Source organism: Nesoenas mayeri, assembly GCF_963082525.1.
Source record: "Nesoenas mayeri genome assembly, chromosome: 20".
NCBI lineage: Eukaryota > Metazoa > Chordata > Aves > Columbiformes > Columbidae > Nesoenas > Nesoenas mayeri.
In genome coordinates this window covers 3,338,899-3,545,217 of record NC_137569.1, presented here as the reverse complement: position 1 = coordinate 3,545,217, position 206,319 = coordinate 3,338,899, and the positions used below count along the sequence as shown (strand labels likewise).

Genomic DNA, 206,319 nt, shown 5'->3' with positions numbered 1-206,319 from the left:
GTAGCTGCCTGGGGGTGGAGGGAGGCTGTCTTAATACATGGGGTCCAGGGAAACTCTTTAATATTGAATGGTGGTACAGGACTGAGGAGTATTGATTCACTGGTTTGATCTCAGTAAAAAAATCTAAAGCTTTTTAAAAAATCATTTAATGCCAAAAGCCAGGGAGTTCTGCCTGAAGTCTGGGTTGTCTCTCTCTTGTTTGGGCTTTGTATGTACTGTTTTCTGTTGGGGTGCTTGTTTGGGTTTTTTTTGATGGGGTGGTTTAAGTCATCCAGAGAGGTGGGGTTAGAATGTGTTTGTTCAACTATGTAGTGATGGCTCCTCAAAGGTAGATGTAATCAGTAATCTGTGTGCCGTTTCATAGAAACTTCACCAGGTAAAGGTTTGTAGTTGCGGATGTCTTTATCTGTTGAAATTTGACAGCTGCTGAACTTGCAGTAGAACTCCTGGCATCCATATGCTGTGTGCACAGTGTTTCTGTGCTGGTGCACTTTGATTTTTACAGATAACCCCGAATTACGCACCATATAAGTGGATGTTTTTTGGGCCACTGCAGTGTTGCTGTGAAAACTGGTTCCTCTTGGATTGCAGCTTTCAATGTAACATTACTGGGTGTCTGTGGTAGATAATGCATTGCGTTAGCAGTGCTGCCTTAGCATGGATGTAATCATGGCCAAAAAGCTTCCACTGCTGTTTTCATAGAAAACTGCCCATGGTAACTAAGTTCAAGGTAGTTTTGATGGTTAGAACCATGGGGGTTTTTTATTATTTTTTTGAGCAGCAGTTTTGCTCTGAAGTTCTGTAAATAAATGTTGTTTCTACCATAAGAGAGACTTTCCTTAGATGACTTTCTGCAATAGCTTCTTTTGCCTTTCCTTGATTGCTGCCTTTTCCAGTTTAGCCACCGGGGCAGGTTGCCCAGAGGGCTTGTGGGGACTCCCTTGGAGATGCTCAAAAGGCATCTGGATGTGGGGCTGGGGAACCAGCCCTGGGTGGGGGGCGCTGGACAAAATGACCTCCAGAGGCCCCTTCCAACCCTCCTCTGATTCTGTCACTTCCTGGGTGTTTCATTGCTTGTTAGTGTATAAAGTCCTTGAGCAGTTTGTAGTCCAGAGGAGATACAGCCCTGAATAAATTTACATTACTTTTTCTGCTGCTGATTTACTGCATGATAAAACTAGCTGCTTTATCTACTCTGGTTAATAATTAAGAGATGTCCTTTCTCAAGTTGTTCTGATAATTAAGCCATGCTGTAAGGTAACAGCTGCAGACACCGCTCAGGTCGTGCAGGCACAGTTTGCTGGTTTAGGTCTGTCTGTGGCAGGCCCCTTTCTCCAGGGTCACTCACTGGATGTGACCTGTTGCAGAAACGTTGCTCGTGTGTCTGTGTGTGGGTTCCCAGCCTTAGATGAGCCTTGTGCTGAACATTAATGAGCTGTGTATTTGTCTTGCTAGAAATGGCCCGGAACAGCATGTCTCTAAATGCAGAGGACGAGGAGTGAAGTCCCCAGATGCTGTTGTGCTGTTGCACTACCTGGGTGAAGGTACCTTGGGTCACCTTGGGGACTTGGGCTGGACTCTTTTCCTCTTGGATGAGCTGAGTTATCCAGGCTGCTCCTCCAAGTTATCCCCAGCTCATGGAGGGGTGGCCATCACCAGCTGGAAGGGATGACAGCAAGGGATTTCTTCATTAACGAAGAAAACTCTTTGCAATTTATCTTAATGAATTAGGGAAATGCATATAAATTACAAGGAACTGTAAATAGAGGTTACATAGTTTGCATTGTGTACACTGAAGAAGCTATGAATGAAAGACTAAGTAGTATCAGGCAATAGGAAGGACTGATGCTGTTAAGATACAGCATTTTCTCACGATGAGGTGGCACCTCTGTTTGGTCTTCTTAGAGACAGCTATTCATAACTGAAATAAGAATGTAACAAGTTTTAGTCAGGATCTATATGGTATTAAAATAGAAGATTCTGATAATGGCATTTAACGCTGCTGCAAGCTGAGCTTTTTGAGTGGCCTATCGAGGCTGCTCTCAGCAGCAGCAGCAATTGGGGTTTACTGAGTGGCCACTGGATGTCACTGTTTCTCCGCAAAAGTGAGTTTTGCAGCATTACCGGTGGATTTCCTATTTTGCTGCTGTTCTGATTGTCAGCGGAACGCACCTTCGGGCTGGAATCCTACAGAAAGGGAGACATCAACTAGAAGTACACTTCAGTTTAAGGAACAGAAGGAGTGGATGGTTCCTTCAAAGGCCTAATACATAGATATGAACCTTTAAATATGATGATGGAAGACTAGTAGTTACAGAAATGTCCTCATGGAAATTGAGTCCCCAGTGCTATAAGACAACTTTTGACATTGAACTATGTTTAAAAATACTTGTATTTTAGATTGTGCACTGGCTGGTGTCTCTAGAGGTACAACTATACCAAATGAACCTGCTAAAATTCATCCCTTTGTTGTGGGTTTTACCAAACAGTTGCGTGAAAAAGAAGAATCTCGCCTTGCAAAAATACTTGATATTTTCCCAAGTGTGACAACAGACCTTTAAAAGAAGCAGTTTTTTCTTAACCATGTGGCTTTTGAAGTGTTGGCCTCCCTGTTATTTTGGAGAGAGTTGTAGTGGTTCACCCTTGTATGTGGTTGTTCCAGGCTCCCCTCCTGTGGGGATTTTGAGCTGCTGCCCCTTCGGGTGGCTACAGATATAATGCTGGAATTAAATTGCAGACACATGTGAGAGACTTGGATCTTCTATTTACAGCATACAGAAAGTGTGATATTCATCATAACAATATGATATTTTTCAGTATTTGGTAAAAATGGACATTTGGGTGAACAGAGAACACACATTTTAGGAAATGTGGTTTTCTTCCATCTTTTCAGAACGTCCTCTTCCTCACGCTTCCTTTTGCTTTCTCTTTAAGCAAGTTCCAGTCTTCGGTTTTCCTGCCGTCAATTACTGTGCTTCTATATCACCTGTAATTCCATAATAATTACAATTATGAATATTTTGAATAATATTATTAAATTAAAATTACTGATTTGACTTAAAATGTCACCTTGTAGCTAAGAATTTGACTTCTCTCTTCCCAGATTGAAGGCTTCCACAGACGTGTCTCTCCTATCAGGAGAAGCTTGGCACTATCAGAGGCATTTTCACCAGTAAAGTACATACTGAGCAATTGCAAGATTCCTTCTTCCTCCCTCAAATAAAAGCCTCGAAAGGCAAGAGGATTAGAGCTTGATTTTGAAAATTCAGGCTGGCAGGTGCAATTAAATCGTCTCTTTTATTCTCCCTGTGCTGCTGTGGGTGGCTTCATCCTGAGCCCCAACAGCTGTCAGGCTTTAAATTGTGGTGGCTCGATGCTCATTAAGCATCACAACCAGCTCCGCTGGCTGGTGCACAGCAGTGACATGATCCCCTTGCTGACCTCAGGACCCCATCACTGGCAAGTGAACATTTGGGGCAGATTGTGTATTTTTCTGCGTTGCTTCTCCCTTCTCAGCACTGGAAGTGCAAGTGCTTTCCTCCGTGTACTCTGCAAACGTGTGCGCATGTGTGTGCACATACCAGAGTTTGTGTTCCCCCAGCAGCTCTGTGTTTCTGGTTTGCTGTGGTGACCTCTCTGCTGGCAGTGGTTCCTTTCCCAGCAAGCTGCACATTCCCCTTCCTCTGTGTAAGGTATTAAAACCAGATGTGCAGAAAGGGCTCTGTTATGATGCACTTTTGTGGGCTGATTTCATTCCCTGGCTAGAATGGTGGCCTGACTCCCATGCAGGCTGGGGGAAAAGCCCAAGAGGATCTAAACCTCTAAGTCTGACCTAAACTCCTGGGCCTGAATCTACATCTGTTGATATAACAGTAAATTAAGTGTAACATGACTAAAGCAGACTAAATCAGTGCAAGGCTGGAATGAGGGTAGGAGAGATGAGATCTGGTCTTGTATTTATTTATGTTAGTTCTTTGTAGGCTATTCTGTGGTTCCTGATAAATCGTTAAGCCTGGAATGAATAAGTGGCTTTACATTATTCCTGTATCAGCTTAATTTTGGAACAGGAATCTGAGGAATTAGCTTAAGATCTTATGCAAAACCATGAAGGAGGAAAAGGCGCCCTGCCATTTAATGATGTATTTATAGGGAGGTTGTTACGCATCCTGCATCTGACTCAAAGAAGGAACCATCTGGGAATGTTTCTATGGGTGACGACCGCATTCCAGGAAGCCCCACATCATCCTGCGGTTCTGTTGGATTCGCATTGCTGCAGGCTGTCTTTTGGATCGTGGTGGGTTTGGAAGAAGTAAAGGCACAGCCAGAGTTGTGTATGTCATGATGTGACATACACAACTCAGTGGTTTTGGACCAATGGTTAACTAAACTTCTAAGATTGCTTGTGGAGTGTGCCCCTGCTATCAAGCTGTTGATTAGAAAAGCTCTTTACAGTCTTGTTAGTCAGTAATATTCTCTAGATGAGCACTAGATCACATAAATGGCTTTGTACTTGTCTACAGAGTACAGATGAGAATCGCTCTGCAGCAGCGCTGTGCTGGGGAAAGCTGTTGAGACCGGGGGTGCTGAATGTCCTCCTGCATCGATGCCGCCAGAGATAACGATCACACTGCCTCCTCAGGCCTGGGTTTTGTTAGGAGTGGACAGAAAAAATGAATTCACTTGGTGTGGGCTGGTGTCTTGTGTTCCCAGGGGTCCTGTTTTGCAAGTGACAAGTAAAGAGGCATTAGTCTGCATGCATGGTCTTTACTCCAATCAGTTGCTCAGTCTGTGCTCCCAGAACCTCCAAGCCTCAGACTTGCACTCGTTTGGGGAGGCAGCTCATCAAGAAGTGGGAACTAGTGGCAAATTATGTAACCAGTAGCCCAAGTGTTTTGGAACTGGGGCTGCTTCGTGCAGTCTGCTGAGCTTGTGACGAGCAGCTGACACTGCGTGTGTTGTAGGGTGATGCTCTGGGCGGTTTATTTTCTCATACGGTTTTCTCTGCCTTGTAATGGGGTGTGTGAAGTGTGAGGAGAACTGGCTGCCCACGGTAACAGTTGACCTCAGATGTTTCAATACATTCTTGCTTGTCCTGAGGCCGAGAGAGCCTTGTGACAAACCTCAAAACCAAACCACGGGCTTTAGCACGGCCAGGGTCACACCAGCCGCCTCTCTTGGGGTCTGAGCGGGCGGTTGTTGAAAGGCACAAGAAGCTGCCTCTATACATGCAGGCAGGGGTTAAGTGTTATGAATTTGCAGAAGCCAGCCAGCTTTCCCATATAAGAGCACTGCACTCATTGGCTCTCTTTTACTGAGAAATCTCTCTAGTCATTTCCTGTGCAAGCCCTTCTTCACTTTGCAGAAAGCTATAGACTTGAGTAAATAGCACTAAGCCGTGGTTATTCCTTCTCACAGGCAGCCTGGATTCTCTCATGGACCACCACCAACTGGGAGTTCAACCTCGTGCTGTTACTAGACTGCTAATATGAGCGTGATCTTCTCCGCAGAAGAAGAGGACTCTCACCCATGGATGTAAATAATTTGGGCTCTGCTTTCATGCTTATTAACACTTGTTGGCATTTGACTTGGTTTCTACTGAGAGGTTATTTACTGTCTGAAGGATCTGTTGGGACTCCTTGTCAGATCGGTTCTTGGGTGGAGCTTGCAGCAACTCGGGGTAAGTGCTGTGCTCTTCCTCTCTGACAGCAGGGCTGGTGCTGCGCTACTCAAAATGGCTTGGGAAACTCGCAGAAAGAAACAACTCGGCTCTTGAGTAGAGAAGTGAAAGCTGAGCTGGCAGAGTGCTCTCTGTTTCCTAGAGATGCACAAAGCGGATGTATATATTATAGGGTCCTTTTATAGGGTCCTTTTTTTTTAGGACCATTTTGCTCTTGCTTTTAAACCAGACAGTCTGTCTGTTCAAGACAGACAATAAATAACTCTCTTGAGCGCTGTGGAGAGATGGAAACTGCAGCTGAGAAATGATTTTGGGGAAAGGAAGACAGAAAAGCACAAGCAAACTATTATGGAAGTACAAATAGCCCTCTAAAGGATCGGCAAATGTACCAGTAAGTGTTTTGGGGGAGGAAATAAGTCTGAAATGGGATTATAGGGTGTATGCCTGTATGTGCAGAGGAATGTGTCTTGTTAGAGTGGAGACTAAACTGAACGGCTGATTTATCGTAACGGTCCATCTTGAAATCAGCCCTTGGATTTCTTGCTGTGAGCTGCATAAATGTTTTGTGGCCGTTTTCTGCCTAGAATTGTGTTTTTCCACATACTAATCCAAGCCAGAATGCTAATGCTGTGTCAATTTATGTCCTTGCTGGTACAGGCTATGGAGTCTGGCTGTAGTCCCAGCAAGGGAGACTTCTCTTCAGAGAAAACCTGTTAACCATTTGGAGGGAGCGCATGTGAATAAGACGGAGTCATTAAAAAAGGCTCTGCTTCAGGTTGGTAATCGTGGATGTTTCCCTGCTGCCTCACGAGCTGTGCGTGGATCCGCGGTCGTGTGCTGACTACAGATAGCTTGCATTGGGCGTGGATCTGAGATATGTCCAGATATACATGAAGAGATGTCTCAAAAGGGTGAAGAAGGAGTACAGGACGTATTAGATGAGAGCAGTGGGCTGGCTGGGTGCTCTGGTGAATACTGATGCTCCCTGCACGGCAGCTCTGGATCCAGCTGTGCCCTGTTCAGGCTCTGGGTGCCCACCTGGCAGCTGGGGTGTGTGTTTGCCTGTGCTCACATGGGGAGCCAACAGCTCCAAACATTGGGGAGATCCCACTCATTTTGCCATGGGATGAAATGTGAGAGTGCATGAGGGGAACGTAATTTGTGCATGTGTTTTCCCTCTAGAAACAGTGTAATGCTTACCAACAGAGAACATGAACAAACTTACCACTGTTCCAAAGATGGCCTACAGTTAATCTTATCTTTTTGGCCACTTGGTGTCTAGCCTGTGTTGGTTGCACTGAGGCAAGAACAATGATCGTAGTCTCCTAAAGATCCACTTTCTTTGCCTTTTATGCAAGGAACCTGTGCTGCTGCCAACAGGTGAGGTCATCTCACAAAGGGGGTTCAGATGTTGTGCAGACAAGTTGCCTGTATTTCATGAACTTCTCCAGTGGTGCCCTATTTAAGGCCTTGATCCTTTATTCAAAATTCCTACTGTGCAGAGTTTTACTGAATCTCTCTCTCAAGGGACCCATAGTCAACTGTAGGAACACTGGGCCTGGAAATGTTCTTTTCTCTGTGCCACACTGAATATATTCTAGGTTTGTGACCAAATTGTTAATTCTCCTCCTCCTTTGCAGGTTTAGTCTCTCAGCAGGGAACATCTTTGGTGATCTGCAAGATCATTTCTACTAGAAATGGATAACTTCACAAACGGGCAGCCGGGCCCGTGTCAGAGGAACAGGTTGATAGGAGTTCTGGAAACAGATGACAGTGTCCCAGAAGATAAACCTGCATCTAGTAAAAAGGAAGAAAGATCAGGGCTTGGAAAGAAGGGAGAGCCACGACCCCTGGAGACGCCTTATCAGAAGGAGAGCAGTGACTTTGCTCCTAGAGTCAAGATTAATCTGAACTATTGGCCAGGGCTCGTCAGCAAGTGAGTAACTGTTGGGTATTTGGGGTGGGATCCCTGTTGATCTCTGCTGGGAGGGAGCTCTGCACGAGTGAACCATTCTGGCCAGGGAGGGATGTAAACTACACCCCATGTGGTGGGACTGACTCTGGTCCTGCATCTATCTCAGGCTTCTCTTTCTTTGTGCCCTGGATGTGTTCCAGGGCTGCACATCAGACTGGATCTGGGAAGAGCTCCAGCTGATGGAAAGAGCAGCCACTTAAGAGAATTCTGGGAAATCTGTTTTTCCCGTGACTCAAAAATAAAATACTCGTTCTATCTGACATACTCTTCTGCCCTCCCTCCTTTTCTACACTGTCCCACTAGAACTTATTACACACTTGTTGTCTGCTCTCTAGAGCTTCTTAACACTTAGAATTTCTTCCCTAGCCAAAAGGACCCCAACCGCTTTGACAGAGACAGGCTCTTCAGCGCAGTCTCAAGGGGCAGCCCCGAGGCACTGGATGGTTTACTCGAGTACTTAAGGAGGACCTCCAAATTTCTCACCAATTCCGAATACACAGGTAGATTCTTGTTCCATAAACAGGGTTAGCAGAGGCAGCACTTGTTCATGTAGGAGGGAAGCAGGGGAACCTGTTCATGTTGTTTTGCTTTCTCTAGCCCTCTGTCTATTCTTTCATTTTCCTCATGTCCATCCGAGGATGGAAAATGCCATTAATTACATCTATCCTAAGGCTTTTGCCTCTACTGCAGACTAAAAATACTGAGTAAGACATCTAGAATTATTGTTGTATTTGGTCCTACAGTGACAGTTAAGTTCTGCACACACTAAACTGGGTAATACAGGTGTTTGTAAAGCACACGTACAACCTGTTGGATGTTCTTTTTCTCCTAGATGCAAAGACTGGGAAGACTTGCTTAATGAAAGCCCTGTTGAACTTAAAAAATGGAAAGAATGACACAATCCCACTTTTGCTGGAGATAGATCAAAAGACACAGAATCCCCGGCCGCTTGTCAATGTCGCGTGCTCTGATTGTTACTACAGAGGTAAGGTTTATGTTCTGATGCTGTGCCAGAGCAGCCTCCTCCCCATTAGGCACGAGAGATGTGCGGATACAAGGAAAAAGAGGAGAAGAGGAGCTTATGCTGCACTGCAGTCCCAGAGTTCTGGTGCAGTTAGGGACAGCCTGCCCACATTTCAGTTCTGATTTCTGATTCTGGTACTGTGTCCTCTTCAACCCTGAATTGTACACTTCACTTCTGCAACTTTGTTCTCAGCCTGTAAAACAGATAACCCTGGAATGTGGGAAGATTTGCTTGGGAAAGCTTAAAAACCTCTAGAAGTGAAAAAGAAATAGTATATCACTATTTCAGAATGAGTTTTGCTGGTTGCGTTATCCTTTCAACAGCAGGTGTACAGCATAGTCAAGTATGTTATGGTTGTCTCTATCTTCTCGTAGCTGCTTGGGATCTAGTGCCAGGCAGGGGTAACTACCTGGACTTGCATTGAATTTCTGACAGTCTCGGGGCTTCTGATCCCGTGTTTGCAACGTGCTTTTCCAATGAACATTGCTGAAAGTCATCAATTGCCACGCACGCTGCCCAGCACCGAGACTGCAGGATTGCTGTGCAGAACACGCAGCGACTGTTGAAACAGCACTTTGCTGAAGAGTCCCATGCCTGTTCCCTCTGATAGTGACACCGAGTGACAGGTTTTGCTGTTTCCTTAGGCCAGACAGCACTCCACATTGCCATCGAGAAAAGGAGCCTAGACTTAGTGAAACTTCTAGTAGAGAATGGAGCTGATGTCCATGCCAGAGCCCATGGGGAATTCTTCAGGAAGAAGAAAGAAGGAATTTACTTTTATTTTGGTGAGTCCCTTCTCTTTTTTTATTGGTTCACTGTATGCGATGCTGCTGGTTCTAAGTTGGGTTTGCCCCTCTGTGCATTGGTTGCCTTCTCTACTGTCCTGTAATCAAGCTCTTGACTGACTTGAATGGCAGAATCCTTTCACAGGCAGTAGGCGCTTGCCGTCATCTTTGGTTTTCTGCATTTAATCCCACCTGGGGGGCTTCAGACAGACACAAATAATTGATTAGTTTAGCCATATCAGGAGTCTGGGAAAGTGTTTCAGCTGTACACAGAAATAGGGAGTATGTATTTACTGTAAAACTCCTTCAGAATCTCGAGACAGTGGGAAGGAGCTTGTTTGGTGTTCCTCTGCTAAAACTGTTGGCTGAATATATTTTCCCAGAATTATTTTTTTTCTCCTTTAATTTTTCTCACCTGTTTCTGCTTCCACTCTAAACACTATCTTAATCTCTTCAGGTGAACTTCCCCTCTCCTTGGCTGCTTGCACCAACCAGTTTGAGGTGGTGGAATATCTTCTAAACAATCCCCACCAGAAAGCCAGGATCCAGGAGCAGGATACGCAGGGCAACACCGTCCTCCATGCCCTGGTGATGATTGCAGATGACACTGTGGAGAACACCAAGTTTGTGAGCGCAACATACGTTGAGATCTTGAAGGCAGGTGTGAAGGTTGACCCAGCGTGCAAACTGGAGGAGATAGTGAATTATGATGGATTGAATCCTCTGCAGCTTGCTGCCAAGACGGGCAAAGTGGAGGTAAAGACAACTAGGGGTTACTTGGGGTTACTGAGAAATGAGGAAGAGTGCAGCACACATCCTCGGCGCAGCAGTGGGGTTTGGTGCTTGGGTTTGCACCCAGCCTGTGGTAATGCTGCTGACAGTGGCAGTGCCACAGGAGATGACACAGGAGATCTCCCCCAGGTCGCTCCAGTTAGTGTCCTGCAGAGTCTCAGCTGGATTCTGCTGCTCTCTGTCCCAGCCAAGACAGCTGGTCTGGACCAAAATGGGTTCTGCACCTGGAAGAGCTGATACAAGGTGTAGTTAGATTGTCCTTTAGTTTGGTGTTTGAATATATCAAAGTGTATAACGCAGAAAGCAAGATGTCCTGTGTTTGACAGTGATTTGGGTTTGCTTGTGTCATCCTGCACCTGCATTACACACACATTTTTTCTGCTGTGCATCCTGTTTCTTTTCAGATCTTCAAGCACATCATCCAAAGAGAGATCAAAGAGCCGATGTACAGGCACCTGTCACGCAAGTTCACTGAATGGACCTACGGACCTATCCACGTGTCTCTCTATGACTTGTCCTCTCTCGACAGCTTCGAGGAAAACTCTGTGCTGGAGATTCTGGCATACAGCAGCGACACACCGGTGAGCGCCTCTGCTAAAAGTCAACAACACTTTTCTCTGCCTTTCTACAGTGCTGCTGTATAATTCTGCAAATAATTTCAAGTTATTGTGATATTCCACAGGATCATTCTTCTGGGAAAGAAATGCATGATGGAAGTGTTTGCGTATTTTATTATTTATAGTCTGCTTGGTGTGCCTCTGATAATCTATAATATGAGAGAAATTTTGCATCTTTTGGTTGTCTGAAGCCCAGGTGTGTCCAAATGCCTTGAAGCCAAGCAGAAGTAACTTCTTATGGAATGGTTGATTTCTTTCATACTGAAAGGCCTGACCAAATAAACCCTTAGGGACACCCTATCCACTGTAGTCACTGGACTCCAACCCTGAAAAACTCAACCCTCTGGTGAATTTGCATTCCTGTTGACACATGGGTACGTTTTTGTTGTTTGTTTTTCCATAGAAACGGTACGAGATGGTGGTTTTGGAGCCACTGAACAAACTGCTTCAGCAAAAATGGGAAACGTTTGCTTCCAAGAGATTCTACTTCAGTTTTGTCTCATACTTGTCATTCATGATCATTTTTACAGCTATTGCTTACTACCAACCCTTACGGGTGAAGGTATGTACGATCTTTTTTCATCTGGAAGGGCCTGAATGAAGCTGAGTTTAGAAGGTGTGGGGTGGTTATCACCATGACCTCTGCCTGTCTTCAGTGGTTTGGGTTTTTTTATCTTGCAGCCTTCATTTCCAGTGGAGTTCACAGCTGGGGGCTTCCTCTGGGTCTCTGGACTGATCATTATCTTGCTAGGAGGCATTTATCTAATCTTTGCTCAGGTATGGGGAGTTCTCATCTGGTTTCATTGTAAGACTGAAAAAAGGCAACCAGCACTGACACAGAGGCAACAGATTCTGTTCTCCTGCCATCAGGATGTGCGTGAGGGGGTGACAGGAGCGAATCCTGCTCTGAGACAGTGTCAGTGCGATCTAGCAGTGACAGGAGCAGCACAGGCCAGGTTGCTGGGCAAGAGGAAGAATAGGCTCACACAGTAAATAATTATAAGAGGCTTCTGCAATTTTATGGTACTAAAATGCATCCTTGGCATTTAGTGCAATCTATTAATAAAAACATAGGGCTGAGCCATGATTCAGCCCTTGTTTATCCTTGCCCTTTATAAGTAAGGCTTTTTTTAATCTTGGAAGGATAACTAGCTGAAATTTGGGATCTTGAAAATGAAAGCGTGAAGAGGAGCAAAGCTCTCCCCAGAGCAATAGGCTGTGCCGGGCAGGATTCACCCTCTCGCATGCCCTGTTGTTTTGATGAATGGCTACCGTTGATTTTTCTCTATTAGAGTCTGTACTTGCGGAGGAGACGCCAGTCGCTGAAGACTATGTGTTCTGACAGCTGCACTGAGATCTTGATGTATGTCTCTGGAGGGTTTTTTGCCAATGAAAGCACGGGTGAAATCAGTTCTCTGCTGTGTGCAGCTAAGTTGCCCTAACATTGCTAGAGAGACGGTGAGCAGGAAAGCGATTCTCTGCCGCTGTCTGCTCTCCCCATCCCTTCCCTGCTTGCTTCTACTTGCTGCATCTTGTCCTAACCCTTTGTTGTGATGGACTTTTTTGGCTAGGGGCTGTCCTTGGATTTTAGCTGAACATACTGAAGGTCAGACCCTATTTCACAGTTGAGAACACACACTTATTAGAAAAAGAGCTCAAGTTTTTAATTATGCCGTCACTATGACTCAGATTTGGTTGAAAGGAAAGTAACCTCGCATGTGTGTGCATGTATGTGTGCATGTGTTCATAAGTGGTAAATTGTTTTCCATTTTCTATCAGTTATGTGAGTTACATCAAGCAATTCAGAGTTCAAACTGCGAGATTAATTAGTTCATAACAGAACTGCAATGATTTTTGTGTCTGCTTGTAGCGGGATTTGCTTATATAAACTATGTGTCTGATTAACTGCCACTTTATACACTCCATGTGGCCTCATAAAACATGTTTGCTTTTCCCTGCAAAACAGATCGGATCTGCAAATGGGCCTTTTTGCTGAGGTAAGTCGCTGTGTGGCTCATTCTGCTTCTCTCCAGCTTCATCCAGGCTTTCTCCTTGCTGCTCTCAGCCGTCCTGTATGGCGCAAGTTCCGAAAACTACGTGGCGGTGATGGTGTTCTCCCTGCTCCTGGGCTGGGTCAACATGTTGTACTACACGCGGGGCTTTCAGCGCACTGGGATCTACAGCGTCATGATACAGAAGGTCAGTACTCAGAAAAAACTTTGCGTGAGAAGCTTTTGGGTGTGAGGAACTAATAGAAGTCCTGCAATTACTTTCCATAAATGGAATTGAGATACTGACTATGGAAGTCAAGAAATTGCAGGAGGAGATGAGGTCAGTGTCTTCAAGGAAGTCCAGTTGTGGCAAACCACTGGTTTGCCATCTTTGAGTACAGTGAGACAGCGGAAACTTACTTGTTTGTTGTAAAAACTCAAAACTAGCAGTCAAAACCAGTAACTGTTTGTTATGCTTGGACGGAGAAGTGTTTCCCGGTCCATAAAGGAGTCTGGGACTAGAAAGACAAGACAAACAGAGGTGAAATGAGGTGTCAGGGAAGAATCCTGGTCTCCACTTGTGTGAAACACAATGGAGATGGAAAAGAAAGAGATGTGTGTGTTGAAACCATTTGGAAACAGCCATACTGGGGAGCTGATGTGATATTTATTTGTTTCAAAGAACCTATTCATACAAATGTAACAACAAATAAGTTAATGTAGTACTCTCAGATTAAGTACCAGTGATGTTAATTACCTAAGGAAGTAATTTAACATGTATTAGTAGTTTCTTTAACTTGATAAAAGCATTTTCCAGCTTGCTTTTGGTATTGTTACTGGGGGTTAGTTTATGATGTGTGAGAACAGGAGATCATTCTGGTGATTTCATGTGAGATAAGGAATGACGCCTCCTCCTGATTTGTTTCAGACTATCCTGAGAGATCTGCTGCGTTTCCTCTTGGTTTATATCATCTTCCTCTTTGGCTTTGCTACAGGTAAGGTCTTACTTAGCGTTATATTATAGGCTGGGCTGCAAGAAGTGAATTTTCTGAGAAGGATTCAATTTGTTTTTTCCTCATAGCTCTGGTTACGCTGATGGGGGATGCTCCTTCGGTCCCTCAGAACAAGTCTCTTGCTCAGGTGGAGAGCGCTGGGAGCCACGCTATGTACGGCGGGCTGCTTAGCGTCTCCCTGGAGCTCTTCAAGATCACCATTGGGATGGGCGACCTGGATTTCCAGGAACATGCCAGGTTCAGATACTTCGTCATGTTCCTGCTGCTTCTCTTTGTGATCCTCACTTACATTCTTCTGCTCAACATGCTGATTGCGCTCATGAGTGAGACTGTCACGAAAGTTTCTAAAGACAGCGAAAGCGTCTGGAAGCTGCAGGTGAGATGTGGTGCTGCTCAGCACTTATGTTGTGGCCCAATCTCCCATAACATCAGAGATGACAGTGCTTGTCTTTGTCCTAAGCCTCAAGATATAAACTTCTCATTTATATAAATTTACCACTCTGGAGGTAAATCCTAACACCATTTTTAGAAGTATTTAAAACTCATGCTGTTTGCATGGCTACCAGCCAGTCCAGATCCATGTGCGTAAGTAACGTGATAGCACAAGTAACTGCCTCGTACTATTAAGCTAAGCAGCACTTTGGGTTTGGGTTCAAAAGTGATTTTCTAAGTCCAATTAGTTGCTGATTGAGGAAGATTTAATCTAAAAGAGGGCCTGGGCTCTGTATCCCGTTTTTCTCTCTGACACAGACTTCTCTTTCAGAGGGCTATTGCTATTCTGGAAATAGAGAAGGCCTGGCTGTGGCGCCAAGGTGGGAAGAGGAGATCTGGCTGCTTCATGTCAGTGGGCCTCAATAAGAAAGATGAGAGATGGTGTTTCAGGTAAGGCAGAAGTGCCGTTACCCCGTACGCTCTAGCCTAGTAACCGGTTCCTGTGATTCAGAAGCTGGTTACCCTGAACCACCACAGGGAATTTCAGCACTGAATTAACGGAATGATTCAACCCCATGTTCCTGAGCACATGCAAACTGGTTGGTGACTGCAATGCTGGAAGTTTGAGAGCTAGTTGAGCTGCCAGCATTGTCACCAAGACATGGTGTCACCAAAAGACATCCTGTTTAACCCGTATCTGTGTGAGGGGTTATGGTGACAGGGTGTCCACAATGATGTGCCCAGAGCAGGTAGAACCTTTCCCCACCCAGCAAACCCAACTGCAGGCAGCACTTCTGTTACTCCAGGGTGTTACGGTGCATGTATAGAAAATGGAACATCCTTGGAGCATCCTTTACATTAAGTATATTCCCTGGGAGGAAATGGAATATTTTAAAACAAACACAGGCCAGCACACAGTATGTAGAGGGAGGAGATATTTACCTCATGGAGCTTAGACTACAGAAAATCTTTACTCAAAGAAAAGCTCTGTAGGATGTTGTTACTACAGCCAAACCATCAGGATTGTGTTGGCAGGATGAGCTGGATTGGGATGCTGCAGGACAATGAGATATGGACTGAAATCTGTGCTCTGTGCATCAGTGTCTGTTGTATATTGTCTCTCCAGAGTGGAGGAAATTAAATGGACGAATTGGGCAAAGGACATGGGAGTTCTTAAGGAAGACCCTGGAAACACCAGTGATTCAGAAATAAATCCAGAAGGTAAATTAAATAATGAAGAAAGGTCTTCAGTATCTGTTTAGCTTCCTGCTTAGCAGCTACTCTTGGCGTGTTATTATGTCTTTGGTAACAGAAATTTTGGATAGGTCAGCTTGCTCATGAAATTGCTGAGAAAAGCAAGGGCTCTTCTTTGCTTTGACACAGTAGCCCAAATGCGTGGTGCTTTTTGTAGGGAAGGTACAACTTAGGCTTACTCACAAGTGTTAGAATCACAGGGCTTTTAGAGCTCAAATCAGAGCCCTAACACTGGCAACTTTGTCAGATTCTGCCTTAGATAATTGTTTGCTTCCCTCGTTACACCTGGGAAGCACGTCTGTGGAAAATGGAGAGCTGTTACTTCCTCTAGAAATAGTTTGTTCAGCCTGGCAGAGTGTGGGCAGAAGATCCTGCAGATTTAAACACGGCTCTTGCTAGATGCCAGTTTTCTAGGACTGTGGAAGCTGCAACACTTAAGACACTATCTGGTATATGTTGGGTTTTCCCTAAACCTGCCCTCTTCTAAAAACTGGGTCCCTTTGGCAGCTTCCTGCTGACAAAGGGCTGCTGTTCTTATGTCTCCTGCTATAGAGACGAGATCATGGAAACGGATGCCACAGAAACAACCCAGATCAGCTGCTTCAGAGGAGCAGTCACTATTGCAGCCATCAGCAACCGAGATGATGCCTCTAGAGGGACAAACTAGAAACCTTTAGCAGGTTTTCTGGATCGCAACCTTTCTTCCATCTTCAAAGGAGTTGTGCTTCCCACAGCAGTTGGAAGAATTGAAGGCATTATCAGTATTCAAGTGCATTTCATTGAAGACTGTGGTTCAGCCTGTGGCTATAAATATTTTCGTGCACTTTAATCATTAATTTTCTTTCAAAAAACTATTTTTACTCAACTTTCTCTGCCTGACACTTTCTTATTACTATGTCTAAAAGTACAAGAGCAAGAACAAGATCACTGGGGCAGTGGGGAGTGGCGTTTGGGCCGGCAGTGCTTCTGAGCTGTATAGAAATAATGCTGTTCGCCATAGGATGGAGTGCTCTATCTAAGAATGGGATGACTTATTCTTTTGTCCAAAGAGACTGCGCTGAAGTGCTTTGGAATAAAAAACGTTGTAGAGGCATAAAAGGTTGCTAAGGATGGAGTTGGCTTCTGTGCAAAACACTATCGGTGGGAGACATGAGTGGACAAATACGCAGTCTTCAGTCATCAAGAGCCACACTGAGTCTTTGTCTTGGTGCCTGCAGTGCTCGGTGTTTAGCACACAGCAGAATTCCCATTTTACAGTATTATAATGAAATAATTTGCACGATGTGCACATTTGCTTCAGAGTACAGAAAGTGATGTGGATTTCCTGGACCTGTAACTTCACATGATGAATTTCTGAAACATCTGTTTTCACAGGTTGCTTTGTTTCTGTAGAAAAACGTGGCTTCTGAGAGACAGACGGGCAAAATGCTTTGTGTGGTTAACGTTTCCTGTCGGTCTATAAATTATTGCAAGGACCTCATTGCTTTTTGTCATGTACATGCTGCCTCGGTCAGGATGGGAAGCATCCTTTAAACCCTGTAGAAAAGAGATAAAAACGAACTGTCTCACTTTCAGCCTATATTTAAAAATAACAATGTGTATTTCTGCAAACTATCAATATAGCAAGTTTACTTAATAGAAAATGTTCATCTTTGGATGTATTTTCAGAGCTTCAGCCTCTCTCCAAAAGGAAGAGAAGTTGTGATCAGTGTGGACTCTAAGGCCTTATCAAACTCCTGGTTGTCGGTCACACAGCACTGTGCTGACCTCCCTGCCATGCAAGTTAGCTCTTGGTTTTCGTGGTCTCCACATCTGAAGCTGTAACAGCTGATGTTGCATTAGGTGCATCTTTCATAGAAGGAAAGGGCTGCTGCTAACCCTGAAAAAGCTGCAGACTGCAAATGTCAGTGCCTTTCCTTCAGTAAGATAAACAATGCAACTCAAGATCCCTTGTCTCTCATTTCTACGCTGAGCAAGTGAGGCTAGGGGGGGCTTGTCTTTTGGAGACAACCCTCTTAATCCTGTCACTCACTGCATGCACATGACTGGCAGCAAGAGCATTGCTTGTAAAACTGGTTATTCCCCTGTGCTGGGCAATTCCCTCTGCAGCTTCATGGCATTGGGTCTCTGAACTGTAACTAACTTTTCTCACTCCACCTTCTGCTGTTTTCTTGCTTTGTGGAGCCTTCAGCTGCTTTTTCCATCTATGGCTTTGTCCTGAGTGTTCCCAAGATTTGGCAAGGTGCTCATATTGCACAAAGGGATTGTCTGCTGTACAGTAATCCATTGCTGTGCTTGGTGCTTTGCTGTGGTGGGGAAATGTTGAGATTCTCAAGAAATGCAGAATCTCGTCTGCCATCCCTGCCCGGAATCTTAATAAACAACAAAACCTTGCTTATTGGTAGTGGTTTTGATGGCTGTGGGCTGTGACAGCTTGCGTGCAATACAACCTGACTCTTAGGCCATTTCTTGAATCTGCTTCTCTTTAAATCCCTTTCTTAAGCTTATGGTGTCAGTGTATCTTTTGGTCTGCATGAAAAATGTTCTTAAACATCCAGTGCCCACCGTGAAACAGAACCTTGGTGTTCCTTGTGCTTCACAGTCACGCCACAGCCCACCAGTCCTTGCCCTCTCAAGCTGATAGACGGGGACAGGCAGATGCAGCAAAGGGCAATGTCACGTTGGTTGGAAGATGTGGTAGTGCCCAGGCTGTTGTAGTGTTCTTTTATCTACGGAAAAAAGGAGATTTCTGAGGAGTTACAAGGACTCTGCAGTGGGATCTCTCCTATGGAGCGGCAGTGAATCAGCACTATTGATGTAAATAGCAGTAATGTCTTTGGTTTTGCCATGGGAGCCACTTCCCATTTTGGTTACGTTAGAAACAGGAAGGCTGTCACGGGTCTATTTGTGGGGTGTCTGCCGTTCCTTGCAAGACGAAGGGCTTAGAAGCTGGTTCACAGCTTTGGAGTCCCAAGAGGATTTTGAAATCCACTCTTTACAGATCATAATGTTTTGTCAGGAAACACCTCACACGAAATTATCGACGGATGAACTGCCCTCTCCCTTCTGCCTCTTGTGACGGGTAAAACCTGCTGCATGTGAATTTGTTCCTGTGCTTTGCGGGGCTCTCAGCTGAGAAAACAGAAACCTTTCGCAGACATTGGTGAAGGAATAGCTGCAGTTCTTCTCCTCTTTCTGCTCTGCACATATGACCCAGGAGCCTCCGAAGGCCCAGCCGTGCCGGAGGAAAAGGCACCAGCTCGTTGCTTTCCATGCCGGGCTGTGGGTGCTCAAACCCTCCCATGAGGTTTGGTGGAAGTTTCTCTGTTCCTGGTGGGGCTGACGGATGAATGCAGAGCTTCACGCTTCCAGACTCCTCCTCATCGCTCCCTGTGACCTCTATACAAGGCTTCACGTGCCTCTCATTGCACAGTGATCTATCTCACTGATTTTCTGTGTAATTTTTATTAAAAGAAATTCCATGTCTGGTTTCTGTGGTTCCCAATTCCTCACATGGCCGTTTTCCTCAGGGCTATAGGTGGAAGCAAGGCTTTTCTTGTTCCTCAAATGCTTTGCACGTTTAATTTTATTGTTGGGTTTTTTTTCCACACTCTTGTCTTTTTTCAAAGCGTGTTTTGAAGCTGAAGCCGCTATGAGGAGGTGTATCTGTGTCTCGGTTTATTCCTTCTCTCTTCATCTCTTTGTAACCCCACTTGCAACTGAGCATACTTTCCGTTGCCTCTGTAGCTAGCGGAGGGAGTCTTTGAAATGTGACAAGCAAAAGGGCTCAGACAAAGAACAGATGCTTTGTGTAAGTCTACATAAGCTGCAGAGAGCTGTTTCTGAAGCGATGGATCTGGCAGGTTTCTCAGCTGGACTGTTCCTAGCTATCAGTTTATTCTTCTTTGCTGTATTTAAGCAATTTCATATGTTGCTCTGGGACTCAAAAGAAAATAAAATTGGGGGGGAGGGGGAGACACTTTAAAAGAAAACTGTTCCAATTTGCAACCTCCCATCTGCTTCAGCAGTTTGAAGAAAAGCGGGGTCAGACGGGACCAGACGAAGCCTCGGAAAGGTGTGACTGCGGCTGCTCTCTGGCTGGCACCGAACTGCTATTAAAATCCGAGTGCAAAGAGTGTTTTCTTCACGTTCCCTTTTGATGTAACATTTTCAGTTTGGACTCTTGAGATGTGCAGTACTACAGCATTTCTGGGTGGTTGTCAAATGCTGTTAAACAAGGGAGTCCTTAGAGGAAGAGAGCTGGAGGCAGCTAGAAAGTGTCTCTGTGATTTGTTGCACCCATTTCTGAGGATGCTTGAAAAACTTGCACTTTCTGGGTGAATAGAACCGCATCTCTGGAACGGCTTTTCTCTCTCCCCACCATTCCCAAAGGGTTTCCTGTGCAGTTAACTCTTCTGCTTGCTCAGCATTTGCTACTTCAGCTCATTGAGCACTTGTAATAACAACACCCTGCATCCAAATAATACTCACTACACAGTACTCTGATAGCATGAACTATGTGGGAGTAATTCTGTGTTAGTCTGGCTCAGACTAGAGTCAACAGTACAAAGGGTTGAGGGATCAATAAAAGCCAAAGAGTTGTTGGTAGAGGGGAAAAGAGACAAGCAGAATCCTTTAACATACCCTGGGCATCCTGCCATGAAATGTCACTTTCTGACACCAATAATACACAAAATAAAAGGGGAACACCAAGTGCTCTGTGTGTGTGTGTGAGGATGGTGGGGAAACTTCTTGCACTAAAAAATGACTGTGAGGAGCATCTGAGAGCTGATATCTCCCTTAAATCCCTGCTGTGAGTTCCCTCCAGTCAATCTGTGTGCACATTTCAATGGGATATGGTGTGTCCATGTTGCAACCACCAAAGGACAAGGTAGACAGTACAAATATAGACCCAAGTGGGTTTTTTCCAGACAGATCCTATTGTTCTAAAGCTGTTGATGGACAGAACTGGAGGAACTGCTAAAAATCACCTTTTGGTAACATCAGGGACCTACTAAAAAGTAGGTCTTTGCATCTTCAGCAAAGCGTACGCTTTAAACCTCAGTTAGGAAATACCTCAGTCTCAGTGAGCGCAATGAGACCCGCAGAGCTGGAGGAGCATCAGAGGAAGAGAGCAGCGTCTGCCTAGTGGCTCCAGTTCTCCTGCATTCGCTTGCAAACGAAGAACAATGAGATCGCTCCTGTATCTGCTCTTCCTAATGAGTGAGTCTTACCTCTATATTTATTTTACATGTATTAGAAAACAACAGAAATTTCTGGAGACTCAGATTGGTCCCTTAATGCGAGCCAATAACATGATTCTTATGTAGAAAGTTCAGGATGTTTGGACTTGTATGGAAAGTCCTTAGTTTGTGATGTGTTCTGCTGTTTCAGAGGGATTCATACGTTTGGGTGGAGAGAGTTCTATAGGGTTCATCCTTAGGGGGAGAAAAGTGGCTGCTGGGTGAAATTATACTCTCAAATACAAAACTAGCAAGATGTGTTTGGCCTTTATAGATTTTACTGGTTTGTCTGTTTGCTCATAGTGAAGTAGGTGAGGGTAGAATGTAGGTGAGATGGTTTTTATATTCTTTGCTTTCTAGCATCATTTAAGACACACTTCGGATTAAGCAGCATCTGCTTTCAGAGATATATTTCCCAGGAGTTTTTGGTGTGTTGATCTCTTTAAGAAGAGCTCTAGAACACGTGGGATTTTTAAAAAGAAAATTCAGAAGACCTTTATTTGGGAATAAGTTTGTGTGAAGTAAAACGTAGGTATGGATTAGAAGGAATGTTTCCCGAGTCAGTGTCTGCGTCCACGTCATTCTGTCCTGTAGCCTCATGGGGACAGTTCTGTCATGAAATGGTCTTTGAGCTGCCCGGGAAGGGTGACACATTGCACTGCTGCTTTGGTAGCTCAAGCAATGCACTGAGTGTGAAGTTTTCCAGGTTGTTGGGTGGTTGACAAAGGTTTGGTGATTCAGTACAGCTCAGTACCTGAACCTACTGCGTTTATCATAGTAAATTGCCTTTTGTGCTTCCCACTTTGTGACATTTCAGTCTGTCACTTAGATTCAAGTATATTTATCTCCCAGGCTGTGCATTTACTGAAGTGATAACGTGCCTACAGAAACCAAGAGCTGAAGCGTGAACGGCAGCAGGGGTTGGCTTACCGCAGAGTCTTGCAGCTGAAACACCAATATCAGCCCCATTTTTGTGGGCTGCCTTGCAAAAAGGAACTACATTCATGCACAAATCCCAATTCAGATACAGCTCTGAGTAACGGGTAGAAGTGTCTCTTTTTTTTTTTATGGCTGTTTTATATATATTTTGGGAAGTTATTGGACTTTTAGCAGAGCTGCATCCTTAGCACATTATCCATCACATTTGGCACAAATCTACTCCCTTGCTGCCAAGCTTTGAACTTTTTGTTAACATGCCAAAATCAATGTTCTCCTCTTCTTACCAGGTTCATGACAATGCTGTTCTTGTGGGGAACAATCCCTGCTTCTACCTAAACTGCTTATTCTTTAATCTGATGGCTTCAGTGTCCTGTCCTGTTGAATATGAGCTTTACAAGAAGCAAATCCGCTGGTTCCTGAAGTGGCACGTCACTTGCACAAGCCCTGAGTTTTGCTTCCCTTCCTGTAGGCTTCTGAGCTTCATCTAGTAGAAATGTTTCGTGATGTCCAAGGTGGACTTTCATAACAGAACAACAGGACTCCCATTGCTTTATTTTTCATTAGGCTGGGCAAGAAAATCCTTTGTTAATCTAAATCAGTGAAATCTCCATAGCTTGGTATCTCCGTCCCACCAGCTGTCTGTGCTGGTGGTGGGCAGCATAGCTGGCTCGAGGGCCTGTTAACGATGACTCTACAGATCACAGTCTGCACTCATTTATTTATTTGTTTTCAGTGGTCAAGTCCTTGAGGAGCTTTAATGTTGACACTGGCAAGACATGGATGACACCACACACAGCTGCTTTCCTGTGGCCCGCAGTTCTTCAGCATTCGGATGGGAACACAACCATGTAAGGAACAGGAGAAAGAAAAGCATACCCAGACTTCTCAAGCTTTTATGAATGAGTGTGGCCTGAGGTCCTGTAGATTCTCGCTTTCTACAGCTGTTAGCACAGGTGTGTTAGCACAGGTGTGTTAGCACATGCTCCTCTGCCTGTGACCCGGAGGGTTCCCAGGGGCTGATGAGCAGTGTTAGAGCTTCACCGGTGTGAGGTTTATGTTGTCAGCCTGCGAGTCCTCATGCTGCTTCTCCCCTCACCCACAGCTCAGTCGTGGTACCGTGCAAAAAGTGTATCTGCTCATTTCACCAAATGGCTGAAACAAGCAGCTGGGTTTTTGCAGTATTTCCTGGCGTACAACATCATTTCTGGGGCTGCAGCCGTCATGGCATCCACCAGCTGTCAAGATTTACATTGTGAGCTTGGTCTGAAAACCATAAAGTTGGAAACTGTTATATTTTGAGTATTGGGTCTGTAGGGGAAGAGAAATGGCTGGTTAGGCTGGTGAGCAGAAGCCAACCACAAGTGGTTGCTATAGAGATAACCTATATTACACTGAGCAGATTGCTCAGCCTGTATATCACAGAGTGTGTTTTAAGTTTTACAGTAAATAACATTTTCTGCCCCCAAGCAGAAACTGGCTGACTCAAAGAAGAGTCTCCATTTCACACAGTGATGCTGTTCCCAGTATGATGGTTGGACTTTCTCGCCGCTCCTTTGGTGTCCCTTTACCTCCAGTATTTTATGGGCCTGTCACTTCCAGACCTCTTCCTTGGTCTGGGATAGCTCTGCTAAATTCACAGTTCAGATAATGGGAAGGACGATGATTTGTAGGACAAAATAAGGGTTTTCCTTTCAGTGGCTGATTCAGCTCGAAGCCACACTGGTGTCTAGTTAATTAAAAGACATTGTCAGAGTAATGAGCGGCCGCGCTGGCACACAGATGATGGTTTTGCACTGCACTGCCAAAGGATTCTGCCTGATTGTACCACCTTCTTTCTTTTCCACCTTTTTTCTCATTCTACAGGATTTTGGCTACTTCCTCAGCAGACAAGGGGCTGGGCAGGCTGAGGAAGTGCAGCGTCTTGCGGGAGGAGATCGAGTGCCAGGAGATACCCCTGCGAGGTACAGTCCTGCTTCCCCCGCCCAGCGCTTGCTTTGCTGTGGGCAGGAGGGGCTGCAGAGGTTGGGAGTTTCAGAGAGGACCGGGAATGCTGCTGGGTCCCACGGATCAGCAAACCCACGGTCCCAGTCATTGGGAGTGATGTCTGGAGGCTGCAAGACCTCTTCTGCCACAGCTTAAGTCTTCACCTAAACTTTGTTGAAATACTAAGTTTTTGTTTCCAGTATATTCACTAGTGCTATGATTGCTGATAACTGAGTCCTCTTTCTAGAAGGGCTGATACAGCTGATATCAGTTGTTGTAGCTTTTCTTTGTTCTGTCTGCACAAGGCTGACAAGTACTGTACCCATTTCAATTTTGTTCTCATTCATTCATTCATTCATTCAATTATTCAATTTCAGGAAAGATTAAAGGCTCCAAAAACATCCAGGATGGTGCCATAGCTATTGACAGGAACTCAGATTGGATTCTGGTAAGGGACTGGAAAAATCTATGGCTAGGAATGACTATATTTTCCCAAAATGCTGTGTGTTTTTGCCGGAAAATGCAAATGAGCAGACACAACAGAAGGACAAAGGCTGAAAGCTCTTGGCTGGATCCTGGCTGGTTGGAAAGCCAGCTGGTGCAGTGCCAGCCAGGAGACAAAAGGAAAGGCCCTTCTCATCGCTGAGGACTGCAGTGGACCTCGGACTTCACTGCAGCCACCCCCATCCGTAGGAAAAGGGAGACTGGTGTGGGAGGCTTAGGAGAGCCACCAGGCTGATGCCTCAATCTGGGGAGCCCACCAGTCCCACTTGTTGCTTCAGTGCAGGGCTGAAGTCTTGGCCACCTGGCATGGCCGGGTCACTGCAGGGAAGGGGCTTTTGTGCTCTTAGTAGGAGGATTTCAGTGCTGTGCAGCGATGCTGAGTGTTTGCCGAGTGGCATCTTGAGTTGTCCTCTGCCTGTGGCTTTGCTCATCTCACCAGTCATTAATTAGCCTTCCCCTCCGCCCCCAGGCTTGCCTGCAGAAGAAGCACCGCCGAGCCTTCGCCACGACTGAGAATGTGAACGGAGCCTGCACCCTGCTCACCGCCGGTCTGCGCAGCTCAGCTTTCCTCAACCTCACCAAGACGGGTATGGGAGCAAAACCAGTGTGGAGCCTTTGCAGAGGGAGAAACAACGGCCTGAGGCTCTGCTCTGACACCAGAGGCCTTCTGAGCTGCCAACCAGCAAAGTCCACAGTCCAGAGAGAGACCTAGGGCTGAATTTTAACATGTATGACAGTGACTTCAACGAGTTACAAAGCTCAGCCTTTAAAACCAGCACACAGCAGCAGGGATCTTCTGTTGTGGTGTCCCATGCATCCAAAAGATCCAGCTCTTAAGTCAGGATTTAGAAAAGTATTGACATCCTTAGTGGATGGATGTGGCAAAATCCACTGAGATTTTAAAAGTTCCTGGGCACTCAAGGCTATTCCTTCCAACTGGGCTATTGGGCATTTAATCCAGGGAGTAGAGATGGTCTGATTGTCTGACATTGCTCTGCTTCTTGCAGTCATTGCTAAGAAGCTGAGAACTTTAAATTAGACACTTAGATGGTCTCATTCCATCTTCAGTGTTCTGACTGCTATTAACAGTCTGACCCTCGTGTCTCCTGCAAATTTGGGAACCCTGGTGGAAATACATACTGAGTTTGAGGTGTGTTAATTAGAAGAATATTTTTCAAAGGGTAAAGTGTACTTTTTTCTTGCTATAAATCCTTTAGTTGAGACCAAATTAAACAGCGTTCAAAGTAAAGGCAGCAGAGACAAGATTGCAGACACCAGCGGTACTTGTGGTGAGCTCTTTGGCAGCACAAGGAACAACCACATGTGCAAAGGTAAGTGCTGGACACCAACCATCATTACTGTGTTCTGTACTGGCTGTGTGTGAAGCAGCCTGCGTTCATCTGGGGATGGAAAAGGTGGAGGTTTTGACACTTACTTGTAATGGCAAATTTCTGTCATTATTACAGTCATCATTCACTGAGATTTTTAAAAACTAAAACCTGTCACTACAGTGTAGACCACATCATCATCTAGACCTGCTTTCAGGATAGCTGCGTGGTGCTGTAGTCAAAGTTCTGGTTGTTTATTGATATGTCAGTGTCCTTGAACACTTAATAAATGTTCAGCTGTTTGGTTGTCCCTTCAAATATCCTTTTCTATTTCACTGCATTGACAGAACGGCGAACAGAGATTGCTGTCATTCTGGGTGGATCAGAGAGCACCAAGCCACGTGATTTCCAAAATGCCAAGACATCTGTCCTCAATATGATGAAGTCAACGTGGCAGAAATGCTCCAAGGTGTGTGAACATCCTCAGAGTCTCATAATCTGATAGGCAGGATGGATCAGAGCTCTAATGAAGAATGGAAAGTCTCCTCTTTCACATAATTATTGCTTTTTAAACTTCACAGTAATGCTGGTTGTAGAATATGTAGGATGTAGAATACATATTCTACATATTCTAATGCAAGAGTTAAATGTTAGTGAGTCAAGGAGGAAGAGCAGCTGAAGAGGGAAGTGGAAGAGCCAGGAGTGGGTTTTTGTGCCAGAAGGATGCTTAGATATTTTACCAAGCAAATCTCTCAGGGCACCATGAAACAGCACACACAAATATAAGGAATGGAGTGTATAAACTCTTATTTTAAATTATTTAAATAAATCCGGAGACAAAGTGATGCTGAGCCATGTGGTCACGGAAGGTCTAGCCAGACAGATAAATACAGGAACTTCAGACAGGGAAACCATTATCTTGAGCCAATGAAAATGGAGTCAGTTCCTGGAGCTGATCCAGAAGGGATCACTAGGATACAAATGTGTGATGGAGACAAAGGGATGAAGATAGTTGACCTACCTGTTATTTGCAATATGTGCTTTCTGTGTTTGTGCAGTAAAGTTTAGGACTAAACCTGGTACTCTGAGGGACTTAGGGATCCTGCCTTAAATCTTGTCTAACCAGCTCTGGCTTTGCTGTTGGCTTCCTCCAGATCAGGTTTGCTGTGGTGCAGTATGGAGCCCAAATCCAGACTGAACTGAGCCTGCAAGAAAGCTGCAACAGACTAACTGCTTTCTTCAAAGTCCGGAATATCAAGCAGCAGAGCTCGCGGACCGACATCGCAGCCACACTGCAGCATGTGTTGTGAGTTCACGTGTCTCGAGAAGCTCCAGGAACACTTGAGTGACTCCTTGTGTTCCATGTGCATCAGTCCAGCTTCCCACATCTCTGAACTCTTCTTTCTCTCACACCCTTGAATCCAGTCACCTGGGTCTTGCTTTGAGCATGTGTTCATTTGTAAACCCAGGGTCCTTCCCACCTTTTTCACTGATCTGCTGCATCTCAAGGAGTCATGCTTTCCGTTCCCTTCTCAGTATGACTAACAATACTGACCCGCACTGTAAAAATGCCCCATGTGCAGCCTGTGAAAGTGCTTGTGAATTCAGAGCTACCAGCTGTGGGCAGCCAATGTCCCTGGAAAGCACAAATCCTTGTGCACGTGAATGTGCATGTTTGTCTTGTACGTGTGTAGTTTCATGGGCTGAGAGCTCAGTGAACACCAGTGCCCTCCCACCAACACTGATATTTCCAGCTCTGCAGACATGGCTTGTCCCACGAAATACCTTCATGGTTCTGTTTCCACAGGGAAAAAGTCTTTGCTGAAAGCCCTGACTCCATCCAGACTGACAAGATAATTATTGTCATGGCATCTGGGCAAGTGTTTCTGGAAGACCATAGACTGAGAACTGTGATGAGCTCCCTGGAAGCAGCGATGGTCAAGCTCTATGCTCCCGGGGTGAGTGGGGACCCCCACCAAAGCCACACTTTCTTGCATCAGAGCACATATATAGGGGAGTGGTGTTTCCATCCGTCCCATGTGTCTGCTCTTACGCTTTAGCAGTGAGTGGAAGAACAAATCATCTTGCCTTAGACATGCAGGATGTCCAATCTGAGATACCTTGGACCCTTTGATTCACTTGGGCCTCCATCTTCTTGATGCCAGAGAGTTGATTTTGAAGGAGATGAAGGAATATATCCTAGAAGCAAAGGTGCTGGAGTTGTATACATCTTGTGGCTCTAGAGCTGTTGTTAGTATTTATTAGCAAATAAGGGCTTCTGTGGAATCTAGGATCAGGGTGGCTTTACCAGGCTTTCAGAAAACAGCCTCCCTTTTCAGGGCTTTCAAGTTTTTAAGGTCGGTTTGGGAATTTGTTGGGGTTTTTATGTCTGTGTATGAAACATGTTCAGTCTCCCTGTCTGGCTTTTCTGCCTAGATTGGAGAGTTCATTAGCAACCAGTGGGTGCCAGAAGAGCTGCAGAAAGTCAGAAGCGACTGGTTCCTCCTGTCCACATATGAAGATTTTGACAGTTTCCTTTCAGAGTTGGAGAGAGAGACTCTGAGTGGTTCAGGTAGAAGAAATCCCACTCCCAACCTATCTTCTGTGTAACTTATAGAGTGGATCTGTGATGGTGGGCAGTTTCATTGCTCAAGGAATGTAAATACATCTCCAGATCTCAGCCTGTTCTCGTAGTCACTTGCCCAGCAACAGCAAAATAAGTAAAAGTGATTTCTGTTACACTAGTAACAGTCCTCAAGCACAAGAGATCATGTTCCATATCTGTGACCTGCAGCCGTAACGTCTGGACAGACAGCTGGGCTGCAATAGGTGCTTTGCAACACACACGTTCACCGCATGGACAGTGTTTGTGTTGTGATACTTACACTTCTGGCTGTGCTCTGAGCAGTTTACTTCTACTGAGCTCTCACTGTAGTTCTGAGATGCAGTTCTGATCCCCACAGCCTTAAAAGTCACAAGTGTTTCCGTAGCACCTGAAGACAATATTGACCGTAGGGATGAGGAAGGGTTCAGCTGCCAGGCAGCAAGGCGCAGGAACGCTGTGTAGGCAATAATGCCAGATTTTTGTTCACCTTTTGCTTTCTCTCCCACTGCCCCGTCATCTACGCTCAAACTCGTTCCATGTTTCAGCTGAAAATATTCCAACTGAAGCACCAAAGCACAGGAACACTAATAACAGTGGTGACAACAAGCTCCCTTCCTGGGTGGAGGAGGACAAAGAGGAGGAGGAGGAAAATGTCTTGCGTACGTGGTGAAGTATCTTTTAACACAATCATGCCATGGACTGAAAAAGTCCAGGGGTTTGCTGTGCCAGACCTGAGCTGTAGCTCACGCTGAAATGGCAGCTGAGCAGTCTTGGTGCAGTTCAGTCGCTTGTTTGAGTGACATTACATGTGCATTAAGATAAAGGACTTGGTTTTGACCAAAACTGCTGATTGTCTTCTCTTCATTCCTTTACTTTCCATATCCTGGGCAGGTTCTGGGAGAGAGATTGCTTTTGTTTTGGATGGATCAGGGAGCATCGAGCCAGAGGATTTTGAAAGAGCAAAAGCATTCATCCACAAGATGATGAAAACGCTGTATGAGAAGTGCTTCGAGGTACTCTCTGCTCTCTCCTTTCCACCTGGTCTGGCTAATGTTTCTGTTGGGATTTCTGGGCTAGTTGTTGCAGAGAACCCTCTTTCTCTGAATCAACAGTTGTCACAAGCAGCTGTTTGTCTGCTGCTTCCTTCCAGTGCAGTTTTGCAGTGGTGCAGTATGGGTTTGAAATCAGAACTGAGTTCGACTTGCGAGAAAACTGGGATCCGCGTGCCACCCTCCAGAAAGTGCTTGATATTGTGCAGGTGTGCAACGTGACAAAAACAGCATCTGCCATGCAGCATGTCCTGTGAGTAACAACAAAAGAGCACAAGAAATGAAGGGGATGAATTTCCAGGGCATTTCATGAGTAAGGGAGAGGGACTTCTATGGACATTCAGGTCCTGGAAGCAGTTATTTGTCTGGCGGTGGCTGAATGACAGGCAGCAGATTCTGTGCCATGTTTTAGAGGGTTATAAAAGCCAGTTGTCAGTGCCTAATTCTGGGTGTAGGGGTGCTCAGGAAGCAATAGAAGGGGAGACAGCACCTGCTATTTTTAAGATGTATGAATATGAAAGAAATTCTCTTGCCTCCTTGCTGTGACTGTTAGTTGCAAGGGCATAATTCAACAAGACTCCTCCCTCTATCTCAAGGGGGAAAGCTTCAGCTTTCAGCCCAAGTTCTTTGTTTCGGTGTTTTACCAGGGATTCCATCTTCACTGAAAGTCACGGGTCCCGCAAGGATGCAGCCAAGGTCATGATCGTGCTTACAGATGGGGAAATCCTCCTGGATGAAATGGACTTGACAACAGTGGTAAATTCACCCAAAATGGCAGGAATCGAGCGTTATGCCATCGGGGTAAGTTGGGAATGTGCTTGGATTGTACCTTAATTCCATATCTTGGTAACAGTGGGGGAGAGAAAAGGTGGAACTATGCATGGTTCCAGTATATAAAGGAAGAGGTATGTATAAAATAAGTATAAAGCTACAATTTGAACTGGTACTGTAATCTATCTATATAGTGTCAATTATATGCCCGTGTTTGTTCCTTCCTACACCTACTACCTTCAGCACCTGTGTTGATTTGTCAACAAGGCTTTACCCTGAAGTCTGAAGTTTATTTTCAGACATGCTATGTGGTACCTTAAATCTTCCTGTTATCTCTTTTCATTTTTTCTTTTTCAGAGGAAAATGTTCAATTTTATGATGTCTTGTAATTTGTCAATTTCCAAAATTACTTGTTGGCTACAACAACGGTGTATGCACAGAATAGAGCACCAGCCAGTTACTTGAAGAGGTTTCATAAGGGTTTGGCTCCTGGAGACACTGAGCCCGGCCAGTTCCTTGGCTCCCAAAGCAATTGCTGTTTCTGGGTTCACACAAGATGCCTGAAGTCGAGGTTTTTGCCACAAACTGTTGAACGAAGTAGGTGGGGGCACGGAGATTCTAAAGGTTGTTTCATTTGATTGATTTGCATCTCTTCTGCAGGTGGGAGATGCCTTCAAAAAACCCAAGGCCCTAAATGAATTACGGCTAATTGCGTCTGGTCCAGATGACACAAATGTATTTCAGGTGACCAATTATTCAGCATTAGACGGGCTGATTTCAACCCTGCAGCAGAGCATTATTGGTATAGAAGGTAAACAGCAATCTTTCTATTTCATTAACACCTTTTGAGAAATAAGGAGAAAGTGGCTTACCCTGTTTCTATTGCATCCTCAGGTATGCAGGGTGATGCTCTGGAATATGAGCTTGCACAGGCTGGTTTCAGCGTGCAGATCTTGAATCAGGTCAGTGTCGCGTGTTTAACCCCGCTGAACCGTTGTGTGCTGAGCTGCTGCTTCCACACGCGTGGGGAATCAGGTGTCCCACAAGAAATGATGGCGATGCCAAAGTGTGAGACTCATGTAGTCAAATCTTCTTTGCAAGCCACCGCTTGCTTTGGATGTATCAGATAAGTTAAAATATCACTTTTATACAGTTAGTCAATAGTGAATTTTATTCTAGGATGGGATTTATCTCACATGCAACCCCTGTTCTAACCACTGGATGCTTTTTGTCTCCAGTTGACAGCTTTCTGCTGGCATTCACATCTCCAGTGCATAAGTCAGGGACTCCGTCACGTTGCAAATAAAACAATTCTCCTCTCTTAAGAGGGTGAAACAGTGGATTGTGAGGAGGCTGATGAACATTCAACAGCCTTGGCTGCAGGGGCAACTCTGATCTCATTTGGAAACGAAAAGTCATGTAGTGAGCTGGGAGATGTGCAGCTGCTCCTGTGCTGCTGGGCTGTCACCTGCCTGTCCTCAGCGTCTCACAGGGGCTGGCAGAACCCCCCAGGAAAGAGTGCAGGAGTTGTAAACCGGAAAACACTGCTCCTTACCAAACGGCTTTGCAGCTGCCCTGTGTTCACCTCTCCTAACTTGCAGTATGTTGCTTTGCAGCAAGTCTTAATGTTTGGTGCGGTGGGGGCCTTTGACTGGTCTGGTGGAATTCTACTGTATGATCTGGCGACCAAGACAGCCGTTTTCCTGAATGAATCTAAAGAAGAAGCCAAAACAGCAAAATACAGTTACCTAGGTAATCAGCTTCCTCCTTTCTGAGATCGGCTGACTGCAGTTTTGCACAGTTTGTGTTTAGCGCGGTGTGGTGACACTGACAGCGTTTACCTGAAGAAGGTCACCTGCAGCATCTTACTGGATTCTGACTATTTTATCTAGCTGGGAGAGCGACTCTGCCGAAAGCACTGTGTTCCTGCTTCTTGTTGGGAAGACATGACTTGTTTTGTCTTATGAGTTATGATGCCCCGTGGAATTATTCTGTTAACACAGGCCATTTGGTTTCACTGCATAAGAATACTTGCAATGAAGGGCATTTTTAAGAGCTGATAAGGATAAATATTTCACTTGTTGTGAGTGTCTGGAGAAGAAATAGCTTGTGAATCAATCCTGTTCTTGGCTTGGTGACAAATAAAGCCTCGGTTATTCACCCCAGCGCTTTGTAGCTTCATGACCCGCGTATGTCCCGGCTGTAGGCTTGGCCTTAAAGTCTTACCAGGTAACAGGAGGTGCTGTGGGGTGTTTGTGTCAGGATAATCCTACAGAAGCCTTGTACCAGATCTCTTTTTGCTTTCTATACAAAGTATAGTGTTTTCTTCACTTCTGTGAAGGGTGTTAAACCTTCCAGCTTGCAGACATAATAACTTAAAAGAAAAAAGCATTAATGTTGGATAATCACTCAGGAACTGTGAGAAATACTACGAAAAGTTATCAAGAGTTCAAGCAGGTTTTTCAGAGCAGTAATTTGTTCGATTACCCAACAAGCTAAGAGAGGAAAACCTCAGCTTTGCTGGCTTATTGCTCAGAAAACTTACCTCCTATTTCCCAATCAATATATTAATGAGATTGTCTGTAATCAAAGCCATGGGCCACAACAGTGCAAACTCTTGGATCTCATTGAATATGTAGGTCTGTGTTTCAGACCAAACCGTGGGCTTTTTCCTTTGGGCGTAGAGTGTGGTACTGATAGTAAATACTATTTTTGCTTCTTGTGTGAACGCACAGGGTACAGCGTGGCAGTGGTACACACGGAATATGGACCCTTGTACGTGGCTGGAGCTCCACGGCACAGCATGAGGGGGAAGGTGTTGGTGTTTCAGGATGGACACTTAAAACAAACCCTGCAAGGAGAACAGGTACGGAGCATCCCTCCCCGGGGCAGTCACAGAATCAGACACCTCACACACCTCGTTTGTGCAAACACCAGCTGCATTTTCTCCTCCAGACACACTTAGACCCTCACACATGCATCTGGTGTAGCCAGATGTGGATTACACGGTGTTTATTCACTCCATAATGCTCTGGGAATGTCAGAAGAAATCACGAAATTGGGAAAAAGACTGGGAAGAAATGTAGCTAAACAGGGTGTACTATATTTACATTCTGTTCTCATGGCTCCTGGGGATAGCTGTGGTATTCTTTTTCCTCTGTCAAACTGTTGAATAATGATTTTGTTACTGCTAAACTGGTTGCAGGATCTGTCCCTGAGGATAGCTGTAATAAAATAAATAATAGGGCAACGATCCACATATAAGTAGATATGTGATGTTTTGTTCTAAAAATTGCCTTACTGCTGCGAAGGACACTAATTCTACAAAGCTATATATAGAGAATTCCAGGGAAAGAGCTGCTTGTTTTTTTTCTGGAGCACAGGTTGGGTCTTATTTTGGATCTGAGCTCTGCCCTCTTGATGTGAACCGTGATGGGGTGACAGATCTTCTCCTTGTTGGAGCTCCATTTTATCACATTCAAGGGGAAGAAGGAAGGGTTTACGTCTATCGCCTGGAGACAGAGGTAAAAACACTGGTAGCGTAAACACTCCATGTTGGGGATTTTCCAACCATGCCTAAGCAGTGACAAATAAAACATTCCTCCTTTGTGCTCTCACTGAATGTGCTCTCCCTGTATGGTAGAGGACTGCAGGATGAAGCCAGCGGTCCTGCCTTAGGCATTAGAATATAAAGAGAAATAACTAAGGAAATAAAATTCTATACCTAAGGCGTACGGTTAGCACAGTGTGAGAAAATCACGTCTTTTGCCTGTACACAGAAATTTGTTGGTGCAGACCTTGCTCTGCCAAGCAGTTCTTCACTGCGCTTGCAATAGCTGTGCACATGGGCAGCTGCAGAGAACTAAATATTTTGTAGGCCTAGCTACAGGATCCATTACACAATATACAGGATATATTGCATCATTTTGAGTGAGAAGTCAACTTGAAGAGCAGACCAGGAGAAACCCTCCTTGGTGCACTGCTAAGATTTGCTCAGGGCACGTACATGATGGTTGGAAGCACAAAACAACAGTCTGGGAGTCTGTTATTATAGAATATAACAGAATTCAACTAACATGCACCCTCTTGTGGCTTCTTTCTGTAACGGGGTGGAGAAGATGGGATGGTTTCTGTTGTGAAACAAGCAGGGGATCAACTCGATCTGCTCTTGATTTAAGAGAAGACGGTGCTTCAGTGTGTCCGCTGTCCAGAGATGCTGCTGCTGTGGGAGGGTTACGGAACGACCAAGCTTTTTGTTCCGAGAGTCAGCTGGTGTCTTAGCTTCTTATATTGTTTAGGGCTTTATTGTTCACCTTTAAGCATTATAAGTGTGCAGTAAGTTTGGGGTTTTTTTTACATAAGAGCTACTCATGCTACATTTGCTATAAACAGATTTCCTTCTTGGATGCTTTTCAGAGTGGTTCATTCACCTTGGAAGGACACTTAAACGTGCAGGTGACCTCTCCTGTTGCACGGTTTGGGTTTACAGTGGCCAGCATCGGAGACATCAATGGGGATGGATATGAGGATATTGCAGTTGGAGCCCCCCTTGAAGACTGGCTTTCAAACGACTCCTCTTTTGGCAGCATTTACATCTTTAATGGTGATAAAGACAACATCAGGAGCTCCTTTTCTCAAGTATGTGTCTTGTTGAGAAGTGCCTCCGGTACACCTTAAGAGGGAGAAACTTGTGTGTTTGTAGGAGGAGGCTGGGAGGAAGGACTTCCACATTTCCTTTGCACTGATGGGGAGAAACTTGCAGATGGGTGATGTGACTCCACAGGTTTCTGCAGCAGAGCTGCTCCTTGACTGCACTTATTCGCCCCTCTGCTTAGGCCAGGGAGCTGGATTCAGCTGCTGCCCATAGAACAGCAAAGGCCTTTCCAAACCTGCCTGTCTGTTACACAAGGTCAATATTTTGCATTTCAGGAGTGTCACAAATCACCCTCCCAGCAGCCTCATGTAAAGACATGTATTTTCCCAAGGGCAGGAGAGAGATCCTGACTTAGATTTTGTTGATGTTTACCCCCCCTTTTTAGAGAGTAAAAGCCTCTGAAATTTCTTCAGGACTTCAGTATTTTGGACAATCCATTGGTGGTGGCTTTGATCTCACTAATGATGGTGTCCGAGACATTACAGTAGGATCACTGGAGAACGTGATTATGCTCCGGTAGGTAATATGTGCTTTTTTTTAGCGTGCTGGGGCAATGCTACAAATATAGAATGTGTTCCAAGTGCTGTGTAATGATTCTATTTTTAATTCAGCACCAGAGGGACATAAAGAAATATCTTTACCAGTGCTAGAAATTATATAAAGTGTAAAGCCATTAGTTCAAATTGCAAAGGCTTTTGCCTTCGTATGTCTAAAGCTTCGAACAAGTATGAGATAGTGAATATTAACTGATTAACATAGATCTAGTTCTCAGACCTTGATATCTGCAATTCACTGATAATGTAGCTCATTTAGACAAAACAAGATGTTCTTGACAGACCGTACCCCCTTTTCAATCAGACATCTGGTGGCCGAGTGACCCGTGGTGTCCACAAAGGCTGAGACGTGGCACGCAGATTTAATTTTGTTCCTGCATTTTGTATTTGAAAACAAATTGCAGATAAAGAGAGAATTTGAACAGCTAGATAATGTCTTTATCTAATGGAAACATAAACACCGTGTTTAATTCTGAAACTCTAGCTGTATTGGTGTATTTTGGCTGCCTGTTCCTTCAGACTCTTGGGATTTTGTGTGTTCTGAACGTTCCCAGCAGAAACTGGAGCTTCTGTAAATAGGCCAGGTGAAATACCATGGAAATACTGAGCAGTTCTTGCTGCCAAGCTTGCTTAAAACATTTCTGCTGTAATGTTTCAGTTCAAAAATCTATATTTGATGCTGTTCCTTATCTGTTTTTCCCTGCCCAGCTCAAGACCAGTTGTCCACTTTCTCACCAGCATGAGATTTGACCCTGAGAGAATCCCAGTTTTCCAAAATAACAGCATTGTTACAGCAAAACTCTGTTTCGATACTATCTCAGCTTTACCGGTGTCTCAACAAGGTAATAAACGGGAATTGCGATCAGATTGAAATCAACAGCCTTACGCTGTCCTCGGAAACTCGGCACTGAGGACAATTTCTGGTACAACTAACAAAGGACTTTGAAAATCTTGCAGTGTTTGCGCAGTTACACGTTCTCTACACGGTGGATTTGGATGTGAAAATGGTGACCAGGAGAGTGCGGTTTGAAGATGAGAACACGACGACGAGCGGGAAGCTGCTGGTCAGCGAGAACACGTGCGCTGAGCTGCAGCTTCACGCGCTGGTAGGTGACATTGGTCAGACAGCACGGAACACACGATCCAGGGGATGGCACAGGAGCCAAATGTAGAAAATGATCCAAAAAAATAACATTTGAAAAATCCACCGATGGCTTTTAAACACAGTGGCCCACAGAAAACACCTGAGACAGAAGGTCCCTAAATAAGCCGGATCATAGGAGCTGGAACAGAGATGAGACTTCTGCATTTCAATGCCCAGATATCTCATCAACTTCTCGCTCTTCTTTTCTTGTAGCCCTGTGACTCTGACTGTTTTTCCAGCGTTTTTCTGAGAGTTAAACACGAGCTCTATAAGAAAAATGATAACACGGAGTTTGCTGTTCCTGTGCTGGATAGATACCGGCCATCAGAAATGCATTTTCAGGTAACAAAACGCTAGCGAAGAGCTTTCTTTCTTTCCAGGATGCGAAGCTTTTACTATTAAATACATAAATTCGGTTTTCTTAGCCTTTGCATGTTGTTTTCTGCCCTCAATACTGTATTCTAGGTAGACTTTAGGCCCAAGTTTTCCCCAAACAGACACTCATATCTTGTTAAAGAGAATCTTTACTGCTTTACTTTTGACCACGACATTTCTCTTGTGTTCTATATAAAATAGGATTAAATGCTGCCTATGAGGAAGGCAGATGGTTTGTCTGCTTTGTAATGTACTTTTCAGATATTGAGCTCTCCATTGGAACCTAGATTAAGACTTATTTGCTGGTAACAACTATACAATTTTCTAATGAAGTAATATGTAAAATCATTACAATAACATCTTTTTTCCCATTTATTTTAGTTGTTGGTTTCAAATTTATACTTGACAGGCTGCAAACTTCTAATAACCTTAGAGGTTGTTGGACACCCTGTCTCCTCTCTTGCAGTTTGGTAGCAAGATTCCTACAGCTTATCTGCCCTTTTCAGTCTGAAATCCGAATCATAGCTGCTGAAAAACGTTCCATAAAGCTCCATAAAGAGGCAGCTTTTGGTTACTTAATAGGAGTCTTTACCACAATTCAATATTTAATTAGCTGTCCATAAAGCACGGGACAGAGAAATTAGGACAACATTTAGCGCTGAGCACTAATGAGCACTAATTACTATGGCTGCAGTACTCCTAAGGATTATGATGTTGATTTATTTCTTAAGAATAATTAATGAGATTCTTGAGTGTTGGTCAGCGTTGCTTAGTACTTCTGCACAAAACATCTAATTATTAATGATCATTGAACTTCTCCAGAAATTTCAGGCACAGATAGTAGATTTTTATTGAAGAAAGCTGTTGCTAAAAGAAGCAGCCCTGTCTCTACTAAATAGTGTGCCTATAACCTAGCACAGCAAATGAACATATTTATTCAAGAAAAGCTATAATATCTTGAAAACAAATTAATATTATCACCCTGTGGCTATTCAACAACTGGTATTTCTTTAACAAGACCCTGTCCCCAGTGAAGACTTTTCATGTTATTGCTAGTAGCCCTTCTCCTGGGACTCGAGTTTAAAAACATCATCAATTTAGGACTGACTTATCACTAGAGGGTCTTTAATTTCCATCTTTTCCTTAACTGAGGTCATGGCCATTTTGGCTTTCAGGGGCTGTATATGTACATGTAAGGATATTCTGCAGCTGCTATCTTAGACAAATTCGGACTGTTAAAGTCGGACTTGATGTGTGTTTGCTTTCAGTTGCCGTACAAGAAGGACTGCGGGAACGAGACGCTCTGTACTGCTCATTTAACCTTGACAAGTCACATTCAGTGAGTCACAGGAGTTGTATTATCCGGGTTTTGCATTTAGCATTCATGTAAAATGTCATATTTGTGCATAAGATGTTTTCTTCAAATTCTCGGACGAGATTTGCTGTCCTTTGTTTACATTCCGTTCAATTTGTCCTTTCCGTCACGTCAAATCACATCACACAGCATTGGAACTGCGTCTCCATAGGCACGCTGGGCTGTTCTGGGAAACCTTGGAGGAAAGACCGAGATTTAAACAACTACAGTTGTCCTAAAATCACAATTCTGCATTTAGTTGTGAACACATGATTTTGTTTTAGGCTGATTGGACTGGATGATCTTTCGAGGTCCCTTCCAATCCCTAACATTCTGTGTGGTGCACAGCACTACAGCAAAGAGCTGCCCAGCTTACCCAGCCTCAGGCAGAACAGCACCATCACTTCATCGTAAAAACTACCCTGGAAATTCACTGAAAAGCCGAAGTGGAACAATGTTTATAAATCTATCTTGATGTAAAACAGAAATGATCAAATTTTACATAAGGTTTGGAGATGATGGCCTTCGATATTAAGGGGGAAGCATTTTCCTCCACACCCTGAAGAATACTGAATAATTAATTGGGCTATTGCGCTATGCTGTGTGTGAAAGCATTTGGGGGCAGTAATTACCAGAACACTTCAGTCCTCTTATTTTATTAAATAACAACCCTTAGAAATCACGTCACCCATCTAATTTTTTCTGTCTGCTTCTAGAACAGAATTGGTGCTCGGCCACATGAGAGAGATGACCATGAACGTTTCACTAACAAACAGTGGAGACGACTCGTACATGACAACTATGGTCTTGAACTATCCTAAAACCCTCCATTTTAAGAAGGTGACAGTTGAGGTGAGGCTGTAGAACAGCTGGCAGCAGACTGCGGGAAGAAAACCCAGCACAGACTGCTATTAATTTACTACCCACATAAATCCTGAACTACAGTCCAGGGAAGGAAGGGAACATTTCAGTTGTTAGGAATGAGAACTGAATTTATCTGATCTAAGACTCCCAAGCTTTTATTGGGCTATTTGGACTTAATTCATTTTATGGGAGCAGATGTAGACCGAGTTTAATTTCGCAGTCTGTTTTTATTTGATGCTAAAGAGCGTTCCCGTTCTGTTGGCAGCCGTCCTCTCCCGCTGTTCACTGTGGCCAACCAGCACCATTAACTTCTATGATCTTATCCTCCAACTGCAGAATTGGGCATCCAGTATTCAAAAAGACAACTGTAAGTACATATTGTTATTTTCACTTTTGCCCTACCCCTAAATGATACTCTGAGTAGCTGCTCTTGCATCCTCTATCTCTAAAATAAGGCTAGGGCTGCTATTCTTTCTAATTTAGAATAGAATAGAATAGAATAGAATAGAATAGAATAGAATATTATTATAATATAATTTCTAATTAATATGGCTGGTATGCATTTTCTCAAGGCAAGAGATAATTTCAATTTTCCTGCATGTTACTTAATGTCTAATTTCTCCAGAAGGGAATGATGAGCAGAAAATACATTAGCCATCATGTTTTAACAGTACCCTGGGGAGTTAGAGTATTTACAGGGTAATCAATCTTTTATCGTGTCTTTCTCTTCCCTCTAAACAGGCAAAATTTTCAGTGATTTGGCAATTAGATGAAAGCATATTCCCAAATAAGCCTGTAATCACCATTAATATCACCAAGTGAGTATTGCTATGTTCACTGCAAAATACATTGTGCACTGGAAACAGCAGAATCCCTGCTCGGTGTCCATGCTGCTCATCAGCCACTGGCTACACAGACTGTACTTGTTCTCTTCAGCTTTCTAAAGCATTTGGATCCACATGAAAAATATCTTTCCTTCCTTTATGATAACTTTAGCTTTGCTCATATTTATTTCAGCAAAAGATGGAGCATCCTTTAAGGTTCTAATTTAAGTGTAGTACATACTTAAAGCTTTTGTTTTCTGAAATGGCAAACTGGGTCCTGGCGTCCTCCTTCAGCAGAGAGAACAGATCATTAAAATATATAATCCAGCTCCAAGTAAAGCTTTCACTCTGAATAATTGGGATAAGAACATATGTGGAGAGCATTTTTCTGGACTAAGGGCTTTCCAATGGGGGGAGGTTACTGTTCAGATTCTTTTCTTGTCACCTCCCTCCCATTAAAATTTATGGGCACTAACTAGTACACAGCATTTTTTAAACAACAGAGAGATAATAATGTCATTTCATCCATCCTGCTTTTTTAAAGTGCAAATGAAAACAGCACCATCCTGACTGAAGAACACGTCCTGGATGTCAGATACACATTCACTGCAAGCCTCACCACGTAAGTTTTAAGAATGTTCAATTACATTACCTTACTTTAGTCAATTAGAGGGAAAAAAAGATTGAGAGGATGCCTGGTAAGATTCCAATGCAACTTCCATCTTATTCATTTCAGCACTGCAGATTGTCAAGTCGTTTTCTGTGGTATTAGACAGCAAAAAGTAAAGAGTTGGAAGACAGAACAATAAAACTATATCATGGGGGGGGGTGCCCAGGGTTTCTAATTGCTTAACCTGTAAAAAACAGACACAAGACAGGCTCAAAGATGCATCTAATCGATGGACTGCACATATACACAAATATAGACAGACTGCACAGACATTCCAGCTACAACAAATCTGACCACACTCCCTCTTAATTACTTAATGCATCTGGGGCATTGGATGCACTGAATTTTAATAATAATCTTAATTCACTTTTCACTTAGTTTGATTTATCATTCTCTTTAGACCAGATTCTTTAATGTACGTGAATGTTAGTGAAGGACTTCTTGAAAACAAAGAATTCAGATTTAATGTAAGTAGAGCTTCAAATGTAGGTCATCGGAGTCTATCTGCAATCAGCAATAAAGAACACTTATTACCTTGTGCACTTTCTTTTATAGGTAAATGGAAAAAATGGCTTTAACGCTACCATCGAGCTGCAGATTTGGGTTCCTATCAGTATTCAAGGTCAAAACATCATGGCAGTCAAAAACGCATCAGGAACACAGGTACTTTTTCTTATTTTTTTTTTTTATAATGAAATACCTATTCTCCGGTCCTTAAGAGAGGGAGAAAAACCCCATATCATTGCAGATGAGTGTGTTTTAAAAATCTACATTACAAAATCTTCACGTATTTACATTTTGTAGCATTATTCCAGGTACAAATTTTGCCAAAAGGAACAACAGTTCTGTTTTACAACTGAGCCAAAAGGTGGGGTTTCCCCTCTCCATCCCAAAGCTGAGTAACAACATTTAGCTTTGTCCTCACTGTCCAGAACTGTATTTTCTTTCTTTTTTTCTTTAAGAAAGAATTTGTCAAAAAAAAAAAGCAATACAGTAAGAAAAGAACTTTTAATAATTTAACACTAATAAGGTAAAAACATTTCTGGGGAATTACAAACATGAATTGACCCTGAAGAAAGCTTTAGCCCTCCTCCTCAACATCACCTCTCAAAAAAAGTACAAATGGAAGCATGTTGGAGCAGAAGGCTTATTTTTTTAGACATTTTTGATATGTTTTATACACAATGGTAACCGATCATAGTATTTTTTCATTGTGCCAATGTTTTAAAAGATCATACATAAAAACCAGCAAAGGAGCGAGGCAGTATCAGTGTGTTAGTTCTGGGGAACATCACTGTCCCAGCTCACTGGAACAGGCTGCTGTTCTGCAAAATGTCACCGGCAGACTCGAAGCTCAGAACTTCTTTGTGGAACTTCGTGAGCTGCTGTTTTGTTTTCCTCATGGAAGAATTCAGTTTTTTATGCTTGTAGGCCATGCCTTTCAAAAGTTTATCTGCCAAGTAGTGCAGCCAGAGGACGTTGCTGTGAGGGTGATAGTCAGTCCAGCTGTTGGAGTTCTCGGCTTTCATCTGCCTGTAGATATCGAACTGGTAGTCCCCCGTGCCTTCAAAGAGTTCTTCATCAGTGGAAAGGTCACAAAACACAGTTAACCCGTCTTTCTCCAGCCGAGACAAGGTATAATCGATGATGTTGACATGAATCCCTGCTGTGTGGATGGTGTGTGTTGTCCCATTCAACGCATAATGAAGTTCCTTTACATCCGTTTTCTTCACCAGCACGTTGCCCCAGTGCAAGTCTCTGTGCTCGAAGTGCAGCTCCTGCTCCGCCACGGCCAGGGCGGCCGTCACCTGCTGCAAAACGCTCTTTGCCGATAGCACTGAACTGAGACTGTTTCTCATGTTCTCCAAGTCCCTGCCCCCAAATTCAAACTCCAGTACCATGAAGAGCTGTTTGTCCCCAAAAAAGTCTGGGCGATCATTTTCTGATCCCCTTACTTTGTGGTATTTGTCCCAGGCTTCCAGGAGATACTTGGGATAGGGCCCTTGCACACAGTGCGCAGAGTACAAGGTGATGAACCCATCAGTCCTGTTCACAGATGCTTCAGACAGAAGACTGAGTTCTTTGGAAATTATTATCTCAGGCAGAATCTCTCCAAAGCTCTTTTGAGCTTCACCATTTACTCTTTCAGTCCCCTCAATGGGGATTATTTTCAAGGCCACAGGTCCTCTCTCACTGTCAATCTGGAAGACCTCTCCAAATACCCCTTCTCCAATTTTCTTGCAGTCTTTCATCTTATCTAAAGGGATACAATCCTCAAACGCCACAGGCCCTTCCTGGTGGCATTCCCCAAACACCTTCTCTGCGTCTGTGAGCGCGAGCTCCAGGGCGGAACAGCAGCTCCTGGGAGCCAGCAGGAACATGGAGGAGGCCGACCAAGAGCAGCCCTGATCCTCACCAGCGGACGGGGTTGCTTGGTGCCCTGACAGCAGGGATTTTGCAGAAGGGGTACAAAGAACGCTGCTGCAGAAACTCTCTTCTGCCGTAACTTTCTTCTTCTTGTGGAAGGACAAAGACGCTCGAACTCTACCCCAGGAATAGGAGTTATTGAGGAGTGAACAGTCATTGCCTTTTATGTCTACAGACATCTCCAGAACACCCTTCTTCATTCTTTTTTGCCTCATCTGTGGTCTAAAAAGGGAGTTGCTAGGCTGCTGCAGTCTCTTATTTTTGTGCCTTAGCGGACGGAGCCTGGTTTGCCTCCCCCAGCGGCTGGCGCTGAAGCCGCTGATACAGGCTTTTCTACAGGTGCTGCCCCCTCCAGAAACAACCTTGGTACTTCTGTATTTATTCTCCAGGGTTCCTTGAAGGTCCAAAGGAGACAGTGGCTCCTGGCAAGTGGGTTGAATATCTGCCTTTTTGTTGAGTTTCCCACTTGCCAGCCACACTGACACTTCGTGAGGGTCCAGGACCACCACTGGCGTGAGCTGCTGCTGCTTGTTTTTGCCACTCTGACAGCACGAGCTTCCTGGTGTTGAGTCTCTTTTTAGATGACAAAATTGTTCGTCGGGAGTGGCGCTGACACACGGCGCTGAGTGCTGTGGCTCGTTAGCGGGAGGCAGCGCTGCCCGAGGGCTGGGTGAGCTGTTCTGTGGGGACAGGGGAGCTTGTGCCCCGCGGGGTCCCTGCGCCGACACCCCCACAGCCCTGCGGGACCTCCGCAACCCCGCGCCCGCCCCGCTGCTCCTGCCCGCGCCGTCGGGACAAGCCCGTCCAGCCGCCTCCCCCTCGCTGTCAGCCCCGGGCGACGGCGGGACGGGCTCCGGGTCTCCCCGCGGTGACTCCAGCGAGCTCTGGGCGCTGCCGGCCGAGTCCGATCGCTGCCTGCGCGGCGGGGAGCGGAGCCCCGGGCTGCCGTCCAGCCCCGAGCCGCCCTGCAGCGTGGTGCTGAACAGCGCCAGGGGGCCCGGCGGGGCCCGGCGGCGGCGGGACGGGCGGCGAGCGGCGCCCGGGGACGGCCACTGCGGGGTGCTGCACAGCAGGGGGCGCTGCGCCCCGCAGAGCGGCCCCTGGCGGCGGCGGGCGGCTCCGCGCGGGGCCGGGAGCGGCGACGGGGAGGGGACGAGCGGCGAGCCCGGCGGGTCGTTCTCCTTCCCCGCGGTGCCGCCGCGGCGGGTCCGCAGGCGCCAGGGCCGAGCGGGGCGCTTACCCAGCGGCTGGCGGCGGCGCTTGCCGGGCGGCGAGAAGTCGGAGTCGTCGGAGGGGGCGCCGGAGCCGGCCGAGGCGGTGCTGGAGCCGGCTGAGCTGGAGCTGAACAGCCGCCTGCGGTCCTGCGGCGGCGAAATCCATCGGTCGGGCCGCGGTGGCGGGCGGAGGTGCCCGCCGCGCCGCGAGTATGTGCGGAACAAGCGGACCTGGAGCGGCATCGCCCCGGGCCGCCCTGCCTGGCGGGACCGCGCCACCCGTTCAAACGGGTCTCGCGAGAACGGGGCGGCCACGCCCCTCCGCGGGAAGGGGCGGGTACCGCGGTTAATCCCCGCCCCCGGACCCGCCCCCCGCCGCGGTTTTTGCGCGCGTTTCGCGCAACGTGCGGTTCAACGTGCGGTTCAACGTGCGGTTTCAGGCGGCGACGCGGTGCTGGGTGAGCGGCGAAGTGGAGCCGGATCTCCGGGAGCGTTCCGGCCATACCGGAGCAGAGGTGAGCGGGGCGGGCACGGGCACCCGCTGCGGGCACGGGCACCCGCGGCGCCGGGGTTGAGCCTCTCCGCTCCGTTGCGTTGCAGGAGGTTCGGGACGTGCGGTATCAGGGCGTGCGCTGCTCCATCCCGGCCGGCAGAGACACCGTCACCGTGACAGCAGAACTGTCTTTAAACAACGTGCACCAGGTACACACAAAAAACCGCGCTCTGTCACCTTTGCTCAGTCTGTCACCCGCCACAGCCGCAAGGGTTTCTCCCACAGCACAGTGCAGATGTTGCTCTACCACATGTGATGCTATTTTCTGCTAGTTTCAACAGGGATGTTTTATTCAAGGGATGTTTTATTCGTGGCAGCGTCTCCCAGGAGGCACTCGGCACTTAGAAGAGATGCTGCTGCGCTCTTCTTCCTTTCTCCAGAAATTGCTCTTGTGAAATAACTCCTACAGTACCACAAGCTTTCATCACTCCAGACGAGTTCTCATGAGCGATACTTTGTGTGAGGTTATATACACAGGACACAGCGTGGTGGCAGCACCGTATGGTTTTCACAGTCTGAATAAGGATTTGCTGTTGCAACACAAGTTTTTCTGAAAAAACTGATAAGTAACTGACAGTTTGTCCCTTTTATTCCTTTCTCCATAGTTTTTAAAAAGCAGAACTGTTTTGCTGGTCCCTGGAAAAATCACCTTCAACAGAGAACTATATCTGGCCCTGACAGAAGAGAATCATCATGCTGAGGTATCAGAGCATCACATGGGCAGCTCGGTCCTTCTGGGCAGGGATGAGTGAGGAATCCAGATGTGTGTATCAAGTGCCCAGGGTTAAATTCTGGACCTTTTGAAGCAAACATCTGTTGTGCCATTGTATTTAGTGAAGTCGGGTTTTGACTATAGGATAAAAGCAGAGAGGGGATGTTTGCTGATGAATATCAGGAAGGTGTTTAGATTTGAACTCCATGTATCTGACACTTGTGGCTAACACAGAGGCCTCCTGTCCTCTCTGGGACTTCAAATGAACGTTCCTTCTCTTTCCCTAGTGAAGTCATGCTCTTTAATCTGAAAGATTGTCACTGGTGATTGTTGTAATCACCATAAACTCCTAAAGAAGACGGTAAATTTAACTCCCTTGATTAGGCTTGCAATAAAACAAAAGTAATTTCATATTGTATTGCAAAGTACCTGCGTAGGTAAACAGATGGTGCATCTCACACAGCTTAAAGGTTGAATGATAACTCAGCTTTCTCAGTTAAATCTAAGCAAGGAAAACCAACCGTCCTTGGTTCTGTTGCAGATCACCCTCGTCTTCCTGCAAGATGAAGTGTTTAATCTCTGGCCTGTTATCATAGGAAGCTGTGCTGGTGGACTTATCTTGCTGGCGTTCCTTACTGTGCTTCTCTGGAAAGTGGGTATCACTAATGCACACACCGCAACACAGATCTTTCAGTTAGATATTTTTTAAAGATTTCTCTAAGTATGAAAGAGATATTTTCAAATGTGCGCTGCAGGACATCTACCACGTACCATTGTAAAACCTCACTCTTACATTTGGGGCTATTTTGAACATTGCGGTATGACCTCTCAGCTCCTGTTTTAAAGTGCTTTGCGGAATGTTTGAATGTTATGAAGCGTTTATAGGTGTTCTGAAGAGTTTTGAACAATGTAGTTCTTCAGGCTCACAGCCCTGTCAGAATTCATACCGCGTTGCATCCTGCATTCGCTCATTGATTTATTGCAACCTTGAGAAGGAAAAACTTCACATTTTCATTTAAAATTGTTTTAAGAAAAAGCAAAAATTAATGTACACACAAAGACTCAATAATTTCTTTTATTTTTTTCCTCAGTGTGGCTTTTTCAAAAGAAACTATAAAGCTATGATGGAGCAAGAAAATCTTCCTGAAAACTAAGCTGTGCTCTTTCACCGGCTTTTTGGAAAGAGAAGAGTCAAAGTCTGGCTGAGATGCAGACCAGTTCATATTCCATAGTAGAGCTATAGTGCTCCGGATCTTGGGACTCTCCCAAATTGCTGTTTTGGCCGTAGGGGCCCAGGTCTTTTGGGTAATGTACCCGTCTGCTTGTTTAATTTGAATTGACTGTTCCATAGAGGGGCTGCCTGCTATTGATAAACTAGATTCCCCAGGAGAAATTTTGCTTTAATGTAGGAAAAATTAATCTTGGAGCCTGTTAGATATATGTGTTGGATTTCAGACTTAGTTGTTGTGATGTTGACTGATTTTTAAATTTAGTTTAGTACTGAGTAGCTTCTGAATAGATCGAAGTAGAAATGGATTAGTGGGAGCTTCCCTGCCATTGCTAATGAAAACGGAGAGACAAGCATTTTGCATGTATTTATATATATATGTATTTGCGCATTTAAATACAGTAAAATATGTCCCTGGATGTCTCTGGTTGTTGGGATCAGAAGCGTGTGCATGTGGCGATTACTTTTTTTGTACCTTCTAATCTTATTCCCAATTTTCCACTTCCAGTTCCTTTCAAATCCTGATTTGGTCAAAAATAAAAACCTGTATCGTGGAGCTCATGGCCAGTTCAGACCCCTCCTGATCCAGGAGACGTTTCCCCCGGTTTGCGTGGTTGAGCTGCGGTGGTGCCGCCCGCCCTGCTGGGTGTGTGACCCGCGACTCCCGGCTGATCGCACATTATCAGTAATTGCAATGTCCAGGCTTTGGGGAAAGAAGGTCCCTGGCTGGACCCTGTGGCTTCAGCCCGTGCCTGGTGTTTCCCTTCCTGAGCAGTGAAATGATCTCAGCCCCCTAATGCGTTTGCTGTTGTTGAAGAAGGGCAAGTACAGACATTGGTACTGTTCCTCTCTTGGTTTTCTCTGTGGCTAATTGCGTGGTTGTTTTATTTCTCGTATGTTTGGCTGCCCATAAACCTCACACATTCTTACACGCAGCAGTAAATTAAAGATTTTTCATTCAGACCTTCAGGAGGCAGAAGTTTCCTGTCTCCTTTGGCTTAACCACAAGTGCCTGATGGAGAACTAAAGTTGTGGTGGTGCTGCCCATCCTTCCTCCCAGACCTTCTCCATTTCACAGCAAGTCCTGCCTGTTCTGAAGCACCTGCAGATCTCTACAGTCACATCATACTTGATAAACGTGGCCACAGAAAAGCTGTTGGTAGTTTTTTTATTACTCTCCTAAGGAAGGAGCGTTAACTGTAGAAGCAAGTGTTAAGAATAAGGAGTTGCAAGGAGAGTTTTCTCGAGGCTAAACAAGCTCATCTCCTTCAGCTAATCTTGTTATTCTCCCTCATTCTCTCCTTTTTTTCTAGTTTCTTCTCTGAATTAAGTATCCCTCATTACTCGAATTACTTTTGTTGTCCCTTATGGCTGTCAAGGTCAGCTCTTGCAGTGGGTAATGCTATTTTCCTTTTTAGATGTTTTTTTCTTCAGTGCATTATGGGGTTCTGTGACTTGTAATTTCCGATGAGTGCCATCTGACCATTTAATTCTTTGCAATTACTATAGTAGATGCCAAACACATTTGCAGTAATTGGATGGCACTTAGGGGATTAGTCAAGACTGCCAAGACTCACAGTCATCCAAACCACAGCTGGGCTCTTGTGCTGTTTCCATGGGAGCCTTGCTGCGTCTGCTGCTAAATTTGTTTGCAATCTGCGTTTTGAATAAAATCTCCCGTGCAAAACTCTTGTCAACACTTGTGGCCTTGCTGTGTGGCCCTGACTCTGGCAGTGGCGATTGTGCCATCTCCCTGAATGGCAGCAGGTTTGCCAATGACTCATTCAGAGTCATTAACCCGCTGACCCCACATGTTAACGGGCTGTTTGGGCTCCAGGTGTTGTCACTGCACGTCCTAGAGGGTCGTTCACAATCTTTATGCATCACGCAAAGGTGGCAGGTTTGTTATTCTGCCTTTATCTTGGTCCATCGGGGAGACGCGACTCTGGGTGCTGCTGGTAGCCCAGGAGAGCGAGAACAGATGTTTGTTCTCTGTCCCTTGACTGGTGCTCCTCACCCGTCCCCTGTCCCCGCTCTGAGTCCTGGCTTGGCTCCGTCACTCCAGGTTTGGATATTACCTTCTGTTAGGTGACCTTGGCCTCGTAGATTTTGGCTATTTTTGCAATGATCTGACCAAGGAGCAGGAGGTGTGAAGTTGGGTAATGATGGACAAGAGCTGATGTATCCAAGAGAGCTCTTTAATTGTATCCTGGAAGGAGAGGATGGGATGCATCCTGTGATGCTATTTTAATCGGGAGTGATACCAGCTGCTTATGTGTTTCTCATATGCCAGGAAGATTTGCAAGCCTTGGGTTACAATTCCCTGAGCATGTTCAGACACTGACAGGTTTGTGTATTGAAGGGCGGGAGTGCGGTGGTTTAGCAGGAGAGAGCGAAGTGGAAGTTTGCAGCTCAGGAAAGCTTATCAGGAAAAGGGCTTAAGTAGTTCTTCATTATTAAGTGCCAGTTGCTGACGTAAGAGCATCAGATCAGAGCTGTGAAGTGCTTTGCTGGGCTTGAGAGTGTGTTGGGGCGGCTTTATTTGGAGGCTAATTGAATTGCAGCTGAAAAGAGACATTTCCTGTCATTTATTATAACAGGGCGAATGAGCTGGAATGGAGCAGCACTGCCGCAAGCAGGTTGCTCAGCTCTCTGCCAGTTGGCTAAAGTGGCTCCAGTCTGGTCCCCCATCAGCCTCTCGCAGGTGGTGACACGGAGCTGGTTTAGAGCCTCTCCAGCCCGCGGAGCTGAGCTCTGCTGCCAGGCCGATCTTCCCAGCTCACCAACCATAAGCATTGGCCAAGAGGTAAAAAAGTGATATTCAGGAGCAGGGTTTCACCTTTTAGTCAGTGGTTAATGTGAATGCATATTTTATTAAAACCAATCAGCTTTCAGGCCTTTGGTTTAACATCCCTCACTGATGCTTTTAGTGACTGACCTTGGAAGATGAAGGCATTGCAATCCAGCTCTGCGTGATGCTGCTGATCCAGCTATCGCTGCACTCCATCTCCTAGCGATGTTCTATGCGCATTTTTGTTTCATTTCTGTTATCTGACTCAGCACCAGCTCTCTCACAGAACAGGGCACGATGGATTAGTTTGATTAGATGTGCAGCGTTTTTCTGTCCTCTCCCTGAAGCGCCTTCACTTCTTGGGTCGAGGAACAGGAGTGGATAAACACCCCAGCTAATGATAACAAGGCCTGCACGCGGTTTGGGAGATTCAAGACTTGGGGGAGCAAGCTGGAACACATTCAAAGGCTGAAAATGGCTTTCCTGGAAAAGATGAGCTAAATATACTCCGAAACTTCGATTCCTCACTCCTACGGGCACAGTCAGATGCTCCTGTGGGTAACAACAAAGACGCTTTCCACAGATTCCCTTTCTAGGCAAAATAAATGTTTTCCTAAGAACTCCTGAAAGAAAGATTTGCACTGTGGCTGGATGCTCGGGGTTCCTAGTTCGGACAAATGTTGAAGCTGATTTTTGTCAGTTTTTCATTGACAAGCAGCAACCTGCTTCTTATTCACACTGCAAAGTCACGGTGAGGATTAAAAGAGAAGCTGGATGGAGCATTTTTCACTGCAGGCTGCACGTTTCTCTTCTTGCATCCAAACCCATCATCTTCAGAAAGCAGCTTGTGGGTGATGTTGCTGATTTCCGTACGTTTCTGTGTGCATGAGCTGTGGTTTAAGAGCAACTTCCTCCTCCAACCTGTTCAACCCTTCACCTTATGCTTTTTTAAGATATCGATCTACAAGTATACTATGAGAAAAAAACACCAATAGAGAGCTGACCTCTGCTTTTTCCGCTGCCCATTTCCTTTCCAAAATTGTTTATCTCCTACTTACATCCCCTGCTTCTCGTCTCCTTTCTATTTTCAGTAGCTGGTCTGGCGCCTGTTTCTGAGGGATGGTGCATCTGCAGCGCTCGGGCATTTGCTGCAGGAGCGTTTCCAGGGTGTCTCAGCATCTTGTGAGTCAGCCCTGGTGTGTTTGGGAGCCGATGTCCCCTGGTGATAGCTCAGCAAGGGGTGGAGTGGGGGTCACTGGGGCAATTAGCGCCTGGGGGTGATGGTTTGGAACAGAAGGGGCACATCCAGCCATCAGTGGTGAACGGCCAGGGCTGTCTGCCATTGCCTGGGGAGCGCACCATCTCTTTTGGGTGCAATTTAAAGATATTATTGGGCTGAAACGTTTCTATGCTGCAATGTCATAAAGAGATAGATGTGACCCTGCTGTGTTTCAAATGCCGCTGTGTCAAGTTTAGTTTCCACAGTCCCTTTATGTGGCATTTACGGGCTCGTGACTGGGCTGAGCTCAGCTCTGGGGAGCTGAACGCCAAAATGCGACTGCGAGGTGGAAGGAAACGGAGGTGAGAAGCAACCTGGGCAGGCAGGGGTGATGTGTGTCTGTGACTACGTGTGAATAACGAGCAAAACCGTTACCATGAGCACTGTCCTCCCTTTTGGTTTAAGTAACGATCATTTCAAATGCCTTTGTTAGAGCCTCTGTTAGACGGCTTGCACTACTCGTTAGTGAACGACTCTTATCTCAGCGAGGGTTAAACTATTCATTTCCCTCTGGTATTTCATCAGACAGCATGTTCTGTATCTATATGTGCCCACTGTGCATTTTAGTGAGATGTGATGCTGATTGATCCCTTAACCACACGCAGAATTTATTTATTAGTTTCTCAAGCTGGGTTTTGGGTGGGAAGATGTAGTAGCCGGGCAGGTATTTTGGATAACTGGTAAGGACCGAAGTTCTCATTGCAACCGCGTGCTGTGTCGTCACGTAAAGGCTGAAGAAAGGCTTTAATACTGAACAGGGAGAGACTGTAGCTGTGTCGTCTTGGGTGCTGTAACACGGCTTCATGCTGTAACATGTTTCACTATAAATGGCTGTCAGGGAGAGAGTGAAGCTCGGGAGCAAAACTGAGGCGAGGGCTTCCCCCGAGGATAAATGAGCTGCAAAGCAGCTAAGGAAGGATCTCGTGTTAGCGCAGCTGCCGGTTTCTGACCTGAAAGCTGCTGCCGGCGAGCAGCTGACGGGAGGGAGGAGATCAGCCTCTGAAGGGGCTGGTGTGTCGGGTTTCCATGCGGAGCACGTGTGGATAATGCGAGCGGCGGACGCCGCTGCCTGCTCCAGAGCACAAGGCGAGCCGGGAGCATGGGGCAGGTGGCTTGGAAGGGTTTGTTTCTATCGCTTTTTGATTATAAAACAGAGAAATACGTCATTGCGAAGAACAAGAAGGTGGGGATTCTCTACCGAGTGGTGCAGCTCTCCATCCTGGCTTACCTGGTGGGGTAAGAATCACCCTGCGTTTCACACACCGCTGCGGGTGCCTTTGCTTGCTGTCTTATGGAGATGGATGTGGGATACTCCGCATGCAGTGACAGCTTGATGTGCCTTATGATTTTAATGCAGGTAGTTCTGCTTGTTTATACAGCTGCATTTTGTAATGTCTAATAGACTTTTATCTGATTTTTCACCTGCTAATGACTGCTCGATTCAGCTCTACCTTCCAGATTAACGTAGAGTTAAAAATAGATCAAACGGCACTATGGCTTTGTGCTGCATTATTTACGCCTTTATTTCTATACTCGATGGGAATGGTGCCAAACCTTAACATCTGACTCATTAGAAACAATAGCATTTATGGCCGTGGTTGCCGAGCCGTGGGACAAACCTGGCTTGTCTGCACGGCTGCATGACATGCTCAAGTCTAAATGGGAGGGGAGCGAGCACAAAGTGGCGGATTTCTTTGCTGGAGTGGGCTGCAGCAGCCGGGGTTGCGGAGGCTGAGGCAGCGCGAATGTCGGCTGCCTTGCGTTCATTGCAGAGCAGGGCGAGTTGGCGTGGAGACAGAGCACCTCAGAAACGGCCCCGTTCTGCAAGAGCTGCTCGCGCTGACATGTAACGAACACAACGATGCTCCTTGCGGGCTCAGACCCAGAAATATGCAGCCTATGTGATGCCTGCGCTGTTGTTTCCTGAGTTTCTGAGGCTTTGCAGAATGTGATTCAGAGGTCTCTGCCCTCACCGTCTGTGCTTCTGAGTCCCTTCACCTTTCTCACACCTCGTGTTTTCACTGATTAAATATAGCAGGGTCATTTTTACGTGCTGAGTTATTTATAGCAAGGTGCAGAGCTCCAGAGCCTGCTTTAGCTAGCAGGGCAGAGCTGGAGTCTCAGCAGTCTGGCATGTATTGGCTGCTAAAGGAGGAATCCTGCAGATAACGTTGCCGAGAACACATCCCCTGTCCGGGAGGGATGTAACATGACCAGTGGCCGTGAGTGTTCAGAGACTGTCTGGGCCATACAGGCTATTTTTTTCCCTGGGTATCTGTTGCTTTCCACAAACCTTTGGCACCGTCACTGGTGGTGCCCGCAGTGACTCCATGGTGGCCGGTGTCACAGAGGTGGTCAGCGTCACTCTGATGTCTGACGGCTTCATTCTGCACCCAGTCAGAGGCTGGCTCAGGGCTTGTGATCGTCAAACCCCTCTGGATCTTTTCTTGCACGTAGCTGCCGTTTCTTCCCCAATTCACTGTGAAAAATGTAAGATTCTGCTGTTTGAGCCCTCCTGGGAGAGAAAAGCAGTGCCCTTGGGAAAACAAGAAAGTAGGAAACTTCTCAGGGGTGGGGAATGTTGTTATTCAGGCTTGTCACAAGTAGCAGGTGAAGGGAGCTCTGCAGCCCACGCAGCCTGCGTCCCTCCCAAAACCTGCCCCAGTGCCCTTTGCTTCTTCAAGGGGCTGGGTGATTTGTTACCTTGGCATTTGGCAGTGTTGTGGAGCAGCTGGAGGCGTTCCATTTAACCCAGAGAGGCTTTCACGCAGCTCTCGCTGCTGCCAGCGGGGAGAAGTCAGCCCAGCCGGTCCCTGCACTGCTCGGCTGGGCAGCCGCGTTTCCAGCTGTGCCAGCGAGGAGCCTGAGCACAGAGGGCAGGGTGTGATCAGGCTGTCACCGTCGCCCTGGCCTGCAAAAGATCCTGCATCCAGCTGAGAATATTCCCTACAGGTTTCTGTTGGCGATGTTCAGTTCACCTGCAGGAGTTGCATCTCCCCAGCCGTGACCAGTTGCTGGACTGGCAGCCTAACGGCAGCCGCTAAAATGGGAGTGAGTGTATATTTGTGAAACCAGCTACACTCTTCACTGCAACTTGCAAAAGCTTACATTATTTTTTGTCTTGAGGAACACAGAGCCTTGCCTTCCCCTCTGTCTATCGAGGTTGCTGAACGCAGCACAGGACAGGGAGGCCGGTTTAGTTTGTAACCCCATGACCACTTATTACACTTACCCTGCATGTGGGGTCTTGGTCCTGACTTTTCCACCAGTGCTGTAGATATGTACAACTTGTGTCAAAGAGTTTATTCTAAATTTGTAGTAGTAGTTGCAGAGGGTTTGCTGTCATTGGCTTGTTTTGATTTGCCCTTGCATGGTGTTTGGCCTTGGTGTAAATCTCTCAGCCCTGTGTTCACTGTGTTCTCCGCAGGTGGGTGTTTGTTGTCAAGAAGGGCTATCAGGACACGGACACGTCCCTGCAGAGCTCGGTCATCACCAAGCTGAAAGGCGTAGCCTTCACCAACACCTCGGAGCTGGGGGAGAGGCTGTGGGACGTCGCAGACTACGTCATCCCTCCACAGGTTGGCATCACCTCTGCTGTTCAGCTGGAAAGTGATTGTCCAGCGTGGCTGTTGCTGGAAGCGCTGAAGTGATGTATCCAGGTCTTTCCCGTGAATAAGCAGGAGAGTTGGGCTACAAGAAGGCGATGCTGTGTCTTCTCTTAGGTCTTTCCAGCAAATATCAAGGCAGCCTTGTCTCTCTCGCAAAGGTCCGTGCTGTTTGGCAAGCAGAACCATGCAGCAGGAGTCCTGGGGATGTCAGTGGGACTGCTCGGCTGAGCAGAGTGTCTGCTTGCCTGGGCTCATCTCCACGGAATCACAGAATGGCTTGTGGTGGATGGGACCTTTGAAGTTCATCTAGTCAGACGCCCCTGTCACAGGCAGAGAAACTGCGGAGCAATTTGAGTGATGAGGGTTGCTTGAAATGTGTCTGGCTAAACCTGCCTGGCTGCTTCCTTGACTTGGGCAAAGTGAGATGCGTAGCTGATGCTTCAGGGGAAAAGGTGGCAGCAGATGTGGCCCGGCACCAGGCTGGAAGTTGCCCAGCTGTGCTTGCCAGGGGCTGTCTGTGCTTGTCCTGCTCGTGTCTGCCATGTGCATGGAGATGTGTGAAGGGAAAATCAGGATCCTGTGCTGACAAGGGGTAGAAAGCTGTAAATGGATGGAAACAGGAGAGGGGGAGATGTGACTGTTCTGCGGAGAACTGCATCCTCCTTGTAACAGGTGCTTTAAAACAGGTTTTCTAACTATTCCTTCTTTCCTTTGTTTATTCTAGGGTGAAAATGTCTTCTTTGTCATGACGAATCTGATTGTGACCCCAAACCAGAGGCAAGCCACATGTCCTGAGGTAGGAAGAACTGAGCCCCTTGGCCCCCAGACCCCTACAAAACCGGGGGTAAGAACTGACAGAGGACACCTGGGGAACAACGAACACAGAAGGATGAAAGGCGAACGGTTTTTGTCTGTAGTGTAACATCTCAGTTGGGAAAACTCGGGCTGGTTACTGCAAACCTGGGAGGTTCAGCTGCCTTTATTTCCAGAGGCACTGATCATGTAGAGTCTTGCTGACTCTGGCCAGCTGGAGATGAGACCAGAGCATTGATTGCTCAGGGTCAGAAAGGGCCATGGGAAAACATCTTTGAGGTGACTCGCTGTACTTAAGGGTAGAGGAGACTTTCCAAGAACCCCATAGTGGGAAGGGCTGAACATTCAGGCTTTTGTTACCTTCAGGACATGAGAGGGTGTTTGGTAACTTGCAGAACATGCCTTACGGGCCAAAGGCGTGAGGTCTTTCCCTGTCCTGCTGAAATGTCCTCTGCAGACGTGGTTCAGAACGGGCTGGGGCCAGGGGAAGGACACTGGCTGACTAGGGAGGGTTGTCTCCATGTAGCAGTGATGAATTTTCCGTGCCCAGAGCACGGCTCGTTCGTTCAGGACGTGGCTGTCCTCTAGTGGCTGCATTAACCCAAGAAGGGTAATTTTGAGCTCAGAAAGCTTGTGGCTTAAATCAAAGGCAGGGTTGTCTCTTAGGGTGAAGTACTGTGGCCTCCTGCTTGGTTTTGGTGAGTGGTGGGTGATGTCTGGGTTTTTCCACAGCCTGTCCCTCTCCAGACTGAGCAGAGCCCCAAAGCAACAGCTGAACCACGGTGTTGTGGTGGTGTGACACTGCCCAGCTGTTTGCACGACCTACAGCTGCCGCTTCAGCTGCACGTTTTCAGTGTCCACCGTCCTATAGAGGATTCACCCCACATCAGCAGCAATTTCTTACCCCTTGGAGTCTTGTGTCCTGTCACAGGTCTCACTTCTGTCCTCTTGTGCTTTGCAGAGTGCCAGCATTCCCGATGCCCTGTGTCACAAGGACGGGGACTGCCCGGCCGGGGAAGCAGTGGTGGCCGGCAATGGTGAGTGAGAGTCCCTCCTCCTGTCCTGTTTCTGGTGGAGATGGGTTCCTTTAGAGGCATCAGCCGGGTTACAACCCCAGAGATCTCTGATGACAGAGAGTGGCAAGGACTTCCTTTGCTTTACGACCTTTTATTAAGATTGCTGCCTTGCCTACAGCTCTGTGGTGGCTGGGCCAGAGCACCCTGGGCTGGTCAGAGAAACAACACGAGTGTTTGCTCCAGCTGAGACGCTTTCACGGCGGGGAGGGCTGAGGGTGGCAGTGAAAAGCACCTGATTCTCATGTGCCCTGTAGACAAGGAGAGGAGGTGGCTGCTCTGCGTGACCTCTTCTGTGATGTCTGTGCTGCAGGGGTTAAGACTGGCCGCTGTTTGAAAGACAGGGACAGCATCAGAGGGACTTGTGAGATACTGGCCTGGTGCCCAGTGGAGAAAAGATCCAAGCCCAAGTACGTGGCTGTCCTGTGCTGTTTCCAGGCTCAAGTCGCTTGGCTTTTGTGTCACTGAGGGTGGTTTCTGGGTTCCCTCTGCTTGGGCACTTGCTTGAATGTTGGCTGCTGCAGTGCTGGGGGGAGCTCCGCGTGGCCCCCTGCACCCCCAGCACCCCCTACTGGGGTCACGGTCTGTCCCAGGGCTGTCCCAGCCCTCGGTGCTTCCCCTCAGCCCACACGCTCCTCACCAACTCCTTGCTGGCAGTGTGGGGAAAAGCAGCTGTTTCTGAGATAGCAATTCCAGTTTAAACATGCAGAGAGGGTACCAATGTAAACCAGGTAACAAAACCTTCTCTTCCAGGAAACCACTTCTTGCCGCAGCAGAAAACTTCACTGTTTACATCAAGAACTCAATCCGTTTCCCCAAGTTCAAGTTCTCCAAGTAAGTGCAGGTAGTCAGAGATCCCCCTGTCCTCTCCATCACAGAGCAAATAACCCCAGTTTGCTCCACTGTCCTTCTCCTGCCTGAGGGTTGGGGTGGCAGATGGACATTCCCTCTTCCAAAGTGCACGGGGAGGCCTTTGGCTTCCAGCTGTGCAGGAACAAGGAGAAAATGCAGGTTCAGGTCTTGGGGCCAGGCTGTCCTTCACCAGATGAGGTCTGCGATGGCTCCTACAGCATGGGATGCACCAGAGCTCCTAAGGCAGATGGATCTGGCCACCGGCCAGTGCATAGTCAGGTTCCTGAGCTGCTTCTGCTCCTAAATATTCCTCATCTTCCATAAAAATGAAGGTGCCTGGACAAGGCTGAGAAAATGCAGATCTAAAACTATTGGTTTCCATTTGCCGCTGAAGGAGTGTGTTCTTGCTTTTCTCAGCTAGACGTTTCTAGCATCTTTTTTTTCCTTGAGAAAACTAAATGGCCCTGGAGCACCCTGGCAACCTGCTCCGCGTGAGTCCTTCCTTGTGCCCACGTTCAGCTGGGCCAGTCCCTGTCCAGCCTGGACGTGTGTTTTGGGTGGGCATCCTGCTTTCCCTTGGCCAGCAGCGGAGCGGCTCGCAGGGTGACAAGGGTGGTGACAAGGTGCCATTTCTGTTGTGCATGAAGGATGTTGGAGAAGTCTCTTGTCTCTGCAGTCTTGGTGGCGTAGGCAAGCAAAGGAGACAAAGTGGCTTTTCCCCTTCCCTACATGCAGGACAAATGTGCTGGCAACCAACAACGAGTCCTACCTGAAGAGCTGCCGCTACAGCACGGAGCATCCGTACTGTCCCATCTTCCTCCTTGGGAACATCATCCAGTGGGCTGGGAGTGACTTCCAGGAAATGGCCTTGGAGGTAGGAGTGTCCCTTGGGCCCATGTGGCTTCCCAGCCAGCTGTGCCGGGAGCCCCTGGCTGGGGTTTGCCTCCTGCCCAGCTTCTGTGTGTGTCAGCTTGTCCCTGCATTAAAGAGCCGCAGTATGTTACAGCCACTTAAATTAATGGAATCAGTGTCCTGCTATGAGAAATCTCAGATGGCAGCACAGGGAAAGCGAGGGTTGTGTGTAATGTGATTAATACCTTAAGCATGAACTTAGCCCGTCCAGAAGTGGGTGTGATTGTGCCTGTGACCAGAAATGTGGCTGTTCTTGTCGCTGGGGAAAACTTCCCCAGGTATCTGACAAATTTGAAGACACATTGATTGAACTAAGCTTAAAAAACTCACACTGTCTCTCTCTTTCGTTAAGGGTGGTGTGATAGGAATTCAGATTGAATGGAACTGTGATCTTGATAAAGCCCCTTCTGAATGTAATCCTCACTATTCTTTTAGCCGGCTGGATAACAAGTTTGCAGAAAAGTCCATCTCTTCTGGGTACAACTTCAGGTAAGTAAGGAGGAGAATACGGTTCAGTACTGTGGTCAGGCTGAGCTGGTTCGGAGCTTGGCGGGGAAGTACCACCTAAAACTGTGTTTGATGAAAGAACAGATCTGTTGGAACAGATAAGGGAACTCATATGGGTTCTTCTGTGTGGGGGATATAATGGAGTTAAAATCAGCACTGTTGTATTCCAGGTTTGCCAAATATTACCGGGATGCTGAGGGGGTTGACTACCGGACACTCATGAAAGCGTATGGAATCCGCTTTGATGTGATGGTGAACGGCAAGGTGAGGTCCCAGGCCAGGCTTTTCTGAGCATGGAGAGGAAGAAGAGGGGAGAGCCCACTCAGCACAGAGGCAAATCTGGGATGACAACAGTCTCACTGGCATGTTGTAGGAAAGGGCTCCTGCCATTCTTCCATGTGGAGCTAACCCTGCACAGGGAAGGACATGACCTGGAGTGCGGATGAGTCTGCATCTCTTCTAAATCTAAAACTAGGCTCATGTGTGTGAAGTCCAACGAAAGTAACTGTGCCCCAGACACTTGTTTTCCATGCAGAAAAAGATAAGCCTAATGCAGGGATGATGCAAGCTTAGAAATGCAGCTGTGGACAGTTGGATCTGAGACACACAGACCTTTAGCCTGCAAGATCGTTCAGCGCAAATCTATGGTTGTGCCTGCTTGTTGCAAACAAAACACACCCACAGGAGCCTCCCCCGTGTAATACCAAACCCTTAAGATGTTTCTTGTGTTGTTTTTTCACCAAGTGCTTCATGACTTTTTTTCTTTTAGGCAGGGAAATTTAACATCATCCCCACCGTTATCAATATCGGCTCAGGGCTTGCTCTCATGGGAGCGGTAAGTGAATGTGCTTTCTTAAAGTAACATATTGGGACCCAGATTGGTCATTTAGCTGTTCCGAGGATAAAAATGGGATGGTTGGTTTATATCTTCTTCAGTAGAGTTTTTGCTACTCTGCCTGCTCAGTCAGGTGTGTGCCTGTGTCCCGGCTTTAAGGCATTTGTCAAGGTACTTTGTGGTCTAAATACCCTTAAGATTACATGGAGTATAAAGGAAAACACAGCTCCTACAAGTTATGCTTCTTTAATTAATGCTCATTGCTAATGAGATCAGAACATTTCCTCTTTTACTCCAAAGATAAAACACAAGTTCTTTCTGTTTGCAGGGAGCTTTCTTTTGTGACTTGGTGCTGCTGTATCTGATTAAAAAGAGTAACTTCTATCGAGGCAAAAAGTACGAGGAAGTAAAGTAAGTGGGCTTGGCTTTTGTGTTTAAATGTAATGGCTTTATTGTTATGACTAATAGAAATAGGAGGTACAAGAACACAGTAAACTTTAATGGCAAACAAAGGCCAATTCCAGGAAATTATATTACTCCAGTGAGTTTAGCCAAGTTCCTCCCTCTGTAATTCATTGTTGCAGTTTGCTGGGGAGTGAAGGAACCTGCTGTGTCACGGCTGGGCTGGAAACGACCTCATACTGTCGGTCCATGATGACTGTGGGTGGAATTGGGCAGCTCCAAGAGCCTCATGAAACGGAGAACTGGGGCTGTATCTGTAGGGAGGGTGACAGCCTTTGTGGCACGGTGTGACAGGCCTGGCTGGGAACCTTTTTCCCGCGTTGTCTCCTGAAGCAGAAATAGTCCGTGTGCCTTGTCTGTCACCTTTGCTTGTCTCCTCAGGTCCAGTTCCAGGAAATCATTATCCAGCCCCACGCTGAACGGGAATCAGAGCCCTGAGCAGCTCGGGGGGCTCTAGGCACAGCGATGGCTCTGCCAGCTGGACTCTCATTCCGGGGAAACCATGCAGGTGTGAAATCACACCAGGACTGGGAGGTGGAGATACCCCAGATCAGATCTACTCTCTGTTATTGGGATTCCCAGAGGAAAAAAAAGTCCTTTAAAGAACACCTTCCTTTCCCTGAGATGTTCTTTGGTATCCTGAGCTTGCAACAGTGTGTTGTCAATATGGATTTATAAAAGGATTTTATAAAAGGAAAAAGAAGGCACCAAATGAATGGTTTTGTACCTCTTGATAGATCTATTTGTCCCTACATCAATAGCCAGCGTTATCCCGTGGCTGTGCTTCGCTTCCACGCGCCAAAGAGCCGTGATGTGACCCAGCACCGGCACTCGAGGAGGGCTGAGATCCAACCTGTCTGCTGCTCCCCTGCCTGTGGCCGCAGCTGCCGCCTCTCACTTGTGTGACTCACAGGATAAAGCTGTAAAGCAGCAGGACGGCTCTTGTCGGGAAGCGCGATGAAGTTCAGCAGCTCTCGGAGCGTGGGGGAAAGAGGATGATTATCCTATAACACCTTGGGCCTGTGTCAGAGCAGGGGCAGTCGCTCTTAGGGCTAGAAACGGTGCTTCGCCAGGAAAACCTTTGCAGCAGCTGCAATGAGGCGCTGTGCTCGACTCAGGACCAGCAGAAGGTCCTGCCGCAGCTCCTGGTGGAGAATTGCCCGGCCCCCTCGCCCACGGCCACCGGCTCCACTTTTCGTTGGCCCAGAGAACCATTTCGGAGCACAGAACAGGTGACGGGTATTTTGAAGTAAGGCAGGACACACAATTTTGTGGTTGACATTGGGGGGAAAAGGGGTTAATGCACTGAAAAGCAGCGTGGTGCTGGAGTATCTGCATGGAGATGGTCTTGGGTTCTCCCTTCTTTAATCTGCTCGGGATTGTCCTTTTCTGCATCGTGTACCAATCGTTCATGGTGGGGAGAGATCCGGATGGGGGACCTAATGCTTATGCCTTTTTTCATAGTACATTGAGCTGTACTGCAGAACTGAATTTAAGTCTTCATGCCCCCCAAATTCCATAGAATATTTCCCTTCTTTATATCATCTATTTAGCACGATTCCCATAACCATTGTTGTTGATGAAACATAACCAGATTCCCTCTCAGGAGCTTCTTTTTTTTTTTCCTCCTTGTATTAATGTACAGCAATAAAATGTATCACTTTAGGGGAATGTTCCCTGAGACTCTGCTGCAAAGTGTGTTCTTTAGGTTGCACACCCCACCTTCTCTTTGTGACACACTAATGCTAGCAAGCCAGTTATGAGTAGAGCAAGGATTTGAATACCTGTTAATGGGCTGCAAGTGCTGGTTGTTTTCTGAGGCCATGAATCTGTCAAAGCATAAACTACTCCGGGAATTCCAACCTTGATCATTTTTCCCCCAAAAGGAACCACCACAGAGGTATTGTTTATAGTATCAAATCTACCTTTTGTATAAACCTGCATTTCACCAGTTGATTTTTTTCTGTAAAATATTTTAAACTATTTTATGGTGTAAAATCTGTGTACAACATAAAAAGGGAATATCAGACAGTGTTCTGGTGAAGCAATGACTATTCAAAGAACAGCATTACCCAGAGGGAGCAGTGTGTGTTCTAGAAGAAAATACAGGACAAAACCCAGTTGTTGTACAAGAATTTGATCACAATGTTCAATGAGTCTCTAAACATCTAATTTGCACAAGCAGGTCTATAGCAAAGATATTACCTGTATGGTGGGTGATAGAATTTTCCTCTCTGTTTCTGTCGGACACATATGGAACCACAACAATGCACTGTTCAATTACAGAAAATCCCAAGCAGCTCACAAGCGTGTTCAGCACAGACGGAGCTGCAGGTTCCGAGATGCTGCACTGACCTGTCATTGGACACAACAGACTAAAAAGGAGCAAAGTGTTTGACTTGCGAGAGCATCACGTAGCGAGTTTTGTCTATGTCAGTGAAGAGTAGCCGTGACAATGTCATTTATTGGTAGCGTGTACATAGAGCAATTTTGGAAATAACGTTTGCACTAGCGACTCAACTACGTTTCTGTACCAAAACTTTACATACATTTAATTACATGCTACTGTGGAGTATTTCCTCGTGTCAGTGGATTATTTTTTGAGAGGGCTGTGTTACACGCTGCTTTCATCGTTATTTGTGTGTAGGGACAGGCAGCAAATCTACAAGGGATTGTAATTAGTGTGTCTTATCCAAAACGCAAAGGATACAAGGGACTACATTAAACCCCACGGTTGTGCCTGCAATTAGGGACAGAATTTATTCATTTACCACCTAACAAATATTCATGGGAGGCATCCAGGTAGAGTTTCACATTCAGTTTAATTAGAACAGTACTACCGATTCATTTGTACTTGGACATAATTTACTGACGGTATTAACAATACAAGCGATGAACAACAGTTTAAAAGGTAAGCTGGCCTAGTCGTGTAGGTGATTTTGGCAACAGTCCTCCTGCTTCATTAAAAAACACTGCAGCTAATGTGGCTCCTAGTCGCTTTAGTAGACGTGAACCATCCCGTACAGGAAAGTCCAGAACAGGACGTATGTGAAGAGCCCTCCTATAAGCCCCCCCGTGAAAAGCGGCCTTCGGGATTTAAAGTACTTGTTCCATCGCCGTCCAGCTTTTAACACCAGGAGCACGGAGAGCAGGACGGACGCCAGGAAGTAGAAGATGAAGCCGTGCAGGCCGGTCAGGCCCAGGATCCCGGCCGTGGCGCCCGACAGCGCCGACACCGACGTCCGGCAATAGTCCAGGATGGCGGCGTTCCCCCGAACCGCCGCCTCGCTGATGAACTGCGGCCCGTCGCGCTTGGCCACCACCGCGGCCATGGCTCCCAGGCGGGCTCGGGGACCTCCCTTCTCCCAGCGACACTGGGGGAAACACACACGGGTGTGGGGACCCGGCCGAAGCGCTGCCTCCCGCCGGGAGCCGAGCCCGCCCGGCTCCGACCAGGCCGCCCTTAGAGGCGTCCGGAGCGCGGCGGGAGCTCAACGGGCTCCGAAGGCCCCGCCCGCGGCACCGACCCTCCCGTCTTCCCCCGGCCCGTACCTCTCATCCACGGCGGCGCGTTGCTCCGCGGGACCCTCGGCCGGGCCCGACCGTCACGCCTCGCACCCTGCCAAGGGACAGCACACACCGCCCGTCACCGCGGGCCGCCCGCGGGAGCCGGGGCCGCCGCGCCCCGCCGGGCCCAACCTACCGCCACAGCGGAGACTCTCGCCCGCCCGCCGGAAGCTCCTGTCAGGCATCTTGGCGCGGGGGCCGCCGGGAAAGCAGCTTGACTTCCGGCGCCCGAGCCGCCACCGCGGGCGATGCGGCACCCGATTGGCTGGCGGCGGCCGTGACGGCGGCGGGGGGCGGAGCCGGGCGAGGCGCTTTTGTTCGGGCGGCGGCAGCGCTGGCGGGGCCATGTCGTACGTACCGGGGCAGCCGGTGACCGCCGTGGTGGTGAGACGGGGACACCGCGCCGGGGGTGCCGAGCGGGACAGGGACAGGGACGGGGACAGCGCGCCGGGGGTGCCGAGCGGGACAGGGACACCGCGCCGGGGCTCCTGAGCAGGGCGGGCGTGGCGGTGCCGGTGCCGCCCGGCGGCTGTCAGCGGGCGAGGGGCTCGGCGGGGGCGGAGGGGCCGCGGGTGCGTCTCAGGGCAGCCCCGGCCCGCGGGTGCGCGGAGGGAGCGGGTGATGGGAGCGGGTCGCAGAGCCGCTGGTCCCGGTTGCCACCCACTGCCGCTCCCAGCCCGCCTGGGCGGTGTCTCCGGACGGGATAACGGGCAGGCCGGGCACTTGGGCCGCAGACGAACGCCTCTGCCGCTGTGAGGGAACAGACCCCGCGAGGGAATCGGTAGCTGTCGCTCGGGCCCCGCCGGGAAGCCTGTTCTCCATTGTGCGGAACGTCTGGCAGACGGTCCGACCCGCCCGCCGCCCCTGTGGGGATGCGGGAACCGCCTGTTCAGTGCCCTCTGCTGCGGGAGGCTGCGCGACCTTGGCAGGGGAAACCCCCCTTGCCTAGGTGCAGCTTAACAAGTACAGCTTTTAACGCATATTAATTGCCTTAATAACAAACTGTGCACGAAAGGGTCTGTTTTTTTCTGCTAGTTAAGGTGCTAAACTTATTTATGCTGTGGGTGGTGTGACTGTAGCCCAGTTGAAATACACTGCACCGCTCCCAGCTGTGTAAGAACAGAGCCCTGAGGATGCGGCCACTGTCCCGCTGTGTCCTGGTGAGAGCTGGTGCCCGCCGGGAAGGTCACTGCCTGACAGGGCTGTTCGAGGGGAATCAGAGAATGGTTTGGGGGTTGGAAGGGACCTTTAGAGGCCATATAGTCCAACCCCCCTGCAGTGGACATCTTCACCCAGATCAGGTTGAAAAACCTTTTGAGTGGTTGTTGTTTCAGTTAAGAAAAGGTGACTTTTTCTCTTGGCTCAAGAATAGCACAAGCTGCCATTTATAAAGGATTTGGGCAATGTATAAAGCTTGTGGGATGCCTGTGCTCATCAGGCACCAAGGAACTTGTCTCTGGATTACAAGCGTCTGTTGATAACTTATCTTAAAGAACCATCCTAATAATAGGTTGTTATTTCCCTTCATAGGGCTAGGCAGGAACACAAGGCACATAAATAAAGAACAAGAGCTGGGAATGACTGCTGGTTATCTAGACATGACTCATGTTTAAAGAGACCTGCTCTGGTTTTAGTGTTTTCCCCTTGTATCCCCAGGCAGCAGTAAAGTGCTGAGTAGTTCAGAGCCAGTTGTCAACACCGAGGTTGCATGTGACAGACAGCAAATGCCACATGATGTTTCAGAGCCTACGGAGCAGTGGTGCAGCCTGAGTAGGTTTATGGTATCTCCGAGAAGGACAATTTAACTGGGTCTTAAGTATCTGTGTCTTGAGGCACACTTGAGATTTCTTCCGGTGCCCAACAATACTCAGCTATTTTATCTTTTTCTCTTTTCAGCAAAGAATTGAAATACATAAGCTTCGTCAAGGTGACAATTTGATTCTGGGATTCAGCATTGGAGGTGGCATCGACCAGGATCCTACTCAGAATCCTTTCTCTGAAGACAAGACTGACAAGGTCAGATGTTCTTTGTTTTCTGTAGCACCTCTGCAAAAGCTCACCCAGCAAGCTCAGCTCATAGCTGTATTCTGTCCTCTCGTACAGTTCACTACTAAGGTTATTCTGCTGCCACATTATCATTTGCAGACTAAGTTCATTTTAAGTTAACTCTTTACCTTTTCTTTCTTCCAACATTTCACAAACTTGTTTTTAACTAGAATCCTGTAATATACAACAAAGTATTTTTGCGTTGGCAGTCAAATGGCCTTTGAGTATTTAATGCTTCCATACTTAGCAAATGAACACTTTTTTGGGTTTTTTCAGGGTATCTATGTAACAAGGGTGACAGAAGGAGGCCCAGCAGAAGTTGCAGGACTTCAGATTGGAGATAAGATCATGCAGGTAAACACCAAGATGAGACAGGTACTAAGTGTAGTACTAAGTGCGCACTAGAGAGATGCTTCTGCTGGGGGAAATATTGTGTGCTGGGTACTTTCCAAGACAGTTTGTGGGGCTTATAAACCAACAGAGCTGTGGCAAAGAATATCTACTACGTGGTTCTGTTAGAACAGTTATAGGACACCTGTGAGTCCAGGCACCTGCCTCACTTCGGTGCTTTGCTTTGTTTTTTCCTAGGTGAACGGCTGGGATATGACAATGGTGACCCATGACCAAGCTAGGAAGAGGCTGACAAAAAGGAACGAAGAAGTGGTACGGCTGCTGGTGACCAGGCAATCTCTGCAGAAGGCTGTGCAACAATCCATGATGTCCTAATCAGTCGTCCAGTTGGGGAAGGGTTGGGGAGGGAGATAGATTGATATCACGCAGGGAAGCAAATGCTAGGCCTGAACAGGTTGTCTGGAAAGAGTGCACATTCCTAACTGTGGTAAACACTATATTTTTTGGTTTTTTTCCTTTCTCTGGTTTAACTGGCAGTAGTAAAACTAGTATCCCCCAGCGAGAGTGCTTCTCTGAAGTCTTCCCTGCAGGTCCATGGTAAGACTTTTTTGTAGTTGTGGCTTTCAGGAGGACAGGACAAATCCTAGTTATCTGGAGAAGCCTTCACTTTGACAAGATTTTTTTGTAGCACAAAAGCTTCCTATTTTAAGAAGAAATATGGTTTCTACTCACTTTTAGAAGTGAGCTGTCCTGTCCTGCCATGCGATCAGAGTGGCAGCATTAAGAGTTGCACAGTGCTGAGGGGAGGAGCTCTGTACTAATCCCACGCGGTGTGCTAGCTAGACACAGCGTGCTGAAGGGTTTGGGGCATCACGGTTTGCTGCAAAGGCTCCCTGTACAAAGCAGCTTCTTCAGACAAGAAAGAAACGAGTGACACAGAAGTGTTAGATGAATGCCTGTGAAGTACACTAAAAGTTCATAAACACTACCATTCAACTTCGCTGTCAGGTAAAATCTTAATTCTTCTTGTTCCCAATGATTTTTTTTAACATCAAATGAATCAGGTTTAAATGAAAGGAATATGGAGCAGGTAAAGAAAATACTGTTGCTGAATTTACCAAAATTGCTGCTTGTAGCTGTAGCCTTCAGTTCTTCATTCCACTTCCGTTGGACTGGAAATGGAAGGGGTGGATTTTGATGTGTCTTCTAGAAGACTTTTCTTAAATCACTGATTTATTGGACAGAAGAGATGAATATGCCAGTAATTTCCAAAAGTGCCTCTTGACCAAATTTAAACTTCTGGTAATATACTAAGTTTAAATCAACGTGCCACAGGATTCAAGATTCTTGCTGCAACACTAGGTTAATTACCTAGCATCCTCGTGGTTTGTTAACCAGCTAGCTTTATAATTATCCAAAAAACTGGAGTTTTTAATCCCCTTCCGTTGATTTATACGTATCTGTACTTTCCTTAAGCAGTCTTCAGGTAAGCTGTTGTAAATAGAACATGAGGAGGTGGCAAACTAACTTATTCAGTACCTTACTGCAGTGCCATGTACCTATATTGTGGTTAATGCATCTCAGACTGTTCTGTACACACCAGCAGATGCCTATTTACCATATCTATGGAATTATTCCAATACTGCTTTTGCCTTTTGTAACTTAAGAATTCAGTGGTAAATTTTAAGGCTTTCAAGCTGAAGTTATTTTTGTTACTATGGAGGTACACTGCTATTTGTACTGCTATTCCACTTGATTTTACACACAATAAAACAAAGTTGGATTTCCTGAGCTGTTTTCTCCTTACATTAAGAAGGCTGTGTCACTTGAACGCGACACAACGCAGTCTGAGGTGAGTAAGCTCTGATTTCACTGGTGTGATTTGTAGTGTCAGACCTCACTTGGTCTCTAGCAGGGGAAGGAAGAGGTTCTAGTTTTCCTTAGGCTGACAACTACACCCTCAAGTGTTGTTCAAGTACAAATGCAGGGATTCCCTTCTAGTTATATAATTCTTACCTTCAAATAACTCAAGACCTTGATCTCTACCTAGAACATATCACATGTAGTTAGAAAGTTGCCCAGGAACAAAAACAACTGTTTAAACTTTAATCATGGGGCAGTTAATTAACATGATCCACTTAGAAATAATCTCTCTGATAAATTTTTAAATTTTATAAGATTCAAGACATGGCAGTAGAACCCCCCTGAGCACCTTTGAAAAGAGTTTTCAGTGAAATAAGAATACAGTTTCTGCTTATTAGTATTATTTTTTTTAATAGAAAGTTCAGGTTCTAACATGTATTTGTTACCAACCTCATTTTTTATGTACCGCTACAGCTGTTACCAGCCAACCTGAGTGGTGGTGAACTGTGAGGTGTCAGCAGCAGCACTTAGATCCACAGTCTTCAGTCACTTCCTTATGGTATTAAGTGGTTGCTTAAACATGATCTCACATTTTTGGAAGCCAGAACTCTGTTCTTTGTGCTCTGCTTCCAATCAGAAAGACATCGCTCTGGTCTTTCTCTTTCCTGTTGTTAATGGAAAAAGCCACATTTTGCTTGGACAGCTCACACTAAGCTGTTTGCAGCTTCAACAGGCAAGAGTCTTCCATTTGCAAGTGGTGGCCAGAGAGCTTGCTGTCCTTTAAGGCATCTGGCAATTGGTATTTGGTGAGGCAACAGCTTGTACTCCATACCAGAGGGGATCAGGGTATAAACAGAGATCAGAATTGGTATTTCTGACAACTGGCAGTAGGCATCTGGAAAACCCTCAGCCAGGGTAGGGACAAGTTCAATTTAAAGTTTTTGTCTTCACAAGTGATGTTATTCACAAGGTTCATACCCCTGTCTCCTCCTATAAAGGCAGTAGTGCTGGACCATAAAAACAATATCAAAGATGATGGAGAAGACACCCAGGCCAAACTTGGTTGGATCTCCAAAGATTAACTTCCACTCATCTGTCAAATAAAAAATTAGAGTTAACTCCTTAAGTGTAATCTCACCTCAAGACTACAAGGTCATGCCATACATACCAGAGAAGTTCATGTTTGTTACCTGCACTGCTTAAACACACTTTAAGAGTGACTGTAGTGTACATCTTATGTGTAGCTAATTAATACCTGTTCTGGGGTTCCTTCAAAATTTCACTTTCCATCTTGAAGGAATATGAACAGGTTCTTTATTCTTAGTGTAAGAACAGCTACCCATACTATAGCACAAACATCATCCTCCCAAGATAACCTGCTGGTTTATATCTGCTTTGTAGTACGATCTTCCCACCCCATTAAGAAAGGACCCCACCACCTCAGTTCCAGCCTTACCATTGTTGTATGACTGCAAAAACATCTGGAGAAGGCTGAAGCTTCCACCAGTGAAGTCCAGTAATACATTCCCAATACTCCATCCCTCAGTGCTCTTCCGACGAAAGTTCATATAGGCCTGAGAGCGTAACAAGAAGTCAGTGTGTCACGTACAAGCATTTCTGAGATTAACTGTCAAGATGCCTTCTGTATAACAATAATAAATAATAATAACTAATCATTGCCAGTTTAGTCAGACTTCCAATATGCACTTCAGGCTTAGGGTGACAGGAATAGAATAACAAATCAGAAAAAGTTCAGATTTACCTGTGGAAAATATTTTATCAGTGTGACTGCTAACTTAATGTAAGAGAAGCAGAACAGAAACTGTAGCCATGTCATCTGCTCAGCTGCAGCAAGAAACAGTGTGGTAAACGTGAAGATCCATGCAAGTGCCAGCAGTCCAACAACAACTTTGGATACTTTCTGACCTGCTCGCTGAAACAGAAATGCAGATACACTTAGACTGACCCAGGTCATACATCCCCAGACACACTAAGATACAGAATATGCTCATGACTATGTGAGGTTACAAATCCAAACCTGTTGTTGTACTAGTTGGGCTCAAATCACAAGGGAATCTTAAAATTAAAGGAGTGTTATAGCAACCAGCTGTAGGTTTGCAAGAGCTGATAAGCAATATTCAACATCAATCACTTGCAATACAGTTGTTCATGAGCAAGTGGGAAACAGTATTGTGGCAGTGTTCTTCAGTATTGATGCTTGCTATCAGTGCAACATCTGTAACAACCTCCTGAGTTTAGTCTGATGATAACAAGAGTTTTTACATATGCAAAAGGCTGCTTATGCCATTATGGTAAAAGATTCATGGTTGGCTTCTAATTCTTCACTAGAAAAGACTATTGCACTCAGTGGTGACAAATGGGCTGTTAGTTTTAGCATCACCAAAGGAAAACCCCAACAGAGAAACAGTTACCATCTAGAAAAAATTGGCTGTAAAGATCAGAGGCCTTTACAATGGGAATTAAATAGAGAACCACCTGACTATAGCAATCAGTCCCACCTAAAAAGGGTGGGAATTATAAAAGGGCCTTTGCAGCTGTTTTAGGAGAAAAGAAGTTGAAAAAAGCTTGAAGTTTGAATTGCAGGGAATCACAAAGGGCCTGTCCCAGCTTAAGGAATGCTCCAAGTAGCGAGGAAACAGCAAAGCACGTATCAGCATTTGTACTGTGTGGAGCTGCATAGAGATCTGTTTGGGAACGTTATGAACTAGGCTGTTTGCCTTTGTTATTGTGAGTCCCCAAGAAGTTTACTTAAAAGCTCAGCACATCCATGAGACTCAAGTAGCTCACTGGAGTTGCTACTAGCTTGGGGAAGATAAAAGGAGCTGGATTGTGAAGCCTGACTTCTGAAAAGGCCAACAAAAGTGCAATGAAGACGACTTCGGAGCCCAGAAGGAGAGGACGGTGACTGGGGAGGTGTCCAGCAGAAAGAGCCATGCCAGCAGTGCTGACTTACCTCATAGATGCAGCACTGAATTATGGTGAGGAGAGTTAGAGCTACTGCATGGAGACTGAAGAAAATATCATTGATAGCCACAGGGTTCACCCCACTGGGATAACTGACTAAGAATTCCTCCTAAATGTAAGAGAAAGCAAAACCAGCCAAATGCCTTAACTCCCTTCTGCAGATACCCACCCCCTGACAAGTATTAAAAGATAATCACGCTTACCTTAATCAAGGGAATCCAAAAGAGTCCAACATTAAACACACTGTATGCTATAAAGCCAGTGAGGTTTAATGCTATAAAGTCAAAGCTTAGTCCAACAACACTAGAGAAGGAGTGGGGAAAAAAAAAAAGTATGAGAAATATGCATGAGAACATTACAGGCAGTTCCAGGGACAATTTGACCCTAGAATTCTAGGCAATTTTTGATGTAAGCCCTCCATGAGCTCAGCTAGTCTGATCAAACCATTCCAGCCTGAATCCATAGAAGCAGTAGCGCATCTTTGCCAGGATAAATGCTTCATTTTCATATATAATGATGTTTCTACTTACAGTCATTTAAAGGAAGCTGGCCTAATGACAACACTATGAGAAGCCATCTGATAAGCAGCTTACAAGGTAAGTAATATTTTAAGGTGGTCATTGTAATTGGCTCAGCCTGATAATTTACAGCATGACACCAAAGGGGATGGGGAAGTCTCTTCTGTTACAAATTAGTATTGGATGACGAACCATAGGATTAGGTGTCTGTAAGATGCACTTAGTTTCCTCTGACCTGCATGCACAAAAGCTCCCTGGGGCTGCATTTATCCAGGCCCCATCTTCACCTTGCTATCCCCCCCATCTTTCCATGTGTAATTCAGAATAACCAAGATGGATGTAACTGAAACTAGGAAGATGATTTCTAGAAGTGCTTAAGTGACTCACAAAGACATCTTAATTCATTTTACCTTTTTCGTCGCCAGTTCTCAAAGAGTTGAGGATAAAAGGAGATGGACCAGGCAAGGAAATAGATCCAGCCAATCACCTCATCAACATATCTTACTATGATGCTATGAATCACTTGAAATTGAATCCTAGGTCTGATGGGTAATGCAAACAGAATAGGTTAATTTGTCTGTTCACACTTCAGCAGATTTTATCTTGTTATGCTTTAAGAGACAAAATAGAGACTAGGTGTTGAGACAAGACAGTAAAGATTCAGAGTTAGTTTCAGTAGAGCTGCTCCCCTTTTCTTTAGTGTCCTTGTTATCTTTATGGCATCTCCCACTCCTACCCTCAACCTACCCTTTCCTTCTTGTTTCACTCTTTCCTGTCCATTGTTTTACAATAGAAATCTTCAAAAAGGTTATCTTGTGCCAATGGCTTCTACTCTCTTATCACAAGATCTGTTATGCAAGAGCGAGTTTCACTGTTCATGCTCTGCCAGCAAAGCCTCATGATCATGCCTGTCCTGTTGAGAATTTCACATGCTTACCTCTGCATTTGCTTTGAGTCTTAAAAGCAGAAGTAAAATGAGGAAGTAAAACAGGAGTATCCTGTTGCTCAAGGCAACAAGCAAATACAATCCAGCTTTCCCTATCTTACTAGACTTTTTTCCTCTTAGGGAGGACTGGTGTTTGTGAAAAGAGGGCTTCCCTAACTAGAAAGCAAAGCACCTGCCTCTCATGGTAGTGATGTGGGTGCACAGCTACATCAGGCACTCCAGAACAAGTTCTGAACAGGAAGAATAGTATCTCACTGGACATATACAACCAAATGCTTCCTAGACTAGAAAAGCTGACGTGAAGTTTTGATACTTTTGGGAGGGGTTACCAAAATCAAACTAAGGAGCCACAAGAACTCACAATCATGAAGTCTAAGATACCAAGATTACCGCTCTGCTTCTGTACCCTGTATTTATCTGAATAACTTGGGGACTGCTGGAGGGTCACAACATCTTTTCAACTACATACCACCTACGTCCCATTAACTATTTAATTATAAGAAGGGAATAGTTACCCCAAAGATTAGGAAGCTGTAGGATAGTAAGCAGAACTAAAAACCATTTTCTCACCCAGTTACGTTGGAATTAGTGGTATAAAGATAAACTGTTACTTGTCCAACATCATCTGCTTTCACTTGGAAATCTGCTTTAGTGTGACCTGCAGGCAATCGTACCTGCAAGGCAAAGTGGAGGAAAGAAAGAGGAGAGTTGCACCACAGTAGCAGCAGGCTTTTGCATAAGGTCAGAAGTCTGTTCTGTCACTTACTTCATCAGGCAGTTCAACAATAGTGCTCTGTTTTGATGAGTATGTAATATTAAGAGTTATCACCAGTGTCTCATTTAATGGAGCCCTGTGAAGGCAGAAAAAAAGAAGTTAGAGTGGTACTTGAGTACACAAAGATTGCTTCAGGGCTGCAGAAGTATCTGCTTATCTCCCACTCCAAAGAGAAAGTAAAGATGCAATTGTGATTTTTACCTCAGAGAGACAGTGACGTTTGTTGAACTTCCACTTTCTAATGAAACCACTTCAGGGACAGACAATACAATGACTCCATCTGGGGGAACAAGGGGAGGGGAAATAAAAACATCAAAAAACTCCATACAAATATAAATTACTACAAATGATTAAAATCTCCTTCAGAATAACTACCTACTTTCTTCTGTGATAGATTCTGTGATATAGACATTTTGTCCATTGGTACCTGCAGTGTCAGAAAAACAAAATTAGTACGCATGATAAACAGCAAAGGAAATACGTATTATTTCAAGGCAACTAAAAGGAGAAGTTAATAACTGTTGCTTGAACATGTTACGAGGAAGAAATGTAAATATTTGAAGTGCAACGAAAGTTCATGCCAAGAGAAGGCTCTAAGATACTTCAAGCCCACACTAATGGTTTCTTGATGTCATCCAAGTAATTTCGGAGTCATAAATGCCCAAAATTTAGTTTAAAATTGCTTCTTAGGTCACAAATTCAAACCAGGCACCCAGATGTTCAAGATAATGGATATTTGCTGTCATAACACTTCAGAAATCACAAGCAGCTTATGGTGGTGCTCTGAAATATGGCTTTCAAGGGGTATACATTGCAACAATCCAGCTACATTGTACCAAACCATGCTTTAAGCGAGACTGAGGTTTCAAATACGAACATAACTGATATCAAAACCATAAAGCTGGTCATAGGTCAACAATTTTGATATTTGGAATCCTATGCTTAAAGGACATGAGACAAGAGGAATCAAAATGAGCTATACAAACATAAGACCAGAAATGATGAGATAAACAGGTTGCCCTGGATGGTGGGGTTTTTTTTGCCTTGTTGCCATATATTACATATTGTTCTTAAGAAGCTATTTAAGTGCAGGAGAGCTCCCCAGTCCCTCGCTGGCTGCACCACAGACAGTATTGATTCTGCTCAGCAGAGGTGAGCTCAGAGCACGAGGCGAATGCTCCGTCAGTGCCTCAGTGCAGCTCTGTCTGTGTATGAACACACCAAGTGAAAGGTAGCGTGTGACAGAAGAGCTGACGGGGACCACAGCACAGGCCTAGGTGGACACCGCATAGTCCTCTGCCACCTCTGACCTGGCCCTTGTAGGCCTGAGCCACGGTGACCAAATACTCACCACCAGGCCCCAGCAGCACAAGCGAGAGGTACAGCAGAGGGCAGAATACGTATGGCATCTCCATAGTGGAAAAACTGCAGAAACAGTGGGGAAAAGACCTTGCTCAGGACCCACACGTTTTGAGGGGGCACCAGCACACCCCCTCAGCCAGCAGCTCCCTGAGGATGGCTCCCTCCCAGCCAAGCTGAGGAACCCTCAGCAACCCCAAGAGAACATCAATCTTTCAGTCCCTCTGTGTGCACAGACTCCCCCGGGCACATCTTCCCTCACAGCTCCCCGCCACACAGCGCTCCCGCCCCCGGGGGATCCCCCACCCGCGCGGGACTACAAATCTCAGCAGCCACCGCGCCCCCGGCAGCGCCCCTGCCCCGGCGGCGCCGCGCGGTGCACGCTGGGACTTGTGGTCCGCGCCGTCCTCCCCTCAGCAGGCGCGGTGAAGCGGGGCCATCCCACATTTGGAGATACACTAATACTGAGGGAGCAATGCTGAGGAGAAGACACCTTACCTCTTTCCAGCGCCGCAGCTCCGTGCTGCACAGCCCCGACTCTTCCCTTTTCAGCTTCTCACGTGAGGCGGCCGCCTGTCAACTCCCCGCCCAGGGCCCCTGTTGCGCCGGTGCGGCCGCCCCCGGGCGCCATCTTGGGTGTGACAGAGCAGGCTGAGCGCTGGGCTGGTGCCGGCGGCTCTGTGAGGAGGGAGGGCCCGCGGACCGAGGCAGGGCTCGTTGCTCTGCTTGTTTGTTGAAGTTTCGTTTAAAGCTGCGCAGGTCACCGGGGAGGGCTGGGGAAGGGACGGTTTGTCACGCTCAAGATGGAGGGGTAGTGGCCAGACACTGCTGAGGGGAGGTCTTGTCAGCCAGAGGGCAAAGTCCAGGCTGCTCTCCCAGCCCAGCCTGCCCTGGTGAGGGAGCCCGCACTGCTTGTGCCCTCGTCACACTTGGCTTTTGGGGCCGGTGTCCCTTCACAGGTGGTAAGGAGCAGTGTGGGGGTCAGCATGATGGGTGTCAGTCCGGCCACCATGTAGAGACACACGCAGGGTAGGGAAGGTGAACGCCATGGCGGGCAGGCCTGCTCCTGCCTATGTGCTGGGCATAGACCTGGGCACCACGTCGGTCAAGGCTGCCTTGTTGGTGGAGGCAGAACAGGGGCAGGTGGTGGCAGGGAGCTGCTCCAGGGAGACACAAGCACACGCCAGCAGCCTGGAAGCTGGACCGCAGGTAAGGGGCGGCAGGTGGCACAGCTCAAATTTCAGGGTACTGGCCTTGCCTTGTCATGACTGGGTTGTGTTCTGGTGTTATGCACGCTTCAGTGGTTTTCCTGGCCTACAGTGATGGAGGTGGTTGCTGTATGTGTCTAGATGTCTGAAAGTAAACTTAAAATGCTTTCTATTTATTGTTTAAGAAAGTCAAGTAAAGCTGGAAGGTTATTTTATACTTTGACTTGAGATGGGATCATAACTAGAAATTCCCTGTGGAAATAACCAGGAACATGTATTCCTGTTAAAGGTTTTTACGTTCATGGTGTTAGTCAGTCTGAGAAAGGATGAATCATAAAAATCGTGTACGAACCTTTCTCTGGCCTAGTACTGTAGTGAGTCCAGGGGCTAGTTTAGCAAACATACCAAACCTCCCTACAGTAATGTTTATGCAGCAAAAAATATGTACACACAGATTAGATTGCATCTATACATAGACTATATTTGAATACTTATGCTGGTCTGTCACAAGGTGATCTGAATCTTCAAAAGTGAAACCTGGAATATGGCTTCTCTTGTGGCAGTTTGGTTAGTTTGTCACGTAGTAGAGTTTGCTGGGTAGTTCTAGGAACAGAGTATCCAAAACTAAAGTATCAGTATCAACAAAATGAACTGTGAGTAGATATGGAGGTGTAAGGGAGACTGCATGCCAGCCAGAACACGCAGATAATCCTCTTTGTGAGGAAAACAAAGAGCAATATATAAGGTGAACTAATGAAAGCATGTACTAAGTGTTAATGGATTTTTAAAGGTAAATTTGAGCATGGTAACTTATGAAATTAAGAAATGGTAACTTATGAAATTAAATTTGACCTTCAGTTTAAAAGGCTGTTATCCCATTCTCAACTTGCTAGTATTGTTTTTTAGTTTTTGTGGTTTTGTGGGTTTTTTGCTTTTTTTTTTTCAATTTAGTTGTGAAGGCTATTCTAATACATGATATTAAGCTAAATGAATTATGTTCTTCACTTCTGACTAGAGTAGCCTTGTTTCTTAAATACACTGAGGGAATCCTAATGGTTTCATGCTCAGAATAATGCTTTATGATTGCAGGGAATGGAGCAGAATGTCTGGAGAATAATAAGAGCATTGAATGAATGCCTTACTGCTCTACCTCAGCAGCAGCTTCAAAAAGTCAGTCACATTGGCATTTCAGGACAAATGCACGGGATTGTGTTTTGGAAAAAAGATAAAGGTAACATTAGTTCTTTGGCATCCTTGTTCAGAGTATTATCATGCAGAAGATAATTTTTAAACACTGAAGTGATCTGTAGGAAACTGTTGCATGTTCACTTTGGTCTTCTGTAAAACAGAATTAGCATAAGATCTTCAGTGGCAGTTTTGCTTTAATTACTGGAATTTCAGCTACTGACTATATTTAACCCTGTTGTTTTCAAATGATTTAGTCTTATGAGGTCCCTGCAGAGTAAGCACAATTATTAATATGGAGGAGCAACATATTTGTGGCTTGTTAATTGTTTGTCCATCATATGCAATCTGCTGCCAGTTGAGAGAACTTCTGCATCATGTGAATGACTTTTTGAGGGACGAGAATATTATTCACCTCATAAAACATTTAACTAGCTGTTGCCTAGTATCTCAATACCTTCTAATGCTTCTACAGTAGCAGTTTTAGCAGCTTTATGTATGACTTGAAAAATAAGCTCTGCTTGATCTTTATGTTAAAGTGTGCATAGAAGTGGTTATCCAGCAGTTAATATCACTATGCTATTTTGAAGTTGCTGTTTGAAAGTGCAATAGGAGAAAATGTGGAGTGCAGTAGATGGTGTTTTCAGTCCTTTTTTTTTTTTCTTTCCCCCCTTCCAAAATCTCAAGGCAGTTTTTTTTCCTAGCAAGTCATAGGCTGTCATGTTGCATTTATCTTGCTGGTTACATTCCTGTTAGTAGGAGCTGAAAAAGAATTATAGTTGTTATTCTGGAGACTCTGCTTCTGTAAAATGAAGGGCCAAGACCTCAAAAAAGAAACAAACCACAGTGAGATAGTCACAGGGGAATGATTGTGCAAATACTCAAATAATCTTTGTGACAAGCGAGGACGTTTGAAAAGTCCGGGCCTTGGATTGCCAGCCCTTTGAGATAGGAATGCGTTATCTTCTTGGCTAACCTCCTATAAACCTAACAAAGTCTAAGGCTTTCAGAATGTGATTCCATGTCTTCTTTACCTTATGATGTACACATCTGAACAATTATACAAGTCTCATACAAATAGGAGTTATGCAGATAAAGCAAAGATTTATTGTAAGCCACAGAATGTTTCCCAAAAGTGCTGGTCACTGCTTGTCAAAAGTTGTCAGTGTCTTAATTGCTTTTAGAGGCACTGTTCTATTCATTACTGGCTGTAATTTTACATTAAATACTAAAATGACCAGAGAGAAAGAAATCCAAAGGCTGATAGACTGAAGGAGCTGTTGCTCACTTTCCAGCTGTCCCAAGGGCTGCGTAACAAAGCCTCATGGGTTCATGGTAGACATGGATTCTTATGTCATATTGTTTAATATTTTATATCCTAAAGCCACATGCCACTTTTATTTCGTTTTTATCAAGTGGAAGAGGGTGTTTGCTCTCATTTGTTTTGAGTAGACTAAGTGAATCCATGCACTTTGGAACACAAATTACATTTTTAATGGCGTCCTTTAGGATTAGATTTATGGTTAATAATATTTCTTAGAATCCATTTAAAACTAGGAAAGCAAATCAATTGGAAATTCAGTTCAAACAAACTTGATAGAACACAAAATGAAGGGAACAAGAAAAAGGATGTGTTTGCTTCGTAAGTTTCATATAGTATTTTCCCAGCTCTCAAGGATGCTTTTTACTGTGTGAGTGTAACTTCAGATCCTTGTGTCCAGCCCAAGAAAAGCTCTTTAGCCATGTTTGTGCTAGTCAGTTAAGCAGCCAGGTAGGTCTCTTCTCTGACCTGTAGGACAAGTAGCACAGCACAGCTTGAAACTCTGTTCCCATCCCCAGCTGAAACCCAAAAGGTTACCTGGATTACAAAGCCAGCTGGAGACAGCGTATGGCCTGTCTCGTCTCCTCACTGTGGCCCAGCGTCACTTGGGAGTGCAGTGGTTGTCTGAGGCCCAAGCTGTGCCATGGAGAGTGCCAGCAAAGATTGTATGCCAGTGCTTGAGCTCAGCCTCTGCTTAGTTTGCTGTGCTAGCAGGACCGTATGCTGCCTTTGCAGGGCTGCTTGCGGGGAGCGTGTCAGGGCAGGAGGCAGCCACTGGACTGTGGCAACAGCAGATGTTGCTGAGAAGGCTCCCTGCAGCTCTGGGAAGTTGCTATAATTTAGCTGAGGCCTTTTCATGAAAGAATGTGAAGGTTTCATCAAAGGTGTAGTGTTTTCTGTTCTAAAGGAACTGGTAAAATTGAGTTAAACCTTATTCTACGTTTGAAGCTTTGTCTTGTAGCACAGGTGAGGGATATTCTTTAGTATGTTGCAGTCCATTGCTTAATACATATAGATCCAGGTTTCCTGTTGCTTTGGCTCAAAAGGTGATGAAACTACATGTTATCTGTCGTAGGCAGTTCATTGCTAATACAGCATTCTCTAGGTCATGATGTGGCAGATCCCAATTGAGGTTTGTATGTGGGAGCCGTCTTATCAGCTCATTACCTCCCATAGCAGAATTGTGATTTTTTTGGTGGGTCATCTGTTAGATAAGTTGCATCGTTAATGTCTCAAGGTGAGAGTTGCTTATTCCTCTAGGCACTAGGAGTGCTCGTAGAGAAGGAAGGCCTTGGAGACTGGTCTCTGTTTTAGCAAAGGATGACTGGCATTATGATGTTATCTAGGGCTGAAAACTATGACTAATTGATTTAATTAAAATCACTACTGGCTCTGTGTCTGCTCTTCTTCCGATATATTTAACAAATTATCAAGATCACCCAGAAATGATGAATGCCAGGCAGACCATGCTGCAGGGAATCACTGAAGTTCTCAGATCCTGTGCGTTTCAGGTTGCAAGTGGACAGAGTGTGGCACAGGCCCTACGTTTGAGCCGGAGGGCGTCAGTCACCTGATTACTTGGCAAGACGGCCGCTGCAGTCCCACCTTCCTCTCTTCTCTTCCTCTGCCGCAGTCACATGTCAGCTTGGCTACAGGATTTGGGTGTGCCACAATCTACTGGTATTTAAAGAAGAGGTACAGTAAGCCTTCTCACTGACAGTTCCTCATCTTGAATTGATGTGACAATTAGTATTCCTGTAGCACATTAAGGCCGCTACAGGCTGAGGGGCCACAATTCTCTGTAATCATAATATTAATTTAATAGGCAAAGAGTATTTAAAATGACAGTATTCAATATAAACTATATGCAACTGTGCACAGAAGAGTCTCCGACCTCATAAAAATACTACAGATCTCTTTAATTAAAAGAAAAGCTTCTGGCCAAATAGTAACAGATGCCTTAAAAGTATCATAGAATAATTCCAGTCAGTTCTACCGCTCAGAGGAGCTCTGCTAATGCAGTTTGAACACTATAATTTTGCCTTGTGCAGATCGTGAAAAGTACAAACATGCCTAAAACAGTAACAGAATTGCTTCGTCTGGTTGCTGCCAGATGCTAAAACAAACAGTCCCTAAATTAATTTCAGTTCCTTCCTTCCTTAGACACTGAGATCCGTATGAGGTGTTATGAGTGGTCTGCTTTGTTGTGGCATGTTTGCAGAGGATATAATTTTTCGCTTATGACTTGGCAACAGCAAGATTTGCTCCTCAGTTTTGTCTGCGATATCCTATGTTTCTCAAAGAGCCTGTGTCTTCTTCAGCAGTGAGTTGGGGTTCAACAAGTGGGGAAAAATGTATTACATTTTAGTTTCTTCCAATGTGTGTTCAGCAGATACATGGAGCACAACATGATCTTGCTTTAGAGCTGTATAGCTCATGAGTCCAGCTGTTTTGTTTTGTTCCTGTTTTGTTTCACCATTTTGCACTATTCACATAATTTGTGGATCCTAGAGCAATCACAGGAATTAACCTGTTTTTTCTCAAATGCTCCAGGATCAAAAAAGTAAATTTTTTTTTGTGTCAACAATTTCTGGTAACTTTTGCAATGACGTTCTTTTGAACCTAGACAACGCATTCCTTAAAGCGTTCATCCAAGCGTTATCTCCATCTTCCAGAAGGAGATAACTGCTGCTGCTCTGGTAACAGCTTGGGAAACAAATTCCATTAAAAAACAAAACGAAACAAAACGAAACCCAAAACAAGCCAACAAAATGCAAGTTGATCACTGAGATGGCTGTTGCATTTTTAGATGGGACCACATGTCTGAAATACCATATAGCCCTGGAGATAATCTTCCTCCCGCTGCCTTAAAGTACCCCTCATTGTTTTTGGTTTTAAAATGTTTTGTTTAAAAGTCCAGATTTTCTGAAGTCTTATGATGCAGCTGGCACTATCCATGACTATGTGGTTGCCATGTTGTGTGACCTGAAGAAGCCACTCATGTCTGTCCAGAATGCTGCCAGCTGGGGATATTTTAATTGCAGAAGCAAAAGCTGGAATACTGACATGTAAGTGCTGGGTTTTGTGCATTGCTTATGTCAGGCAATGTGAACACTTCTTTGGACCCTAAGTATGAATGTGCTACAGATAAAAAGTGATTGAAAGTTACTCCTAGTTAATTGTGGTGTGGCCTGTACTGAAGAACTTGTTGAGTTTGCTCTGGTTTGTCAAATATATATGTTTAAATGATATAAAGTCTTACATATCTTTCAAATCTTTAATGATTTGCTCTTTCAGGGCTGAGTGCTAAGGCGTTATATATTTCAGGGCTTAGGGTAGGCCAGGACTCCAAGGTGAAAAGATCTGCTCATGAAGGTATGAAAGAGTGACAGAAACTTGCATTTGGCCTACTGAACTTCAACTAATCTGGTTTTGTTGCTGTAGCAACATAGAGTATCTTGCAGTTTGACTGTGTAAGGAGTTTTTGGATTTAACTTTGTGATTTGGTTTTAAACCACTAACTGCATGACAGCTTAAAAATTTGTTGATGCTTAGAAGTTGCATTTTTTTGCCATTTTTGTGATTGTCCCTTTACCCTGGAACTGCTTGTCCTTATGACATCAGTAGGTTAAACTTGTTGAACATGTGCTGCTGTATAATCTCAGGTAATCAGATTACACATAAAGGAAAGCTTTTTATTCTTCTCGACTATCCTAGTTTACCCAGCCCATTGAACTGGAATGCCACCCCTGTCCAAGACAAAGCTTTCTAAATAGGCGAAAGCATCCATAAATCCAGCAGCCACAAATGTATGGCCAGGTTAATCTGTGACTTCAAATAAGTCTTTGTAGTCACGCCGCACATTCCTGTGCTGCTTCCCTGCAATAATCATGTTCTGATTGCAGATTGAAAAAATCAGGCTTTCCTGTGCACTTGCTTCCAGAGGTGGGAGACCCAGGCAGTACTGCGGGCAGCACAATCTGTGCATGGCATGGAATACCCAAAGGAGCAAAAGTAGGAATTGCTCTGGGAGATTTCCAGTGCTCTGTTTATTCCTGTCTGACTGAGAGGAGTGATGCAGGTATGATCATTTTGGTATGTTATTTGGTTTTCTCATTGTCCTCTTTTAGGGCAGCCTAGTAAAACACTGTGTTGGGTTTTTTTGTTTTTTTCCTTTTGTGTTCTAGTTCTTAATATCAGCACCTCTGCTCAGCTGACTGTCTCAATGCCCCCGGGTTTTCAGCCTCCAGAGACACCGGATCCTTCCTCAGCTATTACTTATTTTCCCTACTTCAATGGTGACTACTTGGCAGTGGCAGCATCACTTAATGGAGGCAATGTGCTAGCAACGTTTGTGGACATGGTGTCACGGTGGACAGAAGAGCTAGGTAAGCTATTTCAAGAATAGTTAAAGCTAAAATTGAGGTTAATCAGCAATGTAAAAGGAAGCAAAGGCAAAGGAACAAGCCTAAAGCTGTTTGGTCATGCTGTATAAGGAACAAGGATGTAACTCTTGGGTCATGCTTCCTAGATCTCTGGAATTTCCTGCTGAAGCTTATGAACATGCTGGGACAGTCAGGCTTGGACTTCACATTCCCATTGCCTCTGGGTTTTGGGCTTTGTTTTAAGAGCACAAGAGAATTATTTTTTGCAAGTTGTTTTTCAAAAGTAAAGGTCAGCACATTTGAGGACAGCCTCTAATTTTGTATGACTGCAGTCCAAGAGAGTCCCTTGATTAGATCAGTTGCCTTTTGCTGCACATTTTGCAGCACACTAATGGATTTTATGACTCAGACTCATGTAATATCTTCTATGTGCTTTAAACATGGTCTTCACAAGTTTGGTGGTTGGTTGGGTTTTTTTGATCATCTCTTGGGGTCTGCAATACAGAAATAAGCTCTGAAATTGTTCTTTTAGTTAGTGCTTAGAGCAAACTTTTCATTCACTTGCAATTCAGCCTGCCATTACTGCCTTTAAAGATGTTGGTTTGTGTAATTTAGCAGAGTATAGGCCAAAAGGAATAGTTATCAGGAAAGGCAGTTCTGTCATCAGAAGATTTGTACTATCACAGATACTAAATACAATTGAATGGGAGAACTGTAAATCATAATCCTGAAAAAAAAAATTCCCCTCAGAGCATGTAAAAAGGTACAAAATATTTTGCTGAACGGATGGATCAGCATCCATTTGAAGTCTCCACATGTAAGATACATTAGACCCTTTCAAATTAATACCACAATATTTCCCATCTGCAGGACTTCAGGTTCAGGAATCTGCTATCTACATGAAGATAATCAAAGCAGCCTTGGACCAAAACGACAGCAAACTCTCTATCCACCCGACCATTTTTGGAGAGAGACACATGCCTCAGCAGTTGGCATCAGTGGCTAATATTGCTGTCTCTGACCTCTCCCTGGGTCACGTAACCAGAGCTCTGTGCCGTGGCATCGTTGAAAACCTCTGTTCCATGTTACCTGTGCAGCGCCTGATGGAGACGGGAGTGAGGAGGGTTCTGGGCAGTGGGAGTGCCCTTGCCAGGAATGAGGTGCTGAGGCAGGAAGTGGAAAGGATTTTTCCATTCCCTGTGGTTTATGGGAAGGATGTCGATGCTGCTGTGGGGGCTGCCATGGTGATGTTCCACAGAAAATAAAGTCATTGTTTGGAATAGCCTGAGATGATGCAGCTTCTTTTTGCTTTCTGTTTTTTTTTTTTTATTGGCTGTACAGTGTTTTACTTCACTTTTTCTGGAGTTGTATTCAACATGCCATCTCACTCATTACAGTGGAGGAAAAAAGCTTGCATTTAGTATCCTCTTCTGCTTCTGGGTGTACACATTTTGTTGCTTTGTCATTCTCATTTGTGAAATTAGAAGCAATTATCACATTAAGTTTGACTGAGTGACTAGGAAAGATCCATTAACTTTCTGCATAAAATGATAGTTCATGTGAGGCTCATTTTCCTGGTAGGAAACATGTTTAGGACTAGGAGAGGTAAGTCAGTGTCTGTAACTTAGTCTGATGCTTTCATTAGGGACTCCTTGTCCTTAAGCATCCTCACAATATACATACATATAGACAGCATAGAGGAATTACGGAGGAAGTGCAGACTAAATTAAAGGTTTTGTAAAAAGTCTGCATTTGCTGTATGTTGTCTTCCCTTTTTTGTTATTATAAAATACTTTTGTATTAGCAGATCTGCTTTGATTTTTATTGAATAACTGGAAAGAGCTGATAATACTATTCTAGCATGCTGTTAACTGTGAAATTAAGTGGTGTTTCCAGAATTTTGTAAAATTGTGGCCTGGTTTTAGGTTCTATTAGTGAAGGCAGGAGTATATCTGACCTGCAGGCCAACTTGGGATGCATCTTTAAGATCTCTAGCACATCTGCTGATGATTTTCCATTTGCAGTGATGGAGAGGGCTCTTAAGAGGTAAAATCATTCTCAAGCACAGAAGTCGCACAAAGCCTGGGCAGCATGTTGGATGCAGGCCCAAGAAAAAGGAATCATTTCCTTCTTGTTTATTAGTGGCCAATTTTGATAAGTGTTCACATCTCTCTATGAGCTTGCACCTTTAAACCAGGTCCCTGCTGAGATGGAGTGTGATGTGTCCAACAACTGTTGCAAAAAGCAATGGAGTGCTGCTGGTAGGAAGGAAGAAACATCTTCACAAGAAATACAGTTCAAGGAGGCATCAAAACTCAGAAAACGGCACAGAGCTCCTGAAGTGTGTACATCAGAGCACAGTAAGACCGAAAGGAGCTGATACCTGGAATGGGAGAAGGATCATTTAGCCAAAGGGACCAGCAAGAATCTAGAGCCTGAATAAGAGAGACCTGCCACTGATATATGTAGTTTTCTTACTGAGTCTCTGCTTTGGACGCAGCAAAGAAGTTAATTGTATTATTGAGTGAGATGCTCTGCTCAGCGAAGCTCCAGGAGCACCAGCTAAGGACCTGGCTTATTGGTAATCTATGCTTTTGCATTAATAAATAGGTATTTTATTTCTTTTGAGTGCAATGCTGTAGGGCATTTTAAGTAGTATAATTAGTTTGCTATTAAATAGGCAAATTTATGGTTCTTTTTGCATAGATAGGTAGTAAGACTAAAAAGATAGTTACCTTTTGCAAAACATAATCCAGCGAATTTCATTGAATAATTTCATAATGTCACTTGAAACCTCAGGAACTAGAGGTTTGGAGGTTGCTTCTGGCCTAACAGCTGCAGCCTGTCAGCTCAGCCTGCTGGAAAAGCTGTTTCTCTAGAATAGTTTTTGGTAGAAAGATCCTATGTAAATTGTATATTTAATAATCTGTGACACAGTTGTGCATTTTTAGGGATGTTAGATCCATCCTGAATTAGATAAGATTTTTTTTTTTTCCGCAATGACATATTTCAAAGCTGACTCTTATATATATTATTTAAACAAAACATAGTAGGAACATGGAATGATAGGATGGCCTTAGGACTTTCTGCCATTGGTTCTCCCTCAACTCTGTTCAGAATCAGCTTATCTTTAAAATACTCCGTGGGGCTTTACAGCACCCACCCAAGAAAGATGTCCAGAAAGTGATGGATCTCAGAGAAGAGCAGCATCATATTTTACAAACTTTTGTAAATTGAAATGAAAACTATGACCCACAGAAACAATTGTCTGATGGTTTGGGGTTGTTTGTTTTTTGGTTTTTGGGTGTTTTTTTTTTTCCAAGCTTGAGTGTATTTACAAAGAGGAAATCCGGAGAAGAGTATCCATTACTAAATGCAATTAAAGGGAAGGAGAAAAACAACAGCAACTTATTGCAATTCTTGTAAAGAGCTTTGCTAAGCTCCTGGGAATAGAAGCTACTGATGCTTCTGGTTCCAGAACTGTTCTTAATGATCTTATTGCTCTATTCTCAGTTCTTCTAGTGAATTTCCCTTGATTCTAAAAATCGTCAGACACATAGAACACTTTTGCAGCCAAATGAAGTGGAGAAGCAAACTCTGAGGTCTTTTCAGTCCAGGCACCTTGGACGAGGAATATCTGGCACCACATTCCTATAAATCAGAGGGTGTTTATTGAGACTGGACTGTTTTTCGGAAGACAGGATTTTTTGCAGTATTTGTAAGTTCTGCATGTATATTTGAATAGCATGGATGATAGCTATTTGTGAACTCTCTTTCGTATTTATCGTAACTTGTGATGTGGTTAGACATTATATCAAAAATATTTCCTTATCTCACTGTATCAGACTTCAGTGTACGTAGGATTCAAAGAGTTCAAGTCGGTTATGCATTTTTTTAGGATTTTTTTTTTTTTTTTAAAGAATCCTTCCACAGAATTTGAAGTTTATTTCCCTTGCAAATTAATACTCATGAGGAAATATGGATTTGTCTTCATTATCATTGAAATTACCAACAGGGTTCAGAAACAAGCACATATAATGACTAAAAGAGGTTTGAGCAAATTGTCAGGGAGACAGGATTGAGTTTATTCTATGGATTTTAATACTGTATTTATTCTATGGAAAATAAATAATTCCATTTTCCATAGCCACCTCTCTGACATTTTTGGCTCACTCCACATTTATTTAATTAAGACAAAAAATTAAAATTATACATTACTGTATCCCCAGTGTATTTTTTCCATTTTTTTAAAGCTATTTTTACAACTTTTTCATTGAAATAACTGTTGTTCTGTACTTTTAGTATCATATTCCAAATGGAAGTATTTGACTATCTATAATTTCATATTTATAGAACAATTAAATTAATAAGATATTACATTATTCTTTCAGAATTACTCTAAGGACACAAAGAATTGGAAAGGTGAGCTCAGAGGACATAGCGAGTTAAACTGCAGTCATTAGTATTTTGTCTATACTACACTGGTTTGCTTCCAGTAACCCTAAATGTGCAAGTTTACAAATTGATGTTCTCTTTATGTGTATATTGTGCAAAATTACAGCAAAGGCAAATGCCTGACAAAAACTTATTTCCTATCCTACTTGCACAGGAAAATGCAATTGACCCTTAATGTGAGTATTAAATAGTTCCACAGAACTGAAAATCTCACTTTCATGTACAATGTAGGTTTGCTGACAACCCCTCAGAATATTTTTGTGAAGAGAAACAACCTTGAAATGTGTTTATGATGTTTTTACACTGAATATACAGAGAAGATTCCTGACCACTGTAATTTGGCTTATGACTGAAGGCTTTTTAAAGATTTTCTGACATTCCTGTGCTCAAAGCCATAAGATTTCCAAGCAGTCTAGGATTTCGGGGTATGTTTCTAAGTCTGATCAGCTCTCTCTAAGAGCCAGCTATACAGGAGTTCAAGTAGGATGCGTTCCTGTCACCACTGCTGCAGTTTCTGAATACTTTGCATTCAGTGGCATGAAGAACAACATTTGTCTGATTAAAACAGTTTGATAAGAAAGAAAAAAAAAAAAGACTGCTCTGCTTTTAGTATATTACAGTGTATTTGTCAACTTGTGTCAAATTCTTTGTGGTTGTAAATCAGACAAGATCAGACATGTGGTCTTACAGTCTTATCTGTGGTAACCTTTCCCTTTTTGTTTCCGTGCCTCATGTTTGAGGTGACGTTCATCTCCTAAGAATCACGGGCTCCAGTTTTCATATAGCGCTGCCATAACTCTGGTAATGCTATTAAGTGATAATTTTCCTATATACAGGAAATCCTCTGTGCTCAGCATCGCTGTGATATGGTTATGGCACAAGCAGGCTTTTATCACACGCTTGATATAATCCTGAGAATGTATTGTGGCACAAGCAGTTAGAACTGGAAAAGAAAAGCAGAGATTGTTCAGGCTTTAGTAATGATTGGAGGAGAATGAGACCCTAATTTTGCGCAGAAGCAGTCAGCTCTGCAGTGAGGTGGCTGGCACGCTCTGGGACACTCTGTTTTGCGATCTCTATTCTGAAATGGGTGAGGACAGTGGGGACAGGAACAAACAGCATGGAGATAATGACCTACTAGACTGTTCTAACTCTGGGCATAGTGAATATGTGTCCATCTGTCTCACTTCTGGATGACACCAATCGATCCATTCCCTGCTGTTTATCGAGAGTAGTCCTAGGAAAAAGGGGACTCGTGGCCCTGTAAAGTGCTGACTTGAGGTCTTTGTGTCATTTCTCACAGACTACCTTCTCGTCATGTCTTCCATTCTTGGGAAGATGAAGAAATTTGGCAGTTCTGACATGGAGGAATCTGAAATGACAGATGAACACACAGACGGAGAGGACTCTATGCTGGAAACACCTGACAGCCTCCAGGGTATACTCAGCACCAAGGCACAGCCACCCAAAAGCAACATCTTTGCAAGACGTGGGAGGTTTGTGATGGGGGATTGTGACAAGGACATGGCTCCCATGGACTCCATTTACCACATGGATCACCTGATGGCACCTTCTGTCATCAAAGTTCATGCTAATTTGGAAAGGGGGAAACTTCACAAGTAAGTTGGCCTTGTAAGATTTGGTTGTAATGAACAGTTTGACAGCTGCAGACTCTGTTTCTTGCAGTAGCATTTATTCTTTCTACAGGAGCATGCCCATTTTTTCAGTTTAACTGTTTTCTATGCCAAAATGAGTGTTGCATCTTAAAGTGACAATAGGTGTTGCCTCTTGGCATCTCTGAAAATTCAGTCCATGGATATCTTGCCCAAAATTAGTGGTGGGCCGTAATTTACTCACTTGGGGCTGTTCAGGGAATAGGCATCACTCAGCATGAGAACATGGGATTGTCTGGCTCCCAGGCCTGCAGTTAGACTGCCATATTTCAGTGCCTCTTTTAAGTCTTGTTTTCAACTTTTCAGCAACAGATACATAATTTTATCAGGACAGTTGCTTGCAGACTTTGTTGAACTTGCGGACTTTGCAGATCCATCTATACTAATCTGTGGTGCTTACTAATTCACACAGACAAATGAAAAATAGTTTTCTGATAGCTTATAAAAAGTCTACTAAATATCTGACTGTAAGTAACTGAAATTTACCCTTGTTAGGCTCCTATCTACAGATTCCATCACAGGCTGCTCAGAAAAAGCTTTCAAATTTTATGACCGCAGAAGGATTTTTGATGCCGTAGCCCAAGGCAACACAAGGGACCTGGATGATCTGCTACTCTACCTTAATAGAACCTTGAAGCATCTCACAGATGATGAGTTCAAAGGTAACCTTTAGTGTCACATGCCTTAAGTTGTCCTCTTCTGTTTCCAGTACTGCTTCTGAGATGAAAACAGAAAAACATAATTGTGTTAAGTGTCTGCAGGAGATCCTTTAATAGCTAGTACTTCCCTATTGATTTGGCAATGCATTGATCATAATCTTACAGGAGAATTCAGAAAATATGACATTTTCTGTGAAACCCTGAATGAGTTTTCTTGTCTTTTGAAAGAACCTCATTAATTCCTGCATGCTTGGGAGTAGGTGGTAGGTTTGTCATCACTTCTATATAGCTGCGATTTTTTTGTGTTTATAGAGCCAGAAACTGGGAAAACCTGCTTATTGAAAGCCATGCTGAATCTACATGATGGGAAAAATGATACCATTCCCTTGCTGCTGGATATTGCCAGGAAAACTGGAACTCTGAAAGAATTTGTTAATGCGGAGTACACTGACAACTACTACAAGGGTAAGAGAAACAGCTGCTGTAGTGAATACTCTTGGTGTCAAGACCAAAGACAGGATTAGGTTGGGCTCTCAGTCTTCTGCATGAAACCTTATGTCTGGGGATGCAGCACCCCAAAGTTCCAGTGTGTGATTGCCCGAGCACAAATGCACTGATTTTTAGTGTAAGGTGCAATATTCTGCCATTTTTGATATCTAGTGACTTAAAAGCAAGTTGTATTTGCTGTCTGTGCGATCTTTATTTTGTTCGGTTCTAGAGCTTTTTAGTCTGCAAAGCTCTCAGTTCCACCATTTGACATGGAGCTGAATAAATTGTGGTGCCTGAAAGTTCTCAGTCTGTATTAAATGTTGATTTCTGTCTGATGAGTGTCTCTGTAGGCCAAACTGCACTTCACATCGCCATCGAGAGAAGGAACATGTACCTGGTGAAGCTCTTGGTCCAGAATGGAGCAAATGTTCATGCCAGAGCCTGTGGGGAGTTCTTCAGGAAAATCAAAGGGAAACCAGGCTTTTATTTTGGTAGGAGCAAGCACAGTATGGGCTTTATTGATTCAGTTATCCTAGCGTTATCCCAAGTGCAAGCTGTTAAATAATCCTGTTTATGTGGGACTGGAGGCACAGAAGTACCAGATGGGCTGTTCTAACACTTAGTCCAAGAATTTACTCCCAAAGGCTGAGATTATAAGGAAACACAGTTGCTAGTTGATGGTGTTCATTGTGAGCTTGGTGTCTGCATCCCTTTGTTTTCTGAGCACTGTATCATTTGAAAGGTTGTGACCTTCTGCGAGCTCGCAGTGCTTTTTTTTTTTAAGCAGCCATGTTTCTGTGATGCAGTTAAACCAATGAAAATGTGATTCTAACAGTTATCACAAGAATTGGTGTGATATCAGACAGAAATTCACTTCTTCTCATGATGAAAGATGGTAACAACATCATCTTTCTGTTTATGCACATGCAGTAATGGGCTTTCTGACCACTCATTCTCATTGCTTGTCTGTAGGGGAGCTGCCTTTGTCCCTGGCTGCCTGCACCAACCAGCTCTGCATTGTGAAATTTCTCCTTGAGAACCCCTACCAGGCAGCCAACATCGCTGCTGAGGACTCCATGGGCAATACTGTCCTGCACACACTGGTGGAGATTGCAGATAATACTAAGGATAATACCAAGTTTGTGACCAAGATGTACAATAATATATTGATCCTTGGTGCCAAAATTAATCCAATCCTGAAGCTAGAAGAACTCACCAATAAGAAAGGACTGACTCCATTAACACTGGCAGCCAAAACAGGGAAGATAGGGGTAGGTGAGCGAGTGTGTTTCTGTCCTATTACTGTATGAAGTTATAGAGAGTACATGCAGAACATTTATACAGGGCAGATTTTATCCCTGCTTATTGTTGAGGCCTTTTAGTAAGAGGAACTGGTGCTGCAGTTTAACATGCAAAACTGCATAGTCTCTGAAGACTGCAAAAGAGGTTGTGTGTGCCTGTGCCCAGCTGGCATTGTTCATGTACCACTGGTATGCAAGGCAGCCCCACTGGAAACAGAAAGTGGGTCTCTGCTGCCATCTGAACTACTAGAGGCCTTGTACCTCAGATTGTCTGATAGAACTGTCCTTGTGACAGTCCTTGTTCAAATGAGTGCATGCTCTGAGATGTGTAACATACATCTCCCAAGTTAAACTAGGGAGAAATTAGCCATTCTGTCTTGTGGAGATACTGAGGAACTCGGAGTCCTAGTAACACTGAAATGTTGGTTGTATTGTTCTTTTGCAATTAGATTTTTGCTTACATCCTTGGACGAGAGATCAAAGATCCTGAGTGCAGACACTTGTCTAGGAAGTTCACTGAATGGGCCTATGGGCCTGTCCACTCATCTCTTTATGACCTGTCCTCTATAGACACAAGTGAGAAAAACTCAGTGCTTGAGATTATCGCCTACAGCAGTGAAACACCAGTGAGTATGCACCTCTTTGGTATTTTATTCACAGGCTGGGGCACTGCTAGTGATAAGCTCTGTGTTCCACACTGCATTTTTTGCCTCATTTCTAGAAACCAATCTCCCTTCCTGAGTTTAAGGTTACTAGAGGGAGCACTTGCTGAAGATTAGTATCATTTACTGTTTTCAAAGCCCAGTACATACTGGTCCCATCAAGATTTTCCTCTTTCTCCTTCTGCTCAGAACCGTCACGAGATGCTGCTGGTGGAACCCCTTAACAGGCTGCTGCAAGACAAGTGGGACTGGTTTGTCAAACACTTGTTTTACTTCAACTTCTTTGTCTATACCATGCATATCATTATCCTCACCACCGCTGCTTACTACAGACCTGTACAGAAGAAGGAAAAGGTACCTTACTTATGTTATATATCGGGGAACCACCCACTGCATGATATTCCAGATCTGCCTCCTATTTGAATGTGTGCTCCTGAAATCAGAATTTTCCTCTTTCCTGAAGGCAGGAGGGAGGTTTTGACCCTGCTTCCTCCCCGTTCTTGCCCCCTTGCTGCAACACATTCAGAAACTTAAACTGTTCCCCCAGAAATGTAGTTGCTTTCAGCTGCTGACAAGGCCAGATCTTTCCTGTCCCCAGTTCTGCTGAATGTATCCATGTTCCTGTCTTACACAGCCGCCCTTTACATTTGGTCACAGCACCGGCGAATATTTTCGAGTGACTGGAGAGATCCTGAGTGTACTGGGAGGCCTCTATTTTTTTTTCAGAGGGGTAAGATATTTGAAACTTTGCTCTTTGGGCACGTGTAGGAGAGAACCAAACAGGCCTTTCCTGTTCATTAGAACTGGCTGCTAAGATAATCCATGTTGTAGTCAAGAGCTACAAATCTCTGTCCTTGGCCTGATTAGGAGTTCTCAGGTTACTAATGAGCCACTGGCTAAGATACAGTTTTGTCTATTGTATAAAAAAAGACAATACTTAGAAGTCAGTGAGCATCTCAGCAATTAGCCTGGGCAAAGCTAAAGAATGGGGTATTGCAAATAGCCAGACCTCTGTTAAAGATTACTTGTCTTAGCTTGAAGTCCCCTGTTTCCTCTTGGCAGCCAATGGAGAGTGTGCAGTGAATCACAGGTCCTCAAACCAGTGAGTGAATAGGTGGTTGTTTTCAAAAGAGCCACCAGGTATAAGAGAAGTCTAGTGTTACTGGAAGAGTCTTCCCTAGATCGTATGCCAGTGTTGGTTTTGAGCTGTTCTTGTGAGACGTTTTATAGGTCCCAGGTACAGGTATCAGTGCTTAGGTGATGCATTCACATGGAATACTTTATCCCTTCTTGGATGCAAACCTGGTCTTCATTCCTGTTTTGTTTTTCAGATACAGTATTTCGTGCAGAGGCGCCCATCATTCAAGACGCTGATAGTTGACAGCTACAGTGAGGTTCTTTTGTAAGCTCCAGTATCTTTGATTGCATTTCAGCATAGAGCAGATGAGTGTGTGAGATCTGTAGCTTTGGCTGAAGTCACTTGTAATAGGCAGATACTTTGCCGTAATTTCTTGAGTCCTTCCAAAATACTTGCCAGTAGATGTCACAGCACTTGAACAAGTGGGCCTGGATCAGTAACCTCCTTTGGAGGTAAAGCAAATGAAGTGTTGAGAAGTTCAGTGACTGTGTCACATACGAGAGTTAGGAGTAGATCTCCATATTGGATTTGCAATCAAGTGCATACAAAGGATGTGCAGAAATCGTCCCATTTTTAAAGGGACCTTTGCCTCTCCATAATTTGAGTGCTTTCTCTTCCCAGCTGGAGTGCAGCTAAACAGGGTCATTTCATGGGTCCATGGAAAGGGAGGGAGTGCTGAAGAAATAGGTGTTTTCTAGGACTTTTCTTCCAGTCACAAGGATGAGCAGAGATGAGACTACAGAAGTTTGTATGTGAGGAAACTGAGGAGTTTGTAAGAGGAACTGGAGGATTTGAGATGGGAAAGAATGAAGGGAAGAGAGGAAATGTCTGCCAAGGCTCCTTTGTGTTCTGGGGAATTCCTCATTCTTCTTTATACCTCGTGGGGCTCCTCTGTTCCCCCCACCTGTAGCCATCTCAGTCCTCTGCATTCAGACTATGCTTGTCTTTCAGCTTTGTCCACTCCTTGCTCCTCCTGAGCTCTGTGGTGCTGTACTTCTGTGGCCAGGAACTTTACGTGGCTTCCATGGTCTTCTCCTTGGCACTGGGCTGGGCTAACATGCTGTACTACACCCGTGGCTTCCAGCAGATGGGCATTTACTCTGTCATGATCGCAAAGGTCAGTCCAGTGAGTGGGTTCTGAGGCGAGCAGAGTGTTCGGATCAGGAAAGTGCTGCCAATGGCCCCATTTCCAGGAGAAAAGTCACCAAATCTACCTCCATGATGTCACTGGGGAATCTCATGTCAGTTTACTACACTTGGCATTTATTTTTTGAGTGAAGTGATCCATTTAAGATGTGTAGAAAAGCCACCTGCTCCTCATCCCTGTATTTTATAGCACTCTTGATATTATCATCACCTGCCGTGCTTCAAAATAACTACAGTGGGATAGGCATGGATGAAAGTAGACTGAGAACAGCACAGACTGGTCTGATGTGAAATGACACAGCTTTCTACCAGCTGGAAATTTATTTAGGAATAGTTTAAATGTTACCAAACAGAGCAATTAGCTAAGAGGCACTAGCTGGCTAATAAACCTCTGTATACAATGTGGCCAGATAGCCCAAGAGGGGAAGAAGAAAGATGGAAATGTTTTAATGTGGTTTGTACTCACAAAGATGAAACTATTTGGCAGGCATATGTCTTGCATATGTGTGTAAACTGTTGCATGAATAATAGAAAAGTGTTTTCTGTTTTTAAGTTCATTATCTCAGCAGGATAAACAACAGTTTAGTGCATGTACAGCCAGTTCAAAGCAAATGCCTTCTTGAGCTGAAGCAGTAATTTCTACCAGTTTTTGCTGCACTTTGTATTCAAGTTTTAGCAATATAAAAATCTTCTGTTTCCCCTTTGCAGATGATCCTTAGAGATTTATGTCGTTTCATGTTTGTCTACCTAGTATTCCTGCTGGGATTTTCTACAGGTAATATCACACTTAGAGTTATCTTTTTGTTATCCTAAAGAATCTCAGAAAATTTTATTTTTCAAGTTACTTTTTGTTTCCAACTGAAAACTAACAAATTAACATAATTACAAAAAAAAAAAATCTCTTCAGACTAACAATTATATATAGTAATTTCCTGAAAATAATATGTCTTACCTTTGTGCTCTTTTTCATTGCTTACAATGGAATTATGATCTCAAATTGTAGTTTTATCCTGCATATGTGATTCCTCTTTTGCAACAGCTGTGGTGACTTTAATTGAAGATGACAATGAGGGGCAAGACACAAATAGCTCTGAATATGCCCGATGCTGCCATGTGAAACGCGGCCGCACGTCCTACAATAGTCTGTATTATACCTGCTTGGAGCTTTTCAAGTTCACTATTGGGATGGGGGACCTGGAGTTCACAGAGAACTACAGGTTCAAGTCTGTGTTTGTCATCCTTTTGGTTCTCTATGTCATCCTTACGTACATCCTCCTGCTCAACATGCTTATTGCACTGATGGGGGAAACGGTGAGCAAAATTGCACAGGAGAGCAAGAGCATCTGGAAACTCCAGGTACGTTGACTCTGTGAGCCCGCTATCCAAGAAAGAGGGTTTGGAGAATCGTAAGGGATTTTGGAGAGAATCTTTAGGAACTGACATGTTTCTAAATAACAGGTCACTGCTTCTTTCTGGTTCCCCTGAACAGTTCCCCCAAAAATGTATTAGTTCCTTTTCTATTCATATTTGATATTTTGCCTGAGCAGATGCTCCCAGTGTTCCACAGATGTTCAGAATTTAGGAAAAGAAATACTTTTGTAATTAGACAGAGCTATGTGGGCTTTTGATGATGGAAAATCTTGATCAGAGTCTGAAGACAGGGATTACGCAAGGGGAAAACCAGTCTTTACCAGAATCTTAAAGGCACATCAGCTTTTGTTTGAGGTAAGAAAGGGAATGTCATAATTCTAATCACAGGGCAGTAATTTAGCATTTTAAATGACAAATTAACAGAGGTAATATTTCAGAGATGGGTATGATGCCTGCTCTAAGACTGTGACAATGCTAAAAGGTCAAGGCTTTCAAAATAAAGGTAGAATTCAGAATTTGTATGATTTTGAAGGAGCCTCTCAGTGGTCTGCTTTCTTTTACCTGGTAGAGAGCCATCACCATCTTGGATATCGAAAACAGCTACTTGAACTGTTTGAGGCACTCGTTCCGGTCTGGGAAGCAAGTCTTGGTGGGGGTCACACCTGACGGCCAAGATGATTACAGATGGTGCTTTAGGTAACCTGTTTGTATGTCAAATGAACAATCTTTATAGACAAACAGCATTAAGGTGTCTGGTGATGGGAAGCAGAACTTTCCCCCAGAGCACTGCTGAAAAGCAGTGCACTAGCACTGTCTGCAGTACTTCAGTCTGATCTCTGGGTCAGACCTGAGGCTGGAGAGGTGGCAGCATGTGATGGAAACTCATCCTGGAGTTGTTTGGTGATCCTTAGAATAGATACTGGGTTTGTTGTTCTCTCCCCAGGGTTGAAGAAGTGAACTGGTCCACATGGAATACTAATCTGGGCATAATCAACGAAGACCCTGGGTACTCGGGGGACCTCAAACGAAATCCCAGTTACTCTATTAAGCCTGGCAGAGGTGAGGGTTTTGGGGACCTAAACCCTAGTGTGGCCTACACAGTGATAGAAGCAGCATCGATTAATTGTTAGAGGGCAGTCAGTTTTATGCACTTAATGATAATGGCAGTCGCTAAGCTAATGGCATTTTCAGTCAGCACAAAATGTGAAGGATTAAGTGGGCTCATTATTCACATAGCAGTTTTACTCTCTGGAATAGAAGCCCCCACTACATCATTCTGACTGTAGAGTTTACGAGGCAGATAATAAGTGTAAATCCTGAGGAGATGGAACAGTGGAGGATGGCAGCCAAGTAGCCAAGAAGCTACTTTGGTGACCCCAAACCCTGTAGTTTGGGAGCTCAGCATCCAGCACAGAAGTTTTAAACTGTACAGTCAGTCTCTGCTGTACTTGCCAGATGAAATATGGAAAACTCATGGAACAGTATGGGGAAGAAAACCACAAAGCCCTTTCTTTGTGCTTCTTTCTTCTTCTTTCGTCAGCTTCCTATTTAAACCACTTGTATGTTTTCTTCTGTTTCTGTGGAGGGGAAAAAATTAACCATTCCTTTCCTTTGTAGTTTCAGGGAAAAACTGGAAAACATTGGTTCCACTCTTAAGAGATGGAAGCAGGAGAGAAGAGACTCAAAAAATACCAGAAGAAGTCAAATTAAAACCTATTTTGGAGCCATATTATGAGCCAGAAAATTCTGAGATGTTGAAGGAGTCACTTCCAAAATCAGCCTAATCTCATTTTTAAGAAGGTGGTTAATTCTAATTGCCTATGTTGGTCCTCACAAGCAGGGTGGTTAGAGCTCTTCATTCATAAGAACAGGGGTTTACAGCAAAAGGTCAGAGGACTTAGGAAATTACTGTGTGCAAGGATTTATTAAGTATGCTAAATAAACTACTTGTTGTTTAAGCTCATGTCTTCATGGTTATTTTTAATGTAAGTCTGCCAGAAATTGTCTATACTACTGGGTTTATATTTACTTGGCTAGATATTTGCATTTGGGCTGCTTCATGAAGTGTCAGAAACAGTTCTCATGGGTTTTGTTTGGTTGTTTGTTTAATAAATAACTCCATTGGGAATTTCCCACACTGCAGAGCTGTCTGTAAGCTAGAGAGCCTTTTTTTAGTGCAGATTTTTTTTCCAGGCTTTGTCCATTTCTTTTGCTCTTTGGAAGTGCTCTCATGCATTTCTGAGATCTGTGCTGACATTTGCCTTGTTAGCTGTCAGGAGCTTCACTAAGTTGTGCAAGTCAGTGCAAGTGGCCAGTGATGGTGGATATTCTGTTGATAATATGAAAATAACAACCATTTTTCTACAGGTGATTGTATCGCTTGACACCCTGAATAGTGGATTTCATGCTTTCTGTCTCCTTATAGGTCCTCTTTCTTTTAAAAAGTGTTTTTGTGAGCAGCTGCAGCCCCTGATTTTGTGGTTTTGCAGCCGCAAAAACTAGCCAACCAAACTACCATGAAACTGGAGGAGGACTCATAAAGGAGTAGAAAATGTCACCAAGAGCCCAGAGATATGTTCCTGTGAGGAAAGTTTCTTGGAAAGGAGATAGATAAATAAAGGGGGACACAGTGAACGAACACAAAATAATGAATGATCTAGAGATGTTGTTATTCTTTTCTCATAATGCAAGAACAAATATACTCTGTGAAATTTTAAAGGTTGAATAGTCAAAATCGATGAAATAAATGTTTCTCTTATGCTGAGTAAACTCCAGAACTCACTGTTACTGTTACTGAAGCTAAAGACTTAACAAGATCCCAAATTTGACATTTATTTAGATAACAGATGAACTTTGCACAAAGTAAGAGATAGTGGTTATAGAGAATGTATGTTTCAAAGGTCAGATGTATAATAATGTATAACAATAATAATTCTCAAATCAGAAAGTTTTTGTTCTTGACTTTGACAGGAACAACAGGAGGAAAGAAATCTGGTGCTGCAAATCCAACTGGCTGGATTTACAAAGAGAATCAGGAAAAATATCTGGGAGAGAAAATAGGCAGATATTCCTAAACTGCAGGTACGAGCCCTGGAAAGAGAGGAAAGAATAGGAGGAACTTTGGCATCCTCTTGAAAAGTGGCTGGACAGAAAGGAACTAAGTATAAGAAAATTTGTGTTGTAGATAGCTGGCCCAATATTTCAAGTGCTGGACCTGTGCAGCTGTGTTGGGCAAGAAAAGTTAAATTGTTTTCCCTTCTTTCCTTGTTATGTGTCACTAAAGCATTTAGATTTAACAGTCTTTAATGCACAAGTACAGTGTGCATATAACAGTATCCTTAAGTTTTGAACCATGGGTTTTGGGTTGAGCCTGTGCACTGTTTCTCTGGATTCATTTGAAGTACAGTTGTGCTAAAGCACTTCTATGAAATCAGGTCAGAGCCGCAGCCTTTGCCAGGGAGAGCTTGTCATGTTTGGCTTGTGATGTATCCGAAGATTGTGATCAGAGAACATTTGTGTGAGTCACTGAAGCTGAAAAGTGGTACACCGGAGGAAGCAGTAGCAATTTTTGGGAAAATGGGAAATCAAAGATGCAGAAAACTGAGCCAGCCTTTGAAAGATAATTTTCATCAATACATCCTATAATTTTTCTGCAGTTAGTAAGATACTGAAACATTCACTATCCTTAAAGAGAAGCAATTACTCTGTTTACATACAGATTGCCCTTCACTGCTAACACTGTTAGATGACATTGTGGGTGGTTTTATATCAGTTCTTTTACTGGAGTAAGGATTTCTCACAGGGTACTACAGCAACATACTTGAATGAAATCTTCAAGCATCCAGCTACTTTATTTGAAATAGCAGCACCATCTAGAGGACTAATAATTCTTGTTTTTGTTAACATCATTCAGGACAAATGTAATTTTATTTTCCAAGAGTTAGGAGGGTATAATCAGAGAAACTTGCCAAAGGATTTGAAAGAGTTGATGGGGGAAAAAAAAAAAGTCAGAATTTAAACCCAAAAAGCTTTGTTTCTGGTGGACGGGGAAACAAAAAAGTAGGCATGTTCAATTTCATACCACTAATAAGCGTATCTCTAAACACTTGGTAGAAGTCACTGCAAGTTCTGCTCCAGACTTGATGATGCTCCTTGCTGAACATGGCAAGAGACAGTCTATATGTAAAACCAGTACAGCTAAGTAGATGAGACATGCTGAGACAGTGAAATAATTTATTATTAAAACTATTAAGAATAAAGGTAGAAAGGGGCTGACCAGAAAAATAGTTGATTGTCTTCATGCCTTTGTGTGTCAGGGCAAATTTCTGCTTGAAAACACACCAGGATCATCATGTAGCTGGAACACATTAATGGAATTCCTGCATTCCGTGGAAGGGATCTGTTTCTCATAATTATCAGCCTGGCTAGAGACCTAATCCATGGCTTAAATTCCACCTTGATTTACATGAAGTGCCCATCCAGAAGGATCGATCACCTGCCCTGTGTAACCTGAACGGAATATAGACCTCTGCCTTCCTGTCCCTTTCTGCGCCAACAAGATTAAAAAGCTGCAGGAGACTTTTTAATAAGAATCTGAAATGCTAGAATTTAGAGAGAAAACATAAAATAATGCTGTGGTTAAAAATATAAATGCTCTATATTTATGGCATAAGTTTGTGCTGGTGGGTTTTTTGGTTGCATTTTTAAAATCCCTTAGTCTTCCCTAGGAAGCAACCAAAAGTATCCCACTTTTCTAGAGTAAATTATGACTAACTTCTCCAAGTTCCAAGCTGTATCATCACTGAGTTACTGCAATGGGCAAAAATTTGCTTCCCACAGCTGGGGAGGTATAGCTTGGCAGTGACTCCAACGCAGTGCCACACGCATTTTTTTGGACTCGGCTGGCCAGGGCTCTCTTTACCACAGTTTATTTCCTTCATCATCATTCCACTCAGGTGCACAGAATCCCCTTTGGAAATCAAGGTGCGTCTCTGTTGGGGCAGGCAGGGTGGGATGTCTGCAGGGTCCATACCTGTTCTGAACAGACAGAGCACAAAGACTCACCGTGGAGGCTGCAGCTACCCCCAGGGAAGAGACCTGGCTTGTCAGGAAGTATTTGTGCTTTAAGAACAGCTTTGCTAAGACCAGCACCTCTCTATCCTACTGCTAGACACCACTGGCTGAGGAGGAGCGTGGCTTTGCAATAAGTTATCTTGAGTTGTTTTGTAGAGGTTCTGCTCATCTTGGCAGATGTATTTTGCACAGTCTTGCAGAACACTTGTCTTGAGGAGTTGGGGAGTTTTTTCAGCTTGCATAGTTGTTTCACACTGAACATGGTTAGAAACAGGACGTGGTTCCCATGCTATTCCTTGAGGCTTGCAGGTGGTAAAAATCTGTGCTCTCACAGTTGTTAGTCATGTTAATTTGTGTCCATACTAATTGCTTAATATGAGATGATCATATTGAACAACTGTATATATTCACCAGCTCCCAGTACCCTCACTGCCGCAAAACCAAAAGAAATGAAGGGTCTCGATGTGCTCACCTCCTGTTTGTGGGTGACAACTGTAATTAGCGATGACTGGGAGATAGCATGAAGAGGTGAGCCGGACAAAGGTGAGTTGGGCTACACTTCACTGGGAGTTAAAAATGGGCTGCTGAACATGTGGAAAAGCAGAAATGCGATTTCGGTATTTTACAGCATTGCTATACCTGAGATGCAGATTGTCTAGTCAGCCATGTAAACTGAACTGGTATGTCTTTCAAACTCCATCTTTGCTGGAGTCCTCAATACTCCAAAATCCACAAGGTGTGTGCCCAGCAAGTGCTGCTGTGCTACAAAACTGGGGGGTCACACCTTAAGGGATAAAGGCAGTGGACTCAGGTTCTGCTGCTTGAAGTTTTCAGAACCCTGTCAATAGGAATTTTGTACATTGTTTTTGAACAAACTCAAATCCATGTACACTGAAGTCCCAGATAAGCTGATGTTCAGAGCAACCCACTATTGGCCAGTGTCTTGGATATTTAATACCATCTTGAAAGTTTTGATGTGTTAGAGAGAATCCTCTTGCAGCAAAAGATAATTCTTACAAGTCTTTCTTGCTCCATTAGGCAACAGACATGGATTTAGTAGGGCCTGGGAGGAAGAAGACTTAATTGAAGCTGCCAGATGCAGCATAGATGTCTTGGTTCTTCTTGATGAGGTTATAGGGCTCTGAAGTGCTTTCCAGCAGCACGCCACACACACTGGGATTACGTCTGACTCTGGAATAGTTTCCACAGAGAAAATATGGACCCAATTTCTCCTACATCACATGCTAAACTGTACAAAGCACTTCAAAATACACCTTGAAGAGTACCCTGTTTCTCTGGGAAGGAGCATAAATCAACCAAATGACCTCATCAGACTTCTCTCTGGTGTGTTTGTGATACTGTGGCAGAGCTACATCACTATTAGTAACGCTTCCTGTTTCAAAAGCAGGCAATGAGTGGACATCGGGAGGCGTGAACATTTACAGAATCACCGAGGTTTTCAGAATTGATCATCATCCAGAACAGTACTTCTCGGTCATTGTTATAATCAGCCTTTAAAATCAACATTTTACTCACCCAAGTGTTGATGTGAAAACTCCCGTACCTGGCATTGCCATGTCAGCTGGCGGCTCCACCACCAGCGACAGCAATTACAGGAACTGGAAGGAAATGTCCTACTCACTTGGCCAGTAAGAGCGGTTTTAAGCCATGTCACTAAGTCAAAGTCATTTGTTTCCAAGCTGACATAGCAGGTTTAGCCCAGACAATTCCTCTTATTCCAAAGGAGAATGCGGATAATGAGCCACTCGGAGAACAGGGATCGTGTCCTCAGTTGCTGCTCATCAGAGTCGTGAAGCCAGGAGTGCTTAATTGGCGTAGAGGAAGATATAAGGAAGATAATGTCCCTCATTACCAGAAAGATATAGGAAAGTGTGGTTTAGGGCTGGAAATAGGTAGAGAGTTCTCAAGAGACTGATTTGCAAGGACAAATGGAAACAGCTCTATCTCAGCTAAGCACTGAATAACAGAAAATGAAAGCATTGACAAAGAGAGGGGATGATTTGCGTAATAAAAGAGGTTTTAATCAGAATAATGGGTTGGAATGGAGACAGGGAATATGTAACCTGAAAAGATGATTTTTCGGTGGGGCACACGTGATGTGCCCAAAGAACTGCCTTCAGAAACATGGGAAGATTCTATCAGCCCTCATACGCAAATCCAGTGCCACCCTGACTGCGACAATGTGGGGCCTGCAGGTTTTAGCTTTCTTATTCTGGGGAACCAAAGTATCTCAGGGTTTATTTCAACTGGTAGATATTCACCTTCAATTCTGCTTCACTTATTTCCCAGAAAGAGCTTGATGAAAAGTGGAAAGGGCCTGCAGGGATTTTATTTTGCTATAGTGAGCATTTCTTACAGGTCTAACCAGATCTTTGAAGGGGGAAGAGGAAGGAACTATTCCCCCAATTTAGGTGGTTGAGACAGATAAAAATATTTTCCTTTTAAAAAGGAAGGTTTGATGTTCTTGAAATCAAATGACTGAACTATTCGTTCATCCTGGAATTATTATAACATTAAGGTTCCTCCCCAGTTTTGGTGATGACCCTCCAAAGACTACTTGAGTCTAATAGCGGCAGTACAGACTTGAGCAAAAAAATGCAGCATATAGGTGGGGCACGCTTTCTTCACGGCATATTCCTTGAGGCATTTTCATATTACTTAATTCCCCTGTGCTGCTAAGCGTTACCAGAAACTATGCACCACAACTGAAGATTTACCCAGGGTACGAACTCATGCTGAAATAGTTGGGAGAACAACCCTGACCTAGTTGGGACTGTCGGGCTCAGAACAGCCAAGCAAAGTCTGTGCTTTGAAAGACCTCGATGGTGTGTTACGTGTTGGTACACGCAGGAGACATGGCACCCTCCTGGGTGACTCTGAAGTGACAACCAACAGAAGTAAAAAGTGCCTATCTTGTGGTCTTAAAACTGGTTTTATTTTTTCCTCAAACAGAAGCCCCTAAAGGTTGCGTGAGCCTCCCCTGCTGATCGTGTGTAGCCTGAGAGCTGCAGCCCCAGCGCACAGCATATGCACAGAGGACGAGGGTGAGAAGTGCCCATCACCCTGCACGTTGATGGAGCGGCGACTGGCAAAGGGCTGTGTAAGTTGGCACTGTTACTTTTTGCCTTGAGAGTGGCAGGGAACACTAACAGCAGCACCTCACCTTACAGAACCACATCTTCATGTGTTTTTTCAGCATGAATGATACTACAAGCATTAAATGCATATACATTCTTTTAAACCCACAGTTTTTAGGGGGTATCTTGTGGACTCGTCTCACAACAGATCAACAATTCTGAATCCTTTTCCACAGCAGCAAAGAGAATTTAAATGCACTTTTTCCACAGTGAAAAATCATGAAAGACCCTCATGAAGCAATTAAACACTATGCTCAGGGGAACTGGGCTGCTACTGGTATTTGGCATGCACAGTGTTTTAATACTTTAGCTGTGGATTATTTTTAAGGAGCTTGGAGAATGAAATACTGACAATAAGTAATTTACAGTTATCCTCACTGTTACCAGCTAATGTTAATAATACTGTTTAGACAATGGCTTTCCCCCTTAGTGACTCCCTGTTGGAGTATTGAAAATCTTAGATTTAAATATAAAATCTGAATAATAATCCCAGTTTGACTGGGATCATGTCATGTGTCAGCAGAACAGAAAATGCAGCTCTGACTGGCTGATGTCAGATGGCAGATCTCCAAATCCATCCCATCTGGGCTTTCCTTCATCTAGTTCATTTTAGTTTCTAGTGAGTCTAGCACTTGATAGAAAAACAAAATAATAATGCCAAATAGGGCTTCCGCTGCTTATTCATACTGTGCAGATTATCCAAAGCTAATGTTTTCTAGTAGTTTTTCGTAGGAGACGCATGCCAGTTATTAGTTTTCCTGACCTTTATGGTATCTCTGTTAGTAAGTGAAGCAGCTGGTAACTGTTGTAAAACTCTGTAAAGTGGTCTGCAGAGCCATGACGGAGACTCTTGCAAAACCTTCCATGGCTTCTGAAAGCCTTGTCAGAAATGTCAGGGTGGAGCAGGTTTGGGAATGTAAAGGTTAAGCAGGTTAATGATTAAAACCGTAAGAAAATGTTTGCACAGATGTGACTTACTGTAGTTCTGACTCTTAAGTCAGCCCTTAAAAATAGCTCAGTTCAGGCTCACAACACCTATATGTAGCACGTGATGTTCTCATCTGTTTTCCAGAGATTAGCTAGAAACAGTCTGGGCTCGCGTTTCTTAAATCTGACAACTGCACAGGAAAAGCTGCGCTTTGCTTTGGTGAGGCAAGACTGTCCTCACTAGGGAACGAGAAGCTGTTAACACAGAGCAGGCAGGATGAAGTGTAATTCTTGTGCATGTGAACTGTTACAGCGCATACAATTTCCCACATGTTTTCATAGGCAGGTTTGAAACACGGCTCCAAATCTCTTGCTGTAGCTTGTCCCAGTTTTTCTTTTTGGGTAACTGCCACATTATAAATAGACCACACGGCTAGGTCCTATGTTCTGCTAAACCGCACAGATCTGGGTGCTTTCAAATATAGCTATTTTCTGAGTTCAAAGTACTGCTTGCTGCCAAATTCATTTTCTCTGGAAAAGAACTTTTTAAGTGGCCTTTTACTGTGGTTGGTACGAGGGCTAAGGCAAGAGTCCTCAAATGCACCTTCACACAGGCTTTGCCTGTTTTCACATTTCCATCCTCAGAGTGGCTTCAGGTAAACAGTGTCTGTGTTGAGAACAAAGCTGATGTTCTCCCCAGCAAGATTAATGGCAGCATTCAGTCCTTATTCCAGGTTGTTAGACCCAGCAGGTAAGAGACCATCAAAGCAGCTGACTCTAGATTTTAGCAGATTAGCTTAGGCACAGTCATTTGACGCGATGTGAACAACCTTTCCTGGCACAGACTTCGGAATGTATCATCATAAATTTGTGTCAGGCGAAGCTGGATGTGTGCTCCGCACATGCAACCAAAGGTCTCCTCTCCTGCTGAATCAAACTGGCCTCGGCGCAGCCTGTTTCACCACGCTGCTCTTGGGAAGCTGATTCATTACCAGAAACGGTGTAGTGCTCCTGGTATTTCACACCGGAGATTTGAGGCAAACACAACACCCAGCAGTTCTGTTTTTAAAGACACCTGCTTGATGAACCGGAGGAGTTTACCTGTAGATATATATTAAAGACGCATTCTTCAGGTTAAAATGTCTGCTTCTAGGTCTTAGTACCCTAAGATATTTTCTGTTATTATTTCAAAATGTTCTGTCTACCTCCTAAAAAATCCCCAAACTTGATTCTTTCTTCCCTTGTCCACAGCTGGAGAAAAACCAGTGTTTTGCTGGCCTGCAGAGTTCCCCTTAAACTCCCAGCTGTTAATCAAGTAATGGAAAGACCGGCAGCTGTAAGTATATCTCCTAGCCCTCACTACAAGTTTTAAATATACTAGTTCTGGTGATAATGGAAAGACTCTAATAGGAGAGCAGAACAACTTATGATCGCTCTTCTGGCATGTCCCAAACCAGAAGTCTGTGTTAACCATTGCTCAACAGCTCAAAATTAGCAAAGCTGAAAAATGCAATTCCCTGTAGTTGGCAAAGCAAGAAGTAACACCAGTACTGGTTGTGCGAAACACCTGTTTGTATTCTCCCAGACCCTAAGGGTACATATTCATCAAAAACTATTATAGATAGGGAAAGATCTAAACACGCCCACCGTGTTTTCACTGTGAAAGGGGAAGATTTTCTAAGGTATTTCTACCTTTTCAAAGTAATTGCAAAAATTTTTGCTTTCTGGAGCACTTAGCGTGATCGTTTTCTCATTTTTTGCTTTGCGATTTCTGAATAGTTCTGTAATACATAATAAGCTAAGCATGACATAGAGGGATGTCATTTACAACCCAAATGCATGTTCATAACCATTTTCTTTTGAAAACGGTATGTAAACTGCAGAGCAGTGATCGTTTTAGATATTCTACTGCTGCCATTAAGTCATCCTTGAGCGACTCAGCTTTGGTAATAATTCAGTGTATAATTATTGCGTGTGTGTGTGTCATCCCACTTTGGCAGCTATGAAGCAAAGAGTTTGTTGTCTAGCGAGTTTCTCTCTGCTCCCTAATTTCAGACGTAGCAAACCCTGCGAGGCTGCGCTACACCGGCACTGTACTTATCTCTGCTTTCCAACAGCCGAGCAGACCGGATGACTGGAGAAGGGTGGTTTTGCGTTTTTAGGATAGTTTTGAGCTTCAATGTAGTTTTACTCATTTGACAGATTGACTTCTTCGGATGTTGTCACAGCGCCAGCGGGTCCCTGCTCTGAACTTCATTTCTACAATTCAGAGGCGCCTGGTCTACACCAAAATGCAAGTTTCGTAAGCAGGGTAAGTTCTCTGGGAGCTTCTGTGGGTGTTTGGTGTAGGTGTGATGCTTTTGTAGAGAGTGAAATCTTCAAGAAACAGAGACTAAACCTATCCTTCAACTGGAAAATGCTTTCCTGTTGTGCTTGTTTCTGTTTTTCTAATCTATGAACGTGTCTTTCTCCGGAGCCATGCCACGCTGACTCCCTGGGCGTTCAGAAGTGAAGAAAGATAGACCCAATTTCATTCGTATTTGTCAGCCTGATGCACTGTTACGCTTCCTAATTTCTGTGCCAAGGGGATCCAAAATTTACTATCATACAAGCTAAAGTTAAATAATACATTCATCTTCCGTGAAAGTCTCAGTTACTGCAGTGACTGTTGAAAGTAGAACACCTAGCCTAGTAGAATAGTTTTTATTTCAACTCAATACAACTTTTTTATTTAATTTGGAGATGGGCTGGTAAATAATCTTTTCCTTAGGGAAAATCATGGCTTTTCACAAAGTCTTTTCAAAGTTCTGTTAGGAAAAGCCTTCATAGGAGAGAACAAATTGTTCACCAAGATGAAAATGACTTTTTGATAGTACCCGATGTCTGCTAATGCCACTCAAAAGTTTAAAAATCTTACAGAAAGATGAAACTCTATCAAGTGTAGCTTTCTGCTGATAGGATTCTATACCATAAATAATGCACAAAAGTAAAAATGAAATTGTATCATCTTTCCCCTCAGGGAGGGGATTTCTTTTTTAATAAGCTAGGAAGAATTAGGTCGTAGGTTCTGGAAAGCGTTGTGGTCTGTGCTGTGGATGTTCGAGGGACCGTGTGAATGAAACAGCTCTTGGTAGTCGCTTCCACCCTTCTGCCCCAAGGAAGAAGAAAAGACCTTTTTCCTGTGATATCACAGCTAAGCGTTTCTTTTCATTCGTAGGATTCTCTCTTTAGCCACTTTGTTTATACTGGTTTTGAGTTACACAGATAGAGATGTCTGTGATTTTTCTTGTTCTCAGATAAGCACGATGTGAGTCTGTGATAGTGTGTAATGTGCCACTTACTGTAGGAGTGGCAGAGTTCCATTCACTATTACAGATAAATGTCTTTTCTTATCCCCGGCACGCTGGAGGTGAGATACTAAGTGCTCAATGTCCTCAGAATCCCCTTCAAAGTAATTCTTAATACTATAAATCAGTGCAGTATTTTTGTCTCATTGTCCACTTCAAATAAGCCACTTCGCTGTGGCCTGTAAGTAACAATTAACTAGATAATGGGAGCGGAAAATAGTTAGAACAAAAGCCGACACACCATATCGGGTTACGTAAGCTACACTGCTTATGATTTGTCAGGCTTCAGACAGTTGCACTATTTTTTTCTATATGCCATAGATTAGAGAAAATGATAGTGCACTGGAAGATGATGATGAAAGCCATTGGTCATTAAACTAAAAATACACAGAGTAAGGGAAGAAGCTTCTAAGCATAAAAAAGCTCCATTAACTCCTGTGAGATTTGCATGGATATGGTTAAAACAAGAAGTGAGCTCCGTAGGCCATATTGTCAAAAGCTCTAGCTTGGATCATGATTAAAAATGAGAAGCAGACGCTACCTCAGCGCTGTAGCAAGGTACTTCTACTGTTGTGCCCGCAGTTATTTACTTGTGCAGACTCCGAGATCTCATTTAAAATAGTCTTTGTAGCTGGGACTACACAGTCAAATCTCTGATGTGCTTTTGAAAGCTGTAGACCATGTATACAAAAGGGAATCTTTCCTCTTCTTCCTTCTCAGATTGTTTCCTTAAATCACTGCTGGTTCAGCAGTCTTTCATTATCCAGTACAACTCCAGTGCTGTCTTTGCCTGTGTTCACATCTCCTCAACGATGCAGCCTGCTCGCAAGTCACTGCTAGAATCTCTGCGGTGAAAACCAGCTGCACGTGGGGCTTTGACTTGTTCCCTGCACAGAAACCTGTTGCTGAATCTCAGGAGCTCCAGCATTGCTCACAAATGAGAGGCTCTTCCCTGGGTCCTTTGTGTGCTTTAGAGATTTTAACCTGGGTCTTTATTTCACCAGCTCTTCCTGCTACTCCCACTGACCCCCCATCTTCACACACGTACCAGCTGAGAAATAGGAAGAGAGTTACTCATTATTACTTACAGAATTCATGGTGTGGGTGTTTATGAACAGATAACGTGCATTAAGATCCTTTTGTGTCACGTGGTGGTGATTGTTCCCATCCAGAAGAGGCGCAATGTTTTCTTTTTCCCTGAAGAAATGTTGAGAAGTGTCACCAGGATACAAAAGTCCTTGATGTTATCCGTGTGTTTGCTGGGTTTTTTGGTTGTGTTTTGTTTTGGGTTTTTTGTGTGTGTTTTAGCTGAATTCAGCCTGGGCATCGTATTCAGAGTCTGTGCATTGCTCTGCTCTTCTAATATGGTGAAAACTTTCAGGGCTTTTTCTCTGTTCACATCTGAAACCTTTCTTCACACCTTATATCTGTTGCACAGATTTTCCTGGAATTTACCGCTTTTCTGCAGTTATCTTGGATGAAAGGAGACCACTTAGATTAACTGTAAATATGCACAGACTTTAGGGCTACTTATAAAAGAAGTCATTGTGCTCTTTTTGTTTCTCTAATGAACATATACTGTCATTGTGATTGGCAGACTCTCTTCAGTTTAATTTAGGTGCATGCTTGAATTTATGGTTCTTCTGGATTTATGGTATCACTATTAATGACACTTTTTTAGAACGTAATTGAATCAGTCCTGAATATAACTCTCCAACCTTGACACATAAAATGGTGTGTATGCGCATAATACCTGAAAAATGAAAAACTTTGAAAAAATACCAAAATTTGTATGAGGAGACTGTAAATAGGCAATTTGGTTGCTCTGCTTCATATGAACAGGACTTAAGTAACTGTGCTTCTATCTACTGCAGAAATATGATTAAAGATCACAGTGAAGTCGTTCCACTAATGGGCAAGAAAACAAATCCATCTGGTGTTCCTCCTTCAAACCAGCAAGAGAAAAAGCCGACTGAAAGCACTCTCACGAAGAAAAGGTAGGACTCTAGCTCATGCAGAATTTGTGCTAGAGAATTAATACAAGGGTTTGTGTTTGTGTTTAATATGAACAGGGAAATATAAGCAGTAATTCATCCCCGATACTATGCTATTGAAGTCACCTAAGCAGAGTGAGGATGAATTTTCATTCCTAAACTTTTCACTCTGTGGCTAATTACTAGCTATTACGGCGATTTTTGAAACTCTGGAGGCCTAGGCAATTGTGGCTGTTCTGACATCTATAATTCTTAATAATCAGAGGAATCACTTTCCGCAGAAAAGGCGTCATCAGTTATTTGAGACCCACTGCCTGGGTGGCCCAATTAGTCCTTCTGTCACTAAATTCAAGAAGAGAAGCAATTTGGTTGCATAAGGGGGAGCTGAGGTGTCTGAGCATCCCACAATACAACTTATTCTTCAAGAAGGGGCAATTTGATGGGAGATTGAGTAGTTATAACAAATAGTGGCAAGTATTATCCTAGCCCTCAATTACATAAGCTCATACCTCTCAATCAGTTTTGTGGCTTCACTAACAGTAACCCTGGGGTTTTTCCCACCTCTCAGCCAAGAGCTCGGGGTGTGGCTGACAACATCCCTTAACGTCAGGAACGAAGATCACGGGAATTTTAATGCAGAGGTCTAACGTGTTCTATTAATTATATGTTTCTATACTGCTGTACTTCTGCTGCTTCAAAAAATTTCCTTCTGCTGTGCCACTGAGCAGCGACTGCACTTCTAGGGGTGGCGTTTCTCACTTGACAACTTGTATCGGCAATATGCACTTTCTCAAAAGACAGCGACTTCCCCTTCTTGAAGGTCCTGGTATCTGGGTGGACTAACAGCATATAATTAAGTACAGGAAAACCAACAGACATGGTGGGAGGAGTGCTGCCAACGCTGTCAGAGCCTGACTATGTTTGTGGGCAGCGCTCCTGAGCGTGCACCACGGCCACGTAAGCACTTGGGTATTTGTTGGCAACTGTCCACCTACTCTGCACGGTGGCTTTGAGGTTTTTTTTGCCTCCCGTGGTATCCCCAGATAACCCACGTGCTGGGAGAGGTGAGGTATGTCAGCCTCCAAAACAGGGTCCACTTCATAGCTGCTGGACATCTCTTGGATGTAAAAATTTTCAGTATGAACACGCTGTTGCTGAGCCAAGGGCAGGTGATATGGTCCAGGAAAGCCCAGAGTGTGGCACTTTGGCCTTTCTGGAGCTTCATTGTGGTCTCCAACAGCCGTTTGCCTGTTGTGACAGCTCCTGCACATCATGGCCAGGAAATGCAAAAAAGCAAGATGAACCCATGTTTCAAATTGGAGACATTTTCCAGGTGACTACTGGAGCACTTTAGAAATGGAAGACAGTTTCTGAACAATAGGCCATGGGGAAATGCGCTGCATCCACCACTGAAACTCCTCTGTCTTTGGTGAAATGTAGCAATGTTTGAATGAGATCTCGTAATACCAAGCCATTGATTTTGCCTCTCAACTCTGCAGTCTTTTAAAGGGCGAAATCTTCCTTTTCTTCTCATGTTCACTTCTCTGTGTTTTTTCAAATTTAATTTATTTTTCCTATAAGTAGTAATTATTTATAGAGAAAAGAAATAGTTAAATGTCACACACTGATTGGCCAGTTACACATTCAGTCCTGGATGGTGGAAATGCCCGATGTCACTGAACATGTGACCTTTCAAACTTTCTGACTTAAAGATTATCACTGCTGATGCGTTTGAAATGATCCATCCTGATGGCTCCTGGCTGGAGAAATAGGAATTAGAATGCAGTAGATTAAAAAGCAAATGCATATGTGTGTGCAGGCACATATGTATGGCTGCTCAGTAAATGTCTGTTGTTGCATTTAGATATTTGCACAGATGTTGGGTGCAAGGCTGCTGGGGTAGCTGCTTTGACATGTCAGGATCTGATGCCATTATCTTAAAAGTTATCTTGGGATACTTTGCCAATCTGCCAGCATGAAAGTGCTGGGCTTGGTGTTGGAGGTTGGGATTTCCTCAGGGGAGAGTAGATAAGCTTCTCTTCCAGCATCCTGCTAGGCATAAAGCCAGAAAATATAAATTGACAGCCTTGTTCTAGGCATGTGCATGTAGTGCTTTGCTCATTTTATGGCTGAGCTTGCTTTTTTAACTAATATTTTTTAAATGCACTGTGTTCAACAGTTCACACTTTTTTCTGGAGATTGACGGGTTTGAAAGCAATGCAACTCCAAACAATACATCTCCGCCCGTGTTTTCAAAACCAATGGATTCAAATATTCGTCCATGGTAAGTTATAGATGCATATTCAATAGTCTTTCTTTTCAGCAGCTCCTTTTTACTTCTCCTTAGACCTCAGAGCTAAAATGTCATGTGGCTTTTCTTAGCTTTGGGTCACTTCAAAGACAGAACTCCACTGCAGGTTAGTTGTTGCTAGATGACTTACCTTTATCTACTGCTGTCATTTACACTGAACGAATCAGGCCTCAGATTTTAATAAATTCAAATTCAGGCCTGTCTTTTTTCATCTTAGCCTCTGATGATATGTTAGGACAAGTTCCATGCACCCATTTGTGTATTTTCTACTGCTTGACTACCACAGCTTAATTTAGCAAACCCTGTTCCCAGCTGTGTGCTGACACACTCCCTCTATTGCTCGTTACCAATCAAACATCACGAAGATGCCGAGTCTGAAATATTTAAACACAACCATTTATGCTGAATGAATAGAGAAAAATTACGAGTGGGAAGAATGCATTTAATTTTTTAAAATGCGTGGGATACTAACAGCCAATAATTATGATTAAGGGAAATACGCATCAAATCTAGCGGAAGCGCAGAATGACCGAATGTTTTTGTGTCTGAAGGATGTCTGGTCAGCTTTTTGGAACTAGCTGACAGTCTTATTTTGGTTTCAGAGGAGAGGTGTCCAAATTCCTCCCTCTCACAGATCTGCACAAGACGCATACGCTTTGTCACCGAATTCCTCACTGTTTTCTGCAGAGAAGTGATGGACTGAATAAGAATGGACTCTGAGCCACCAGCTTCATTTCAAAGGGAAGGGATTATCTGCAGAGCAATGCAGAATCCTTGCATTACTGTCCATATATCAATTTCATCAATAACTAATAGTTCATACTCTCTAGGTTATTAGCCTGAGGCAGTTCATCAAATCTGAAACTTACGGAAAACAAAAATAAAAGTAAGAAAAATTATAATAAATGAATTTTTAAGTCAGATATGCTTTTAGGAATGTCAGGAAATCACATGCAGCAATTACAAAGTACCAATGCCTTTGAAATCTTTTAAATTTAGGGCCCAGTCCTCTATTTCCTTTAGCTGAAGTTTCATTCAAGTCAGCTGCAAAATGTTCTTGAGTTGCCTACAGTGTACTGGATAGTAAATCTTTAGGTAAATCACTTTCTTTCAGTGCTTGCAACCCATCCATGGTTACAGATTTACCATTTGTTTCGTGGCAGATGATAAATTATACATATGAAAAAGAAGAATGTGAGCTGAAAGCATTCAGAATGATACATAAAAGGCAACGATCCTTAAAAAAAACAACAACTTCCCATGGTTTCAGGATCTGTAATGAAATTACATTGTAAAACCCAAAACTAGTTGCTTTCGTAATCGTTTTTAAAAATATAATAAAATCCTGTGGGTCTCTTTGTTTTTACCACTCACTGTAAAATACACGGGGGAGATAAAATTATGGAATTAAAAAGAACAATGTCAAATTAGGCTAATTTCAGCTCTGCTGTAGATTCTGCTTCCCAGTGTTGACTGATTCTTCATGCAATTTTCCAAAATGCCTTCCAATATCTTATTGTCTTAGCACTTTGCTTTTCTATTTTCTATAGTGCATCTGGCAATGGGGAAGATATGGATTCCCCACAGTCTCTTCAGGATGACGTGACTGAGTACAGCCCTAATGTAGACAGTTGTTGGTGAGTGAAGACATCAAATCTATTTTCAATGGATTAAATCTGTGATAGGGTAGATATTGCCTATTTTGCCTGCCATGTTTTAGAAATAAGGTCATATGTGTGCATGCATTTTTGATTTTTCAGTAGTTAAATTTTGAGATCGAGAACTCTAACCTCTGCTTTTCTCAAATCTCATATTTAGTGTGAGGATTCTTCACATATAATGTCTGTTTCCTAGATGACAACGCAGGACCTAAACACCATGCACAACTAGGCATGAGCTAGGAGTATTTTTGAGGGGAAAATACTAAATCGTACTTATTCATGAATAATGTATGATCAGGAAAATTGTGTGCGAAGATGTGAGGTTAAAAGTTCTGCTGTGAGCGGGGTGGGTGCAGCTGGAGTGCAGCATCACGTAACTTTAGGCATTGAAATAAGTGAGCTGCGGGCAGATCAGAGAAGCAGGAAGGTATTCCTTAGCCTTTGTTGTAGAAGAACGGATAAACTGGAAAAAAATGCAAAACAAAAGACTTGAAAAATGTACATTTTTATTATAAAAACCCTCTCAATAACCACTTATCTGCAAATAAACAATCTGCAGAAACATTCTGAGATTCTTACCAAAATGCATATGGAAGGGGGGCAAGTGTACCTGGCTGGGGCAAGTAATTGTATTTTTGTTTTCCTCTTATGTAAAAAAATAAAATAAACCATAGCAAAGTGAATCAGCAATTTCATTATTATTTCTTATAATTCAGTGCTAACATATCTCAAGGACCTGAGCAGACTCGCGCCCGGAAGAAGTTGAAAAGATACATATTTCGGGCAGTGTCTGAGGGGAATATAGAAGAACTGCAGTGTCTGCTCACAGAGCTGAAGGAACGAGCAAACGCATGTACAAACATGACTGTGCCGGGTAAGCTGGGGAGTTACCTGAGGGAAGATTGTTCTGGTGGCATATGTGTAGTCCAACACTTGGAAATATCTCTGTGCAAAGAGTTTTGGGTCTGTCTGGAGTTATCGTGGCAATGGGATGTCCAAAAAAGAACCCAGTTACATTGGCTGCTTTATTAATTAGCACCACATCTCTGAATGTATCGTCTTGCCAAGTATATGTAGCTTAAATACAAAGTGAACAGGATGGAGTAATTGTCTGGCAAGTAATTTATGTTCATATATATCCCTTAGTTTCCACCAGTAATAAACAAAAGATTAGAGTTATTTTCCATCCACTTTAATAAATAATGATGATCTGATCTCAAAATTCACTCTTGTAGATTATCTGATGAAAAAATTCACAGCTTTAGACACTGGCAAAACTTGTCTGATGAAAGCTCTGCTGAACATCAACCAAAACACAAATGATGTAGTGAATATGCTACTGTCCTTCACAGAAGAAAATGGTATTTCTGAGAGATTTATCAATGCAGCATACACAGAAGAGGCGTATAAAGGTATTGCCATCTGATACCAATTTCAGGTATATGGTTAAATATACCACCCACAAAAGTAATGTTTCTTCAAACATTGTAATGATGGTTTAAATTCCTAAAACAACTTTTGTTCATTATCACTGGTGCTATCCATTGTGAAACATCATAATTGTTTTGCGTATAAGACATTCAACGCTAAATACCTGTGTGTGTTGTTGCAGGCCAGACAGCTCTAAATATTGCCATTGAAAGGAGACAATATGAGATAACTCGGAGCCTTATAGAAAAAGGAGCTGATGTCAATGCTCATGCCCAGGGTATTTTCTTTAATCCCAAACATAAGCATGAAGGCTTTTATTTCGGTAAGTGGAAATGCGATCTCTCTGGAAAAGGTGGGAAGGAATTACCCAAGCAATTCAGACAGTATGAAAGGCAAGGGTGAATCATTTACTGCAGCTAAACCTAGATTAGGTAACTTGTATCATAGGATTTAAAAGTGGCATAGTACCTTTTGTGAAAGTGACTTGTAGTGTATTATAAGCACTCAGAAATAATGGCAAAACATTTACCAAAACAATGTAAATGCTTGAATGACAAATAAACTGCAACAAGTCTGATTCTGAATATTTTTCTCCAAATGCTTTCATGCAAATTAAGAGTTTTTAAAACAAAAACTAAATTCAATACAATCAATATGTAAATGCGCTTTCGTATATTAAGATGTGTAACACAGCCACTGTTTTATAATATCATTCGAATGCTTGTAATAAAACCTGAATGCATGTTACGTTTTATAATTTTGCAGGTGAAACTGCACTGGCGTTAGCTGCATGTACCAATCAACCAGACATAATTCAGCTGTTAATGGACAATACCAGGACTAATATTTCTTCTCAGGATTCCAGAGGAAACAATATCCTCCATGCATTAGTTACTGTGGCAGAGGACTTAAAAACCCAGAATGACTTTGTAATCAGAATGTATGATATGATTTTGTTGAAAAGTAAAGACAAAACTTTGGAAACAACAAGGAATAAGGAAGGTTTGACACCACTACAATTAGCTGCAAAAACTGGGAAATTAGAGGTGGGTATCATTTCAGTAACATCTGAGAGAAATTAAATCTGAGTTAAAGCCAATTATGTACTCAGATGTTAGTACTCTGTTGTGTAGTTTTCCATGCTGGTTATACTGTAATTTTCTTCAAAATACAAGCAAATATTTCCATTGCAATGTTGCTTCTACCCTTCAAGGTTTCCCTCACTGAATAACAGAATTACAAATGCATAGAATTTCAGTACTGTAGCAAATGTAATAGTTAAAAAGTCGGGGGTTGGCAAGCGTGTATGTGCTTTCTCCTTTCCCTTGAACGCATCTGCTTACAAATGGTTCTGTTAATGTTCTAGATTCTGAAATACATCCTGAGCAGAGAGATAAGAGATAAGCCTAACAGGAGCCTGTCAAGAAAATTCACAGACTGGGCTTATGGGCCGGTTCAATCTTCTCTTTACGATCTGACAGAACTAGATACCACCGCAGACAATTCAGTGTTGGAAATTATTGTCTATAATACAAATATTGGTGTAAGTTGCCTCTTTCTATTTTTTTTTTTCTAGCAGTACACTCACTTCAGATGTGTTGGCCTACACATTTGACTGAATTACTTCTAAAACAGTAATATTTGGAAAAACAGTAATAATTCCATAAAACTTCTGTAGGAAGCAAGACCAGAAGTTCATGTTACAGTTTTAGCTCAATCATAATTTACCAGGTTACGGCAGGTTATCCCAGCATGAGTCAGATAATTGTCCCATTGTCAGGTTGGGGTCTGACATATCACAGAATCACAGAATGTCAGAGATTGGAAGGGCCCTGGAAAGCTCATCCAGTGCAATCCCCCCATGGAGCAGGAACACCCAGATGAGGTTACACAGGAAGGTGTCCAGGCGGGTTGGAATGTCTGCACAGAAGGAGACTCCATAACCTCCCTGGGCAGCCTGGGCCAGTGTCTGCCACCCTCACTGAGAAGAAGTTTCTTGTCAAATTTAAGTGGAACCTTTTGTGTTCCAGTTTGAACCCATTACCCCTTGTCCTACCATTGGTTGTCACTGAGAAGAGCCTGGCTCCATCCTCCTGACACTCATCCTTTATGTATCTGTAGACATTAATGAGGTCACCCCTCAGTCTCCTCTTGTCCAGCTCCAGAGCCCCAGCTCCCTCAGCCTTTCCTCACACGGGAGATGCTCCACTCCCTTCAGCATCTTTGTTGCCCTGCGCTGGACTCTCTCCAGCAGTTCCCTGTCCTGCTGGAACTGAGGGGCCACAGCTGGACACAATATTCCAGATGTGGTCTCACCAGGGCAGAGTAGAGGGGCAGGAGAACCTCTCTGACCTACTGACCACCCCCTTCTAATCCACCCCAAGATGCCATTGGCCTTCCTGGCCACAAGGGCCCAGTGCTGGCTCATGGTCATCCTGCTGTCCCCAGGACCCCCAGGTTGCTTTCCCCTATGCTGATATATGATGTGTTAGGGCCTGAGCATCCATGTGTTTCTAGATCAGCAAGGACAGATACTGAATGCAATACAGAAAAATAAATGCCTGGAATGATTTCAGTTTCCTTACAAGTGGCAAATTCAAATACTTTTTTGTTTTCTTCTCTCCCCCGCAACCTCCAGAACCGTCATGAAATGCTGACTCTGGAGCCTCTGAATTCACTCCTGCGAATGAAATGGAAGAAGTTTGCACGGCACATGTTTTTTATATCATGTTGTTTTTATTTCCTGTACAATGTAACACTGACGTTAGTTTCCTACCACAGGCCTAATGAAAATGAAGTGAGTCCAGCAACTTAACCTTGGCAAATTTTACTGCTTTAAAATGCAAGAGTATTTCCTGAGTTGTATTTAAAATGCTGAACCAAAAACATATATAAGAATATCTGTCTGTAGTCAGACTGTAGTGAGACCAGGTTCTCCCACATCAGGTCTTCATATCTGAAAAGTGGTAATAGAGGAGATAATTGCATTTACATTTTGTGAAAATGACCCAAAATACAAATACGTATTAGGAAGACAAGTAGTTAAATTTCTAAAAGTGTGAAGAGACAGTTGTTTTTTTTTTTTTTAATTTTAAGAAAGAAACTTCTGCTATTTCATATATATGTGTAGGGGGCCATTTCTATAAATCCACCATGAAGAAAAATCTCTGTGAAAGGAAAGAATTTGGATACCCAGAGAGCTCCATACATGAGGCTACCTGTTAACTGTGCCCTTTGCTCAGTCTTTCTCTTTGGACCTGTCTTGCAGGCTCCACCGTATCCCCTGGCTCTGACGCGTGGCGTGGGATGGCTGCAGTTATCAGGACAGGTGATGGTTATGTTAGGAGCAATATTTTTAGCCATAAAAGAGGTGAGTTCATTTAATAGCAAAAGCACGACAAAATAGCTAAAGAGCTGCCCTAGATTTATGAATACACCGCTGATGATGTTGGAAATACGTTTGGACTATCTTTACATGTGTAATGTCTGAAAGTCACTTGTCTAAAATGTCTAAAAGCACAATATGTCACTTATCCAGAATTACTAGGAATATATATTTGAATATAACTGTATTATTCTGTGAAACAAATATGAAGGGTTTTTCCTTTCAAATTCTCAAGATGGAGATTTTATATTTGTATAACATCTATGTTGTCACATAACTGGCTTTAAAGACACGGTTGAATTAGAACTTGTAATGGGGAAAAACCCTAGGGTATAATTTTTACCATATGCTATATGTAATTAAAACCAGTAACTAACTGTTAAATTGTGCCAGAGATGGCAGAAATTTAAACTTGGAGCTTACAGCCCTATAGAAAGATTTTGAAAAATCAGCTTTGAGGCCCGTTTTCTCTTACTCCCGTCTCTGTATTTTCTGTATCTGTCTGCACAGAGTGTCGCCATCTTCCTGCTCAGGCCCTCAGACCTGCATTCGATTCTCTCTGATGCATGGTTCCACTTTGCATTGTAAGTCTGTCATGCATGTATTTCATACTGTATATAAAATGCTTATTTATCTCATGGTCGCAGAGAACATACCCCTGTAGCAGATGCTAATTTTTTCCTCTAGATTATCAATTTTTAGAAGGATGGGTGTAATCTTGCATACAGCTTTTCTGTAATACACATTAATGGCTGTGTAGGTCAGTAACAATACTGGGGGTTGATGTGGACAGACTGGAATCTTTTTCCAAACTACAGTAGTGTCTTTAGCTTATCTTTGGAGCTGTATACAGAGAAATGTGTTTAAGAACCCTGGTTAATAAAGCAGATCCAGTTTCACACTCCTCTTGACTCCTTCAAGGAGGAAAAATACATCTTCAAGATACAATTAAGAATTATTAATGTCTTTGTCAGCAGAATCTGCATTGACCAGCTGTTTTGGGGAGAACAGTTCCCTTAAAGTAGCTTTAATAAACATAATACTACCTGTACTTATCTATAATACATAATACTACCTGTTAATATACAACCTGTACTTATCTATTTCATTGTGAAACTATAATGGTGACATTAATGGGGGGAAAAGAATGCAATATGAATTTAGAATTGGGATGCAAAGAAGTCTTGTTTTTATAATTTTCCAATATGTTGTTGGTTTTGTGCTAGTAATGTCCTTTTTACATACATGTGTTTATTTTTTAACAGTTTTATACAAGCTTTGCTTGTGATCTTCTCTGTCTTTTTGTACTTGTTTTCCTACAAAGAACACCTGGTGTGTCTTGTTTTGGCAATGGCCCTGGGATGGGCTAATATGCTCTATTTCACCAGAGGCTTCCAGTCCATGGGCATTTACAGTGTTATGATTCAAAAGGCAAGTTCGTTTTGTTTTGTTTATCTGCCTTATGATATGATACAGTCCAAATCAAGCATATTCAGCAATTCAGATGTATTTTATAGCTCATACTGGAATTTCCTATTTTCAGTTTATACATATTATTTCAGTAGACTACACTATATAACTTCAATGGCAGAAACTAGTTTATATCTTAAAAATAACATTTTATGATATTAAATATGTAAGTAACTTAGGTTTTTCGGCTAATGTAATTCTGCTATTTAATTGCATCATATGCTATAATGCCTATATTGTACCGAGTTAGTTGCCTTTGGAAGTACACAAAACAGCGGCTCTCAGTCATGAGAGGAGAAATCAGAACTAAATCTTCATTGGTTTCTCACTGATACTACAGCCAGTTTGTGTAATGAAAGTTCCTTTAGTGTGTACCACACCTGCAGAATTCATAAGCATAAAACTAGTTCTCAGTTTTCATTTCTGATAAATATTTAATTCAATTTTTAGGTCATCCTGCAAGATGTGATAAAATTTTTAGTTGTCTATATCGTGTTTTTGCTGGGATTTGGCGTAGGTAAATATCACGGGAGAAAAGCGCTGATGCTCTGTGTGAGTAGAAATTTTAGCATTATTATGAATAAGAACCCTATTGTCATGCTGAGAGCTCATGTTGGGATTTCTTCTGGATGTTAAAAAGCCGAGTTTAGAGATCTAAGCTGTCTAGAGACTATCTGAACAGATAAGTAATTTGTCTCTTTCTCGGTTGCCTGCAATTTCATCTGGACGTGGGCTCTTTCTGCTTCCTGGGTATCCATCGCCTGCCTGCTGTGTTTGTTACTGGGCAGCTCTAGCTCATTTTGAATTCTTTAGGATAAAATGCCATGTATACATAAAGCATTATTGTGATTAACATTTTCTTGTGCTTTCTTCTCAGCTCTTGCTGCACTGATTGACACTTGTCAAAATGGCAGCGAATGCCATTCCAACAGCAGCCTCGGACCTGTTCTGATGGATCTTTTCAAGCTCACCCTAGGACTGGGTGATCTGGAGATCCAACAAAATTCCAAGTATCCTGTACTATTTCTTCTGCTCCTTATAACTTACGTTGTGTTGACTTTTGTTCTCCTCTTGAACATGCTGATTGCGTTAATGGGAGAAACAGTGGAAGATATTTCTAAAGAGAGTGAGCACATCTGGAAACTTCAGGTTTGTTTTTTAGTTTGCTTAGTGAAGTATAAATGTATCGGCTGAGCTCGCTTGAGCTGTACCTATGGTGACTTGTCACGCTGACAGCAGGGTTTAGGTACTAACAATGATAATCCCCATTTCTATATGTGTACAAAGAATAGAAATAGCTAGTTTTAGTATTAGGTTATCCTGCTAACTTCAGAATTAACAACTATCTTAAAGGTAATCTTATGGCTCAGATTTTCAGCTTCATGCACTGTCCTGTACCTTTGTGACAGTCATTCCCCTTGATATATCACCAGGAAGGTGCATTTCATTATCTGCCCAGAAATCCATAACACAGCATGCTCGGCTATTCCATCCCTTGAGCCTGAGCAATGCGTGAGTTCATTCCAGTTTCTCGCACCTTCTCCAAGCCTGGTCTTTACCAAGGCTACACAGCTCCAAGTCTCAAGCCACCATCGAGAACACAGTCATCATTAGGGCTGGGGTTGTTTCCTATGGCGGGCAGCATCCCGCTGCAGGTTCTGCATATCCCTGCGGCAGGGTGGTGCATGAAGGTGTTACCATTAAACCCCGAACACCAAATTCAGAGAGAGATTTCTTGATTCTTGTCTGGGTGTTCCTTCTGTGCTGGGGCTAAGTAGAGAAAGCTGTGGGCTCCCTACCTGCACACACCAAATAATGAGTGTTGGAATCTGTGTTAATTATGGACAGAGGCAGGACATATAACAGTGGAATGTGCAAACTGGATATGCTATGGAATCAGACCATTTTGACTATAGTTAACCATACTCGTGTTACTGTTTCTTGTTAATAGAGAGCAAGAACTATTTTGGAATTTGAAAAATTCTTACCAAAATGTCTGAGGAAAAAATTCCAACTGGGAGAACGGTGTAAAGTGGCTGAAAATGACACCAGGGTGTGCTTAAGGTAAAGCAAAGGTACAATACTGTGCTGTCTGTTCTGCTCTGTATGTTTCTTCAAGGATATTTCTCCTCAAAGGCCTCTTGAAAATATTTCTACATCCCTACAAATTATATTAGATGTACAAATATCCAGTTATTTCTTTTCACTTGTAACCAGTTGTTTTAAAAAAGGAAAATTTATAGAGTTTTTAATGTAGACAATTTTTGGTAAGAAAACAGATTTTCACCCTCGTATGTTTTTAATGTAAAGCATTAAGTCTGCTCGCAGTAAATGTCACTTTGTTATAATCTCTTTTGAATGTTAGCTTAAAAGTAATTGCATTTAAATTGATTGCTAATTGATGATTCCTACATTAAAGAAAATATTACTATGCTGTTTTATGATAAATACTTAAAGATTTAAGGCGAGTTTCAAGACACTACTCATAATAAGTGAAATTATAAAGTAGTCTTAGTATTATTCTAATCTTCATATAGTACACAACACTGCAAAAGACATTCGGCCTTTTAGCAAAGCAGGTGTTGATAGTGAGGTGTGACAATGCCAAGAAGGAATAAAGAAATAACAGAAGTGCAGCTGTGTAGCTGGGAGATAATGCATGCTAATAACACTATTTATATACAATATAAACAGGATTAATGAAGTGAAATGGACCGAGTGGAAAACACATGTTTCATTTATTAATGAAGATCCAGGGCCAACAGGTACTGCAGAATTTTATGACACCCTATTTGTGAAATTGTTTTTTTCTTATAAATCCTTTGATATAGTTTCATACCTTTAACAATATAAACTCTCATAATCTGTATATTCAACCACACTTTACTGCTAGGGAAACTCATGGCTAATACTGTAGGGGTGTTCAATTATTTTTACAAATTTGGAGAGAGGGCTGATTACAAACTCTCATTATTTACACCTTGACACTGAGACATTTGTTTTACCTTTATTTTTCTCTAAGCAGTTACACTTGATCTAAGTTTTACATTCTGCTGTGGCATTTGAAAGGTCTGAGGCCAGAGAACTTTTTAAGAGACAGAAAATTTGTCAAGAAGTTCACAGAATCCCAGAATGTCAGGGATTGGAAGGGACCTCAAAAGCTCATCCAGTGCAATCCCCCCATGGAGCAGGAACTGGAACCTGGGGTTGTCATAAAGTACTTTTAGTCCTTGAATAGTTACATCTAGAATTGCAAAATCTGGCAAGAAATCGGCCTGATTCTCCCTGACAGCGCTACAGTCTGCTGGTTTTAACCCTAGAACATTCACATTTATGCTTTGTGATATATATTGGACAACAAGCTGCCCGTTGTGAATGTTGACCAGGAAATTCAAGATCCCCACCTGCTGACGGTGTTGGAATCGTAGCAGAGACATGAGCTGAGTTTGGGGTGTCGGGTGTCAGAGTTAAGGACAGGGACTTTTGAGGACCTGGGAGCCTTGTTCTGGAGTTTGTTCTTGAGTCAGTTAGCATGTATATTGCTTAGCAGAATGATCTCGGTAATAGCGAAAAGGGGCAGACAGAAAAATTCCTGTATAAGATATGGTAGTAAACTGACAACTTGCTGCTTAAATAAATGCATGTTTTTTAACAAAAAATAGACATGCAAAAACTCGATCTTCCGTGTACAGTTTCTACCATATCCTGTTTGTTTATAACGCATTTTTTTGCAGATCCAAGCAGAGTTCAAGATAATTCAAGGACTAATAGCAAAAATACCCTGAATACGTTTGAAGAAACGGATGATTTGCCTGAAACTTCTGTTTAGTTGTGCTGGTTTTGAAATGCGGTCGTTCGGAAGGTTAAAAGCATCAGCAGGGGAGGCTGAAAGCTTTGTTGATATTTTGGACAGCTGTAACCAGCTGGAACACAAACTTTCAGTGACGCGGTCTGATTACTTTAACCCGTTTAATCAGGGCAGCTAAAATAAAATGGACTATTTCACTGGTTCAGTTTTGAGCCTCTTGAAAGCCGTTGCTGTCCAAGTTTGTGTGACGCTACTCAGATTTGGCCCTAGACTTTTTTCCTGCATTATAAAGGTCAAATATGAGATATTTCTTCCTTTTGGGGAACATTAAGATCGTCGTGATCCCAGTCGGCTGTCTTTAGTTTCGGAATCTTAACTCATGAGAAACATTTTGTACACTGAAAAAAGTTGTTGTGGTGAAAAGAAAAGCATTTCAACTCTGAAGACTACCAAATGAAGTACGTTATTCTGAAATAACAATGTTCTGGATACATTTGAAGCTTTTCTATTGACTGTCAGTGTTACTGGAGGCTTGATCCCGCAAGCTGGAGAAAACCTCGTCAGGTCTCATTAGCTTTGCCTGATGTTTTCCTGTGTGTAACCCCTAGGGTATCATGTGGTGTTTATTGCTTTTTATTTATTGCTGTGTATATATGCCTTCCTATAAAATAATGGGGCAGAAACAGAATTCATGGTGGAGAATATTTGTGAGTTTGTTCTGGTCACCAGGTCTTTACTTTTCTTACTCAGCTTTTCCACGCTCTTGCATTTTGCTGCATAAAGAAAAAGTTATCGTGTCAAGCACTTCAGGAAAATAAGAAGTCAGTATTTATTCCCAAAATTAACAAAAGAAGTTAAATGCAATGCAATCGCAGACTTTTAAAGCTTTTTAAAACTATATTATTCAGAGGACTATGTAATGCATTTCTATAGCACTTTTTATTTCACTGCCGGTGATGACCTAGCACTATGAATTACATGTTTAGTTTGCTATTTTATGTACGTATAAAAAGAAATACTTGTTCTATGTACTTTTAAATTTCACTTAATACATCATGTGTCTTCAGCGTCATGGGCTTTCATCATATATACCCACTGGGTGCCTGTTTTAAAGGTGCTATTTAAAGACTCAGGTGAATTCTGTATTTGAATGATAATATGAATTGCATTGGATTCTTGCAGCTAAGCCTACTGTGGGCAAAATGATGCTAAAGACTTTCTTAACACAGAAGAGAGCGCGAGGGAGCTCTGCAGCGGAAAGGATAGTGCAAAGCTCTTTGCAGGGATGGTGAACATGGATCTTGCTGCCCAACCGCTCTCCTACAGATGCTGTATCCTGTTTTTCCTACCATGGATGGATGGGACCAAACTGAAATCTTCAACTCCGTTATGTTTTTGCAGGGACATTAATGCGTATCAAGAGACCAGTGTAATATCTGAGCCTTGTTTGACCTTCTGGGTAGGATATGTGAGCATGAGAAGAAAAATGCCTGTGGTCTTAGAATCTTTCATCTTTGCTGGTTAATTGTGCATTGAAACGGCCAACAGAGAACGTTGCCTCAGGACTGTGCAGTTCCGTTCGGATTCTTCTGAGTGCCAGTTTTTGTACAAAAGAAAAACATACCTCTTCACATCTACTCAGGAACCAGCAGAATCTGGCCCGTGCTGCGCTCCGTGCTGCTGTGAGCCACTTGTCACCAAAACCAGGTTCAGGTGTCTGCGCTGTACTGAGGTCGCTCTGTAGGTACAGCCAGAAACCAGGGAAGGCACGAAACCACGTCGGGAATGTGCTGTGTCAATGTCCAGGTACAAAAGTGTGTGATAAAGCTGAGGAAGAAGCTGGGGTGTTGCTTCTCAAAGTATTTTGCTAAGAAAATGACCTCCTTTTGTGGCCACAGAGCCCTGCCAGACCACACGGCTCCCATCTCAAGGTCCTTATCAAGAACACTATGAATAATGACTAGAGCAGATAATTCTGTACCTTTTATATGGTGTTTATTTAAATATAAAGAAATAAAGCTTGTAATTCAATAAACATTTTGTCCTGTGGTTTTATTTTATTGCCATAGGAGCTACACAAACCAAGAAAAAAAGGATTTTGGCTTAGTAGTGAACAAGAAAGACATCGCTTTTCAAAGGTTATCATTTGGGGGTTATCTAGACAACTTTAAAAAGCTTTACATTTCATTTTAGTGTCTTTTTCTAAGATGTCATATGCTTTTGGCTAATTTATATCTTTGCAAGTATAAAACAAAACAAAGCCTAAGGCTTCCAGTTCAGCGCAGTTGGGGTTAGTCACAAATGCAGATAATACAAAAGAACTTTAATGTATGTACCCTCACTGTTTCTCTCTCTCTGCTTTTCCTTTGTCTCATATTTTATATGTTTATCCAAGGAATTAGTTTCAAGGATCCCCTCATTCAAAAAGTGATGGTTATTGGAGGTTTGGGGTTATAAAGTAGAAAACCTGATTTATTTTTTTTTTTAATATGATGTAGTTTTGTGGATTAACATCTTTCTATGTGACACTGGATATAAGCTTTATAGCCACTAACCCATACGTGGTGCACTGTTTAATCATTTTATATAGTGTGAACAAGGGCAAGGGTAGAGTCTTGTATCTGGACAGGAACAGCCCCAGGTTCCAGTATCAGTTGGGGAATGACTTATTAGAGAGCAGCATAGGAGAAAGGGACCTGGGGGTCCTGGTGGACAGCAGGATGACCATGAGCCAGCACTTCCTGGCCCTTGTGGCCAGGAAGGCCAATGGTACCTGGGGTGGATTAGAAGGGAGGTGGTCAGTAGGTCAGAGAGGTTCTCTGTTCTTTGTTTATTCCATGAATTATGACTGAGTGACGCTGGATTTCACAGAGAAATAGACTTTTTGTATGGAGAAATCTGTCATAATTTTTTAAGGAGTGTTCTGGTTTCGGGCTGAGGATCTGATGTGGTTTGCAGTGAGTTTCACTTTTACTGTTTTTACAAAAGCTTGTTTCTTTTCATAATATGCAGCTTCATTAATAAATGTTGGATAGACCGTATGATCCCCTTTATACGCAATTACTTCTCCATCAAGAGTCAAAAATAGAGGGTCGCCATTGTTCAGTGGCTGCCAGTCTTGATCCTTAGAGAAAGAAAATAAACAGGAAATATTTACTTTCAAGTTTCTGTATATTTCAAGTGATTTCTGAGTTTATGCTCAACAATTATATTCTCTTCAGTTTGTGGCAAAAGCTTTAAAAATAAGTCCTTTTAATCTTCAGTCTGTAATTGCAGGTTCCTGACCCTCTCAGGCCTGTGTAGAACTCACTGGTAAAGGTGAACTAAAAGCAAATGGCATATGCTCACAATTGATTAAAAACAGACCCTCATTTTAGAATACAAAATCAGATTTGCATTTTATAAGATAAGATATCCTACTGTCTTTTTCTTCTCAGTTGTCGGTTCAAAAGCGATTTTAGATTCAGTGATTCCCAAGTCAGTTATTGAAATATTGTTATGACCTTAGTGACAGAACTTACTATAGGCAAAGCCTAAAGTATTCATTGGCAATATTGTAATTTTAAATATTTACCATTAAAATATACTACAATGTAGCAGAAGCAACAGAGGAAGAATACTTATAAAATGTCATACATGGAAACTGTTTTAGAATTTACCTGCAGTTTAGGGTGAATAATAGCAATAATTTCATCATTCTTATTCCTGGGATAATCTACTTTCTCCATTATTTTAAAAACCTCAATTGTACATGGTGGAAAGTCCTTTCCTAGAAAGAATAAATGTAATTTAATGTCAAAAGGAGCAACTGCCTTTTAAAAAGAACAACGCATTATTTATTCTCTTTAGAATGGCTTAACTCATTAGGTTGTACCTCGTTGAAGTTTCCACACGAGTGATTAGCTCATATATCACAAAAATGTCCAGCTCCAGACTCTGGGCTCTCAAAGCCAAGCTGCAGAAAGGTTACCCAGCCGTGTATTGCACCATATGAAGCCAAGATCTAAATGTGACTTTTCACTGTATACTTTAAAAGATATATTTGGTAGATTAAAAAATCAGCGAAAGGCCTGTGTTTAATAGAGCTGCACAACACTGAATGGTATCAGTGGTGTTGAGTCTTTACCATTCTAGCACAGTAATGGAGGTTCTGACATGTACAGCTATATTATTTTCCTGCTACTTTCTGACAAAATGTACTGTGACACAATTTTAAACATCTATTTTTGTCAGTATGTATTTTAGATAGTACACAGGTGTAACTAAATCTTACAAAATGTATTGACTTTCATTTTAGATAACAATGCACAGAAGGCATGTCAATTAATTGCCTCTTTCTTAGGATTAATTTATGTATATTCTCCATGGGGGTCCTGGTGGACAGCAGGATCACCATGAGCCAGCACTGGGCCCTTGTGGCCAGGAAGGCCAATGGTACCTGGGGTGGATTAGAAGGGGGTGGTCAGTAGGTCAGAGAGGTTCTCCTGCCCCTCTGCTCTGCCCTGGGGAGACCACACCTGGAATATTGTGTCCAGTTGTGGCCCCTCAGTTCCACTTAAATTTGAGAAGGAACTTCTTCTCAGTGAGGGTGGCAGAGCCTGGCCCAGGCTGCCCAGGGGGGGTGTGGAGTCTCCTTCTGTGCAGACATTCCAACCCACCTGGACACCTTCCTGTGTAACCTCATCTGGGTGTTCCTGCTCCATGGGGGGATTGCACTGGATGAGCTTTCCAGGTCCCTTCCAGTCCCTGACATTCTGTGATTCATGTATATACTACTATTCAAATATTGTTAACTAGTATTTCAGATTCTCAGAACAACTGTAAATTAAGGCCAAGTATACTTACTGAATCTTCAGGAAGAGGAAATATCCTTAAGGACCTATATAGGAATTCCGACTTTCTGAAGCCGAATTAGAGTGGTCTAGAGAACATCCTCCCACCCCATTTTACCCATTTCACTGTAAAATGTTGTAGCCCAACCTGTTTTTTTGAAGAATATTCTCCTGAATTAGTGCACTGACACGACACAGAGGGCCATATTCTTTCTTTACTTACTCTACCTTCATTAAAAAGTTGCACAAAATCCAGGCCATGTTTGACAATCCTCCTCATTTTGTCCAAAGTATCGGCTCTAACAACGCCTTGTGGCTGGGGACCCACCTCCACACCTGTTTGCAGGTACAGGAAAATATTAATATAGCCATAATATATCTAAGTAATCTGTGTAATCTAAGTCCTGCTTAGATTACACAGCAAAACTAGGTGCTCAATTGAGTCTGTGATTTATGTTTAAGAGGAATTACAGTTATGTGATTTTGTAAGGCAAGCAGAAAACTTAGCTCACCAGTCAGGTTTAGTTTAAAGAACTCTAAGTACATTTTTGAGTGTGCTACTCAGGTAAGAAAAAGAGTCACTATATGTATTAATTTATCTAATTCTTTTCCTCCTCCTGTCTTTCCATGCTGCATTTTTGAGAACTCATTGTTTAACATGAAAAGCAAACTACTGGGTTTTTTTGCCTATAGTTATGGTTTTAATTCCAGAAATTCACCAGTTCCATGCAGAACGTTTCCCCCTTTATCACGTCATCTCTTTTCCCCTTCTTGGCTAACAACCCACAGTTCAGCCAAGGCTTAGAGGAAGTAAACATTTCTTTTCTGAAGCTGTTATTTCTTCCTTATCCTCATATATTATAAACATTTTTGGCCAGCAGTGGGTTAACTGAGTTTAAGGATTTCCATCCAGCTTCTATATTTTGTAAGCTAAGTGTAAATCAGAACTCTTCAGTAGAAGAGATAATCATACACATTTGATTTAGTAAATGTGTTGTCAAGTAGCTACTGGTGATCAGAACATTCTGTAGAATGTAATTAACAGATCTGGAAACGGGCATTTTAAAAAAATAATGTACGGTGGGTTGAAATGGTCTTTTATTTTTCATATTTACCAACAGGATGTTTTGCTACAGATCGAGTTGTTGCATATTTCAAGCTAGGATGTTCAATCAGCAGAACAGGACAGCGTTCTGGAGCCAGAGCGTTCTGTGGAGATTGTTTAAAACATTTCTTGTTATTCAAATGTTTTAAAATGTTGTGCCACAAAAGATTACTGATGCAGAAGTGATTTATACAGTGTCTTCAATATGTCGCCTTTATTCCCTGGCCCTCAAAGAAGTAGGACATCTTTAGAAAACGTACAAAGCTGGGTTTGTTGGTCTCTTTTCCATTAACTCATGCCAGGCGTGCTCTGCTGAACTTTGCTGTCTCCTAATGTAACTGAACACAGCTCTGGTCTTCAATTGCTAATAGGAAGAAAAATCTATTCATCAGTGTTCTGAAACTTAGAACCAAAATACTGTAAAGCAGATTTCAAGTATTTTTTTGTGTTAAATTCTCTTATGGAGACATAGATTGTGAATTAAGCCTTATTTTAACTTTTTTTTTTTGACATAAAAACCTATTTCAGGCCTCCTTCCTGATGAAGTGCCTACCATTGCTCTTCCTATCATTTTAGTCATAAGCTTTCTATGACTCAAATATTTAATAACTTTAAATGGGATGCATGTAAAAATTTTTAAAAATCAAATGTTAAAATATACTTTCCAAGGAAAAATCATTAAAATTCCACCCTTTGGCCTAATCTCATTTCATCAGTCAGTGTCTCAGTCACTCAAGGCAGCACTTTGCAAACCTCACTCTATCAATACTTATCGGCTTCAGGAGCGGCAGAATCAAACAGCTTCCAAAGACAGATCACTGTTCCTAAAAAGTCTGATGAATGGAACATTTGTCATTACCAAGTTCCATTATTTTTTCCATGTCTTTATTTCATAAAAGTAATGTTTGACTATTTAGCATGTGTGACCCAAATTCATCCAAGTTCCTGACAGATGTGGAGTTCATGATCTCATGTGGCAGGAGCAGGATAGCAAGCAGAATTGCAACCCTGGATTTCAGCAGGGCAAACTTTGGCCTTTTCAGGCAATTGCTGGGGGAAATCCCATGGGCAAGGCTGCTTGAAGGTAAAGGGGCCCAAGATAGCTGGTTAGTGTTCAGGGGCTGCTTCTACCGGGCACAAGATCAGAGCATCCCGACACGTAGGAAGTCAAGGAAGGGAGCCAGGAGACCTGCGTGGTTAAACAGGGAACTGCTGGGGATGCTCAAATGGAAGAGGAGAGTTTATAGATCATGGAAGGAGGGGCTGGCCACTTGGAGAGAATCTAAGGCTGTTGTCAGAGGGTGTAGGGAGGCAACTAGGAAAGCTAAGGCCTCCTTAGAATTAAACCTGGCGAGAGGGGTCAAGGACAACAGGAAGAGCTTTTTCCAATACGTGGCAGATAAAACTAACAGCAGAGGCAATGTAGGAGCACTGATGAACGAGGTGGGTGCCCTGGTGACAGAAGATACAGAGAAGGCAGAGTTACTGAATGGAGCCCAGTACCACTGAGGGCTTCCTGTGTAACCTCATCTGGGTGTTCCTGCTCCATGGGGGGATTGCACTGGATGAGCTTTTGAGGTCCCTTCCAATCCCTGACATTCTGTGATTCTGTGAGATCAATGTGAAAGCAGATTAAATTACATTCATTTTCATAGATATTATTCTAAGCATTCCTCTTTGCCCATCAGTCTTACTAACAGTAATTTTAATACACGAAGATTATGAGTTCAAATCTGAATTACCTGATATTATAATCAATTATCTGATTAAAAAAAAAATCCTATGAGTGATTAAATATTTTAAAAATTTGAAAAAAAAGAAATAGTATATTTAAAGAAACTACAAAGTCATATATAGTAATACAACATTACAACTAATAATCTATTTTAATAGTTCATTTAAATTAGTTTTACCTTGATATAATGAAACATTTGAATTGTAAAGTCATCCCTGGAGCTTTCAAGAATAAGGGTACCACCCATGTTAGAAGTGGTGTTGTGAAGGTCAAAAATAAGGTCATACGCATCATCACTACCTTTGGGACCAAATATCTGATTGATTTCCTGAGCCCTTCTCACTTCATATGGAATATCTTCCACCACTGTCCTGCTGTTAATATCAGTACAAAGAAATTAGTACACTCATTCCATGGCTTTACAGTCAACAAAATAAGTATACCCTTTTCTTCTTACTTTAATTTCATAACTGACTGGAGTTGAAATCACCTATTTAATTACCGAACTGTCAAAACTGGATGAATTTGTGCTTGAAAAAAGCAAGTAGGATTGCTAAACAGGTCTTACTATGATGTACCTCATACAGAATTTTTCAATCTGATTTTAGCTGGAGGTTATTTACTTCTTATTTCTTTATATCCCAAAATTTCCCTCTATGCAGAAAACTAACTCAAAATTCATCAGCAAGCCTGGATCCACTTCCTGCTGAAGACAGTATTTGGATATTGAATGCCCGTGCCCTTTTATCTTGGACATCAGTCGCAAGGTCTTTTTAACTTGCTTTATCTCCTGTCTTATCATATTCCAATCAGACCTTTACAGTCAATTGTTTTGAGCCCTCCTGACCCTCAACGCTCATAGAAGATTTTGCTGCCTCAAATCTATTCCTCTAAAGTTCAATGCCTGTAATCTCAGGTGACTACATCTGTCTTACACTTTAAAATAATGGACTTAGCCTAAGGAAAGGTCTGAGCTCTGCTTCCTGTCTGAATAAGGGCTCTATAGGAAACTGATGTATGGCACAAAGGTATCTATTAACGTATTGACAGTGTACAGAGCTGTAGACTCAGTCTTGTTCTGCACAGAGAGCAAATCTGCTTTTGATGACAGGCTTGGGATGTTACCCAAGTACAATACAGAAACACCTAATATCTTACTGCCAGTATAACTGTATTCAGAAAATCTCCAAAGCTGAATTGCACAAGATGTGAGAAATAATGACTTTGCAACTGAGAACAGCAACACTTACATTTACACAAATACAGCTAATCTAATATTAATTTAAAGTGCTGTGTTTAAGATGCCGTGTTGGTCTGAGACTTGTTCTACTGGCAATAGTTTTAAAATGAATCTGTGCAATTTGTTCTTTTTGGGGTAAAGGTCAATAATCTCAGTTATGTGACAGTGAAAATAGTGGAACTAGTGTTAACATTTAAATCTGGAAAGGAAGCTCCTCACGAGTTTAAAAACAGAAAATTAAAGCAACAGAAAATACAACTATTCTTACCCAAGATTATCAGGGTCAAAAACACGGTTCAGATCACAGTCAATATATCTAGTACACTTCTTCACAGCTCTTGGGTTGGCAAGAAAGAGTTTCACCTCCATTCCCGTTCTTTGAATCTCAGCTCCATTCTCTTGCCAGTGCTTGACCAAAAATACCCCCGACAACTCATTGCCATGAGTTCCCCCGAAGATCGCAACCCGTCGGACCGGAGGGTTATCAGCACCGGAGGAGGAAGTCATGCTTTGCAGCAGCTCTAGGGATTGCTGGAGGCAAAACAGAAAATAATGATCAAGTAAAAAAAAGAAAAACCCAAATATTTTTACTCCTTTTAATAGGAAATTCTCTAAGCCTGTTGAGGTCAGATGTGAATGAAAGCGAATTAAAGTTTCTCTAACAGTTTTAGACTCCCGTTGCGAGGCGGGGAGTTGCCAACCTGACCCTCCTCCCTCTCCGGAGCCCTCCCCTTCATTGACCGTATTTAGTAATATCTCAGAGTCTGTTAATGGTACTGTTACACGGTTCAAAAGTTAACTTCTTCAGGCGATCTCTGCTAATATTTGATATATAGGTAAATCTTGTACTAATGGCAGTATGAAAGGACTTTTTAAATGTAAACTTCAATAACGCACTTAAATAACTCCGACATTTTTGCATTGCAAACTAGATGTAACAAGTATCCTCACGTATGTTTGAAGTTACATAAACATTACAGCACACAAAGGCAGAATGATTTAAAGTGAGCAAAAACAGTAAAATGTGAATCACATCTTGGCTCTAGATCAACAAAGAATGCTGAAACATCAAGTGCTTTCAGCTAAAAAAACAACAACAGCTGAGTTCCTCAAAGCATGTTGTTGCTTGTGTGACCTTTTTGTTTTGTAATATCTGAAGAACAGCGATGAGAAGGAACAGCAGCTGAAATTAAAGTGCAGTTTCTCCACGACTGACTTACGCAGCGTTCCTGGCTCTAGTTCTGCCTCGGGATCTGCTGACACAGACCTTGAACACACTGGAACAACTGTCAGTGCCGACCCTTCTGACTTCTGCAATCTCTTATTAAAAAGGAAACAGATATAGATCACAATGGGAAAATAATTGTATTGTCCCCCCACCCCCAAAATGTTAATCAGCAACTTGACTCCTTCCATTTCCAAAAGCACTCGGGCTTCTGAAGGGAAACTTCAGCTGAAGAGCAGCTGTAACTTCCATCGCGAGGATCAAAACATTTAGAATAAACGGTCTTAATAGCAGAAAATACTTTTTACTGCTGTAAATGCCAGAAGTATTTGCAATTAGAATCTGACACGCAATATAAATATTAAAAATGTTACATTGTAAGGGAATAAAGGATGTTTATTGAACATTTTTATTAAGATTATACTCCAGTGACTGAGTATTTGGTGAGTGCCTGGGAGAGGCTTTATAACCCAGGCCGATGAACTGTAGGTTTACAAAAAGAAAGCTAAACATAGGACTTATCCAGCCAAATTCTGCCAGAAATTTATTAATATTTCCTACAAAAGTTGCTCTCTATCTTTCAGCTTATGCAAACAGCTTTGCTGAACCTTATGGTGAGTTAATATAGACTGTTTACTTAAACACTCAACTGTATTACTGCTGTACTTAGAGGCTGTCAGATATTTAATCATAGTAAGTAATTTATTAAACAAAGCAGTAAAGTTGTATTTTGCAGCACTGGACGGTCCGTCCCGTCCTTTGACCCCGGTCTCTCGGTTGTGGTGCCAGAACGGCTGTTTTCAGGCTGCTGAGAAAAGGACTCGCTCTCCGCCTTGGTTTGCTGAATTGAGCCACTGCAGCAGTTTGAAGAGTTAACAGCAAAACGCAAACACGCAGTACTAGTTCATATAGTTTATCTTCCATTGCTGGTGGTACCGGAATGGTTATAATTCCTTGCAAAGCCCCGAATGAAATACAGAGATCGTTTGTGCACTCACCTCATTTAACATGCAAGAAGCCTGGCTCCCAATAAGAGCTTTTTTAGGACAGATACAGCGTGTTTCCAAACATGAGTTTAGGAAATAAAGCCATGGAGGCTTCTTTTATACCCTTAGAGCAACTTAACTTGCAAAGAGCTTTTAACTCCTGGTCTCCCAGGGCATTACAAACACCCACAAATTCATGGCATAAATGCAGACACTTGAAAAGCTCTCACTGTTCTGAATTAAACACTGGGGCCAATTCCTTATTCCTGCGCTTTACCAATACTCACACTTCAAAAATTCTGCAGGATCGTGTTTAGTTTATTAAGAATTCAGGTTGTTTTTATGTACTATAAATATCTGGTAGTGCATCTGAAAGCTTAGAATGTGGGCCATGAGCTAAAAAACGTATGCAATAAAAAAAAAGGTAAATGAAATTATGTCTAGCCATCCAAGCTACAAAGCTACACATACAGTATGTGTAACATGGCCCATCAAAGCCTTCCAAGGTACTGGCTTAAGAAAACAGACTGCAAAGGACAAGCTCCAACCCTGCCTAACGCCAAGATTGTACACAGGGACCTGTCAGAAGTTACACGGTTGAAAACACCCACATCTAGTTTTATTTATCCCCATGTTTGTGTGCACACATTTGTGCATATTCAACTCCCGGCACCCGCTTCTCTAAGTGCTGAACCTGACACCACTTGGGCCACCACCAGAGGTACGGAGATAATTAATTAAATCCTACAGCTGACCAATTTAATTGTTCCCGCCCCTGCCCTCCCCAGCCTGGCCCGGGCTGGGTCCAGCCGCCCCCGCCCGCCCAACTGCGCATGCGCCGGCCCCGCCCCTTCCCGCCCTTTTTCGCTCCCTCAGGCCGTTTGGTGCTTTAGTTTTGGCGGGTCCTACCTGAGCCCTTTTCCTTCGGACTCCAGCAGAGACTTCAGGCTCCTTTAGCTGCTGCTGTGCAAAGTCCTGCGGAGGCTCACCCTGGTATCCCCTCTACTCTGCCCTGGTGAGACCACACCTGGAATATTGTGTCCAGTTGTGGCCCCTCAGCTCCAGCAGGACAGGGAACTGCTGGAGAGAGTCCAGCGCAGGGCAACAAAGATGCTGAAGGGAGTGGAGCATCTCCCGTGTGAGGAAAGGCTGAGGGAGCTGGGGCTCTGGAGCTGGACAAGAGGAGACTGAGGGGTGACCTTATTAACATTTACAAATATATAAAGGATGAGTGTCAGGAGGATGGAGCCAGGCTCTTCTCAGTGACAACCAATGACAGGACAAGGGGTAATGGGTTCAAACTGGAATACAAAAGGTTCCATTTAAATTTGAGAAGAAACTTCTTCCCAGTGAGGGTGATAGAGCCTCAACAGGCTGCCCAGGGAGTTGTGGAGTCTCCTTCTGTGCAGACATTCCAACCCGCCTGAACACCTTCCTGTGTAACCTCATCTGGGTGTTCCTGCTCCATGGGGGGATTGCACTGGATGAGCTTTCCAGGGCCCTTCCAACCCCTGACATTCTGTGATCTTCCATTCTCCATCACTAGCTTATGTTTTTTTCTACAGCTTTTTGCTGTGGGGTTTGGTTGCTTATCTTCAAGAGAGGTCAGAAAGCAAAACAAGACAGACTGAAAATCCCATGCAATGCCGAAACTGCCTTCATAAATGCTTATGTAAAGTTTATGGGGCTTTATTTTACAACTGTATCACTTACTGGTGGCCATTAGGCTTCGTAGCACTAGCAATGCTGTTTAAATTGTCTAACAACAATGAACTAGAAGCTGTTGTGACACCTCTTACTGATGTACTCACAGAAATAAAGAGTAAATTATCCGTTAGTCTAGCTGCGGTAGATACTTACGCTTAATTCTTATAAATGTGTTTAACAGCTGCATATGGTTAACTTGCTACAGGAAAATGAACGCAGAGGCAATGTCTTACATTATTTATGTGCACCAGTGAGTGGTGTTATTCATATGCTGCTAAAAGCGATATGCACCAGTAGCTAACTGTGATAGAACAGCAACTAATGCTGCACAATAGTCTGTGTAGTACCCTCAGTGTAGGTGGTAATTCGGATGTGTTGGCAACATGAATTTGTTTACTTTGTCTGCTTATCTAACTTCCATACAGCAAATCTGGAGTAACCAGTCCAGCGTTGCCTGTTAACATACAGCAGAGACATGAAAAGGAGTTTGGCTGACACTTCAACTCGCAGCACAGCAGGTACCATCCATTCTTTTGTGTTTTACACTTCAGACCCCGTTATGCTTTTATATTTCTATATGTATAAATACCCAGCTGCAGTTTCCATACAGGATGTTTGTTATTCAGCCCTAGAGCCCCATTTCCTGCGTGTCTTGTGCGCTTTGTCTGTTTCAGTGCAGCACAGATTTTGAATGGAGTCGGGTGACTGGTCACTGAGGGAAAAGTTTCATTCACTGGAGTATTTGCAGGACAGAGAGCTGGGAATGTGAATTCTGCGAGGCAATGGCTGGTCTGCTGTGTGCTTATGAAATGTAATTCCTATGGGTGCTGTAAAACAATTGTTAAGTAATTTTATTTACATATGTTACATGTAGATTGTGTATCCTATTGCTATAGTATTATTATTTCAATCTTAATTTTAGGTTGTCTGCCTGTGCCTCTGTTCAATCAGAAAAAAAGAACTAGACAGCCCCTCACTTCAAATCCAATTAAAAATGAGCCAGGTACCAGTTCTGGGACTCATGCTTACGACTTTTCTCCCACATCATTTGGTAAATAAGATACATTTTATTTTTTGTATGGCCTTTATGATTGTATTCTATTAAATTCAACATGGTCTTTATCAAGACCTATACGTATCCATTATGTTTATTTCTGAAAAGCTCATTGTGTAAAAATTGTCCTCCAGGAAATTTCTTTCTCCTCAATATAATTGAGCTTTTTATACTTTGTGCCTAGAGGGAGTTTGACTCTTTGTGTGTTAGAGAATGAAGTAGCACTGGCATTTAAATAGAGTCTCTTGAAACTCTGACCTTTTGTTTTCAGTTGATCTCAATCAACATTCAAGTCCTGTGTTACAAGAAGAAACATTTATAAGATGTCTTTCTTGTAATTCAGAAGAGAACTTCTGTTCTTCAAATTGTGCTCAGAAAGAATGATGCAGAATTCTGCCTTTAGTACTTTCTTTGTTTTACTTATAATAAAATGAAAAAGTTTACTCAAAGTAAAAGCCTCTGTGCTAATAAGTCTAATGTCTGTAACTCAACCATTTTCTAGAGGAGCAACCTACTAGTTAGAAGTTGCCTTGTAATTACACTTATCAAAGGATCCCAATCCTTTTATTTTTGATTCTCATCGCTATTTGTGGAACATTAAGCAGATAACGAGCAGAAGCCCTAAGAAGACCTAATATCTGTCAGTCTTTTCAGTTTGTATCCATATTCAATCCTTTGTCTTTTGAGAATTAGGCTGGGGAACTGCAAACCCAGAAGTGGCTGGACCACAGAAAGGAGCAAACAGTGGGTATGTAGAAGCAGATTATTTGTTGCTTATTGATGTTTATTTAAATGTTAATTGTTTCATAAACTGCGATCCATCTGTTTGGCTTACAATAAAGCTGCTACTCTGTCACTGATACTCTAAACTTCTGTTTGAAAGCCGAACAGAACATCAGATGGCTCTTTCCCTTATGAAACCACCAAATGCATCAAAGGCTAATTTAGCAAATACTGGAAAAAACTTCTATGCTTGCAGGTTGGTGAAATCTTTAATTTTTATTATTCTTCCTTAACTAAACTTAAGTGAAAATGTATCTTACATTAATCTATATTCTTGTAACATTCAGAGAGACCCTTTTAATTCTCAGGTTTTTACTGTAGTGCTTTTGAGCCAAAACCCACTGAAGTGAATTACCTTTCTAGTGTACCTAATGAGGCCCATTAACTAGACCTAAAATCCAGCTTTATTATCAGGCGTAAAATTCAGCCTTACGATGTAGTTTGAGATTTGCCTTTACTTGAAGCTTTTCCCACTTTCCCCTTTGAGATTCGACTTTACTTGAAGCTTTGCCCACTTCCCCATTCCCATCCTTCCCCCTCCATTCCATTTTGCCTTTGAAGGAACTTGATTGACACATTCACACTCTTTTTGCCATTGGAAAGGAATAGGAGGAAAGAAAAAAAGAACGGTTAAAACATTGCTGGAAATGTTCCTGCCAGCCCTAGGCATCTGAATCTGTAAACTTCTCCTTGGTTTACAAAAGCACAGAGTTCACAATTATATTCAGTTTTGATATAAAATTGCCCTAATGTACACCAATAGAAACTTATTTCAGTCTATTGATAAATTTAGGTTCTAGGAAATTCCTAGACTGCCTCTTCTGTGCAGTATTGAGCTCCCAGCAGATATCCGGCAGGTTAAAGTCACCCACAAGAACAAGAGCTGTTGATTTTGAGACATCTGCCAGCTGCTTGTAGAATAATTCCTCTCCTTCATCATCCTGTTGGGCGGTCTATAACAGACACCCACGAGGATGTCAGCCTTGTTGGACTTCCCCTTGATTCTGGTCCACAGGCACTCAACCTTGTCACTGCTGACCTCAAGTTTAACAGAGTCAAGACACTCTCTAACATATAAAGGCACCCCTCCACCTCTCCTACCCTGCCTGTCTTTTCTGAAGAGCTTGTAGCCACATGTAGCAGCACTTCAGTCATATGAGTCATCCCACCATGTTTCTGTGATGGCAACTATGTCATAGCTTTCCCGCTGCACGATGGCTTCTACCTCCGCTTGTTTGTTGCCCATACTGCATGCATTAGTTTACATGCACTTCAAGTGGGCTGCTGATTTCACTCTTAATTCAGGCTCTCCATCCTTAGGCTGATCTTTGGAGAGCTATTTAACAGATATTTTTAAAGCTATACTAACAATACATAGGTTGCTTTTACATACTTCAGTTACATATCTGAGTATTCAGAATAGATATTGTAATACTAAACTGTGTCTTGTGTTGTACTACAGGGCAGAAGAGAAGACTCCCAGTATGAAAGTTTGGAACAGAAATGAGTATACTCCTTTAAGTAACACAACAGATTCAAGATCTGATAGTGGAATTATTCGAAAGTTTGAGAACCTTTCAAATAGTTTGAAAACTGTACAGCAGCAAAAAAACCCTGATAACCATCATTCATCTCAGTATATCAAAACAGAAACAAACCAAACATCTAAAGGACAATGGCCAGTGAAACCCAACACTGTTTCAAAAAGTCCAGCATACAAGTTTAGCCACAATATTCAGCAAAATAAAATGAATGAAAAAATGTATTTTCCAGAAGACAGAAGTCAGGTAAACTTATGGAGAGAGTTAATATGAAGATACAATGCAGAAAACTGTAAGGAAAAATAAAATTGTGGAAAGATGAGGTTTTCATCAGTCCTTGCTGTCTTTGTAGACGTTTCTGAGAATTTAGAAATGAGATTTCCATACTGTAATAATCCGCAGTACTCAGCAAGATCATATAAATTGGCAGGGAGTTGTTTTTATAGTCTGAACAAGTACTCTAATTTTAATGTAAGTATAGGATATCATAACATATAAATGTCTGTGTGCCTTTTAAAATGGCGTGTGTATCTCTAACTTGCATTTTCATCTTCCTCTGAAAGGAAGTTTCATCTCAATTAAAAATTAAAGAAAAAAAGAATTCTTTGCGAATCATATCTGCAGTCATTGAAAGCATGAGGCACTGGAGTCAATACACTTATAAAACTGCACTATTATTTGAAGTTTTAGGTAAGCATGGTAGATTGTGCTGTGACTGATAACAATGGTAGGACAACAGCCAAAAGAAGATGTTATTAACTGTAGGAACAACTGCTGAAATACTGAAAAACACAGAATATGGGCATGAGCACCACCTAATTTTCCTGCTGGAAGATCCATTCAGCTATTGAATATGACTAGAGTAGCTACAAAATTACTAATACAGTTATCCTTCAGCATTTAAGCTCTTTCTATCCTGCTGCTTTTCTTGTTTTTAGTATGTGTTGCAATACATTTTCCTATTAAAAAGGAACCTTCTGTAGGGAGGTACAGTTTTGCAGTAATTTTTAACGCAGTTATTCTGGGAATAAATTCAAGTCTGGAATACTTCTGAACACAGATGACCTTTAGTGTGCTTCGCTTTGAATTTAATTGACGTTATCTGAGAAATGAACACGACAAAAGACTGAAATGACTAAATTTTAAATCAAGGTGAATAAGAATATACAATGTAATGGCATCTCAAGAAACTATTTTGACAAGGTTGCAAATATTTGAAGTTGATTTGTGTATGAAGATCAATAAAACTTAGAGAATTGTGTTGTGCTCTGCTTAACAAGGGAATAACCCATTTACAGTGATGGTTATGAAAACCACACTTGGTCGCTCAGTTTAGACAGACATCATGTACAATTTTACTATTCAAAGACTATGTAAAGCCCGTAATTTGTATTGGAACTTCCAGTGCTGCCAGCACAAGTTCCCACAGAAAGCTGACGCTGACTTGACATATTGTAGTGCTTTTGTGTAGTAAATGTTGCCATGGTATCTTGGTATATTATAGTTAGTACTGCTCTGATGTTTACATCATGATGTATTTTTGTGAAATGGTACAGGCACCCTTGATTCTGCAGTCACACCTGGAGCATATGGGGCAAAGAATTTTCTTCTGAGAGATGGAAAGGAGACTCTGCCTTGTGTATTTTATGAAATTGTAAGTATTCTGTGTCCATGCATAAAACAGGCACCACTAGCTATAATCTCTTTTATAAAGCTAATAATATCACAGAATCACAGAATGTTAGGGATTGGAAGGGACCTTGAAAGATCATCCAGTCCAATCCCCCTGCCAGGGCAGGAACACCCAGATAAGGTTAGACAGGAAGGCGTCCAGGCAGGTTTTGAATGTCTCCAGAGTATATACTGGAACCTAGGGTTGTTTGCATTCCCTCAGTTTAGCTGTGAGGATGCTGTGGGAGACTGTGTCAAATGCCTTACTCAAGTCAAGGTAGATCATGTCCACCGCCCTCCCATCATCCATCCATCTTGTTATGTCCTCATAAAAGTCAATGAGGTTGGTCAAGCACGACTTCCTCTTGGTGAAGCCATGTTGACTGCCCCTAATGACCCTCTTATCCCTCATATGCCTTGAGATGGCACCAAGGAGAAGTCGTTCCATCAGTTTCCCAGGGATGGAGGTGAGGCTGACCGGTCTATAGTTGCCCAGGTCCTCCTTCCTGCCCTTTTCGAAGACTGGAGTGACATTTGCTTTCCTCCAGTCCTCAGGCACCTCTCCTGTTTCCCAAGACTTGGCAAAGATGATGGAGAGCGGTCCAGCAATGACCTCAGCCAGCTAGGTCATATGTCGTTCTGATAAAACAAAACATTACTATGTAGAAAGAAAGATGGATACTCATACTATGTTGTTCACAAACTGGTCTAGAGCAATAATCCGGTCATTATTTAGGCATCCTCAGACTTCTGTTTCAGCAAAAAAGGTGGGACTTTCTGTTCAGCTTCTAAGTAACTGATAATAGCAAAAAAGCTGATGTAAATTCCTTCCACGTTTGAGGTAGTCCTCAGAAATCCACTAATATATAACAACTGGACCTTTTGAAAGCTTCTATGTTACAAAGGTGTGTAATTTTGTTTTTTATCATGCTTTCGCTGAAGGATCGGGAGCTTCCAAGACTAATTAGAGGCCGAGTGCACAGGTGCATGGGAAACTATGATGCAAAAAAGAATATTTTCAAGTGTGTCTCTGTAAGACCAGCAACTATTCAAGAACAAAACACTTTCCAAGAATTTGTCAGAATTGCAGATATTGAGATGACAGCATTTGTAAAAACAGTAAATGAAATTTAATAGTCAAAATGGTTGTCCAAAACAGGTTTTCACTTCTCGTTACCCGTAAAGGCTGGACATCCTAAAGCATTTAACCAAACTAATACTGAAAATCTGATTAAACAACTGAAAATATCACTCTGCTGTGTTCTCTAACAAATGCTAGTTACAATATTTTGTTTCTACTGTTACTTTTCATAGTTTATCTTTCCTAGTTAAATATACAATAACAGGGTTTCATTACTTAGTAGACCATCAATACTAATGCAGATTGCCATTGTTTCCTTCAATACCTATTTCAAAATGTTGACTGTATAGTTATTTTGAGGAGTACGTGGTCAAAATTTACTAGCTAACGAACATCAGAGTTCTGTTTGGCTCTGCATATTGCATTAAAAATGCTCTTTGGTAGAAAGTTGGCTTTATTCCACTTCAGTTCCAACTAACAGGTTCTCTTTCCTTTTCTGGTTTACAAGAACATGTGTAAGGGCTTTTCTTGAAATGAACATTATAGATACTACAGAAAGATTTCACAGGATGCAGCTGTGTATATTAGGTACTCATATGGTTCCCGTTGATATGTTATCAGATTCATGGTTTTTAAAAATAATCAGTATAACACCTGTATAAAATAGCAACAGACCCTGAAGCTATAGGAGGATTGCCCAAGGACACAGAGGAAGTTGGAGGGAAATAATTATTTGAACACAGAACTTCCTTGCCTTTGCCATAGAAACGTCTTTGATGAGGGATGGACCAAGTACGTGTTTATGTCTTTGCCTTCAAACATTAACTTGCAGAGATTTTTCCTGCTGTTTCTATTTCCTTTTCCTCTTAGCTAGTTCCCCTACTTCAATAGCTTTGTACCAGACCTGTTGGGAATTGTAAAACAAAAGAGATGTCAAGAAAATAGTAAACAGTATGATTCTTTTTTTCAGTTTTATTATACAGTGTTGGCAATTGGAAACTTCACATTTAAAATAATTGAAATATTGTATCCAACAAGTCAAATACAGAAAACAGTTAATATTCTAAAAAGGAGCCAGCTAGTCAACGCAGAAACACATTAATGGAAAATACAGCTTTTAGTTACACTTAAAAAATTATATATTTAGAATAAAACTTGAACCTGGTCCAGTAAATCGTTCAACTTGTAACAGGAAAACGCGTTTACACCGTTTAATGCGCAGACAGTCTTTATTTTAAAAAAGTGATCTGTCAGTGTTAGCACATGGATTGTTAACAACACCTCCCTTCATGTTCTAGGCGGGGACCTAAAGTAAATGCTTTACTAACTGTTTGAAGAACCACTTGCGTTATTGTCTTTGCTTTCTGTGCTAAGCTGGTTCTGAGCGTGGATTCAAGGACAGTCTTGCCTATCCAGTTGTAGAGGTCATATACATATATTTGATTTCCCTTATATATTATAAAATATTAAAGAAAGTTCCAAATGGAAGGATTAGCTTAGCTCATAAAAGGTGCAGAATATTACAGGGTGTAAAGCTTGATGATGGTCACAACAGAAGCTGACTTTTACAAAGAAAAGGATTTGGTGCGGCAGTATTGTATATTGTAAGACTCCGTTGTAACAGTAATTTAAAACTACAAAAGAAGCTTGAACTATGGGACCAGACCTGCAAGCATCTGTGCGTGTTGTCACCACCACACAAGTGTTGTAGCTCTACTGATTTCAGCTGAATGACTGATGGTTCCAGTTCTGCACATGTGAAAGTTACGTTAACGAGTAATGACAGGAATAGGTTTATTTGTATCTACTAGGTATGTTATGGCTGTTAATAAAAATCTAAAATAATTTTACTCTCAGTAAGTGTTTAGATCTTTGCAAAAACGTTTTCTACTTTACACTAACAAATCACTTTTTCTAGTGAAACATTAAGTGAACAGTCGTAAACATTACACATAACAGAAAAAACCCTACATAATACAGTTTATACACATTACTCAACATTTTTCAGTTGTTGCTTGTTTTGTTTTAATTATATTGATCCTGTCTTGTATAATGGTTCTAGTGTAAAGGCACAGGTTGGTTAGGAAAGAAAAGCCTGCATCTCTGTCTCTCTGCTTGGCAATGATGATTTTCTTTTTACATGTTGCTTGTTATTCCTCACTTTTCTGACTCTTATGAAAATTATCAATTTCAGCCATTCATAAAAGAAAAAAGTAGAAGACGTTACTGAGAAGTGTATTATTCTACAGAAGTGACTTAAATATATTCTTCTTACTTCAGAGGTATTCCTTCCATCTATTTTCTTAAATATTTGGAAGATTTAATTCCTTAGTCACTGTTAGCAAAAATGCATAACGTGGGCTCTCTTCCTCAGTGTACTTAACTCTATATTGAAATCTGTATTTTCAAAGGTTAGTAATGGAACTTGCCATGTTTACGTGCAGAATTTGCTTTTAGAATGCATGAAAATGGAACAACGGACAATTATTTCAGAAAACAATGCAATGCTCCATTGAAGTTTAGAAGGGTGAGGAATGTAAACAAGACCGCAGAAGTCTTTGACATTTATTAAAATAACACAGTGATTGTTCTATCTGTTTGTGTTTTCTTACACATCTTCAACGTGTCTCTGTCTGTCCCTTCATGTACAATTTCCATTAAAAAAGCCATCAGGAATCAGTTGGACTCAGCTAAGTGAAGAATAATAAATTTGACCACTTGGTTTGTGCCAAAATACAAAACTAAGAAGTACAGTTATGAATTAAATAAAATCTATGTGATTCTTTCTTTTAAAATAAATAATAGAAAATAAAAGATAATAGAATTATAATTCAATTTTTATTTCAAATGAAAAACGTAACAGTGGGGTGAGATTAGAACCCAATGTTTCTTTTGCTTAAGGCAATCAAGTGCACTTATGTCAACGCTTGATAGTAATGAATTCAGTGCTATTGTGGAAATCAGACTTCACAAATTTCACATACAAACCCATGAACTATGGCCATTTGCTAATTCTGATGCAGCATCAGATTATTTTTATTAGTCTTGTCCAGTAGCATTTCTCCTCACTTTTTTTTTTTTAATAATAATGGGCTCTTTAATAATGGGTGGGACAGCACACATGACTGGAATGTGGGCATGGATGGCTATGTCAGGAAAGACAGGCCAGCCAGGCGTGCTGGTTGAGTTGCTCTTTATGTGAGAGAGCAACTACAATGTATTGAGTATTGTCCAGGCACGGATGAGGAACAAGTTGAGAGTCTATGGGTGAAAGTTAAGGGGCAGGCTGGCAAGTGTGATACTGTTGTGGGTGTCTCTTCTAGGCCACCAGATCAGGGTGATGAAGTTGATGAGACCTTATACTGACAGCTGAGAAGCTTCACAGTCACAGGCCCTGTTGTGATGGGGGATTTTAACTTCCCTGATGTCTGTTGGAAGGACTGCTTGGCCGGCCAGCCACAGTCCAGGAGGTTCCTCCAGTGCCTTGACAATAACTTTCTGATGCAAAGGGTGGAGGAGCTGACTAGAAGAGGTGCCCTGCTGGACCTCATCCTCACTAACAAGGAGGGTCTGGTTGAATCGGTAAAGGTTGAGGGCTGCCATGGTTGCAGCGACCATGAGATGGTGTGGAGTTCAGGATCTCCCGTGGCAGGAGCAGGATAGCAAGCAGAATTGCAACCCTGGATTTCAGCAGGGCAAACTTTGGCCTTTTCAGGCAATTGCTGGGGGAAATCCCATGGGCAAGGCTGCTTGAGGGGCCCAAGATAGCTGGTTAGTGTTCAGGGACTGTTTCTACCGGGCACAAGATCAGAGCATCCCGACACGTAGGAAATCAAGGAAGGGAGCCAGGAGACCTGTGTGGTTACACAGGGAACTGCTGGGGATGCTCAAGTGGGAGAGGAGAGTTTATAGATCATGGAAGGAGGGGCTGGCCACCTGGGGAGAATCTAAGGCTGTTGTCAGAGGGTGTAGGGAGGCAACTAAGAAAGCGAAGGCCTCCTTAGAATGAAACCTGGCGAGAGGGGTCAAGGACAACAGGAAGAGCTTTTTCCAATACGTGGCAGATAAAACTAACAGCAGAGGCAATGTAGGCCCACTGACGAATATGCAGGTACTACTAATACATACAGATTAAAAAGAAACTTCTTTCTTGTATACAATTCTTTTTAGATATCCGGCTTAATTTTAGGCCGTGGCTACTGGTAGGTGCTTTTCTCACTAATCAAAATAATTGTAACAAAATATCATTATTGGTTTTAAAATTATTGGGTTCATAGAAGTTTTGACATTTAATAATATATAAAAAGTGAATTGAAGCTTTTAAAAGACTTAAGATTTTGAGACACAAAAGAAACTGGGAGGTAGACAGATGTTTTGAGGATAAACAGATTTTTGTTTTCCTAAGGCATTATGCCACTATATGTTTAGAGCAGTAAAAAGGCTGCTGATTAATCTTATTTCAATGCCAGAGTGTTCGCTGCTCTTACTTACGGAAGACTATCAATGCACTTCTGGTCTTTGTGAATCTGACCTTCTCTTCCCCATCTCCTTTGCTCTCTTTAGCAATACAGCTAAATGGAAGTGCTAGAATAATTTCTGCCCATTGCCTGTAGACAGGAATGTTCTGTTCTTAAACAGTAATAAAATACTATAAAATAGTAGGTATTGGAGTTGGAGATATGTGCTCTTTTGGTGCATATTTTGCAAAGAATGGTAAAAAGACAGACAACATGACCCCAACAATCGCCAGCATGTACCCCCAGCCAATCTGGCAGTCTCCTGCATAGTAGATGTCTGAGTTCTCACAGAATCTCTTCACAGTAGCAGAGTTGAAACCAAAAGGGTAAACCAAAAGCCCAGAAGCCATTATGAACACTGGAGAGGAGAAAAAGAAATACAACAATTATTAAAAATTCCTTGTTTTAGAAAGGCAAATAGACGTTATATTAAAATCAATTGAAAAAGTCATAGCTTAAACCTTCTGATTGTCAGATTCTCTTCACAATTACCTCTTATGGACAGCAGCATCCTAACACGGTAGCAAGTTGGCATTGGGGTTGTTTTGATGAGAACTGTTGCCGTCCTTAATTCCTTCTAGCAAATACACTAGCAGGTTAATCCAATGCATAATGAAGAAATATGTCTAAAATACTAGCAAAGCTTAAGCCACCTCTTGATGTTGGAAAGCCAGACTTGCCTCATGCAATTACACTGTCTGAATTATCTGTTAGCTTTTAATAGAACTTCACAGATTTTACAGTCTTTAATGAATATATGTTCTATTTAAACACCATGTCTTGTGCAATTAATTTAATGAAGAGCAGAACTAGTTTTCCAGCTTGGAAAGTAAGACTGCCCAAGGTATAAATCATGACTATGATAAAGGTGCGTTAAAATACTCCAGGTACAGTTCTCAGAGCCTGGTTTTGCTCCCTCAGAAGTCCAGGGGGGCTGAGTTGGCCAATGTGGAGGGTTCTTCCATCCCACCTCTTGTGGGCAAGAAGGAGGACCCAGGTAACTATAGACTGGTCACCCTCACCTCCATCCCTGGGAAACTGATGGAACTGACAACCAATGACAAAACAAGGGGTAATGGGTTCAAACTGGAACACAAAACGTTCCACTTAAATATGAGAAGAAACTTCTTCCCAGTGAGGGTGACAGACACTGGCCCAGGCTGCCCAGGGGGGTTGTGGAGTCTCCTACTCCAGAGACATTCAAACCCACCTGGACACCTTCCTGTGTAACCTCATCTGGGTGTTCCTGCTCCATGGGGGGATTGCACTGGATGAGCTTTCCAGGTCTCTTCCAATCCCTGACATTCTGCGATTCTGTGACTGAGAAACCATTTTTTCTTTTCTAGCCTTTCTGCTAATGAATAACCATTGTATATTAAATCTATAGTCTATTCCTATATGGTTCAATTTTAAAAGGCTTTATTTTATGTACCACAAAGATCCCAGGAAGCAGTCCATTTTTCCATTCTTCCAGGTCGGTGTTTTGTTCAAATTCAGGGTGGATTTGTCAGTGATTCAGGAATAGCGGTAATCAGAATTAAGTGTTATGTTTGAGCTGATAGATAATTCATAACTAGCAAACATCTAATGAAACATTAAGATTACAAAACAAACACTACATGCTATTCTCTGTAATGACATTTCAGGCAGGGCATGTGCATATTACTCCAATTATAATATTGGAGAGGCTTAATCTTCAAAGAATCCACTAAAAAAAGGCCAATAACTCATTAGTCTTTTCTAATTTAAAAATTTTTTAATAAGCTTGGGTGCCAGATGAAGTAAAAAAGTTTAACACACTCAGCCTGTAAAGTCCCTGAATAATTTGAATAAAACCTTTCCTTATAATCTAAATGGAACCACCGAGTTAATCCCATGTGAAAAAAAAAGAGTAAGAAAATTGAAATTAAAAAGAGAGAAACTAGAAGAGAAGCAAACTTGCCAGTCTTTTTCGCTCTAGTGTAACCCATGTGTGGGTTCAGAGAGAAACTGCCTGTCAGCGAGCGGAGCTCTCAGAGCAAGGAGCCTTTACCTGCCCTGGCTTCCACAACCGCTCTCTTTCCCTTCACGCCTTTATGAACTGGAGGTTTATGGTGGTTCCCAAGGAACGGACACCGTGACCTCCCCCTTTCTCCAGCCGTGTGAAGGTGACACCGCAGGAGCCGGTTAAGGGAAAGGTCTTTCCAGCATCCTGAGCAGGTCCCACACTCCCTGAATTCAACCAGCTGTGGGTGCCTGGGGCTCACTAAGCTCAGCACCGGGTTCTTAGCAGCTGTGCTTGTGTCTTTAGGCTCTAACATTACATAAAAATAGGAGCTAAAGCTAAATACAAAGAAGTAAGTTGCATTAAGCAGATCTCCCTTAACTACATGCATAGGACACCACTAAAAACAACATGAAGCAGCACCTCTGTAGGCAGAAACAGAGGAAGCGACCTTGGAGAACAACCAGAAAAAAGGGAGACTTGTCCTACTGCTGTTGCACAGTTTGTGACTGTTAAACCACTAAACTGAGCAACAAACTAAATGGTCTTAATCCCTAGACCTGTGTAAATTGTGGCATTCACTTGTGGCTAATCCAGGTGGGAACAACGTGCTACCTAAGAGACTCTGATGTGCAGTGGATACCCAGCACACCCAGGCTGCTCGGCTGCATGCAGAATCTCGAAATAGCCCCATGGTGCAAAACCTTCTGTAAAATTTTGGCCCATTTGCCAAGGAAAGTGAGCCAGTTTTAGGGAAAACAGCAAGTGCTCTAAGCAAGAAGCAAGTCTAAAATTAAGATTTCAGTTTCATAGAATGTCCTGAGTTGGAAGGGACCCACAAGGATCACTAAATCCATGCATCTCATTCGGCAAAAGAAAACATTATATGGAATCGAAAGAAATCTTTTTATCATAAAAACATTTTAAACTTTGCTAGCTCTTAAATTTGCTAGTTTTCTGACACTATCTCAACCCCTTCCTCCACTTATCTGTCCATATATATGTTTTCTTTGCGATTGGGTTGCACAGAATTATTTTGAAGGTTGTGCTTTACAGTGTTTTGATTACCACTTGGCGCTGATGTTGTATGGCGTGATTTAATGGAAGAAGCTTTTTTGAACGCTAGAAATAATTTGTCACAGTCGAATGTAATGTGTTCACATATCAAACAGACTAAAAAGTTACCCATGGTTTCATATCCTCAGGCATGTCAGAGAATGACCTCATTATTCTCATTTAGGCACCCTCTTTCTTACAAAGGCTCAAAATATTGAATAGCCTGTTATTATCAGCAGAAGCCAAGCTTTCAGATGCAGTGCTAATGACTGCTTAATAGTGCTGTCTGTCAGCTGTGCAGTTAGCTGGGAGAGCACACAAAGAAACAGTGGGGCTCCATTTAGGCTCCTCATGTACCACTTATGCCTCTGCACGGCTTTCCAACAACAAACATCACTTTTAAAGGTGTCAGAATACAGTAGCGAGTGCATTTTACCATTATGTGTGGTGTAATCCTGCTGTCATACAATATGACGAGAAGGCTAGACAACATTTTTGGGGTCTGTTCTATAGCATGAAGTATATGGAGTGTAGAGGGGACTTGCTGGTAAAATGGATAGTTGGGGCTCTTTGATTAGCATTGCTTGACTGATCATTTGGTTCATCTCCATCAGCTGTTGGGTCTTGTTAAAAACATGCATTTTTTGGTCTTAATATCTCACACATGGTGTTTGTTATTTTTAGGCCCTCAGCACCTGAGTTCTCAGCAGTAAGTTACAGCCACTGCAGGGCAGTTTGAAGTCAAGTCCACATGTGTTGCTTCAACTGTAAGTCACTTTTTATTTCTGCTTTCTGATCTGCCCTCCCAAACACTTACAGTCTCATCCTCTCTTTATGTCACTGGTGTTCTATAGCTGGGCAGTCAATGGCAGCTTTACCTCTGCAGGGTTTGCTGGCCAAGGCAGCACCTCTGTGCTGAGCTCTGGCTCCTGCTGCAGGTCTGAAGCTTAAAAAATATGGTTTACCTATTTCTTTTTAAAAAGTAGATTCCTGAATCTGTCGATTTTTAAATAAAATAACTTTAACAGGAATAAGGTATTATTAGAAAGGAGGACACTTCTTTTGAGGGAAAATGCCACTTTTGGTGATGGTAATAATGCTGAATCAATGACACTTCTACTCAGGGAGAACATCATTTTCTGCTATTTTAAAATCAAACTGTGACTCTTTATCATTGCAATGGTCCATTTATTTCATTAAGCTCCTGAAATACTGCTTAATTATTTACATCTATCACAGACAAAGTTTATTTTAAGCCAGAGAAACCTTAGCAATGCAGTTCTCTGGAGTGTGTGTAGAGGGCACCAATGTACAGCTCTCTTAAATGCCATGCACAAAAATGGCTATTTCCATTTCTTTTGGCAAGACTGTTGGAGTTTTTAACATATGAAATACAATAATTGAATATTTTTCTATATTGTGAAGCTGGAATGTGAAAACTTGGCTAAGCTGATGTATATTCTTCAATACTAGTGTTGAGATGGATGGAAATGCAGAGGTAGACCATAAAAATTATAGAGATCAGAAAAAGCTGGTTTATTTTATTTTATTTTATTTTATTTGTTAATATGTTTAGATGATTTGTAGTAGTAATACTGATCACTAAATACTAGTAAAATATGCTGTGTGCATGAATTATCTTCCTGAAATTACCTGCTGTAAGAAGATTAGTTGGTCTTAGAAGTTTAATTTCTTGTGACAATGATGGATTAATTGCAGGACTGTGGGACATATCAGACAATCATTAAGAATTCGGGCTGAATTGTGGGTGAGCAAGAGTATTATTCCAACCCTATTACAGATTATCACAGTCTTATCTCTTCTTGGAACATTTTTATTGACAGAGCTTAATCTACCAAAGCAGTTTTACACTCATCAAGAAGTTTCCTCTCACATATAATGCATTACCTCCCTCCCTAAAGCTGGCAGTTCTTATGCACAATCAGCTGACTTTGAATACCACATTTCCTCTCAGGTTTATACATTTCATTAATCTAATTATTCTATTAGCTCCTCATAAGTGTTTCTTTATATTTACATGGTTTTATTTACATCATTTTACACAAGAAAGCAGATGCTGATCTAAAGTCCCAGACACCCTTAGACAAAGCCAGAAATAAGGCTAATGTGAGCAGCAATGAGAGAACCTTTCAACCAGTAACACAGCCAGATATCTTCAAACACATCATCTCTGGCCTATACTCAATAATTTCCATCATCCTTCCCAAGCAAATATTCTTGTAACACGCCCGAAGGGTCACTATAAATAGGATATTTTGGCGTACATGGTGCAAGTTCCCTTGGACAAAAAGGAGATACCTACACATCTTTTCCAACAATTGGAAATCTAAAGACAATACTAAATAAGATCCAAGGTCATAGTTGTTGTTGTTCATGGTAATAGCTGTGCAAACGGAAACAAGATGGAATTTTGGGCTATCTGCAAATGAGGAATTTCCTTTTGGCTACTTCATAAAAGCGGGATTACCTGGAGCAATTTTGGTGAGAGCTGAAACGCATCTAAAATCTGCAGGCATGGTTTTAAATGCCAATTATGTACAAATAAAACGAACAGGAAAGTGACCTTGTCAAAGATGAAACAAACCAGACAAAATCCTACTGTTCTGGAAGTGAAACTTTGGAGGGGCAAAGCAAACAGGGACCACCGTTAAATGCCATTGTGCTCTGAACTCCTGGCAGGTGCACATCAGGAACCTATAGTTCAGCTCTTGAAAGCAGCCCTAGCAATTATTCCCTCCAAGGAAAGCAGAATGAAGAGCAGGGAAACGGGATAATAACACCCATAGGCTTGGTATCAAAATGTAGCTGTCTTCTGTTGTAACTGAACAAAGAGCTGGAACTCGGAATAATGATACAGCCACTTCGAACATATTACAGTTTAGCTCTTTTTTCCTTTGTAAAGAATTATTCCATTGGCTTCATTTCAGTCAAACATGTTGTGATTTGAAGAGCACGTATCAGGGCTGGACTGTTGCCAAACAAGTAGATTATACCAGTTCCTTTTCTAGCTTTTCTAAATGGCACAACTCAGAAGTTAGCACTTAGCAGCTATAATATACATGTGGTTATAACAAAAGCTATGTAGCTTGTCAAAACCCTTTGTTAGCGAACAAAGGAACTGTATTAGTCTGTACAATGTCTCCAAACTCTATGTTAAAATAAATGCTGAGTGTGTGACTACAGCTCACAAGCTAAAGAACTGCATCAGATATAGTAACTTGTATTTTATATATGCATATATATGCAAAACTGCTGGGAAATATATGCATATAAAAAGCTGGACAATGCTTTCCATTTCAGTTTATTTGGTTTTAGCTGAGGTGGAACAGAAACAGGTTATTTTAAATAAAACTAGCATTGATATAAGAGTGCCCATGCCCCTTTTTTGCACAAATCGTTTTCTTACCACTTAAATACCCCATTCGAGTTTGGTTGGCACAACGTCTTCACTCAGACAGACCCTTATTGCCCAAATAGCCTGGTTCAGAAATGGCCAACAATTGTCCAAATAGCTGAATCTACCTCATTTTTTAACTGAAGGGAGTGCTATCTAACTATCCAGACTTGGGAAGAGAAATTCTCTGAAGCCAACACAGAGGTAATTGGGCTTGGTAATTGCTGCATTAGCTGCAAGTTTATTAAGGGCCACAAAAAGAAATGCCATCCCAGTGACCTTTGAGGTTGCGTTTCACAGCATGTTTTCTACATGAGAACAAATCATGAACCGTCACTATTTCTGCCAAGTGAGTGGTAGCTATGGTGAAGATTTATAGATGTAATCTGGTAATCTATGGGCCTAATCAGGCAGTTATAGAGTTGTGTGTCATTTACTCAAAAAGGCTGAAATGATGTAGCGCTGTGTGGACTATCTCTGGTGGAGGAGTGTGTTTTGTCATCTGCAAGGTTAGGAGATATACAGTGTATGTAGCAGACTGTGAAAGGGAGAGACAAGAGCTAATGTTTCTCAAAATAGCAGATTGTTACACAGAATTCTACAAGACTCAGCTAAGAAATGGGGGCTGTCAGATGCACTCTCATTTGGAAGCCATTACCATTTTCCTTTTTCGTGTGGCTTCGATAATTATGTAGATTTTCTGTTTAATTTTTTTGAAATGATGTAAGTCATGCTCACTTAATCTCTGTCAGAACAGCAAACACAGAAGCAGACTAATAATATCATATTAACATATTTAAGTGTTGGATTCTTTAGATGAGAGCAGCATGTTCAGAATGTCTCGTGCCTGTAATGTGCCTCCTTCCCTTATCTCTGTATTACATTTTATTCCGCAGTTAAGGAGTGCTAATAAAAAGTGCATATTTCAGTCGTTCTATTTTAGGTAAACATAATACAGTGCACATTTTCTAAGCGATGCACATTGGTTAACTGCTCAATTCCATTTCTACAAATAGAAATACAGGTGGCAAACACTTTGCTTCTCAATTAACCTATGCAGGCCAGAAGCAGCGTGTACTCCAGCACAGGCAGGGAATGGAATAGATGGCTGAATATTTAAATTAATACTACTTCTTGCAATCTTTTGTCTAAGAACAAGTGCAGCTTCACCATGTGCTGCGTTCCCTAGCGAGGAGCATGTCAGCCCGGGTCCGAACGCAGCTGGTCGTGGCGAGGGAGCAGACACGTGTCCTTGCAGCATATTGTCTCTCCTTTGGACCCCACTCGCCCGGGGAGGGGAGATGCTGCCCAGCCTACAGCAGGTCTTGGCTCCTGCTCTGCCTGTCAGTTCCAAGCTCTTAAATAGCTATTTAGAGCAGGGGCTGAGGTCCAAAAGACAGGCAGTGATGTGTAGATCACCTGAAATGTCATTATTTGACATGACACATTTGCTCCCTTCTCTTCCCCACCTGCTCACCTCACAGGCCTGTTTTAAATCAATCTTTTCACCTCTCCCAAGACTCACAATTTAAGCAGAGCAGACTCTCACCAAAACAGATTTATAATGAAGCTGGTGGCCATTAAATACTAGCCTTACATCAGAGGTGACCTTATTGTAAAGCATTGTATGGTGAATTTATTTTGACTTTGCGCATTCTATACCTTGTCTCCCGCATAGCGGAGACACACGATGTGGCAGCCGAGTCAGTGGTGGTGGGAGGCCCGATGCCTGAGAATAATGCCCATGTCTCACTTTGTTAGGGCTGCACTTCACATCCCAGCAGTCTTCAAGCCTCAGGGATATCGCATTCATTGCCTCTTTCAGAGACACGTATTTTACATAAATGGCTGAAAGGTGATTAGAATCCCTGACAGAACAGCATTTTATCTGGAATGCAACCATGAAGAATATGTGCCTAGAACAAAAAAGGCATCCTACATCCTTCTTCTAATTGATTTAAGCTACAAAGGACAGATTCAGTTTTCCTAGGGCACAGGAAGTACCAGGAAGACAGGAATGGCATGTTTTCCTATCTCCTAATAAAAACTCCTTGACAGGGGGTTGAAACCTGAGTTTTGTGTTTCTCAGATGTCCCTGTCCTGTGAATGTCATCACTCAGCAGACGCACACATGCTGCCACCTGACCATGAAAAACAGTTCTGTAACAACCCTCATTTCACGCTGCTGATTCCGGCCCACCATAAATCAGCAGCACCACAAGTATCAGTGGAAATAATTGTCTGTTCCTGAGCTCCCCTCTTGTTACGGCCCAGGTGCCGCACAGCTGCAGCCATACAGTAGCCTGCGTCCTGATCAAGTGGGGTAGAGCAGCACCTCCTACAGTAAATACCACCTGAATACAGGAAACTCTTTGATGCTGCGAAGTGGGCAAGTGCAGCTTGTACTCATGCAGTGGTTTTCTTCACCTTTAAAAATGTTATAAAAGGCATCACCTCTGGCTTAAACCAGATGCTCTGAGAGAGGAAATGGGAGAGCGACTGCTCATTCATTGAAAGCTGCCTCGAAATGCAGCAGGTGATCCCAGGGCTGATCCTCAGACAATGTGTTGGTGTGCTGCGCTCTGACCCAGCTCCCTCTGGCAGTGCACCCTCTCTCTGCCATCCACCTTTTTGTTTTGGTTGGTTTTTCCCTGAGCAGAGGTTGCTCATACTGATTCCCAGCCGTACAAATGAATCGGTGCAGCGCAGCCAACACGTTGACTTCAGCCGTGTTTCACCCCTCTGTTCTTTAGCCAAGTTTTACACGGGAACTTTCAGAAATGTGTCCTGTTAAAGCACAAGGTCAAACCAGCGCCAGGCTGGTGGTGCTGGTCAGGCTGCACGCTCAGCACCAGAATGGTCTGCTTGTGAAAACCACCAGCCACATCTCACACAAGAAGTTGCTGAAACAAAAGAGCCAAAACTCACCTGGCGTCTTATTTCTGAGAAATAATGTAGAAATCCAGAGCAGTGATGGAAATGCCCCAAATTACTAGCTAAATAGAAGTGATTTGGGATATCTGATCATTTTTATCAGGTTGGCCCAGCTGCACCGTTTCCCATCTCCAATTATACCAAAAGGACCCACATTTCCTCCTTCATTAATACATTTGAAGGATTTAATGAGTTCCTTCATCAGGTTAATAAATCCCTTCAATAACTTTATTACATTTTGATACAATTATTCAAGTAGTGCAGCTAACAAATGATCATCATTTATATTTCTTGACAATAACTTAGTTAATATATTTGGACCATGAAATTCAAAATCCATAAATAAACTGGGGACGACTGGATGTCTTTGTGGGGGAGGTGGTTTTTCTCTCCCCACTTAGGGCAGCTTTGGAAACCCTCTGTCTCTTGTGCAAGTGACTTCAGGCAAGTGCTAAGGAGACCTGCAGGAGGTTGGTGCCTCCCAGCAACGTTCTGCTTCCCAGCGAGTGCCGAGGGAGGAGATGAGCTGCTCTAGGACATACCGCTGCCCATAGGGAGGTCCCTTAAAATGCATCAGGAGGGACATAACCCGTATTTATTTGCTCCAGCCCTTTATCGGGTTTAAAATCCAGCTTCATAAAGGCTGTTCCATTTCTCGAGGTGAAGATCTTTGGCTAATTTTGACAAGGTGCGGTGACACCATCAGAAAATAACATTATATTCTGGAAATTATTTTAAAACTAAATTGGATTGGTTGCCATGCCATTTGTTTTTCCTGTGGCATCATAGTAAATTACATCATCAACAGAATAACCTGAGGGGCAAGGATGTTTTCAGAATCTTAACCTTCGAATGGCCAGCAGTATTATAGCTTCCTATTGCCAGAGTAATAATATTTATGGTACGTAGACTGCAAGAATGGAACCATACCATTTATTTACTTATACTTGATAGCCACCTCCAGCAAGAACAAATTTCCCATTAATCACCACCTTATCTCTGTAAGAAACGTTTACTCTCAAGGACATCTGTATTATTCCCTTTGTTTTATTAATACAGAGAATAGCACTGCCGTGGATCATTTGACACTGAACTTTATTTATTTTCTAGATTTTCTTCTTTAAGGGCTGCTGAACTGCTTAAATAAAATAAACATTGATCTTTCTTAATAGCCAAACTACTGAAGACCGCAGTCATAGCGAGGGACCTGCGCTTTGGAAATCAATCCGGATATATTTTTATGTAAAGAAACTGCAAATCAGTTTCTCTTTCTTCTCTCTTTTTTAATCTGCAGAAAGTCCAGTTATAAATGCTGAGTTCCTCCCGGGGGTGCAGATGACCTTGTTAACATGTGAGAGTGCCAGAAAAGCAGTGCCCTCCACCCAGGGGGTCAGGGAAGTAAAGCCAGTTCCTACGTTCAGATCATAGCTTATAATAAAAACTGCATATTTCTCTTCCCTTTCACATAGTCTTTAGTTAGCATTTTTAAAATTACACATTACATTGAGCTCCGGGCTGGTTTGTTTTTCTAATTTTTCAAGAGCACTGCATCATATATTTTCATCTTTAAAAAAGAAATCGATGTAGGCCCGGCAGGGGACAATATCAGACAGCCAAATTCTCTTTCATGTGAGAAAAGCATTAGTGGAAAGACTTCCGCAAGCTGAAATTTGTGGAAGTTTCTCCCAGTCAGTGGGTTTGGTTCTGTTCAGTTTTCTAAACCAGAAGACAATCTCAGATAAGCAGAGGTCGTGGGTCAGCTCGGGAGGACCGCGGCTCTTCCCGCCAGCAGCGGACTAACTTCTGTGCAATCTGCTTTGAAATAATGGAGTCGCGGTTTCCCATTTCCTTTCATTTGGGCTGCGAGTGCCGTGCAGCGCTCAGGGCAGCGGGGCCACTCCAGCCCTGTGATTGCACAGGAGACGCAAGCGGCATTTAATGGCTGCTTTCCCATCCAGCCACCTCTCAGCTCTGTCTCGGCGAGTGATAACTGTTGGCAGCGGGAGCTGGTGATGCTGGTGTGTTTTAGACAAAGCAAAGCCAAAGGTTCCATCCCCAGCCAGCCCTGTGCCCCCTCTCCGTCTGTCTCAGCCCAGGACACAGTGACGGTGTCCACATCGCTTGTCCTGATCCACCCTGCAGGTCTGAGTGTCCTTCCCATGGAAACCAGAGCCTGAAGAGAAGGGGAAGGGGAAGGGGAAGGGGAAGAGGAAAGGAAAGGAAAGGAAAGGAAAGGAAAGGAAAGGAAAGGACCCAATCCATGCCCTCTCTAGCACGATGGCCCCTCTTCACAAGTGGCCAAGTGCTTGGCAGGAAGGAGATATGCCCTGTTGCCCAAAAGCAAATAAGTTATCTTACATTACGATAAACCTCATGTGGTACCAGAATTAGGTGGCTGGGCTCATGAAAGGGGGACCTATTCATATTAATTTGCTGTTTAATTAGGTGTCCAATACCATACAATGGTGAGACGCTTGCTTGGATGGGATGAGCCACCTAATTGTCAGGTGAACACGCCGTCACACCTGCCTCCTAAACTCAAACGCTGCTCACAAAGCAATTACTCTGCAGTCTGTCAAATGCAATTTAACCGGTAATTTGCTTGCAAAGTGAAAGCTGTGCTTTCAAATATAGTAAAGGACTCTATCCTCTGTCCTGCCCCTGTGCCACTGCTGGGTCCAAACCACGCTGGTCCTGCCGAGGATGCTGCCCAGCACAACCGTCCCATGTGGGATTTCAGGAACGGGTAGGGTTGGCTGAGCCAGAGAGCATAGAGCGCCCAGGGAACCCTTCAGTGACTCTGTGCCGGTTTGTCGGGTTACGGTGACCCGGTGGATCGGTGTGTGACAGTGGGGCTGTGAGGATGCTGCTGCGAGGAACGCCAGCTGTGCCACTGGGTTTCTCTGGCTCCAGCGAGTGAGCAGAGCCCGGCCTCGGGCACCCCTGCTCAGCTGCGCCTGCCCAGCACTCAGCCACCCTGCTGGGAGCTGGGACCTCCCATTTGTCACGGGCATCGGCACCGAGACTGCCAGCCCCACAGCACAGCAGTGAGAACGCCCCAGGCAGGCTGGTGAGTCCACCGGCTTCCTTCAGGGATGACAAAAATAACCCCAGCGCACTTCCATCCTCCTGCATTTAAATGCTTGAGTTAATAACATTTATGAGGCAGCACAGGAAAAATGAGCTTAAATACATCGTCTGTCATCTCAGGGTACTGAGTTACACTGTTACTGAAAGCGATACAGAGAAATGTGTCTAATAAACAGAGTATATTTTGCAGAATTTACTTTGCACTTCCCTGCAACAAGCACAGGATAGTAAGGCTTCTAAATGATCATAATATATGTGCAGAAAGAGCAGTTCCCTGAGGGCTACTGATTAATCAGGGCAATGCTCATTTGTCCTGGCAGAAGTGATGTGCATCTGGGCAGGGCAAGCGGTGAACCCTAAGTGCATACAGCAGCCAGCAGGGGCCAAACGTTTCCATTCATTTCACTAATTTTCCTTCTATGAAAAGAATGTGTTTCAGTACAGCACCAGGACATAACAGCACTTATTCTCTGTCCTAATTCCTTTAGGGTTTGGTCTGACCGAGGTATAAAGAGGCCCCACATTCATTTTAGAGACTATAAGTGCGTAAGAGTCAGCTTCCAAACTAAGACATCCCACAGCTACGCTGTTCAGGGGAGGACAGAAGGTCTCAGCTGCAATATCTGGTTACTGCACAAGGGACTTGGGAACAAGTTGGAAGATTTAAAGGCTTTTTCATCAGCTGATTTAAATCCCTGCCTGGATTTTTAGTACCCAAGAAACACTGCATGCCCACGGATTGCAGTCCTTCCTGCACTCCATCATGGTCATATTAATTTTGCGGTTTGGCACGGTCGTTGCCACCTAGAAGTCTGCAAGCCAGTGTTTGCTAGTAACGACGTGCAGCCCCTGTGCTGTACACGTGTTGCTCTAGTGTTCATTTTCAAATGAGCCACAGAAAGGACAAACTAAAAGCAGATGTGTCATACTTTTCTCTGTACGTTTGGAAGCTCAGCGATGGAAATATCTTTGTCAGATAAATGAATTTCAGGTCACTTGGATAAATAGATGCAATAAAATACTTTCTTTGTAGATGAAACCCGGACAAAAATGTGACCCAACAACTCTTCAAGGAAATTGCCGTGTAAGAGATCCAGCTTTGAGGCTTACCTCAGGCTTTTGCATAACAGGATAGTTAGTACTTTAAATTGGAGAAAATGCGATGGCATCTTCCAATTTCTTCCCACTTGCTTTTTCAATTTCATGGGATCAGCAGAAAGTGAAGGGAACCAAAGCTGAACTAATGCTGTGCCTTTGACTCCACCGCTGCCTAAACAGAAGGCAGGGATTGCTTGGCAGAGGAAGGAGAATGCGCTACCCTCTTATGGGCATCCCAAAATCGCCAGAAAATGGGGATTTTTGACTTGTTTTCAACATAGCATGAGAAAGAGGAAAACCAGGAATAAATGGAAAGGCTGCAACATAATGGGAAAATGGTAGTTATTTAGTTTGGCTACTGATTTATTAATGCATTGTAGTTATGCACTCAGGAATAAACCTTCACTTAAAAATGTTCTTCAGCTCTCACTGAGATTATTTACAGGAAATAAAAACACTTAAAGAATTAGAATGAAATTCTGTCCATACTGAGTCAACAGCAATGTTGCCACAGGCCTCATCAGGCCAGGTTTTGCCCCAGATATCTACAAAGAATCACTTCTGTTGGAGTAGCAGATTAATATTCGACAACACCAGTTTATCTTTCCCTACAGAATCCTTCATTTTGATGCATCTGGCCAAAAATTTTGCTCCACGGGTTTGCATTGCAGTGCAAGACAGACACTGACACACTCTCCTTCTTAGCCTGTTCGCCCAGCGTGCCTGGTCCTGCTTGATTTAAACACCTTCTGAAATTCTTATTGTATTTTGCCTCCATGCTCCTTATAAGAATTCTCCCCTCTGAGGTATCTGCTTTCTCAGCAGCAACTTTAAGGCATTTCAGGCTACTGAAGAACTATAAAATCGACACTGTGCTCATATATATAATAAAGAACATGCTCCTTTAACCCTGTCCTTCAAAAACCCATAAGCATTCGCTGTACTTGAGCAGTTTGCCATATGCTTTTGCAAAGGAACAGTTTGCACCTGCCACCACAATACAGGAAAAATGCCAGCTTTGTAGGAGAAAACATTAACTAATTTACACAAAGCCTTAGGTGGTCTATTAGCCCTGCATAAAAGCAAGAACGTATAATTACTGGATCCACAGATAGAATTAAATTTGATGGACTACAAAGAAGCAATGAATGGAGCAATTAACAACAAAGCCCAACTCCTCCGATCGGGAACCCATGGTCTGGCTGAATGATGCTGACAGGACAGAATCTACCCCTACAGTCCCAAGAGACACGTCCACACCAAACCTTTAACTCAATGCAAACAGTTAAATTTCCATCAACAGCCTTCTCCTGAACTCCTGAGGATGATGTAAGATACAAACCAATAACAACATAACCAATTCAGCACAGAACTAGTTGTCCAGCATAATTAATTTTGCCATATCATTCTTTCTCCAGTGTTTCTGGACTTGGATAGCGGCCACATGAGATGGTGGCTCCTCCGCAGCTGATGCTGTTTTGGGAGAACACGGCGTTGCTCACTGGAGCACCACGTGCCCGACGGTCCAGTGCAGCAGATGCTGTCCTACAAGTATCATGGCATAGTTGCTCCGTAGGCTTAAGTTCATTAAGATAATTGTGACCAGTCAGAGGCACAAGCGCACAGTTAAATTTGGGCTGGCAAAACCCATCCGAAAGAAAAGCATCTCCACTTCGCAGCTCTCCAGCCACGCAGGTTATTTTGGCAGCGCCTGCAGCCAGGCGGGAAGCTGGGCTGTTTCTGTCACAGCTTCTGTCCACGATTTGATTTAATGCCCTCTATGAGCAATTGCATCTCGGTGCTTGTAATAAGAAAATGTCATAAAGGTACCTGCTGCCTGGTCCAACATCTTTTGGCTTTGACAGTTCAAATTTACAGCTTTAATTCAGGAGTCTGGAAGCCTGGTGTTCTGTACACACTTAGGGAAGGGTTGAAGGAACAATGTTTTAGAAAATATTCACCTGTGTTCAGTGACCCATGGAGGATATGGCCCCTCAGACCTTGTGGAGTGACTTGCAGGCAAATTCACAGTCCATATTGTCCAGTGGCAAATTGTGATGTCCTAGTTAAACCCCTGTGTGCCTCATGTCCTGACTTGAATGTTTTGCTTCTGTACAATAAAGAGCTGAACTTTCAGCAGCTCAATTGAACAAGTGCCCAAATGGGTTCTGCGAGCCTCTTGTAAGAATTCTCTCAGTCTTGGTTTCTCGACCATTTATACAACAAACTGCATTTCAAAATTGCCTCCTGTTCTTACCACTTCTTTCCTAACAAATATTTTGCTGAGGGATGAAGTAGCTGAAATACACAATTATCGATAAATTCACCACCAACACCTGAATTGCTCTTGCTGCTTTTTGGGCAACTTCAGAGCTGGATGGTGCTCCTCTATGGTCCCAAAATGTGCGTGGTGCTGCCCCCATGAGATGTGCTGGGGCGCTGGGCTGAGGGTGTGCGCAGCTCCAGGTGTCTGTGGCATCCTCATTAAAGCCTCAACCTGTCACTGAGTCAGGAACTAATTAGCTTCCTCTCTCTAGACTAAAACCAGTAGGATTTAGAGGGTTAAACTCTGACCTCTGTTGACTGCTCTTTGTACCATTTCCCTTATCAGCCCAACCTTGACACTCCTGCTCCCTTTGCAACCCAATTTCTCTCCCTCGCCTCTGTTACCGCTGCGTTCCCAAGGGTCACGTTTGGGACTGTTACAAAACGCAGGCACACTGGCATTACAAACGTCCCCAATCTGTGCTGTGTATGCAGCTGTTTAATGAGGCCTGCTGTCATTACAGCAAAATGATTCGAGGACTTCCTTAAAAAAGCCTCTTATTTATAGTATCATAGATTACCTTAATATCTCTTTACTGGGAGGTGCTTTGAAATACTGTGCAAACATTACAAGATGGTCCCGAAATAATGTGAATTTAAATAGAATCTAACAAGACAAACAAAAATATTGGATGGAAGAAAAAGCATTTGTTGAAATTTGCTGAAATCTTCAGCAAAGAATTATTTTTATGAAAAGTATACACTTCTGAGCAAGAGTTTCACAGTGTATCTTGCACATGGGAGTCAGTGCAAGTGATTAGTCAGAATTTGCTCCTACCAGAAAAACAACATTACAAAGCAAAGTTGTTATTCACTCATAATATTCAGAAAGTGAGAGCTGCTTTTCCAAGTTGTTTTTCAAGAGAATATAAAAAACCTCTATTGATATCTAGTTCTTTTCAAAGCTTTCCGTAACCCTGTGTATGAGCACTCCATGAACTCCAGCTACGCATCCCTGTTTGAGCAAGAAGAATATCTGAAGTACATATCTGGTGAATAAAGGAGATATTGGGGGCATGCTGATTTAAACCTGGCCAGGTCCTCATGTTCCTACAGTGGATAATTACAGGTGGAATCTCAAACGGAAACGTATTAATCAGAGTAGGATCTGCTGCCAGTGCCTTTCCCGTCAAGACTCAAACAGCAGCGAGGAAATGAAGCGGTAATGACAGGGCTTCCATTTAGCCTCTAAATCTTTTTTTTCTTAGGTATCCATATATTAATGAAATTTATATGGTTTTTAATGTAGGAGACATTTTGATGATCTTAAATACAGTCTCTAATTAAACATTCTGTAATTAAACTTTGTGGTTTATCTATGTAAAATGCCCAGGAATTACAGCAAGCCTTATTCCTCCAGGTTAAGCCCCGCTTTAACTTGAAAGACATGCAGGGAAAACACGCAGAAGACACAAGTTTGAACACTGCGTTTTAAAAGTCTCCATTCTCACATGCCAATGGATGACATTGCACCCCAGAAAAATACGTTTTAAATAATAATTGTAATTAGTTTGTGGACGGTCTGGCTCCTGTCTTACAACAGATCTATGCCATACTCGCCTTTGTTTGCTAAATCTGTGAAACATCCATTCTTTTTCCATGGTGTAAACAATACCGTTTCTGTTGCTTTCCCTGCAACATAGTGCCATGTTCATTCCTCCTTCGAAAATTTCAGAAAGAGAAGCAATTTATAAGAATGACAAGAAAATGGCTTCTCATTTGTGTACACCACAGCAACGTGACACACAGAAAGGGGCGCTGGTGAGATTCACAAATCCTCATTCCCACTGAGTTCCAAGCAGTCCAGATTAATCACATCGACCAATTTGATCATAAAGATTCTAATTCAGCACAGGTTAATTGAGAAGTCAGATTTCCTGCTATCACTTCTGGAGAGGAGGGAGATAAGCGAACACAATGACTCTTTATCAACAATATGGGGACTTCATTTAAAGAGAGAGCATTAGGTTACAGGCTGAAAGATTAGTAGCAATCAGACCGCTCTCAGAAAAGAAAATGCGCTAGGTAATAAAGATAGAAGGCATGAAGCTGGATGCATAGAAATGAGGTTCGATGCCAAATATTACAGGTCAGATCTGAGCTATTTGTCAAGTTGGCACTGATCATCACCAATGCACAATTATTATTATTCACCTGTGATCAGGTCATTTACCACTATCAAGTCAATGGCTCCTCCCACCCATTCCATTCGTTAATGACATTTTAATGAAAAAAAAGTCCATCTATTACCTCCTTGAGATCACTAACCATTGTGTTATGGTACGTAGTATATGAAATACATTTACTTTTTCCCAGTCACCCATAAAAAGATACCAGCTATTATTCTGTTCTTTAGCCACAACCCCATAAATCTGAGTGCAGTTCTGCATTTAAAGGTGGCAGGCTTATTTTTCCTTTTTCTTTGTGTGCCATGTGTTTTCCATACCAAAAAGTGCCTGTTTTGTTGCAAGTGACAGAAGGAGAATTTAAAGGGATGCTGGAGGATCATAAAGACTCCCCTCTACCCAATCCCAAGCATGCATTTGCTTTATTGTTCTGCTGACTAAAGAATTAGAAACTATTAATATTGTCTCTGCTGGCAGGTCAGAAAAATACTTATTCTGTAGTCGAGCAGATTAATCCGAAGGGGGAAATAACCCCGCAAAGCCCTGCAAAAGCTGCCTATCTCACCAATCCATTTCCCAAACCCAGATGTTTTCAATCTGTTAAGTGTTAATCTCACGATGCTTCTTTTTATGCCTAGTGAAATGATTTCAAGGTGTATTGCGCTATTAGAGAATTCATATAATTAGTGCAGTTATTATTCGTTATGAAGGAGCCTTTAGAAGGAAACCCTGTGAGTTTCTCAGTTCTGTGCTCACATTAATTATCAAGGCATGTCAGGACTTCTTGCCATTAGCTGTTTGATGGGCTCTGGATACTGCCCAACTTTGGCTACACTTTCCAAAGAAACAGTGAAATCAGAGGCGGCAGCATACTAGGTAAGTTATAAATAAAATGCTGGTGTTCTGTGATGAGAGCCTGAACGAGCTGAAATTCAGCCTTCAAAGACGATGATTGAAGAGTTTTTGGTCTGGGGAATAGACCGAGCACTTGGCCCCTCTGCACAAGGGCAGGGAATTTCTGGTGCTCGGCGCCCTCCCTCGAGAGCCCATCCGAGGGAAACAGTTCAATTGCAAAGCAGTTATCACAACATTACACCCCATGACTAATCGAGGTTCCTGGACAGAGCAGGCGTGGGCAGAGACTGAGGTCAGAGGTGCTGATTTGCAGAGCCCGTGATGGGTATGTCTAATACATTTGCAAATGAACGCACTGGAACCCAGTCCCTGAGATTTACTCCAGCAAAAACTGGGTGACTCTATGAAATGTGGTTAGTTAGCCATTTTTCCTGAAAACTGGAGATATATTTTTACTTCTTACACACACCCTTCTTATGTCTTTTCTTGGCGTGACTTTGGTCCCCTCTGATAAAGCGCTGGTTCGAAATACAACAGCTAGACTGTGGGTTTTAAGCTGAGACCTCTTCTGTGACAGGTGCTGATGGGCCCTGCTATCTGGGCTCATTGTGTGAAGAATAACGGCTTGTGAAAGGAAGGTTACAAATAAGGTCAGGAAGCAGCTCAGGACGCCTTGCATTCCGTGTTTGGGGATCTTAAAGGTTATAGGAGGGCTGCAAAAACTTTCCTCCGGGGCTGCTGACTGACAGATCAGTGTCATGATTATAACCTCATTTTGATAGATCGTGTTGATCTACCATTTGCAAAAGGCTTTAAGAGCGCTGTCGGTGAGTCACGCGTTCCTGTGAAATACTGGATCAAATCTGTAGGAAAAATATAGCAGTATATGCTTTGCTATATGTCCTGCTGGTATAGATCTGCAGGGTAGCTGGTCTGGGAGCGGGACCTGCACCCCAGGGAGCTGCCCAGCCCTTAAGTGCCACACTTGGGGGAGACTCTCCCGGTTTTGTGGATCTCCATGGACATCCCAGATGCCCTAAGAGCCATTTAGCCCCCGAATCCTCAAGCAAAGTCCCTTGGTGTAACAAGCAGGCTGCAGATTCCGCCTGTGGGAACCGGCTGGCGGAGAATCCATGCGGCACAGGGCAAGGGAAGCTTAAGGATGCGTCTTTTATAAGTTTGGTACGAGACGAGGGAGAGGAATCAGTTTTAAATTAAAATGAGGATTTTTCAACTCCTCCTTAATATTTATAAGGCTCTTTTCGCCTTACAGACAAATCCTCAAAGAGAAGATGGAAAGCTGTTCATCCTTATTTCTTGTGCCTTTAGCTCAGCTTCTCATTGTTTATACTACTCTGAGCAAAACAACTGTTCTGGAAATGCAGTCATTTACAAAATCCAGCCTACTAAGCCTTAAACAGCAGAGACATGTCCTGCTATGTTTGTTCCTTTGTTGTTGCTATGGCATCACCACACATTTTTCCATGTAGGAAAGGAAATCCCATGGAGACCAGATAATAAAGGCTTGAATTTCCAGGGCACAGTGTCCGTCTCGCCTCTTGACCTGTTTGACACCCTCTTTCACCAAACCCGCATTCACTGAGTCCAAATAAACAGCCAGCCATCAAAGGAAATATCTTGAAAGGATTGCTTGTGGTTAGCCTTGATGAAATATACATTGGAAAACCTGCATTTTAATCACATTTGGAGTTCTGCATTTCAAAAATGGTTTTGTTTAACTACATCAGACTTGTCACTCAGGGAAGTTTCCTTCCGTAGGATGCCTGCGTTTAAAAGTCAAGTTAACCGAACCCAAACAGATTTCCCAGGAGGCTGTAACAAACCAGCCCGGCATCTCACACGCTCACGTCCGAGCTCCAGGTGTGTCTGCCTGCCGTCTGCAAGGGTGGGAGATGCTGCATGTGTATATGACACCACCAATTCACAACAGAGTCATCAGGATTCATCAAAACATCATCACTGCATCTTGCTTGCTGGGAAAACCTTGGTTTAGACTCTCCACTTGACACTAGTTTACAAATATTGATCCTGTGTCCGAGCCAAAGTCTGCTCTGCCTAATGCCCCTGGTCATTCTGGGTCACACAGAATCGTCGTGCCTTTTTTATTCTTAGAAACAGCTATTTCATGGTCTTACCTAAAATTATCACTTGCACATGTGTCAAAATTCGTGTGTTAATCCAAGTTTGTAAAATGCTCTGGGACGTCAACTCTATGTGATTTTTCATTCAGGTCAATATATAATATAAGGTGATTGTCATACTCAGTACCATTGATCTTCAACATATTTTAATATATAGCTACTTATGATTTAAGTGTCATTTGCTGATGTAGCTATTTGGGAAGAATGGACATTTCATAACTAACTAAAGAGCAAAAGGCTCAGAATTGTCCTGATGCAAAATGACATAGTGTATTTTGGGTCAAATTTCTTGGCCTTCATTTGTTGTCTGTCTTCCACTGCTGTCATTTTTGTGTAACATAATTCAAAGGCACTGGCCCAGCCATCCAGATATATTAGAAGTGCCTTGTATCCCCTCGTCTTTCAAAACCACATATCCATATTGCATATAGGATATTGCAGCCAACAGACACAGCCAGCCAGCACAGGATAATCTGCCACAGGCAACGTACAGCTTGTGGCCTTCCAGATTCTTCAGACAACACAGGAACACAAACAGCCTTACGGACTTAATGGACTCTTAATGGATTTGATGGATTCTGCATCAGCAGTTTCTAATGGGACATCTAAAGAGGAAAAATCTCCTTCCCACAGAGATTCCGAGGAGGCGAACTCACAGTGCAAAGGCTTTGATGCTGTGCGAGAGAACTCAATGGCAAGGCTCAAAGTCTTCGTCTCTTCTGAAAAGTCATTGAGTTTTCGGGGGATAATAACCAAGCCGTGTCCCCGCCATTGGCCTGTCACACATCGCAGCAGGCAACGGTGGCAAAAGGCACCGGGACACCCCGTGAAGTCTGTGACCTCCTTGGTCAGGGACATTTAACTCCCCAGAGCTGCTGAAGACGAGGCGCAGAAACTGGGGCGAGTGTTCTGCTCCTGTGCCCGGGGGAACGCTGTGGTTTTACACAGGGACTTGCGCTGCAGTTATCGAAAACAGAGCCTAAAATTCCATCGTTGAACCCAGAAAGGCAGCAACGACAATGTATTCCTCCTAATCACATATCCTTGATTTAGTTATTTTTGCATAAACTTCAACTATTGATAAATAAATTGGTTTACAAACCAGAGAGTAAATCACCATTCACTGCTGAGCTACTATTGTGCCTCTCATTTGCAAGGCAGCTTTCAAGCTTGTGTTTTAATCAGTTTGGCTTGGCATTTTGTTTTCCTACTATTATTTATGAACTGTATCTTATGAATGGATTATGTAAAGTAGTTTAATTCCAGTTGTTGCAGTTTCTCAGATGCCATTGCACAAAAGCTTGCTCTGAGTAGAACACGCAGGTCCAGATTTTGTTCTCAGTTGTGCTGATAGACATTAGACCATCATCCACTGAGAGCAAAAGGGATTTCCTCAGATTTACAACCGTTATGAGCATTTCGGAAAAAATCCAAGCAACGCTCTTCTCGGGGTGAGCAAAGGCACATCCCTGCCTCCCACCAGCACATTTCGCACATGGGCTTAACCCACCTATTTAGTGTCTTCAGCTCACTAACCGAACCTGGTGATTCTTGTTGCAAGGAATTATCAGCTGCCTTCAGCTGTGGCTTCACTGCTTTTGTTAGAATATGTCAGACACGCTGTGTGGATGGGTGGATTTTACAACATTTGCTTTCTAAGATTTTGGATGCACCCAGTCACTCTCAAGCAACTAAAACCTCAGTGGCTAATTAAAGCAAGTGCATTAGTCCCCTTTTGATGGCAGGTGTTAGCTCTATTCTGTGGGTGAGCAGACAAACCAGCAGCTCTTAAGCTTTCGCTTGCAAAAACTCTCTCCAGATGCCAAAATTCTTGCCAATTATTACTCTCCATTTCACAGGTTTCTCTGATCTCTCAGCATCTGACTTCACACCTGAGCGTGGAGCAGAGAATGTGTGAAAACAAGAGCTTTGTTGCTAAGGAGCATTTGGTATGTATTTTTGCTATTTATTTCCCTGTACTAAATGATAGTTCATCTCTCAGGATGGAGTGTACGATGGGGTCTGCAGCAGCTGTAGATAAGCTGCAGCATCACACAAAGGAGAGAGAAGGAACTGTTATTACCAGTGTCTTGGCTTGCTCGGGTTATTGCTCTGTGGTCACCTGGACTCAGGTCACTCGGTCAGGTGCTCAGTTCCTGCACTTGCCCAGCGTTTTGCTCACTCGCCCAGTGTTTCATGCACTCGCCGAGCATTTTGTGCACTCATCCAGCATTTTGCTCACTCACCCAGCATTTTGCTCACTCATCCAGCATTTTGCTCACTCATCCAGCGTTTTACCGGAGCTCAGCCTGGTGTCAGAGCCGCCCCTGGTCCCCGGGAAGCCTCAGACAGAGGCAGCCTGTGCTCTGCCACTCGCACGCCAAACTGGTTCCATTTTTCATCTCAGCACATGGAAATAGGTACGGTTAATTTGTATGACATCGTTGTGACAACACAGAGCTGTGAAGGTGACAGATGGCACAAACGCCATTACAGGGCAGTTTTTCACAGGTGACTGCAAGCACGGTGCAAGGCAAAAGGCGCAGGGCTTTGTGCGTGTAAATGAGGCAATTACAACCGCAGGAACGCAGACTGCGCATTTGCAAAACTGCGGCTCCCTTGTCTGAAGAAGTGCCTCTCAGCTGAGTTAGGCCTGGCTTTCTGGGCTTGCCTGGCTTTGCGTTCAGACAAGGAGAGCAGGCAGGACCTGCAGGACACAAACCGGTGCCCGAGGCCCCATGCTGCACGGCCAACAAGTTTTGCTGGTGCTCCGCTGGAGCCAGCGCATCTCCCCCCTGCTTAACACAAAGGTCTCAAAGACCAGCTTTCCTGGGAGCGGGGAGTAATCCTGCACGAGGCCTTCAAGATTCATTTATCGTTATTTAGAAAGGCATGTTATTCTAATGGCATTCCATGCTAGGCATGGTACAGTTTAAATGTTCTTCACTGGTTACAAATGTGACCTTCATTAACTTGTCTTTGTGCGCCTAGATCTACAGGAACAGCTCATTGCATTTTCAATTTAATTTAATTTGAATGATAATTTAAAAGTTGTTTGATGCAAATGTGACCATCTGCATCCTCGCAGCTGACACAGTTTTTAAAGATGAGTTTGTTGGCAGGGCTGGGGGAGAGCTTGGTGGAGAATAAGAGCCAGGAGCTTTGCAAGGTGGCTTCTTGTGGGGTGTGGAGCCCCCCAGGAGCAAACTGGGAGTGTCTGGGGGCTGAGTGGGGAAGAGGAGCCAAGTAACTGTTTGTTGTCAAAGTTGTAGGTGACCACTTAAGTGTGGAGCAGTGACCACAAGTCCTCAAGCCATCCCAGCCCATGGTGCCGCTTGTCACCTGAGCCACAACAGTAACTGCCCCGACCAGGCAAGTGCTCACAACACAAAATATGGGGGGATTCAACGGCAGGGAGGGGCTGAGCTGGGTTTTCCTCTGCCTTGTCCAGAGACACTGGCTGTGGCTCTTGTTGTGGTTTAATTACTGTCAGTAAGACACTGTGCTCAAACAGAGCTCGCAGCGACTTGGGAGGGGAAGATGTAGAACTCTTTTGTTCTGCTACAACTAAATCTAAGCTGTAGGTTTCTCAGAAGAAGTACCTGCTTATTCCTCCCCTCTGCTGTTCACCAGCCGTCCTAGACACTCAAAAGTGGTAAATAATAATAATCACAGCGGTGCTAATGGCTGTTTGTTCACAGTCACTACTCAGCTGCCACACTATGAGTAACTTGATAAAACAGAAACCCTGAAATGCTGCACTGACTTTTCTAGATTGTGGTCTGGGTTGACTGCTGGCTTCCTCCTAAAGTAATATGATAAAACGGACTCTGTGTCCAACTCGAGCTCTTGAAAAGGAGCCAGAGGAACCATTTTGCCCCTGATGCTTCCCTGCTGGCAGCCTCGGCCAGGTAGGATGGATGGGGAGGTCCTGGCCGAGCCCTCGCACTGCAGCAAAGAGCTTCTACCTGCACCCAGGGAGTCATGCTTGGAAACTGGCATCCCATGGGGCTGACAACACCCAAATAAGCTCTACTGGAAGGGCCAGCAAGGCAAAGGGAGCTGGGAAAGGAATTCAAACCAACCCCTTTCTGTCCTGTACCCTAAAAATCTCTTGTATTTCAAATAATGCCCTCTTTGGCACCTGTTTGCAACAGCTATTGTGCTGGTGCACACGGAAATGTGGTTGAAAGCTTTTAGCTAGATTTGAAAAGCATCTTCTTCCTTGCCATTGCAAATCTGCAATGAGGGAAATGAGAAAAATGACCCCTTGTAATGAGGAGGGGTTGGGTTAGCACTGTCTGTGGCTCAGGAGACCTGGGTTTAGTTCTTAGCACAACTCTGTATTCCTGAAAGGCTGAATTCTCTTTTCTGATTTCTAGCGAAACTCAAGCATTACCAGCACTACCATTCCCGTAAGAGCAGACCATAGACATCCCTGGTTTATTTTGGGGGTGCTACTGTGTGCTGCTGTCTCCTCAAAAGCAAAAAATAAGTGTGTGCTACTTTAGCACAGGAGCTGTAAGTGTGGTCTATGCCAAGGCTCTATGGAGGAAGACAGATCCCTTGTTAAAATGAGAGTGCATGTTATGAACTGCAGCGTTTATTGTCTTAAACCTAGAAACTGGATGAAATATTGTTGGAAAACATCAGAGCAGCTTGCTGTTGCAGAGACTTAACTACTGATGCATTTATCTCAGACTTTTCTTGCCCTTCATTTAAAACCATGTTTTCTGCTGTTTCTCTTGTGCTCCCTAAAGCGCGACATGAGAGATCACAACATCTTTGACAGCAAGAGCAACTGCCCACAACTCCCCATACGGCTCAGCTGTCGTATCGCGTTGTGTTTCGGGCACCTCTAAGAGCTGCAAGAGCGGTCGCCCAGGAATCCCAAATCCTGGAGATACTTGTGCGGCTGCATCTGAGGTTGCAAGATGCACAAGTGACTATTAAAACTCAGTCCCATTGGAAGTTCACCTTACAAGCAGTCTGTCAGCATCTCTTCCTCTCTATCTGACAGGAGAAAACTAAATGTAGCACCCTGCTTTCCAACGGATGGCTCTTTCTCTGCAAATTATATTTTACCTTTATTTATGGGCATTAAAAATATTATTTAACTCAGCTTCTTGCAACAAGTAAGAGGCGTGCCTGGTTTTCCTGTGAGATGAGGTTGAGTGAATAAGGTGAATAGAGAAGCTGAGGAGGTGCCTGGGAACAGGAGCTTTAAGTTGTGGCTGATTTCTGATCCTTCTGCTCTGTGTCAGTGCTGCTTCTCACCGAATCCATTAGAGAAACACTTAACAGAAAAAGGCAACCCCCCGGGAGAGCCTCCACCTCCTGTAGAGATCTGGAAGAAAGCTCCTATCTAGCCATTAGAAAAAAGTACTTTTAGCTTTTAAGTTCAAATTATGGATCCAAACAACATATGCTGGAACTGAACACAGCCTTGCTGGGAGGGGATTTGCCAAATCTAAGGCTGCTCGAGCAATAAATAATAAACCTAATTAGGCTCCTTCCCTCTGGAGCATCCAATTTTGTGCTAGTGATACAACAGGGCATCAGAGCATCTCTTCTTAACAGATATTCAGAATACCAGTGAAGTGTTAAAAAACAAAGGCAAAACAAAAACCCCTTTTCTTGAGACAGTCAGTCACATTGTTTGTGGTTGTATTTTTCTGCCACTGTACATCAGCCGCTTATAAAACATAAAGAAAGGAAAAAAATGAAACAGCAGCTGGTCTGACTACTATGTGTTGCTACGCAAGACAGAGAAAACAGCTATTTTACATGAATACTGATTGCAGTGTAAGAAAACTATGGACTCTATTTTTCTCACAATACTTGGTTTCCTGGTATCAAACATCTCTTTGATAGAAACCTTATAGTTTGGCTTTCAAGAGGCAAAATCACTTTAACTGGAGTGTTAGAAGGACTGCAGATTTCATCTGTCACTGACAGTCCTTCTGTGCTTCCTCTGCAAACACACAAACATCAAATGGTGGAGCTCTTCCAAGGCTGTCAGCTCAGATATCCTTTTCTGGCCTGGAAGATGCTTAAAATGGGAAGTTTCAGAAACAGAGATGAGAAGACTCGTGTTTCACCTTCTTCACGCTTGCTGCAAAAACTCCCACTGTGCGCATTGCCCCTCGCTGGTAGTTCAGCTGCAAGGCCCCGAATTCATCTCTCTTTTCCCTCTGGATCTCTGTGCTTTGGCTCTTCCCTCTGCATAAGCTTTGAAACCCGTCAGAGGGAGAGGATGGAGCTTTTCCACCCACAATTCTGCACAGCCCGCTTGGCGAGTTGTGGCTGATTTAATCCAACGAACAGCCAGTAACGCTGGTGCAAAGGGGCTGTTAGTGCCTTTGTTGCAGGAGGAGGATTTTTGCCCTGCTAGGGCAGGAACCCCCCAACAGCTTGGTAGCTGAGCCCTTTCCCCCTCGCATCCTCATAAATTAAACATAACGGCTGCCGCCCGCTCCTGCAGACAGCCGTATTCTAATAAATCACATAAATAGAGTCTCGGAGATTCACTGCCCTTTATTTCGCTTGAGTCCTGTAACTCAGCTGTTAATTGGATCTGAGATAAAATCTATTTTACCGCCTGTTCCCTAAACAGGATTCTGGAAAACCCTCTCCAGAAGAATAACCCATAGCACTGCCCTCTTTGTCCTGCTCCTCTCCTGCGCCGTGCAGGAGAGCGCTAAGGCAGCATGGCCAAGCTCAAGAGAAGTTTCCTTCCCTGTGGCTCTCCTAAGCTGCTCCTGTTTCGCCACGGGTGTCCTGGTGAAGATTCACGCTGGTTTTTGCGATGGCAGCTCAGCTGCTCCCACTTTCAGTCCCAAAGCGCCGGTTGCCAAGGGCAAAGCGTAACCCCTCTGGAGCAATTATATGAGGCTGTTGGGGCTGTTCTAACCAGCAAGGATTTTATCCGAACAGTAAGCTTGTTTTTCAGAAGGATCTTAGAAAGTTCTGGTGGTTTAATTGGTGTAACGCACCTTTTCAGCTGGGAGTTTCAGCGATGAAACAGACATGGGATGTACGGCCAAAACAGTGCTGGGAGTTTTTGGGGTGTTATTACCTTGAGGAATGGGAAGCCCAGATCTGTTTGCTCCTTGCCTTCCACTAATTGCAACACCTAAGGAATTTCAGGCCTTTTTAGGATGGCTTTTTAAAACCAGCACCTATGGAACTAAGGAAAGGTTTTTTCCCAGCATTTTCTCTCAAAACTGAAATCCTACACATTTTTTAGCAAGAAGATTTGCTGCAGGGTCTCTTGTCTAGGAATTGTCACCTCCCTGGTCTTGTTCTGTGTGGAACGAGTGGCACCACGTCGCGATGTCCCTGGTCCGTGCCTGGTGCTCACAAAGCATCGGGAGCAGAGCGGTGCCTTTGGCCATGCACGGGTCACCATAGCCGAGCTACAGCGCTTTGGCTACTGGTTTTATTGTTTATAGACCTCACCTGAACCAGTATCTAGGAGCAACAGCAACATAATTAGCTTTGGCAATTAACACTGCTTAACTGGAGCTGCTGCAGGACCAAAGGCACTTTTTGAGACCGCAGAGGCAGCAATTAGCATTTCATTAAAGTAACAAGCCTAGCTAGACTACTGAGCCTGCCTGGGTCTGCTGATCTAATTTTGGGACCCATCAGTAAACCCTGGGGGCATTGAAGTGAGATGCATCGAGTCTTTCACCACCACGACTGAAAAGCCTGATTGGAAAGTGACAGGAAGATGTTGTGTTTTCTTGGTTAGTTACTGGTGATCTCTGTGTTCTTGTGACGTACAACTCGGCAGCACCGACTCCATAAAAAGGAGATGGGTGCGATTGGGTCTGTACACCCCAAAGATTGAAACTGGAGCCTTGAGGGAGCCTGGGAGGCAGAGCTGGTTCAGGGAGGCTCTTCCACCTCCAGCTTTCAGGTTCAATCTAGTAGTAAATCCTGCCGTACCACTGCTGGGCATGCATTATATGCATGTGGAGCTTCCACATGCCAGGTTTCAAAAACCATTAGCTATAACACGGTGACTCACATCTTGTGAAACCATCTTTCGGATGCTGTCATTATTTTGCATCCATGAATTGAGTTAGTGACCTTCAACAAGTTGTTAAAGTAGTTCTAGATCCTACAGAGAAGGCAGTTTCTCTCTCTTAATTCATGGCTGTTTTTCCTTATCTTTCTTGCTTGAAATACCCAAAACATGAGGAGCGTAACAGGATTTATTATTTGCAGCGATTCTCTTGATGAAAATCATAATGTAGCAGTTTATTGGGTTTTCCCTGGAAGAATCTCTAGTGCCCCACATTTTATACAGTGTTTAGGGCGGTGTTCATGGCATGTTAGCTGCAGATTGTGAAAAACACTTTGTATTTTGGCATATTGACATTTAAAACTGGACTGGATTAAAAAAAGCACTGAAAAAATGCTGAAAAACTGAGGGATGAGATGTATCTTTATAGGTATTCCTGGTTTGGAAGGTCCACGATAAAAATTTGCAGTACACATCCATCTCCACCATCACTTGTGCATATTAAACTCCAGCTAACATACCAAACAGTATTTAGTGGTTTTGCTAGGAAATACCACTATAGAATCAGCAGACTGATTTTTTTACTGTTCTCTGGCATAACACAGTGGGTGGAAAAATCCTGCTATGAAGCTTTGTGATATCATAAGGGTTATTACCCAACACAGCTGTCAGTGTAACCTCTTTTCCTTGCAGCTTGCTTTGCTGTTTTCTGTGCTTTACTATAACCAGTAATTTTCAGTAACCTGGATCTCGCTAAAAAATAGGGACAGAGCTGTATGTCTGTGAAAGAGACAGATATGATAAAGCCAGGAACTTTCTAAATAGCAGTTTTATTGGGAAGTGTTTCTGTTGCAGCCAACAATGGGGAGAGCGTTGGTGTCTCTCTTCTGAATCAATGCTGTTGGGGTTTCAGAAAACATTCCTCTGGGATATGCACTTTGCATTTCCATAAAGGCTTTCTCCAAAGAGCCTATTTCTGGACATGCCAGAAAAATAGGAATGCTTTCCTGTTTCCTGAAGACAAAAACTGTGTGTTTCCCCATTCACTGTTTACTGTGAGAAGTTTTTATTTATGTCTGTTTATCACGCATGGGATTTTCGAGGCGGGGGAATAAGACAAGAGTCTCTAATGTGGTTTCTGTGAAGTTTCTGCCACTGAGCTGTGCGGAGGGGAAGGCGCTTGGCAATGGGACACCCATTGCCTGGCTGGGGACAGGCTCGCTCCCCGTGACGCTGGCGTTCAACTCTCTGACCCCAGCCCCGGTCACCATCGCAGTGTTTGTCACAGCTCATTACACAGCAGGAATGTGGAAGCCCAGTGACCTTTCCCAGAGGGACAGACAGAAAAGCGACGGCACAAAAGAGGGAAGAAAATGTACGCTTTAGAATCATTGAATGTTATTGTGATGGAAAACACTGGGCTGACAACGGGCAGGGACAAAGATTTGCCTTTTAGGGTGCTGGCTGTGGGGTTTGGACATCTATTCGTTCAGCTTCCCTTCCTGTGCCCCCTTGGCTGCCAGGGTTTTGGCAGGCTGGGGAAGGGGTCCCGCTGACACTGGGGCACGTGGGACCTGGCGCTTTGGTGATGCACTAGAGCACGGATCAGAGGTGCGAGAGCTGGAGGGGCCTCCTTCTGCCAGGCAAAGGAAGAGGCCAAAATGTGACATTTCTAAACCTATTAAAGAAGTCAAGGCGAACTTTCAGCCCTTCTCCCCAAAGCTCCGCAGGTTCTGTTGCGTGGGACCAGAGTCCCTTGGACTGCTCCCAGCTGCGACTCCAGAGTTTCTTCTTCAAACAGGTCCAGGTTTCTAACCGCCTTGTTTCCCCCTTCATTTCAGTTCCCGTTTTTATTTAATCTGACTTCTTCAGTCTTCTGAGACAAACTGATTAATTCTTTTCCCCTTCGTAGTCCCCTGAGTCCCTTGTTCAATCTTTCCCGCCTCAGTGAGATCTTAATAAATGCTGCCTGTGGCTGGAAGTGGAATTGGGTCTCAGAACTGTAATTAATTCTTTACTTCCTCCATTGCTTCAAGATGCTATTTCCAGCCACCAGCCCGTGCAGAAGCAGAGGTTTGCAGACTGCCACCAACTTTTGCCTCTGATTAATGTGTTATATCCACCTTTCTTCCTTCTCGCTCTCTTGCATTTCTTGGTTTGCTTTGTATCCAGTTTACTGTCAACATATGAAAACACTGATGGGCTTCCATTTAAAATGCAATCTCAGAGACAATTGCTTTTCTCCTTGCTCAGTTATTTGCAAGCCTCTTAGTCCGGGCTGGCTGCTCGTGACAGGACATCCAGACCCATTGCAGCAGCATGACCGTGGGCTGACTATAATCTCCCTAATTGCCCTCTGTAGTCTCCTTTCCAGTAGTAGCTTGCAGGATTTTAACTCCAGCACACGGACTGTCAGCCCAGGGAGTGCTTTGGAGGCATTGCACAGCAATTTGGAGGGAGCTGCGTGAGCCACAGCAGAAATAACCAGGAGCATCAGAAGGTCTGAATGAGAAAAAGTGATTTAAAGGGTTTGTGGTTGCTGGCAGATCAGTAGAGGGGAGCACAGAGGATGCCTGAAGCCTGCGAACACTATGGAATTATGTAGGGTGATACCTCAGAATATAAATAGGAGTGGATTAAAATTAATCTAGGGATAATTGGGCTGAGTGGGGGAGCTGTTCCTTGCTAGTGTAGGAGCCGCCTCCAGCAGGGCTGGAAGCCCCCAGTGCTGGCCCTTCTGCCTGAGACCTGCTCAGGGTTTCATTCAATATGCCAGCGAGGGAGCGAATGCAAATGCATCTCTCTTTTGGGTGAGATTTATGCCACCTCCACATGCACAGCCTCCTGGCAGCAATAAATCACAGAGGGGGAGGGAATGCTGCAAGGAAACGGTTCCCCTGCAGTTTCTGTGCGAGGGCAGGGAGATGTGGGGGGCTCAGCCGGCTGCTCCCAGGTGCCCCAGCACCACAAACGACACCAGAGACCACCCCCAAAAGCCTGGGGAAACAGAGAGAGGCAGGGTTTGCTTTTTAACCATCCACCTTCCCTCCTATGCCAGCGTTGTGTGTGTGCCCAGGTACCAGAGGCTGCGATGGAGCCATCAACCTCAACTTGGCAGACATCTTTATTACAGAGATCAGCGCTTCGCCTGCTCTGTGCCAAAGTCCTCCCCAGCGTGTGATGAACTGGACACCCCCAGACCCCCAGCCATCCCCTAGACCCTTGGGCATTGGCTACACCGCAGACCTACAGCTAGTGCATCAGCAAGCACCTCAGCCATTGCAACCGGTCAAAAATACACGTGGGATGGAGAGCCTGGTTCAGGCAGACACAGGTGTACCTGTAACTGGTACGGGAGCCTCAGCCACCACCAAGCCACCTTACCTTACAGCCCTCCTGCTCCTGGGACTCTGGCTGGGCAGATGGCAGGACTAGAGACGCAGGAGATGCTGAGTCCCCTACACGCTGGCCACAAGCAGCAGGCACAAGGGGACACAAAGGGGACAAGTTCTCTCCAGTGTGTCATGCTGAGCCCGATGCGATGGCCGAGCTCTGCTTCCCACCAGCGTGACAGGGCTTGGCCGGGGGGACGAGCTCTGGTCTTTAGGATCTGGGTTCAACCTCTGGGAAAGGCATTTGGCTGCTGCCTGTAAGCACCTGACCGGGGTTTAATCCACTTTCAGCACAGAGCTCCGATGAGCCCCCAGCAGAAGTAGGACAGCTAAAAATACTCAACGCACAAATAAAACGGTGATTCGGGTAGGGCTGAAGTAAGTGATTTATCTCAAATCAAAAGGTTCAAAAGGTGTGAAACGCGGTCTCGTCGGGTCAAGCATAAGAAAAGGAGCAAAGATGTGAACCAGTCACAGGGCTTAAGAAAAGCAGCAAAATCTAGAGATTTTGCTAAACTTTACAGCAAAAGCAGCAGAGCCTGTACCAGCAACACAGGGAGGTGCCTACTGATTTCCCCACCATATGCTGACTTTACCTTTACTGTCAGTCTAAATTCTGCCAATTATTAAATTATCCAACTTGCAGCAGGAACGCAGTTAGATGTGATCCAAATGGTGTCACTACAATTATGGTAATTATCTGAAAACAAGCCAATTACTTCCCTCCTCTTCATGCCAGTTGGTACCAAGATAGCAGCTGTTCGAGGCAAATTTGTTATCGCGTTACTGTACATTTGTTAAAGGTTGAGGTTATAGATTCTAGCCTTCTTTTAAATATTAAAAATGCTATAAAGTCATGGAGTGTATAACTTATTAGGATTTTTTCTAAATGTCAGGAAGGGAGAAATTTCTCTTATATGCCAAGAGAACTGGTGGGAAAGTGATTTACTAATGATTCCTTGCTGGAAATGTGTACTTTGCAATCAGCATACAACTGAGCTATAAATTAACCTATGTCAGCTTGTTACCTCTACCTAATGAACTCAAAGCACAAGTTTTCCAAGGATCTTTTATATTTCTCCTTTTTCAGTTGTAGTATTCATGGTGCTCAATGCACCAGGAGGCATCTTGCAGGGTTGGCCCCTACGCTGGATTCACGTTCAGCAGCTCAGTTTGTCAAGTGCTTTGGCTCATTTAAGCGTGTGAGAAGCAGCAACACCCACTCACGGAGCGTGAATGCGAAGGCTGGTTCAGCCCCGCGAGCGCTGCCCCAGGCAAAGCAAGGTGGGCCAACACTGGGCAGAGCCATGGGAAACTCTTCGCCCACATGAAGAGGCTCCTGAGAAGTCCTGTTATCAAGGCATCTTTTACTTTTAAACCTGTTCATATTAAGGATGGCCTTGATTAAATTGCTGGTGTCACAACATACAAAGCCCATCACAGCGGCTACTGTCAGAGGCGCAAATGACGCGCCCTCGGACCACAGATCAGCGTAACCTTGTTTTGCACAGACCTTCCTTGTAGAAACTAGAGTCTTTCACCTCATGTTTGCTACCATATCCTCCCTTGCACTGACCTTACTTTTTTTTCATGTGATGTTTTGAAATCTTTGGCTTTGATGTGCGTAAAACACTTCTTTCAATAAATGTCAAGAGCAGATTAAAGAAAATTAAACGGCTGGAAGAAGAGCTGCTGCCTTTTGGCTTGGACAGCACTTTCATGACAACTGAATGAATCAGCTAGGAAGAATGTGTGTTTCCTTGTCCATGCTCAAGGTACACGCCAGTAGGATCTGTTTATATCTGTGGGCTTAACATCCACCCCCATGCATCTGGAATTCCCTGCAGCTCATGTGCAGCTACACAGCCGAGGCACAGGGCAGAGCTCGGTGCCCGGGAGCAAGGTAGTGGCATTAGCCTGCTGCTTTGCTTGAAATAATTAGCTTTGCTCACAGATGACCTTCCCAGCAAGCCCTAAAGGCTGACAGATTTGGGTTATACTGGAACAGCAGAGAGAAGCACGTTCCAGAGTGCTCCTCCTGCAGAAATCTCTGCTGCTCACTCCACCACCAGCCTCAGGAACCCACGCTGGGCATCACGGTGCCCACGCACACACAGCAAAGAGCCTCCTTGCCCCCGCAGACCATGGGGGATGGCGGCAGCCTGGGCTCTACCTGGGCTCTACCACTTCCCTGGACATCCCCAGTACCCTCCTGCTATTTAACTGATACCATCTGCTTTCTGTTTTCCTTTCCAGGAAAGTCCCTGTTGCTGCCAGAGTGACCTGCCAGGACTCTCTCTGCACTTGGGGTTGTGTCCAGTTCCCACTAACTTGGCAATATATGAAATACCACCTTGCACAGGAGACTGCAGGTACGCTATTCCTTACTGATCACCACTTGATTCTTTCTTATTACAGTTTAAGATTTACTCACTACCTTTATCCTTTTGCTTCACATGAAGCTATTTTCACATTTGTTACACATTATAACTACTCCGTGCAGATTTCTTCCTGTTAAGCAGCAACAAGATATTCAGCCACTAGGATTACATTTGATAGCGTTTAAAAAATATATAAAATCCAGGCAGCCCCTGCCCAATTGTAGCATTAGGTATGAGTGAGTGTGTAAACAGGTTTCTGCTTATCAGTCCCGCTGCTATCTGCTGCACACAAACCGCTCAGCCCCGCTAAATCCAATTTCCAAGGGGTTAGAGGAGGGAACTGTTTGCAGAAACACAGCAATACAAACCTGCAAAGCCACAACCGTCATTACACTGACGTTGAAGGGAGAAATGCCTCTTGACTCCTTCTGGCACCCGAAGGTGACATTTACTTTTGTGACTTTGATGAGAATCAGCCCAGCTTTGCCATGAGATTGTTTCCTCCTATTCTCCCCTGCTCTGTGGTGGGTGGGTGACAGTGGCTGAGCCAGCGGAGCACGTGCTGGTCATGGGGGTCTGCAGGGTGCCCCGGCCCTGTGGCACAGCCATCACCTTCTATTTTCCCCAAAACAGCTTGGAAACTTGATTTAGAAACACCAGCCACACACCGGCAGGAGAGACAGGAACAAGGCTCCCCTGGGGTGCCCTGCACCGGGCACAGGGCGAGTGGGTGAGGTCCTGCATTCAAGGTTCTGCATTTCGGAGTTTTTGCCAAAGGGCTGGCAGTGGACAGACACTGCAGCTCCATCCTGGAGCGGCTGAGCCCTCCAAGTGCCCTCCAGCATCAGGGAGGAAGGAACACAGCACTGGGGCTGGACCCTCTGACCTGGCTGCTGTCGGGACAGCGAGAAGGACCCAGTGGCAGCAGGGCTGGGAGGTGCAAAAGGCAAAGGTGCCTCAGCCCCTGACACAGGCACGAGCCCTTTGTGTGTTCCCAGACTGAGCGATCAGGCCGCCCACCTCTGCCCCAGCTCCTCCTGTGTGAGCTGCTGCCCAGAAGTTCACTGCATCAGTAAAAATGCAAACCGTAAGCTCATTAGATATTCATAGATACTCTTTCTTGATTAGCTCACCATTAATACTTCAATGTCAGAGCTGGATGCATACTGCCTCCCTGCTCTCTTCCTTCCTACTTAATTAATTTTGACCATCACCAACAACAGTCTCCAACAGATAGCAGAAATTAAAGTGGGCTGTTCCGTGACTTTGCTTGCTGTAAACAGCTATTTGCAATTCTTTTTCATACATCACCCACCCGCGACAAAGAGATCATGGTAGCAGAAAATGAGTCTCCCTCATAAAGACTTCAGAGCTCCAAAAGAACATTTGCTTGTTCGATAAAAATAATCCAAAAGACAATGCAGTAGGCACAACCCAGCAACGAGATTTGTGTCTCACCTAGTAATCAGCTGGCTGTTATGCTATTAAAAAAAAAAAAGGGGGGGGGACAGAATTGTTAATTTATCTTTAAAAAGAAAGGGGCTTTGATTTAGGGTAGCTCATAAAAGCCATAGTATCGCTCAGCTGTGAGGGGATGTGATAATCGCTGCAACCCCAGCAGTGGTATGAGCAGCTCACTTCATAAAATGCAGGCTGCATGGCTGCCTAATGCACAGCGCGCACGTCCACGGCTGATAACACGACATGCTGTTAATAGTCTGTTTGATTTTATTGACGTGCTCAAGATATATGGGGGCAGGAGAAGCAGCGAGGCAGAAATTAGACAGCAGCCTTCGCTCCAGCTCAGCCCAGGGGACTGTCTGTCTTCATCCTACCTGCTCCAGGGCCTGGAGGGATGGGCAGTTCTCCTGCGTGACAGGAGGGCAGTTTGTCACCTCCACGGCATCCTGACATGACACACACTGGGACTGCTATCGTAATGTGTCTGCCTGGCACCAAAGCAGCGCTGGATTTGCAGAACCAAAATTTTTGCCTTTCTTGGCTGCCACCCAAGCTGCACGCCACTGCTGCACAGCAAGCCCTCTGCTGCGGGACACGCTCCACATCTCCATCCATTGCTGCAAACCATCCTGCCCCAGCCTCTCCTTTCCCAGGGAACAGACCGTGATGGTGGCCCAAGGCGAGCAGAAAGGCAGGAGCAGGGCGTTGCAGCTCCATCCCCTCCACGCAGTAACTCAGGCTGTTAAATGCCTGGCCAGAGCTCGCCATCTGCTTCCAGTCTTCTAGGAATACCGCTGCGTAATTCAATCAAAAAGGAGAAGATCCTTGTTTCACTGAATCGTAAGTCACTCTTCAAGTAATTATATTTTTATACCCCTATCAGGAGCAACAGGGGCTGTTCATTTTATGGGCTTTAGCAGCCAGAGCTGTGCTTCTGCCAAGGTTACGGCTGGGAGGAGAATGTGATTTAACGTTTCCTCAGCCACCCAAGGCTTATCCATGTTTTTAGCCTTTTGGTTAGGCAAGTGAATAAGGCCCTGCAGGACCAGGGCCTTTGCTGATGAATTGACAACTGCCTGGGCAATTTGCAACAACACAAAGGACAGTGAGCAGCTCTTATTGTGGAGCATAGAAAATGCTCTGGCTTGGAGCAGAAGAGCTGATCAGACCATCAACATGAAGCTGATTCCCAGCAGGTGAACGTGCCACACCTGCCCTTCCAGGGCAATGCACAGAGCAGCTCTGCAGCACAGCGATTGCTGCCTAACCAGGGAGCGAAACCCTGCTTATCCAGCAGCTGGAGGAGACACAGGGCTGCATCCCTCATGTGCTGCCTTAGAAAGGTCAGATCAGATTAGTGCAGGGGAAAAACCTACCTACTTGCTCCATCTGAAGAGCCTGGGATGCAAAAAACAAAACCACAAACCAAAAGGAGTCTTTAAAAGATTTGAAAATGTAACCTTGCAGGAGCCTTCTGGTGCTCTTTGGGGTAATTTCCCCACTCTGGACCCTTCCCTACCCGACAGTGTGTGCCCTCTCCCCATACAGCCATCCCTTAGCATCACTGGCCTTTCCTGGGTTAGTTTTTCACCTGCTCTTTCACCGCCCCAGATGTTCAGTCTTTTAAACAAATTTATTCCCTTCAATTTGAAAAGGGCTTCACCACGTTTCCATCTGTGTTTACACTCAGTGCGGGGTAAATTCCTCCTCCGAGCAGATCTGTTCCTTCCCAGCAAAGAAACACGACTCAGCATAGATTCAGACGGGAAGGCGGAACGAGAGATTTCCGAAGCAGCTCTCACCTGGAAGCTGTGCCACGTGCCTGCACGAGGACAGACACCTCCACCAGGGAAAGGAACCAGGACCTGGCCCAGGGCCACCATTGACATGTCTGTGCTCAGGTCTGGCTCCCCAGCTCACCCAGCAGCCCAGATCGCACAGCACTGTTATTCAGGATGCTGAAGCCAAATGTTCATCTAGAGCAAGCAAAGCAGGACTGAAACACCCACATCCCAACGAAGGGTCTGTCCCAGGCACCCAGGGCTGGAGGTATTGGAAAAACCCATTTTATCAGGCTTTCACAGCTCCCTTCTCAGGGAAACTCTGTGTGCATGCCTGCCGTCTCTTACAGCAGGGCTGGCTGATGAATTGACAACTGCCTGGGCAATTTGCAACAACACAAAGGACAGCGAGCAGCTGCAGCCCAGATTTATCACCTTGCTCACCAAGGCCAGGCCAACATATCTCCGCTGTACAACAGCAGCAAGTCCCCGTAATGACTTCCCAGGCGGATCTACAGATAGCATGAGCTTCATCTAATCTCAAGAAAACAGATTTTGAGGCATTTGGGGGCTCACTGCTTCACCCCAAACTGATCTCAACCTTGAGGTTTCAGGGCAGCACGTTGCTGCTGGCAGGCGGGCGGACTGGCTGCTCCCATCGCTCTGCGCTGCCCTGCTCGGTGTCCTGACAGCCCCGCGTTTGGCTGCCTGTTAAATTACAGCCAGGATCCAACCAGCTCAGCAAATATTTGTCTGACGCCAAGACCAGACACTGTCTTCCATGCTGCTTCTGTGCTTCCATGTTTTAGTAGATTGTAACAGGGCAAAAACTTCCAGCATAGACAGAAGGCTGGACACTGGGGCTGACCAAGACTCCCTGAAGTGCACGCATCCTTCTCTTGAGCAGAACAAGCTGGAAACTGCTCATGACAGTCCCCAGCTCCCTGTCAGTGTCAGAGAGGATGGGGAGGCTTGGGTTTTTTTCTTGGTATTACATTATACACTCAGTCCAGATGGATGAGTCAATAAAGATGAGGTGACCTCTACACAATTGCTTTGGGATGCATGAAATTCAGCTAGGAGCTCCATTCCCCACAGCAAGGGAGGATAGCCAGGTGGTCCTGGATGGGGGCTGCAAGGGTCTGTCTCCATCTTCCCAGCAACAGCAGATACAAACAGGAGGCAAGCCAGGGGGAAAAAGGGAAAAGTCAAATCATTTATGAAGGGAAACATCAGCTGAAGCACGTAATCATATAGGAAGGAGATAAAGAGACATGCTTATTCCCAATATTGTGGGCATGCTGTTAATGACAGCTATTAAATGAGAGATGCTCTGAAGCCTTTCAGGATCCCGTTTATCACGTCCTGCCTGTGCTACCAGCGGCCTGACCTTGCAAGGAAAGAAAGACCAATAAGCAGTTAAGTCCCATGAAAGGTGAACCATAATCAAAGCCATCTCTCCCCAAAAACTGACATGAGCGAGCCTGTTTGGAAAGGTATGGCTTGAAGAGCGCCCCAATAGCACCCCTGAGCTTCATGCTGGTACCTTGGAAATGCTAGAATCGGGTAAATGTCCTGCATTGTAGAAGATGGAACAAGTGCCTGCAAACTGAGCACAGGCAAAGAGAAGCAAATTCCCTGTAAAATCGGAGTGTGGTTTTCCCATCTGAAAGGCTCGGCTATGGCACAGTGCTGGGGTGCTTGGGGCAGGCTGGTGTTTCCTCAGGGGCACTTGTTATTTTTTTGTTCCCATTTATTGCAAAGCACTGCTATTATTTACAAAATATACTTCTTTTTTAATGGACTGTTACTGCATTCAAGTGCAATAACTGGTCTCTAAACTCAAATCCCTAAGAGAACTGTTGAAAGAGAAGCAATTCAGCCACACATTAACACGACAAGGATTTCCCCAGGTTTAAGGGAACAGAAAATATGTTTTGTACAAGCGAACTAGTTTTTTCTTGCAGCATGAAACTGCTCTTTTCCAATGACAGCAATGAAAGGATATTGCTTCTGTCATTGATGCCACTGGAAATGTATTGCTCCTCGCCAAGAAACCCATGAAAGGGCATGGCTGGTTTATTCTCTAAACGAGACTACTGAGAAATAACGCTGCTCCCAGCACTAGCCAGGCCTGGCCTGAAGGGAGGGCAAAGCCACCAAGTCGGCAGGTTTGTGCCAAATGGCAAAGCCACACCTGGAGAAAATCAAAGCATATTTTGAGAACTAAACAGAAGAAGGCAAGCTGTCCAAATGGAAATGAATCCCTAGCTTCTTTCTGATGTGGGGCTCAGCTGCTGTGTGGCACAGCCAGGATCTGGCCCCTTCTCTTTCAGCAGCTCTGCACCTTGTATGGAATGAGCTTAAAGCCTGGGGAAGGCTAATCTACACTTAACCTGTGGCACAGAGCCTGGCCGTTAGGAAAGCTGCCAGCCCTTCTACTGCTAAGTTTAATGGTCTGGCTCTCCGCTGAAGATTTTAGGTTTTAAAAGTGAAATAACGAAATGGCTCTCGAACCAAGATGATCTGTCACTCGCATGTATGCACTGAAGTGAGTGTGGAGAAATTACTGTTTCAGCAGAAGTAAAAATTTCATGTGGTGAAAGGCTGGAGTTGATGTTTGTGGTTCCACTTTCACGCTCGTCGATCTGCAGATCTGGCAAGTTCATTTTGTTCCCTGCAACGTCCTCGCAAATGACACCTCCCAGATGGGAGGTAGACGTGAAAAAAAGGTCAGGTGCTGCTTTTAACATGGGAATTCATCAGATTCTTAAACATGGTAGAATAATGTCATCTGGGCTCGGGTGCTGGTGCCCAGCATCTCCGCAGGGTTCAGAGGAGCTCCAGGACACACTGGCCCAAGGCCCAGCATGCTGATGGGTTTTACTGAGCTGAATTCTGGAGCAAATGGGGGAAAAAATGCAGCAAATCAGAGGATTTGCATCGATGCAAGTGAATAAAAAATGAGAGCATGTGCCAAGCCAGGCGTAAGCAATATTGGCGCCAGCGTGAAGCACCTCTCGGGCTGGGCTGTGACAGAAACCCCTCTGCAGCGCCCCAGCAGCGGGCTCCTACCATCAGATATTTATTAGTTGTGTCAGGAATTAGTGAGAGTTCACTGACTGAATAATAACGTGCCAAAGGCAGCTTTTTGACTTTGCTAATGTAATTAAAGAAAGCAGGGGGAGGAAAGCCTTGCACTGGGGAAGGAACCAGGGCTTCAGATGTTGTTGGTCGCTTGTCTCTATTGCAAGGACAAGGTGTGAAATGTGGAGGGGAGGGGGTGAAGATGGCAATGATGACCTAGGCAGTGATGAGCATCATGCGGTTCCTCCCAGCTGTGACAGGAGTGTTGCTCTTTCCAGAGAAAGACAAAGGGAGAACAGAAAAGCTTCTGCCAGCAAGAAGGATCTTGGCTGCAGAATGCAATCAATTTTTGCAAGACGAAGCTCTTGGGACTACCATGAAACTTGGGATTAAAGTGCAGCTAAGTAAGGGAATTGTGTAACTGGGGGTTTCTGCCTGTCTTGCTGGAGCCTTAAGACTGTTCTGATTCTGTCGCAGTGATGCTGTGAAATTGCTTTTTGAAACCAAAAGAGCATTAGAAAGGCCCGGGCAGGTCAGGATCATTTGCCCTCAGCACTGGGTTTGTCTTGAGCAATGAGATGATGGTGGTAGGATTAGACAGAGAGCAGCGTGGGGTGAATGCAAAACTGCCCCGAAAGGCGTCCCTCAGGCTCCATTGTGCCCGTGTCCTCGCCGAGGTGCAAAGCTCCACAGCCCCCTCCTGTCAGGCCACTTTGCTGGCACGTCTCAGGGATCAGGGAAAGGATCAGCAGCCATGGGGCGACGGGGGGTGCACCCAGTTACTAACTGCCAATGGATCCAGCACCACTCGCCAGCAGAGCAAGAACCCTTTGCCTGAAAAGTGCACGGTGAAAAGCTTCCATAAAGCAACACAGTCCTGGTTTTTATCGAGGCTTTTAGGGTAGCAAAAGGAGCTGCGGAGGGAGGCTGCGAGTCCCTGCTGCCTGCCTACGAAGGCTCATTGTGTTCCCTAAGCAGCAGACACAATCTGCTTTGGTGCCAGAGCCCGGTCGCCAGCAGCTCAATCTAACAGCAGACCCATTATCCTTCCCTCGGTCCCACCTGGAAGCCACTGGAGAGGTTGTAGAGGACAACCAGCACCAGAGAAGATCCCCTTCCCTTACAGCCCTGGACGGTAGGAGACATTTGTGCCTGGAATAAACTCCTATACTTAAAACACCAACAAAGAGGCTTTTGCTGACAAACGACTGTGGCAGGATCTCAGCTGTGCACCCATGTGCCCTCCCTGGACCCCTCTGATCAGCAGCGATGAGCTGCAGCTGGGGTTTGGGGCTGCCCCACATAGAAATGGGGCCAGCTCAGCCACCCCAGCTTTCTGGAGATGCTGCTGTGCAGGTTTAGGAGCACATATCAGAGCAGAAGTTTAATTTCAGTGAGCTGGCACCATGCTCAGGGAGCGAGCCCCATCTCTAATCTCTCAGGGCAACTTTGATTTTGCTTGTAGGGTGTGAGAGCTGAGAAAATGTTCTGTATTTTATCCTTCCCTCTCTCCCTGTTGCTCTGCTGCTCATTTACTCTTTCATTAGTGATCATCTTCTTGTCATTTGTGCGGATATGTTGTGTTTTTCTAAGAGGTGGGTGCCAAGCATCAAGAATCATGTGTTCAACGTATGGTGGCAATTAGCCCAGCTCTGAACCCTGATGGCGTGTCTGTGTCTGCAATTAATGCTCTTCTCTATCTGCATGAGGTTTCTATTTTCCTTCCTTCTGGGGCTGGAAAAGACACAACTTGGATCTCTATAAAATAGCAGGAAAATGTTAAAGGCACAGCTTGAGCCTGACTGCCCCTCGCTGTGGGGCTGCTCTTAGGACTGGGTCTTGTGTGGTTCTGTGCTTGGATTTATGCGAGTGTGGGTCAGGGTGTCCGTCTGATACGGTGCAGAGCCTGTGGGGATGGATTCCGGCTCTGTCAGGCATATTTTGGCATGTTTCATGCACCTGGCTCTTTATTGGGAGATTAGATTGCCTGATTCAGTGTTTTATAGTATTAAGTTTATTTACTCATCCCTTTGGTGCTCTGCAAAATAGCTCAAGTTGTTTTTGTGGGATGGGAAAACCGGAGCAAAATTTGGCTTTCAGGGGGAAAGTGAGGGTGGAGGTGGAGGGAAGGTGCCTGTGGGACCTGCTGTGCTCCAGGGAAACCTGGGATTTGGGAGAAATGTGCCCCCCTCTTCCCTCCCACTGCTCTGCCAGCATCTCATAGTGGTTTTACAGGGGTTCCCCTGGTAGAGCTGACTTAGCAGTGGGGACAAAGCTGTCCCCCCATCAAAAGTTGCTCCACTAAACCTCATGGCCTTGCTCAGCTTTCCTTTCTCTTCCATATAAATTCACCGACCCTAAAACCCCTGCTTTTCTCTCTGAGATAATGTGATTTTTTGGGAGGAGTTTCTCTTGCTGTCACTCAGCTTCTTGCTGGGCTGCAGCTGATTTCTAATTAAGAGCTTCCTCCTGGGGGTGGGAAGAGAGAGAGAAACTGGAGGGGGGGCAGCATTTCTGAATCCAAATACATTAAACCATTTAATTCTGTTGACTCAGGGCTGCCTGACTCTGAATGGGAATTAATCCATAGCAAACCAAAATTAAAAAGCGCAATACAAAATGCTTAGCAAGGCACTGACAGGGTTTAAAGCAACCCATTAGCTTGCTCGAACGTACCCAGTAAATTTTCATTTGTCAATAATGCTTAGAGCCTACAGTTTATTTACAGCCTGTTCAATATTACCAAAACCCCTCAGAGCGCCTCATTTGTATTTATCTGCCACAGTCAGTTTCCTTTCCACAGACTCTTCCTAATCCTTTGCTTTACATCCGCTTGTCTCTCGTTGCAGAGCCAGACACGGCAGGGATGTGCCAACCCCATGGAAAAAGGTAGGGCAGGGTCACCCCTTTCCATCCCACTTACCTCCTGCACAGGACACCACCTGCAAGGCCACCACGAGCCACCTCCCAGTGACCCAAACTGTCCCCAGGTTGGGGCTGAGACCTGCTGGTATGGGGCTCCTCTGCCCCGCACCCAAGGGACCCGTTGCCCGCTGTCACCAAACAATACAGAGAGGTGATGGGAATCCCCAAATTGTGGCCTTCAAGTGACGCACCCGTCACTCGCGATGGGGACGGGGACGTGCAGCTGCCGGTGCCCACCCGCAGCCCGGCTGAGCTGGAGCAGCCGTGGCCAATGGGCCAGGCCCCTCCATCTGTTCCCAAATCGGCTCCCGCGGGATCAGCCCTGGCGAGGAGAGCACGTAACAGGATTTCCCCCAAAAGCCGCTTGAATGCTGCTGGGCAGACAGCGAAGTCTGGCCGGCCCCAAGGATTTCTCCAAAGAAAGGAGTTTATTCTCGGGCACAGACACGAATGGGCGGTTTAATCTCCTGTCATGGCTTGTGTCCAGTGCAGCTACAGGGACATCGCTGGGGAATTTGGGGTTGTTTAGTCCAACAGTTCAGCTCCCGGAGACACGGCTCCCCGCAGCGGAGACTGCTCTCAGCGGGGGGTTTGTCCCCTGGCAGGGAGCACGGGATGGGGACAGACCTTCCCCTGCCTCCTCCCCTGCCTTAGTGCTTCTCCAAGGCTGAAGTACAAGCAATTGCAATGGAAATATAAGCAAATGCAGCACCAAGAGTGCTGCGGGGGGGGATGCAGGACAGGCTGAGCAACAGCCTGTTGCAGCTGTAAGGCTGAGAGAGGGAAATCTCTCCAGAGGCTTAACCGCAAAGATGGCCCCAAATGGGACCGCAAGCTTCACTGGAGGCACTGGAGGCACCTACTAGAGCCTGGAGGTTCAGCAGCACCCTGCCCACAGGCAGCCTGGTCTCCCTGCAGCCCCTGCCCTACACAAGAGCCTGAGCAGGGGGCAGCGAGCAGGACCTGCACCTCAGCTCTGAAACAGAGCTGCGTATTTGGGTGGAGGTGATTTCCCAATAGATTTTGTAAGCATGGATACAGGAGGCAACTGCTAAAGCAAAGGGCTGATCTCTTTTTTTCTCTCAGCCATGGGTAGGGGTTGCAAGTGCCTCTTGCTGCTGAGATCCAGGATGCTGTGAACCGGGCAGCACCCCAGAGAAACCCCATCTTTCCACCCCAAAGAGCGAAGTCCCCGTCACTTGCCTGCTGCTGTCTGCATGTAGCCAGCCAGGGTGCAGACTCTCCTCTCGCAGGCTCCGCCGGGCAGCAGGACGGCGACGATGGCCAGCAGCGAGCTGAGGGCCAGCAGGACACAGCCGCCCGCACACAGCACGGCGCTCGTCTGCAAGGACACGCGGGATGTCAGCGAGGTGATCCCCACCACCGTCCCCACGACACCTCCCCACGCATTTCCCCTCTTGAAGTGAGAAGTGGGGACCCACCATGGGCGGCTTCTCGCACCCATTCCCTTCCACCTTCTGTTGTTTAAATTCACCATTAAGTCTTGAGCATCCTGGCACGTGGCCCCATGGGGAGAGTGGCCACAGCCCCTCTGCTCCCAGGGCAGCAGCACAGCGAGGAAATACGGACTTATGAAAAAAAAGCAGGATAACTGTTACTCTGCCCAGCGTCTGAATTCCACGTTCCACCCGGCAACAGGCAAAACCATCCTCCTTTGCGAGGACCATTAATTATTTAGAGCGATGAATTTTTCAGCAGAAAGGGGTCTTGGGAAGCAGGCTTGTTCCTCTCTTGTGTGAAGCATATTATTTTTAATGATCTAGGTTCTTCTTAATTATGGCAGCACAAATCCCCTAAAAACTCACAGCTCCTGCTGGAAACAACCTATGAGCTGCTCAGGCTGATAATCCCTGTGGAAAGGTGCAAAGATGTTCTTCAGGACATAGCGCCAAGGAAAAAGGCACAAACAGGATGGGTGCAGGTGAGTGTTACACTGAAAAAAGAGCTGGGTCTGGTTTGGGAAATGCCATCGGGGTTCATACAGGTGGCAGCGAGACTGTGGGGTCCCAGGGCCAGCAGCACCCTGGTGTGCACAGTGGTGGCCAAAATATGAACAAATTCAACCAAGCCTTGGCAGAGAGAACTAAGGTCTCATTTTGAATAGATGTGTCAAAACTTGTGCAGGCAAGGTGTAGGTAAATGGTGAGGTTTGTTTTCTGCCACATGGGCCAGGGATGCTGAGCCACTGAACAGCTGTGGGGCAGCTCTGGGGGCAGATGGAGTGAAGGAGAGCGGTTTGGTGTGGGGCACAAGGGACGTCGGTGGCAAAGCTGCCCCGAAATAGGTGGCAATATAGAAAGGCCTGAGGCATTTCAGGGCAGATTGCAAGACCTTGTTGCAAGCTGGTGGTGTTAGTCTGGCCCCTACATTACCCTGGTGTGCAATGGCCAGGGATGCTTGAGCACAAGGTGTGAAGTTCTTTCCCTAATGCTTTGACATTGCTTGCCAAAACACTGGATAAGCTCTTGTAAAACAGAAACTTTGCTTTTGTTGTAACTTTTCCAGGGCCTTGGCTGGGAATTATCCCAAGTGCTCCTGCCCTGCACTGGAATCGCACCTGCAGATCAAACAGACGCTTCCGAAGAAAAATAACAAGGCTTAAGTTTGAAGAAGTCCACGGAGCAAAGGTACCAACAGTAGCAGCTAAAACCCCTCTCCTCCCAGCTGCGCAGCACCTCCCTCTCCCTCCCTGTTTGTGCCTGTTGCATCTTGAGCGGAAAGGAAAGCATGCAGGAAATAGGATACAAAGGCTGAAACCCAAAAATAGATGGGGGGGTAGAACAAACGGGATGCATCGGGGCCGTCTGTGAAAGCCCAGCTCAGGCTGGGGCAGGAAAAAGCCCATTTATCCCAGCAGAGAGCACGGCTCCCACTGCAAAACCAGCCAGGGAGCGGCGGGACGTGGCTGCAGCTCCCCCAGCACCGCAGACCCGTGTCTGTGACCCCCCGGGGACCCTGGGGCTGTGACCCATCTCGCCTCTGCCGCGCTGGGAAAGACATAAAACTGTGTCACATTTTCTGCTCCCACTCCCAGGGAGATTAATTGTTTATCCCCAAACAAATTAATAGTCCCCTGGTGGGCCTGTAAATATGGCTTTATGTAGCATAATAAATTCCGATTAACAACAATCCCCTACACGTTATTTTAATATTTTACAGGTCTGACGTGCGCCGTGGCTGTGCCATTCACCAAGCAATAAATCTGCTGGAAATACTGTTTCATTCACCAAAAAAATCAAAATTAAAATGTTATACAATGACCATCCCGGGAAGAATCACTTATTATCCCTAATGAAAATTGTAAAAGTGAACCCATCTTTTGAAAGCAGCATCCACAATTTTTACAGTTTAAAGTGAAAAGGGCAAAGGGAGAAAAAATGGTCCAGTCCAATGCGTTAGTGCTGAGAAATGGTGCCCGGTGTGTGGCTTGGTGGAGAAAGCCAACTTGGCAAAGCTCCTGCCATCGCGTCCTGTGCGCTGGGTCACACCATGATGCACATTAGTTTATTAATGCAATTTATTAATTGGAATTTGACCAACCCTGAGAGCTGCCATCCCAGATGGGCCCTGTGGTACCCAGAGCAGGAGGCTGAAGGCAAGTATTGGGTATTTCAGCCCTGCTCAAATGCTTAAGCATCTTTGCAAATGGAAGCAGAAAATAAATAGCCTAAATAATTAGGAAATAGGCTAAATGAGGAAAAGAAAGAGTGAAGGTGACCGTGTGTCTGGCTTTCTGGGGGTGTCTGTTGAGGGAGAAAAGGTCTGAGAAACCTTGAGTGAGCTGGGACAAAAATGCCTGTAAAAGCAACTGTAAGAGAAAAGGAGGCAAAATGAATCAAACCATTCTCTTTTTTTCACATGCAGTCCCTTCCTCAGAGCTCTGTGTGATTAAATATTCCTTCAGAGAAGATGTTTTAGGCTTAAACTGGATAGTGCTGTACCTGGAGAGGCAGAAACTGAATGGACACCAGGGTTTTTAACCTAGCTTAAAAGACACACCAGTGCTGGATGGAGGTGCTGTGTGGGGACCTGGGTTTTGGAATTTGCAGTGGTGCTGGTGAGGACCCGAGAGGCCACCCCAGGGGCTGATGCTGGGAAGTGGATGCAGATGTTGGCAGCTGGGTCTGGTTCTGCTGTGTGGCTCAGAATGGCCCTGGTCGGGCTCCTGCTAGAGGAGAAGCGGTCGCCACCGCCTGTGGGAGGGCAAATAAAGAGGGCTGGCAAGGATCAGTGCAAACACTCAGAGTATCTATTCACAGGGCAACAGCAGCGCTGGAGCGGCAAAGCTGCCTCCTCTGGACCCCAGTGCCCGATCGGGTCCCCGCATGTCCCTGCGCCCCAGGAGTTGCTGCCACCAGCACCACGTGCCCACCAGGTCCTTCGCTCCCCAAAGCTTCCCGTGAGTTTTGCACTGGGACCTAAACCCCCTGATTTCATCTACACCTCACTGGTGAGTGCCCCGCACCTGAAACAGCAGTGCCTGCTCCTCCGGCAAAGGTGCAAGAGATCCTGGTAAAAAGCAGGAATGACCCACCTGGGCACAAGAGAGGCGGCCGCCTCTGCGGGAGACGCTGCGTGCGCAGGGGTGGGTGGATCGAGCCTCGCAGCTTGTTCATATTTCCCCCACATAAGTCACAGAAACAAACATCCGCCATCTGGTCGGCATTAAAGCGACCGCCAGGAAGAGGATCCCACACACCCTCATCTTCTCCTCCCTGGCAATTACCTTCCCTTCGGCGCCATCTGAGAGCCGTCTCCTTCCTATTTGATCTTCCTTCTCCACCCCGCTCCCGTGCAGATGCTGTCCCCTGTCCCATGGCAGCTGATGGGAACGGTGGGAGCGGCTCCAAGCTCCCCAAACCAGCCTGGCAGTAACACATACAGCCCCAGGCACGGTGCTGCCGGGGAGGTGGCTGATGTCTAAGAATCCCCTGAGCCAGAGTGGTGTGTGCTGGGGCACGGGGATGCAGAGGAGCCAGCGACGCTCCAGTCTGCATCCTTCAAATGAAGGATTTGGTTGATGGGGACCGGCCTGCGCCGCAGCACATGCAGGGGGGTATTTCTCCCCAGCCCAGATTTAGCTGCTCATGCACAGAATTCATAAACAAAATTTTAAAAGCAAACAAAAAACCAGACATAGCTTAGCCAGTCCTGGCCTTCCAAGTAACACTTTTCCACTTTCAAGCTAATCAGGGTATTCAACAAAAACACCAGAGCGGTTAATGCCCAAACTGGTTCAAGGGGAAAAAAAGGGGGGGGGGGGGCATTTTTTTAATTAGGGAGAAAATAAGGGACAGATAATATGTCTGATGAATTATGGCTGTCTTTCTTCCAGTGCTTTTCCATCCAGGGATGCTAGAAAGCAGTTTCTAATGGCACTATTTTATCTAAGAGGGTGATGGATAGTGGTGAAAGAGGAAAAAAAAGGGAAAAAGTAAGACATTAGCACATCAATGGTGTGCCTGTGACCTCCATCAAGGGATGCAAACCAACTTAATGAAATTTTAATTAGGCAGCAAGCAGTGCGCTGTCACTGGCTACCAGATCAGACCTTCTTACTCGCACTCTGTTATTATCCTTCCTTGGGATAAGCCCCTTCCCAGCACAAGTGGCCAAGCTGGGCTCATCATCCTGGGCCAGGCAGTGCCTCGCAGGTCACAAAGCTCTGCCATCTGGCTTCTCCTCACAGAGCCTGCAGGGAGCGGGACTTGCAGCCTCCAGAGGATGGAGGGAATGTCCCACCATCAAAACGTCCCTGCCATGTCCCCACCACCCAGAGCCGGACTTCGCTCGGGGCCCTACAAAGGGGAAACGCAACGTTCAGTCCACGTGGCAGAGCTGATAGAAATAATCTAGGGAGCAGCCTGCCTGTATTTTCCATCAACTTGATCTTTTATGGCCCACCCATAAGCTGGTCCTGTCTCAACACCCATTTCAGCCCAGTTTAGTGATGAGCGGCTCACTGGTCAGTGAGTCCTGGTTATGGTTTGCTACTCAGGCACTGAAGCACAGGGCCAGAGCCCAGGAATTACAGGTTTCCCCAACCCCAGGTATTTTCTGTTCTGTTAATGCAGGTCAAAGAACTCTGGGTGGCTAATGAAAGGAGATAACGTCTACTGCAAAATAATGTGCATAAACCGGAGGATGGTGATTTCAAGACTTGCTGAGCACTTGCACCTCTTGCCAAGGTTGTGTAAGTGCAATTAAAAATCAAACTAGACAGGGTAAGCTGGGAAGGATCTGTTCTCTTGGGAAGTTCTTAGGATGAAAAGCTAAAAGTTGATTTGCTGATAATCCCAAATTAACACGCTGGCCTGATACACGGCCTCTGGGAGTTGAGCAGACTCTGCTCCAGAGCCAGACTCGCACATGGCTCCCTGCTTGGGTCACGTCGCAGGCTGGGAGCTCCCAAAACGCTGAGCTCTCCTTGTGCCAGGGCCTGTGCTAGAAGAGGAGGGATGGATTTCCCAAATATCTTCCCACCTCCATCACTCATGCACTTTTTCACTGGGAACAGGGCTGTTGCGTATCTCCACAAATCTCACCCCAACAGGCAAACGTCGGATTATGTCAGGAACCCAGTGCTGAACTGACAGAGCGAGAAACCAGCAATGAAGGTTTATGAAACCTTTCAGCGTTTTCTAACAAAAGGTAAGCAGGTTTACTGTGCATTTTCACTAGGATGAATCTTTTCAAGTCTTGTTATGGGCAAAAACCCAGGAAAGACCCACCCAGGGAGTTCCTGGGGCCATGCAAAGCCCTCACCCTGTCCTGAGTGGGTCCTTTCATGCTCTGCTCCAGCAAGGCATCACTGGCTTCATTGGCAAATGGTCCATGTGGCTTTAACCTGAATACCATGGACTGATCAGCTCTTTTGTTGTTTTAGATTATATGCTTGGCAAAGCCTGAAAATAATTGGAGGCTATCTGGAAAAATAAAAATAGCAATTTGAAATGAAGCAGCACTAGCTTCCGAAGTGCAGCACGGAGATGGGAACCCATGAGCCAAATGCTCCCACTGAAAAATAGAATACATTAGCTCAGGATAAAGCACTATTTTGCATCCACACAGGGATCTGGCACCGCAAAAGGTAGTGAGATGCAACAAAGCAGCTTGGAGCTCAAAAGCTCACCTGTTTTTCCCAGCTCAACCCATTGGCCTCCTGAAAGCAACTCCCTTTCCCCATAGCACATGCATCCCTTGGGATGCTGCTCTCCAGCTCTGACAGCTCTGGTCCCTCCTTTCCATTAATTGTTCGTGTAAGAGCCTTGCTCATAAATTGGCCAACATCACCATCACCTTCCTCTCTCCTCACCTGGCTCCAGCCAGACTCTCCCAAGTTGCCATCAGCTCCTGCAAAGTCTCGGTCTGCACAAGACAGCCCGGCCACAACATCTCCAGGCGTCAGGGATATTTTATTATATCCCACCCCATCAAATAACCATCGTGATGCTGAGCACGGCGCAAAGCCCCAACAGCTTGAGCACTCACAGGGTTAAATTAAAGGTACCCGTGATATTAAAGAGCTGCAAAGTAATTATGAAAGGAAGCAGAAAAAAGCCAGCAACTCTAAGCAGACATGAAGGCCCTCTTAAGAGAAGAAAGGCATGTTAATTAACCTCTAGACATGATTCAAAGCATCATTTGTAGCATGATTAACATAATCCCCCAAGTGCAAACACACAACTGGCATTAGCGATCATTTGCAGGGCTGAACGCTCCCCCACCCCTTCATCAAATCGGCAGATTTGAACAAGGAAATATTCGAAACGTGCTAAGCGTGCATGTTTCAGGAAACAAAAAGAACAATGTTCCCCAGGGATGGACATCCCGGCTGCGGGCTGCTCCCAGCCCCTGTGTGCTGCAGGTGGGCATCCTCCCCAGGTGTGCTCTCAGCATCCTCCCCAGGTGTGCTCTCAGCATCCTCCCCAGGTGTGCTCTCAGCATCCTTTCCTGGGTATGCTGTCAGCATCCTCCCCAGATGTGCTCTCCTCATCTCCCCAGATGTGCTTTGGCTAGAAGACCTCCTCATCCCTGTGTTGGTTTTTGCTTCTTTTGCCCCCCCATATTCACAGTTTCACACCCTTCTCGCCAGCCTCCACCGCTTCAGCAAAAACCTGGTGGCTGTTTTCAAAAGCTCCCGGATTCCCATCCACGTTAGGCTCTTGGCTTTCATTTAAAGAAGGAGCTGCCCACAAGGTTGCTTGAAAGATTGGAAATGAATGTCACGAGTTCTGAAAGCGAAGAAAAAAAGAGTCGCTATTTCCTTGTCTCTCAAGAAGAGGAGAATCTCCTGGTTGAACTGGCCGGGGCTCGCAGCGCTCAGCTCCCCCTGTCCTGAGCACCGAGGCGTGCGGATTCACAGGCTGCTCGTGCACGAGAGCCAAAGCTGTTGCCAGCCTTAGCAAAGCTGTCAGGGATATTTTATTCTATTCTGTTCCACCTCATCAAATAACCATCACAACAGGTATTCTCATACTCATCATGGCAGAAAGCTGGTAGGGGAGCACTTTCCCCTGAAAGAGACCGCACTGTTTGCAGTTCATGAATTATTTGGGTGGCATTAATAAAGGTGACAAGGATGTGTCGCCAAAATCCCCTGTAAACTCCACTTGGTACCTTGATATTATTTGTGCTTACCACAGCCACAGCTCAGGAGTTCAGAGGCTTTGTGTTATGTTATTTTCTGGATCTAAAGTGTTTTCAGAGGTTATTAGATGGCTGAGGTTGTTCAAATGAGTCACTGCTGAACTTCACTCTTTAAAGTTTGTTATTACTTGGAAGTGTTTATCTGATTTACGTTTGCAAAAACTTCTGAACAAAGGCCAGCTCATGGAAATGACAGCATTTTTGCACGTTTTTATATAAATAGGAAGGATTTTATGCAGCCGGTTCTTTTCTTTGCAGTTCACAATATTTGCCTTCAATGACAGTTTTAAGGACCATGACAGGGTTTAAGGAACCGCACGCAGACCTGCCATCCTGGGAAAGATTACAGCGCAGCTTCACGGCAGGCTGAGAAATTCAGCTCCTGACACCCATTGTGCCCAGCACAGCCACGACCTCTTGGGGATTTACCCCTCATGTTGGGGTTTCTGCAATGAAGCGACCTGGAGCAAGTCAAACCTTGTGTGTTTTCAGTGGTAGTAGTGAAATCACAGTCACAACCTCAGGGTGAGAAGGTAAGAATAAAAGGAAAGGACACACACCACGGCCACGCTCAGGCTGCACTGACCGCCACACAGGCACGAAAGCACCCGGGAGGTTTCCCTGCAGCATCCCAAAAAGAGATGCAGCCCCACGGGGACCACAGGACACACAGGGGGTGCTGAGGGGATGCTCAGGGGTAGGATGGAGTGATGCGGGGGATGAAAGGGACACTTGAGAGCAGCATGGGGAGATGCAGAGGATGGTTGGAGGCAGCATGGGGGGTGCCGAGGATGCTCAGGGTGGGACAGGGATGCTGGGGCAGGTCTGGGAGACAGGATGAGGGGATGTGGGGGAAACCTGGGTCAGAACGGGGCGTGTTGAAGTGATGACAGGAGGACCTTGAGGAGGTAAGAAGGACAGAGAGACACTGACAGTGTGGGGCAGGTCTGGGGCGATGTAGGAGGGAGGTTGGGAGGGTGCCAGGGAGCTTAGGGCACCTCGGGGGGATGCCAGGGAGGTGATGGGGGGATACCAGAGAGCCCAGAACAGACAGGGAGGATACCGGGGAGCCCAGGGAAGGGCAGGGGAGATGCCGGGGAGGTGATGGGGGATGCCAGGGAGCTTGAGGCATGTGGAGGGGATGCCGGGGACCTCGGGGTAGGAGGGGGGGACGCGGCGGGGGGGAGGCGCTCACCTGCCAGGAGCCAGAGGGGATGTCTCCGAAGCCGCCGGGGCCGTCGGAGCCGTGGCAGCTGCGGGGCGGCCCGGTGCAGCGCCACAGCAAACCGAAACCGGCGGCGGAGCGACCGGGAGGCAGCAGCCAGGCCGGGGAGAGGAAGGCGGCGGCGCAGGCGGCCAGGAGGCCGGCGGAGAGCAGCGCCCAGAAGCAGCCGACGCCGCTGCACATGGTGCGCCGGCGGGGCAGGGAGCCCGCGCCCCGCGCCGCCCCCGCGCCCGCCACCGGCACCGACAGCATCGGCGGCGCCGCAGCGCGGCCGCGCAGCCACCGCGGCGCGCGGCGGCCGGCGGGGCCGGCAGCGCTGCCCGCGCCCCCTGCGCGCTGCCTGCGCGCTGCCTGCGCGCCGCCTCCCCCCGCCCTTCCCGCGGGGCGCGGCTGAGCCCGGGCGCGGTTGCGACACCCGCGGCGGGCGGGGGAAGCGGGGTCCCCCTCACCTGCGCACACGTTTCGGGGGCTTTTCCGCGGTTTGCTCTGCCCAGCTGCGGAGCGGCCCCTATAGAGTCATTTTGTTCCTGCCGCTACCGCTAATATTTTTACCCCGCGCAGGTGGCCGCAGACGGCGATGCTGCCGCTCTAGGGACACGCGTGGGGGCTGCGGGTTTGCGGGGGATTTCTCAGTCTCACCGTGGGGGGATTTAAAAACGCACACCGGAGCGCACGGCCCCTCTCTGGGCGATTCGTTTCTCGGGGTCTGCTCGTTCGAGCAACGTTAATTTTATTCTTTAATCCCGTAGGTTTCTCCAAAGACTGTCCAAGGGGGGGGGGGGGGGGGGGGGGGGGTTGCCAGGCAGAACGGCCGCCTGCGAATTTGGGTTTGCTTTAGGTAAAAAAGCTGCGCCTCCCAGTGCAGATGGATTTTTATAACAGTCATTCTGAAACTTCGTGGGTCAGCCAGGTTTTATTCCTGCTAAACGTCCCGCTTGTTTTGCAGCACTAATTGATATCTTATGCTTGTGCCTCGCAGATTTCGGAGTTTCCTCCATCTCGGCTGTCCCCCTGAGCGGTACCACCAGTCGCAAGCCAAAAGAGCCCCATCTTTTTATTAAAAAGAGCAAAAAAATCTATTTCTCCTGCCCTAATGTCCTCAGGCGGCTTTCACACATTTACTGCCCTTACCGCTGAAACAGAGATACGGTGTTTGGGCAGCTTTTGGCCAAAGAGAAAAAGGAGCTTTCCGTTCATCCCCAGGGTGCGTTGGTTGGTGTTTTAAGCCCAGCCCTTGCAGGATGGCTCAGATGCCGGACTTTCCCCGGTGAGATCTGTGCGGTGTGGTTGGTAGCGCAGAGCTGGGGTCCTGGCACCCCCTCCTGGCGGCTGCCTTGGGGTGCGGGGCTCCCTGGGGCTGCGCAAAGTGCTGGGCAAACAATTTGCACTTCACAGCTGAATTCACGGACAAAAAAGTCTGGCATAAAACACTGCGGTTATACCTGGGGACAGCGGTTGAGCTTCACGGAGGAACATATATTTTTCTTGCATTTAAAAGTGTTGGGGATGTTTGTTTTCCTGTAATTTCCAGGAAAGTTTTGACGGAACTAAATCACACCTGGTCTTGTTTTTCCCAAGTATCCCTGGGTTGCAGAAATATCTGACTGCCATGTGCTGCTCCTTCTCTTTGAAGAATTTAGAAAAACAAAAGGGAAAAACCAAACCAACAAACAAACACTGAAAACCCCCCCCCCATATCAGCAGAGATAGTGGTTTAAAACTAGATTTATCTTTTTTTAAAAACTTGGTTTTATTCGACTATTTACAACACCATAAATGGCCAAGAATTTGGGTAAAACACTGAATTGGCGAAAGGTCATCTGAGGTGAGTCCCACACGACGCTGGCGATACCACCTGGGTAGACAAGGTAGGAACGATCCAGTTTGTTTTCAGTAAACCAGAGTAGTTCCCGAGTGGCATGAACACTGCAGAAAAAGCCCTTTCTGCTGGGAGTGAGGCTTTTTTTTCCCCTTTTTCTCCCCATTTTGTTCTATGTTAGACTTCAAGGTTCAGGTTTTAACCCACCCACTCACCCACGGAGAGTCAGACAGAAAACCCTCACCCCTTGTGCCCAAAAGCCAGGTATGGAGGAACAGACCTTCCTCCTTGGGCATGTGCTCAGTGGAAAGAGACAAGGAGGAATTGCAATGTTTTAATAAAATCAGTTAATTTATGCCAGGCTGGGACGTGGGATAATTCCCTTCTTTGAAACCCTCAGCACAGATGAGAAGCCAGAACCAACCCTCCCGTTCCCATTAAGGCTAATGGACTGAGGTCAGCCACATCCAAATTTGCGATGAATTTTATGTGCACATGCAGCCACTTGTTTTCCCATTTGAAAAACAGAGAAAAATACAAGTCTGTAAATGCAGCTGCTGCGCTGCAGTTTGGGAGCACCCCTGCTGTGATGGTATCTCTTGTGTCTTCTCCATTTTACAGCTTCCCCGGCATCCCGTTGTGCACCATCAGATGTGTGCGCCGCATCTCTCCCATTCTCTCCCACCATTAATTCTTGCATTCTTAGTGATTAGTATTCGTATTGCTTATTTTGCAACTTCATCTAAAGTGTCTCATTATTTCTTTGAAATAATATTTGGTAATTTTAAACAATGCTAATGGAAGTGTTTAGAATATATGATTTATAAGCTTGTAGTGTGTTTCTGTACAAAGGCATCTTTGATTCCTTATACATTTTGGACATTATTATTGATTCCAGAGAATCAATGTCTAGGCTGTTAAAGTCCGTAGTCATAGCTTTTATTATTTGTACTCCCAAAGTATCAAGAAGTCTATATATGAGATAGAATCCCGACATCATGTAAATACATGTAAAAAAAGTAATAGGCTGTCCCAAAATGTGAGAAATGGCAGCAGCCTGTAACATGGTTTGTTACATTCGTGTTTTTCTAAATGCTGTAATTGAGCAAAGCAGTTCCCTGTGATTAATTATCCGAGTCAAAGAGGCCAAGCTATCAACAAAGTCTTGTTCTGCTTTATTAAGTCTGTCCAAACAAGAACATCCCATTTAGTTCTTTTCAAATATTAAAGTTTGTTTATTTTTCTAACTATGGAGAGGGAAAAACCAGCAGGCAGTGAGGCATTTTTATTTTCTTTGTATATGTTAATTCAGGGAGGTGTTCCCCAGCTCCTCTGATGTTGGCCAACCTATGTCCCGAAGTCATATTTCAACTGATTGCTCAGTTAATTAAACTGTCACGTTCTGTTAAAAACTCCACAACCTGATGTTATTTGTGCTTCCAGTTCAGATCTCCAGGGTCCAAGGCTGAGTGACTAACTGGATTGCAGCTTCAGCCCTTCTGCGTGCTCCCAGAACAGCGAGAAAATTTCAGTCCAGGAAATATAATTCACGCCAAGCATGCTTGTAGCTCGAGGTTTCATCAATTATCTAGAATCTGATGCAGAGATAATTGAATTATCCCAAAGACTTTGGCAGGTTGGATGAGGTTTTGGGTGAAGGAGCTGCTGCTTGGAAGTTAATTGCAACATAGAAGCTCTTCCTCATCGAGTGTGATGGGGATGCCTACAATTTACCCACCCCAAAATCACGTTGCAGTGCAATCTCAGGATCAGCGTGTAAGGCCAGAAAGAGTGTCCAGAATGCAGATTTAATGAGATTTTTACCACCAGCTGCAATGTGGGCAGCCTGGCAGAGCAGGACTCCTTAATACATCATGTCCTGCTTCAACTCCAACGTATAAATTGAAACCTAAAGCTGGATCTGCAAACCCAGAGCCTTTAACCACACACAGTCACACGGAGATAAAGAGCAATCTGTGTGTAGTGTACTGGAGAACAAGGCTGGTTCTATTAGGGCTCTCTTTCTACTGTCAGTTATTATATTATGCATGTTTGTAGAGGACTGGGTGCAAACTTTTGTGACAGCAGATGTTAATTTAGTGGTCCCTGAGTCATCCCATTCTTTCAAATTTTCTCACCTTTTGAATATTTGATCTATTACCAGCCTCTTAGGTGATGCGCCAATTAAATAATTCAGTTAATTATGCAAAAAACATATATAATAGTTCATTATCCTCAAACCAACCTCTGGGCACATGTACACAAATGTATCAAAGAGCATCAGCTAAGGAAAATAACATCAAAAGAGAAAACGCAGTTGGTGTGTCGATCAGCTGCACCATCGTGCCCAAGAGATGGCTCCAGCTCGGCCCTGAGAGATCCCCGTGTACCTTTTATGCAATTTATAATTTATGAGCTTTAATTACTGAGCGTTTGTAAAGAGCTTCAGAACACGGATGAAAGATGTTGCAGAAATCTACGTAATGATTATTAATGACATAATTTTCTCATGGCTCAAGCACCGAGGGCAGGATAGTCACATCATGGGGGGGTGACACTGCATCGATCCATCACGACACCGGGGTGGAAAGGGACAAACTGCGGCTCCTCCCTGCAGTCCCTGCGGGCTGATCCGGGACCCTCATGGTGTCTTGCTCATGGGGAACACGGGACAAACTGCTTGGGATCAAGCCCAGAAGTGTTGTGGCAATTTCAAAGGCACGAGGTTGTGCGGTTTGCCGAGTGGAACAGGCGCAGGGTGTGATGTGGGGAGAGCTGCTCTCTGGTGCTGCGCCTCAGCTTCCTCACACATGAACCAGGGTTTATAATAATAGTCTTTATAGCTTGTAAAGCATTCATATCATACACCGCTCTTCAGAGATCAACGTAAGCAATGTGTTATAACTACAAACATCCTCTGTGGCTGAGAGAAGGATAATTAAGAGGATTCCCGTGGCAGGATTTGGATACAAACGGAACTGGTTTATCTGACACTGCGGTGTCCCCAGGTCCTGACCCACGCCACGCAGCTCAGGAGGCTTTTCTGGTGACGCCACACCAGTAACGGGGTAGTTTGCAGTGGAATGATGGAGCTACAGGAAGCCCGGCCACATTTTTTTGGTACCACATGAACGTGCTGACCGGTGCCACCTCACACACCGGGGGGGGCCTTTTGGCTTTAGGGGCCCAAGCCCTGATCAGACATGGACCCGCAGCCTGTGGCTGCTGCTGTTGGCACTGAAAAGCCCCCACACCTCATACCAGGGCTCTGACAGATGTGGGGTCTGTTGGACTGGCACATGTTCCCTGTCCCGTCCGCTGTGGCTGAAGGGGACATTTTGAGTCCACATCTCAGAGGTCTCCAGGCCA

The 206,319-nt window shown here is 44.2% G+C and overlaps 12 protein-coding genes across 19 annotated transcripts; 7 read left to right on the top strand and 5 right to left on the bottom strand.

Moving 5' to 3' along the window:
- The first annotated feature begins 5,698 nt into the window (after window positions 1-5,698).
- TRPV2 (transient receptor potential cation channel subfamily V member 2) lies at window positions 5,699-16,425 on the top strand. 2 transcript variants are annotated; one of them, XM_080357339.1, is made up of 17 exons: window positions 5,699-6,068; window positions 6,335-6,452; window positions 7,318-7,613; window positions 8,019-8,152; window positions 8,485-8,637; window positions 9,321-9,461; window positions 9,919-10,217; window positions 10,658-10,834; window positions 11,274-11,432; window positions 11,552-11,647; window positions 12,163-12,233; window positions 12,904-13,069; window positions 13,790-13,856; window positions 13,943-14,250; window positions 14,638-14,756; window positions 15,433-15,527; window positions 16,113-16,425. In XM_080357339.1, the coding sequence occupies exons 3-17, from the start codon at window positions 7,375-7,377 to the stop codon at window positions 16,235-16,237; spliced, it is 2,349 nt and encodes a 782-aa protein (XP_080213465.1). In that variant the 5' UTR covers window positions 5,699-6,068; window positions 6,335-6,452; window positions 7,318-7,374; the 3' UTR covers window positions 16,238-16,425. The 2 variants fall into 2 exon arrangements, with proteins under 2 accessions (XP_080213465.1, XP_080213466.1); XM_080357340.1 differs by having other exon boundaries at window positions 16,068-16,248.
- Window positions 16,426-20,427: 4,002 nt separating this feature from the next.
- On the top strand, window positions 20,428-38,927 carry ITGAE (integrin subunit alpha E; the record flags this gene model as incomplete). Its single annotated transcript, XM_080356831.1, has 27 exons — window positions 20,428-20,451; window positions 20,669-20,783; window positions 22,476-22,590; window positions 23,606-23,703; window positions 24,103-24,173; window positions 24,699-24,816; window positions 25,447-25,560; window positions 25,905-26,026; window positions 26,712-26,863; window positions 27,365-27,515; window positions 27,994-28,129; window positions 28,708-28,821; window positions 29,054-29,175; window positions 29,313-29,464; window positions 29,859-30,012; window positions 30,643-30,793; window positions 30,877-30,944; window positions 31,599-31,734; window positions 32,718-32,848; window positions 33,366-33,506; window positions 34,399-34,620; window positions 35,022-35,152; window positions 35,899-36,032; window positions 36,148-36,296; window positions 36,548-36,676; window positions 37,978-38,048; window positions 38,780-38,927. 27 exons carry the CDS (start codon window positions 20,428-20,430, stop codon window positions 38,925-38,927), a joined length of 3,369 nt encoding a protein of 1,122 aa, XP_080212957.1.
- A 2,798-nt stretch (window positions 38,928-41,725) lies between these two features.
- On the bottom strand, window positions 41,726-44,305 carry HASPIN (histone H3 associated protein kinase; the record flags this gene model as incomplete). Its single annotated transcript, XM_080357324.1, has 1 exon — window positions 41,726-44,305. The coding sequence occupies one exon, from the start codon at window positions 44,303-44,305 to the stop codon at window positions 41,726-41,728; it is 2,580 nt and encodes an 859-aa protein (XP_080213450.1).
- Window positions 44,306-51,724: 7,419 nt separating this feature from the next.
- P2RX5 (purinergic receptor P2X 5) lies at window positions 51,725-60,144 on the top strand (the record flags this gene model as incomplete). Its single annotated transcript, XM_080357214.1, has 12 exons — window positions 51,725-51,861; window positions 54,053-54,203; window positions 54,958-55,029; window positions 56,008-56,083; window positions 56,433-56,529; window positions 56,873-56,953; window positions 57,707-57,845; window positions 58,236-58,372; window positions 58,561-58,654; window positions 59,160-59,225; window positions 59,554-59,636; window positions 60,069-60,144. 12 exons carry the CDS (start codon window positions 51,725-51,727, stop codon window positions 60,142-60,144), a joined length of 1,209 nt encoding a protein of 402 aa, XP_080213340.1.
- A 2,346-nt stretch (window positions 60,145-62,490) lies between these two features.
- EMC6 (ER membrane protein complex subunit 6) lies at window positions 62,491-63,470 on the bottom strand. Its single transcript, XM_080357169.1, has 3 exons — window positions 63,391-63,470; window positions 63,240-63,306; window positions 62,491-63,061 (listed from the first exon to the last, which is right to left on the bottom strand). Exon 3 carries the CDS (start codon window positions 63,017-63,019, stop codon window positions 62,687-62,689), a length of 333 nt encoding a protein of 110 aa, XP_080213295.1. The 5' UTR covers window positions 63,020-63,061; window positions 63,240-63,306; window positions 63,391-63,470; the 3' UTR covers window positions 62,491-62,686.
- Window positions 63,471-63,560: 90 nt separating this feature from the next.
- TAX1BP3 (Tax1 binding protein 3) lies at window positions 63,561-67,541 on the top strand. The gene is made up of 4 exons (XM_080356796.1): window positions 63,561-63,638; window positions 65,151-65,270; window positions 65,577-65,654; window positions 65,889-67,541. Exons 1-4 carry the CDS (start codon window positions 63,600-63,602, stop codon window positions 66,024-66,026), a joined length of 375 nt encoding a protein of 124 aa, XP_080212922.1. The 5' UTR covers window positions 63,561-63,599; the 3' UTR covers window positions 66,027-67,541.
- A 412-nt stretch (window positions 67,542-67,953) lies between these two features.
- Window positions 67,954-74,637, bottom strand: CTNS (cystinosin, lysosomal cystine transporter). The gene is made up of 12 exons (XM_080356795.1): window positions 74,596-74,637; window positions 74,090-74,163; window positions 73,118-73,165; window positions 72,940-73,018; window positions 72,730-72,814; window positions 72,534-72,637; window positions 71,428-71,559; window positions 70,703-70,802; window positions 70,489-70,608; window positions 69,277-69,447; window positions 68,971-69,088; window positions 67,954-68,607 (listed from the first exon to the last, which is right to left on the bottom strand). Exons 2-12 carry the CDS (start codon window positions 74,151-74,153, stop codon window positions 68,474-68,476), a joined length of 1,155 nt encoding a protein of 384 aa, XP_080212921.1. The 5' UTR covers window positions 74,154-74,163; window positions 74,596-74,637; the 3' UTR covers window positions 67,954-68,473.
- Window positions 70,795-96,958, top strand: TRPV1 (transient receptor potential cation channel subfamily V member 1). 7 transcript variants are annotated; one of them, XM_080356789.1, is made up of 21 exons: window positions 70,795-71,095; window positions 76,395-76,536; window positions 79,323-79,506; window positions 80,727-80,879; window positions 81,717-81,892; window positions 81,999-82,199; window positions 87,955-88,270; window positions 88,820-88,986; window positions 89,296-89,448; window positions 89,823-89,963; window positions 90,445-90,743; window positions 91,223-91,399; window positions 91,625-91,789; window positions 92,070-92,165; window positions 92,767-92,837; window positions 93,525-93,690; window positions 94,428-94,494; window positions 94,759-95,075; window positions 95,659-95,786; window positions 96,034-96,149; window positions 96,708-96,958. In XM_080356789.1, the coding sequence occupies exons 2-21, from the start codon at window positions 76,398-76,400 to the stop codon at window positions 96,872-96,874; spliced, it is 3,399 nt and encodes a 1,132-aa protein (XP_080212915.1). In that variant the 5' UTR covers window positions 70,795-71,095; window positions 76,395-76,397; the 3' UTR covers window positions 96,875-96,958. The 7 variants fall into 7 exon arrangements, with proteins under 7 accessions (XP_080212915.1, XP_080212914.1, XP_080212918.1 ...); XM_080356788.1 differs by lacking the exon at window positions 70,795-71,095 and adding an exon at window positions 74,572-75,306; XM_080356792.1 differs by lacking the exons at window positions 70,795-71,095; window positions 76,395-76,536 and adding an exon at window positions 81,139-81,186 and having other exon boundaries at window positions 79,397-79,506; window positions 81,755-81,892.
- A 12,515-nt stretch (window positions 96,959-109,473) lies between these two features.
- On the top strand, window positions 109,474-123,710 carry TRPV3 (transient receptor potential cation channel subfamily V member 3; the record flags this gene model as incomplete). The annotated part of the gene is made up of 17 exons (XM_080356954.1): window positions 109,474-109,592; window positions 111,769-111,873; window positions 113,451-113,537; window positions 114,278-114,435; window positions 114,797-114,973; window positions 115,174-115,314; window positions 115,758-116,038; window positions 116,359-116,535; window positions 117,631-117,789; window positions 118,261-118,362; window positions 118,888-118,961; window positions 119,643-119,808; window positions 120,298-120,364; window positions 120,725-120,996; window positions 121,799-121,911; window positions 122,542-122,612; window positions 123,582-123,710. 17 exons carry the CDS (start codon window positions 109,474-109,476, stop codon window positions 123,674-123,676), a joined length of 2,364 nt encoding a protein of 787 aa, XP_080213080.1. The 3' UTR covers window positions 123,677-123,710.
- A 2,856-nt stretch (window positions 123,711-126,566) lies between these two features.
- On the bottom strand, window positions 126,567-133,086 carry ASPA (aspartoacylase; the record flags this gene model as incomplete). Its single annotated transcript, XM_080356830.1, has 6 exons — window positions 132,836-133,086; window positions 131,506-131,701; window positions 129,603-129,696; window positions 128,716-128,823; window positions 127,315-127,424; window positions 126,567-126,779 (listed from the first exon to the last, which is right to left on the bottom strand). Exons 1-6 carry the CDS (start codon window positions 133,072-133,074, stop codon window positions 126,567-126,569), a joined length of 960 nt encoding a protein of 319 aa, XP_080212956.1. The 5' UTR covers window positions 133,075-133,086.
- A 3,874-nt stretch (window positions 133,087-136,960) lies between these two features.
- On the top strand, window positions 136,961-142,668 carry SPATA22 (spermatogenesis associated 22; the record flags this gene model as incomplete). The annotated part of the gene is made up of 8 exons (XM_080357030.1): window positions 136,961-137,003; window positions 137,408-137,536; window positions 138,233-138,287; window positions 138,423-138,518; window positions 139,785-140,109; window positions 140,427-140,553; window positions 141,420-141,517; window positions 142,477-142,668. The coding sequence occupies 8 exons, from the start codon at window positions 136,961-136,963 to the stop codon at window positions 142,666-142,668; spliced, it is 1,065 nt and encodes a 354-aa protein (XP_080213156.1).
- A 4,595-nt stretch (window positions 142,669-147,263) lies between these two features.
- On the bottom strand, window positions 147,264-201,383 carry LHFPL7 (LHFPL tetraspan subfamily member 7; the record flags this gene model as incomplete). The annotated part of the gene is made up of 3 exons (XM_080357282.1): window positions 147,264-147,490; window positions 192,440-192,578; window positions 201,102-201,383. The coding sequence occupies 3 exons, from the start codon at window positions 201,381-201,383 to the stop codon at window positions 147,264-147,266; spliced, it is 648 nt and encodes a 215-aa protein (XP_080213408.1).
- Window positions 201,384-206,319: the final 4,936 nt, after the last annotated feature.

Excerpts from the sequence above, each read along its gene's own strand:
- TRPV2 (XM_080357339.1), top strand. The coding sequence starts at position 7,375 with ATGGATAACTTCACAAACGGGCAGCCGGGCCCGTGTCAGAGGAACAGG. Across the intron at positions 8,153-8,484 it reads CACCAATTCCGAATACACAG|ATGCAAAGACTGGGAAGACT; the intron begins GTAGATTCTTGT and ends TTTTTCTCCTAG. Across the intron at positions 13,070-13,789 it reads ACAGCGTCATGATACAGAAG|ACTATCCTGAGAGATCTGCT; the intron begins GTCAGTACTCAG and ends GATTTGTTTCAG.
- EMC6 (XM_080357169.1), bottom strand. The coding sequence starts at position 63,019 with ATGGCCGCGGTGGTGGCCAAGCGCGACGGGCCGCAGTTCATCAGCGAG.
- TAX1BP3 (XM_080356796.1), top strand. The coding sequence starts at position 63,600 with ATGTCGTACGTACCGGGGCAGCCGGTGACCGCCGTGGTG. Across the intron at positions 63,639-65,150 it reads AGCCGGTGACCGCCGTGGTG|CAAAGAATTGAAATACATAA; the intron begins GTGAGACGGGGA and ends TTCTCTTTTCAG. Across the intron at positions 65,271-65,576 it reads CTGAAGACAAGACTGACAAG|GGTATCTATGTAACAAGGGT; the intron begins GTCAGATGTTCT and ends GGGTTTTTTCAG.
- CTNS (XM_080356795.1), bottom strand. The coding sequence starts at position 74,153 with ATGGAGATGCCATACGTATTCTGCCCTCTGCTGTACCTCTCGCTTGTG. Across the intron at positions 73,166-74,089 it reads TGTGCTGCTGGGGCCTGGTG|GTACCAATGGACAAAATGTC; the intron begins GTGAGTATTTGG and ends CTGACACTGCAG. Across the intron at positions 70,803-71,427 it reads GAGAACTGGCGACGAAAAAG|TGTTGTTGGACTAAGCTTTG; the intron begins GTAAAATGAATT and ends CTCCTTCTCTAG.
- TRPV1 (XM_080356788.1), top strand. The coding sequence starts at position 75,145 with ATGGCGGGCAGGCCTGCTCCTGCCTATGTGCTGGGCATAGACCTGGGC. Across the intron at positions 75,307-76,394 it reads GCCTGGAAGCTGGACCGCAG|GGAATGGAGCAGAATGTCTG; the intron begins GTAAGGGGCGGC and ends TTATGATTGCAG. Across the intron at positions 94,495-94,758 it reads CCTGCTGGGATTTTCTACAG|CTGTGGTGACTTTAATTGAA; the intron begins GTAATATCACAC and ends CTTTTGCAACAG.